General features: G+C 47.4%; 2 protein-coding genes and 5 long non-coding RNA genes across 24 annotated transcripts in view; 4 read left to right on the top strand and 3 right to left on the bottom strand.

Moving 5' to 3' along the window:
• Nucleotides 1-7,187: 7,187 nt before the first annotated feature.
• LOC106032883 (uncharacterized) lies at nt 7,188-64,806 on the top strand. Of its 2 annotated transcripts, none has more exons than XR_010824817.1 (8): nt 7,188-7,412; nt 36,516-36,615; nt 47,889-48,114; nt 49,023-49,120; nt 50,931-51,068; nt 51,917-52,010; nt 63,640-63,696; nt 63,978-64,806. It is a non-coding gene; the product is annotated as an uncharacterized lncRNA (long non-coding RNA). The 2 variants fall into 2 exon arrangements; XR_007160662.2 differs by having other exon boundaries at nt 63,983-64,806.
• LOC125181953 (uncharacterized) lies at nt 64,715-66,690 on the bottom strand. Its single transcript, XR_007160667.2, has 3 exons — nt 66,152-66,690; nt 65,800-65,947; nt 64,715-64,850 (listed from the first exon to the last, which is right to left on the bottom strand). It is a non-coding gene; the product is annotated as an uncharacterized lncRNA (long non-coding RNA).
• A 23-nt stretch (nt 66,691-66,713) lies between these two features.
• On the top strand, nt 66,714-112,709 carry LOC136786355 (uncharacterized). 3 transcript variants are annotated; one of them, XR_010824819.1, is made up of 5 exons: nt 66,714-67,087; nt 67,569-67,708; nt 109,767-109,886; nt 110,603-110,718; nt 110,959-112,709. It is a non-coding gene; the product is annotated as an uncharacterized lncRNA (long non-coding RNA). The 3 variants fall into 3 exon arrangements; XR_010824818.1 differs by having other exon boundaries at nt 109,767-109,862; XR_010824820.1 differs by lacking the exons at nt 66,714-67,087; nt 67,569-67,708; nt 109,767-109,886 and adding an exon at nt 109,901-110,084.
• A 15,980-nt stretch (nt 112,710-128,689) lies between these two features.
• LOC136791898 (uncharacterized) lies at nt 128,690-135,677 on the bottom strand. Of its 2 annotated transcripts, none has more exons than XR_010834943.1 (3): nt 133,713-135,586; nt 132,384-132,533; nt 128,690-129,416 (listed from the first exon to the last, which is right to left on the bottom strand). It is a non-coding gene; the product is annotated as an uncharacterized lncRNA (long non-coding RNA). The 2 variants fall into 2 exon arrangements; XR_010834944.1 differs by having other exon boundaries at nt 128,692-129,416; nt 133,826-135,677.
• Nucleotides 135,678-146,881: 11,204 nt separating this feature from the next.
• Nucleotides 146,882-214,745, top strand: NR3C1 (nuclear receptor subfamily 3 group C member 1). 3 transcript variants are annotated; one of them, XM_067005456.1, is made up of 9 exons: nt 146,882-147,351; nt 149,372-150,561; nt 188,049-188,212; nt 192,266-192,382; nt 196,565-196,843; nt 199,418-199,562; nt 206,305-206,435; nt 209,280-209,437; nt 210,375-214,745. In XM_067005456.1, the coding sequence occupies exons 2-9, from the start codon at nt 149,375-149,377 to the stop codon at nt 210,525-210,527; spliced, it is 2,334 nt and encodes a 777-aa protein (XP_066861557.1). In that variant the 5' UTR covers nt 146,882-147,351; nt 149,372-149,374; the 3' UTR covers nt 210,528-214,745. The 3 variants fall into 3 exon arrangements, with proteins under 3 accessions (XP_066861557.1, XP_047913001.1, XP_013031250.1); XM_048057044.2 differs by lacking the exon at nt 146,882-147,351 and adding an exon at nt 148,007-148,142; XM_013175796.3 differs by lacking the exon at nt 146,882-147,351 and adding an exon at nt 148,724-148,926.
• A 1,346-nt stretch (nt 214,746-216,091) lies between these two features.
• Nucleotides 216,092-285,775, bottom strand: part of ARHGAP26 (Rho GTPase activating protein 26) — a 143,098-nt gene continuing 73,414 nt past the window's right edge. For 2 of the 11 annotated variants that reach the window (XM_067005448.1, XM_067005446.1), the window contains 7 exons: nt 270,370-270,529; nt 262,525-262,663; nt 257,075-257,228; nt 242,558-242,668; nt 235,117-235,227; nt 232,390-232,481; nt 227,199-228,810 (listed from right to left, as the gene is read on the bottom strand). In XM_067005448.1, the coding sequence (XP_066861549.1) occupies nt 228,722-228,810; nt 232,390-232,481; nt 235,117-235,227; nt 242,558-242,668; nt 257,075-257,228; nt 262,525-262,663; nt 270,370-270,529 (856 nt within the window). In that variant the 3' untranslated portion in view covers nt 227,199-228,721. The other 9 variants (XM_067005449.1, XM_067005450.1, XM_067005453.1 and 6 more) reach the window with 7 other exon arrangements.
• On the top strand, nt 264,611-272,950 carry LOC136791896 (uncharacterized). 2 transcript variants are annotated; one of them, XR_010834940.1, is made up of 2 exons: nt 264,611-265,029; nt 265,495-272,950. It is a non-coding gene; the product is annotated as an uncharacterized lncRNA (long non-coding RNA). The 2 variants fall into 2 exon arrangements; XR_010834941.1 differs by having other exon boundaries at nt 264,611-264,823.

Raw genomic sequence — 285,775 nt, forward strand, 5'->3', positions numbered from 1 at the left:
ATCAGACTAAAGTATTATAAATGATACTCCATATTTTAACCTCCTCAGTGCCTCTCAGACGTACAATTTCACCACTGAGTATTTGGTGTCTACTTCAGTCTCTAAGTACGTACGAAATGGTGGCTCTAAGTGCTTGTGGACTATACAACATATGAGAAGAGGGTTCTTGTTTTGCTTTGAATATTGGGGACCATTTACTCAATGCTCTGCAAATGGGGTGTCTGATTTTACCAGCCAACCTTGAGTTAAGCAAATCTGGGAATTAACTGGCCCAAGTTCAGTTAATCAATTACTAAATGGGTTTGCTATTTCTGGAACTAGCACAGTCTGTGGAGGAATATTGGGGATTTGTTTGAAGGCAGACCAAAACAGCAGAAGCAAAACAGAGCAACACCATTTTTAACAATGCAAGGCTAAAGGTAAGAACTGCAGTATGAATGGAGCCTGCTTGTGCAAGTTACAGTTCAGATGCTTTTCGCATAAAAAAACGTGCATCTCAGTAAAATAATTAAGTCATTTGATTACATTTTATTTGAATAAAAGGCCACAACAATTATAGTGTTTAAAAGTTAAAGAATGAGAAGGGATTTATGAATATAATCTTATGCGGAAAAAGGATGCCCCAAGTAGGGATTTCAGTAGCAATGATTCAACAACAAGAACATCTACTTGATTAGCTACAGTTGGCTTTAACATTATCTCTATCTATTTTGTACTCCCCTGGAATTCTTATAATCTAAATCCTTTTATCTAAACTAGTTAACTATCATGTAATAGCAGTTTTGATCTAGTGGTTAAGAATTTACAATTTTATATGTCAGTACCCAATTTCTGAGCGATGCAGATATTTCATGTTAACTTAATTTCATTACCTTTTAGATTACATTCATTAGTTTATTCAGATGTTTACACAATCAAGATAACAGTATTGAAGCCATAGGGTAGTCTATTTCTATTCATTTATCTAACAATGTTTAAATAATGTTATCTGCTTTAAATATTAAGATTTGTGGGAGATTTTTTTTAATTGAACAGGCCTCTCTTTCTTATTTCAGTCCTTAATCTCTGGCGATTTCACTGTCATATCTGAATAAAGCACTAGAATTAGGTTTTAAATATGCATATTGACAAAAGACAAGATCATAATTCCAAATGATTGATTGGTGCAAGCCCACATCATTGGATTCTTCACTCCTTCGCACCACCGTTAATTTGGAATAAATTTGCAGCAATCAAGTGATTTTAACTCGTGTGATAAGTATGAAGATCTTAATGTTCTGCCTGAGCTTTAATTGAGCTTAAAAGGCCTAATTCTGCCTCAAATCTATTCTTATTTTTGTTTCAGATCTGGAGTGAATGTACAGCTTAAATTTGAAAATGAGCCTCCTGTCTACATATTAGCTAGTGATAGTTTTCCCACCCAGTCAATTCTTCCATTAACAGGCTCAAACTTTCATACAAGGATTTAGGACATAGTGCAGCCATTCCAATGCGCTGCTTTAGCTGCTAAGTCTGTTTTATAGCAGATCATTTAAACATATGCATGTATGGAATGAGATTATATTTTCCGCATGTTACTCCTATCTCTTCTTGTAAGATCTGTTGCAAATATACAGTGATTCATTTAGAGAATTCCAGGAGGGAATAAGACACAAAAGGCCTCAGAGCTACAGAGTGAGGTAAATAGCAGGTCATAATATATTTAACAAATGATCACAAAAAACACAGCAAGAGAGAGAGGAAAAATACATTCCCTGGCAATAAGTTGTTTCAGTGTGAGCATCAGGAACACTGTTCAGTGGGGACCATTTTCTTGGCTTTCCCTGTGTAAATAAATCCTTGCAGTGAGCACAGTGAGGATGCGGATGCCCAGAGCCTCCCAGCCCAGAGCAGTGCTGGTGCCACCGCTGGTACCCAGCCCGGGGGCTGGGGGCTGGTCCTGCTGCATGGCGGGAGCGGTGCAAATGCTGCCGTACCGCTGCTGGGCCTGCTGGGTTCGCACACCAAATACTCCTTCCTTCTCGCCCTCTAGTAATGAATGTTATTGAATCCTCTCTCTCCATCATGAAGTATATGTGAATGTGGCAAGAATTCTCAATCTGTTAAAATAATCCCATTTTGAGTAGCATGAAACTATTCAAATTAGATTATTTCGGATTGTGTGTTTAAACGCAAAGACTTTCTTATTTTGTCATTAAATATATATCTTAGCAACATCATATAGCACATGCAACTCAGCCAAAAAGATGCATCAAGCAGATATGAAAAAAACCTGTTTTGCACTAGTACAGTAATTCTGCAGCACAATACCTTTTTCTTACCCTGGAGTCCAGCTCTAGTGAGAAAAAAAAAAAAATCTGACCTGGAGAATCTCTGTGAATTGAAACTTAGCAGAGTTTTATATACTGGGAATCCTGAAGGACTTTAAATACTTAAGGCACAAAAAAAGTCTTTAAAATCATATGGTCTGTTTCCTTGCCAATGCAGAGCTATTCCTTCCTATGCATAACCCAGGCTACTTTTAAACATGCTAATGACTTGCCACTGCATTGCTGAAAGGAGGCAATGCATCCCTAAATAGAGAGGGTATCTTCCTTATGTAACAGTGAATTCCCCTTTAACCAGAAACTGGAAACATACATTAGAGAAATAAAACAATAGTTCTTGTCTTTCTCCCACAATCCTTAAGTTAAATGACTTCATTAATTTGAAGGGATTCTTGCTCCTGTTTCTCTCTGATTAATTCTGACTGTCTGTATGAAGAGTGGGTATATTCTTTGTGTGCACGGCATTTTTGCAGAGATGCTAATGTTCTCATGCCGTAAGTAGCCCTGAAGTATTCACATTCAGCTCTCTCTTAGTTTCTACCTCCAGAACATTAGTTTGCCTGTTTTCACTCTGGATTGCTCAGCAGATGATTGAATAATCGCAGAGGCCATTTCTTGTTCCTTCATTATTTTTGAAAGCAAATATAGGCAGAATTCAAGACCCTGGAGAAAATACAGCTTTACTAAATTTTGAAATTGTAAAGTGCTGGCAGCAGCTAGATAATACCCATTAAAACATCAAGCTGAAGCTCCGAAACATCTCTTCAGTTTACATAGTATTTCAGCTGGAAGTATGTTCTACGGGAGTTTTTTCCATGGAAACCTGAAGTGTAATCCCCCAAACAACTCACTTCACTCTAATGTATATGGGCTTAATGTTTAGATACCACCCAGCTATGTTAGTCTGGTTGCTATGGTCCTGTTTTCTTTTTTATATAGCCTTTGATTAATACACTGGCCACTGAAAGAAGATGGGGGACTGGTATATGAAAATGCCATATGGAGCTCACTGGGTAGAGATGGGCTTACTAGATGCAGAAGCTCTGTTAGCGTCTTCCAAGAAACTCTGGCACTATAAACAGTCTTGGCCTGTGCTTATATAGTATCTCAGTCCCCTCCACACTGCTGCCAAGATTTCTCCTTGCAGATTTTTTTCGCCCATCATCCCCACCCCATTACTTGGTGCCTGAGCCTGCTCACGGCTCGGCCAGGCGCCTGCGGCTTGCAGCACGTCCTGCTCGCCCCAGCTCCAGCCTCTCTCCAACCAGGATTAATGTTGCTAATGACCTGATACAGGTGGCTTACAGCACAGACAGAAGCAGGCTCAGACTCAAGCAAGGTGACAAATCTTCAGATGTTATATCTTGGCGGAAGTGTTGACTTTCAGGCACAAGGGTAACCCATGAGTGCAACGCTTGGTGAAGCTGGGCCAGCCAACAAAGCTTCATGGATTATTATTCTATTAATCCACTCCAGTTTTCTCCCACTAAACAATGCCTTTACCTTTTTACCAGCCTCAGCCAATCCTGTTTGTAAGGAAGTTGGTTAATTATCACCACCTCTATATCGCAAAGGGAGAAGCTGAGACTTGGAGAAGTGCAACGCTTCGTCTTGAGGACACTAAGCAGGCCGGGCAGAACTACAGCCTAGGTCCCCAGTTGTAGCACCCATTGCCCTGCTGAGAAATACGGAACAAAATTATATCTTTACCTTTTGCTACTAATCAATACCATTATCAGCCACGTAACTGCATAGTTTCCTGAACCAGTAAACTTTTTAACTGTTACAGTTTTGTATCTGTGTTTTCTCAACCCTTCTCTCTGCTCTCAGGCTTTATTTTAACTCATCTTCTGTGGGATTTGTCTGAACATACATAGATATCTGTAATGCAGATGTAGACATATGAGTAAATAATGTGAGGCTTTGCAGGCAATGGAAAGAAATAAGCTCTATAAGGCACTTTTCTTATCTTAAAGTAGCAGCTGTAATAAGTCAGATGAATCACACCCTTTGACCATAAAGGCAGGCCGGGCTGACTCAGACGCACAGGCGAGACCTCTGTTACTTGCGAGATGAATGCTACAGACAGCTGATAGCAAGGTGGGCTCACAGCGTGCCCAGCCCTCCTTGCAGGAGGACTCCTGTGCAGTAAGGCATCTTCAGAGAGACACCTGCAAATCAAGGCCAAGAAGGAGCCTCTTTTAGTTTTAACAAACTAAAAAGTTGGGCAGCAATGCGCTGCCCCAGTGCCATTGCTGGCATCAAACTGGCTGCTGGAAAATGCAGCGCCTTACAGATGCGTGCACACCGGCCACACAAAAGAAGGCTGTGACAAGGCCGCTGGGAGGTTCCCCACACCTCGCTGTGTGAAGCGGGAGCAGGACCAGAGCATCCTTCACCTCAGACCTGGATTTCTTCTAGGAGAAGTAGCCCCAGTGATGAACCGGAGGGTTCCAAACATTTCTCACAAAGCCGCTCTGGCCTTGCTTTTTAACCAAAATATCCCGAAAAGTTAAAACACGTGATCAATAAGGGAAAAAAAGCAGAGCAAATACAACTTGAGCCCCAGACCCGCTGGGGACGTTGCAGAGGCACCGTTGCAGGCAGCAGGAGCAATAAGACAAGTCCAGAGCAGCAGTGGAGCAACGTCCAGGTAGGGTCAGCGTCCTCCATCCCCGCGAGCCTTCCGCCTAAACCCTCGGGCGCTGCAGAACGCAGAAGCGTTGTGAGAGCTGCAAACCGGCAGAAGCACACGGAGCGAGCGCGCAGCGCTGGGAGGCCGCCGCCGTCGGGCCGCGAGGTGGCAGTCGGGGCACGCCGACCCCCGCCGGCCGCCCGGGGCTGGGCGCGGGGAGCAGCGGGCGGCGCTCCCCCGGCGCCGGGAGGTTCCTCGGCAGCCGAGTCCGCTGCCCGGCCTTGGGGTGGACGCGGAGCCACACAAACGCTGCGGGGACGAGGAGGTGGTGGGGGCTGCAAGGCAGGGCACCTCTCGGTGGTGCCGGACGGAGCCGCGGGCCCGACGCGCGGCTCTGAAGCAGCAGCGGTGCGGCAGGGACACCCCGCCGCCTCAGAGCGTGAGGAAGGAGAGCCTCCCTCTGCTCTGAGAATTAGCAAAAGTTTCCATCATCTGCTATATGGCTAAAGTTTTTAAAGAAAACTCCGTTCTTCTTCCAAAGGAGATGGCAGGCATTTATTGTTTCTGTGCTCCTTTCCTGGAGAAGTTCAGCAACGCCTCCAGGTGACATCGATCCTACAAGAGCTCCGTGGGTCACTCGGGTCTGGTACTCCGGGTCTGACTTCAGACCTTCCAACACATTTTGCCCAGTACTGCTAACGCAGCCCTACACGCCGCTCCGCTCCTTCGGGTGTTACGATGTGCATACAGCTGCTTCTCATCCTTTCCAACAGAAGTTAAAAAATCCATGTAACCATAATAAAAAAGGGGGTGGGGGAGGATAATGATTTTTTGGCCAACTGCCTCCTCACAGAACCAATGACTGACTTAGCAGGGAGAAGTTAATGGCTGCTCCAGTGACCTCCACAGTCACTGCACTCATTTAAGCAGTTACACTTAATTATGCTGAGTAATACACAAATTCCATATGTTCTGTGAGCAAATTCCTCTTTGTTCTATGGAAAACAGAAATCCAGCGGAGGCAGGAGAATGCCTGTTCCTGACAGCACTGCCTTATAATCTATTTATAACTGAGTTTCTCCATCTTCTTTGGAAAGGAATAACACTTCTTCGTTGCCTCTGGCCGTAATTAATATGCCATAATTCAGGTCCAAGAGACATAAAAAAGGAGACTTAAAGCAGCGTTAGCTTTCAAGCAGAACAAATAATTTTGGAGAAGACCAGTATTTTCTATACTTAAAACTCTTTTCGCTGGTTTTAATTAAAGTCTTTCAGTTGCTTGAAAACGGAATGTGTTTACTTCAGCTGCGCGCTGGGTTTGAGCGCACCCGGCCCCGCAAGGACCCCCGGGGAAGGCTGAGCTGCCGCGGGGGCTGCCGGCAGCAGAGCTTTGGCACGCCGATGCGAAGCGGCAAGAATATCCAGGAGAACTAACCCGCCCTCAGTGCCTCGGGTTTCGTTTGTTCGCAAATAACTGTCATTTTTTGTTGCAAGAAAGATACATAGAGGAGAGTAAGTGTTTGAAAACATTTGAAAACTGTATTTAGCAGTCGTTCAGCAGTCTGAGTTGGGTTCAGCATTCACAGCTCCCTTCCTCCAGTTACCTGGTGACCAGACAGCCCTTGGGAAGCAAAGTACTGTTTAAGCAGAAGACGTGCGTTTCAGATAGATGTGTTTTGAAACAATAAACAGTTTATATGCACAACTAGTGCCAAGGAGGCGCTGCCACAGCCTGCTGCAGCAGCCCACAGAGAGCCCCCTCAAAGCCCCCCACTCCTGCTTTCATTGCACCAGTAAAAACCATGCTGCTGAGGGGATGAGCCTCCGCTCCCACGTGCTGCCCTTTGCCCTGTGTCTTGTGAGCAGTCTGGCAGGCAGGAGGAGGTTTAACAAGCCCCCCCGGTCCCAGCTGTACACAGGCAGTGTCAGCACAAGAGGCACTCTTGCATCCCCTTGTTCCTTGCTTATAGTCTTGGGTCATCGTGGCTACAGCAACAGCGCTATTTACTAGCGAAAATATATATTCAAAAGGTCACATGCAAGCGGGGTAGGCAAGCAGAGAGGACGATGCCCTGGGAGCTGAGCGAGGCGGGATGGCAGCGAGGAGAGCGCTGTGGGCCCAGCCCCGGGCTGCTGCAGGGTCCTGGGACAGACACCATCACGGCATGCCCTGAGCAGTGCTCAGCGCTGCAGCAGCAGGGAGGGAGGGAGCTAGTTAGTTAGTTAGTTAGTTAGCTAATTAGTTGCTTGTTTGCAGTTTGTGATGCTTACAGGCTGGGCAGTGCTGCTATAGAGGGGTGAGAGGCTGCAGGTGTGCCCGATCCATGCAGGTGTGGCCCATTTGCACAGGGCTGTCCCCTCCATGTGGCCGTGCTTATCTGTGCAGCCGGCCGGGGGGCTCCCTTCTCTTTGAAGGGTCCCTTTGTGCTTGCAGAGAGGCCTGGGTGCAGGTAAGGGCTTCCATGGTGGGCTGGGGGCTGTGTGATGGTTGTTGCAACCCAGAAGAGAACAGGTCTGAAATTTTTGGATGGTGAACAGGCCTGAAGAGTGCAAGGGGGGAGCTTGCTCAGCAGCCCTCTTGTGGGTCTGTGCGTGTCCTGCTGCGAGCAGGGTGAGGGCGGCTGCTGCGTCCTGCGGGGCGCTCCCTGCCAGGCTCTGGTGTTCTTCCTCAGCTGTCTGCTTCTCTGGCCCCTTGCCTCTCCAAGTGCCTTGTGCTCCCTGTGCCCAAGGTACTGCAGCTTCAGCCTGGCTGGGGGGTTTCTCCTTGCTGGCCACGCGTGGTGCACCGCTGTTGTGCGCTGGTGCTGTGGGTGCCCTGGTGCAGGGGGAGCCTTCTTTCCCCTGGTGTGCTGGCAGCAGCCAGGGCTGTGCTGGCACTAAGGAAAGAACAAACTCACGTTGGTATATGCACCATGTAGTAAAATACTTTATGTTGTTATGGCAACTAAAATTCTAAAAATAATCCGAAGAGCAAGAGATGATGTAAGTCAAAATGACCACACTCTTCTGATTACGAGCTCTTTAAAATGCTTTCCATGCAAAGAATTCTGAAGTTTAGTGTTAAGTTTTCCTTCTCTTTGTAACTTACTAACCTAGGAAGTATCAGTCTCTTTAAAAATTGTTGCAGGGACTGACAAGTGGCAGCTCAGCCACAGTGGCAGCTGCCATGCTGCAGCATAAAGGGCAGAGGCTGAGTCTGCTGGGCATAGAATTTGCTCAGAATTTGTGTGGATATTCCTGAAAAACAATTTGATTAATCTTTAGGATAACTTGAACATCTTTGAGCAAAAGCCTACAATTATGTTTTGTGGTAACAATGAGGGCAGAAGCAATAGCTGTTTTAGGGCTGTATCTGCAAGCACAGAGGATGTGGCTTCTGGGGTATGTGTTGTATAGAGAAATAGTAAAGATAATTGGGCTAATCCTCAAAATGATATATTCATTTTATGAACAAATGACTTTATAGGTAATCTTCATCTATTTGCATTGTTCTGCTTGTGTTGTATTTGTCCAGAATTGGAAGCCTTCCCCATTTCCTAGTAAATGAGGTCAGAAGCTTTTACTTTTCTGTTTTTTTCACTAGTTCTGTGTAGGGAAAGACAACTTGTGAATCTGAATGTATTGTTTCACTTACTACTAATAATAAACACACTCTTGCTTTGAGTTCACTAAATACAGCTGTTTTACTTTGTGAAATCTCAAGGCTCTGCTTTATCAGAAGGAAACCTCTGAAGAGGCCACGCTTGTTACCGCTGGGTGCTGTGTTTGAACCAAAGTTGGAATTGCAAACAGTGAACTTAAGTCATTCTTGGAATGACTGGAGAAATGAGCTTTATAATGTCAAAATCCAAGCTGCAGCTGCAATCCTTTTATTAATCATAATTAAACTTTCATGGAGTTGCTCTTGTACGTGCTAGCGAGGCCAGGCACATCGGCTCCCCCCCCGTCGCAGCAGCCCCTAGCAAAGCCCTGCTGGGAGGTGGGTGCAGGGTGGGCGTCGGGCTGCAGCGTGTGCCGGGAGGGCAGGTTGGCCCCGGGCACGGGGCTTCAACCCCGTTTGCGTGGCAACCTCTCCCTTGGCCGACTGTCCCGCTCTGCCCATGTTTCATACCGCCTGTTCTTGGTGATAAAGTGCAAAGCCCCGTGGTGGCAGGGGCACAGCGCTGCCCCCCACCAGCTCCATCCTGACGCAGCTCCTCGGGGCAGGCGCTGCGCTGTGCCCGTGGTTTGCATGGGGACAGCTTCAGCGTGCCTCCGGCTTCTCCCGCAGCTGGGTTTATCCTGCATCGCTGCCGAAGGACAAAAACATCTGGAGAAGGGGCCACAGAAAGGAAGTTTTCCTCGATTCAGAGGGAGAGCTGCGAGTGTCAGCTAAATAGTATGCCTGTATGAAAAGTGGCATTTAATTAAATAAAGATAATGTAAACAGAAAAATGCATTAGCTTAATGTGTGCCACAGAATGAGGGCGCTTACAAAGAAAATCGAGGGGTGAAGCTGTGCGCACATGAGGTTGCTTCTTGTGTCCTGCATTCCGGCAGGAACAAATTAGCTGCCAAAGCCATGCTGTTTCTCTTTATATGTATAGACATATAAATAGGGTACATGTGTGTTTACTATGCACTGTAATTTTTTTAGGTGCTATAAATTTCATGCCTCTTCCAAATATTTGAGCACTACTCTGACCTTTTAACCAAAACACTGAAAGTAAACTGTATGAAATCTATACATACAGTGGTTGTCATTGAAAGCTAACATTTACCCATAGTCATTACTGTTTATATTGCAAGAGCATGAAAAATTGCAAATATGGAGGAGAGAAGCTGCTGCTGATAGGAAGTGCTTTGAATCTGGAGAAGTAATGGCCTGGCAGCGGGGCTTTTCTACCCTCCTTGAACGTTCCCCTCGTATGCCTTGTCCCACTGAGGAGCCCCTCCTGGGTTTGGGATTTTATTTTTGTTCTGTCAGTGAATGCTTGGGCCATCGTTAATGCTGTGTCTGCTTGATTGTTATTCTGAGACTGCAGCAAATTGCCTTCAGTTGTTGTAGTCATTTCCTTCAGTGCAGCAGGATGTGGCACTCTGGGGCAAGAGGCAGTAAAACTTGTGATTTCTGCACGAGGCTCTGAAATCTCCTGTTGATGACATCTCTGCAGTTATACAATTGCTCTGTTTGTCTCCATCCTGCATCTCCACTGTTAATCACTTAGCAGAGGGGTGGAAGTAGGCTGTTTCTGCAATTCAAGCCACAAGAAGTTGCCTGGGAAGGAGGCCCCAAAGCGGTGGGCACGGAGGGATGGGTGGGCTCAGTTCTGTTGGCAAGGGGTGGGTTAGAGCAGTGGGCACTGCATCCCGAGTGTTTTTTTTTGTTTTTCCTAATGACCTACAGGCTCCATCCTTCTCCCATCATGAAAAGCAGTCACACTGCGGGGGGGGGGGAACCTTTCTGTGTGAGAAGCAGAACTCTTAGGCAAGCTTGTTCATAAGGCCTGGCATGGGAACCCTTAGCTGCTGATACCTGGGCATGGGGCTCTGGTTGGGATAAGAGCAGCCCCTGGCCTCTTGGGGCTGCTCTTAAACGGGAAACCCAGCCCTGGGGGCTCCTGGAGTCCCAAGAGGATTCAGCCTGATGCCCCCAAAGGACCCCCTGTGCTCCCAGTGCTGAGTTCCTGAGGACATCCTGGGGAATGACCCTTCTTCATTCCCAAGGACAAAATTCAAGGAATTGCCCTCTGCCTCTTGTAGATGCTGGGAGTCTGGGCTATCCTAAAGTAACACTTCCACCTCTTCCACTCAATCTGTCAAAGCTTTCACAACTGTTTGTGGCTACATAGACATTTGCAGCTCCATTTTAACATGAGGAGTCTGTGTCTTGTCATCTTTATCGAAAGAAAACTAAAGTGTATGGTGTGATTTGTAAAGCAACCTACTTGTCTGGGTTCCCAACCTTCTCAACTATAAGACTGTTTTTTTGTTGTTGTTGGTTTTTCCTCTAGTAGCTTTACTCTGTTAAACCACTCTGATAATAGATGCTAGCCCATAGCTCATGGAATTGTGTAGAGTCAATTTTTAAGAGGCAGTAACATAAGATGCAGGCACTTGGTGCACCAAGAAGAGGTTAATAATGTAGTGCTCTCTACTCTTCAGTGCTGGGCAGCTACATAAACATCCAAAGAAATGGCAGCAAGCCACATATTTAAGTCAGTGTGACATTTTAATGCTGCATTTCAATGTTTGCATCTTATGCCGAACCAAGAGGCTTCTTGAACTATTGCCCTATTTACTCTATCAGTCTTTTCTATTAAGAATGTTTGGTCTCTGGAGCAAGACTCGTGTCTCCATACGGTGACCCTTCTATCCTCAAGTGCCCTTGCTGGACACTAATACACATGCTGTAATATAGAAAACCACTTGGACTTAAATTGAGCGTTTAGTAAAAATGCAGCGTTACCCTCAGGACTGCTTTGAAAACCAATGTCCTGATGAATGCAGTGTCATTATTTAGCTAAAACAAACATGTTATTAGGACTGCCAGGGGAGGCTCTATATGTGGTACTGAAAATTCGGTATTGATTCTGAATGCAAAGCTAATACTATTGAAGCACAGGGCAGAGGAGGCTCAAAAAGTCACATATCTGTGTTATTTCAACCAGTTGCTGTTTTAATATCAGTATTAATCTCAGTAATGGGATAATGGGGGTAGGGCTGGAGAAGCAGAACAGCATTTGCTACCAGGCATGTTTCATGTAGGCTGCACTGATATTCGGTGCCATAGCATGCATCTCTAAAGTTCAGTGTATTCATCTAAATATATTTACAACTCTTTATTAAAGAGTTTTGCTTCCTTTAACTTGCATGCTGTCCTTACTGATTCTAGCTTTTTTGCTGGATACTGTTGTTGAGAATGTCATATAAATAACATTATTAAACATACCTGAAGCAAAAGGAACACGCTCAAAACTCACTCAAATATCTGGAAGGAAATAAAGAAAAAAGACCTTGACCCTACATTTGGTGCCTAGAAAATTTGGATATTGTGGGAAAATTGAAGTGTTTCATACATCAAACTTTGTTTTCTAGCCAGAGGCCTTCTTGCAGAGGAAATAACGAATTAAGGCCCTGACCGTACCTCACAGGAAGGCACCTAAATGGCAGATTTGATTCTGTGAGGGAGAAAGATGAATCATAACTCATGGAAACACAATTACCTGTTCAAATGATAATGGGTTAAACTTATTTGTCACCTTTTTATTGAAAAGGAATACACTTAGAAACCATGTCACCCCTGCCTAAACCAAGGAACAGCGATAATCCGTAGCCCGCACAGGATTTCAGGGAGAAAATGAGCCAAATACAAGCACCTAAATAAAATCACAGTGGTGCTTCAGGCTGGCGAGGGCAGCAGGATCCTGCTGTGGCACCTTCCCGGGGGCACCCCTCCGTGGGGAGGATGCGGGATGAGGGCGCGAGGCACGTCCCTGCCTTGTCAGTGCCGGGGATGAAGCTCTGAGGGCTGTCTGCCCCTGGCTCGTGTCTGCCATGGCTCTGGATAAATCTCTCTGAAGAAGGGCCGCTGTCACCTTCTTTGGGTGAACCGTGGTGGGATTGGGAAGGGCAGAGGTGGAGGCAAACATTTCCTTGAGCGTGCTGGAAGCAGAGATCTGTGTCTGTCTGAGGGGGAGGAGGTGTGCTCCATCTGCTCCCGTGCCTTGGAGAATGAGCAGCACCATCTTACTGCCTTTCTACTTATTTTACAGTAACGATGGCCTTATTTCTGATCCTGGTGGACCCAGCGAAATCTAAACTTGTTACCTGAGAGGGTTTTTCACCTCCCCCGGTTTGTGAAGGATGTTTGAAAATTATTTCATGTATGCTCAGCTGCTTTGGGCACGCAGGGAAGAATAATGCTGTCAGTTTTTAAAACTTCTGGGAGAATAGAGAAAAGCAGCGTGCAGTTACCAGTATTTGAGGGGACATATGATAGGAGTTGTCATGTTTCTAATTACCAAAGTAATCATGACATTTACTTGTGTATGGCAGTATCTGGAAAACTTTTGAAGACCTCTTTTTCCATCGGAAAATATTTATGAAACAAAAACCATTCATAAAAAGGGTATGTTTCTTCCAAGCCTTCTAATTTAAGATCTTAGAAAAGGACTTCTTTCAAAATGACCTCTTAAACTTGGGAGTAACATTTGGTTTGAAACCTTAGTTAATGTTTGCTGGAAAAAAAAAGTTGAAAAGGTTGGAACTGAAGTGAAACGTTCAAATGTTTTTAATGAGACGTTCTGGTGAGTTGCCCTCTTAGTCTACCCATCAGAACAAAGCAGGCCATCGTTTTTCATAGCGATGCTACATAGCCATTTACTTGTCCTTTACAAAAGTCATTTAGGGGGCTTGCTTATGGTGTAGTAAGGAAAGGGTGTAAGGTCCTTGGCCAGGACACCCTGTGGGTCCTGCGTGCTCGTTCTGCTCTGGTGCTTGTGGGCAGGGATATTTACCCTTGCGCTCTTGGATGTGAGAAATGCGAGGCTGGCCAACAGCCTGCTTTATAATGTCAGCGGAAGATGAAATTTTGTTTTCCTCTTTCCTTGTTAGGACCAAGTGAGGAGTCCATCAAAGGCACTTAGAACATTTTGTATGCGCTATTGTATCTCTTGAACTGGAGAGTGGATGCTGAGCCCTGCAGGACATACTGCCCTCACTGCCCAAGCCTGCTATGGGGGTTCCCTCACTGTTTTTATGTTCAGCTTCTGCAATATTCTGCTGCATGGCACAGGGGGTTGTCTTGTACGAGCATTCCTGGGAAACTGCTTATTTTGTTAATAACTTCTCACGAATATCTCTATATTCTTTTTTTTGTAGCATGAGCAAATTATGTTTTTGCTATATCACTTTTTCCCCCCTAAAATGAAAGAAATTATATCTGATTGGGAACACTTAATAGGCATTAAATTAGATGTTAGACATATTTAAAAAAAGACAGGACATCTATATAGACAGCTGTGGGAGGAAAAAAGATTAGCTTTCCTGCCAAGTGGGAGTAGGTTCAAGTAAGTCCAGTACTATCCATACGCTATACTTAAACCAGTGCTTGGAAGACTACGGGCATTCCTAGCTATACCTTGTTTTCCTTGGCCATTTTATTGGCTAAATCTCTACTGACTTTTGGATAAAATCCTGATTTTTTTTTTCTGAAGTTAATGGAAATTTGCATGTGCTTAGTTTTTAGGTTTGCCCTTTTCTATTGTAGATTTGCTTTTTTAACAATTTTTCTAAATTGTTACACTTTTGTGGGCTGGTATTCCTAAGCATAAATTTATGCACCCTGCAGACCTGAAATAGCTAAAAATTTGTAAGTAAATGTAAGATTGTGGAAAACTTGTTACTTCATTGTTCATAACTTCTCCCCTCACTGCTTTTTATTCCCAGTTCTCCTTTACTCCTCATACCGCTAAGCTTGTTTAAATAAGATACATGTGTGGAGTGAAGTGAGAAGAGCTTGTGGACTGTAATGCGAATGTTCACTGGGTGCAACAACACAGCTTGCTCAAAGATCAGAGATAATACAGCTGTTTCTCTGCAGTCAGTATTACAGATATGCTGCACCCCGAGTTTGCAGGTAGTGAGAAAGGGCTGGATTATTTTTAATGAAATTATGCAACTCAGGTTTGTCTCTCACTTTGGTACTACTGGAGATGAAATATCCACATGTCAGAATAAACGCTGTTAATCTGTAGAGAACTCGGTATGCAAATGTGGTTGCTCTCTAGCAGCAATCGAGTCCCTGCCTGGTGTTTGGCCTCGTGGTCCCAGGGCGCCTTGGCCCGAGCAGGGGGCTGCTCGCGCGCTCAGACTCCGCTTCTCAGGGACCTGCGCATCTCGGTCCAGCTGGGGAGGAGGGGAGGACAAGGACGTTGCCTTGCTCTAAAACAAGCTTTTCTGTGTTTCTGCAAACAGCAGCCAGCAAAAAGTGCCCCAAGGGATAGTTCCCTGGCTAGAGTTTAAGCCCTTCTGGGCAGGCTGAAGTTAGCTTCAGGATGGAGGAGCATCAGAGCCACCTTTGTAAGCAGGACTTTATGCCGCTCACCTTAATAACCCCTGGCGTAACGTTCAGTGGTCCTGCTGCAGTTGTGTTTGTACGTGTGTAAGCTGCCTCTCGAGGTGTGGTTTGGCTCTATGGCTGGGGCAGTCACCACCACGAAGGACCTTCCAGCTCCCGCGTTGTGCTGCCCATCCCCTTGAGCCTGCCCTGCTGCGAGTGGGGAGCTGGGAGGAACGGGCGCAGAGGTTCGCCTCCGTCAAACGTAACCCAGCCTGTTGCATGTGATCAGGATTATCATGGGCTTTAGTGATGAAAATCATCATTAAAGAGGCAAATCTTTGCAGCAGTGTCTGGGTAGCTTGACCAAGCTTGACCTGGAGGTGGTTTGTAGCCCTTCCCAGCTCTCCTGGCAATACCACCACGGCCTGTGCCGGGTTGGCTGTGCTGCGCTGGCTGGTGGGCGGAACTGCATGGGACAGGGAGAAGAATGCAGATTAAAGAAGCAAGTCAAAGCAATAGTGAAATGAGCCTAACTGTTTATTAATAAGATCATTTTAAAGCTGATAGTAAACCCTAAGTTCTGCTGAATACGATTATGAAGAAGTGTCAGAGGTTAATTATCAATACTCTCTGCTCCTTAACAATGTTTTTTCACTGCTCTTCAGTAAAATGGTTTCGAGTATCTAGGGATTCCTTTGATCAAACAAGTATTTCTCCTCCAAGCTGGCTGTGTGCTGCTGTGTGCTGGGCTGTCATCAGCCTCACCATGGTGCTCTTCTCCTGGTGCATTAGCTAGCCTCACCAATGGGTACCTTCTACTTTCAGACTAGTCTTCCAGGTTAACCACTTGCTAACCAATTCCCCAGAAATGCTCTATGTATGTTAAACATTCATTTAAAGGTGTTGTTTTTTCTTGCTGTTAATTGCCTAGATTTCACCCCAGCCCTTAGTAGTAGCTCCATCCCTATACCTTTAGGTCATTAAACTCTTTGGAATTGCAGTGGCTGTGGTGCTGAGCCCTGAGTACATCTGGAGCTCATGCCCTCTTGGAGAAGGTGGTATGGGGTCTCTGTCCCACTGCAGCCAGTTCATGTGGGAAGTCATGGAGAGATTTATTAAGACATTAAGTTCTGAGTTAGAAGGTGGTACCAGGTAAATAGCTTTGCTTCTGTTGGTGGTAACTTTTTCCAAAGAGTTACTTCTGAAAATGCAGCCCGCACACACGTTTTTAACGTGCCCTTGGAGAAGCAGCAGCAGATTGTTTGGGTTATGCAGTACTCAAGATGTTCCTCCAGAACAATATGGGCTTTGTACAGTAGATGAGCTTTTCTTATTGGGAATTTAGCACAATGACCAAAGGCCTTATGCAGCCTTGGAAAGAACTGGAGTTGCACGACTACAGCTGAACAAAAGCATAAATTCCATGCAACAGAAATGAGATTTGGGAGAGAAGTTAATGCAGCCAAGCTATAGAAATAGATCACAAGCAGCCTGAAGTCTACACCAGCTAGTAAGGAAAGCTTTGGTCCTCATCCATAAGCACATTAAAAATATGAGATGGCAGGGTTTACTGAAACAAACACAAACCATTTGTTGATGTTGGCAAATGCCGTGTCCTTCAGGAACAGGGATTTCTTTAGCTACGAATGCATGGCTTCCAAATTGAACACAGAACTAGGAGAGATGTGGTAGCTGTAGACCCTTCTAGAAGAATAGACAGACTTTCAGAAGAAAAACAAATGAAAATGCCCCTTCCTTCAGACAGCCCTGGGTGTGTGAGGGGGGAGAAATGCCAGCGTGGGCTGCCAGAGACCCTGCTGCGTTTAAAGCTGGAAGCTATTGCCAGAGTCAGAGGGAAGAATGTGGCCTCTAAGTGAAACGATTAAACACTTTCCCTTTGAGCTGTGAGTCACATCTTTACCTCCTGCTTTACTCGTCTGACTTCCTGGTACTGTCCCAGAGCAACAAAGTTATATTGGCCTCTGCTCAGAGCGGGCTGGAAAACTGCGGCTTGAGCGTCTGCTCCAGACCAGAGCGGCAGAGACCAGCAGGAGATCTGGACGTCCGAGCACCGGGGTTACCAGAACGGTGTTTTTCTCCACAACTCACAGCCACCGTAAGCTGATGTCACGCTGTCTGGTGTGAGCTGAGCAGGGGCAGTACGTGACCTCGGCACAGGTGCAGCTCCCCGCGTCCCTGTCCCTGCAGCAGCGTGACCCGGAGCTGCTCCAGCTCTGCAGCCGCCTAAGGAGGTGCCATCAGTGGGGCAGGAGCTGCTCCTGGTCCTGTTCTCCAATACCAAAACCAAGCAGACACAAGTCAGCGCGGCACTCGTCCCTCTCCAGGTGCAGGCTGCTGGAGGCTTCCTGCGTGTGCTGCAGTGCTGGCCGTTGGCCCCGGCGACCGCTGTGCAACCTCGCTCCTGTCTGCAACGTGTCGCACCGCTACATGGTGGCATCCATCAGAGGGGTCAGACAACGTAACAATGGGTGACTCAAAGCAATTTGTCAGTACAATGATGTGTTTAAAAAAAATAAAAAGCCTGGTATGTCTTGAAACAATGAATATAGAGCCCATTTCAGAAAGTTTAGTGAGAAACACATGACACAGCTCTTCTTGCCAATTCCCAGAGCATATCTCGGCCAGTCTGTGTGTTGCTCCGAGAGCGGGGCTGCCAACTTGCTCTCAATGGGCTGGACAGGAGATTTAGCTTTTCTCCTGCACTCCTTTCTAGCTCCTTACCATAGTGCTTGTAATGGCTGCTATGGGCTTGTTTCAGCATCTCGGACTTCTCACTTTCTTAGCTCTGCCTCTAATTTTGCTTTTTTCGCCTATTCCTATGGCCTCAGGAATTTATCACCTTTATTCCATCGCTGTTATGTGGAACTTCATCCGGACCAGTTCATCTCTCCCTGTTCCTCAGCACTTAGTGAAAAACATCACCATGAAAATGCTGCTCTTTCTCCCCACTCAGCAGTCATTCCTTTCCTGCACAGCTTTATCTCCACTTCCCAATCCTCAAGCATTGCCTACTTCTGTGTAAATGTTCCTTCTCTGCCCAGTGCCTCTGCTCTCACTACGCAAGGTGCAAGGCGATGCTCCTGCTCCGTGTCGTTGCTGAGCTGCCCCATTTGTGCTCGCATTCGTTGCACCTGAGGTAGAAAAGGGAGGATGACTTAGGCTGGATGTCCATCCGTGCTTTCTGGAAATCCTTGAGGCTCATTGTCAAGGAGCAATACCTTGTGGTAAATAAGAGCTTTCTGTCTGAGGCAAAGTGCTATTTGATTTTTCTCCCTCTTCCCTCCATCCCCAGCTTCTGAGTTTTATCTACAAACACTTAGGTGCTGCATGCAAAGCTGTTATCTTCTGCATCCTGTAGCATGCCAGAGGAAAGGAAGCCCACCGAAAGGTTAACATACCTGAGAAATATTACAGATGTGTTGTGGCAAGCTATCAAGAGTGCCGGCTGCCAGTACTGTGTTTTAAATTAATGAAAAATAGGCAGGAGTACATTTTGTGCATGTAGTGTCTGCTGATGACTCAATATTTCAGCTAAACATATTTACCTGAATATTCATAGTCACTTAGGAGGTGGCTGGATCTCCTGAGCTCAGCTAATCATTTAAATTGTTAACTACACTGCTTTTCTTCAGCCCACAATGCTGCTACTTGCAAGCAATTTACCATGTATCTTTAACTTCAAAAAAAAAAAAATCACTTAAGACCGCGTCGTCAGGTGCCCAGGTGCATGGTTTCCTTGTATTCCAGCAGGTTTTATGAGATGTGTTTGGGCAGAAGCGAGAAGCCCAGGTTCTTTGCCGCAGGATTAACCACGGTGCTTGCTCCGTGGGTGCTGGCTGTGCCCTGGGCGGCCAGAGGTGGGGGGCTGGCTGCCTGCAGCAGAGCAGAGCTCGTCCACCCTGCTGCCCCGTGCTCCCCGGGGGACACAACGAGACAAACCCCGCGGCGAGCTGTTCCAGCAGACCCGGCCGAAGCGGGTACCTCTGGCGATGGAGGCACGCGGTTTGTGTCACGTCGTCTTTTAAAGCGGTTGTGTTCACCCCTCCCCGCGGGGCGAGGTACGTGGGGTGGCACAAAGGGAAAATTGGATGAGGAGGCGGCTCAGGCGCTGGGTGGTTCTGCTGGGAAGGGAGCAGCGGCGGGGTGCCGGCCGCAGGACCGGTAGCAGGCAGGTCAGGTTTTATTGAACTCCTGAGGGAACGCTGACCTCTGAGCATCTTCCCGAGAGGAACAGAAAATAATTTCTGGGGGTGCATTCAGGTAGAGGTGGTGCTTGTAGCAGCACAGACCCGGAGTATCTGTCACTGTGGTGTCTGCACAGCTCTATCTGGGGTGCAATATTTGAACAGCAAAAAGTCCATTTGTCTGAGCTACGCTCTAGCTGGGGGGGACAAACCAACAACGACGACAAAGAAGCCAGACTCCTGAGGCTGACAAACGCATCTGATGGAGACCCGGCAGCCGGGTGAGGCGCCCCCTTGGCAGCAGGGGCGATAAATCCCAGCTCCTGCCCGGGGGGGCCTGCGGCGGGCGCAGGTGGGACGTGGGGGGCAGCCGCGGCTCCTGACAGCAGGAGAGCCATAAAGCATCGAGGCTGAGGCGAAACCAGTTAGTGAGTTCTCCCCTCTAGGAGGATTTTATCAGGGAACAGATGGTGTTAAGATGCTGTTGAATCTCAATGTCACCTTAGTTAATCCTCTGTGAAGTTTTGAGGTTTCTCTGAAAGCTGTGGCTGCCAACTTCAGCTGTTGCACGGAGTAAGTCCTAGTTTGGCAAGAGGTCCCATCAATAAGAAAGCCAGGAGTCATTACGGGGTTTTTACAATAACAAACATAAGTCCTGAGGTCTAGTTGGAATGTATTTCAATTTTAAGGGGAATTGAAGCTCTTCAGAAAGCAAGAAGAAAAGTAAAGTTAGAAATTAAAAAAAAAAAAGTAAACAGAATCAGCTGGGGTGGGGAACCAACACTGAGCTTTTCCTTTTATCGAAATTAACTGCAAGACTACAAAAGAATCAGACCTGGTGAAGGAGTCTTTGGGAGAAAAAAAAAACGCTGCCAGCTTGAAAGATGTGTGCTGTAGTTTGGGGAGCAGTCAGCTGTATGTCAGATCAGCTGCTGGAAGGCGCAGGGGCCTTCCAGTCCCCCCTCTGCAGGGGTCCTGCACAGCAATAGGAGTAATTCTGAAATTCTGTCTTCACAGAGTAAGAGGAAGTAATTCTGCAGAGCTGATGGCCATGAGGGGCGGCCCTGATGCTCGAGCACCCGAATGACTTCAGTGTTGCATGCGCTGACTGTAAAACAGCTTTCCATAAATTCCTGGTGATTGCCTATCTGCCTACAGTTAATCAATTTTATGAAAACAGCTAATTAGGAAATACTGCATTTGCTTCTGTAGTCATCGCAATAGGCTGGTAACTATTTGCTGCCCAGACCGCAGCCATACAGCAGCTACGAACATAGACAGCTCTGCCACTTAGATGGTGGTTTTAATTAAATAACAAATGGCTTGTTCTTTTTTTATATACCTGTCACTGCTGCTATCGCTCGATGCACAGCCGACAGAACACGGAACAGCACTTCCAGCTGACACGTTAGGAGGAGCCAGCCCCTTCTGGCCACCAGTGGGATGGGAGGGGGGCTAACGGCCAGGGCTGGGGGCAAGAGGTCCCGTGCCAGCAGCGCCCTGGCTAAGGCTGTATCCAGACGCACAGCGGGACAAGTGTGCCGCCCATGTCTGCCTCTGTTTGGTCTATGCGTTCTGATAAAGTGCTCTTGACCCCAAATGTCATCTGTGCATGCAAAGCCTTTGTTTTTCCTCTGGTCAGTGCCAGATAAGGCTCTGGGATGCATTAGTGAAGAATGCAGATTTGGTAATGGAAAATTGTGGTCAGTAACTGAAATCCTTGATCAGAAAACTAATAGCGTGTTCCTAACAAATCATGGGAATGTTTAATGCATTCAGTAAGAGTACGTGAGCTGTCGCCCAGGAATATTGCTGTAAAAACACCTTGATGATGAAACGCAGGAAGGTTCCAAGATATTTGCTGGGGGGAAATAGAAGGTTACTAGATACTGCCTCCCTTTTGAGGATTTCCTCCCTCAGCCTTGTTGCAGTAAGTACTTCACAGCCACATTTGAAAAGCATTTCAAAAACTGTCCATCTCTGTGCTGGCTGTCATGCAAAATTTGTGTCTATAGTTCAAGACAGGATTAGCTCCGTGGATGCAGTTACTGTCAAAAGATTCATCTAGGGATATGAGCTAAGGTTTTTACTATTTCCTGTGAAATCTTTGTGAAAACAAACTTTTTGAAGAGAGCAAGCGGGAAAGAGTTGTGCATAACGTTGGCTTGCTGCTCAAGATCTCTGAGTACGCTTTTGAGTAACCACTATACAAGACTGAACAGCAAAGCCATCGTTAGCATCGAAGTTTCATTTGCTACCATTGTTCGCTACTATTTTTAATTTATATTGAGCATCTAAAAATAGTCTGTAACATGAGATATAGGTAAACAAGTTAATCTTTCTCTTTCGGTAACAGCATGGGTTTTAACTGGGGATGCTTGTATGGGATGAGGAGGAGAAAGGAGGAATAATTTCATCTCCAGAACATCCATTTGTGTTAATCACTCGTGTATCAGGTATTGGATTCTTCCTGCCTAGACCATCCTGCAAAGACAGACTTTTTAGCTCTTGGCTCGGGAACAGGTGCTTCTATTAATGTGTGAGACTTTCCTAGAATTTTAAAAACAAAACCGAGGAGTTGTCAAAATAATAGTGCCAGCATTTTAAACCACGTGTGATCGGTGCTTGAATAGGAGTAAATTTCCATTGGACCTAACTCCTATCATCCCAGCTGGACTTCAGGCCCTCGCAAACCTCGAAATTAAAGGAGATAACACCATGTTCCTTCTGATATCTACATTCTACAGTTAAAAGCTTTGAAAATCTGTGCAGTTTATGTAACTAAAGATTTTTTAATTCTGTGATTTTTAAAAATCCTTACCTTTCTAATAGCTTCATTGCAGCAATTGCTAAGGGAAATCATGCCATTGTCGATAAAATGCTGCTTTACAGCACTGCAAAATTGGAACAAACAGTCTGTGCCCTGTCTGCCTTAGCGGTAGCGCTGCTTGTGAATCCCCACTGGCACCAAATGCAACTAAAATACTGCAAAGTGCCTCTGCTACGTCTACATCTGAGACAGCACATGCATATCTGGAAGTATTTTCTATTTCATGTTAGTGAGAGTAATGTCAAGCATTTCTGTTCATTCTCCATGATTAATCTTGGGCATATACTGTAATAATGTGCATAGAATATTACAGTTTTGTGATGTATGTGTACTGAGGGGAAGGTGAAGATGACGAAATGGCAGTGGTAATGATCTGTAAAGTTTTAGGACATAAGAAAACAATAAAAATTGAGACAAAACAGAGGGAGGATATGATTTCAGTTGTATTGGCCCACTACCAAATAAATGACAGGGGACTGTGTGGAATATTGAAATCCAGCTTGTAAAACATTAGAATATACAGTAGAGAGGTTATTTTCCATTCCAGCTCTGCAGCTGCCCTGTGACCTAAAGTAATTCACTTCAAATCTGTGTTTTGCCCCCTTCTTGGCTGATCTCTTGCCAACAGTCTTTCAGCGTATGCTTGGCCAACGCCTGACATGGGGGTGACGTGGGGGACGAGGGGGGAGTTTGTCTTCACTGAGGTCTACAAGCATTGCTAGAATCAAAGCATAGCCTTTAATCTCATGTTCCATGTAATACCTACCCCCCTTAATTTCAACAGGGCAGTCTGTGTAACTGAGGACACGGCTAGACTAGATGAGGTGTCTATTGACCAGGTAGAATTGCCCCTGAGTTTGGCTAGCTAGACAAATATTTGCACAGGTAGCAGTAGTGCACTGGTACGATCTTCACAGCAGGTTGTGAAGCAGGTTGGGGAGCCTCTGGCAGGAGAAATTCAAGCAGCTAACATATGTAGATATTTCAGGTCTATATCTTGGCTCATGAATTTGCACTGATGTCCTTGACATACTCTCTTCTCTGATGTTCTTTCCTAAGCTGGACAAACCAAATTCAGTTTAAATGCAGGCAGCACAACGCACTGGGACAGATTTCTACAGTCATGGAAGGCAAAATCATTGACTGTGAACCTGGGCACCCTGATCGTGTGTGCTGTGGTCACCTGGTTCTGCTGCAGAACTGCACGATTGCATTTAACTCCCCCTCCATTCTATCCAGTTCTTTTTTCAGTCGAGCTGTTTGTGTTGTCACTTTAAGCAGTGAAAGATTCTCAGGGCTGATAAGAAGGTATGCTGTTAAACACAAACACGAGCACTGGCTGAATATTGCGTCGCTGCAATGGGTGGTTGGACTCTTCCCACACCCCAAGCCCTTCTGAGTATGGAGGGATGTGTGTGTGTACGCCCCGTGGGCTGTGATAGCTGTAGGGAAGTTCAATGGGCAGAAGGGCTTCGCTCAGCATTAATGTGAAACGGTCATCTCAAAAGCTAGAAGGATTTGCACATGTGAGTTTATTGGCAGTAATTTGCGTTTTTACTCATTAGGGTCTGCTTATTCTGGTAATAAATAACAAAATTTGTCATCAAGCACCTCCTGTGGCTTGACAGTCCTTAATTAAACACCACAATATTCTTAAAGCAAGTAAATGTTATTGCATATCAGAGGTAGGTAAGTTGGGACTGAAGAGCAAAAGAAACTCATGTTGTGAAGCATGTTGTGTACATGCTCACTCATCAAAATAAGAAAAATGTTAAAATGCAAAGTGGAAATTGCACTCGAAACACTTACAAAGTCATCATCTAGTTGCATTTTTTTAGTCTACGAGCATTCACTGTATTTTGCCAGCAGAGTGCTGTTGAGTGCCCCATGCGTGTGACAGCTCGGTGGCAGGGGAAGAGAACCTGCAAATGGGGCAGACTGGGCACATCTGGGAGATCTGCCTCCTGCCTCGTTTCAGCCTCTCTGCTTTCAGTCAGCATCTCCTGAATTAAGGCCTACAATACTTAGTGTTTTTGTTTTTCTCATATTAGAGTTCTTAGCTGAAGTGGAGGAAGAACTAACACTGCATTATTGGCTATTATGACCTAAAGAGAGAATGCCAAATCTACAAGGCTGCTATAACCATTAAGCGTAATAAAATCTAATTTATAGTTAGTGATAGAATATAAAAGAATTATGAGGGCTTTTGCTAAAGATTTAATACTTACAGTAAAACATGTTTGCGCTAATGTTATCCCCCTCCAGTGAGGGTTTTACAATCCATTACAATTCATCCGGGTGACAAGGCGTGGAGCAGAGGCAGGGTTCAGCTTGGGCGTGAAGGTGGAGGTAGCTGTGCTACCGGGGTCTGTGAAAGGACCAGGTTTAGCTCCGTGTGAGACAGACCGAGGGGTTTCGTTCTGCTATCATAAAAATAACACGTACAGTTACACGTCAGAGGAAAGAAAACTAAGAAAATGAGTCTTTGTAGAGGAAAAGGATGTTCCTGCTAGGCTCTCTATAAACTGAGCAATGCTTTAGGCAATGCGAGTCAAGAAGCAGTTGTTGGCTTTTTACAAGGTGCGAGGCACCAAACTCTCATATGTAGAACACCTAGAAAATCAGACTTCCATGTGTTGGCCACGGTGCAGGAAAGCTGGATTTTACACATGCATGCACACACGTGCGCGCACACATGCTCTGACTCCAGAGCAGACTTGCATTTACCTGCCAGTGGCATTTTTCTGTTCTGTTCCCGGGGAAAAGCTGGCGTAAGCCGAGGTGTGCGTCTGAGCTACGCCCATGGCAACTCGAGTGTGCCTGCGGGCACGTTGCTATGCTACAAATGCACGGCCAACTTTATTCGATGGGAAAGCTGAGAGGTGTTAATATATCTGGAACTGATAATTTTAAATATTAAATGTGAGACGGGCTTCAAAAAGCTTTAGTCATGGGAATCATTTCCTGCTTCCCAATTTAAGAAAAATAAATCTTCCCAGCTGCTGAGAGCGTTCTGCGCTGCGAGCAGCTCCCTCTGCCCAGCAAAATCAGCTCCGAGCACTCACCTTCACCCCCGGTCCCTGCTCCCAGCACCCCGGGCTGGGACTGGGCCGTGCCCCTCGTGTGTCCTGGTGCCACCCTTCTCGTGTGGCACCGTGAGCCCCGCTCGCGTGCCCTGCGCCGGGTGCTTGCTGCCTGCTGCTGCCCAGCGGGAGCGGGCTGGGGACCTGCACATGGACACCTCCTGGCAGGGGTAAAACAGTCCTGGGACTGTCCTTTAGGAGTACAGATGTCTTGGTACATGAACTCTGGCCTTGATGCTCCCACATCAGACATATGAAACATTAGCATCGTGCTTACAGTGAAAAAACAGACTTTTTAAACAAAATTATGAAAGAAGCTGGACAGCTCCAGAGGAGGAACAGGCTCAGTGGGCAGGGTGCTAAACTGGGCTTCATGAAACCCACGGTGACACACGGGCAAGTCCAGCATCTTTCTCCTGCTTGTGGAACAACATTTTGCTAATTCTTGCTCATCTGTCATAATTCTTTGTACTCTCAGCACGTGGCGACACATAGGCAAAGACCACAGAAAACCTGGTTTGAGTCTGTTTCCTACAGCCCATCGAGAGGGTCACCAGCAGGTGTTAGTTGTTAGTCATGCTGGGCCTAGCTTTGGCACATTTGAAAACCCATGCTTGGCATGGAGGTGAGGTCTTTTACGATATTATCGGTTCTCTGAGCAAGCTGGTCCCATAAGATGGGTTTTTCTTAGTCCTGCTTAATTTCCCCTAGTACCAACCTCAGGTGCAACAAAAGAAGGTAAAAACAATTTATAGGAAATGTACAATATTTCTTGTTATTTATCCTATCAAACCACTGGTCTACAATTATTCCTTGTAGAGTTGCCAAGTTCCCAGAAGAAAATAATTTAAAAATAAAAATTGGTAGTGTCTATTCACGTGAAAAAATTCCATATATATTCAAAAATATGAAACAACCATAATTTTCCCCAGCAAACTCTACTCCCACCTGTATCTTTCTGCCTGTATCCTGCAGGCTGCGTTCTTAGAGGGCTTTGAAGGGCAACGATCTTCTGGAGTCCTTGAGGGGATTTGGTCGGAGGTCTGGGGGCTAGGACCGAGCTCTGCAGCACGCGGCAGCGTTTCACAGCGTGCAGGGCTCTGCCGCCACCTGAAGCGGAGCTGACCAGTGGGGCTGCCCAGGAGAATCTGAGGTGTCAGTAAGAGGCTTCGAGTCTTACGCTGTTAATTGTCTTGTTTCAGTTTTTCTCATTGTCGCTGACCTCGCATGTCCCTTTCTGCCTTTGAATCCCAAACCGTGTCAGTTTTAGTACCTCCAGCTTCAGTTTATGCACAGCCTGGCTGCCTTGCTTTGTGGCCAGGAGAGCAGCGGTGCCCCTGCACCGCTCCCCGGTCAGCAGGCAAGTGTTAACGTCCTGCTCAGCACCGCTCGTGGTGGGGCTGAGCTGGGGCTGGGGGGGAGCGTGGGGCCGGGCTGGGCTCCTCTCCTCGTCTCCCCATGCTGGCAGCATCCACCTGCAGCCGGGGATCCCGACTCTCCGCGCTGCTTAGCCCTGGTAACGTGCTCACTGATGGCTGATTTATGACAGTCTCAGTGAGATGAGAGTTGGCTCTTTCTGTCACTGGACGTACATTACTTTTCTGGGGTCACTGCGATAACAAATTCTGTATCATATACCGAGTCAATTAATTAGAGTGCTGGTGCTCCACAGATCTGTGGAAAGGTCACGGCCGTATTTACGTTTTCTACTGTTAAAGTCGGCAGTGAAAATCAGTTCTACAGTGCATCCATGAGTTTATTTATCAATGACTTCAGTGCATGCGTGTACTATTCATCCGTTAAACCACAGTGATTGGTATCTTAGTGACTGTTGTTGCTGTGGTTATTTGCAAACATGTCATAGCAGCATCATTTGCTTGGCATCTAGGTTTCATATGCATGTTGTTTTCCTTTTCTTAAAAATATGTCTTGAAAAGTAGTGATGCTGGCATGTCAGCGAATGAACGTACCTTCATTGCTGTTCAGTTTTTGTCTTCTTTTTTTTTCCCCCCATCCAACTCTGTCACTTGTTGTGGTGTGATCTATTTGTAAACACTTTTTTTTGAAGCAGTCATGTGAAAATTGGAGGTTAGTAACCACCAGTGAAGTTTGTATCTTATGTCAGCAGCTTGCGTGGCTGGCAAGACAAAAACTTCTGATGTAAAAGGCGATGATTAATAAGTTCAAACAGACAAATATTTTTCTTCCATGCATATTGAGCATTTGTGATGAGATCATGTGTTAAACTAGGCTGTTAATTCTGAATAGGCCTCTGGATTTATTTCCATATGGCAAAGAGTATAATCTATTCCCCCATTTTGTTTTGAATTTGCTTTAACATTTGGTAAGGTCTTTAACTGCAAATACCTAATTTCTTATTCAATATTCAGATTTCTAAATGAAATAAATGATCTATTTACATGCATCACTAGACCATCTGGTTCCATATGAGAATTCTACAAAGAAGCTATTAATTGTCATGGATGTTTATTCATCATTCTCAATTCATAATTCTTATAAATAATTAAATCAGAGTATCTTCTGCAAATAAGCCAAATGATTATTTTGAAGCTCCAAGTTCCATACCTAAAAGAAAATAAAATTAATAGCTCATGTAAATATCCAAGAAAAGGAAAACATTCAATTACATGAATACACAGAGAACTATAATTTTCTGCATCTAGCTAAGTCCCTTTCATCTTACATTCAAAAACATAATTACAATCACCAACAAATTATAGAAGACAACGGAAAGACAAAACAACATATAGAAAGAAAGTTTTAAGGTAACTTACGTGACAGCATTAAGACAAGACAGGACAATTTGTCTGTTATTCTTTACTGTTTCTGTAGTTATCTCCCCAGAGAGGCAGCAGCAGCGATGTTATGTCCACATTTTTATTAGACAATACTGCGCGTGACAGTAAAAGGAGACTAAGATGTTTTCAGGTGTAAAGGGAGAGAGCAGGGGGCTACAGTCCGGGTAATGGCAAGTAAGGAATGGGAGTTAAATTAAACTGGTGGGCACATCCAGAAAGCAGTGTGGGAGAGGTAAGCTGGTAGGAACTCTGCTCTGCCAGGTAGGACAGAAACTTTGCTGTGGGGCCCAGAACTGATGGAGGGGGAAAAGCTAAGCATGCATTAGGTGATATGTGAACGGGAAGAGAAAAATAGATGGAGCCTGCAGGAGGGAATAGCTGTAGAGTATTCCTCCCCAGATGACTGTGGACGGTTCGTGGCTGGGAGGAGAAGTCTGTAACCGAGTCTGCAGGGTACCATATTCAAGAGGAGCACAAATTCCTGTTGTTAAATTCTCTGGAAGATTAAAAATACAGGGATGATCATGATCTTCTGGGGGAGACTTTGAGATACATCTGAACAGCACCCATGCATCCCTACAACCACTGGAGCTGTTTTTTCTCCCAGCCACTCCAAGCATTAGTCCTGGAAGTGAAGAGTCCTCAGGCACATAGTGCCTTCACTGTGAGCGACTTCAAGCTGGAAAATGTGATTCATTGGAGCTAAAATGTAATTTCCAGTACAGTCATCTCACAGCTTATCTTCTGGAAAAAAAGACATTTCGACATGTCAGCAGGTGAAAAGGTTGGACACCTGCTGCTACTTATGGATAGTGTTTTATTACTTTCACATTTCTTATTTTAACTTCATTGCCTGACATAGTCATTACCTTTTCAAGGACATCATTTTTAAAAGTATTGGGAGTCTTATATCCAGAGAATACTGAAACTTCTATAATGTAAGACATAAATGTACCTAATGCGTGTGTGTCTTTTCATGCAGAGCCTTGGAAATGACACAACTTTGTTCATTATGTACTGATGGTTTGCCTCAAGTTCTTCCAGGTTGCTGTGATTTTAAAACTCAATATCCTTATTTCTGTAGAAAAGAAAGGTACAAAATTGGTAAACATTTTATAGGTGCTCCCTCTGAGTTATTAATCTAAGTTAGCACAGCTCCATAGTGGTACAGATTCTCCTACATGATATTTTTTGATGGTTCTGCATGCATACACTTGGATTGAAATTTTCAAAATGTCAAAATCCCATTAAATATTAGACCATTCTAAGCCTCTAACAGGATGGGCATACTGTCAGCTTCAAAACCGAGGTCAAAGCCTGGGCTCTGGAAATTAGACTGTCCTTCCTGAAATCTCAGTTCAGACAACCGTCCAGCTAGTATTTCATGTCTTCATTCCAAGAATGAAAACCAGGCGTTATTCGGTAAATCCAAAGTTCACAGTTGAACAACTTTCTGTTATGATGCTCAAAAGCTATGTGCAATTTGCATTAAAGTTGCAAGAGTTACTTTCCTTTTGGTCCTATCAAATAATACTGATGGGAAGGCCACCAGGTTTCCTGAACTGCATTGCCTGAGAAAAATACGTATTTAACTGTGATGTGCTCTGAGACTCGCAGTTTGTAGGAACTGTTCATAAACCTGCCTGTTGGATGCTGTTTAAGCCACACATCTCTGGTACTAGGTATATAAACAGGAATTTTAATGAGTAAAATCACAAACCACAAGAGCAAGCTATGTGAATCGTCAGCAGTAGGAGAGCTTTTGTTTCCTTTGGATACACGCTAGCTCACAGTTGTGGCACAATCTGTAGTATGAGTTTAGTCCTTCATTGATTATTCTTCCCTGCTGTATTGTTTGTCAGGATATTTGTATAATACTGGACTGGTGCTGTGGATGGCCCTGAAATAGGAAATGTGCTCCAGGTTCCAAATCTTCAAATTTTCATCTCAGTTTCAGTTGTGCAAAAATAATAAATAAATGTAGAAGAGGTAGAAGAGAAGGCACGGCACTCTCTTTTGTGCTTTATGCCATTGTTGAAAACATTATTCCATTCTCTGTCTCCACAGATCACTCAGACCGGTTGCATGCAGCGCTGTATTGTTAGGTTTTCAATGAATGTGGCTGATAAGAGAAAGTTAGTGAAACTTATTTTGGGGTGTTGTTCAGTGTTTTGGGTTTGACAAGGGTGTCCTTTTTCTTCCTGCAGCCAAGAAATGCTATTCCAGTGTTTCAGGCATTAGAGAAAACTTGGAGCAGGTTTTACAGAAAGATTTATGCAGCTTCTGAAGACAAGTGTGCACATGCCCGTAATTATTATTCACATATAAGTTTACTGAAATCTAACTCAGTCTCCTGAGTGACAAGTATAAAGTACCAAGCAATTGTTTTTCCCTTTTTTAATGAACTTGTAGCCTCATTTGTATGCTAAACGAGGAATCAATACAATCAGACCACAAAAAGTACATATTCTATATAGATCAGACTGTAAGATATTAGCAGCTGAAATGTTACCATACATTTTGCCACCATTTATAGAGGTAATGGAAAATATTGATTTCAAATGCCATTGCTAAAATATGAGAGCATATTTCGAAACTTATTTGCTCTTAAAATTTCATCTCCCCTTTCAAAAACTTTGTGAGAATGCCTGAATAACCATTCCAACATAAGTATTGTCTCTTATAAGCCTTGTTAATGAAGAAGCACCTTAAAACCATATAAAGATTTTTTTCTGGCTGCCTGTGATAGAGAAGTAGCTGGTGTCTCAGGTATGGCAAGAAGATAAGTAGCTAAGAAGCTAAGAAATTGATACAAATCAGAAACTTTCATTATTTAATATATACTAATGAAAATTTGTTTTACATCAGTTCCTCAGCATATGATTTGTTTAACATTTTATTTTCAAAGCTTTTCTAATAAACTGCTTCCTTACATTATATCTGAACAACAAGAGCTATAAATCAGTACATGTTTTCGTGATACGGGCATGGTTTCTTTTGTAATCATGTATGAAGAAATATATGCTCATGGACTCCACAGGTGTCCTGAACTGTTTCCTGGAATTTAGCACTTGAAGTTGTAATTGGTTTAGTACTAATTGTTCTACAAATGACATACTAAAAAATCATAAAACTACCTTTGTGCTATGTGAAGATCTAACTGGAAAAAAGACAATGAATAGCTCTTCAATGAGCAGATCAGTTGAAATTAAATGCTTCATATAATCATGCCATCATTGCTGAAAACTTAATTTTTAAGAGGGTGAAGACACTAAGGAGATGACAAATTCAGGTAGTGTCAAACATCCCATTTCAAAATTTTTTGAATGAAATGTTTCGGTACTTCCTTTCAGGGTGTCTTTTCTTTTCAAAAGATTTTTTTTTAATACTTAATTATCAATCTTTTATTCCCTTCAGGAAGTGTCAGGTTATACCAAAGTCCAGTGCTTTAAAGTTCAGGCCTGTATATCCATACAATAGGCCTCTCTGTTATACCTTAAGAAAATACTCATTCTTTTGGTTCTAATGTTCAAGTTCTTCTCCTTATATCTTGATCATTTGTGAACCACAGTGAAAAACAGCATCCTGCCTTGCATGGCCAGTGAAGTTGATTTTCCCTCTTCCCTTTCCTGTTTTTTATTTAAGCACAAAAAATGATTTTCCCCCAGATGCTGCAGGTTTACTTTATTCCTTTTTCTTTCACTCTTACAGTCTAGATTAAAGAGCAGGTGCTTTAGCAAGACAGGAAGCAAACAAGAAAATAATACTTTTTGGGTCTCAAGGAGGCTCCCTGTCTTCTGGAGGTGCAGGCCGTGGAGATGGCTTGGAGGCCAAGAGCAGCACCCCAGGTACTCAGACCTTTTTCTGAAACTTGCAAGGACATGTGCATGGGATATAACCACAAAGCACGTGTGGTTGCAAGCTGAAAGCATAAGTGAAAGAAAGTCCTAGAGCAAGTTTTTTGGGATGCTTTTTTTTTTCTCCCCTCTATTTGTCATCTGTATGTGGTCATAGCTGTGCCCAACTGGGACTCTGTTTCTGATTTTCTGGGCACCTGTAACGCACCTCGCTGGCACTGGTTACCTTCCCTTTGTAGGGATAAATTAAATGGGCAGGGTGTTCTTGTTGGTTTTACAGAATTTAAATGTGCATCACAGGAGAGATGTGCATATCCTCTTTGTCTGTGCAAATGGTGTCACTGTTAGATAAAATTTCCTGTGGTAAGCATAAAACAGTGCTTATGTAAGCTGGAAACCCTGAAGCATGAGATTGTATATAAAATGTCTGCTAATAAATTTGTGGTGACTGTAATAGTTTAATAGAAAGTCCATAGGAAAGGAGAAATAAAACATTTGATTCTGAAATACTACTAGTCCACAGCAATCAAAATAAGTGAAGTGCTGAGGCTTAGAGCAGTTTAATGAATGTAAGATGATAAAGTGTTGGATGTGAGAAGAACTTGTAGATCTGAAAGAAGTGAGTGTGTTGGGTGAGATCACTTTTTCAGACTGCCCTGAGGAAGCCTGCTAAGCGTGCAGCTGGAGTTACTCTGGTGCACCGTGCAGAGATGCTCACGAGCATCTCCCTGCAGGCTGGCGCTCAGTGCTGCTGGCTCAGGCTTCCCCCGACGTGCCCCGTGCCTTGAGGTTTGTTCTGTTGGGTCTGTCGTGCTTCAGCATCTTGCTCCCGACTCAACAGCTGGGACCTGGACTCCCAGGCGTGTGGCCCGGGGTGCAGGACTTGTGGCTCTGCTGCGAGCTCTGTGTGCTGGGCTGGGGGCCTTGGTGCAGCTGCAGGGGGTGCATTGCATCGGGGGGCACTGGGCTGGCCTGAGCACACCTCACACCTGCCTGCAAGGAACACATTTTAACTGGAATGTGAAAGGGAGAACAGCCGTTCTTCTTTCTGTAGGCCCGGTTTTATCCTCTGCCTGGCAAGTTTTGTCAAATCTACTCCTTCTCAGGCACTGAACAGACCGGCATGAAAGAGCAGGTGTAAATTTGTCACACGTGGTGTCATTGTCCCCGCTGCAAAGATCTTTCTGAGCACCAATGAGTTACAGATGAAGCAGGGCTTTTTATTTCCCTTTTTTTTTTTTCTCCCCTTTTTGCCTAAATAAAGCAGGTCGCCTAGTCTTGCGCCTTGGCTCCTCCACAGGCTCCTTGGTGCTGGAGTTCGTTCCCCAGCAGTGGGTCCTGCTGCAGCCCAATTAAAGCACTACCCGGCTGCCCGCAGCCTTTCCACTCCTTCAAAGGGACCGGGACTGCTCACCCTGGAGGAGAGTCACTGAGCCAGCGCCTGCACGGTTCTTTGGGTACAGAGCAGTCCCCGCTCTTGTGATAGACATCAGAGATGTCTAACTGCCGAGCACGTTTCTCTTCTCATGCCTGTGCAGAGACAGGTGGAGAATGGATTGCGGTCTAACTACTGAACAGTTTGAGGTCCCGTATTATTAGCTGTTGCATTCAGGTTGACTCATTCCAGGATTATGTAGGCATTTTATTCACTGTGTTACTGTTGGAAAGTACTTTCTGCATAGACTTGGAATATAAAACTGAAAATATTCTGATTGTAGACTGTCTAAGATAATATAAAGTGTTTTGTAAAAGGTCCTGTCTGTGTAACACTAATTCTGCAACTGCAAAAGCCGTAGCAAGTGTTAAACTTGTTCCTGTTACCATGTAAATGTTTTTGGTAACAGCCAAAATTGCGATTCTCATCACAGAAAAGTCTGTAGTCTGCCTTCTCTTCATATTTAAGTTTTCACTAGTTGGAAATCAGTCTTTTACTGCATTACTGCAGGATGTTTCAGGTATTTTCTCCAAGATTATGACAATCCAAGAATTTCAAAGGCGTAGGTGGCTATAAACTCTGTTGAAAGCAGAGGAAGGAGCCAGAGCTTGTGCTATTTCCTTGCTCTGCTGCACCTCAAAGGAGCTGTCGCCGCGGGGCACGTGGATGTCGAATCAATCTATGCTGAGGACTCCAGCAGCTGGGGCGTTCGGTTTGTGGCTTTGTTACCCTCGTGTCTCCCTTCCGCCCAGGTCCCCATGCTGGGTTTTTGAGGTGCAAACGGGGATCAAGTTTTTCATTTTTAAATGGCTACGTCTTCCTCCTTAGAGGACCAGTCCAAGTGTGACTGCTTTTCCCCTAAGAGCAAAAATGATTTACCTAACAGGCAGGTTTCTTCTATGTTGCTTTTTTTTTTCCTTCTCTCTCTCTCTCTCTTTTTTTTTTTTTTCTCCTTGCTAGCTCCTGGCAATGTGAGGAGCTTTGAAACACAAATATTTATGGACAAGGCAGCGTTTGGATTAGGGAATGAAGAGTCTGGATCAGCTGCATTGCTTATCTTTTTAAGAGAATGAGTATGAAGAGCATGGGAATATTCTTAAGGTAATATCCTACAGCTCTGGTTCCACAGAACACGCTTGATTAAAAAGTAGCCCAAAGAAAGAAGAGGTTCCTTTTGGAGCTTCCTGCAAAGATGCACAATTTGGCACCATTTCTCAGTCTCTTGGCAACATGTCCAAGCCTGAGAAAAAACAGCTATGAATACGCACAGCCACAAAATATGATTGTTAGAGCAGCAGCTGAGCGCCCGCTGGGCTCGGGGCTGCAGGAGCTCCCGGCGGCACGACCGGGGTGGGTTGGGGCACGGGTCCCTTGCACACCACGAGCTGCACAGGGCAGCAGCTGCTGGACCCCATCCAGCCGAAATCCAGGCAAAACGTGCCCACCCTTTGGGAAGCGATTCGTATTTGCTCCCTGGGCTAACAGAGAACTCTTTTCTGAGCTTGGCTAGTCCAGAACCTCTCAGGCACATTTTGGATTAACTTTTAGAAAAATAATAAAAATAATGGCCCGGCTAATTAATGCCCTAGGAATTCTATAGAAGGCCTTACGACACCTACATTAATACCAAATGAGTTCATTATGATTAATGTTATTAAAATAAATGTCGTGAGAATGAATAATGGCTTGGTCATTATTTTAAAGTGTTGCCACTGGATCTATAAAAGCTAATGATTCAATTCTTGGGAAGTAATTCTGCATGTTCACATCTAAAACCTGTGGAGAACTCAAGCTTTTCTGAGGAAAAAAAAAAAGCCATGAAAAGAACATGAAAAGGTGTGTGTGTATTCTCTGAAAAACTGACAGAATGTGTCCTGACTTCAGAAAGGTCTGGTGTACCTGTTACTGAAAGGTTGGAAGAGAGTTCCTCTGATTAGAAAATGTCTTTGTGCTTGCAGATGGTTTTGGAATTGTTCATGCTGATTTGAATCAGGTTTTGATCAGGCTAGTTCACCTACCAGTAAAAATTCCTCCAGTCCTAAAAACGTGTTCTGCTCATTCAAAACATTTGAAACTTAGGCAGAATGGCAGAAATTAGAATTTTGCTGGGCTGTAAGAGTTGCTCTGAAATTGATATTGACATAAATGGCCCGCTTTTTGCTATTAGGTTACATACTCAAATTGCTGTCTTTTCATTATTCACCTCTTACATTGATTTTCCAAACACACTATTAGCACAGGAGTCTTACGAACATAAGTTTGTCTTTAAAGAAAAAAAAAAAAGTTTAGAAAAAGCTAAGAATGAAAATAGTTATTTACATTATTGATATTTTAAAACCCATTTATTTTCATCATGGTGGTTTTTGCCTATGCAAATCTTTTTAGCACCTTGTGAAGCCTTGGGAGGAGTTCCTTGGAAGCTTGATTAAAGTCTCTGCTGGAATAAAACATCTAGCAAAGAGACGCTCCCGGGCTTTTCAGTTACTCCTTGGTGAATCATCTCTGTTAACCTACTCGAAGGCATCCTGTTTCGTCCTCTCTTTTTGCGGGCGGCCCGGCACAGAATGGCTCTGCCTGGCTCAGCTGGGCCCGGCCCGGAGGTGATGCTGGCCCCAGGGGACATAAAGCGACCCAGCACGGGAGGAAGGGGGTCGATATCTGACTTCGAGCCTTGCCAAAGCAGGGCAGTGAAGTTTAAGAGGTACATCTTGCTGTGGAGTTCAAGGCACTGGTGGCGGAAGAAATGTAATAAAGCATGAAATTTATGTAATTTATATAATTATTTTCAAAGCAATGCATTTGCCCGGTCACAGAACTATTTTAACTGCGGTGACGTAAGGTCTAACTAATGAAATGACATTGGGAGAAGAGGTACAAATCTGCAGAGTGTGCATTTTACTGCTGTGAGGTAAGTGCTGCAGCGGGGCAGCAGCACGCCTTAACCCTGGCAACACTGCTGTCATCTGAGCAGAGGGAAAGTCAATGTGAAGAGGGAAAGAAATCCAGCTGGACTTACACGACTGGTTCCATTGGGGAACCAGATATCGTGGCTACAGTAGGTAGTGTTATAAAAACGTCAGCTCAGTGCTGAGAGGTGCTCACACAACGTGCAAGGAGCAGGAGAATCAAGAAAGGAGAAGAACATAGAAAACATGGCTCTGCCTTTGATGCATCTTGAATAGTCCTGTAGTAAGAAACTCTGAAAGTACAAAAGGTATAGAGAAGGTTATGGAGGATGAAGGGTATAGATTTATTTATTTTTATTTATTTATATTATTTTAGGGACACCTGAATGGATAAAGGCTTTTCAGCCTTGAACAGCAATGACTGCCGGGGAATGCAAGAAGGATCTATAAAATCCTGGATGTCACGGAGAGGACAGGTAGGAAACAACAATTTTGTGTTGTTTCCAGCTGCAGAACTGAAAGCTATTGAAGACAGCTGGCAGTGTTCAGATTCAGACAAACCAAAGGGAATGGTTCTGGAGGATGTGCTATCACTGTAGGACTTCTTCCAGAGGGAATTGTGGAGGCCAAAGGCTGATATGGCTTCAAGAGAGATCTGGGTAACTTGGTGGAAGGAAAAGCCAAGAGCTATTCAAATCCAGGGTCTTCACTGTCTCTGAGTCCCTGCGTCCCTGCAGCCTTGACCATGTACTGGGGACACGGACAGGTCTGCCCAGGTCCTGCCACATTTCCCTGGTCCTCTGCAAAAGGTCCCGGGTGCTGTGGGGACAGAGGACCATTGGCTTGGCCTGCAATGGCTCTTCTTATGCTCATCACTGTAGGAAGTATTGATGCAATCTTTTGGATGAATAGTTGGAGGGGTTTAGAGCAAGAGGTGAGCCTTCTCAAGCCCTTCTCGCTCTGCCTCCCCTACCCAACATGTCCCAGGTGGAGAGGAACGTAAACGCTTCAGTGCGGCCAGGAATTTCATCGACTTTCTTTGGACTTCCGTAAAATGTCGGAATCCCTGCTGGCTGTAAAATTCAGGCCCTTTGAACTCAGCTCGGGGAGGAGCAGGATTTAAGGCACGTGCTGCAAACTGCCCGGAGGGGCAGGTGCCGTCGTGGCCCCAGGAGCCAGCCGGTGCCCGGTCCCGCTTCCATCGGTGCTGGGCTTCCCGTGCCCCTCCTCTGGGGCTGGATGCGGCCTCGGGCCTGCGCGGCTGCCCGCCTTGCTGAGGGGTCCGGAGCTCAGCGTGGGTTTAAAACCAAAACACGTGTTGCATGCTTTGTTGTTGCTAGGGCCTTCTAATTTCTGAGTAGGTGTTTAATTTATTTTCCTCTTTAATTTTCTTTACTGTTAAGAGGCATGAATCATTCAGTTCCATTTACCGAAAGGGCTTTGCTCCTGGATTTTGTTTCTGTGGATATTTGCAGCAGCTACTTACTGTGAGTAGGATGCTGTTACTGCTGTGTTAAGGGGCAAGATGCTGGTAAGGGAAGCTGAGAAAACTGAGTAATTTCTGGTTTGTAAACCGCAGAAAAATGCCCCACATATTGATGAGAGAGATAGTAGAGAGATAGATATGTAGCAGCAGAATAAGAACAAGAAGTTTAAGAAAATGAGGTTTGAGATCGAACGATATGTTGTAAATGGGGGCTGCAGTAGTGATGGTTGCCAGAAGTCAGTTGCTATTTCTTTCCTCAGGGTTGCTTGACTGTGCAGAAATACTAAACATAACTAAAGGATGTGGCAACATCTCTTTACATATATTCCTGTTCTAAATGTTCTATCTTTGTGCCTCGCAAGGGAGGGTTTATGTCTGTATGCACTTGGATAGTTGTGAGGGTGCCATGCCCCTAGCTTGGCATTGTGAACAATAAGGAGAAAACAGATAGGAAACAAATGTTCATGTTTCTGATATATTGCCAAAGCTAGAGGTTGATAATTTAATCTGCCGCCTAACAGCTTGATAGTCTACAAAAAGTCCCGTTTTATCCACACACAAACTGTACAGCTCACTGCCACAGATGTTGGGGAGGCTGAAGAGATAAATACGTTGTCTGTAGTAATTAAATAGATGGCTGGGATTCAAACCTAGGTCAAATATCTAATTTCTCAGATTTAGTATGGCAATATCTTCAGTTATTTTTCTATAATTTATGCAGCTGTCATAAATACTTCCATGTATGGAATCCTACAGAAGTCCACTGAGACACTTATATACCTTTGGGTAAAGCAATAGGTATTTCTTTCAGATGGAGTTTTTTTGCTGGAGCACCAGATCCCTTTCTGTGCTGCTTCTGGGAATAGCTGGTCATCCTGTAGCCAAGCTGCCACCCTGCCAGCGCCGCCCGTGCGGGCGCCCCAGCTGGAGCGGACCAGGCGGGCTGCAGGGATTGCCCTGCTGCTGTGCGCCCCGCAGCACGCTGCCCTTGGGCCCGGCGCTGCTGGTGCGTTAGGGCTGGGCACCTCAGCACCAGGTCTCACGGATGGAATGAACGTGGAGACTCCCTTGTTACGCAAAATGCAGCACTGTGTGGAGCGGGTCTGGAAACAGCAGTGTTAAAAAGTGCCGTCCGTTTTGCAAGGAGGAAATGCTTAGTGGGGCTGCACATGGTTAAAGCTCCTGGGCTGTGCCCAGGCCTGAGCTCCATCACCGCGTCCTCTGCTGAAACCAGAGCTTTGGATGGACGAACAGAGATGTTCCAGGCACAGGATCTTTTCTCCTTTAAACCAGGGTATAAAACATGTTGCTGATTTTGTGCCTGTCCGCCCTTACATGGATCTCTTTACAATTTCTGGTCACGCAAAGAGCTGCATCATTTACAAGCGGGATTCACAGGAATGCAGCTCTGCTGCTAAGGAGCAGCTGGAGGACACACTTAAATAAAGCAGGAATCCTCCTCACAAGCTGTTTCATGTTATTATGAAAGTTTATAGATTGAGATAAATCTCTTCTGACCTATGTGACCTCCTTGGCAAGCAATGACAGGTCCCACTGAGCCTGAGCCCAGGTTCTTCTAATATTTCTGAAACTTCTGGAGCATTCCTTCCTCCTCGTGAACTTGACCAAGTACAAAGGGAATTTAATCTTCTCTCACAGCTCCAAACTCCCAGGGTCTGACTTTCTTGCTTTCTCTGCAGACAGTCATCCATCTCCCTGCAAACGGGAGACTTCTCTGCGCACTGGAAGCGCTCCTAACTTCACCCAACAATAAATCACTCAGACCCGACTACCTCCGGAAAATCTTTGTAGCTGTGACGTGACATCACAGAAATCCTGGGCAGGGAGCACCGAAGCGTTATTTCTCCTCAGGAGGGTGTGGTTGCTGAAAAGGGTTGCTCCGTGTTGCAGCCTACCAACCTCCAGGTGCTGCTGATGTGGAAATGCCTTTCCAGTGGCTGGGTGACCAACCCGCACAAAAGCCTTCTGCCAGGCAGCCGCCGTTCGTGGGCAGCTCCTGGTGGTTGTCCACGGGCCTGAGAGCCACCCGTCCCCCCAGGTTCCTTCAGGGCAGACCGGAGGGGAACGGTGAGGGGCTGCACGGAGAGCAACGGCTGGGGCGGCTCGTGGCAGGCTGCTTTCCAGTCCGCATGCGTACCCGTCAGTCCTCGCTGTTCGCTTTTATTCTGTGCTTGTAGGGAACTGAAAGTCGTTTAGTCTGCAGTCAGGGCTCCAAAACCCCTGCAGGCATATGACAGATTCACTGGGATCTCTTTGCTGAGAGCCACCTTGCCTGCTAATATTTGAGAAGGTTATCTTAGAGGAAGTTTTGTGATTTTCTTTCTCCCCCTTTTCAGGGCCCCCAGCCTGTGCGTTCCAGACCTCGTACTTCCCCTATTGCACATTTATGGGATGCACAAAGGCATTTTACAAGAGCCTGATTTAGACAAGACGGTAACACAGGTATTGCTAAATGTTCTCCGAGTTGTGTTTTCAACTGTTAGAGCAGCTCTGCCCAAATTAAGCTCTTACAGAGAGCTTCATACTGAAAGAAAGTTGCAATCAAGAGATCATTGTGCAGAATGAGTGAAGAATGAGGCGTGGGGCTGGGTTTGGCCTACCAAAGGCTGACAGACACAACTTAAGCCTGTATTTTGAAGCAGGCTGTGGCCTGGGACTTGGGATCGCTGCTGGAGAGGAGCAGGCGACCAGCATGGACAGGCTTTCCAAAAGCGGTGGTGGAAATGAAAGCTTTGGGAGGGGCTGGATGGCAGGAGGTGGCTCCACAGTCAGAAGGCCAGAGATGAACCAGGAGAATCTGTGGGATGGTGACAGCCTGACAGGTGAGGGCAGAAAGCCTCTGCGGGCAAATGTTCTGCTGTTGGAGTCAGAAATGGCAGATAGGAGATACAAAGCACTGAAATGAAGCCATTCAGCAGAATTAAGGCAGCAAGGGAGTGAAAAAAATGCTCCCACCTCAACAAGATGTACCTTTTGTCCAGGCCAAACTGAAAAAATTGCATTGAGGAGGGTATTACAGACCCAGTAATCCAGCAAAGGCTCCTGCTTTCGCTCAGCAAAAACCTTCACAGAACTTGGTAGGATGAGAAGTAGGGAAGGGTGTGGAATAAATCACTCCGTGTATATTTTGCATATGTATAAGCAAGAAAAGCTGGATGGTGACTAGCATGGCTGTGAGAGCACTCTTAAAGAATCATTTAAGTTGCATATGCTTTTAAAACTCATCCTTCTCGTGTCATTAGCTAGCGCACGGAGCAGGGAGCAGGTCCAGCATTCCCCACTGCAGGTGTGTATGCAAACTAGAGAGACCCAAATTGTGTTTGCGCAGGGGTAGATGCACAGCATGCTTTTAGCACGCAGCAGCTTTTCAAGCCTTCCGTCCTAAAACATTTATGTTCCCAGAAAAGCCAGTAAATATCCTCATGCTTGCTCTTTATGAAATTATAGTCAAGGATGAATGTCAAGCGTTTTGCTGCTTGCAAACACTTTCACACAGCTCTCACTTTAGTATTGCAGGGCTCTTAATAAAGCATAATAACTAAGTTCAAGCTTTTTTGGGAAGGCTTCTGTGGTCCTGCTGCCAACCATAATCGACAGGCATTTGAAATTCATGAGCTCAGTCAATGCTGTGATTACATTTTTGAAGAAACTGTCCAAACAGGCTGTGGCAGAGCGCAGTTTTCTCATTCATTGTATTACTTCTGTTCCCCATCCTTGTACAATAATCACCGAGTGCAGAGGCTTCGCTTTGGGTATGGCTCAGTGACAGGCTACACAAGGATCTGTTTTGACAGCTTTGCAGCTGCTTTTGGGCCCGTTATGTGGTTAGGCTGCTGATGGGCTGTCTAGACAAGCACGCCTTCTAGGATGCCATGTTCTTCTGGTTCACATTTGATTATGAGACAGGCTTTTTCATTTGTAATGCAAACAAGCCCCTGGAAAAAAGAAAAAAAAATCTGCTGTGGGATTTCTTGTACAAAAGCCCCTTTTTTTCTGAAGGGTGATTTGATTCATACATTTCCGTTCCCCACTGTGGATATATTTTCAGCTTTCCCATTTGGGCATTGGGTTTCCTGAAAAAAAGGGTGAGGTGAAAGTGCTGAGCCCCTCAGAAAGCGCTCACATTCTACAGAGATGCACAGCTGTGCAAATATGAGGCCTTGTGTGGAACAAGTGGACCGAAATCCACCTGGTTCCACTGCTTCTGCTTAACGTGCCTGGCCTCAGGCTCTCTGTGAGGCTGCCAAGGGAAGACTGAACTTTCACGGCCAATTTTTCAGAGGCAATGCGAAACCCACTGGGCAGTTTGACCTGGTTCTTGGTTCGATTCGGCTTTAAGGCCACCTCTTGCCATTGCCAACCACAGCTGCAAGCAGTTCTGCAAGGCTGAATGTTGGGCTTGGTCTGAAAGGGGTTGCAGGGGATGATTCTCCTGACCAGAATGGACGCAGTGATTAATTTCCCTGGAACTGAAGCCATTTATCCCAACAGTGAGGGGAGAGGGCCCTGAATCAAGAGAGAAGGTTTTGCCCAGGGACTTCATCGCTGGCTCCTTGTTGACTGCTGCTGCTTCGTTTATCTGCTTTGTGCTCGTGCTCTGCTCACACATCCCTTGCCGTGGGCACAAGGTGCCTTTCCAGATGGCTGCAAAGACAAGCACATTGCTACGGGCTTGCTATAAACGGTGATATTGCCTGCATGTAGAGAGGGCACTAACAGCTTTGTTTGAGAAGCGCAGCTTGGGAAGTCTCAGGGACTTTGGAGTGAGCTGGAGAAGACCTATCTTGCTGCATCCTCGCACTTCCCCTGACTTTGCTCCCATGTAACTGTAGATGTGAACCAAGAGGTCAGGTTGAAGCTGCCTGCTAGATTTTGCCTTGCCCCTGGAAAAATGGCTGCGAGAGTTTAGTCTTCCCCTTCCACCTCATGCCGAGCTCCTGTGAATGACCCGACTTCACTAAACTCGCAGGAATATCATAACCGCGCACAGATGTCAGCACAGGCGGCTCTGCTCCCCTCTGCAAATGCTGTGCAGAGGCAGGGCGTGCAGCTGGGCTGCCCGCCAGCTCGGGGAATGGTTCTGCTCACGGAGATGGGGCCAGACCCCTGGATAAACTCCACTGCTTCTCTCCATAAAGGTTTTGAAATAGGGTAAGTGGGATGCATCATGTAGACCTAAATAAATCAGAGATTTTCATTTCTGATCTCACCATTGCTGAATGGGCTCTCTTCCAAGCATGTTTCAGTTTGAGGAAAATCCGTCCTCTGCATTTTTTCTGAAGCCTTTCTCTCCTCTTCTGTTGACCATCCGACTTTTGTTTATGAATTTAGCATGGCACATTATTACGAAGTTAGCACATTAATGAATTGTTTGGGCATGGCTTAGCCCTAAGTGAATATATGGTAATAACATAAGATCAGAGCCAAGAAAAACAGAAAAATTCTCAACATGTCAGGAGGGAGAAAACACCTTGCTATGTCTTAAGGAGAATAAAGAAATCTCCAGGCACTCACAGCCTTGTCCAGCACCCCATGAGCCTGTCTCTAGATCAGAGCACTGGTTTGTTATCTTTGTAACATACAACTGTCAAAAAAGATGCGGGTATTTTTCATTAAAAAGCATTTGTTTATTGAATTATTTCATCTTATTAGAGAGGTCTTTTAAAATATTTGTTTTCCAGTCCTGTCTGTAAAACTGAGTGTTGTCATTAAGCATGTCTAAATAGTTGTTCCATCGCACTACCCGTGCCCACATCAACAAAAAATGGAAATAAAAGTATTCATTTTTTGCTTATTTGATAGGAGGTTTGCTCCCTAGTGATGGGACATTTGATAGATTTTAGATGACAAGCAAATGGAACAGGTCTTACAGAGTTCAGTGGAAAACCCTGTTTTTAGATCAGTCATTATGTTTTTTTTCTAGTGAAGGCATGGCCCCGTTTGTGAATTTAGGACTGCTGGAAATAGTTTGCTATCTTTAGCTACCCTTTGTGGTCCCCTGCAGAGCAGCTCGCGAGTCAAAAAGGTTGGCAGATGACAGCCACAAAGCCGTAGGTGTTCTGGGAAATTCGGAGGAATGCAATAGAAAATTATATGTCTTTGATAAAATAGTGAGCTCTATTAAATTTATGTGACTTTTAAATAAACTCCTGCGGAAACCTATTAGTTATGTGTATTAAGTTTTATACGACTTCCTTGCAGGAGCTGCTCCAAGTGGCAGCCATCTGGAGGAGGCGGCCGCTGCAGCTGCAGTCCTGGTATTGTTTGCAGGAGCAGAGAGGTTGCCAGCACTGAGCTCCCTTCTAGGACAAAAGCCACGGGCCCAGGTGTGGATGCAGCATGCGCCCCTCTCCTCCTGCTTGCAGCACTCCCAGAGCGTGGGTGGCCGACCTCACCCCCACGGGGCTGCCTGGGCACCTCCCGCTCAGCCTCGTTGGGTTTGTCTGCTCCTGGCCACTCACAAGAAAGGATTTAACCCCCCAAATAGTTGTGATAGAAAATCAGATCCTGCTTGAGGATTTAAAGGTAGGCGGGTGAGACTTTGCAGCACGACAGCAGGGCAAGGAAGTAAAGCGTGCCATGTTCTGTCAACAGCGGCAACGCTCAGTGTAGAGAAATAACTCCCCAAGTGTACTTGCCCTTTGTATCTGATTTTAATCCCATGTATTTTTATCAGTTTTAATAAGTAGATTTATATTGGACACCAAATGTTAAAATTACCTAAACTTGAAACGCCTGCCTATGAAATGAGTCGGAATAGATTCTCTGTGGAAGTTACTGCAGTGCCAATAAGGATTAATTAAAACTCAAATGTTCTTCATTGTGTGTTAATTAAGGAATTGTTATTCAGTCAACCTTCTTGATTTTTCTCTGTGTTAAATAATCATAGAAGTATTTCACCTAGTCTCACTGTTTGTTTAACCAATTAATTAAGGAAGGGGATATTCTGCATTTATTAGTATTTTAATTGGTGAATTTTATTCCCACTGGCCTAAGCATCTACATATGTTCAGTTTTTGTGTTTAGCTTTTTTATCTTTTAAATGACCAATGTTCCTGATTGTACACACTACAGACCAAAAAAATCTTTCAAGTACTCTGTACAATCGAACTTCATTAAGGCTTGAAAACCAGAGGCCAGGTTTTAATCTCAGTTGCATTCATGTAAGTCTAAAGTAATTCCCCCGCTATAATAAGGGATACTAGTTCCACCAGGATGGGAATCTGGCCTCTCTGATTTAAATGATGAGAGTGCATGTTATATAATGATTTTTAACTGTTACCTGTTCAAAGAATTGTATTTAATGGCTACTGATTTATAAAAGTTCACTTTGTAGCACGCTCACAGTTCAGCAGGTGCCACAGAATTTAAATCTCTGTTAATAGCATTCTTGTGGCGATGATGCTCTTTGTGGGGTTTTGAGATGTTTTGTTAACATTAGAGCAACCAAGTTTGCTTTGTCTTCAGAAGGAGAGAAAATGGGAAAGACTGAAGCTCCTGGATTGAGGGGGAGGCGGAAAAAGACAGGAGGTGGACCAGGCAAAGGTAGAAGGGGGGTGACGAGCCTGTGGCAGCAGGGCAGAGCGTTGCTGGCTGCTGGTGACAGAAGAGATGGGGGCAGGCAGCAGGCCGAGCAACGGAAACCAGCCCAGAGAAAGGTCTCTGCGTGATCCGCTGCTCGCTCCGGCAGGGGCTGTGTGATGGGGACAGGAGTGAGGTTTCACCGCCCAAAGGAAGGAGGGCTCGGAGCCAGGACAAGCCCTTTTTGGCTATGGGATTTGAATACGCCGAGTTATCCCTTTAAGTTTTTGAATTCTGGCTGCTATGCGGCAGGATGACCGTGAATGCTTGTGCTCGTTCGCCTTTGTTGACTTTGATGCTAAGGCAAGCAGGAATTATCGTCTCCGGAAGGAGCCACGGGTAATCCCCCGGAGGTGTTGGTGATTTCCCCGGTGTGGTGTTTGCTCCAACAGGTGCAGGACGAGCGCCCAGAGGGGAGGTGGGAGCGGCAGTTCAGAGGGGGCTGCCTGGCCTGCAGCAACCTGCGCCCAAGTGGGCCTGCAGGGGTTTGCCCTCATCAGCAAAGAGCCGTTTGCTGCTGGAAATCATGCCCACAGCATTTTTGTCGTTGGTTCCCGTTGGGGTACCGATGCGTGCAGGGGAGGCCTGGCGTGGCGTTAGTACCAGGGCACTGGGGAGGCTGCAGCACGGGGCAGGGCATGGCCCCCGCGAGCCCCCCGCCTGGCGGCCGTGCTGTAGCCGTTACACCTCGGTTTTGCACCTGCAAATAGGAGAGAGACAGGAGAGAAATTACACTCTTCTTAGAGACTTATTTCTTCTCACCACATCGGAGCAAAATAATAGACGTTTGTGACTGAAGCGAAAGCGAGGTACTGCAATATTTCCCTTGTGTGCGCTTCCCTTCCCGGCACTGCCAGCAGCGAGGAGGCAGCAGGCCCTGCCGCTGGCCGCCTGTGGTCCTCTGGAAGGCCTCAGCCAGCCGGAGGCAGCTCCACACGGTGCTGGCAGCAGCACGGCGGGGTGGCGGGGCCCTTTCTCCTCACTCCATCCCACCCCGGGGACTCGGAGGAGCAGGGCACGGCGGGGACCAGGGCGTGCTGACCTTCTGTGCACGACCGGTGCCCCAGTCCCGACACGGCAGGGCCCCCTCTGCTCAGACATGCCTTTCCCTCCAGTTGCTTATTCCCATCCCAGGTCTTCTTCAGTAAGCCTACAAGTACATTTTTTCCTCCTGCCTTACAGCGGTTTTTTTTTTGTCTCATTGGGAAGACGAATGTGGAGATTGTTCCAAGCAAAGTGAGACATTTTGTAGAGAATAAAACAGAAAACATATACGCATGTCCGATATATTTTGTTTTTCCATACCAATTCTAAGTGAGTTATAGCCCCAGTTCTTACTTCCCTGAAAAGTCCTGTGGAGTGGCTTTATATTAAAAATGCTACAAAGCAAATATATTTTTTTTCTCCATGTAAAGGTTCTCTAGATTAATACAAATTATTTTTAAAATCCATGTTCCAATCACAGCCCCTGATTTAATAATGTAATTTGTATCTAGTTGCATTCAGAAATGTGAATAAGCTGCCTGCAGTCAGTGAAGCACTTAGGGACATACTTAAATCCTACTAGATTTAATGGGATGTGAATATTTGGTTGAAGTCAGGTCACTCTGCTAAATATAGAAAGACAGATTAGCAGACAGGGTTTGAGCTATATACTCAGGTGAGTTGTTACTAACATCCAGATTTTGCATTTCATCTTATCCAAGATGTCAGCATGTCCTCTGAAGGTTGTCATCTGAGCTCCACCTGTGTAGTTGCATGGTCTTCATTATGCTTGATTAATGATTTCCCTAGTGCCTGCCATTTATTTATTTTTGCATAGTATTAAACATTTAAAGAAATAACCCCGGTGACGATGCATTAAAACACTGGTCCAAGGGAGAAAGACATGGGCAATATAAATGGCTTCAAACCATGCATGAAAAAAAAAAGACTGCCAGTGCCGTCGTGAACTTCAGCCACACCGCATGCGTACGCCAACAGTAAATTGCAGGGATAACACTTTAATCCCTGTGAATACACTGAGGCTGTCTCAGACAATAATTAATGTAGTGAACACCGAGGGCAAGCCGAAGGCGATCATCCCGACCGGTGCAGGTGTCTTGCAGACGCCTCCTGCTCTGCCCCGCTGTGCACACACGTGTGCGCGGCTGCTCACACGGCTCCTGCCTCTGCTGCTTCTCGCCGTGCCTGGCGCCATCGGGAGATCCGAGTGCCAAGCCCATGTAGCTGCGGTGGCTTTGCAAATGAAACAATGCGATCAGTGGAAAATCAGCATTGATGCTGGATGTCTGGCTGTACTGATGAACGCTGGTGCCCGCTTGCAGCTGCAGCGCTGCAGAAGGTGGCAGAAATCACCGCACCGTGGCAGTAACTCGTCCTGCAAACTCACAACATGTTTGTGCTTGGCTCTGGCTAAATCTGTCTTCTTTCCTGCTTTACTCTCCCTCTGCAGCAATACCTGTTCCTTTGTGCCTGCTGCTTTCACACAAATATGCATTGTTCATTTGTAAAACCACTTGTAAAACGCACTTCTTTCAGGAATCCCTAGGTCTTTCAGAAAGATAAGCAGAATTACTCTGCTATAAGTTTAAAAAAAAAAAAAAAGACACTATCAATATGCAATGTTTTTTTAATTTTGCGAACTTCCTTTTTATTTAGGATTGTATTTGTGGGAAGGGAAACTTGTCCACGGTCCTTGGAAAGGAGTCCAGAAAGACCTAGGTAATAGAAGATTAACGAAGTGAAGACCAAACATCAACTTATGACAAAACTTTGGAGGAGTTTTCTTCATTCTATTGTTCATGGCCCTGTGGGGAGTCATAAAGGCCTGTACTAATACTGGTTGACACTGAATACTGGCAAATAACCAGAACTGAAAATTAGGGTGAGTCATAATTTGTGCTCTTAAAAGAAAAAAAAAATCCCATTATATCCATCTACCATTGCCCATGCATCCAAATTGCCTTGAAGAAGTCCACTATTAACCAATCTCTTTTGGGTAATTGCTTTCCCTGTGAGAGCCCTCTACTATAGAAGTACTGTCAAAACAAGGGCAAGTTTGGGGTCCATCAACCTTGACGATGTCCTCTGACATTATTAGCTGAATTCATCAGCTATTAATGACTACAAGATATATGGGATATACTCTGGTTAGCACTTGGAAAGACTCTTTCAATTCATTTCTAGCTGTATTTATTCATTTAGACTAAATGGAGTTATTAAAGGTCATGATTTCATTTCCAAAGTATCAGGTGAAAATACTTTTCAATTTAGCAAATAGAGGAGACTGCTTGCAATAAAATTAAATACCATCTTTAACAGTTTCTTTGATTTAAAGAGGTATTTCCTAAAAAGTTTGACTTTCTTTAACTAACTCCAGGTGGGGACTAGAGAAATGAACAATGGTGTACGGCGCTCAAAGGAGAATTGTTGACTCCAATAATGAATTTGGGGACTTTGGATTTTCAGAGACCAGCAACAAGATTTCTTGTCCTTCTTGGCACTAAATGACAAGGAAAACCTGAAATGTAATAACTGCCATGTGTAGAGAGGTTTTATTATAAGGCTTACATTTTCATTTTATAATCTGAGATTCACCTGCAAAACACTATTGAGTCAGTCGTCGCTGAAAAAATTTTCTAAGCTCTTATGTTCCTTAAGCAGTGTCTACACTAGAAACCCTTTATCTGTATGTGTTATCATTAAAGTGCTTTTGATTTCGACATAGCAATAAAAGTTATGGATACTGCTATATTAAAATTTTATCTCCTTTTTTTTTTTCCCCCCTGGCAGGAAATCTGGAAAAGCCATCTGCACCACTCATTTCTTCCAGCAGATCAAGGTCCACTTTTTTCATGTCCTAAATGCCCTTGGCTGTGTGCCCTCAGCATGTGAGTGCCGTTCCCGTACTGTACATCCCTAAATGTGAGGGCTCCAGCTGCCCCGAGGCTTTGAGGCTGGGCTGGGGGGCGGGCAGTGGGCTGCTGTCAGCAGGGCTTCTCCAGGGGGTCCCTGAAGGATGACGAAGGAAGAGCAGAGGGCTTTGTCTGATGGCTTTCCCAGGAGAGGATGGCAGGCCCTACGCGGCTGAGACAGGCTTCCCAGCTAGAAACCGAGGCATCCTCCCCTAGGAGGAGCCAGCAAGGACCAGAGAGGAGTCCCGGGAGGACTGAATTCACAGCAGTTTTTTTCCTCAGGACTTTTGCTCCTCAGGATAATAGACAAGTGAAAATCAAGGGAAATCCAACACGCTGAGTAGGACTGATACTAGTCCTACTGTATGTGCCGAAAGCTTTAGGAATGAGAATAGAAAGTGCTTCTGCATCACAGCTGCTGACGGGCCGCCCCTCGCACCTGCCTGGGTGTGCTGGGTTAGCTGCAGCCCACGTCGTGCGGAAACAGCCTCCCAAAATCCCCAGCCTGGGTGTGCATTACCCAGGCCACGCAGCAGTCCTTGTGTTTCCTGGCTGGATAACTTAGTTACGTACCTCGACGTCAAATAGCAGACCGAAGATTCACTTCTTGGCTGGCTATGAAATTTTAAAATGTTCGTTGAATAATTTTGTTCAGCTTAGTCAAGGAAAATTCAGGCTCTCACAAAGGGAATCTGAAAGAACTCAATTTCTCCACTGTTCAGGCAGAGATACACTTTGGTGCAATATTACAAGATCCCCAATCCGTAGGCAAGCTGCTTCCATGACCACAGAAACTTGCCTGCTTCATTTGGTAGCTGTGAAAAAAGCGTTCCTGCTTCTGGGAAAAATTGCTCTGAGAATGACCAGGCATGGTCAAGCAGGTTGTTGCCAGATGTGGTGTGTGTTGGATCAGATGGGAATAAAAAAAAATACGTTTTTAACAGAAAACAGGTATGCCAAACATGAGCATAATGTGAAAATAACATAAAGGCCCCTTTGTGAGATTTTATCTGGCAGTTTGGGGCTTTGTGCACCTTCATTTTGCTGGAGCTGTATATTTAGTTCTCCAAGCAGTGTAATAAAAATGCAGCTGTAATCAATCAGATCTTCTTTCTTTAGTTCACTCTCGTTATTCCCCAAGAGGAAGCTTTACAGTTGCAGGAGCAGCAAATTAATTTGTGAGAATGGCTGTGGTCTCAAAACATGTCTAGGCATCGCAAACATGACGATAGCAAATGAAAAGTATTTCCTCCAAGGTCCAGTCTATAGCTGTTATAAATGTTGTAAAATATTATAAATAAGAAATAATTAAAACTACGGGTAAGAGCTCGTTCTGTGGCTAGGAGCAGGATCAGTACAACTGCAGGAATTGGAACTGTGTCAAACTATTTGCTGTATGTTGTTTGTTTGTACCGTGTATGGCTCGGCCAAGTGACCTTGCTTATTTTCACTTGGTGCATTCCTCTAATTACCATAGATGAATTGTGGAGACACAGATTACAAGCCTCTTTCTTAGTGTTACAGCTTGCTGACAGAAATGGTCTAGTGAGCCCCAGCTCGCCCTCTCAATTTAGAATGGAAATTGTAGCTTCCAGGGGATTATTGTTGACTGGCGAGATAACGAGAAGCAAAACAAGGGAGAAGTTGAGTTGTTGAGTCAGGACCTTCATACGGCAGTGCTGCAGGTGAACTGCCACGGAAACTGTTATTCACTGGGGTTTAGAACTGGTAATGCCTGAATTTTATAATGTTTGTCGTTTTTTTGTTTTGTTTTGTTTTTCCTTAGGAGGTGGCAAAGTGACTAATAAATGTAGGGATCGTGTTTGTGATGGGAGCTGCTGCGGCACAGTGCAGTGGCGTGCCTTGCCTGAAGTTGCTCTGCAAATCCATCACAGAGCCTGGAATAAAACTCACTGTATTTGAGGTGAGGCAATAATCATTTCTTTGCAGAATCCGCAAGGGGTCTTACACAGGTGGCTGAGCGGCTTGCACAATAGCCCTGCTGCCATGGAAGAGCCACTTAGGCCTGCTGGCAAACCACCCTGTGAGCAGAAGGTGCATTACACTCCCACGCCTGGCCACGTCCGTTCTGGCTGAGCAGAACTTACAGAAATGATTTTTTGCTCAAATATGTGCAGATTCACTTTTCGCTTGCGATGGGAGAATGCTGGAGGAACAAAACAAAGGGGTGATGGGGGTAATCAGCATTGCCCTCCGCAGCTCAGCTCGGCGCTCCCCAGACGGCTGGGGGGTCGCGGCTGCCCCACGGGGCCAGGCAGCGCCGCTGTGCTGGGGCAGGGCCTTCTCCCCCCAGGGATGTAGGCGCTGGGACCTTTTAAAAGGCGAAAACAAGGTAAACCCATTTCCTGGTTGTGGGCTTCTGTTTCTCAGGCTGCTGGTAAAGTTAACTTGCCAAAGACAATGTTACTGGATTGTTTTCTTAATGCAGTTTGGCTAGTGGCTTTTGTGAATGGATTGTATTGCTTCTGGTACAGGTATCAAAGTCGTTGGTCAGTTGATTAAAAAAATCTACAAAAGCCTTGAAAAGACGTCCTGATATTGATGTCTTACCAGCTGTTCACAAAATCAAGCTCTCTATTAAGAAAGGATGATTTAAAAGCCAGTAATGGGCTGTAGTGTTTACCAGGAAATAAAAATGTTGGCTCCCTGCCATCGGTGAAAAGAGATAAGTCATGAATATGTGCAACATTTTTTAAAGTAATTTTTAATGAAGAATTTAAAACAATGTCCTTGTTATTTTTGCATTTCAAGCGATGTGGGAAGTGGCACAGCAGGCAGTAATGCCTAGTGCAGAACAAACTGAAAAGAAAATCCAGGAAAACCAGTTGTTACCTCAGAAATAAAGGTAGGTTAGTTTGGTTTTTTTCACTACACACAAAAAAAGTTTAGACTAAAAATGCCATTTTCAGATTTTTTGCTTTCTGAGAGTTTGAGGAGTAATTATCGCAAATGCAGTTAATGCACCGATCCATCCAATGTTCAGAGGCCAAAATGCTTCATCAGATTAAGGGATTACAAGATTTCAAGAAGATTGGTTAAGGTCATTTCAAAGTTTTAGTGGCTAGATTTTATTTTAGTGGCTGCTAAAATGAAACAAATAAATGATTAGACTTCTGAAGCAGCCCGGTAGCGTAGAATTTAGCAGTATCAGCTTTCAAGTATTTACTTTTTCCTGAAAAACAAATAGTTCTTGAGGGCTTTGAAAGCAGACAGTCATTTTATACCTATTGCAAATCTGCACATTTACATTAGAGATTACAGTGGAGGGCAGTGCATGCCGTGTAGCGCTGGGAAAAGCAGCCAAGTGGAGTAAGGGCAAACTGCAACAAATCGCTGCTGGATCCAGCTCTTGGGCTGGAGCAAACCCTGCTCGGGCTCAGCTCTGCACCGCGTCTGCCCCAACAGCAGGCTCCGTGTGCGGTGCAGGAGCAGATAAACCCACATGCAGAGTGGTGCAAGAGGTGGAGAACCTGCGAGTCTCAGAGTAACTGACTTCTCTTTATTGAGGGATTACGTTTTAATTCCTGCTTTCAGATACGGCCAGGAATACATATAGTCACTAATTAAAGTAAATAGATATGTGAAAGATGTGCTGAAAAATGTCTGTCTGTTTGCCAAGGGGATGTGTAAGATTATGGCAAGTGTGTGAAAGCACTTTGCTTGGAATTTCCCAGCCCAGTCTGATTTTTAGCATGTGTTCGCGTTAGCCAACTGGTTTGTGCCGGCTGGAGAGGAAATACCCAAAGAACTCTGAGAAAATTCTGATACCAGCACTAAACACTGTGCTCTCTGTGCTCCTGCTGAACGGACTGTTTGTAAGCACAGGCGTTTTTTTTCCTTTAGAAATAGACTTTAAAAATCCTTATGTGCCTTTAGGCATCAGGAGAGGAGTAGCCATACCCCGTGCACACGGGGCCTCTGCCACTTCAAGGCACTGCTCCGAGGTGACATCTTATGCAGCATGCATCCCCTAGCGACACGGCGCTGCTTACTAATAAGGCGCAGGTCATTCGTACAAAGAGTTGAGCTCATTATTGGAAGCAGTCCAGCGGCACCAGGCTCAGAAACCACCGGAGTGAGGCAGCTCTGCACCGAGCACGCAGGGTGACCAGAGCTGGAGCCCCGTGTCCAGGGGCTCTCGCTGCATTTCCACTTCTGCAAATCTCTCGCAGCATCTCTGCAGCGACTCCTCAAACTTGTTGGCTTTGCCTGAACAAGTGAAAAAAACAGCCCTCCAAGAAGGAGAGCAAACCTCGCGGAGCAGGAGAAAGGAGGCTGCGCAGATAGCTGAACCCGATTAAATCATCTCTGCAGAGTTCACCATGCGGTCATGAGGACAGTGACTTATTACTGCACTTCGGTAGTGCCTGGAGTCACCAACCCGTATCTACCCCGCCAAATGTGCTAAAGCCCCGGTGCAAAACCCTGCGCAGCACCTCGGGCCTTGCCAGGAGCCTCGCAGCGAGCCCCCGGCCGCTCCGTGCCCCTGCCCTGCAGGGGACCGCGGGTCCCACAGCACAGCAAGCTCCCTGGTTCCCGTGTGCACCCTGCTGTTAGCGATCAATGAACTTCCTAATGATTTATAGTAATCTGATAAGCATGTGAAAGCAGAGACAGTTTTCATGCTGCAAATATTTGTTGCATGATAGCTGTTGTGGAGAATCGCTTGTTTTCTGTGCAGCAAAGCCACTCTCATGCACTTAAGGAGAGAAGTGATATATGAGCAGGAGAAATCAGGCAAAGTTTTAGCTTGAAATCATAGGAAACTGAGCATTAGCCAGCCTTAAACTGTGTCAGAGTGGGAGTCTGAATTTATAACTTCCTTGTAAGTACTACTTAGCATTTAAATTTAGGATTTTTTCTGTGGGCGACGCTAAAGACGACAAGTGTCTGCAAAACTTGCGCTATCACACTGAATATGACCTTTTGGCAAGGCATGCATTAACAGCCTGCTGTCAACTTCTCCTTGCTTCTTGCTTAAAACCTGATGAAAACAAAGCCGCTATTCATGTTCTGGAGGTGAGGCGCTGCACATGCTGCAGGGGAGACCCGCTCAGCATTTCGCAGCGCTGGGTTTGTACGGTCAGGTTTCATGGGGAAAGTGGCTGCTGAGAACCTACTGGAATGTGTAAAATGTCATTGCTGAGTGCTATAGATTTTGAATGCTTCATAGTTCCTTGTCTTCGCTGTGAAATACATAACTAGAAGCACACAAGGTAAATCTGTCAGCTACCCTGAGCTGCAACAGCCAGCCCCTACAGATTTCCCGTGAGTGCTCATAATATTGAAGTTATGAAACGTGTCTGTGCCAGAAAACCCTTACTGTGTGATATACTTTCACTTTAGAGAAATGTAAATAATTTCCAAAGCAACGTTTTGTTGGGCTACTCATATAATTTTACCAAAGAAGCAGTATGTATTTAAGACATGTCAGACTTTGATTTCATTTGGTTCTGATTTTAATTAGCTAATGATGCTGTTTAACTGTGATCTAAGTATCTGAGAAGCAAAACAGCAAGAATTTTAATTAGCTTACTTTGGTACATAACTACTTTTCTTCTAAACTGGTGGGTAATTGACCATGCATTGCCTGACATGATTCGCTTGGTAGTTAATTACTTCGCTCACTGGATAAGCAAATGCTTGTAAGCAATTAAGCCGCAAATCCTTGGGGAAAGGACATATACAGGAGTTTGTTCACCTTATTTTTGCCACGTGCTTCTGAGAGTTTGAAATGCACAACTGAACACACAGGCGAGGTGCTTGCAGCAGTGCAGAGGCGTGCGACATCCTACTGGGTGCTGGGACAGCACCAGCAGAGCTTGGGGGGGGTCAGGGCTGGCGGCCGCCTGGCTGGCTGCAACGCCAGCCAAATTTATTTTAGTGGCTTAAACTAAATCCAGGGGATCCAAGCCTCATAACACTCCCACACGTACCTGTGGCTCTGGCTCAGGCAGGACGTGGGCCTCAGCGAGGGTGCCCACGTACCCCCGGGGCTGCTGTGCGGGGTGGCAACGCCCCCGTTATGGTGTATGGGCGTCAAGGGGAAAGGCGAGAGAAGGTTAAACTGGTTGAACTAGGCATCAGTGCAAAAATGCTAGGTTAGGCGAGGAGGAGCCAGGGAGGTCTTTGGTCCAGGCAGAAAGAAAATGGTCGGTGATGTGAGTTGCTGCACCTTGTTGGACAGCACACGGCAAAGTCGGGGAAGGTGACTGCAAGACATGGTGCTGCTGCATCTCTCATCTGCTTTCCTCGGTATGGCTTTCTCCTGGTGAGCTCTGCTGGGGGGTTTGCAAAGGAGACCTCAAAGAAATAGAAAAAAAAAAAAAAGGCACATTGTGAAGACTGAGAAATATTATGCTTTGTTAAAATGAAATTATAAATTAACTGAAAGAGCCTGATGCCTCTAGGGAGCTGCTTGTCCAGAAGCAGATGTGGGTACGCGCTGGGGTGGGCAATGCAGGCACCGGGCACTTGCCTCGGGAAGGGCTTTGTCCCCTCGGTGGCGTCGCGGCTGCCTGCTGGCGGCCGGGGGCAGGAAGGGGCTTTCGAGATGACGAGGCAAACTGGCACAGCGTTTGCATAAACAGAGCCACCGAACAAAGTTTCTGCTCTGCATACTTTTCCAAATAGAAATGTGCTAATACCAGTACTCGCTGAGAGCGAGTATAGGGTGTCACCCACGGCAGTGAAGGAAATTTATAGCATGTATTCAAACAAATGCTCATGACTGTTTTGTACTTGGTAGTTTTCAACCAGAGCCAATATCAACAACAGAGAATTGCACTGTTGTTTCTATGTCAGAAATTGCTGCTGTATAATATATATTGACTTTGCAAGTCAGTAGATCTGAATAATTAATTCAAACAGTTAGTTTGCATGCCTTTTTATTATTTGAATATGAAAAATGAAAAACTGCTGACTTTTGGAATAATTGGCTCAAGGAATTCTTTGCTGGGCAAGTGGGCTACCCAGCTGTTTGTTTCACTGCTGATGGATGAGTTCACAGGAGTCAAACTGACTTTTAAATTCATCAGGGCAATGCACACAAACTTGACAAACTGGTGTTCTTCCTTCCCATTTAACCTTTTTTCACTTTAACTGGAGTTTATTGAGCTTCCTGTTTCTTTTTTCATTTTAATGTTCCAAAGAAGGTGTCATGCATATGCACTTCTTGTACTGCAGAATACATATCTGTCGATGTATAAACTTTGTGTTTTAAAACATGAAGCAAAAGGACATGTATTTTGCCATTGAACTGTTGAAACTAAACGCATGCCTCATGCCAACCCTCGGCACCCCGCAGCTGCAGGCGCTGGAGATGTGTGCGTACCTGAACTGGGTATTGAGCTTAGTGCTACCGTGTCGTGCCTTCTATCACACAGATGTATGTGCCCAAGACTTGAGAAATTAGCACGTATTCACTTACAGGTACATGAATATATATTTATGGGAGAGGAACTGAGCTAATGGCCTGTTTCCAGGTGTGAAAGAAATGTGGGGTCCTCTGAAAAATATTGGCGTCTTCTATTTCTCATATGGTTTGCTGTCAGAAGTAAAATAGAGGATGGAAGGGACCTCTTGAGACTTAAAACAAGAAAAAAAAAGCGATTGCCTCATGGAAGGTGACTAAGTTGTTTTGGAAAGGGTGATGAGCTGTACGTTGGGTAAGGTGAGCTAATCAGGAGAGGGAATTGGCTGTAGAAGATGTACATTGATTAGGTGCTAAAGCATGTTAACTACTCAGTTTTGAGCAAAACCCAGAAAGAAAGAAAATTGCACATGGGATTGAAAAGCCAAAGCAATGGGAAGGAATTTATGTATGGAGCTGGGAAGCTTCCATGAATAATCGGCAGAGAAATGATCACTGACCCTTCTCAATACATGGTCCTTGATGTGAGAGGAAGCTGAGATCACGGCAAGTCCCTGCAGCAAGGCATCCCAACCCTGGTCGTAGCAGCCACCCGAGCAGGGGAAGATCTGGCCGTTGCTCTGCCTTTACTGGTTTGCTCAGGTAAAGAACCTGAACAAGCTCCTTATAGCTCTCGTGCACAGCTCGTGGCATGGTGCTAATGGCTCCACAGCTGGAGTTGGTGTTCCCTACAGCCTCAGAGACAAGAAAAATGCTCTGGGAGCACTTTTCCAATAACTGTTTTGAACCATAACATGGCTTTGAAATGATATAACTTCATTTTGTGCTTCTGTCTGAATACCAGAATGGCCTTGAAAAGAATTATTTTAGTTTAGTTCTCATTAGTATGGTTACATAACTAAAAATATTCTATGGTAAAATATTTCAGAGTTCGAACTAGCCAGTCTGGCATCAGAGGGAACAAAGCCTGTATTCTGCAGCAGGCATGTCCAACTGCTTGACATTAAACACAAACAGCTATTTTCCATCTCAGCGTAAAGGCTTAGCGTATTCTGGGGACTTCCAGCACTTACTGATCCATTAATGTGGTCTGACCCATACTAAGTTATTATAAGGGGGGTGGGGGTGTCCGTCTCTCTCTTTGAATACAAAAAAGCCCAATCCTCTTGCAGACTTTTGCTTGAACTGGATCTTATTTCTCTGTTAGCGTGCATTTCATTTCTCTTCACTGCTGGGACATGTAAAGCAGCAAATCTGCATGGGGTTAATGCCTCAGTACACTAAAAAAAGCAGAGGCTGGCAAGAAGGAGTGGGAGAAAGTAGATCAAGAGAGAGTGCTTTGTTCCAGTTCAAGGGCTTGAAGTATGAGAGAGCGACTCACGCTGTTATTGGAGGCTGAAAGAATTTTGTTAAAGGGATGGGATCTGATTTTGTTTCAGCTTAAAATTTAGTATCTCTGCCAACCAACCCAGCAATGCAGGGAAGACCCTTTCCACAAATATTCTCATGCACAGTCACTTCATCTGCTGCCACGCACTCTTTCAGAGGGATGTGATAGGAAATCAGTACTGCAAAATTAAAACTTTCTTGAAATACTGAAGATAACAACACTAGAATCACTAAAATCTCAGCGCTCCTTACTGTGGACATCATTCACAACCAATCACTTATGCCTTTTGCTGACAGATATATCAAACTTTCTCAGCTGAAATATTAATCAAATTCCCTCCTCCTCTCAGGAATGCAGCAGCTCTGAAACTACACTGGAGCATGAGAGTCATTTCTTGCTTCTCTTACACCTGCAGCCTATGTTGTAGATCTCCAGTCCAATTTAATGCAGCATTACGTCTTGTTTCCTTGTGGGGAGACACCAGGAAGACTCGGGGAGAAGGGGAGAGAGGTTTTCGCTTTCTAGGAAAGGCCTGAAGATAACTCGGGGAGGACTCTGAAATATAACAAGAGCTTTAACGGAAGGTAACTCCACTGCAGGAGCTGATGTTGCCCAGGCTGGCCCACAAGTCTGTGTGCCAAGCTGCGTGTGTGTGCACGTGGGGGTGACCGGTGCAGAGCCGTGGGCACCGCAAGAGCCGAGGCTCCGCAGGCACGGGGCCACCGGCCCCAGCACCAGCAGTGCCAAGGAGGGGACGCAGCTGCTGCAGGGGCTGCGGCAGAGGGAGAAATAGAGGCAGAAATAGCAAGGCTAGCGTCCGGCTCCCTGAGCGGAGAGGAAACTTGACACAGAGGAGGAGGGATCCGGCATCTGTAATATGAAAATTACCAGAACTTTCTCAAGAGCCACGGTTTTGTTTGCTTGTTCATTGCTGGGGACGGGGAGCAGTTCGGGCTTGGCAGAGTAGAAGACTTGTCATCTTCTCATTTTCGTATACTTCAGTACTTTGTAATCTTGGCAAAAGCAAGGTGCTGAAGGGGGTCTGTTCTTGAGTTTCCAATTCTTATATTTCCAATGTTGATTAAACAAGAAAATCTCCTACAAGCCTCTTCTTGTTAGATTCTTCGGTCCTATTTCAAGATCAAATGGGCTTTAAAACAGGTCTGGATAAGCTCACGAGCTTAATCTACTTGAAAGGTAGAATGATTGGGCAACATGCTAGACGTGACAATAGATCATTCTGTGTATCGCAGGTAGCACTCCTGTCCTCTGGAGACAACTCCCCGTCATGTTTGGTGAGTGCCTGGGACATAAATGTTCTGCAGTTGCTGTACCATTTGCACAGCACAGTTGTACCTGAAGGCAGTTGTTTAATGGAAACATTCAGTTTGCATTTTCTGCCACTAATACTTTAGTGGGATCAACATTATCGAGGCTAATTAGAATTCAGCGAGAACTGATTGTTCATTAGAGAGAGAAAAAAATGTTCCATGGAGCCCTGGGTTTGGTAGAACTATTTCACATAATTAAGCAATTCCACATCTTGGCATTTTATCCCTCTTGTTATCATTGCACTTTGTTAATAAGTTTTTAATTGCAAATTATCTCTATGACACAAATTACACTGTGTTTACTGATCAGCAAAAATGCCATGATAACCAGCTTGGATGCCAAGTCCTTCGAAAATACTAGCTGCCAAGTTCTCTCCCTTACGTAGTTTGGCATTAAAATATCTTCAGGTTACTTAAAATATACTGATTTCCAGTTTAAAGTGTTATGGACTATGCAGTTTCTTGGCTAAGACTCCAGGAATAGGGAAACAATAGCTTTCATAACCAAAAGAAGTTTAGTTGCGTGTTGCAAATTGTTCGTGTTTCTCCGATGTTCTGGTTTACATTCTGCGTTTCCTCCATGTACAATGTACATACCTCAAACTCATGAAAAGTGACTATTAACACAATTATTTAAGATAGTTATGTATTCATAATTACCTGTATAGAATTTGTGACAGGTGTTTGACAACAAAAAATTGTGCCAAAATTCATATAATTTTTTTTTAAATGAAATGCCCAGGCTGACTAAATTTCAGAGAAAATGCCTATTTTCTCTTTAAAAACAAAAGATCCATAAAGCTTAAGAGAGAAGAGTCCTTCCTTACTGTTAAAATCTTTACTTATCACCTTCAAGTCCACATGGACTCTCCTGAATTTAGTTTTGTAACTGATTTATTCTATAATATATGAAGGAAATATGTAAATTCATGTTCAGGTATGTAGTTTCTGTTGAAATGACTAGAAGTATTTGGGACTTAAGTTAGCAAATATTTTGGTTGGGAAAATAGGATACAATTTTCAGAAAGCCTCAAGGTAACTTGTATTTGTTTTAGAGAGGATTTTAGCTTTTGGGTTTGGTTTGGTTATTACATATGCAAAAAAAAAAATATAATGTTTTACTTCAAGTCTTTATATGGATTTAGATATCATACAGCAACTGAAATTAAAAAAATATATATTAAAGGCTTCAGGTCAAACAATATTAAGATCTAATTTAACTTTTAACAATAGGGTCCATTACACAGTGGTGGTCAGCATTCAGTAAACAATAAAGCATAGATGTCATTTCATCAAGCTGTCAAAGAGAAATCGTGTGCTGTGTCCCTGCTTCCTGACCCCTGAAATAAACACAGCACAGTTCTGAAACATTCTGGGGTTTTAATTGAGATTAGCTCGTTAGCTATTAGCATCAGACACTGGCACTTGTCCAGCCCCACTTGCGTGAAGATGAGGTTGGGGTTTCTTTCATCCACGAGGCTGACGACAGTGCAATCTGTAAGACCTGAAGTTTTGTCCTGACCTGTTGACTTTTTTGTGAGATCTCGAGCAAACATTTATCCCTCATGGTTAAGTGACTGCATCTGTAAAATATTTAAACACTCTTCATTAAAGCCCCTAAAGACCAGTTGACAAGAGGCATGTGGTGCTCCTCGGGGTGCATCTTGCTCTGCTCCCCACAGCCGTCGTGCATGGCCCTTGGTCAGATGAGGCACATGCCAATTTTCATAGCTTACCTTTAAACGACTTAAAAGTAAATGAAGTCACTCCATTTTTAGTTAAACTTAATGTGTCCATTCTTTTGTCAGATTATAAAGATGCGTGCCTTGTGCCTGTTTCCAATGTGGATCGTGTTCTAAGTGCACTCTTAAACACTGCAGGGTAAATTACAATCCCCTGAAATCATTTCCAATTAAGCTAAACTTTCAAAATGCGCTTCTGGGTCTCCTTCCTCTATCTGAAGTAGTCTTTTCAGAAAATAATATCTTAGTTCAGGTAAACAGAGATACCAGAGAGACAAAACACTGTTGGATTTTGCCACTTCTTTTCCATAACTTACAGGCTGTTTGGTGACTTCAGGGTTTGTTTGCTTCACTCCCTCTGATCAGAAGGGACACACAAGGTTTCCCACAGCCAGATTTTGCTTATTTCTATTCTTCAGCCCTCTCTAGGGACAAGGACATTTTTTTTTATCCTTCTGAAGGACAAACCGGTACTGGAGCAACCTCTGGTGCTCACGCTCTTGCATATTAGCTAAACAGAAGTGAGCTTTGTGTGAAAGGTATGAATAGCATTGGCACTCAATATTGTTTCAACTGTAACTCAGTTTCACTAAAAGATTTTATTAAAACATTTAGCTCTGTTAAATGACCCCTCTACCAAACACGTACGTGCACTGAGTTGTTTGCTTTATAGAACATACAGGTATGAAGACCAATTTCCTACTGCTTTTTTTCCAACAATTCAGAAGCTTTTTTATACTACCACTCTGCTTCAGAGGAAACTGCTGTTTTCATTTGGTCTTCATCACATGCTTCTGTGCGTTTTTCCAGTTCACAGATGCTAAATTATATGTACTGGAAATAAATGCTAGAACTACACCAGTGGAAGACTAAGGTCCGGTCACTTGCGCATTAACAGTACACGTGCCAGAGGCCCCAGGAAGGCTGCACTGAGCTGCTGCCGAGGTTAAAGCATGCTTTGGTCTCAATAACCCCTCACCAGCGAAAGCCTCTACAAGGCTCCACTGTCTGCACATCGCACTTAATTGCCTTTGGGTCACTGCAGGAATGGGCTTCCCCGGTCAAGGCTGAAAACATCCATTTAGCAAACACGGTTTGAAAAAGCTGTGTGCGTGTAAACTTTCCCCAATTTGATACAGAATGGCATTATAAAATATTAAATACCAAGGGCAAGAAAAGAAATATAGATACAGTCTCTATCATTTAAAAATAACAAATGGCTATCAGTCCTCAGTCTGGAATTATTCCCGGTGGGTTAATTCTTTTAAAATCCAAGACTTTGGAATACCACTTGCAGTGTGTGAGAAGAGCTGCAGAGAAGGCAAAGACAACCAGCTCCACATTTAATATTCCTAGAAGGTCAAACAACTAAAAGTGACAAATACAGTGTTTGAGTTCCCTTTTAAATGGATGTAATTAATTAGAAGTGAAAACAGTTGCTTAAGTACTAGATGTTAAAAGAGGAAGCACACCCTGCAAGTCATTATCATATGTCCAGAATAAATTTCTGCAGCAGTGTCAATCTAATAGTTGTCAACAGTGAAACTAAAGCATTAGTCACTGACTGCTCAGCAAATTGTGTGTTTGGAACAGGAAAGGCAACCATCCATAATTTATCCTAAAGGACATCCTTTATTTTCTCCACTACGTGGAGAGTTAAAGGAAAGCTAAGTGAATAAAACAGTAAAAATACTTTACAGAACCAACATTAAGAAATGTGGCTGTTCATATAAGCATTATTTTATGCAGAATTCAGCCTGAAGACCCCCCTAATCTTGTAAGAAAAGTTAACCCAAAATCTGAAGAAAAAAATCTGTATGTTTTCTTGAGACAGCATTACACACCCAGAATACAAATAACGCACTCACTGCAAATGTATCTTATTGCACTGCTAACTCAAATAAAGAAGTGGTATAATGGAAAAAAAAACTCCAAGGCACATCTGTAAAAAAGAAGTGGAGAGCATGTATTCCTCAGAGTAAATGGGAACATTTATTTTGTGTGTATTAGTAAAGATAGCAATTATTATTGTCATAAGGCTTGTTTTAGTTTATACACAATTTTCTTAGTTGCCCTTGATAGATTGTCAGCTGCAAGGCAGCATGCAAACAGAGCAGTTATTTTAACGTAAACCTTGGAAGCATAGTTTCTAAGAATAAAATTCTTCAAACAGTTTTTGTAGCTAGTCAGTAATCACAAAAGTTTTCTGCTGTACAAGCAAGGAACGTGTGGCATTAAATCTTCACAGTCATCTACATAGAGCAAGTGATGGTGTCACCAGATTCAGCAGAGCCGGTTCCTCAGATTCACTGAGGGCTAAAATTGGATCTCCTGGTGAGATGAAAATGTCACAAGTTGCCAACGATAAGTTCATTTCTCTTTCAATTAAGGAGGAAATTCATAGACTGACTGAAAATTATGTATTTTTCTCTGTAGCTAATTATCACCAAAATGTGGAAATATCTGAGTGTTTCACTATAATGCTGTTCAAAGGAGATTTTTTTTTCTTTCTGTTCAGACATAAATATGTAGATACTGTTTGTTTCTTCAAAGAATATTCTGGACTGAAATACTGAGTGAGTGAGTATAATTACTGGGAGTCTTCCAGTGCTAGAGCTTTTTTTTTTTTTTTTTCATAGAATTTTAATGGCCATTCCTACCAGAAATGGAGCAAAAACTTGCTACATGCAGATACGGTAAGAGCTAAACTTCAAGTGGAAATTAATAACAATGGCACATGGAAAGCATTTATTAATTGATATTTAATGATGTAATAATACTTATTTAAAATTCTGCATATGGATTTTAACCATATACTGAAGCTTTAAATAGCTGTTGTCTAGAGGGAAGTGGAAGGAGAGCAGTAGCAGAAAGATTCAAAAATTAATACTGTGCAGAAGTAAATGACTTCGCCTAAAACTGCATCTTAAATAAAATATTTTCACTTATTTTTCATGCACTACCACCTTATTTCCAGCCAAGACTCGTAGTCATTCCGGTCGTGAAAGATGCTACCATCGACCCGTAAGAACTGCGGAGAGCTGCACTTCCATTGCTGTTCTTTATAAGACAGCAAATGCTCTGGGAAGAGAGGCCTACGTTTTATTTAAAAGTTTGCACACGCCCAGCTCGCGGGGCTGGCTCTGAGCTGTTCCTGCCATGCAGCAGATGAGGAGGGACTGAGCTTATTAAAACCACATCAGGCAACACCGGAATTCAAAGCCTTCCTTCCAGTTGGAAAGCTTAGATCGAGACCAAAGCCAGGCCGGACGTGAAAACAAAACCCCAGAACTGAAAATCCCCGAAGGCCCGGCCTGCTCCGTCCGTGCCTGCCGCTGGCTGCGCGCAGCCGCCAGGCCCCGGTTCCCCGGGGGCTCTCCGGTGGCTGGGCGCCTCTCCCGCTGCCACAGGGACACGGTGGCCACCAGGAGCTCGGCCTACGGCGCGGCCAGGGCGGCTGCAGCGGCCGTGGAGGTGGGCGCTGGGGCAGGGGGCTGCTGGCGGCCCTTCCCGAGCCCCCACGGGGACAGTAGATCTGCTCCGTCCTGAACGTGTGTTGAAATGTAAAGCCACCGCCCACGGCAGTCGGCACCGGGACTTCTTGCTGACTCCGAGTTAAAAATAAGACCTGCAAAGTTTGTGTTTTTTCTTTTCTTTCACTCTTTTCCAGTTCCGTGCAGATGTCGTTTGCAGCAAATGACTGTGCCATTTTGTCTGGACCAGCAGCTACGACAACAAATAACTTGATTTAAAATTGTTATTTCTTAACACATAAACACTGAAACATAAATATAACCTTTTTACAAGAGTCAATTAACCTGTAGATCCTTGAACAGGGAGCTCCAAAGTCCTGGAATAAAAAATGCATTCATGAAATCTGGTTCCATGGGTAACTCATTCTCGTTAGATTTTCGCCAGACATCACATTTCCAAGCTCATTGCGCTCAGCCTTTTAAAGATGTTAAACAATTCTGGAGGTATATGGAAAGCCCTGAGGTTCATTCTCCCTAATTTCTTCCTTCCTTGCTGTTAGGAGGAGCTGCCTCAGCCCTCCCGGCAAGCACACCAAGCATGCTGCAGCCTCACCCTGTGTCAGTGCATGGCCATCAGAAGAGCCTGGACCAAAATGCTCACTTAGAGCAGACCCCAAATGTGGTGGGAACGCACCAGTTAAGTGTGGTTCCAAGCTTTAGCATGTAACGCTAAACCTTAGTAGGGCTCAGGTGAGTGAATCTTTTTTTCTCCTGATGCTTGTATAAATTGTGAGGCTATGGCTTCAAAGGAAATATTAGGAATTAGAGAGTCCCCCATGCAGGATTCAGTGAAAATGAAGTGCAGATGTAACAAATGTTAACTACAGTGCCGATGCTCTGGGATTTTGGCAATCTCTGCAGCAGAAGTGCTGGAGGAAGTTACAAATTTAGGCCAGATCTGAATGAATTCTGTGCCACAGTTCTAGACCCAGAAGGTGACTTTTGCTTCCTCTGGCTCTGGATGCTCCTCATCCCACCGCAGTACGGGGCTGAGGGGTGCATGAGGCAGAATGATAGATGGAATGATTTTGTGTGGTTTAAAAGAGGAAGCTGCATTAGATGGTTCTGTATGTAGCATTACATTAGATCAGTTTTCTGCCTTCTGCAAAATTGATTATATACCCATTTATCACCTCCTACATTCACACTAAACTCATTCCATTTGCCTTTTCTTTTTCTTCGGATGTGCATTTTACACCATGAAAAACGACACCACGTTGGAAAGAACGAATAAATATCTCAGTAAATTCCAAGAGTTTAACTCACCTCCTCAAACACACAGGATAAAAGAGAAGGAAAACCATGGTCAAATGTGCAGGTTACGTAAGTTGACATATATCTAGCTGGAGATGCTGAGTTTTCCTCTTGCCCAAGTAGTTCAGGGATTTCTCTGCAGAAGCCAATGGAATTTGGTCTGTGTAAAAATGGAAACAGTCTGTCTGAGTTATAAATGGCACTTGCTGCCAGCAGAATAAAAATCGTGAGGAGCAAAGCTCCTACCATCAGGAGCTGGAAGAAAGAGGACTGGGGAGCAGAGGATGTGATGGCCCTATCACAAAAAAAAAAAAAAAAAAAAAAGACCTGTGAAGTATTTACAGAATAATAATCCACTGCTTACCTTTTTCCTAAAACCCCAGCAGCTTTAGCAGGGCACATACTCCTTCCCGCCGTTATTGCACCTGCTGGGAGCCCCCTGGGTTGTGCAGGCGCAGCCCCTGCCAGCAGCGCTCCTGGCGATCCCGCTCCGTCTCGCCCGGCGCTGCCTGAAGCTGCCGCTGGGTTTTCGCCAGCGAATTCTGGTAATTGTATTACTCTTGCAATATGAAGTCAGCGCAGACTTCCCATTACTAAATTTAAGATCCTCCTCTTTTATACACGTTCCATAGAGAAATAATATTTTGGGCTTGTGTTTGATGGTGTTTATTCGTAGGCAAAACACCAGGGAGATTTCTAACAACACTGTCTCTTCCCAATTAGCTCAGACCTGTGAGGCATCTAAGAAATGCTTTTATGCTTTGTATAGAGTGTTTGATGGAGGTACTTAATTTAAAATTTTAAGAGTATTACATGTGGCAGGTTATAAATCTGAGAAAGGGGAAAGAGAATAAATAGAGAAACCACGCTGGATGTTTGTTTTTGAAAGTGCTGACTTTAGCAGTGTGAAGATGTTTTTGGTTCAGGCTCAGGAAGGCACTCGGGTAAGAAGCACCACACTGCTGCATCAGGGCTGGATTTTCTTTGGAGAAAGGGAAAATAAAAGCTGTATTTCCAAGAATCTGTGAGGGTAACCTGTTCTAAACAATCTGCAATACAGAAACCTATTTGAGCAAAACCAGGGCTGGACCTGGAGGAGGGAATCGTGCAGCTGGAGCCGGGCAACCCCGGCCATCATGGGCGCAGCTGGGAGCGGGGGGGTGGGTTTAGGGGGGTGGTCCCGAGGTGGGTTCAGGCTGAAGGGCAGGTGGGGGGCAGCTAGGGGGTGTCTCTGGGTAGATGGTGGTGGTCCTGTTTCCTGAAAGCTGGTGCTGTGGCATGTGGAGGTCTGGGGCTGACGGTAAGTGCTCCCTGGGCAGGAGGACCAAGCCTTCTGCTGCCGTGCAGGAGTCTGCCAGGAGTGACTTACAGGGACTTGCTAGCTCCTGGCAGTGTTTAAGTGATGTCCTTATTAAATTTAGAGAAAGGAGAATTGCCTTTCCTGAGATGAAAGGAGACTGGTCAAATAAGAAATCTTCAAGAGCTGGTGCTGAGGATTTCTTTTAGAAAAGAAATGTGTGTAGAAAAACCATGTTCTGCATCTGAGAGAGTCATGTTATCAAATATATATATATATACACACACATACTTTAAAGAGAAAGCTTGTTGCAGTTGTGCTTCAATGATTTCCCCTCACATCATCAAAGGCAATTAGGAGCTTACAGTCCATTCCTTAACATGCTACTTAATTATGAACCAAGATGTTGAGCTAATTAAAGAGTGATTGCAGTTAAATGCCTGATCTGCCTTAGCAATTGAAATGTGTTTTGTTCCTTCTGTAGGGTGGTGGATTACAAATGCAGACACTGTGGCTGCGGGCTGAGAAGGGCCTGGGGCTTACGTTGCTCTTCCTTTGCGGGCAGGAATGCCGTCAGCCTGCACCAGTCACCGCACCGTCCTTCATCCTGGTCTAGCACCACAGGTAGGAAAATGTTTGTGATTTGTAAAGGGGGGCTTCCTATTTTAGGTTACGAAAAGCCTCTGTAGCTCCCTGCCCCATGGTACCCCCCCCACCCGGAGGCTACCAGCCCTCACCCCATTGTCACCTGTGATTTGTTTTAAACCCCTCCGAGCTTTTAAGCCCAAATGCAGTGAATGGCTCTTAAAGTACCTACACATTTCATGAAAGTGCTCAGTATTTATTTTGTTAACCTTTTCTATACGTTTCTCAACCAAATAATTACAATGGTGGTCAAGTCTATTCTATCACAGAAGATGGTACTGAAGGTTTGTCAGTTGATTTGTATTTGTTTTTTTTCTCACCTTATTGTTGCATCTTTACTTTGGAAAGGAATTTCTGAAGGCATTTTTGATGCTCTAGGAGTAGAGGAAGGGAATGTGATGTTTCTGTAGGAGCAGGTGGGGAGAAGGCTGTGTAATGTGCTTCAGGTAACTATAAGCTGTAAGACCTTCACCCCGCAGGCTCTTCCATGTAAGTCGTAACTTTATTGCTTCAAGTAAACAAAGCTAATAATGAAAGATAATAATACCAAAAAAAAAAAAAAATGCTTGGGACCAGCTGGAAAGCGAAGGCTTACTGTTGGTCCAACACAACGCAGCCATCACGACACACGTGGCCAGGCCGGGCCTACCTGAGCGGTGTGGGTAGCAGGCCACTGATCGCGGTGCCGTCTCGTGCACTGCAAATACAGAGCTGTAACAGTCTAGGAAATAATATTTTGCTATAACATACCTAAATACAAGCATAAGAGGGTATTTCTCTACAAGATAATACAGTTAAGTGCTGCCTAAATTGGGGAACCATTTTGGGAAAAGGTTAGAGAAATTCTTCTGTTCTTGTGGAGATGTTTTCCAAAGATGAAGACCATCCTACGTTTCCACTGGTGTAGCTATATTAATGAAGGGTACGAAAAGTTACGGACCCTTGGAGATGTAAGTGAGCCTCTGTTGTAGAAGCAGCTATTAGTAATAGCCTCTCCAGGAGAATTTATTTTATGTTTTAGAAGTGGTTTTACATACCCGTGTGAGGTGCTGCTATGGAGTTATATTTGCATCCATGTGGGATGTCTTCTGTTCTTAAAAATGCTGACATTTCTATGGCTCCAAAATGTTCAGCGTAGATGGAAACTCAGTTTCAAAAGCTGATGTGAATTAATGCTGTGATATGACCAAACATTTGCCTGCTACAGAAGGCGTAATGTTTTACCCAGGCTGCTAGGAACATACTTCAAAAAGGGCACAGATGCAGTTATTGGACATTAAAATCAAGCAAGAAGTTACTAAGAGAAAATCCAGCTGAGGGAGCCCACAAAGCTGCTTCTGTCAGGGGTAAAGAAATAAAAATAATAAAAACCTCAACATTTAATCGTTCCCCAACCATGAAACTGGCACTTTTCACTGATAGCACTGAACTGTGATTCTCGCTGCTTCTTCAGAAAAGAAAAAACATGCCCAGTATGACAGTCTGCCTGCTCTAGTAAAAAACATTTGTTGTTCAGATGATCTAGTTAATACGGAGCGGTTAATTGTCTGACCATTAAATTACTTGGCTTCTACTTAATCCCCACTGAGGACTAATTTTAAATTCAATTAGCACAGAATTTAAAGGAATATGGTTGAGGGATTGTGGAAGGCTACAGAGATATGAAATCGTGCTTGTAAGATGAAGCCAGGAAAGGGAAGCTTTTAATCTCGATTTCAAGGTGTTGAACCAGGAAAAACTCCAACAGAGAAATGAGATTCCCTTTGAATGCATGAACACAAATGAGATTCCTTTATGGTTATGCACTGTGATTTCTTAATATATTTCAAACAAACTATTAATTAGCCAGAATTAGGATCAATCAATAAAATACTCAGGAATTAAAGGTCATGGGATGTATCTGTAAGTTCACACATTGAAGTCTTAGCCAGTACCTGAAGAATCCAAAGTGTCTCAATGCCACTTCCACCATTTTCACTCAACCACAAGCAAGACCAGAGAGAAATCTTACTAGCTGGCCTGATTTTCAGATGAATTTTGCAACTGCAATAAATTTAGGCAAGCGCTCAGTTCAGAGACTGACTGTTCGTTTTACTACACACAAACACAGCCGCTTTTATTTTAAATTGCTGAGAGGTTTATGGAGGTGGAGCATAGATTTGTAAGGCAAGATTTGGCTCAGGCTGATCTTGCTTGGGAAAATTTTCATCAGTACCACCATGAAGCTCCCTCTGCTCCTAGCATGCCTGCCTTGATTGCAGCAATGATAATAGCATTTAGATACTCGTTCTACCATTGCAAAATAAATATAGACTTCTTTTCTGAGTGATGTTTATTTTATAAAGCTGTTCTCATTGGTAGAGTAGCAGATGAACTAGCCCTCCTTCAGATTTTGAATTGTGTGCCAGACTTCTAACAAAGTCACTGAAGCAATGTAGGGAGAGGACTATTATGTGCTAAATGACAAATGCATTATTTATAGAGAGATCACATACTGAAGGTGTAATGCTTTCCCTGAAAAGACACGTGTAAGTCAGTACTCTGGGGTCCACTGGTGGCAAAAGCTCATTCTGGAAGCCGTGTGAAGAGCTGCATTGCTCCTGCGCAGCAGCTCCTTAAAGAGACTTTGCGCACCGTGGGTCCGACTTTTGTCGGATTTTCCAAGACTCTCAAAAGCTTCAGGGGCTTAGCTGGATGTGGAATTCAGTGGGGATTTGGCTTTTTTTTTTTCTTTATTTCAAATTGCAATCTTTTGGCTGGTTACTCCTGTTATCCTGTTCTCAGGAGGTCAACGCTCATCATTTAGAGAGTTCTGGAAATGTGCTCAGGGTATTGAGTTCCCTCTCTGGCTTCCCAATATGCAGATCTGTAGGCACCGGTGGGCAACAGAGATCACTGCAGTGATGCATCCACCCCGTGAGCACCAGCCATGCCCCGGCTTCTCTTCATTTGCGTTATTTATTTATTTTTAAACACTTTTATCACACTTGCACGTTACTCTCAGAAGCACACAACCAAAGGCAGAAGTATGTCTCTGAGCTGCTGTTTGCTGGTTTGGTTTGGGTAATGCTGTGGTTTCCTTGAGGAAGGAAGCAGGATGCTTTCTCTCTATGCTTCTAGTGGGTTCGCAGCTGAAAAACAGACGTTTCGTTAAAGGAGCCAGTGTACAGCACCCAGAATATTGATCTGCCTAAATACTGAAATGGTACAAAGGAGCTCATCAGGTAGATTTGGGTATACAGATTCACGTCGCTTACGTGCTCCTCTTGTGTGACTTTATTAACACTTTGAGATAAGTTTGGGTGTAGATCAAGGAATTGCTCAGAGACATCTGCGCCTGAATGTACAAATAGCTCTCCTCCTGCCTGCAGTCTCGGCATCCGTCTGGATCCCAGCCTGGGTAGCGTTAGCAGCGGTCGGGGGAAAGCCTGTTGTGCCGACAGGATGTTCCCATCCGTCGCTCCATGGGCCGAGGCCCCTGCAATCAGGGGGGGGCGTGATTTTCTTGTGTGCTTCAAATCGTCATCTTTTTGTAAACCAAATGTGACGATGCGTGCGCTGCTCCTTCCTGTTGGAAAACTCCCAGTGGGCACGTGTCATTTTCACAGCTTTGTTCTCTGTAGTTTCTCTCCTTTCCATATTACTTTAATTGTCCACTTCTTGTTTGTTTTGATGTCTGTGTACAATTTTGGGAGCTCCTGGGGAACTCTTGCAAATAGAATTCTTAAAAAACAACAACAACAAAAAGTTTATATATAAACAACAACAAAAAAAGGCCCAGCAAAAGAACTAAAATTAAACTTAAAACTTTTAAAGGATGCGGTTTTTATTTTCCTTCATTTCTCTGGCACAAATCCATTCAGAAACAGTGCTTGCCAACTCATCTTAATTTTGGATAATTACATTTTTGCAATTTCTAATTTGCTAATCTATAGTAATTTTCTTGTGATTTTTAAAAGGCAGAAGGGGGAGTAAGGAAGGCTGATTTGTGATCAGAGTTCTCCCTTCTATAATTAACTACATCTAAAAAACCATAATTGATGCTTATATAGCTTCCCAATAGCATCTCTTGAATTGGAACACGCAGCATTGTATACTGCGCTTTCTGCTCTGAAAAGATTGATTTGCAAGCCACTATCAATCTGTTGCTAAGCAGTTAGTGACGGCACACAGTGAAGTCCTCAAGGACAATACAGAACAGCCAGAATGTTTTTCTCAGTATCAAACCTTTTTTCCCCGTCTCCTGAAATATTGCATCAGTTGCTCCTTAATCAAAGTATAAAAAATGTTGTCAAGGCGATGCCACATTTGGAGCCACAGATCACAGCAGACAAACCTGTGCTGGGAACTGCAAATTTTAGGACTTTCACAGTAGGCAGCAGAGGTGTAATGTGTTTTTGTTGTCACTGCTGTCTTCGTTTTATACTCAGCTGATTCTTTTTTTTTTTTTTTACTCATTTAAATAGGGTTAGTAGAACAGCAGAAGAGCCGTTAAAGTTGGTTTTCTTTAGATAAAGCTGGTGAACTTGGCTTCACTCATCTTTTTTGGCTGAGGAGCAAAAGCAGCTGTCGGAAGAGCTGGTCTTTCATGTTGTGAGACAAGGCATTGCTAAAAAAAAAAAAAAGTCTGCCAGAGATGCAGAATGACGCAGGGCTTCGTATCTATGCCAAAAACCTCTGGAGTGGACAGGAGCAATGTGTGCATCAATCTTGCATCTTGCCTGTGTTTATCTTGAGAGTCTGTATAGAGCAGCAATACACGTTTTAAACTTAGCCCAGAAATCAAATATTCTTTCACAAGCCTGCTGATTCTGTTAAGACCATGGGGGAGAGAGACAGCATGTGTATCTCTGCCTCTAAGGCAGAAGAGAAGCCTCCCTTGCAAAGGGAGGAAGGACAGGGGGAGGATGACCAATGAAGCCATTAATTTGTATGTATTTTATTTATGTAAAGATGCAGATAGAAAACCAATTTTTAAAACCACATTCTAAACAATTATTTTAGAAAATGAACAGAATGCTAAACTCTCTGCTTGTCCAGCTTGCCTGTTTTACTTTGTAATGAGATTTTAATAAAAAGGCAGAGAAGAATGCCAGCTGAGCTGGCACAGCTGACATTTTGATAACCTCGTCAATAATACAGTTATGTTATTGGCTTTAAGCAGCTGCAGAACTTTTCCTTATTGTTTAGCTGTCTGTTCATTCTATTCCTGTCTTGTTGATAACAGTAAAAAGATGAGTAACAGTGGCAAATCAATAGAAAAGCATGTTTCTTCTATATGACCATGAACCTAACTCTGCAAATTACATCTTAAAACTCCAGGTTCTTTATTTGATCATAAATAGATATGCAGGAAGAAGAGAGGAAAAAAAAAATAAAAAATGTTTAGTTGTTGGCTTAGGGCTTTATGAATGTATTCCTTCCCAGGTTTTCTCTCTTCCAAATTAAGTTAAATTATATTAAAAACAAAGCACAATATTTATTTCAAGTGAGGGGCAAGATTTTAGGCATATTTTGGACAGGTGGCCGCTCAGTGAGCTGACATCAGTGTTCTCCTTGTTGTGGCCCATGAGACCTTGCTGCTATTGCATGAGGTTGTGCTACAGTTTGAAAGGTGAGAGAGTATTTCTGTTCTGGCTGGGTCCTGAAAAGGGAGGTGAAAGTGAGGTTAAAATGAAGAGAGAGAAGGTAACAGGGCTATGTGCAGGGTAGACGCCAGCAGGTGATGCTCTGGGTGCAGCTCTTCAGCGCACCTGGGAGACTGAGGCAGGCGAGGAGGGTGGGAATTGTGAAACTTCAAGCAAAGTCTTTAAATAGAGCTGAAGAAATAGTGACTCTTAGTTGGCGACTGAGCAGAATAAGGACAAAAACAACAACAAAAAGCCAGCAATGACTTCTCGCCTGTTCCCCGGAGAGGCAGAGCAGGCGGGGCGCTGCTCCTGGTGCCTGCCTGCATCCATGCGGAGCTGGGGGTGTCGCCTTCTTGCATGCGAGCTGCTTCGTAATCCACGCACCAAACCTGCAGCGAAAAGTAATATGACTGCAAATGTCAAAACCAAATAGAATTTAAGAAAACAAATGGTACTGTCAACATCATCTCTATCAGAAAGGGGCATAGGAGGCCAGGGCTGGGGACGCAGCTCTGCTTTGCTTCTGACTTGGGTTTCTTTGTATCTGCAGAGCCTGAGATAACATGGGGTCGAATGGCACGAAATAAAAGCGGTGTCTGTCTGTCCGTCCTCTCTGTGCCCAGACAGCCTCCCCCAGAGGCTGCTCTCTAGCACAGGGGCTCCCCTCTAAATCCACTTGGCACAGGCGCCTGGTTCCTCAGTTGGGACCTGAGCCCCTTGGGATTTCCCCATTGGTGCATTTGGGTCAGGTCACCCAAACCAGCACTTTGTCGTGGGATTTTGTGTGCTAAGGTTTTTCTCAGAAAGTTTGAACTGTAAGCCGGGGAGGTGATGAGCATGGCTTTGCCTATCAAGCATAGTGAGGTGCGTGTGCTCCAGGCTCCCCGGGGTGGTGCTGAGGCAGATCCTGGTGGCTGGGCGCAGTGCGGGGAGGCCTTTGGGTTGCACCGGGGCCTCTCAGGCTTCTGAGGTCCTCAAATTTAAAACAATGTTTAGAAATCTAGAGGCAACATCAGGAATGAACAAGAAAAATAATGCAAGGTCTGGCAGACGCTTTAACAGGCTTTTTAGGAATGAAAGCGTAAGACCCACCAATAGCTGGAAGCTGGAGCTGGCAAAAGCAAATGAGGTAAAACGGATTTTATGTGTTGCTTTAGAAAACGTGTGACTTGCCACTAGGCCAATTTCCTTCTAGGAAAGGTAGCCAGGAGCCAGCCGGGCTGTGCTGAGCAGCGAGATCTCCTTGCTCCACGCTGCGCCGTGTTGGACGTTAAGCCCCGTGCAGTTAGGAACAAAGGAAACTCTGTTTATAAAGCTGGTTCTTGGGCAAACTGTGTGTGCCAGGTTCCTGCTCTCAGCCCAGGCTTGTCCACAGCGTGTCTGCAGGATGGGGAAGGTGCCTCTGGGGCCAGCCGCGGCTCTTGGAGGTGGCAGAGGTTGGCAGAGGAGCGCCCGTGTGCTCGCCCTGATGAGCCCTCCTGCCTGACTGGCAATTTCTTGCCACTTAAGGAACTAAGCTTCCTAATGCACCAGCTGGAAACTGATTGATTTCTGAGAAGAGCAGATAATCAGAATGCATCTCCAAAAGAGAATAATCTTTCAGCTTATCCTTGGAAGATTTTTTTATGGGTTCTATGTAATTAGAAACTGAAAATAATAGTAGCAAAAGGCTCTTTGTACATAAGTAGACACGCTTGGCTTCAAAAACACATTTGAATAAGACTAAGAAGAGACTAAACAGACTAAAAAACATGCACCTTGTATTGAAGAAGACCAGAATGTACCCAATGGGAGAAAGAATTCAGCTGCTCCAACCTACAGTGCTGGACCCATAGAAATTTAACAATTTGGAAAGTGTCTTCTGTTCTCTAACCTATGAAACTCAAGCTCTGCTGTTCTAATTTTACCAATTTACTTTAATTTCCTTCTCCTGTAATACTGGAATATTCATTTTTCCCCTTTTTATTTCGCTGGATTCATTCTGAGCATTTTTCCACTGATATTTAATACTTGCTGTTCAGACTGTAACAGCTATGCTTGTAGGTGAAAAAAACTCATGTTGTGTTGCCAAAAGAAGAAATATAAGCCAAACTGCTTGTGTTAATATTTGCATTTGCAAGTACTGACTTTTCTCCAGTACTAGACCCTCTCTAGTAGTAAAAAGACCCGAGAAATATGTTTGCTGGTTAGAGGGAAGGATGCAAAAAATATTCATGGAAAATACCTCTTATTCAGTAATGTTTTCAAAATATATAGAGTACTTGGAAGTGTCAGCTGTCTGCTTAGCAGCTAGAAAATATTATGCTATGCTCCCGTCCCCTAGAACAATTTCCTATTTGCTCTAACTGCTGCGTTCAGGCTTTAAGGAGCGGTAACCCAACTCCGTAACGGCTGGGCTGCTGTGGGCCACGCCGTGTTGGCTGGGTTTGGCTTTTTGTCTCTAACCCCTGTAACGGTGAGATGAGCTTCAGTGCCTTTGCCAGCTGCCTCGTGTTTGAATGTGGCAGAAAGTGGCCTTCAGTTCAAAGACTGCCTGTTACTCCCTTTTCTGGACTTGGAAGCTCTGACCTTCCGCTGGAGGATGACACAGGACTCGCTTTTGCTTTCAGCTCTTCCCTCAAGAAGAAATCCGTTTCACCACGTGTACAGACTTGCTCCCACTTTCTTTGGGGGAGATTTTCTGACTGGGGGAATGCTGGAGGGAGCGTGCCCTGGTGCACAGAGGGATGTGGGAGGGGGCACCCAGATGGAGCTCCAAGGGGACCTGCCACAAAACCATGCCTGTAGGAGCAAAACCCTGTGTAGGAGCGTTTTTGTTGTTCTAACTGTGACTGCTTTGGGGCAAACAAAGGTGCTGCTGTGGTGCACCACGAGTCCCACGGGACTCCTCCACCTCCTGCACCCCGAGGAGAGGACTGGGCGCTGTGGGTGCTGCCGGGGAGAGCTGGGCTGCTCCTGGTTCCCCTTCCCCTGGGAAGAGACAGAAGCCAAGCAGCCCTTGGCAGTGTCTGGGGGCTCAAACAGACGGGAGGGGAGCTGTGGGGGCATCGCAGAGCGAAACCTGCCCGGATGGAAGATGGCTGAGTACAGTTTATTGCATCCTGAGGACAAGGAGTACTTAATCTGCCTCTTCTGGGGTTAGGCCTGGACTGGGCAGGGCTCTGCCGCCCCTTTGGATCCCCCCAATGTCCGCTCCCGCTTTGGAAGCCCGGCAGGGGGTGCCCGGGCCCGGCAGGGGGTGCCCGGGCCCGGCAGGGGGTGCCCGGGCCCGGCAGGGGGTGCCCGGGCCCGGCAGGGGGTGCCCGGGCCCGGCAGGCGGCGCCGCGGAGCGCTCGGAGGCCGCTCGGGGGGGGCCGGGCCGGGCCGGGTCGGGCCGTGGCGGGGGCACCCCCGGCCCCGGAGCGGAGCCTCAGCCCCTGGGGGGGCCCCACCGCACCCCTCCGACCGCAGCGGGGCCGAGAAACCCCGCTAACCCGGGAGCAAGGAGCCTCTGCTACGGGTGCTCGTTGTCCTTTAGGCCTCTTCCTGCGCGAAGCTTTCTGGCTCCGCAGCAAAAGTCTGGCGTAAACAAAAGCGCAGAGGCATGCGGCGTTCGTTAGAAACAAGGCAAGATGTTTCCCGAGCTGGCCCTGAAGCCCTCGCAATTTGCCCCAAGTGTTTATCGTTGGGACTGGTAACAATAATTATTGCACGGTTTGATGAAGTCCACACTGTTTTTTTAAAAAAAATGTAATTTATGTGACAAACGTTCCTCTTGTTGCTAGTCTTGCGCTCTGTCACAATGCGAGGAAGAGACTTGCAGGGTGAAGTTGTGCTCTGAATCGCGTTGATTTAGCGATTAGTGTCATGTTCGTCTTGAATTTTGTAATTTCTGCTCATTAACCTGAAAACGTTCTTGCAATTTTCTTCTCCTAGACTGCTTTGAAAGTACCAGCGCGGATTCTGTTCTGTGTCTGAGCGCGTGAGAGCAACTGTCTCCAGCAAGGCACTAAACAATAGGGAGATAGTCTGAGAAGCACTAAATAATACTTAAATCATTACATTTTATCATTTGTTTAAATCCTTGATTTAAATAGTATTTGTCTGTTTTACTTCAACTGTTTGAAGATTTGGACTAGATCACTATATATATATATATTAAAAAAAAAACTTCAACTCTCTCTGCACTGCCTAATTGTTGTAGTTAGTAAATAAATCATGGGGTCCCAATTCTGATCTCATTTGCTGTAGTTATACCCTGGCTCACTTCCACTGACTGTAAGGAAATTGATTTCTATTTTACAGTACTTTGCACAGCCCATTGCACGCTGCACCATCTGTGTGCACTTGCTTGCACCCTGTCATGCTAATGTAGACTCATTTTAGGACTGAGACCAGCAGATCAGAGAGAAATGATAGCAGCGAAACCCTCTCCACGCAGCCCTGCCGGGTTAGGCGGAGATCTGGGGGAACGGCTGCGGGGTTCGGCGGTGCCGTCTCGGCCTCACAGCCCCCAGCCTGGAGCCGTGCCCGTTCTCCCAAGCAGATATCAAGCATCGTTTGATTCCCATGTTCAGTTTTGAGTTGTGTTTTTTTTTGTCATTGGGTTGATTTTATATTTTTTTTTAATCCAGAGGCTATCCTCATTATACCTGTGCTGTATCTATCAGCGTTCTTGGTGCCATGCACATCCCCCTGTCATCCTCTAAAATTAGCTGTGGCACAGAGAGGTTTGTGGTCGGCATCATCTCCTCTCTACTGGAGCTCTTTGCTGGCGAATACCATGACAAGGCTGTTTTGGGGAGCTGCAGGTGGGGTTCCACCAAAGTGCTGGTGGAAATGCCGAAAAGGGCTGCCCGCAGTCACTGCTGGATGCCGTTGCTGTGTCGTCGTTCTGTGTCCTGAACTCACACAGGAAATGTCCAGCGGCTCTTGAGACCCTGTGTGCTAGTGAAGGCCAGCCCAAGGCACTATTCCCTTTTCAGTTTGGATGTTTTATACCCAACACAAGGGACGGAAAGGGCAATGTTCCTAAAATTGTACCCCCAAAAGCCAGTTGACAGGCCCTCACAGCCAGGCAGGGGAAATGTGCCCTGTAGCTTGGGGCGCTGCGGCTCCGGGAGGCAGTGAGGGGCAGGGGTGAGAGCAGGAGGAGTTCGTCTGGAGAAAGGGGGGAGCTCGGGGGCAAAACCTCTGCCTCCAGATACGGGGCTGACCTTGCTGACTCTGCTATCGCTGAGTTGGAGAGCAGTCTCAAAATTCCTTTGCTCTCCTTTCCCAGACCCCTTTCCTCGAGCCAGGTTATAAACTCATCTGCCCAAACAGTAACCTAATAAGCTACAGGATATTCCGGAATGTGAAATCTATTTCTCTCATGTGCTAATTGTGCTCTAAACAGCAATTTGCCTCTCTGGACTCTCTCATATCTTGCGTGAGCATTGGCAACAGTCATGTCACTCCTTTGCTCTTTGCAGTGAGCATCTGTACGTTTTTTTTCTAATGGAACAGTTTCTTACAAATTATATATTTTATGCAGGCCCCTTTTAATATAATCAAGCTCTCTATTCGAGAAAGCAAATCTGATGAAACATCCCATTTCAGTGAGGGCAATTTAGGCTAGACATCAGGAAAACCTAGCTAATGATTAAAATAGTGAGGCACTGCTATAGGCTGCCAGGAGAGCTTAAGGAAACTCCATCATGGGAAGTCTTTAAGAATAAGTTTGGCAGATATTATCAGGAATGATTTAGCTATAATTGATCCTGACTTGGAGCAAGAGAAGGGACTGGACGATTTCTTCTTTTCTTGTTTTGTATGTTTTCCAAAAATTTTTTTTTAGGTTGAATTTAAATGGTTCAGTGTTACCAAATGTTCCCTCCCCTCTTTCTAAGGGAATTTTTCACTAAATTTCAACTGAATGTGCAAATAGTTGAGCACACTTTGTAATTTATATCACACGTCAAGGTCTAAGCCTCTTGAGGATGTGGCTCCACCTCCCTAAATATTTAAATATTTTTCCTTCTCTTTCCTGTTGCTTAATTTTGTTGTATAGCTCGCAGCTACTCTGAGTTGCCATTTCTCCGCTGATGCCAAAATCTAGCAATTATACTGAAAGGAGCAGAGCTGCAGCCACCTTGCACATCAAGGCTGAGCCAAGCCTTTTATTTCCACAAATAAGAGCTAGAAAGAGTTTTAAGCAAATATTATTCAACTGAACTTAAAGGAAGAGCTGAGCATTCAGAAAATGACTCATTGTGCGGGCGAAGAGCATGCACTGCCTTGAAATGTTGTCTTGAGGGCTGTTTTATTAAATACACAAGTGAACTGACTAACAGCAAAACTGATGCAGAATGCTGATGGTGTCTTTGACCTTTAAAACCTTTATGAAATTTGCAATTTGCTCATTTTCTAATTAAAATAAATAAAAAAAAAGAAATAATATTAGTCATCCTTTACATATGCTTCTCCATACTCATTGACCAGATGTATACACAGATTCTAATGATCGGAATCGGCATTTTAGTATTGTGCGTTAAGGTGCGTTACGCTGCATCCAAAAGACACTGCAAAATGTTCAGATTGCTCCCTGTCTCTCTTGCTGCAGTGACGGACAGCAGAGACACAGCAATCTTAAAAAACTGCTTTTCACACTTAAAATGCATATGCACAGACACTTTGAGTATTCAGAATAATCAAATAACCCCAAATCAGAACAAGCCTCGTGCACCTGATTTTAAACATATTTATCATTCCTTTCAGATGTTTATGTGGGCTCCTTTTGGGTATTGCTGTTCAGAATCCAAATGGGTTTCCCCTGAGAGCAGGGACAAACGCTCACAAAGCCTCCGTCGCCCTTTTGTCGGTGTCCTGCCGTCACCCGCCCGCTGCCTGTGGCAGACGCAGGGCACTGAGCTGTCCAGCAGCCCGGCAGCTCCCCGGGAGCGCTGCCCGGCTGGCACAGAGCTGCTCATTAGCAGCGCCTCGTCGGTGGAGGGGAAGCTGGTGGTCACGGACGGCTGCCAGCTCCGAGGGCTGAACCCATCCCTGGGGGGAGGCCAACGTCTGACGCGAGATGAGGTGGGCTCGGTGTACGCGTGGAGGTGGGAAACTTTGGACGTGATCTGTTTAAAGGAGATTGCGATGCCGTGGATAAGGGTTCTGTCTGCGGTGGATATGTGGCTGGCCAGAAGGTGGCCGTTGGGCGGCACAAGGTAGCCCTGCTCAGTGATGGCTTTGCAAGCCTAAGAAAATATCCAGTGAAACCTGCAATGCCGCACCAGTTAATATTTCCTGATAGGGATGGGCCAAAGCTTGAGTTACTTTCCAAATCCCTGTGACTTTGCAGGTTGGAATTAAAATAGAATATTTATGCAAACCACACAACTGATTTTGGCTTTAGGATGTAGAAAGCTTGCCTGATGAGCTTTTGCCAAATAAAACCACCCTGGGTTGTATTTCACGGCAGCTTTTCCAGGCGAGGATACTTTTCAGAAAATGAAATCCATTGACCTTGGCCAGGCCAAGAAATGAGGGAGGAGTGCGTAAAGGTTATAACCATGTAACTTTAAAAACATCTAAATCAAGTCCTCTGTAAGTTCACCAAATCCAGCATAGCTCTTTCTGTGACCCTCGTGGACATTGAGCCAAGATCCCTGTGCGCGCAGCAGAGCTCCCTTCCCACCTACGAGCAACCTCGCAGTCCTGGAGGTCTGCAGAACACCTGAGCAGTTAGTTTTGCACAGGAAGCATTGCTATCTTCTCACCTTTTTTTCAGTGACAGGCAATGTCCAGTAAGTTATTGCCGTCCCTGTATTGCCATGGGGAGCAGGAGGACCGGTGCAAAATAGGCCTGGTACTTACAAGATCAGATTTTCAAAAAAGCTTGGGCTCCACTGAGTTCTGTGGTTACCCAGCTACGTTCAGACCCCGGTTTTCTCCATTTGGTTAACTACATAGGTTACACATGGGGGTCTATGCAGAGAAGAACCTAAGTTCGGGATGAGGAAACAGCTCTCCATTTCTAATTCAAGTCTTTTATGCAGTATTTCTGGCCAAATCCACCGAAGCAAGGCACTGAAGTGCTTCAGCCACCTGGCTGCAGACTTTTGGTGAAGGCAAACAGACATTGAGAAGAAACACAGCCATTTCCCTGGTGATCCAACCCCTGAGAAAGCTACAGAATCAGCATCTCCCAATATTCTCTACTCATTATTTATGTGCAAGTAGCTCGCACCACCGCCTGCTCTGTGAACATCTGCATCCTTGCACAGGCAGCGGAGGTGCTCGGAGAGCTGAGGTTTCGCACAGAAGGCATTGGGCACGTTGCCCAGCCACTCTTCTCTATGGCTTCTTGCTTGCTATAAATGGCTTTTAAAGACACCGGAAAGAAGCGGCCGTGTTTCTTCTGAATGCCTGTTGGCCTTTGAACTGGAAACACAAGTAGAAGATGTCTGCTGCCGGGTCACTAAGGTAGCGTTCGGCTCTTCTTGTGGGAAAGCACGGGAGGTGCTGCTCTGTAAAGCTTGGTAGCCATGCATTAAATGTTTCTCAGAATTTAGCTTCAGCTAGTTTCAATCTTTCCAGCTACAAAAAATCTTTAAACATTAAAAAAAAAAAAAAAAAACTTTATTGCCCCTTATTTTTCCTGAGACTCCTCTCCAGAATGTCTCCTTTTGCCCATGCCTCAAGGTAAAAGGCTCACGAGGAAAGGGCAAGAAGTGACCTGGAGCTGATGACGTGTCGGGACGTTGCGTCTCGTGACATGGATGTGCTAGGACTTTGGCATCACGGAATAGAAAAAGGCAGTCAGATATGGTGAAAGAAATGATGAAACCAGATGTAAGGTTGATTGAAACCACTTCTTCTGATTCCTGCTTTTAATGTATTTCTCGGTCCCGGTATTTCATTGCTGTATATTTTCCCCCTGGAATTCATTATGCTCTGTGTGTGACATCTCAGCGAGCAGCTGTGGAAATGATCATGTGGTCATTGAAAGCGGTAGCCCTGGGTGAGAAATGGGCAATAAGAACAAAGAAAGTATTATGGCACAGTTGTTTGTTCTCATATACATCTTATTAGTGCCGAGGAAAGGGATGAAACCCTACAGACCCTGAGATAACTTGGGTTGGACGGGACCTCAGAGGTCTCCGGTCCGCCCTCCTGCCCTGCTGGGTCTCCTTGCTCAGGGACTTGCCCAAAGCCAGTCCTTACCTGCAGCGGCGGGGAGCTGGTGCCAGCTCTTTGAGACAGCCACGGTCTTTCTTTGCAGGCTGAAGACGCCTCTGCAAAATGGAAGTTTTTAATCACCAACCTGTCTGGAAATAGTTTCCATCCCCTCCAGCTGTAAAGATATTTCATGAATGACTAAATTTTCTTATATGCTGGAGGTATCTGTCAATTTCTGCCATGCTTAGCAAATGTGTGACTTTCTTTCCATAAGCCCCACGCTAAAGCTTAGCAAAACAAGTGTTTGCCTTTCCCCCTGTGTGCAGGGATTCAGCGACCTGCTCCCCTGGCCAGGTGCTTGCAGGGGACCGAAGGGAAGCCTTGGAAAAGTGCTGAGCCGCTTAATCCTTCCTCACCTGCTAGGGACTGAGCTCCACAGCTAGGCAGCATCCCGCTGAAGCTTGCTCTTATATGGCTTAGCTTGGCTGAAGGCTTCGTGAGCCTGAGCAAGGTTTGGGTTTGTGATCATATCCAAAACTGGAGATCTTTTGCCAGGGCTTTGCTATGAAAATTGCTCACAGCTCCATTGACTGGCTCTGCTGCCTCTGCAGCATCAATTCTATCCCTGGCTGACACCTTTGATTTTGGAAGTTGCCTCCATTTTCCAGAGAAAAGTATGTACATTAGCTATTTTTGGATAGCGTATATTTAATCTACTGCAAGAAAGGGAGCGATTCACTTGTTCCTTATTTTCAGAGCCATTACATTTCTCTTGGTGACAGCTCCAAGGAACAGAAATCCTTAACTTGTTTAATGTCTTCATTTGGGTGATTGAAAGACATCTAACCAAAAATCCACTTCTGTACTAGTGTGTGGAAAGTAGCGTGCACCTTCTTGGTAAAGGTGCTTTTCTTTCATCCTAGGTGAAAGGGAACGCTAAAAAGAAACCAGGTTTTGAATGGTTCTTGTGTCTGCTTGGAAGACGAATGAAAATACTACTGTCTGCTCATCATTTTCTCTGGTCATTCTTTTATTTTATGTTTAGCTGAGAATAAACTGTGGACTTTGCACCATGTAAAGTGTATTTAGGATCTTTGCTCAAGTGAAAAATGAGTTGTCATCTGTGCCAGTATTGGAGTGTACAGGGAGAAATCTGGGACAGTCGCAGGGGCTGCCAACGGAAATAACTGATGGAAGATTTGACTGTGCTTAATTGAAAACACACAAAGCAGAGGCATATATTGCGAGCTCCTTGTGATGGAAAAGTGACAGAAAGTAAGCGGTGACTTCAGAGGGGCCGAAGCTCGTGGCCAGGGCCTTCTCCAGCCTGCCTGCAGACTCTCTCCCTACACGTGTACCGGGGAGAGCCGGGCTGCTCGTGAGGCGCAGAGATGCTCCCCGCTGCTAGGAGCTGGAGGGGCCTCTTTCTTACATCAGAAAATACAAACCTCGCTGGAGCATTCCCAGCTCAGCAATGCACCGCTCAACAGCAACTGCCCTGAAGTCCCAACCTGCTTGCAGATTTGCATAAAACACAAAATAAAGATACAGAAGTGTACCAGCGGCTGCCCTTGAAGCGCGGGCCGGGCTGTGCAGGTTGGTGCAGCGTCTGCACCGCGGCTGCTGGCCGCAGGAACCCGGGGGGTCCTCAGGGGGCATCTGGGGGGCTCCGGAGGGCAGGAGTGCTGTCGAGGTGGGAGCAGCGGCAGTCGAGATCTGGGTTTGGGGCCAAGGTAAATAACGAGCTGAAACAAGGTAAAGAACACAGGGTCATGCCACTGGGGCGGCGTTAAAACAGTGTCTCTCTTGCATGTTGGTACTGATGAAGTAGCTCTAATGAGGAGACTGATGGCCGAGGCACAGGCGAATGCTGTTTGGTCTGGTACAAATTAAGCCATTTGCTCGTCTATAGTACACGCTCATACATGTGGAAGAAAGGCTGCAGTGTTTAGTCAACAGTTTTTTGTTGGCTTTTTTTTTTTTTTTTTTTTTTGGTTAAAGCCAGCTTTTTCAGCTGGTTGAGAAGCCACGAGAAGTTTGCAGGAGCTCTTGCATTGTGCTCTGAGGAGCGCAGCCTCACCTGTGGCTCGGTACCTCTGGTCCCACAAGCGGTGCCCTTGGGTCCCTCTGTGCCAGCGGTCCCCTGAGGGTGGGGAGGGAGCACGGGGCGGCCCCTGTAGCTGCCCTGCTACCTGCTGCTGCCCCGATGCCCTCAGCAAAACTCCCCCTCCTCGTCTGGTCCAGGCCCTCTGCTAAGCACCAAAAAGAGCAGCCTTGTCCTTCAACTCCGCTACCTGATGGCCGCCTGAAGGACCTCTTCAGAGCCATTTCTGCTGCCCGCCTGCCGAGGCACGAGCCTCGCGTCGTGCTCAGCCCACGGGGCTCCTGCGGGCTCCTTTGCTTTGCTCTGCTCGCTCTTCTCCAGGCCTTGGCACCAGGGTGAGACGTCCTCGGGTATGGCTGCATGGAAAGGTCACCGCGCTGCAGCAGTAATTGTTTGAGAGCTTTGGCACCTAGCGCTGCTTCTTGGTGGAATCATTAGCGACAGGATGGAAAAACACACCGAGAGGTGTTTTATCTTCCCTTAGGAAGTGACACTTTATTCAAAACCATACTGTGATGAGGAGGCATAGGAGAGAGCACCGCTGCCATTTGGGGAGGGAAGCGAGGAGGTATTGAATAATGTGCGGATTTCTGTACCCACCTGCAATCGGCAATAGGGAGTGGAGAGCATTGATGAAGTACAATTCTCTTCATGAGGTCTTTCTTTCCAAACTAAAAGGCTGCTGGAAGGGTCGGCACTACTCTGTTCCTTCCAAAATTCAACGCGTTGGGACGAATGGGAAGTGTGGGGGTGCGGAGCAACCCCAGTGAGCAAGGTTTGTAGCCTGGGCACCAAACCCGCTGGGTGGACCCAAAGAAAGATGGATGCAATGATTCTCGGGCAGATAGCAGGGCCTGGGTTTGCTTTTTCCTCTGAGTCCTTTTCTTTCTCTCTGTCTCTCACACGTAGACACAGGCACGCAGAAGCATGGTTCTCCAGTTTTCTAATTTACTCTAAATCAATCTGATCAAATAGAAACACCAAAATGAAAGAAAACTGACATTACTCGCTCTGGTCTTTACCAGCCCTTCTGTATAACATGCACCCAAGGCTTGTGCAACAAGGCGAGCACATCTGTTATTAGAAACAGCTCCCAGTGGGAAATGCGTGCTGCGTGTTCCCTATGGTTACCCACAACCAGAGCTGTAACACGAAACACTTCGGGCCGGAGGAACAATTCATTACCCCACAGTCACAGGGAACACCGGGCAGGTTTTGAAGGCTGACAGCAGCCCGCCGCCTGCGCCGCTGGTCTGGGCCTGGCCCTCGTGCAGGGCCCTGGCGGTGGGTGCCGAATGCCCGCGGCTCCTGAAGCCCCCACCGAACGCGAGGGGCTCCCCTCTGCTGGAGCCCCGAGGTGCAGGACCACCACTTCAGCGGGGTTTGCACCAGCGCGGTGTTGCAGGAAATCGATGGGATTGCTCCGGTGGTAGCTCAGATCGGTGCGCCTGCGCTCAGCGAGAAGCGCAGCAGGCCGCTCCGTCCTGCCGCGGTGACGAGAGCTGCCTGAGGTGCTCGGGGTCTGCCTGGCCTCCCCTCCCAGCCGTCCGCCCCTGCTGCTCTCCGTAAATCCCAGCGCTGTACGAACCCTTTTAATTACCTTCTTTCAGTGTGCTGTGAGGCGAGACAACAAATACTTTGATCTAGAATTCGGTCTCATAAGCCGTGCTCCCAAAGCTGCTCACCTCTAGTGTTGTAAATGTTTTAGCGTGACGCTAGGTCGGGGCATCTCTGGGCTCTAGGGCCATGCGTAGGGGTTGAAACATGAACATAAGCCTCGTTTACAGTGGTTAGAGCCCACTCTGGGCTTTAAGTCACAGAAGAGTGATGCCAGGCAGAAGAATTTTTCTTTCCCAAAGAACGATCCTGAAATTTCAGAGGAAGTAGAAATGTAATGGTTTCAGTTTTGTCATTTCCTTTAAAATCTACAACGTATATGGTCAACTTGTGCCAAAGCTCAACAAGCACCATGCAGTGCTGTAAAAACACTCATAAAGGGCCAGCACGGCTGGGACTGGAGAGCTGCCCCCCCCCCCCGACCCCACAGCTGGAAGGGAGAGTAAATTTGGGCTGGTTTTGGTTACCTGACTTTGCCAAGGCTTATTTACAGTTGCACCAGAGTGGTGGTAATGAGGTTGGAACAGATCCCTGCCTGAAAGCTACATGTGACAATATGTGCTTCTAATTTCTGCTTTGTTCAGAAGCCATGGACAGTCTACATGGCCATCCTAATCTTTAAGTGCAGAATTTTAATAAATTTTAGTAGAAAAACAGGCTGTATTTTAAACAAGGGTAATCTACACAGAAAACAAGAAACGTGACTTTTGTTTGTCTCCTCTTTCAGCTCTTAGCAACAATTATTTCTAGAAACACAAATTAATTTACCGTACTAGATCTCACCACAATCAAGAAGTGAAATCACTTTGTATGGAAATGCTAAAAGACAGGCTTTTAGCAAGAGTTGTCTGGATTATTCAAGTCCAGCCTCCATACAGGACTTGAAGATGACAGTAATGCAGTTCTTCATTCCTGTTCATTGGCCATTTGCAAGAGTTATTTATCCAGGGAAACAAAATGAAGCAGCTTCTGCAGCCTCAGTCATCAATGATCTGTCTTCAGGGAACTGCTGGAATTTGCACAGAAAGGTCAAATAAATAGCATAAACATCTTCCAGTCTCTAACCTTACTTGATTAAAAAGGAACAAATACTAATTAGTGATATTAATTAGTCATATCAATCTCAAGTGAGTCCAATGGAAAACATTAAAGTCTAAGTTAAAGGCTTTCCTACCAGAGTAGGGAACTGTTTATTTTCCTTATAAAATAAAGTGGCTCCTCGGATTCGCCATCCGCATTTACTGGGAGTAGGAGCTGTTTGTAAATCCCCACAGGCGTTGCTGGCCGCCTTTGGGCGTTGCTTTCTCGAGAGTTTGAACTGGCACTTCTGGGCAGCCCTCTGAATATGGTGAGTTCCTGCAGGTATCTTCTGCAGTAGCCCAGCTTTCTTCGGCCAGTGAGATTACAGGTGGTGGGCCCGCCGCTGAGTGTCCCGGAGTGCTCGGCCTGGTAAGGAATGTTGTGCGATGTGCAGCTTGCTTTGGAGTTACCCCCGGTGTCCAAGCGGAGAATGATGGATCTCCAATTTCCCTGTCTCTCGCCAAGCCCTTGTCCACTTCTAATGCTTTCCCATGCCTATTTTATTAGCAAATACATTTTTCATATCTTTGCTGGAAACTGTATTAACAAATTACTACTTTGTCATTTTTGACATTGTGCAATTACTATTTTATAGGAAAAGTCATTCCAATTGTCCAGGCTGTTCAGTATTCTCAAATACATGCTTAGCTCCGTTCCTGTGTAGCATAGCATGCGAGCTGTGCGATTACAGTGCTTCCATGACAAAGCCTTTCTTAAAGTGCTTTCCTGAGGCGATGTTTGTATGATTATTATTCTTTAGTCATTACAAGCCTCTTTTCTGATAGTGAAAGCAAACCACAAGACGGCTGTCCGTACGTTGTGTGTTTAACCACAAATGGCCACTCTTGTGCTGAGGTGTGCTCTGGAGCAGCTGGAAAAAAATAATTCATTTATTCCTTCAGGAGATAAAGGTTCAGTTAAGCAGTTTGTCATCATTTTTATCACACTTATACAATGTGAGCATCTATAATAGTAAGTACATCTGGAACGATATGTACGTGTGTGAAAACTGTTCAAAAAATAGCAGAAAAAATTGCAGAGGGCACGTGGCTTGCTTTGTCTTGTGCTCCTAGCACCAGGTGCCTACAGCAGTGGTACATCCAAACCAGGGCTGTATGCATCTGGTCTGCACGTTGTGCAAAGCTGCTCTGCGCTGTGCCCCATGGCCCTGCTCGCCCACAGCTGCACCAGCGCCTGCACTGCTGCCTCCAGGCGCTCAGGTGCAGAAGGGTTTTCCCGAGGGTACGTAGTTGTGGCTAAGGCAAACTCTGCCCCAAGTGAGAGTGCTTCTCAAGTTCAACCCCAATATTGCTCCGCAAGTCTAAGGTCAGTAGTCTTCCTGCACTGACAACCATACTGAAAAACCAGGTCTTTCCTCCCTGCATTCTTAGTCATGAAATTAACTTGGAAACTCAGTAGTTTTCAAAAGGCCTTTGAGCTTTTTGGGCTTTTGAGGTCTCATTTTCAAGCTGTTTTTCTCATATTTAATTAGCACATTTCAAAAAGCAAATCCCATGTCCCAAGATTCTCCTAAAATCACAGGCTAGTGAAATTCATTCTTCTTTTAACATATTGCTTTATGAATTTGCAGGCAAAGACTCTTTAAGGGTCTTCAGTCATCAGCTGCACAGCTGCTCTTATGAGGAGCAGCAGCTCAACCCTGTTCCCATTTGATCACTCTCTTTGCCTCCTGAGTTTGCTTGTGCTGGACGCAGTTGTGCCAGGAAGTACCTGAGGACAATAACTTCACGTGGAGACTGTGAGCCTTCCTCCTCCGTGCATCCTCACAATAATGCAGTGACCCTATGGATTTCACTTGCAGGAAGAGCATCTCCTTTCTCTAGGGTACCGCTGGACTCAGGACCATAATTGTAACAGAAGACTGCTTTTGCCTCATTAACAGGCACAATTTTATTCCTAAATATGGAAAGATTAGATAAAATCCTAAACAGTAAGACTGGAAGCTTTAATCTAAATACTGTTGGCTTTTCAGTGCTTTTATTCTGGGTTCTGGGCTGTCACTTCTCTCCCAGCATTTTGGGTCAGGCAGCTCTCAGATCCTGGTCACCTCCACGGCAGCAGGTCGCTCCTGAGGCATAGGTCTGTAATGCTGCCCAAGCCTGGGGACCAGTAGCTTCTGGGCAGTGGGAGAACCAGTGATCCCAACAGCCACGCAGATCTGTGGCTGTTTGTGCGAGATCAGGGGCAGCATTGAACTTAGCAGTGAAGAGGAAAGCACAGATGTTCATAGGAGGAAAATAATTTTCTTCTGAGAACTCTATCAATGAACACCAAATGTCCAACAGATTTTGTAACGCCCTTGAGCGTGCGTTGTGATGGCCAAATGGTTTGAAATCATGGTCACTGAAGTTCTCCACGGAAAACACGCAAGCTGCAGGAAGGCTAGCTCTGCGGAATTAAATGGCGCCGTACGGATAGACCACCCAGGCAAACACGCCGAAATCATTTAGGCCAGGTCTACATTACAGACTTTTTCCAGCAGAGCCGTGTTGGGCATAGGGATGGTGGCCTGTGATCTCTCACCAGCAGAGCTGTGCTAGCAGAAGCATGCTTTTTTGAAAATATGTATGAAGAAAATTACTTTTATTTTCATTGGAATCCTATAAGTGTCTTTGACAATCGTTGCCATAATATTGTTTATATAAGCAGAGGTACCCATATATGAAGTATGGAAATATTGCCACATTATAAACATAAGAGCTGGGTTAAACCTGAGATCCTCCTGAGTATCTATGGGATGTTGCCATTCTACTGACATATGGTAATGTTTTCTCCCAATAATCTCCTGCAGAAGTAGTTCTGGGCCAACTAGTCATACATTTAAATTCCATAAAATATATAGCAGAGTTTATAAAGTTATTAGAACAAAAATGTTTTTGGAGATCTCATTTCATTGTACAATATGCGGCTTCAGCAAAAGAAATCTGTAAACAGATATTTTAGCTGCATACAGAACTCTTTTTAATATTTACTCTGACAATCCTAATGGTGGATTTCAGCCAAAATGTTTGTGCAGCTTCATGCCTTAAGGTTTCTACTTCAGATTTACAGTTGAATGTTTTCCTGTGTGATGGATGATTATTTAAAACTGCTGCTCTCTCCAGTCCTCAAAATGCCAAAAAGACAGTTTTTGTTGCAAGCTATAATTTAAACCTAGAGCCAGATTCTGCATTCACTTCATGTCAGTGTTTGTACATGGGGATGAAATCTTGGAGGCCACCCCATGCAGAAGTAACAGAAGAACAGAATCAGGTCCTTCAGGGTTCAGTTAAACAGTAACAAATAATATTAATGTACATCTACTAAATAATTATGTTTGCTAAAGTAATCAAACTGAGGCACTACCAGAATCTTTATGGCGATTTTAAATCTTCTACATTAATACAGCTTTCTGCAAAAGCTGTCTGCGTGTCCAGCGCTGGGCTCGAGGACGGGTAGAAGTCCCCTGACAGGAGCTTCACAGGGCTCCGAGTACATATCAGGGCGTCCAAAGGATGCGTCAGGAGAGAGTGGCGAGCAGTTGGCTAATACCTGGCCCGTCCCTGCGGAGCTGGTCAGTGCAGCTACCCGAGCTTGGTCAAGTGGCGAGCCTCAGGTCCGGGCAGCCTACTGCCGCGCACACCGCGTGCAACCCTTCCCATAAGCAAAGCCCATCATACTCTCCTGTGGTGTCAGGAGTGACAGCTACTGTCCGTCCTCTGATGTCAATGTTAAACGGCTTCGCACTCCGTCTGTGCAAGGCAAGCCGAGACAAAACGGTGTGAGAAGTGTGAAAAGAATTAGATTTTTAAAGTTCATTTAAATACAGTACCCTCTTAAAGGCCTAAGGAAATGCCATGGAGCAATGGGGAGCAGTTAGGGTAATAATGTAACGGGCATGGTTATGGAAATTGCTATGTTCATTAAACATTTATTCCAAATATAACCCTTCACTCTTCCCCTCTGCAGAAAATGTAGAACAATTCTAAGTGGCTGGTGCACCTGAATTGCTCGAATTACTTCAGTGATTGATCGTGAGTTTATACTAAGCTTAGAATTTCACAGTGATCCCTTTCTGTTTGCTTGTTTATATTTAATCTAAGTCTAAAGAGAGAAGGCAATCAAATAATGAGATTAACACAAATTCTAGTGTATTTTTACTGAACAAATGATTGCCAGTATAAGTCATTATAATTATTATTTGGCTACAGGCTTAGATATCCATGTAAAATACTATGATTGCTTTAATGGATTTTCTGTTCAAGATCTTATAGGGTATTGTTTCCAGAGCCCATTCTTCTCAATTTTCTCTCAGTTCTTCAGCGAGGCTTTGTCGCTTAGTGAGCCTTTAACTGCTCATGTCTAGGTGCTAATAAAAGTTACATTACTGATGGGAGATATGCTGCATGAGAAATGGTGCCCCAGGAAGGATGACCCTCCCTGCAGGTGTGCGTTCTTCCAGTCTATGCATGGCCTGTAGTAGTCAGAGTGCAATAAGAAAGATTTATATCAGGCGTACTAAGGTCTGAAACTGAAGTTGCACAATCTGCAATTTCACTGAATGCACCAGCCTGCTCTGGATTGAGCTTTGTCTCCGTCTCGCTGTAGAACATCTGTAACGTGGGGGCATTAGGGCTGGGAAGGCCAAATCCTTCGTGCATGCAGTCAAGTCGTACGGAAGCAGGTGGCCCTCGTGCTTGGGCTTGCTGAGGTTTGTGGCGCAGAGCTGAGCACTTGGGAAAGGTGCTGGGAAACTGTGACAGCAGGGGTTTCTTCCTCAACATTGCTGAACACGATTTTATGTTAAGTAAATATGTGCGTGCATTTTATTCCAACCTCTGTAACCAAACCTAAACTAACTAAATAAGACTTTGCCCAAGAACATGTATTTTGGTTTGGTTCCTAATTTTAAGGTTTAGATAAAACTGAGGAGATTTGGTTTTTATCATCATTCTTCATTACCGGCTGGCATCTAACTTCCATGAATGAAAGCAGACTGGCTGCTCTCCCATAGCTAATTTATCTGGGCCAGGCTGAAACATCTGATTATTATTATGTGGCCTGATTGACATCCTGGTTAAAGATTCCCTGAGCAGAATTGGAAGAGACAGTTTTAATATCCCCTTCGACAACATTTTCCAGGAACAGAGGTGTTTATTTAGATACGCCGTGCCGCTCTCCATAACTTTGCATCAAAGCCCTAGCGCTGTCCTGCCTGAGCGGGCAGGGGTGTGGGAAGCCCTCCCCGAGCCGAGGCGCGGGGCTGCGGGGCCGGACGGACCTGGCAGTGCCAGTGCCGGGGCTGCCCGGGGGTGCTGCAGGCTGGCGTGGGGTAGCACGTGGATAACGCGCCCTGGCAGCGCGACGGTGACCCGGGAGCTCTGGCTCTGCACGTAACTGCTGCAGAAACCTCCCGGCTGGTATGGCAGAGTCCAACAGGCGTGGTGCGGACTCAACATGTACATTTTGTGTGTGTTTGCAAGTTAAGGAAAGGATAGAGGCTCCAGGAGCTGTCCTGGGAACACCACGCTGTCCCCTCCGCTTGTTAAGATGTCCGTGCCGGCCCCTGAAGCTGCCCAGCTTTCAGCATGAACTTCCCGGCTTTCCTGCAGGATTAGGCACGGGCTCAGGACATTCCCTGAGCACTGCCCTGTGGCTTCTCCCTGCTCTTCGTGTCCCATCTCTGTCTTGGGGTTTGGGCCGAAGGCAGGCGCTGGGAGAGGGGCTGCTGCCGCTCGCCTGCCTGCAATGTGAAACGCGTTTCATGGTTTCCAGAGATTTGAGCTAGAAATGTCTTAACTTACGATTTTCTGTTTTCCATAAGTTTGAGGTTTTCTGATGTTTTGGGACTGTTGTCATCTTGATTTACTTTCTGGGTTTGAAAGGTTTGAACTTGTATATCCATCTTTAGGTTTGTGCCTGTCTGCTCAGCACTGAGCACTTCAATATTTTTTCTTCTGCAGGGGATGATAAAAGATTTTCATGCTGGAGTAAATGTAAAGATGCAAAACCCTCTTGAGACAGATTAATCTGGTTTGCTCTGAAAGAAAAATGCGGTAGGAGATTTTCAAAAAATTCAAAAATTCTGCAGTGGGTAAAAAGAGAAACATCTTCTTCAGAATTCTCATGCAAAATAATCCAAATGATGTGACCGAAACCTCTTCCCTTGATTTCCTTCTCCCATGGTAATCCACTATAGCACTGCCAATGGTCAGGCACCAGAAACCAGACACTTAGATGGAAAGGGTTTTTAAAAGAAGCGGGAAGAGATCCTTCCATTCCAATGCAGTGATTTCACCTGGCAAACGAGAGGAATATTGAGAGAAACAGCAACCCAGCAAGGGGCGGACAGGGCCCTTCACCTCGGTGGTCGTTCTCCTCTCCATCTCTGCAGCACCATCGGAGGGGCTGTAGCAGGACGTGTCCTTCTCCAGCCCTCGCCTCAGGGTCGTCTCCACGCTTCAGGCCTGTTACAGTGCCTGCTTCTGACTCCCTGCCCGCATGGACAGGCCTGCGGTGGAGAGGGAAAACTGGGCAACAAAGAGGTTTATTAGGAGGTTTATTATTGCTTTATTCCAGCAGCATTGGTGGTTCCGAAGGACTGTGAAACAGGTAACAGCTTCTGCTCCAGAAGTCCCCCTGCCCCTGCTGGCCAGGAGCGTGCCTGGCGTGCACCACCCATGCTTCTGCCCCTGTCTGAGCATCCTCCGCTCGCTGCCCGCAGCAGAGGAGCTCCTGGAGCAGAAGGACCTTGCGGGACGACCAGGCGTGGCTGGGCTGCTGCTCCCTCACTGCAGTCACTTGCACTGCAATTATTTTTATGCATAGCTCAGTGCCTGTGCTGAATTTTCTTCAATTGTCAGATTTGTTTTAAACCCCTTACTCTTTGAACCAATGGCGATTTTGGAAACAATTTCCTGTTTTGCTTTGCTTTTTTCCTTTCCTGTTTCCCAGTTGCTTGATACTGCTCCAGTACCAAAGAACAGGTGAAACTGCAAGTTCTCCCCTCTTGTCTCTACAGAAGCATTTTGGGGTCAGTTTTTAAGCTGCGAATATGCAGCTCAGGAACATCCATAGATTTCATCTGCCAGCAGAGCTCTGTGGCAGTAACTTCATATAGCTGGGGAAACATTCAGCTGAGATAAATCACCACAGCTACGTTGACAGCAAACATCCATCTTCAGCCCAGACCACTTAATGGCCATGAGCTAATCTTCATCATAAATACCAATTTCAATTTTGCTTCAAACAGGTGGAATGTCAAACAGTGAATGTTGGCCAGCTGAGATTATTTTGGTCTTCATCAGAACCACAGCCTGGGCTCCGGGTCTGAGGGCAAAAACAGAGGCTGAGTGTCGTGCTGCCGAAAAATGATGCATTTGGTTTGGGGGAGGAGAGGGATATTTGCCTGATTCCAGCGCAGGAACAGGGAGCTGAGGCGTCCCGCTGCCCACTGTCGTGTTCAGACACCGAGGCTCCGAAGGTGCTCGTGCCCTGGGGCGTGCGGGCAGGCGGCGCCCAGCCGCGGGGAGCTGGGACGTGGCCCATCGGCTGCCAGAGCTCTTGGGGGAAATCTTGCCAGGACGCAGCCCTCCAGCTGCCTGCCTCACTGAGTCATCTAACGCGCTGGTGCTGCGCTCCTCCAGCTTCCCATTTTCTTGTATGCCATCATGTTTTTTATCTTCCTTCCCCTGGTTCCCTGTGATTGCACCCCAAATTAACTGGCATTGTGTTTCCTAGCCTTTTAACAGCTATTAGAGTGGCTTTACCAAATGATTGCTAAAAACGACTTTCAAGCTTCCCAAACACAATCATTTATTAAGAGAATAAAGGAAACAGCATGCTGTGCTATAGTGACTTCACAGGCTTATTTCTTTCTACCAATTAATGGCTTTGAATGAAGCTGTAATTGAGCAGTGACTAATACCGAAGATGAATTTGTCTTATCTCTGTCATTTAGATCTTGTGCATCACTTTTACAACAATACCAAATAAAAATACCACCACCATCTTGGGCTTCTCCAAGGATTTAAATTTGTTTATTGAAATCACGGTACCAATCCGTAAGGGCTCTCAGGAAGCCAGCACGCACCGGGAGACGCAGGACCCAAACCAGGATTAAGAAACGCAGGGGAGAGGCCCAGGGGCAGCTCCCGTGGGGCCGCAGGGGTGCGGTGCCGGGCTCAGCACCCTGCCCCGGCGGGCGCGCAGCGCTGTCCCCAGCGCGGCCGGCGGAGGTGAGAGGTGCCGCTCCCCGGGACAAGGCCTTCGAGACCTTCTTCAGCAGGAGCAGGGGTTCCTCAGTTTCCGCAAACCTGTGTGTTGTTTGTAAATACGTGATGTACTTAGAAAAGCGCCGTTCAATTTACCAGTAATGCCGTATTTATTTTTCCCTATTGTATCTAGTCACTAAGTAATAATTCTGCATCTTATTGGCTGACTGAAATGGTTTCTCAGGAAACTGGCAATTAAGGAGTAGGAAAAACGCCTGTGAGTCACAGATACTTATAAACAAGCGGGGATTGATTGGGCTGCGGCAGGAGCCACCCGCGGGGCCGTGGGGCCGGAGGTCAGCGCCAGGCTCAGGGGCACCAGCACCGCCGCACCACCTCGAGGCGGCCGCTGCCCCGCAGGACCCGTCCTGGGGTTAATCGCCTGCATTTTGGTTCATTCCCAGCCCTGCTTCCCTGGTGCGGTCATCGGCATCAATACCATCACACTCCGCTTCCCCCTGTGCTGCCGCTGCAGAGCCCACGTGCTTTTCCCTCTCCAGCTGCAGGCAGGCGAGCCAGATGGTGCCTGCTGCTCTGCAAATTTGAGGAAGGAAAGCAAAGGACGCTCGGGGTCCCCAGGCAGCCTCGCCGTGATGTGCTAGGAGGGAGCGTTCCCTTCGCCCCCGGCTCTGCCCGTTCTCGTGCTCAGCTGGGCCGGCAGCAGCAGCGCAGGCGGAGGCAGTGCCAGCCCCGGCTCCCTGCTGTTGATGCGGGCACCCGGCCGTGCTCTGGCGAGAGAATGAGCAAACCCAGGGGCCTCCCAGAATAGCCCAGTCTGACCAACAAAACAAAAAGAAACACGTTAAAAAAAATGGATGCAAATGTAGGCAGGCTCTGCTAGGAGCGTGCTGGGGGCAGCAGCCCACCCAAGGCGGACCCCGCGCCCAGCATCCCGGTGCCCGTGCGCTGCGACAGCGTGGCCCCGCGTGTGGCAAGCGGCAGAACTGTGGCCACCTTTTAACAGCTCTTCTGCTATTTAATTTGTATCTAGTGGAAAAGGGATTCTGTTCTGAAATAATTCATCTAATGTCATAGGGGGAGTTGATGATAGAACCAGAAATAGATCGCCATCCTGGTGATGCCTTAGAGTGTGCTGCTTTATACAGTGGTACAGGCTCAGGCTTGGTCTCTTTTCTAGTCTTTTATCCTCTAGTTTCACAGAAATTTTCAGAAATTTTCTGCTCTTGCTTCTTTATCTACCTTTCAGCTCTAGATACAACTTAATTTCTATTAGCTATGCCATTATCTGTTCCATGAGTTCTGACATACATTACCCCAAAATACAAAAATCTTATTTCACATTAAAGCTAATCTACAATTTTGATTTAATAAATTGGACCATGCTCAAGGAAATCAGAGTGAAATATCAGCTTGTTAAGTTTCATATCACCAGCCCCCTGATAGTTATAATATGGCAATTTCTGGTGAATAAATTATCAGAAAGTTTTATATGCTGTGTCTAATCACAATTTCTATCAGATAGAAATTACCACCTACTTCCCAAAGGATGGATTTTTTTATTATTATTATTCTATACAACTGTGAAATTAATTATGCCATTTGGGGTGGGAGTTTATGAAAAAGACAGGGTGGTTCTTTGGGAATTGCCTCACTAACGTTACTTCAACCATCTAAATAAACACAAGGGATTCATTTTAGACAGTGGTATAGTCATCAAATGCCTTGATTCTGCATATCAACTCTTTCCCACTTCAAAGTCTCATCTTCATTATTGAGCACCAGCTCTCATCTTCATCATTTTTTTTAAATGCTCTCTTCTGCTCAGCACTTTTCAGACATTTTCCTAAGTGGGTTGTTTTGTCCACTGGCCCTTGTTGAGCTGCATCATTTTTCTGCATCTTAACAGCACTCTAATCTTCTCCCTAATTACATGTAATGAGTATTTTGGAGTTGACGGAAGTACATCAAGGCCTAATAATAAAGAAAACGACTAAATCTATTCTTCCAATTATATTCTGTTAACTCAGATGGTTGGCATCTAGTAGATATAAAAATAGGTATTATTAAAATCCTCCAGTCTTCCCTTGGTATTTCATCCCCTACCTCACGTTGTGTTTCCACAGCCACATCAACAACAGACATCCCTGCCTGAGCCAAAGACGTACAGAGTTAGGACAGAGCATTTAGCTGAAAGCCCTGTCTGTGTTGGAGATCACTGGGACCAGGCTTTATCACACAGCTGTGAAGTTCTGTATCAATTAAATATGCCCATAATATATGAAGGTGTTAAAAATGGTGATCATCAGCCTGCGGGAGAAGTGAGGGCATTTAGTATTTCTCAGGATAATCATCTTTTTTTCCTATTGCTTGTTGGAAAGAAAAAAATGTACCATTCAGAACTGAAACAATTCTGAAGGTTGTTAATTCCCTGTAAAATAGGAGTTTTGAGATTATGTTGAGCCTAAGCTACAGCATTTGCAACCAAGCTCTCCCGAAGTCAGGAGTTTAGGTTGATGTTCCTCTGACCTTGGTATCTAAATGCAAAAATGTTGACAAGTTGATGTAACCTACTGGGAAATATTGTCCTCACCCTTTTCCCAGTCTTTTGCTTCTCTTCTTCATTTGCAGCCCTTTATAATGTGGTTGAAATGTTGAAAAAGTACCTCCTCGCAGAAAGAGAACAGATAGAGAAGAAGATTTAAATATTTGATCGTGTCCCTAAGTCACTATCTTTCAAGAAAGTCTCACAGGCTGATGTTCTACAGCCAGGCGTGTAGGGTAATGCTGTGGTACTTTCACTACTCCCCACCTGAGACCAGTCTCAAGAACTGTTTGCAATTGATTCGTTAAAATCAGGATTAACCCTCAAATGAAAGTCAAGATGTAGCTTTATCATGTTATAGAAACTTACTGAAAAACATTAAGACCTTAAATGTTCCGACCCAAACCTGTTCAGCCACCTTCCCTGTTCCCAGGAAGTTCTCAGATTAGGAGCCAAATCCACATTAATTTCCAGCTCTTTGCTTTCTCTTCCCCATCTCACCACTACGAGCCGTATGCTTTGCTTCCCATCACTCAGGAGGACCATCTCACAGCAGCCAGACTCATCCCAGCAACCTTCAGATAGTCTGGAAAGTCATTTCCCATAGAAAACATTGAAAGAACATGTCAGATTAGAGGTGCTCCCTTGTGAAGTGCCATTTGGAAGCAGAGGTGTGATCAGACTAAGAGATTGCACATTAGCTGCTTGAGTGGTGGAAATGAAACTTGTTAACAATTCTGCTGTTCCTCACAGAAAAACGGCCCCAGTGAGATTTAACCCAGCTGATCTTTCCTAAAGACAATTACAGGATGCAAATATTTGTAAACCACCCATTTATTTTATGCCGGTTGATGCGTTAAACCCCACCTCCACATTTCCAATGCAGCCTGAACCAAGGCTGCCCATCGTCTCCCCGTGCTCGCCGCGGCTGCCGGGGACGCGGCCGTGCAGGGCAGGGCTCTGCAGAGCCGGAGACAGCGGCCATTTGCCTCCGGATGTTGTGGAGCTCCGGCTTGGCACGCCTCACAGACCTTGCTCGTCAGCTCATCTGGCACACGTGCTGCTTTCCTGCGGCCCATGTCCCGCACACCGCCTCCATTGCTCCTTGCTGGAGGTGTAAGCCGGGGTCCCCTGCCCTGCAGGAGGAGGAGGATGTCCTCTTCCTGGAGCTTTTAGTGATGCACTGGGAAATATGAACCACAGGGGGAAAAAAAAAAAAAAAAAGTCAAGAATTCCAGGTGTTAAAGTGCAATGACAACAAAATCATTTACCAACCTCCAGTTGCATCAGCACCTGCCTTCCCCCCAGCCTTACACAGCCCTGCTGCCCCCCTGCTGGAGGTGCAGCCCCTCCAGCCCTGCTGGGCGGCCGGGACGAGGCCTGGCTTTGCTCTGCTGTCTTTTGCCAGCCAGAGGTGGCAGAACACCGCCCGTTCTGGGTGGTGACCAGCTCTGCAGTTGCTTGAGGACCGCTGTGGATGCAAGCTGTGATTATGTAGCGGTGGATGTGATAAATACGAGTTACACCACTAGTCATGCCGTTACGCTGCCATTTTAAGATCTGCCCTGGGCTCGTGCATGGTATCCTGCCAAATCGTCGCTACTGCAGAAAAGATGAGGAATTATAAATTGAGATATATTGAATTGGACATAAATGGCTTGTAAATTCTAAATATCGTGACCATTAGGATTTCTCATCCAGATTTAGATTTTGTGTATTTCACGCATGTTTTTTCTTTATTTGGGTCCATTTCTGCATTTTTTAGCTATCGGCTTCCTGCTGCGGTGGCCCATGCCACTGAGCCAGTGCATCGCCCAGCCACAGCATCATTTCTACTCTGCTTGTGCCAGCGCAGTGCTGCTGCGGCAGAAAAGGAGGGGAACTACAGTTGTACTCAGATTTTACCCTTGCTTCAAAGGGCGATGTCGGATGTAGCAGAGTGGGTGGAGGAGAGGTTTTGCCCGAGCCTTTTCAGTGCTAAAGCCTGAGATCTAGAGCTGAAAAGACGAGGGCTGAGGTCAGCGGCAGGAGGTGGGCAGCCACGGCTCGGCAGAGGGAGCAGGCGTGAAGGTGCCTCCTGGAAGGATGCCCGGGGGCTGGCCCAGCCTGGGAAGCTTGCAGGGGGCTCCCACACCCCCGGAGCGTGCAATGAGACATCTGGGGCAGGAAACCAGGCCTGGCATTTGGGTACCGAAACCGTACCCAGGCTTGAAGTGTTTATGAATAGCTTCTTCTGTAGAAACAGATGTCCCATGACAGGCGCAAAAGTCATCTTACGGGTTTTTTTAATGACTGTGACCACCCCGTTTTCCTCCCCAGAAACAAAGAATTGCTAGCTCCAAACACGCCTCAGGGAAAACAGCCAGACTGCAAGGGAGGGCAAGGGTTGGGGCACATCCGTGTAGCTGAGGATTGCCATAGACTTGGAGCTGAACGCTCTAGCCATGGCGTGATTTATATACCCTGTGGGAAATAATGGCTTCAGCAGAAGAAAAGCCCCTATTGAAATTGCCGCTGTCACTTCTGCTTCCTGTTTATGACATTGGATTCAGCTACACAGATGTCAGCGGTGCCATCACAAACGTAGCATCTGCACCGGCTCCAGGTAAGGGGAGAAAAATAAGAGAACATGAGCTCTCAAATCACATTTTGGTGCCAATATCTTCCTTAGCAATAAGAGAAAGAAGAAAACAATTTCAGAAAAACTGCAGTATGTAAGCCACAGTCGCTGCCGAAGCAGAACAATTATTGTTGCTATAAAGGAATGTGTGATACATCATCTACTCCTTAACAACTCCTGCTGGAGAAGGAGGGTTATCAGGGGACTCGAGGGGAGCAAATATCTAACCCCAATCTTTAATAAAGTAGCTGGAAAGAAATCAGGAAATTATACACTTGTAGGGTTGATCTCAATGGTAAATACGAGTCTGCAGAAATTAATAAAGGATGAGGTCACACAACAGCTGGAGGAGTTTGAGTTGATTTTGAAAAAATATTCCAGATGGCTTTTCTAATCTGTTTTTTAAAGGAATAAAGCCTTACCTGACAAATCTATAAAATGTTCTCAGCAGCCAAGTGAGGAAACAAGGTTAGATGAGCACGGATATTACCTGGATCAGGACAGTGACAATGTTCTCAAAGCCCGTGCGCGGAGGGCCGAAGGGAGCAGTCACAAACTGGGTGACAGCTCGGAGCCTTACCATGACACGCGTTTGAGCAGTGCCACGACAACGGAGCCAGCCCAGATGCAGCCCTGTTGATGCTGCTCGTGAAGTTCCAGTTGTACGTCAGGGGAAAGAAGCCTCAGTCCCTGTCCCAGCCCACCGCTCCCCTTCAGCCACACGGGTACGGTGCAGCCAGCGGGGCCACGGCGCAGCCAGGCCTGTCCCAGGCGCTGGGGGCTCATCCCTCCGCAGACACCAGAGGTTCAGCAAGGCCAGGGAACTGAGAACAACTGCATATACATTTCTGAAGAATTTCTGGCTTGTTTTCAGTGAGTGCTACAGCAAAACTGCCTATTGTACTCGGAGCGTTTTACAGGCTGTCCTGCATAGCTAACTCCTTACCCAACACACGCTCGTGTTTGAGGTTGGAGCCAACTGGTATATGCTAGCTTACATAAGGGTTAGATTTGGGACCGAGCCATCGTCCCACATTACAGGCAGTATGGATTGGCTCCAGGAGGTACAAGCTGTAGAAAAATGTAGTTTGAGCTGAGCTCTGTCTATGCTATGGTCAGGTTTTAGGAGTAACCAGCCGAGGGCTGGTGCTGGTGGTTGCTTTGGAGGCCTGTGGTCAGCCCTGAGTTAGCACCTGCAGTACCTCGGGAGGTGGCGCAAGGCTGGAGTGGTATTTGGGGTCGGTAACTGACACATATGTAGCCTAGGGACTGATGGGGCATGGGGGGGGTCCTTGGGTGCCAGGCAATGGTGGGACAGGGTGGGGGTCTGGGAGCGGGTGAGCATCCAAGGCTGGGTTGGGGTTGGGGGGATGGGATGGGATGGGATGGGATGCAGATGGGATAGGATTGAATGAAATAGGTTGGGGGTGGGCAGGTTCTCCCTCCCTGCTACTGCTGAGCACAGCGTGTGTAGGAGGAGGGACTGGGGCAGGAGTAGGCTGGGGGTGAGCTCAGGCTGGGGGAGCCCCAACGAAGCAACTCGTGCACAAGCCCAGGATAAGTTAGGGCTGATGCTCCTGGGTCTCAGTGAGGGACCCAGCACTGAATACTCCAAACCAGAAACCTTTAAAATCACTGATTATTCTGAAAAGTGAGGGGATAGAAATTGGGTAAGTAGATGTTGACTTGTAAAAATGGTTTCATTTTCTATAGTATCCCATAAGTCATTCAACAAAAGAAAGAGAAATCTCAGTATTTGCCGAAACCAGGTTTATGCTGAGGTACAATGCAGCATTTGAGAGGACCATTAGAAATGTGAATGAGAATACTGACAATGCATCTAGCAGAAAATAGTCTGTCAACAACTTGTATCCCTGTTTTGTAGCTTGATATTTACCTACGTTTAGCCTCGGGATGGCCAACGTATGAGATTTTTATCATGGTAGTGCTTTCCTTAGCTCTGTTTCCAACACTCATACAATATATAAACTTATTTTGGTTTTAGGACAAAATGTCGTTTTGACATATTGCTTCAACCCTTAAATCGTAGTAAAAAGCTTGTGACTGGGAAATGCATCAGAAAAGAAATTTCAGAAAGTTTTCACTGGGTGGTCTGTCCATGGGACACCGTTCAGTCCTGCAGGGTCGGCCTGCCTGCAGCGTGCTCATTTCACACAGAGAACTTCTGGTGAACTCTTAGCACTGAGCTAATACTGAATTTGTCTGAGCAAGCCCTGTTGATGGGAATGAGATCTTACAAGCCATGGATTCTCCTACAGCAGAGTTTCTTGACCTTTCCCGATTGAAGGGCCATCTGATTGTTTGAGGAAGAAAATATGGGTCACCCTCAATCTCCTTATTGTTTGGCTGTGGAAAGCAGTGTGATAAGCAAAGTAAGTTTTCAGCATTCAGTGAACAGAATGTTATTGTTTTCAAGAATCATACCAGTGCTGCGGTAATTGCAAAGGCTGTAATTAGTCACCGGGAACTGCTGGAGTCTGGCACCTGACGTTACATGGGTGCAGGTGCTGGCATGCACCTGTCAACTACACGGACCTACTCTTAAAACAGAAGTGGTATTTTTCAGACCGATTTCTGATGCCTTATAAACTGTACTCCAACACCGACATTTAGGGAAAGGACTTTGTTTTCTGGTTTTGCTCAGCTTTTTAGCTGTTTTCTGTTGGCTAGTTTTGGCCAGACAACCTGCCACGCACCAAGGACTTTAAGGGCCCCTGTGCACCAGCTCCTGTTGAACGCTCCAGCTGCACAGCTGGAGACTCTTCCTGTCGGGCTCCTTTGCCATCAGCTCCAGCGTGCTCCGCCTGCACACGCTGCTGTCGCTGAACGTCTCGAGCAAGGTCAGCTGGGAGCCAGCAGCCAGGAGCCGGGCCTGAAGCAGGCTTGGGTTCTCGTGTAAACGTTCCCGGCAGAGCAACGAGGTGCTGCCTCAGATCTACCTTTCCCCAGCCTACGCGTATGACATAAATGAATTGTGCATCCTTTGATTCATTAGCCAATTACTCATTTGCTGGAATTCTCTGAGTTTCCGATGCACTTGCTCACATTCTGGCACCTGCTGCTCCCCTTTTTCTTCCTGAGCCCTCTGCCTGAGCATCCTCTGCCTCCCTGCTCGGCAGCGCCCTGCTCCCAGCCCCGCCGGTCCTCGCCCGCCGCCTCTGTTGGCAGCGGGAGTTCCGCGCCGATAACGGTTGTTGAAAGTAGATAAGGATGCGAGGAAAGGGAAGTACTTGTAAATAGACTCCGTATATTTTATCTTTGTGTCCTTCTGCACTTCCTGATCTGCTCCCAACCCAACCACTTGACTACTGAAATCAAGGCAGGAAAAAGAAACAGTGCTATGGCCGCTGCAGCTGTGGGGTTTCATGTGGGGTTTCATGTGTAAATACATTGACGCATGCATGGAAATTAGAATTTTTCATCACAAATGCAATATTTCTAGATAACTTCTTTTGACATTACCTTTCATAACCAAAACTGTACCTTGAGTCTCCATCCATTCTTTGCTCCTCATTCTTTTTAGTTTATACATGGGGGGGGGGGGGGGGGGAAGAGAAACTCAGCATTTGATCAGTCACTAATATAACCTTTGAAGGTTATACAAAGAAACTTACTTAAGATTTCTATCATTTTTCTTATTAAAAGGTGACATACGGATGTTGATCTAAGCCCACACACTATAATCTTTCACATCTTGTCCCTTTTTGAATTTCATTTTATTTTTCTCCCTGTTTTGTCATTTCTTTCTTTTTTTTATTATTTCTCTCTCCTCTTTATTAAATAATGACTAGTCATAGAATGCTTTCTTTTTAACTCATCATAATGAAGATTTTTTAAATTTAGGCTATGCGAAATAACAATGTCCATGGACACAGATAGCTAACAACTAAATCTGTTCACTGACATCTAAAGGTGTCTTCTCCAAACAGATTTCTTTAGAGTCATTTACCAAATTTATTGCTAACTGAAGTATCAAAGGAATCCTTTTTTTTTCTTTATGAGATAAAGAGTGAAGGAAGAAATATGAAAAAGCCATTTATCTTTCAGTGACATCATCTATTTTCGCTGCATCAGTAGTAGGTCACATTGCCTCAGGAAGTGTTCTCCTTATACCTGCAGTCAAAATGAATCTTAGCTATGATAGCAGTGTATTCACAGTGTGATTTGGAAATGTTGTTAAAAATAAATAGGAAAGAGAGGAAGAGGTTCAGCCCAGAGTAGTTCATTCCATTTCCTGTGGCTGCAAATGCATTTTTTTCTACACCATTCTCCAGAATATTGAATAAGTCAGGAATTATTACAGTAATGTCCCTGTCATTCTGAATAATACATGAACAAAATTAGTTACTCTTCATTCACATTGAAGCAATTATTTCATGTCTCCTTGCATGAGGCCATGTGTAACCTATTTCTGAGTGCCGCAGACAGGGCCGTAAAGGATGGGGAAATAACAGCTGGGACTAATTGGAATTATGGTTGACTTGATTCACAAAGTTTATTTATTTATTTGTGTGTGTGCAGGGAGGGAAGTTAGTTTAAATTTAGTATGCAAAGTATTTAAAGGGAAAAGAGCCGCGTCAATGCTGTTGTGTGCCGTGCGTTGCAAGCCTTGCTGTTTTAATTAACCTTTAAACACGAGCACCGTCCGGCTCTCTGGGGGGCAGCTCACCCCCTCGACAGCACCAGCCCGGTGCAGCCTGTCCCCTGCGCACCCCCAGCGCCGAGCGGCACGGCCCCAGCCCTGCCAGCACCAGGTCTGCCCCGTGCAGGGAAAACCCATTTCTTGGGAAACTGAAACTCTCGCGCCCTGTATTCGTGCACGTCTCGTTATTCGTAGGCATCGGGGTCATCGCTGCCAATATTCGGCCAGCTCGGGCTGAAGACGAGGGGCTGCGGGTGCCCTGGTGCCGCTCAGCACCCCGGGGGCTGCGGCAGGTTTGGGGCCCTCCTGGGAGAGCTGGGGTCGGCGGGCGGGAGGGGGGCGATGCTGGAACGCTGCCCGCACTGCTCGGAGCCAAAAAGCGTCTCCAGAAGGTTTGGGGTTCAAACAACTGGCATTTCTGGCCCCAAAACTCCTTTTCTCCAAAGACCCCCGGCCCGAGGAATGTGGGGGTCCCGAGCGCCGCTCCCGGCGGTTCTGACGCGGAGCCCATCTCTGCGGTGCCCGAGCTGTCCCGTGTCTGGGCACGGGCCTCCCTCTTCCGAAAGAAAACGATACTTGGCTGCGCTAGGGGGTACTCGGGGGATTAACGTTTACAGGATGTTTCAGAAATGCTGCAGGTTCCTCGTTATAAATAAGCACGGTAAGTGTTAATGATGAAGTGTGCTCTGAACTGCGCGCACACTCATGTCAGGAGGCAGTGGGTTAATGTGGTGGGGGTTCTGCCCTACTTTCTTACGTTTTATTATGTGGCAGGATGCTGCTGGAAATGTGTAACTCAGATCACTGGAGAGAGCCCTGTAAGGTGTAGTGAATAAATGCAGAGCAGGCAGTATAAAACATACGTGCGTTCTAATATTTATTCATATATTAAAAAGTCAATACGGTGGCTGAGGTGAATGCTAAAAACTTTAATTAAAAACAAAACAACAATGCTCTCTTTCAGTTGCCTTAGCAGCAGAGAAAATGTAGGTAAACATCCTTCTTTCTGAAAAATGATCTTGTTCCTAGGAAATCCTACAACCTCCCTTTCCCAATATAAATGTATCATTCTGCTGAAGCGAACCACAAAATGACACTGGTGCAAAGTCCACCGAAGTCAATAAGAGCCTTTTTGCTGATCTTGCTGGACTCCAGCTCGGTGGGTGGAAAAGTATTTCATTTCATTAATTAGTTGGAAGAAAATTAATCATCTCCTTTTGATGCGTGAAATTTTTAATACCAATTTCTCATCTCCTGGCAAGTAGATGCCGGTGTTTTGGAGAGCCAGGGCTGCCCCTCCCCACATACGCGACGCACGGTGAGGAACGTCCACCAGCTCGGGCTGCCCCAGCCCGTGCCGTCCCGTCCTGCAGGGGCAGAGGCATGGGAATTGTCCTTTGCCTGCAAAGTCAATAATTTAAAACCTCGCTGTGTTGCAATGAGCCAATAGAATCTGAGTACAGTTAATCCTTCTTACACAAAACACATTTCATCAAAATGTAACTCTATTAATATTAATAACATATTTCAACATGAAGAGTACCACCACGCATCATCTGCTGCTTTGATTTGCATTTCTGGGTGGCCTCTCCCACCCCGCGGCCGCTGGTCCCCGTGTGCCGCCGGGGGCTCGGACGCCGGCAGCGAGGACGTGGGAGCGCAGGGGCAGCTGTGCAGGGGGACGGGCACAGGCGGCGGTGCTGAGGACACCGGGTGCCTCCAGCCATGAATCTCCCCCCTTGCTCATTTCTTGTGCTCTGGTGCCCATCGTGGAGCTGTCCCGTCCCGGCGCGCACGCTGGATTCCTTTAAAATGAAGCCAGACCAGAGGGTGCGCTGCAGGAGGAGAGCAGATGCTCTCTGCCGAGCTGGTGGGTGACCTGTCCCAGGGGACAAGCCCAGCAGGTCCCCGTGCTGCAGGACCGCAGCTGTGTGCTGGGAACGGGGGCAGCAGGGCTCCCAGCCTCGGCACCGTGCGGGAACGGCCAGGCCACCGGGAAATCCACAGAGAAATGGGGAGCAGGTGGGTGCCTCGGCACCACCGCCACAAGCTGCACCCTGCTTCTGGAACAAAAGCCTGGAGGCAGCAGCAAAGTCTGCAGCGGCCTCGGGAGGAGAGGAGCTCCCTGTACCACGAGGAGCTTTGATGTTTTTACCTGGTAGCCTCTGTGGGTGCAGACACAGATTCCTGGACCTGAGCTGCGGCTTCCTAACTCTAGCAGACACAGACGCTGTACAGCAGGTCTAGCTAAAGCCAGGTGAAACGCTGGTTTCACTAAAACCTTCACCGACCTGCCCAGTGCCATCCCACAGCCCATGAGCCTCCCCGCAGCCCTCTGCTCCAGCAGCACGTGGTGCCAGCTCAGGCTGCAGAACGCGGCAGGGGTGCAACGAGGTTCAAAGATGCTTCATTGGCCGTTCAGAAGACACGAGCTCCAGGCCCTTAAGCTGAGCCTCAGAATTAGAAACCATTACTGAGGGTTTTTATGAAAATCTACTCAAGCTTGACTGTTCATAAATAAGGCTTGACACTTCCCTCTCTGCCTTTATATGGCATGCATGCTTTTAAATAGTCCAACTTTATATAAAGGCTCACTGTTATAAAAAATAATTTACATTGGTTCCCTTCCCAAATACATTAATTGCAACCTCAATAAGAGCATACGGTATTTGCATTTCCACTTACAACGATGTGTTTCTGAGAGCGAGCGCTGGAATAGCGGGAGTACTTTATGCAATCCATAGACCTCGGCATTTCCCGGCTCCACTGGGCCTTTCTTTATGGAAAAATCAAAGAGTTCCAAAATCAGTTTTCCTTTCCAAGATGAGGAGATACAAATAAAATAGTTGATAAAATCCTGATTTCACCCAGGATGTTGGCAACTGTAATAATTAGGCTTTTAGTTTGCATTAAATATTAGCAGATAAAATACCTATTCTCTCCTTTTACCTTCAAGTCATGAAGAAATGAGCGCTTGCTTTTCCTTCTTCACTTATTTGTCAGCTCTATTCATTATAGATTCACACCTTCCAAAATAAACAAAAGAGAGCATCACATCTGAACGTGCACCTCGGTGCGCTACCTGTGCACTTTGGCCACTAAATATGCAGGGGACCAGAGGTCACTGCCCCCTGTGCTGAGCGTCTCGGCTGGGATGCAGACACTCTGCTAAGTGTATTTAAAATGTGCACATAAGGCGTGACAATCTGGGCACTACCCTCCCGATTCACGGGGCACGAGCCGTCCGAGTAACAGGCATGAGCTGCAGCAGAGTAGCTTTGGCCCCTGTTTGATAAGAGCTTGGTGAGAGCACAGACAGATGTCTGCTTTCGAATAAACAGAGAAAAACAAGCAGCTTCTTTGCATAGTTGGTTCTTTTCTCTAGAAATTATGAAGTGGTGAAATGATGTGAAAATGAGCTTTTGGGTGAAGTAGTTTGGCTAATGTTGTTTTGTGGACTGTCTTAGGATTTGATTGTGTGGGCAAAACTTAATGTCCCTTTTTTAAGAGAAACTAAAACATTCACAATTCAACTCTGTGCTGAAGGACAATTATAATGAAGTTGTTTGTGGTAGCAAATGACCACCATTTACTGTCCCTCACAGTCAAGTAGATGATGTATTTTAGCTGACATTAAGGTCTTCCATGTGGCTCAGTTAGCACAAACGTGTGATAGGAAATAAGGAACATCAAAGGAAAAATAGATGGGATAAAAGGCCCCTACAATTATATAAATAACTGATTGAGGAGTGTGATAAAGATGGATTTTTCTTCATTTGAATATACTGAATAGTTATATTTGCAGAATTATCACATCTCTTGGGGCTTTTCTAACATTGTGGTTTGTATGTGCTACACTCATGCATAACTAGCTGTCTGCATGCCAGGAACATTTTTTTTCCCTTTATAAATGACAATATTTTGATTTCACACCATAGTTATATCAATATTCCAGTCTCCTGAGATCCTCTTAATGTGATGACAATTGTGATATTAGTTCAGGCTGTTAATCCCAGGGCTCCTATGCTTTAGCATCCCCAACCGCATCAGAATTATATTCTTCCAAGAATATATTGTTGTATTTATCTTCATATGTATCCCATAAATAATGCTGATGAGCACGCAGGCAATAGTTAGAATCTCAAACTGGTTTTAAACATTCTGGGCTTATTCTATTTCCGCAGTCTCGTTTTATTTCTTGGTCAGTAAGTTGTGAGGGAGGCGCGAAGAACCACAACGCGTGTAGGCATCCTGCAGCCGTGTCAGGTGGGCTGTTTCAAGAGAAATCAGAACTCTTTCCTCACATAGACTTCCTTTATTTCATTGTTGTTGTTTTAATGACCATTAACAGTAAATTCTAAGTACATGCTTTGCTTGTAAGAAAGTGTTTTTCCCTGTGACAGTACGCGCAGAAGCTCCCCCTCCGTGGCAGACACTAGGTCCTCCTGTGAACAGTGCCAGCCCTCGTGAAGGGAGATACAGCTGTGAAGGTTATCGAGGTGAGGGCAATCAAGGCCGGGAAGGTCAGCTGATAAAAATAAGGCATTAAGCTCGGGTGGAAAAGGACTGTGGGTGTGGGGTGGCTCAGTGCGTGGTAGTGCTCTGCTGCAGGGGGCAAGGGAGGAGACCGGGGGAAAGGGTGCTGGGAAGAGTTCAAGTGCAGGAGGGCTTGCAGGCAGGGACTTGAAGAACTGGAGGAGACAGCTGGCTGGGAAAATGAGGTAAAATGTCTGTGTACTTACCAGCTCGGGTAGTAGAACCAGCCACCCAAGTAATCTTACTTCAATTTCCTTGTAGGACAATTTTAAGAAAGGCATCCCTGCTTTTGCAGGGTCTAACCAGGTGCTGGGCACTGGGTTAGCAGAGAGGTTACAAAGCTTGGTTTGGCCTAGACCAGTTTGGGAAAATCATCTTCAAAGGCTCAGAGCTCTGTGAGCCCAGCCAGTACCTGATTAAATACGGAGAAAGCTGGGGGGCACTGGGGGTGTGTGGGCAGGATCCCTCTGCGCCTCCTCCCCTGCTGCCCCCTGGCCGCGTGCTGCAGCGGGAGGGGCAGCGCCCTGTGAGTCCTGTCCGGGTGTCTTTTCTTCTGGTAAACCTGCCTCGGGCTGCTTAATCTCAACGCAATTTTAAGAGTGTTGAGAACAAACTCGTGTTTTCACTGTAAAATGCACAAAACCTATATCTGAGGAGTAAGTGCCTTTCCAGTAGAGTTTCCAGCTGTCTCTCTCCCTCTCAGACTTGCAGGACATGAAGGAAATACGGCTATCGCCAGTGCCAGCTGCATTTCCGAGAGGACAGCTGCACCTCTTCACGTTGAAGTGCACAGGCCTGGAGCAGTACCCCAGCTCTCAGGTAGGAGGCACTAACGAAAGCATCTGCGTGTGAGATACTCGCACACACACAGCCTGAAAGCACCGAGGTTTCTGCTCGGGCCGTTGCTTAGGTCAAATAAAAGAGCGGAGGTGCTGTTCGTGTTCTCGTGGGCTGGCGGTCCTTGTGCCCGTGGCAGGGCTGCGGTACCCTTGCATCCCGTGGGAGGCCCAGGGTTGAGGCAGAGGAATAAAAGGGTTCAGAGACAAATTCACTTCTCAGGGCCTCGTGGAGAGGAAATGCAGGAGGTTCATCGCAGTCTCTAAGCGCGTAGCTCGTGTGGAAGATCCCTGAACTGCAGCTCCTCAAGTGGAAATGATTTAATGCTTCACTAAGAATACTCTGGCAAAGCAAAAACTCATGGCTTTATAAAACATGGCAGTCTTCTGGTGGGTTGGTGGTTTTTTTTTTGTTTTTTTCTTCTTTTATTTAAAGAGGAACAGAGAGAAAGATTTCTGTAAATATGTTGAGCAGATTCAAATCTATTCAAGGTAGAGTTGCACTTGGTGAAGCTGAGCCATGAATGGGGGTTGAGTCCAAAGCTTCCAAGCCCGAAGAATTGTTTGTGCGTTTTTCTCATGCCAATGAGTGTGATTTATGATTAACCAGATAAGAAGGTGTTGCCCTAAGCTCTCTGAATACTCTCGCTCATACTGCGCAGTCATATTCTGTTCCGGTATTTAATTAGCCTAATTTTTTTCCCTTTGGGCGGAGTGTGGAGACTTAGATCTGGATATAACTTTAGAAGCATTATACAAAACTCCAGGAATAACACTACTGAATCTGTTCTGCGCTGTGCCACAGTTCCTCTGTACTTCTGGGAATTAGACATCAGCCTCTCAAATTTGTTAATAATTGAGAAAGAGTAGAGTAGGTATCGCAGCATGTTGGGAAATGACAGTCGACTCATACTATCATCAGTTCACACTACCTTCATTTTCTGGCTTAAAATAACATTGTGCCTATTATTTAGCACAAATAAGGGGACGCCCCTGTGGGACGCTGCCAGCAGTGGGTGCCTGGGAAGGGCAGGGTGGGTGCGAGGTGATGCTTCCCTCGCGTGCCGCCTGCTGAGCAATAGCTCCGGGTTCCCCTAAGCCAGGGTTGGGGTTCCTGTGCTTCATAACTCTAGATGGACTCTTTGTTCTTTTTCTTCCAAAAACTTGTCCGTGAGCCTTGAGCAAAGGTGAGCTTGTGGTGCCTCCTGTGGCTGTCTTCCAGTCTCGCTGCGTTTCGTGCACAAAACAAAAGCTTCCCAGGGCTCTGACCAGACATGCTGACCCCTGTGGGTCTGGGCGTCCTCTCCCGTGGAGGAGTGCTGCTGGACTTGCATCCCTGTGCTGATGCAGAGGATCTGGTTGCATACATCTTTCTGAGCCTGAGTGCCTGAAGCAACTTCCTCTTCTTTGCACTGGAAAGAAAATTGCTGCCTGCAGGTCAGCCGAGGGCTGGAGCCTTTAACGCAGGACTGAGATCCTGCCTCTGAAATGAGGAGATGGTGTCTGCCACCAGAGCCGTGATACAGTAAAGGCCTTTTTTGTGCTGGAAAACCTGGAGAAATACTTGCAAATCTCTTTAGAAAATAAGCATGTGGCCCAGAGTTTGCTTTGTCAAAGAACTTAAACATGTAATCTTGACATGTAAATATTCCCAGAAATATTTCCTGAATAAATAAAATTCCTTCCAAAATGACCTCATCCTTTGGCAAATGCAAGCATGTATACTGTACATCTTCCAGAAAAATTCATCTGCTCTGTGCTCAGCGCCGTGTGCTGTGGAGCCCGGAACACTTTGGGCTTTGCAGGCTCGCAGACCCCGCGGCCAGGCAGTGCGGTGGGCACCAGGTCTGCAGAGCTCGGCCCAGCACTTCTCACCCAGCCTCAGTCCTGCTCCCCTCCGTGCTCAGCACCGCAGTCCGACGGAGGCATCGGAGCTGAGCATCCCTGGCTTCTGCGGGCTGTAAGGCAACGGGATTTAACTTCTAACGGGATTTAGCTTCTAACCAGTCACAGCTATCTTCAGATAGCTGAGGCAGGAAGAGGATTTGGAGCCAGTGCCTGGTGCAGGTTTTAGGGCGCTGTGCAGAGCTGTTCCTGCTGATCCTGCTCTGTAGGGGGGTTCAGTTCTTCAGAGTCCTCCTTCAGGGCGAGCACCCATCTCAGGGTACCTCGTTCGTCTGTGCCTTTGATGATCTTAGTGTATGCTTAAGAGGGCAGAGAAATGGAAAGTATTTCCCCTTCCAAATTTGAGGTAGATAACCTCTTGCAGAATGCCTCTCCTCGCACAGTAAAGAATATTTAAATAAATGTTACTCAGTAACTCTCTTCTGCTGCTTAAATTGGTTTTTCTAGTTCTGAAGACTTTTAGCATGAATCTTCCCTGGGGCCGCCTTACCTCCTGCCGCACACTCCTGGTTTGCTGTCTCGCTGTGCAGCTCTGGGATGTGAGCGGCGTGATCTCTGTGGGTCGCTCTGCTTATTGGAAATATCTGGTACCGGGATCGGTTTCAGTTCATAGGCTGAAACTGTGGAGGCTCTGCTGAGCAAAATACAAACTACTTCTGTCAGTTTATTTTTTCCCCCGATTATCTCCAGTTTGGTTTTTTTTTCAGAGATAGCACTCAGACACCCCCATCTGACAGGCTGCAAAGCCTCTGCTCCCCTCTTTGAGAAGGTCAGTGATTGCGCTCTTCTGCGTTTGCTTCCGTTGAGGAGATCATCTCCGCCTCCCTGAAAGACTAGTTTTCTCTCTCCTTGTATAAAGCTATAAAAGCGGTAAGGAATTCAAGTCATTCTTTCAAGTTTTAGAACATGAAGAGTTTCTTCAAAAGGCTTTTCCACTGAAAGGGTAGTTTTAGAATCAGTTTCATTTCTTGGCCAATTTATTACTCATCCAACCACGCTAAGCCCTAACCATGTTATCAAAATACTGTATTTGCTAGATTTGAGTAGGCCTGGCTAGAACACAAGAATGTCATTTTCTGGAAAACTTTTAAAATAAATTTCAAAGTCTTAATGTGCGTTGGACACAACTGAGTGCTGAGGGGGTGAAGGGGGAGGATGAAAACTGTAACTTATGAATGTGCATGCACATCCCAAATACCAGAGCGTCAGGAGCGCACCTACAGCGCAGCAGTCCATTTCTTTGCTGGACTTGGGGAAGACAAAATGCTGCCCGCTGGGCAGAGACGGTTCCCCTGCCCCCTTCCTCCTGCTGAAGCTATGCAGGCTGGGCTCGGAGCTGGTGCTGGAGGGGGTCCTGAGCCCGAGCTGCCCGATGCCAGGGGAGCAAGGGGGCTGCCTCAGGAACGCCCTCCTGTACCCACTGTGCTTCTTCATGGAGCCTGAGGTGCACTGGTGCACCTCAGCGTGTGTGCTGGGCAGCTTGGCGGGGGTTCTGGGAGGCTTCATTTCTTTTTGAAAGACCGGTTTGTGCCACGGGAAATCACTGCAGCACCTCCAGGTAGGGTTGCGGGTTTGCTCTTGAGCTTCTTGCGGTGCTGAGGGGCGAAGAGGCAGTGCTGGAAGGAGGCCATCCACTTGTAAGCTGCTGTAGCTCTGTGTGCAGGAACATTTGGGCACCCGAAGTGCCGCGCTGTGCTCCGAGTTGTTTGCCAGAACAGTTTGCATTGGTAAATGAGGGTGGCTACCCGATGGCCAGGAGGATGCTCTGCAAGCAGCGGGGGAGCGCCTGCTGGTGCCCCCCTGGTGCCCGGTGGCCACATCCTGGCCAAGAGGCAGAATTTGGGATGGCCTGGCCTGGAGGCGCGCAGCGGAGCTGCCGTAGCAGCGGCAAGCCGGGAGGGAGGCAGCTGTGGGACGTGCGTGCCTGAGCCCTGGCCGGAGCGCAGCTCCCCTCGCAAAAAGAACCCGGGGCTCAGCCAAGGAGGTGAAGACAATCCTTGTGGAGACAGAGGTTATATTGTTCGTACGGTCCCATCCTGCCAACAAAAGCTGCCTTCTGCGCTCCCGGAGGGGGGTGAAGATGCTGTGTTTTTAACGTTGATCTGTGTGTCTAGTGCTGAAACCCAGCCCTGCGGAGACCTGAGGCTGCCAAGTGCCTTGCACCGATCCGTAAAGGAGCGCGGCGGGGCTGCCAGCCTGGGGCTCCGACCAGCCCGTCTGCACGCAGCCGCATCGAGGAGACCTCAACAAGGGCCTCGTGCTCCCAGGGCTCATCCCAGAAACCACGGCTTGTGCTCCTTCCTCTGCACATCGCATGGGTTCCCTCACCCCCCTCTCTTTTTAAACCTGGTAGGGTCAGTCACAGGTGCATACTTTTGGTAAGCTTTCTTTTACGTATATGTGCATATATATATTAAAACTTAAATACTAAAAGAGAGAGAAGCTGACTCATTTCACTGTTGGGAGGCAGAAACAAAAATAGATGTAAAGGGGATAAGTCTCCTCAGCTGTATGGAGTTTGTTCCTACCGCTCAGATAACCGCGCTGATATATCCCTTTCCTTTTCTGATGACCAAATAAAACAGGAAAAAATGCAAGTGGCAGACTTGGTAACAGCACAGCTGCGGGTGCTCTTCACAGAGCTGGTGCCAAGGGGGACAGAGATTCATCCAGAAAATTCCCAGGTCTCGTGAATAAGCAGCAATGCAAGGGAGCGCTGAGGACAGCTAGTTAGGCAGGGGTTTGCAAACTGCTCGAGTCAAGCTATAATTTTTGCGGTCTGGTAAAGCTGCTCCTAGAGCAGCAAGTGATGAATGCTACAGCTGCTTGGCAGAGACCCCGAAACAAGTACCAAGCCCTAACCAGCTGTGCTGACTTACATTTGTTCCAAAAAGCTGCCTGAAGAGGCGAGTTTGCCCTGGTGAAGCTGTGAGCGAGCCGATGCTTGGTGCCGGCCCCAAGCCCCCTTCAGCTCCGTGCCACGAAGGACCCCGCTGCTGGGCGCTCCCCGTGCTCGCGGAGGCTGGGCCTCTTCTGCGGCAGGGCGGCACTCGGCACCCTAAACCCCTGCCCCGTTGCTCCTGCCCGGTCCCGGCAACACTCGCTCCTCTGGAAGCAAGCTCAGATTTGTTTCCTGGGCTGCCCGGGTGGAGGTAGCCCTCGCAATCGGCCAGCGGGCAGAGCGGGCATTGCTCAACGCGCTGTGCTTCCCTGCGCTGCTAGAAACCGTTGCGCAAGCTGCCTGCCCCGTGGCGTAACTCATTCACTCGCTCTTCGGGTGCCTGCGCAGGAGAAGCATTCGCTGTTGCTACTCTGCTCAAGCCTCAGTTGAGGAAAAATCGGACGTGACGTGCCATATGTGAGAAATTTTGGATGATAGCGCATTTATTCCATGTTGGCTGGTTGTAAGCTTTAGAAGTGAGGCCAGTCAATAAATTTCTATCAACTTTTTTTAAAGTGAGGAAAAAAAATACTGCGGTTGTTTTTCGTATTGAAAAAGTACTTTTTTGTGCATGGGGTCTTCCAATCTAGTCATCAGAAAATTAATTTATTTTTTTTTTTTTGGACAAAAACATGTTCACTAACTAGGTGGAACTCTTCCTGAACTCAGGAGGACTTTTCCCCTCTCCTTTACTAAAGACTCCGAGCCGAGGTTCTGCATCTAGCTGCTGCGGCATCCTTTGTGCTCGGGGTAGTGTTCTCATTCTCTTAAACTCTGCATTACGAAGCTGTCTTCCCCAATTCTAGCAAACAGTTCCTTCAGCTGACTGACGTTTTCTCATTGTAAGGCAACAGAAAGAGATTAATTTAGGAACAAGTAAAATCCATGTTAAAAGAATGCCTCGGAGCATTGGCCGGAAAGCGGAGAGATCTGCGGGTGCTGCCGGGGACAGGTAACGCCTGAGCTGCGTCTGGCTGTTGCTGGTGCTTTGCAAATGGAGCTGCCGACGGGCACCGGTGCCTGCAGGGTCTGTGGCAGCTAAAAGCGGGCCCTGCGGTGTGCTGCCCCTCTGCTGCCCGTACAGGCTTCCGGCTTGGAAAAGGCTCGTGGGGTTAGATCGCTCCTGTTTCTGTTAGCTATCCCCTATCAATTGTCAGTGTTAGTTTGGGGAGAGCCCTCAGTTACTTCAAAATAAGTAAATGTCCTCATATTAAGTGGCCGTTGTGCGCAACAGGGGCCTTTCACATCTTTATTTGGTGAATGCATTGTTGCGTGATTCGTGTGGCATGCCCGTAGTTCCTTCAGAAGTATTGCAAGTACTGGAGGTAACGTGATGAAAAGAGCACCTCTGCTCCCCGTGTTGCTCGTGCACGTAGAGTAACTTGCAAAGAGCTTGGAGGCCGCGTCTTTGAGCAGCTGGGGCCAGGGGCGCGCTGCCCCACGCGCTGTGCCGAGGCGGGTGTTTGTGGTTTGTGCCCTCGGGCACCATCCTGCAGGTAGGATGGTGTTGCGTGAGCCAGGCCTGCAGGTTCAGTGTTTTTTTCCTGCAGCATGGCCCTTGCAGGGAAGTGCCTGCCAGCGTTTTCCCTCAGCCCGTATCCCCTGAGCTGCTGAGCAGACGCCAAGGATAGGGCAGAAGTTTCAGGCAGCTGGTGATAACGCGTTTTGCTTTGCTTCACCTTCTTGCAACTTTATTTTCAGTATGTTCAAGCTTATTTTTGTTAGTCTAAAACTGGTGGTTATTTTCATGCTCGTCTTCCCGGTTGTAGAAACTGATTTCAGGATGACTTCTAAGCACTGGGTTCTCGCAGCGAGGGAAGCCCACCGGCCTCGGCACCGCCGCCCTGGGCTGTGCGGGACTGGGGAGCTCCCGCTCGGCCGAGCCCCCTGGAGGGTGCTGGGCACAGCCCCTGGAGGGGGGGCGCAGCCCCTGGGGGCTGAGCGGTGCCCCCAGCCGTGCCCCTCACGTCGAGAGGGGGCTCGTGCAGAGCCGTGCCAGCACCGGCTGGTAATCTCCAGCGACCGCATAGGTATGCGTAATCGTATTTAAGTCTGTTTGTATGTGAATGTTTGTTTAATTATTTCTGGATGTTCTTTAAAATAATAACTCGGGTTCTAGCAGAACACAAGCATTCATTTCTTTAGGCCCTTCCAACAATAGTGGGATATGGAATTCTTTACCAGCTATTGTTCTGCAGCTTCGCCCCTCTCAGCTAATTATTGCAGTCCTTTTTAAATGATGCATTTAATATTGAATTTATATATTTTTAAAAGTCCTTACGCTTGTCTTAACTGGAAATGTGTTCTGGCCTGACTTGTAATTCCCTCTGCAGCCTTATTGGAGTCAGGCAATGTATACAAAAATATTAAGTCAATAAAACTGTACTGTAAGTCACTGGAGATTTAGAGATATATTTTTTATAATGAATAACAATCCCAGGCAGCCAGAAATCATTTCAAAAAATTCCAAGGCCTAATTAAGAAAATCACGTCAGAACACCCTGAGATTTAGCTGTATGCCCAGGGCTTTCCCTGCCCGGAGCCGAATCAGGCGGGCACCTTCCTGCAGCCCCTGGCGCCTGACCCTCCCCTGGCTCCTCGCTGGGAGAACAGGAGCGAGGGCAGTGGTGAAACAGCTCTGGTCAATGCTAATTGAGTAAAATGGATTTTCCTGCCAGCACGAAAGCAGAGAGGGAATACGAAGCCCTTTGGCTGCCGGGTGGCCCTGCACAGTAATTGGACGTGACTGGGAAGCGTTGGGTTCCTCACCCTGTGCGGTTCCAGCAATGAACCAGTGCTCCACGCAGCAACCGGTGCAATGACAGCATCTCTGTGCAGGTTTTTCAAACTTTGTAGCCAAAATAGGAAAGCGGTCAAAATGGAAACAACAGATCGCTCAAGGAAGTCTAAATTAGAGAAATTCAGGGGTCAGTTTGCAGTTGTGTTTCCTGTTGTGATGAAAGTTTCCCATTCAAATATTTTAGCATACTTGATCTTTTCTCAAACTACCAGTAAACTATTGCAACAAATCTGTGACCATTTAGTAACGCGTGTTGCATCCTCGCTGTGCAGTAAGCTGCAGGACAGCAGCCAAAACTCGAATGTTTTAGGCTGAAAGCAGAGGATGCTGCAATAGGACCTAATGCTGCAAGCCATTAGCAATACAGAGCTCAACACGGTGGGCAGTTTGTACAATAATTGGTGGCTGTGGGCAAATTGGTGGATGTTTAGGACTCCGTTCGCTTCCCACCCGATACGAGGACGCCGTCCGGGGAGCGGCAGCACCCGCGGCAGGAGGCTCCCGCAGCCCGGGTGGGGGAGCCATGGGAGCGCCTGGGTTGGGAGCCAGAGCCACAGCACGAATCCAAGGGAGCCTCCTCACAGCTGGGTGGAAGGCAGGCTCTGCTCCGTGGCCACAGCCGGCCCTCGGCGTTGCACGGCCACGGGAGCCCCCGGCTCCCGTAGCATCAGCAGGGGTTAACGTGTGGGGGAGGGATCCTGTTTCATTTAGGAGAAGGCTGATTTCACTCTGGTGGGTCTGGTTTGGGTGACCCTAGCTGTGGTACATCTATGGAACGGCCTTCGGTTGCGTTTTATTCCCGTTCGTGGTCTGCAGGTGCAGGCAGCCAAGGCCCTGGGGTGGCCCCTGGGGAGCGGCCCTGGGCAGGAGCCTGCGGGGGGCTTGGGGCCGGCAAGCTGCCAGCCGAGCAGAACTTCTCCCAGATTTGCAGCTCTGCCTTTATGCTGAACGAGTGAATAAAATGTATTTCAGATATTACCCTCCTGTGGGCTTTCACATCTGAGAATTTATGGAAGATAATTCTGGGGGAGGGTTATTTGGACTCAAATCCCGGTGTGGTTATTTATAAAGCCAAAAAGTAAATACACCTCTAGGCGAGTGTGTACAGCTTTTTGCCTTTTTTTTTTGCTTGCTTCTTACAGCGTGAGATCTGCCTGCAGCATAGCTGGTAAAGCGTTTGGATCCTGAAAGGTGGCGTTTTGTGTAGTACTGCTCTGGAGATGGGCTTATATGAAAAGCAGCACATTTTAGAAATAACATTGTTGTTCAAACTGCTAATTGTGCCTGTTTCAGAGTCCTGCTGACTTCAAACACAGATGAAGTCGTATAAGGAGTGTGAGACATTGCTCAGAACATCAGCGTTAGGAGGGCATCTGTTGTTACCTCACGCTTAACCTAGAACTAGTTATTTTTGGATTTAATTTGAAAAAACACAGTTTGGTTTATGTCTAAATTGAAAAGAATAATGCTGTTAAATGAATTTGTGATGAATAGTTTCTCCCAGTGTCAGTCTTGTTTCTTTAGCGATGATAATACTGATAGAGCCAAAGCTCATTCAGTCTCATAAACCAAATGAGTGATTCACAGGCTCTGTCTCTACACAGCAACTCTATTTATATGATACGAGAATATTATATAAATACCATGTCTTCTTAATCATGCATCTGTATTCATTTTGATGGGAAGGCAATTACTTCTCTCTAACCCAGTTCCGTTCAGTGACTTCCTAATGTGCCAAAGATTAATTATTCCAGAAACAAATGTTAAAATGCTCTTGCGGTGGTCAACAGCGCCCTGCGCCACGCCGCCCCCCTCACCCCCTGGCAGAAGCTGGACTTGTCCTCGCAGCTTAGCCCACACGTGTGGGCAACTCCATCTTCTGGTGCTGCAGCGGTGTAATACCACGGGGAAAACGCATCACACAACCTTATTTAAAATGGCAAAGACTAATGGCCTGGTTTACTTGCGCTAGCTTTTGCAAAGTGGTACCCAGAGCGGAGACCGAGGTTGGTGCGGTGCTGTGTGCTGTACAGGGATCATGGGGCGTGGGCTTCAAGGGGGTCTTCCGTCACCCTATTCGCTTCTTGTCACTGCAAGAACTGCAGGGAAAAACAGCGTGTCTGGGAAATGCCTGAGTAATGCATGCCTCGTTAGTGCTCCTGTGACTGGGCTCTTTGCCAGTAAGGAGTAAGTTGGCAACATGGAGTCAGGTTTCACTTTAAAATATTTTTGTTCAATATCCTAGAATTAATGTTAGTCTAAGGCCAGTGAGAGATGTTATTTAAAAACACTTGGGTTAGTTTTCCGAAGACCAAATTGATAGATAATCTAGATTTAAAAGATGTTTTATCCCAATGTGCATGTGTAAAAATACTAAAGATGTGTTCTGGGCCAGCTTTCTGGTTCTTGTCAGTGCAACTCCATAATTACAAGCTAATCTGTAAGTGCAAAAGAAACAGAAATCCAAAATAGATTCAGCTTTAACAGCTGAGGGAGACCGGGGGGATGAAAGGAAACATGAAACATGGTAAATATTAAAAAAACAGACCAAGGTCTCTAAGAGCTTGTGAGGAACAAGCCCCATTTGCAGCCACGCAGAAGGCTCCTTCTTGCTCCCGTTACGCAGCAGATCGGTGCATGTTCCTCTTTGCCTTTCTTGCAGCCCCCCGAGCCGCCACCCCCTTGGCAAAGCGGTGAGTGCCTGGCCGGAGCTCTGTGAGCGGCTGGCGGCGGGGCCAGATGGAAACCGACAGCCTGGCGGCCCGAGGAGTTTGCTCAGCTTCACCCTTACGGATGGGCTTCTGAGTTTTCCCCATGGCTCATGTACTTGCCGTAGCAGAGGGTCCCGAGGCGTGCCTTGCAGCCCTCCGGCACCGTGCCGGTCACCTCGCCCTGCAGGCAGTGCCACCGCGCTCGGGTAACGCCGCCCAGGGCTGTACGCGCACCCCGCCCTCATCCCAAGGCAAATCCGTCCCGTCCACTCATCCTGCACCTGGCTAAGCAGTTAATTTTGCTATGTTTCAGGTCAAATGCCATCCAAAATCCCAAATACAGATTTCATGCCCGGTTTAGTTTCCCGGTGAGATCCTTGCTAAAGTTTGCTGGACAAGAGTTTGGTCTGGAGAAGCAACGCAGCTCGAGCACCTGAATGCTGTGGCACATTTCTCAGTGAACACATTGCTTTAATGATGCTCTTAGGTGTTGACATTTCCATCCCTGAAACAAGTTCTTAAGCACTGAGAGCTGTCGTAATTATGTTTACTCTTTTCATTACCCAGTAATATTATTTTCAGATCTAAAGCATCCTACAGCAGGCACCTGTCTCACCTCCTCCTGTGCGTGATGCTGGCAGGCACAGAGCAGCTCCTGCTCGCCCATCCCGTTCAGAACTGTCTGCCTCCTTTCAGCAGCAAAGTATGATGGCACTGGCATGCATATTCTTTTTTCTAAGATGAAAAGAGCAGTTTCTTTAGAAGTTTCTTACTAAATGCGTAGTCTTGTAGAGCAATAACATCTTCCTTTTAACTGGCTTGGCCTTTCATCACAGATTTGCTCATGTGTGTTCTACAAATTGTTTGAACTTTTGTGAATGTTCATGACTGTTGTAGGCTGTTTTCTCTTGGTTTCTGGCTTGGGGAAGTCAGAACGTGATTTACTACCAAGACAAAGCAAATGACAAAACCCAGGCACGTTGCCTCAGACATCGCTGTGTTTCCTTCCCAGGTAAATGGGCTGGCAGTAACCAAACACCAGGGTAAGGGCTGGAAAACTCCCCTGCTAGACACTGGACAGGGAAGGAGATGGAGCTGTTCTCCAACCTGCATTTCGCTGCGAGCAGGAAAATCTGGGGGCTGGAGAATTCAGGCTCCCCAGCTGCCGGGGCTGCTCCTGCAGGCTCTGTCGGATAAATCCGCTCACTTGTTTGTGACAGTAACAGCAGTCAGGAAATTTGCGTGTGTTAGTAATTGCAGGTTCAATGTCTATTTCTATGAGGCATGGGTTGTCTGAATTTGCTTTGTGCCCTGGATAGAGCTGAACACAGCCTGGATTCGGCAGCGGCTGCCGTTTGCTCTCCGCTTTTCTGCGAGGGGACATTGCTGCGTCTTGCAGAGCTACTGCTGGGACTCAGCTGTAAGCTAGCGTTTACCTCAGGAAAACAGATTGTCAAAACAGACCGGGCACATAAGGAAAAAACAGATGGGCTGGGTAGCCTGCCCAGCTGCCTCTCCTAAGCACTGCCCAGCGGGAGAGCCACGCCAGGGAATGGCACCTAGCGGTAAGCTCGGGTAGCAAGCTGATACTCCTTCATGAAGACGTTGTCTTCCCGAATGGATGTGCAGCAATCGCCAAGGCGATCAGTAAAGCTAAGTGCAGAATTGTGTCAATAATGTGCTTGCTATTTCAGTGTTTCTGTGCCCCTTTCCTTAAAATATTTAACAACCTAATGGATACTGCACTTCAGTGGATGTGGATGTAATGATGCTCTTCTGGTGGCCAAGCCCTTCCGAGAGGCAAAGCAGCAGATGTCTGCGACGCCAGGAGAGCTCTTGCTGTGTGCGCCTGTGCCGCTGAAGGCAGAGGTGACCTGAAGGAGACAGCCCAGAGCCGCGCCACCTCTGCCAAAACCAGCACTGGCTGAACTCCGGAGCAGGTACCAGGCATTTGGCTGGGATGTGCCACCATGTAGCAGCTCTGTGCGTGATGCTGGGCTGCGGGACCAAACTATTCCCAAACTGTATTTTGTTCCTCACACAGACCTTTTCCCCTTGAAAACATCGTGCCCATCTGAACCCTGGTCCAGAGCGTGCAGGGCAGTGCTCGTCCCGCTGTTTCTGCTAGCTCTGCTGCCGGTTGCTTCCTTTCAGGGCCGGTTAGCTGGTAACCTCCCTGGCGTTAATCGCAGCCCCAGCAGCTGTGCCCCACAGAAGGGATATTTCACACACACAAAAAGAGCTCCTCATGGGCAGCAAAGCTCAGCAGTGCCCAAATATGCGGTGGTTGCATGAGAGGAGCAATGTTCTCTGTATCGGTGGTCAGGCATGACTCATGGAGACTCATGCGCTGTGAATGCGAGCTGAACGTCGGGGCCGGGGGTGCGGCTGTGGCTGCGGGCAGCTGGTGCCTTCGTGCGAGCCTCAGAGCGGCTCTGCACCGCCTGGGGACGGATCCTGCGCGCTGCTGCCCCGCGACCACCTCCCTCTGTGAAGCAGCAGTGTCATCTACGACTACCTTGTCGTTCTGGGCTGCAAAAAAAAAAAAAAAAAAAAGGCGAACTTGTTTAGAAATCAGAAGAAGCCAAGCCTTTTTATGTGAAGGCCACTGCTGTGTCTGGGTGCAGTACTTGGGTCCGTTATGGGGCCCTCAGCACCAAGGGAGCTCCGGGCCCCTGCAGCAATCACCAGTTTGCTCAGAGGTATGACTTACATGAGAGTAGGGTTTGAGAAATCACGTTTTGTTTTTTTTTTTTCAAAGAAACCAAACTGGGCTGTCTATATTCTAAAACTATTTAAGTGTATAGCAATTAAGTATGCACTGTAGAAAGAGCTATTTCAGTTGCAGAGTTAAGTCTCCTCTTGTTTATCTTGTTGGGCTATTGCCCATTGACAGACTATTGCCATGATTCATCATAACTTCACGTCTTGGAAAAGGTCTTTGCAGAAGCAGGAGTTGTGCATCAAGCCAGGTTCGAGCTCACCAGTCACGCATGATTTGCTGACAACATCCTGATTTGGCAAATATGAATTTCAATTATTGTAGCTCCTCAAAGGAAAAACAAATCTGAGATCTAGGTCAAAGATCTAGATTCTATCAAGTATTCCCACCACAAATAAAGTTTGTTAAGATACTGATTTAAATCATCTGTTCTTTTCATCTTTTTTTTCCAGGTCTAATTAGTGTCTCTCTAAACCCTTAGAATACATACAAATATGTATTACATGTTTAAATATATGTACATATGCATATATGTACCTATAATTTAGCTGGGCAAGAGCCTTTACAAGTATCCTACTACTACTATAAGTTTGGGGGGAAGGAAGGAAGGGAGGGCAGGCGAACTTCTACCAAAGGAAAAATTCTAGTATACGACCTGCAGAAACAGACCATGTTGGCTGTTAAAATTTATCGAAAAGCCCCTCTCTCAATGAATTGTGTACATTCTGTCCCTGAAAGATTTTAGAGCAACAGTGACCTTAGAAAGCTTTTGAAGAGAAGCCTTTTATATTTGAATTGGTATCCTGACATGTAATGAAGAGGTTGCCATGGCAGATATGTATTTTTGATGGAATCAGAGAAAATAAGTGAATAAACCATGTATGTCTGATTCATAAATTACTACTGCTCAAGGCAGTAGTAACCCCTGTTTACTGATATGCGACCAAAGCTTTTTCAGTGCAAAATCAAAAAAAAAAAGGAAGAAAGTGTATTAGACTAACTGATAAATTTAAGTAGTAATTTGAACCCAGTTAGGCTTCCTTTACCTTGCAGCTTTAGAAATATTTAACTACCATACCAAAAAAAAAAAAAAAGCTTTCCATGTAACCTCACAGAGAACATCAGCACCGATGGGTCCTTTGTATCACACTACTTCTGTTGGGGGGGATCCACACCGTATATACCAATAGCCCAAGAGCACCTTGTATTTGGCACTATTACCTGATTATACACGCATAAATCTGCTTATATAATTCTACTTGAACAGCAGTGAATTGTTTTGCCAGCGATTTACACTCTCCTGAGACCTTGCAGACCTACTTTAAAAGCTGACTTAACTCTTTGCGCTCTCAGCTGCATCTAGTTGAAAGTATCCTCACTTTTTTAGCTAAAATGTTGGAGTTTTGTTTCATTCAAAACATTCCGGTCATAGGAAGTTAGAAATTTTTGGTGGAAACTGTAAATAAAAATGTCCAGTTCTTTCACTGTGCTTTTCTTCATTGTACCTTTGCTGATGTGCAGCTTTTAGTTAATGAAGCCCTGTGGCAGAACTGTTTGAGGCGTTATTGAAAGTGAAGGTATTCGGGCCTTATCTTAGCAGCAGAGTAGCTGGAGACCCAATTCCCCGAGGAGAAAAAGTACGATCTGGCCTCAGGCTGGGAGTTGTGGACTATAATTGCAAAAGCAAAGAAAGATTTAATAAATAAAACTGGACAAGAAAATGTATCTTTGGTGGGAATTTTGAACTTTTTCAAACTGCTGACATTTCATTTGGAGATCAGCCTCCCCCTGACAAATGGCTTGGCTGGGATGTTTATCGTCAGAGTTAGGGGGAAAATACAAAAGGCCCAGGGAGGAGGGGGACCCCGATGTCCCCGGGGAGAGCTGCAGGCGAGGGGCTAGGTCGGTCCCGGCGAGGTGCTGCCCTGCTGGAAGGTGGCCACAGAGCCAGCACCGGCCGTGTACAGCGTTCCCTAAGCCATGCCCTGACTTCCCCAGCCTTCGCAGCAGACATTGGGGGTGCTGTGGCAGCACCTGGGCAGAGCGGCTGGCTTTGCTCAAGGTCAGGCAACCTAGAGATGCCGTTCCTTGATTTTCACGGCTGCTATTTAACAATGCAACCTCAGGCCCTGTAACTCTGTATCGACGGCCGTTGGCTTGTTTTTCATTGCATCGCAGCGCTGGATCTCTTTCCGATCGCTTCGCTGTCCGCAGGCTGCTCGCTGTCCGCAGGCCGCGACGCTCCTTGCCAGGGCCTCCGGCCCCAGCTCAGCACCGTGAGGCTGCCCCTGGCCGGGGGCTGAGCCCCTCCTGCGGCCCAGCCCTGTCGAAGCTTTTCAACAGCTACACTGCCACAGCAGTGGGAGCGATGCTTGGTCTGGGCTTCCAGTTGCTCTTGCGCTAAGTAGTTTACACATTTTCTCAAAGGTCAGCTAGGCAATTAACTTAGTAGTTCACAATGTCATTCAGCAACTATTTAAACTCTCATAAATGAAATGACTGTACTCCAAATGTTCCTTCCCCGTGACCCTAGTGTACTTTCTCTCGATTAACTCTTTTTGCTGCTCAGGATGTGTTCCAGGCTGCAGGCCTGCGCGGCCCGAAGAAGGCGCCGCCGTTTCCACCTTGCTCGCGGGCACCTTGCAGGCACCCGGCTGCCTTGCAGGAGGCATCACCTGCAGTCACTTCTGTTCCGTGGGCTCTCGGTGGCTGTGGGGTGCCCTGTGCGTCCGCTCTGTGCGGACAGAGCCTGGCCCAAGGTCATGCTGTGAGGCTGAGGACAGAGCTCCTGCCCTCGGCTGCTCCTCTACAGGATAAAACCTCGGGTGTCGCATCCTGCCGACCTCGGCGCAGAGGCCGTGCCCCTGTCATTGCGCTGCGGGAAGAGGAGAGTTTCGGTTCTGCTTCCCTTGCCTGACCTAATCCATGCTGTAAAGCACGTGGTCCTGCAAACCTGTGCGCTCAGGAGTACACATTTTGTACGTAGAGAGAAAAAGCCTTGGATCTGATAGATCCATCTCCTGACCCTCCTTTATCCTCACGGCTGCTTTATGGTCCCGGTGTCACAGTGCCACCGGATCGCGCACACACGGAGCTGACGGTGCCACGTGGCGGACCCGCGCCTTCGGGGAGCAGGCGGCAATTAGCACAGCCCTGGGTGGACACACCGGGGCCTAAACCTCAGCTTTATCGTAATTAAGGATGCTCCATCTAGTATGAAGTGGGTTAAATAGCAAAGGGAAGAAGAAGGGTAAGAAAGGCAAAGTGTTGTCATCTGTTGTTGTTTTTTTTTAAAGAACGGAGATGTCCTCTAGAAAAGTCCCATACAATTTTACTTAATTTAGCACCGTAGTTGGTATGGAAAGTTTTCAAATAATCTATAAGCTTGTTTCGAAAATATTAAGTGCTCTTAATGCTCTGATTGACTTCCACAGGGCAGCAGTTTGCCTGGATGGTGGAAATTTGCTACTATTATGTAATTTACAGAGACCAAACTAGGTCGTAGGTGACGAATCCATTGTTGTGGTTTTCTGTGCTGGCCAGTGAACCAGAACTATTTACAAAAACCTCTGCCCCAAGTAAAACAGTAACAAATCAAGTATTTACACGTTCAACACATTCCATATTTACAAGTTCAACACGTTCCATATTTACACGTTCAACACTCTCCGTGTTTACAAGGACGGAAGGATCGCAGCGGTGCGCGCCGTGCGGCAGCGGGCGCTGTGGTGGGGCGTGCAGCGACCCCCACGAGGGCTGACACGCGCACGCACACACACACACACACACACCCCACTGCCGCTGCCCACGCAGGGCCTGGGGTCAGTGGAAATTTGCTCTGGGCTCACGGGGAAACGGGCAGCAGCCGCGGCACAGGCAGGGACGGCGATGGCCTGCGGCGCAGGAGGCAGGTACGGGGCGGGGGGAGCGAGCTCGCAGCACCGGGGGGTGACCACCCTGCGGCCACCCCCCGGCACAGCCTGAGATGGGGTCTGGGCACTGGGGGTGGTCCCAGGGCTCCTGGTTCAGAGCACGGGGAGTTAGGCACGGACAGACAGCAGGAGGCAGTGACCAAAGCCTGTTCAAGTCCGTGGGCTAGCAACCCGGTCTGGTGGGAGATGGCCCTGCCCATGGCAGGGGGTTGGAACTGGGTATCTTTAAGTTCCCTTCCAACCCAAACCACTCCAAGATATAATTTTCTCACTAGCTTGCTGCTTCTTACATATTGTGGGCAGTTCTAAACCAGGCCCATTAGGACTATTACCACTGCGTAACGGGGTGCATGGTCCATGAGTTTTTTCACAGAAGGAAGCAACGCCTTTGCCCCTGTCTTTACTCTGCTCTGGGGGTCCAGCCCTCCAAAACTGGACTCGATCTGTTCCTGCCTTTTTCCTTTTTCTGAGCATCTCTGCGAGACTTCCCGCTGCCTGCGGCCACAGCTCCGAGCCCCCAGGCGTGGGATCCATGGGGCAGTGGAGTGGGATCTGCGGTGGGAGCCCCCCGCGGGGCAGCGCAGAGAGGGGCTCGCGGGCAGAGGGGGGGCTCAAAGGGAGCACGTGGCCTGGGGGGAGCTGCCAGAGGCTAACAGGAGGCGTTTAACCTCATTGCAGAGCTTCATTAGAAAGGGGAGGATGAACCAGCTGCTACATAGATTAACCATTAGAAGGTAAAAGCGACACCACCAGCAGAATTATTAAAAAGACTCTTATCTGGTTAGTGGGAGATTGTTTCTGGTAACTGAGAAATTACTGCGTAATGGGAACTGCAGGTTTTCCTGGAATTCTGGATGTTGTACAAAAACAGTTCTTTTCAGACCCAGCAGACACAAGCTAAGTAAAATAGGTTTTTCAAGTGGAAAACTGCCAATTATTCCAGATTGTTGTGATAGTTCAGTGATTCACACAAGACTTCGGTAGACTGTTAGTGAGAACTTCTTTTTAAAATGCACGACGGGTTACAAAGAATATTTGTGAATAAAGCGTTTTCATTTTGAAGTAAGTCAGCTACGCTGCTTTTTCTTTGCAGCGTGCCCAGCGGAGCCTCCTCGCGGAGGCCAAGCACCAGGCGTCGCAGGGGAGGGCGTACCCGCAGCCGGGAGCGCGGCCTCAGCCACTCCAACCGGCGGCAAGCTAGCTCTAAAAACAAACACACACCAAAAAGTGGACACTGATGTATGAAAGCTTGTAATCTGTGTATTAAAGACAGAAAGGCAATGAAGTTCCTGTTTTTTCCTGCCGAAATCTTGTTGACGTGCAAAGCACGTGCAGGCTGCGAGGCGCGTTCCGGCAGAGTGCTCTTTGCGGAGGCCTGGCCCTCCTGGAACCCAGGCAGAGTAATGGAAAACTACCCCAAGTCTCTGAGATTAGGAAGAAAAAAATATATGCTTAAAAAAAGGGGAATTAGGCCGAGGTAAGCTACTGTGTATCATCATTTGATTTAATAATTGATAAGGAGTTGTGCTGGTTCAGCAAGTCTTTCTGAAGGAGTTTAGGACAGCGCTTAGGCGGCAGGATCACCAGGTGATGCTTCCTGTCTTTGGTCCTTCTTTTTCCACTTCTATTTGAAGAGTTGTACAGATCAGCGAGCACTGTTGCTTGACTATCTGAAACACATAGCGTAGTACTTTGAGAGTGAAAAAAATGAAGCGTATAAAGCATATGAGTATAACAGGAATACAGAAAATCTGACAACGCTAAGGGATGAAGATGTCCGTTGACCTGAGAGTTCAGGCTGTTAGTCATGATTTATAAATGCAAAACATAAAAGAACATATTTAATTAGTCTGTGATTACATATTAATTACTTTTCTGTGGCATATACGCCCAGGAGGAATAAAAGGTCTCAGAGCAGAATGAGTCTATTTCCTTTAAGGAAATGAAACTGAAAAAAAGATAGATGCGTGCCAGAGGAAGCTGAGATAGGGTTTGCTCTAGTTAGATTTTCTCAAATACTGTTTGCAAAAAAATTACCCAGTGCATAAAACAACTTTTTGTTTTAGTCCTTGTGAGTTAAGATTAAAGGCAAAGTGGAAAATTAATCTTGTGACGTATCAGCAAGAGAAAGAGTGAGAAATGTAGTCACCCTTGGTTTGGAAAGACTGCACTGAAGTAGGCCAGTTCTTCAGAAATGGATTGAAAGCTGTTTTGTTTTTTAACTCATTGATTCTTATTGATGCTCATTTTTCCCAGTTGTGACTTCTCAATGTGTAGGTAATGTCTAACCCATACCTGGTTATCTCTATTTCCTAACAGATAGCAGGAAGCAAGGCAGACTTTTATTACCAATACATACCACTGTTCTACAAACAGGCTACCTTTCTGGGTGCTGATGCCTTCTCAAAGGGACTCAGTATGGGGACTGGGTGACAACAGCTAACACATTTTGCAGAGATTCCATGTGAAGATACAGTAATGTGTAAGTCATGAATGCTTTCCAGGCCTTCCAGAGCAGGGAGCAGTTCTAGGACCACAACCAACACTTTACATGCAAAGCTCGTTCCAGAACTCACACTATTAACTGTAAGTGATTAGACCTATATCACTTCACATCATTTTGCAACGAAATGTGTAGCCTTCAGAGAAGGACCTGGATTCAGCACCAGGTTATTAAATGGATGGCCTTCTGTCCCAAAAGCAAGGAGCGGTGAGATCCAGTGCCTAGAGGTCAGCCAGGCTACCCCTGAGACGGGTCTATACGTTTAATTTTGAAGGAAGCTCACCCCAGCAGAGCTAAAATGCCTGGGCAGAAGCCTCTCCCACTGGAAAACATGGACTTAAAATTAGGTATTGTTACATAGGCAATACAGAAATTGGATCGCCTGTGGTCTTTTGGTGACCATGTTGGGTGATCGCAATTGGCCCTGCAGTCGATGGATTTTGTGGCCCTAATTGTTCTTTGTACGCTTTGCAAATTATCCCTTGAGTGCATATATCATACTGTAGACTATTTTTAGCATTTTTATAAACACTCACTCCTGTTGACAGCCAGCCATTAGCCTGAACCAGTCCTATTTAAGCAAGGCTGTCAGGGGTTACAGCTCAGGATTTGGTCTTTCATCTCTTTCCTGGCTGGGAATGAGCTGACTCCCTGGCTGTCCTGGAAGTCCTCCTGCTCAGCGACTTTCAGGCTTGCAGCTTAACCCCTCTGTGAATGGTGAAGGAAATCTGTGTTCTGGGAAACTTGCTTAATAAGAAAACTACCATCTTGAGGAAGCTTTGAAAATAAAGAAGAACGTGTTTATCCCTGTTTAAGGTGGAAAAGTGTCAGGGAAGCAGAGGAACTTTGTCCAATTCTCACTGGCTGCAAGTTTTGTTTAAAAATTGCAGTCTAAATTAATTCAAACTCAAAAGAGAGGAAATAAAAAGCTCGACAGAAATGACCTCTCTTTTCTGTGTGCTTCCTGAGCATTTCTTCTTTGCCTCTCTCCACAGCACAAAGCTGCGAAAAGTGTTCAGTGCCGAAGGGAAAAAATTGCCTCTTTTTAGACGTAACGTGTAACGTGCAGGGCTCCGTCCCCGTTGTCAGACGGCGCTGAGTGAGGTGAGGGGCAGACTGCGGGGGGCTCAGCACTGCTGGAGCCAGACTGTCCCTGCCCCGGGCACGTCCCAGCAGCTGGCCAGCCCCGCCGCGAGGCAGTCCTCAAGCCCCCCAGCACTGATACCCTGTGGGTATCTGCTGAGCCTCCGGAGTCTTCCTCCCCTGAGGAGCAACGTGAACGCGAAGGGGCCTTTTAACAAAATCCCAAGGTCTGGGGTAGAGCTGCCCCTGTGGTTAAAATGAAGGTGGTTGGGAAAAAAAGAACTATATTCACTTCTTTTAACCGTATTTGAACTTCTCACTGAAGTAACATCATCAGATGCGAGTGATAGAATGTACATGTGACATCAATTTTGTTATAAATGACAAAAAAAATCTGTGCAGTTTATAGAAACCATGACAGATCTTTAAAACAAATGCTTCCCCCCTCTTTTTCTTTTCTTTTCTTTTTTTTTTTTTTTTACGACTTTTCAATGTTGGCAGTTTAAGGAATCTGAAAATTGAATCCATCTATCTGGCACTGGGAAAACAAACAACATATTTGTCTCTGTATTCTCTCTTCACTCCAATGCTTAAAGGTCCTAAAAGCAACTAAGTAAATCTGAAACTGTAGGGGAAAAGAAAGTTAAATCACTTATGCTTTAACTTATTAGCTTGGCCATGTTATGAAGAGATGATCTGAATTATGTACCAATATTCAAAAGTTCTCTTGTAGTTTGGAGCATTCAAAAAATCAGAGAGCATCTGAAAATCTGCAGTTAGTAAAATCATATAAAGTAGTTTGAAAATGCAGGGGTCAGTCTCATCCTGTCAATGTGAGACCATTTCTGGACGTGAAGTCCTCAGGGCCATACAGGGCTCACAGGCTTTTACACGTTCCTGTATCTAAGTGTATCACAAGAGACTTCTTCCAAAGAGGATAAGAAGTAGCAGTCCTGTTCCAGATTAATTATTTAAACCACAATAAACTAATGATGCTCACTAAGGACTATCTAGATGTTCAGAAATTATACTATAATTCTCTGAAATTCACCAGTCTCCTTCATCGTGGTTCCTCCACCGTTTCTTGGACTCAAAAATGTTCTTCACGATCACTTTTTTCTTGTTTGGGGCTGGAGAGGAGTGCCAGAAAATATGTGATGGTGTCCCCCCAGTGCGCCCTACTTGTCCGTGTCAGTTGTGCCTATAGGAAAATGCAACAATCAACAAATTCCTCTTTTACATGCAGATTGAAATAGTTTCAGAAACTCAATTAACTCTGGGCCCCCGTTTTGAAACCAGGCGCCAGCTGACAGTTCCCAGATTCCCCCAAGGCTTTGTGCACTCTGCTGTACATGTTTTTGTTGTTTACATTTGGTTTCTTTAATTTTTCTTTTCTGTAGTTATGACAGATCCTTGCAGCAGGAAAACGTGGGCTGCAGAGCAGGTCCTGGTGCCGTGCGTGGCTCCCTGAGCCCTGCGCTGTGTGTTCAAAGGTAGCTTAAAACTTCAAACACTCAGCGTGTGCGGCTCCATGTCAGCAAAACACAGCGACTGGCCCTGTCTGCGACTCTGGCCCGTGTTTTCTCCCTTTCTTATGCCCTTTACATGGCCGTGAGTTTGCTTTACTGGCCACCTCGACAAGATGCAGGTCTTCGTGTACCAGATTGAAGATTTAGCATCCTCTCATATTGAAGGATAACCCTGGTATCGCTTCCCTCTACACAAGATATTTTGTCCTTCAACAGAAGCAAACCGCATCATCCTTACTGATTAAATTTTGAGGAAAGTAGTAGGAAATTGAGGCTGTCAATTTTTATATCTGTGTTTAGATCAACTGAGAATTGATCACTCTTCACCTTGGTAAATGAGAGGAAGCTGTAAGGTATTAATCTTCACCAGAAAAGCTGCAAGCACACCAGCCAAATTATTTTCACTGAACGCCCTCCCCACTATCTATAACCTTGGTCACATAATCAAGAATGAAAATCATTATCTGTTTCATTCACATCTGCTACTAATTTTTTGAAGCCTCCTTTAAATCTGATTAGACCTTCTCATCCAAACCTAACAAATGTTGAACTCAAGGCTAAACTGTATCAGGTTTGCTTAGTAATTCACATAATATTTTTATTTTCTCTTCCTAATTGAATTTGTACATTGATTTGTGTTACTCTTCTCCTGACCAGTTATTATTAACTGTTTATAAAATGCCAAGGGTATACAATGCACTGTGAAGGCACTGACAGCAAATTGCTTTTCTGGTTAATATAACCCATAATTTCTGTCCCTTGTCCAGGCAATTTGCCCTGGGTACGCTCTAGCTCTTACCTGCCATTCACTATAATAAGGCTATTTCTTAATGACTAAGTGGGAATGTTACCTGAAATGTTAACTCTTGCGGACCGTCCTATGCGAGTGTCATGAATTTAAGGGATCGTCCCACTTGACCGGTAGCGGTACAGGTAAAAGGACGCCGTGATTAAATGCACTTACTTCATCTTCTCACGAGCATCCCCATTAGTTTCCATTGCCTAATGGTGGCCGCCCCAGTAACAGCAGATGTGTGAGAACACTTCGGGCTCCAGTCCACAGCGCTGCGGTTTCCTGTTTTCTTTTTCAGTTATTTAGAAAGATCTCTCAATCAAAATAGCCACCGGTCCCTTCGGGGAGATGCCTCCTGTAGCCCGGCATCCCAGCGAGGGACCCGCTGCCGAAAGCAGCTCGCTGCGCTGCCGCCAGGGCTGGGGCTGCCCGGCTGGGGCGCTCCGCGGGGCGGCACGGCAGGTTCCTCTGCCGCGCTTCGGGTTTGGCGAGGACAAAAATAACTCGCCGAGTTTCACTTTCGTTCTGGGTGACGAGAGGAATGCATACTCTCAAATCCAGTTCCACGTTGCACGAATGTCAGTGAACCACCGAAGGGCAACCCGTCGGTCGATCGCTGCCCTGCGGTGGAGCAGAGCAAGGTCGGGCAGGCGGCGCGGGGAGGAGGACATGATGCCTGCCAGCCTCCGCCGCCCTCGGATGGAGCGGAGGTGGCTTTGGCTGCCATCAGGCCTCCTATTTTCCCGTCTCTTTATCTCAGCTCTCAGACGGCCGCATGCTTAGCTGTACCAGGCAGTGTTTCGGCAAGGAGACCGTATCGTAATGCCGTTTTCGTTCGTTTGCAATCGTTTCAAGCCTTGTGTCTTGTTACTGCAGTAATGGACGAGGATGAATGTGACTTTCTGCATAAGCACAGAAGAGCCTTTGGGGGCAATATGTTAACCTCTGACAATTCCTGTAATTTCTACAGGAGTCTGTATATAAGTTACAGTGCATAACCTGCTCTTTTCTTCCTCTTTAAGGGTGACTGAAAGTCTTTCTAAGATTAGTATTTATTGTTTTATAAATTTCTTTCTCTAGTCTCTACCTTCTGCAGATCACAAAGAGCTTCACAGTTATAAACGAGGAGTTACATTAGCCTTACGAGGCAATGCCGGTTTATAGAAGGCAGAGCTGAGGCACCAAGCCTCTTCACTTCAGCCTTAACCATTCAGCATATTCCTCCAGCGTTTAAATTGAAAGACGTGTGACCAACGGGGCAATTCTTGAGTCATGCATCTGAAGGAAGAAGGCAGGGGGCAAATTTCTCCCTCCCTCCTTCCCTGGACTGTTGTGGCCGGAGGGCACCCACCCATGCTGTCCCCTGGGACCGCCCTGGGGGCTGCGGGCGCCGGCACCGCTGCTCAGCTGCTGCTGCTCCCACCCCACGCCCCCACGTCTCCAAAAGGAGCGCTGTGACACAGAAGGGGCTCCGTATTTCTCAGCCACGTGTGTTCACTCGGTAGCACTCTCCTACTCTGCTCGTCTTCTCTTCCCTTTCCCACTTCCCTGCAGCACTTCATCTTGCGTGGCTCCAGCGGCCCTCCGGTGAGCTGGTCTCGGGGAGGAGGCGCGGAGCCCCGCTGTGCCCCGCAGCACTCGGTGCTGGTGCCCAGCTGGGCCTGCCACCGACTGCACAAAACTGCTGTACAGCCCTGCGAGGCTCAGCGCAGCTGCAGGAAAAGCCCAAGCTCCTCCTACACACACACATGCACAATCTGTATCTAATAATAGTGTGCTGCAAGGGCCAAGTATGTTTAGGTTTAAGAAAACAGTTTGGTAGTTATGCCATGCTTTGATCCTACTGTCCTGCAATCTTCTGGAAGCTCTCATTTGAAAGCATGTTCAGTTGTATCCATTTTGTTTTTGTTTTGTTTTTATTCTCCTCTCTGTTGTTATTCGCTCTCTGGTTTGTTTTACTTTGCACTCCAGAAATTTGTCACATCCCAACTGGCCCTGATCAGAACCATAAGGCAGCTAGCATTTCCCTTCCCAGACAAGCCAAACGCATGCTGAGAGCTTTCTGAAGGCTCCGCGTGCCCGTAGGCACAGGTGACACGGCAGGGCTGCTAGCTAAAGAGCCCATGCGAGAGCACCACAGGAAAACAAGGGATGCAACTGTTTGGTTCGCGTCTGATGGCCTCTCGTAGGGCAGTGGTGGAGGCGGCTCTCTGTGTGATCGTTCAAAGCACCCAGTGCGCCGCAGCTCCCCGAAATGAAGGGCGTGCAGAGCCGGCGGTGCTGGGCTGTGCCTGCAAGTGGGCTGGGAGCTGCACCGGCTCTGCCTGGAGTGCGTAGGAAGCATAGGCACGCTCACCAGCTCGCTGCCAGAAATGTTTATAATAATTCATAGCTAGTAATAAGCGCCAGCTTCTCCTCGTCTGTGGTAAGCCTCATAAATCACCACATTTGCAGAACTTTTACCATCACATAAGCTCTTCTGTTGTGACAGAAGGGGTGTGTCTGGCTATTACCTGCACACTAATGAGTAGTTTCACACAATACCTGAAAAACAGAGAATTTTTTTTTTTTTTCCAAAGGAGATACATTTTCTAGAATGTTTTGCAATGACCAGGGGAGTCAAATTCTACAGCTGTGTTTCTAACCCAAATTCTTTCACTAACACACTCCTGCATAGAAGTTTGCAAATTTGGGAGTTTTAATCTTGCAAGAGAGCCTGTTTGGCCAAACCCTCCTGTTCAAGCTGTGTAGTCAGCTGAGAATTGCTGTCGTTTGTGTGCAGGGATGTCAGGCTCTTGCTCCTCTCAGCATGGCTCTGGTCATTTCCTGAAGTTACTCCAGCTTCACCCAGGTAGGTATTCCATCCAGCAGAACTGGGCCTATGGGTTTCATTTGCTGCTTTTTTTTAATAAAAGGTCAGATCCATTCCTCTACTCCCTACTTCTTGCTACTTCAGTACAGCATTCGTGTCAGATAAATTGAGCTATCAAGGGAAAATTAGAAGATTCTCTAAAGGGTCAAAAAGTGCTTAAAGTACAGAAGAAAAAGGTAGGCAGAAATAGATTATTTCAAAGCGAAAGGAGATTATTAGTGGAGTCCCACAGGGATCTGTACAGGACCCGTGCCATTCAAGGTATTCATAAATGGCTTGGAAAAGAGGAGGAGGTGGCAGGAGGTGACAAAGTTGGCTGGCGATGATAAATTATTCAAAGTTGCAAAAGCGAAATCTATCTGAAAAGAGCTGCAGGAGTGTCTCACCACAGTGACTAGATGATAAGAATAGCCGGCTGAACTTACTGCCAGTAAATTGTAAGTAATACACATAAGGAAGCACAAAATGAAGTAAGAAATGTATATGGATGTGTGCAACAAGCTGTAAATTAGGCATTGGCTCCCAGGAAAAAAGAGCTATTGGAGATACATAGTTCTGCAGAAACACAAGCTCGCTGCTGGCTGTCAGGAACAGGCTACCAGCGAGTTAGGAACTGTGAGGGAAGGAGGAGAAAACAAGCCAGAGAGCATTCCTGCATTACTGTATCTTGTATGGTGAACGCAATTCTGGCTGCCCATCTTGGAAAGTGTACGTTAAAGCTAAGGAAGGAATAGAAAAGGTCAAGAATTATAATTAAAGCACAAAAACAGCTGCTGAGAGTCTGGAAAGAAGGGAAACCTCAGATGAGAGGAGGGGTGGCAGTGGGAGGCCTACAAGATAAGAGAACTGAGATCTGTCAGGCGGATAGGCAACAATTATCTGCTCTTTCTAATGGTACCAGAGTCAGTGGCATTAAACTGCAGCCTAAAAGAAACAAAAGAAAGCGTTTGTTTTACCCAGCATGTAATTAAGCTGTGATGCAACACGCAACAGATACCAAAGTATCGCCAGTTTTAGAAAGAGACCTCGAAGGAGCAGAAACCCGATGGTGTGGCTACCCCAGCCCCGCGGCCCGAGGCTGTGCCCCGCGCTGCCCAGGGCCCCAGCCCACCGGCCGTGCTGGCTCCTGGGGGGCTCGGCCCAGCTGCCCGGGCCATGCTGGCACCTGGTATCCTGGGGGGCTCGGCCCAGCTGCCCGGGCCATGCTGGCACCTGGTATCCTGGGGGGCTCGGCCCAGCTGCCCGGGCCATGCTGGCACCTGGTATCCAGGGGGGCTCGGCCCAGCTGCCCAGGCCATGCTGGCACCTGGTATCCTGGGGGGCTCGGCCCAGCTGCCCAGGCCATGCTGGCACCTGGTATCCAGGGGGGCTCGGCCCAGCTGCCCAGGCCATGCTGGCACCTGGTATCCAGGGGGGCTCGGCCCAGCTGCCCAGGCCATGCTGGCACCTGGTATCCTGGGGGGCTCGGCCCAGCTGCCCGGGCCATGCTGGCACCTGGTATCCAGGGGGGCTCGGCCCAGCTGCCCGGGCCATGCTGGCACCTGGTATCCTGGGGGGCTCGGCCCAGCTGCCCGGGGCCTGCCCGCTCCCACCCCAGGTCCAGGCACTGCATTCCTGTGCACGGCCCTGGTCGCGTCCGATGCCCTGCGTGAGCTCCCTGCCGTGCTGCTGAGGTAACGCCCGCAGAGTGGGATAGGTGAGAGCGTGCCTGCAAGCGTGGCAGCGCTTCCATATCCCTTGATAACTCCTGAAGTGACAAGCCGGATGCCCAGAGCGAACCGAAGCAGAGGTGTGTAACTGGCTGCGAGCTGAGGGGTTTGTGCCCCGACACCCAGCCTCCGCCGCCGTCGCCTGCCTGGGGAGGCAGAGGGGCTGGAGGTGGCTGGCTTCGGGCTACTGCTGAATAAAAAGCAGGAGAGGCACTATTCCTTAGAGTATTTCGTGTGAATCTGTTTGTGAGAGAGTCGTCTGTTTTCCTGAAGGGTTTGGGATCCACATACGAGCCAGGGGCTCAGAGCTCCTGGTGATGTAGAAACACGCGACAAAATAAACACGTGTGTTAAAGGGTGTTGTACTACCATAACATTTAGGTTGTCCTTAAACTTATTTTACCTCTCAATATAAAATTAAATTATTTTAATTTATCATTATTTCTGGAACTGCAATTTTGGCACCGCTTGCTGTGATGTCAGACTGATGCCAAGCATAATCTTACTGAGCGAATAACCTTAGCTTTTTTATTACTCTCCCAGCTAACATCACAGAAGAAACCTGTTTAAAACTGAAGTCCTTTAAAAGTTATACTCATGCAAATACTGTAACAAACAAACAAACAAACAAAACAAAACAGGGTATAAGTAAGATGGAACGTGAAGTATAAGGACAGACATCTATGAACACTTTTTCTAAAAGTAATTAAAAGATCAAGACTGTGCACCAAATTCATTCATACTGTCTGTTTTCTTCTTTGAAGAAAAAAAATAATTTTCATGTCCCATCTCTTTCCATCTCTTTACTTAATTCCTATGAATTCCTCCATGTCAGGTGTGTGATATTTAAGAAAAGGTTTAAAATTTTTCTTCATATGTAGCATGCACTGCAATTCACAGATTCCTCCCCATTGACTCCTGGGCTTGGATCAGACTCTAAATTTGTACCCATCTGCGGTACTAAATGTGGCAGAAATCAGAATTATGTTTTCAGTTTAAGGAGGTGTCATATCTCTTGCAGTAAAGACAGATGTTTTAAGAGGTATCTGACATTTCATAAAACATTTTTAGTGGTAACACTTCTCTTTTGCTTATACCTTTACTTACATTTTTTACTTATGAGTCTGAGCTTAAAACTTGCAGTCTGGAATCCTGAATTTCTTTTTGTAGTAAACCCAGTTGTATATAATTCTGTTTTACTGCTAACAAGCCCCAGATTTATAGAACAGGATTTGTAATTACTAACATGGGAAGGTATGACTTGCTTTAAAACAAAACAAAAGAAGTATCATCTGCTGTGTTCTGTGCTCCTGCAATGTGTCTGTCGTGTCGGAATTACACGGTAATGCACTCCCATATTCGCTCAGGCTCTCAGCATGTTAGTACCATGGCTGCTTTGGAAGCGTTTGTTAATTTGCCCCTTTGTGGCACCATTACTACGACAGCGTTCCAGTCCCCAACAGGAGCACATAAACGGAAAATCAAATCCTATTTTCTTTATCATTTGCACTTGACTAACTCTTCATACATGGCGATTCACGGACTTCTCACCAGACCAGTGAGCAAGGGCAGGCCTCCATCCCGCAGTAAGATCTGCCTCTCTAGGTAGTTCCTAAATGGACAAAGCCACAGCTGAGCCAGGAGGACTGCACAGCGGCACAGGGAGCTCCCACCCCACTCCGGTTTCTGTCCTGCGCGAGGCACTACACGTGCACCAGCACTGCAGAGTACGGCACTGATCGCCTCCTGCGCTCAGGGAGTAGCAAGGCAACGTTCCCATCCCTGCATGCCTGCTGCCCTTTTGTTAGTATTTTTGCCCTGTGGGACTACAAGCACGCAATGAGTGTGCAAATTTCCGTGCCCAGGCTCCGCTCTGTGCTGTTCCAAGCAGTGTCCGGGCCTCCATGGCACGACGAGCCCACGCCACCTTTGTGTGCCTTGGATGAGGGGCAGTGCTATCACCACATGTCCCGGGCTGCACTGGAATCTGTCACTTGCTGCTGATTTTTACCAGGCATTGTGTTGCAGGAAAAAATATTGGTGGAAATCAGAGGTGGTTCTTTTCTTGCAGGCATCCTGTAATTAGCTAAAGTTTTCTTTTCTTCATAGAGAGGTCTTGATGCATAAAACAAAAGTTTCCTCTTCCTTGCATGTTGTTGCCAGATGTTTCGGCAAAACTTAAAAACAACAAAGTTATTTGTGCGCGCTTACATATGACTTCACCCCTAATGCCTGTCTCAAAGTGCCCTCCTCCTCAATTAACCCAATTAATTCTCCCCCAATTTCTGAACAGTGTTTCTATTGTCTGTTGGTTGCAGCATTTTCGTATTGCAACCGTTTGTTATGGATCCACGTCCTAGCATTCAGGAAGGCTCAGTAAGACCATAACCTTCTCAGATTAATTTCCACTTGCAGATGAGATTTCATTTTTACACAAAACAGCTGCAGACGAAAGCAGCTCTCGATGTTTTGTCAGTGTCGACCCAGGGCAGGGGGATTCAGCACTTGGATTGTTCTTATGGCTTCAGTAAACACCGAGGCCCGAGCCCTGCTGATGGAACTAGAGCAAGTTGATATCAGATTGTGCCAGAAAGAGATTTAACCCTGTGCGGGGCCTTATCAGTTGGCTACAGGCTTCAGTTTTCCTCAGCACGTATTGATATAATGAGCTTGGAGGTGTGTTTCATTTCAATGAATTCAATTTCATTGCAGTTATGCACAAAGTTTTACTCTGTGCGCTTTTCTCTTTCCAGTGACAACTTTTACGATTTTTCTCTGTTCAGGCACGAGCCTAAGAAGGGCCAACAGACTTCACCTTCCTGGGTAAAGTTCTGCACCTCAGAACTGAATGCTTGTAGCGGGTTTGTACTTAACACCACTTCACTGCAATTGGCAGTGCACATGCAGCCTTTTACTGCTCACTCTTCCCAGTTAACAGGTTAACACGCTTGCCAGCCTGAACCAGCTCAGGTGTGCTAACGCCTGCCTTGAGAATCTGGCAGAGCCCTGTGCCACGGGACGTCTCCGTTACAGCCAGCAGGGGTGGAAGCTGACCGTGGTCTGGGGCAGGACACGTCCGAGTGCAGCCCTGGGAGGAGGAAGGGGCAAGTATTCTGTTCTCTGAGTGCTCGGGAGAGAAGGTGGGGATAAAGGGATCCTGATGAAACCGACCCATACGTGTGAAAAGGAAGGATCCCCGAATGGCATGGTGGAAGAGCTAAAACAGCGGTTCGCGTAGAAGTGAAGGGCCTGATGGGGAATCAAAGCATAAAATATAGCAGTGCAGCAGAACAGAATAAGGACCAGCACAGGGAATAAAGACAGGAAAAAACACATAGAAATTAAAAAAATACAATGAGCTATTAACCTGCGGAGGATGAAGGAGGGCATGGCACAGACCCTCTGTGCATCAGTCTGTGACCTACTAAAGTTAATAGCAAATGCGTACTTAGATTGAGTTTGGGCCCAGGAGTCCATGCAGACAAATAAATCTGCAGTCGTGAGGGTGCTGCTCGTTGCCTGTTCGCAAGGAAACGTGATCCTCTGCCTGTGGAAACCGCAGCTGGGGAACATGGTTTTCCTTTCTGGCTTAGCTGGGAAACTATTGACAGACTGCAGTCACTGGCTGAATGACTTTGATGTATGTTCAAGAACTAAACAACATTGCTTACAAGCTGATAGGAAACAAAACTGACCTCCTTATGAGACAACCACGATCTCAAAGGATCTGCGTTTGTGAAGAGCATGAGATACTAGGCATGTCACTGCCTTTTTGTAGAGACAACAGATTGCAAAGGGAGGAAAAGGTCTTCCTATAAAACTGCGGCATTGCATGAGCTGTCAGATGCACAGATGCAGAATTAGCATTTCATAGGAAAAGGCAATGCAACCTTTATTTTTGGTGCTTTGGAGCAAGGTTAAGGAATTTATGTTTTTTTTTTATTTGTGGACTTCACATTGTATTTATTATAAAAGTGCAAATTCTTTATTCTGTATAATTCTGAATAATCATCTTCCAATTCCTGGTATCTCTGCAAATATTTATATAGTACGATTTTATTTCATTAATGTGACTTTTGGTCACTAGTGCTACTATGCCCGTGGTTTGACCAAATTCTTTCCATTCTGCAATGTTTTTGATATTGTAGCTCTTGTTCTTCAGCATTTTTTTTTAACTTTAGCTTATCTTTATTGATTGCTTCAGAGATCAAAGACATCATTTGTGTCCATTTCAGTACTTTAACTGAAATACTGGCAAATCAATCACTTAGCCTGCAAACTTCTCTGTGCTGCCAATGTAAAGTAGATCCAACCAATTGAACTTGATCTCCATTAATTGCTAGCACCATTTCAGACACTATTTTCTTGAAGGTTACAGGGAAAGTTGTTGCTATTGTATTTCACAAGCACATCACTTCATCTGGAAAAACTTCAATCTTTCTTTTTTTCTTCTTCTAGTCTGTTTCTGGCACTAAAAGTGATTTAGTACAGATCCTTAGTGGCCTATATATATGTTTGCCAACTGGGACCCATGTGTCAGCTCCATTCCTATTGGGCTTGTCAGCAGTTTGTAACTGAAGAAATTTCCCCATATTTTAAACTTCCTTGTGTACGACCATTTTAAAGTTGTTTCCTTGAGTTTAGAGTAGGTTAATTTTTTTTCCCTGTGTGACTCCAGACCTGTTTTTCACCTATGTGCTTCCTGTGGATTACATTTTGCAAGCTCACTTCAAAGTCACATGTGGCATCACCTCCTTGTCTTAGGGTTCTCTGCCCTGTCCACACTAGCCCCCAGACAGATTTACGTCTGCATCCGGCAAACCAAGACAGCTCTCTTCAGTGCTTCAGACGTTTCTTTCGGACATTTGGTCTGGAGTGCTGTACGCGGATCTGAAGTTGGTTCTTGGTTTCCATCAATTGCTTGATCTCTGTAAGAGTCATAATTATGTTTTAATGATTTAATAATGGTTACAGTTAAATAGATATTTTAATGTCCATGTTTAGTATTTGTTAAGGTTGAAATTTATTACCTTTGCAATATTATTATATTGTGGAATAGGAATGTACAGTCATTTGTATATTTTTAAAAACTATTATTTGAGAACTCAGTATCACTCTTCTCTGCCTGTGGCTCCCCAGAACTACTGGGTACGCTGGATGCTCACCAGACTTGGAGCCCTACTTGCTCAGTCTCTTTCAAAATTATACACTGATTTACAGCCAAAATTTTTATTGTCAGAAAAATGCAGTTGCAGAAAATACATTTCAATCCTTCTTTTGATCCTGTTTTTTCCAGATATTTATTAGTTCTTCCTCAAATCAAATCTTGTTTAGAAATAATTCTTCTCTCAGGTTTCCAAATATATTTTTTTTACGTGGAATATTTATACATACAAAATTATTACATGTCCTGAGATGGACATAAAAACCTCCTGTATTTGAACTCTTTAGTTATTTAACCAAATTTCATTTTTTTAGTTATTTAACACTTGTAAAATAGCCACAGTGATATTATAATGACTGTTATATTGCAAAAATTGTATATTTAGAAGAGGACTAGTATTAACAAGGATGGGGTTTATCTAACTGACTGTTATTGCAGAATGCATTTTTGAGTTATGTGCAAGGTACCACGTTACCCCTGGACAATGGTTTTACAGTATGTTTATTTTCAGGATATAGGAGTACCCGAGGGAACTTTTCTGTTTGAAGGAAAAGAAAAGGAGAAGGAATGGTCAGGTTGTTCAGTCGGACAGCATTACTCGCATGAGGCCAGAACGCTTCGGCCAGGGCCAGGTGAGCAGGCTGGGCAGTGCTGCTCCTCGATCCCACGGGCTTTGCGCTAGCTCTCCTGCGGTAGCACTTGTAGCTGAAAGAAGCGGGGATCAGCAATGTTCTCCTCCCAGCTTTATGTACTAGAAGCAGAAAATACCTGAGGTTTTTCTTCTACTCAGTTCAATACAAGATATGTAAAGGGGACAAATGCAAAAGTAAGAATTCTCGTGTATAGTAGCCAAGTGAAGACAACGAACAAACCTGACTTTGTATTCAAACGTGACTGCAGCTGTATGGTTTACTGTGAGTGTTTCCAATGGTTTACTGTGAGCGTTACCAACGATGACCTTGTAATGAGCGCTGCTGTGCTTACCAACAAATAAAAATCGTCCTTCATGAGAGTAAGAATGTAAATCATTCTACCCTGACCAAATTCCATTTCTGCATACATCGCACTCTGGTCTGCCGCAGCATTCCCTTCACGAAAAGCCTGTAGGATGCTCTATTTCCTCACAGTTTTGCACTCTTGTACAATGTCACTGTGTGATGCCGGTAGATAAATTCTGTTTAGCAAACTAAAATCATGCCCTTTTGGATAAAAGATGATATTAAGATACAGAACTATTCATTAGAGAAGGAATGTCCTACTCATTACCATGCAAAAACAGTTTTAATCAAGCATCTGAGCATGTTTATAAACAGATGTTTCATCTAAATGTCTTAGAAATAAACAGCTTTGGTAAACAAGTTCCCTGAGTCTACAGAAAGTTGAGAGTGAAGCTAGCATACTGCGGTGTTACAGCTCTCCTACGCAGGCTGATGTCCTTCCATACGTACCCTAGACTTGAGTTTAGCAAAGTTTCACTGGGTAGGAGGGGTGCCAAATGCCAGGCAGTTTCTATGGTAGAATGTTCACAGAGCAATAAATTGAAGTGAATTTGCTAGGTACAGTCACAGAAGTATGTTAGGATTTCATGCTTTAGGACACATTCTTGCGTTTGTTTCATACAGAAGTCCCCCGCAACATTCCTGTACCTGGTAGCAAAGATTCTGTAGTCTTTGTGAATAGTCTGACTTCTCTATTTCCCTTGGATAGGAAGAAGTGTTTCCTGTTAGCTGTAAATTCATTGCATCATTCAAGAAGCACAAGAAGACAGTTTTGAATGCTATTTTAAATATGCCTTTCAAAAATCCATTAGATTAAGGGGTATCGAAGAGGAATATCTAGATTTTTAGAACCATTTTTCATATGTACAACATAAATGATTAAAAGATTAACACACTGTGCATTTATTTTGCATATCATGTAACATGTATCAGTATCTTCCAAAAGTCATCGTTGCACTAAAAAAAAACCAACTCATTACTTAAAAATTAAGGGCAGAATAATTGTGCTTTTGAAACATTGCTTTTATTTGGCCTTTTCTTTCCCTTCTTGGTATAAGACGATCCAAATTTGGATTTAAATAGATGGAAAGACAAAAGCCTATCTCATTAATGTAACCTGTATTATGCAAAGTAATTTATTGGGTACAATACTAACTATTTCTAGATGCTAACAGTCTGTCAACACACTTCTGGTACAAGCATTATCTGGTCATCATCCCAAGTTCATTTAATTGTTCTGAATCAGAACAATCGATACGCACGTAAAAGGGCAATCACCACCCTCCCCCTCCATCACCTAAATTTTTACCAGTTCCAGGGAAAGCCAAAAATCACTTGTTCTGCCCTGAAAGAGCAACCTGTTCCTCTGAGCTTTCCCCACTTCTCCAAGGCAGCAGAATTTTCTACTTTGCTGTTTTATTTCATTGGTATTTTTAACTCCTGGACTACTTCCTCAGTGACAATTTCTGGTCTTTTCTTGTCCAGGAATCTGTCAGGAATGACTGACTGGTGAAACAGGATTGTCCCAACAGCGAGCAGACTGAACCGCTGTGGATGTTGCACCCCCAGTGCTTCATCCTCCTGATGCCTCTGCATCTAAATCCAGCTTCAGATCTGATGAATGCCTAGTTGTTTCTTTAAAACTGTCAAAATCTGTTAGTCTCTTAGGGAAACGCTACCGTGATTTGCGAAGCTGAGGCACGCTGCTCGGTGGAAACATCTGTGCTTTCAGCGGGACAGTTCCTCCCCGCCCCGTCCCCTTGGCATCCCCTCAGCTACTCTGCGGGCTTTCATCCCTTCCGACCTCCACGGACTTGGGCTCGCGCCTTCCACCCCAGCCCCTGTCCGCCCCCCAGGAGCGGTTTTTTGACCTGGAAGGCGCCTTTCCCATGACTTTTTGCCGTCTTTCCGCGACCCCCCCCCGGCCGGTTCCACCCCCCCCCCGGCTTCGCTCTCCCCGCCCGGCTCGGCGCAGGTGAGCGCGGCCCGGCCCGGCCCGGGGCCGAGACCCGGGGCCGGGGGGAGCCGGGCCGGGGGGAGCCCTCCTCGGGCCCTCACCCCGCGGCCCTCGGGGGAGCGGCGGCTGCGGGCCGGGGCGCTGCCCGTCGCCGGGAAGTTGGGGAAGTGCGGGAGGAGAGAAGCGGGGCGGCCCCGCGGCTCCCCGCTGCCCCTCGCCGGCCCCTCCGGCAGCCCGGGGCTCGGGGCGGCCGCCGGGGGGGGAACGGGACGGGGGGGGCGGGCGGCCCCTCGGAGCCCGAGCGGCGGCTGCAGTTGCCCGCCTCAGCCAACAGGTCGCACCGTTCCCCCTCGCTTGGGCCCGGCGGGCGCTGCCCCGCGGTGCGGCGCGAGGGGCGCCGGGCCGGGCCGGGCCGTGCCGAGCCGAGCCGAGCCGAGCCGGGCAGGGCACGGAGCGGAGCGGGCGCTGCCGCCGCCCCTCCATGTGCCGGCCGCCTCCGGTGCCGCTGCACGTCGGGGAGGCGGGCGGGAGGAGGGGGAGGGGAGGAGGCCGCCGCCGTCCTCCATTTTGTGGCTGGGGCCGGGGCAGAGCCGTGCCGAGCGCCGCGCTGCCCGGCCCGCGGGCGGACGGGCGGGCAGGGCAGGGAAGGAAGGGAAGGGGCGGGCGGGCGCGGAGGGCGCCGGGCGCGGGCAGCGAAGGAGCGAAGTCTGCGGCGGCAATTAGCGCTAATTAGCGGAGGGGGCGCCGCGGCGGAGGGAGGGAGGGAGGGAGGGAGGGGCGGGGACTAGGTCAGGGGCTCGGGCCGGTGGGAGGAGGAAGGGGGGGGGGGAAGCGGGCGCCCGCCGCCGCGGCTCCAGGAGGGGCGGCTGTTTACTTCCTCCGCCCGCGCCCCTTCCACCCTTCCTGCCGCCCGCCGGCTCCCCCAGGCCGCCCCCGGCCGCGGGGCCGCGATGGCAGTCGGCGGCTGAAGGAGCCCCAGCGCCCCCCCCTGGACGAGGTAAGGGGCGGCGGGGGGGGGGGGGTCCCGCGGGAGGTAGGTGGGGGGGGGGCACTGCGGACTGCGGCCCGGGGAGCGCCCCCCGAGGGGACGGGGGCGGGCAGGGGGGTGCCGGCGGCGGGGGCTCGGTGGGAGCCCCCCGAGGTTTGTGGCGGGGGGGGCCGGTGCTGCGCGACCCCCGCCCGCCGAGCGGCCCCGCGGGGGGGGAGCGGCGGGGGGGGGGGGGGAGCGGAGCCCGCTGCGGGGCGCGCAGGCAGCCGTGGGCTGGCCCTATTTTGCAGAAGTGGGTGTGCCAGCGAGACGGCTCAACAGGTCTCGACACATTTCTCTGAAAACTGCACTTCGCGAGGCGGGATTCGCTGCGGTCCCGCAGCTTCAGGCGTTGCGCGGCTCCGTTTTCGGGTGTCCCCCGCTCGCCGGACCCCTGCCCCCCCCCCCCCCCCCCCCCGCGTCCCTGACGCGTCTCCCACCCCCGAGGGGCCGCCGCCGCTTTTCCTGAGGCGGGGGAGCCGTCAGCCGGAGCGGCTTCGCCTCGCTGCCCCCGCCCGCAGGCACGCGGCAGCCCCCCGGCCCCGGTGCGGGCGCTGCGGGCCGGCCCCCGCCGTGCCCCCCCCCCCCCCCGATGGCCGCGCCGCGCCGCGCCGCGCTCCCCAGCCCTGCCCGGCGAGGGGCCGGCGGCCGCGGGCCCGTTTTGCGCTCCGCGGTCCGGTGTCGGCTCGGAGGCGGCTGTCAGGGCGCCCCGCCGCTGCCCTAGGCACGGCTCGGGAGGTTCGGCGGCTCGGGAAACGAGGGTAAGAGACCCCCCCCGCTCGGAGCTGGCGGGGGCAGCGCGGGGCCTCAGGGCGGGTTTCGCCTGGGGAAGTTTCCCCCGGGCCGGCTGCGGCTTGGGGCCACCTTAAAATTTTTACGCACGGAGACTTCTCTGCCGATTGCAGCCTTAACTTTGGCATACAGAGAGCTGGGGCTTTCATCGGCAGTCTGAGGAAAGCGGGCCGCGGAGCCGGCGGGTTCGTCGTTCGGGCGGTGTGAGCTCCCCGCCTGCCCCCCCTGCCCGGGGGGGTCCTGGGGGCCGGGCCCGAGCTGGCCCCGGCGGCCCCTTGCAGGCAGCCGTAGGCAACAGGCGAGCCGTATAGACAGTTTGCGTCCGAATTTACGGTCGTTCTCCAAATATTTGTGCTCCGTGCTGAAAATAAATATAGTCAACACGGGCAGATGAAACTGATGAGGTTTGTCCTCGGCGTTAGATGTGCTCCCAGAGCAGCGACGAGCGCTTAAAGTTTCTGAAGTCAATAAAAATCCTGCTTTAGTTTTAGTTGGTTTTTAGTTGTAAACGTAGGATTTGTTTACAGAATCACGTTGACTTTATTTCAAGGTTCACAAGCTGCGTTTTGAGCTGAACTTAGGCAGAGTTTTGAGGTGCGGAGGTTGTACGGCTACTGGAAAACAGCGAAATGGTTAGATTTTGGCTGGCTGGTGGATACCGAGCTTGAGAAGTGGGTTAGGGAGGCTGCTCCCGCCTGCTGTGAGTGATGCATCGGGACCTGCAGGGAGAGGGGAAACCGGCTCGTAGAAGTGGTAAATACCTTCTCGCCTTCCCTGCTCGAGATGCGTTTAAATACCAGGGGAAGTCACCCTCTGAAATTCGTGAATTGGGTACTTCAGCAGTTCGTGCACTTCCTTGCTTGCTGAGATGGATAACAGAGCTTGAGAGAGCGTTCAGAAAGCTGTCCTACGTTGCAGTCCGATTCTGAGTTGTGTGCAGGCAGACTTACTGCTTCATCCGGGCTCAGCAAAGCTTTATAAAAAAAAAAATCATGTTACCACTCAGCTATGAACAAAAGCCAAAAACAGTGGGTTTGGGAAAGATGTGGCACACATCCGCTTGTAACTTGACTTGCTGTGCTCTCGTTCTCAAAGTAGTTAAACGAGGTTCACTAGGCTAATGATTTAGACTTTTTTTTATTCTGTTGTTAAAATATCCTTCGTGTGCTAACTTTGAATGCTTGTTATCTTTTTATAGCTAATGTTGAAAGTAATGGATTCCAAAGAATTGCTTAACTCGTCAGATCAAGACAAAACGAGGAAAAATGTGCTCATCAGTACCAAAGGAGGGATTGTGATGGACTTTCATCCACCCTTCAGGGGTGGAGCTCCTGTGCAAGCCCCTGTATCTACATCTCCTCTCCCTGTGTCTTCTCAGTCAGATTCCAATCAGCAACCTGCTCTGGCTGATTTTTCAAAAGGATTAGTAAACAATGTGCCTCAGCCAGACCTCTCCAAGGCAGTGTCGCTCTCCATGGGACTGTATATGGGTGAAACAGATGCAAAAGTGATGGGAAATGACCTTGGATTTTCGCAGCAGGGCCAAATTGGCATCTCTTCTGGAGAAACGGACTTCAGGCTCCTGGAAGAAAGCATTGCAAGCTTGAACAAGTCCTCGAGCCTGGCAGAGGACGCAAAGGGAGCAGCATCTTCTGAGGTGCCGCTGGAGCCGGATTTCCCCGGCATGGCTGGCCGCAGCGTCCCCTTAGAGCCGGGAGCGTCAGTCCAAAGCCAGGTTGGCTCTAATGGTGGCAACTTGAAATTATTCTCTGAAGACCAAAGCACCCTGGATATTCTCCAGGACTTAGAATTGCCACCGGTATCGCCTGGCAAAGAGCCAAATGGGAGCCCGTGGAGGCTTGACCCGTTGCTCGATGACGGTGGCTTGCTGTCCCCGATATCCGCAGACGATGCGTTTCTCTTGGAAGGAAATTTGGGGGAAGACTGCAAGCCTCCTATTTTGTCTGACACTAAACCTAAAATTAATGACCGTGGTGACCTTTTACCCAGTTCCAAAATGCCAATGCCTCAAGTGAAAACGGAAAAGGAAGACTTCATTGAACTCTGTACTCCTGGCATAAAGCAGGAAAACATGGGCCCAATTTATTGTCAGGCAAGCTTCTCTGGGTCTAATCTACTGGGTACTAAAGTCTCTGCCATATCTATCCATGGTGTCAGTACCTCTGGGGGACAAATGTATCACTATGATTTAAATACTGCATCGCTCTCTCAGCAGCAGGATCAGAAACCAATTTTTAATATCATTCCATCTCTTCCTGCCGGTTCAGAAAATTGGAATAGGTGCCAGGGATCAGGGGATGAGACTTTAGCTCCTTTGGGAACGCTCAACCTTTCTGGCAGACCTGCTTTCACTAATGGCTATTCAAGGTAATTAGTTTTTGTTTCTCTTTATTAAAATGTTACAAGTATGTTTAGCACAACTGCACGCAAGCTGGCTTTTTTATTTTTTTCCCTCCAAGTCGATCGTCACTTTCTCATTCGTTGTGTACGGCCGCCTGACCGAGTATCACCGATGTGTGGTTCTTACATTGCTCGGCAGTAATTTTCGCCGGGTACTCAGCTCTGGGTGTGAAAGGGAGGAAATGAGGAGGGGAGCTGACAGGCTTTAAAAAATAAAAATAAATCTAAAATGTGTCCTAAGGGGAAAATCGAATATGTGGTGGAAGGATCCATACACAAGGCAGTATAGAGGGAAGTATTTAAGTGTATACAAAAGCTACTTCATTCTCAAGGGTTAGAGGATAAATCACTGTGGTGTTCTTTTTCCCCCCTAGTGTTACTTAAATGTTAAGCACAAAAATAACTTGGTTGCTGGGTAAATTTCTAGAATTACATTTAAGCCGAAGTAGAGTTTTAGCTTTGCTTGGTATTGCATTTACCTTACATGGACAACAAGATTCCAAGTAGGAAATACTCAGCAGTTCGTTTAATAACTGCGTTTAAAGAGATAAGAATATTTGCAGTAAGATTTAAACATACCTGAAATTTAACTCTTACGGCGAACTGGAGGAGGGCTTGCTTATAGGAGGCTCTCTAGGAGGAGGGCATTCTAAGGGATCCGGCGAGTGTGTGTTTGTAGTAGGGTTTTCTTAGGCTAATTCAATAGCACGGATATCCAAGTGAAAGACTTTGCCTTTCTGGAGTAAACACAACAGTGGCAGCTTTCTCAATGGGTAGCTGTTTGTGTCTCCGCTCGCAGTCGGAGGACAGGTTCTGATTTCAGTACGAGCGCCTAGTGGTGTGTTTTTCTTGGCTATTCCGTGTTTAACATAGCCTTGCACAAGCACGGTGTTCGGTCTCGATTGAGGAAGAGTTCTGTGGTGTGATTCAGTGGAGTGTTAGAAAATGGCTCTTCAAGTCCAAATGCATAAAACCAGTAATTGTGGGCTTCTAATGAAGTATCTGTTTTAACTTTCTTTTTTTATTGTCCCACTGACAATTGATCCCCAGAGTGTTAACTGCCCGTCTCCTTGCCCGTTGCTAGCTCTGGTTTCCCACGGTTGAAATGAGATGTGTGAGCGTTCCTTGGTCGCTTCAGGAAGACAACTTTTAATTTGCTTTCATTCTAAATTTCTGTAGTAGTTTTTGATTTTTGTAGGGGAGATGTGTTTTTCTTTGGTGACCTATTTAGAGCAAACTGTAGTGTAGGGAAACCAGGAAGGAAAATCAGGATTTATGGAGAAATCCCATTTTGATGTATGAATATTGAGTGTGCCTTATCACTTATTTTGACAGAGCAGAAATCCTTTGTACTTACCTTTTGCATAACCAGTGCAACTTCCTTGTCGTTTTTCACTGGTTTTATGTTTGTGTGTGTGTGTTTTTCCCATATATTTATCTCCAATGACAATCATTACAAAATCTGTATCAAAGCAAGAACAACTATTTCTGGGGTTGGGAGATGAATGTCAGAGCAGATCCCACGTACATAATGGAAACAGCACTTCTGAGAATTTTTGTAAAGTTCATGCATTGTTTTTATTTTACAGAACTATTTAGTTAGAACCAAGCGCATTCGTATTTGAACGGTTTACACACAAATGTTTGTCAGGCTTTGGGGAATTTCATAAACACCGGTTTTACATGCTTTGTTTCTGATAATGTTGTGATGAAAAACCCACTCAAGCTACTAATGTGTACAGAATATATCTGATCCTAGAGTAAAAAGGACAGCAGTGCTAGATGTTATCGTTGCTTTTATGAAGCAATTTTGGGGAGTGTGCTTAGTATGTTTTTATTGGAACTGACTAGGCACTGATAGCAGGCGTGCTATCGAGAGCTCGCAGCAACGCGCGGTGCAGCTCCTGCCGTAGCAGGAGGAGGCATCTGAAGGCTCAAGTCTGCCTCAACCACTGTGTGGTGTTAACAGCGTTGTTCTGCAGGTTCCTGCTTCCTGCAAGACTGTTTTGTATTTTAATGGTTTCTTATGTCTAATTTAAGATAATGGGTTATTTTCCCTCAATTTAAGGAATGTGTAAAGGGATCGGGGTGGCTCAAGTTGAGTTTTGCTTAAAAATGCTTTATTTCCAGAGCTTATGGAAGCTGTTCTTATTTCCCACTGATTTTTTATTAATAGATTAAAACTACAAGTCCAATTCTAAAACCAACATTGTTTGCTTTTGCGTAGTTTTTTCCTTACAATAGGGGCAACCCCATCTTCTTTTGGAAATAACTTTGAGATGCTAGTGAATCCTGGGGTTTGAAATAGGAATTCTTTCTTCCTAAACTTTGTCAGAAATATTTGGTCTAAGCTGACTTAGCTTTAGTTGATGCATTGTAGGTTTGTTCGTTTCTCATGCAGAAGACTTAACAAAATTGGCATGCTTAGCGTTTGTTCCAGAAACAAAGGAAGAACTACCTTGCAAGGTTCCTGTGGTTGGTTTTCTGGGGTTGTTTTGCTTTTTTCTTCATGGTACTGATTCTGTGAGATGAAGGCTGGGATTGCTAAACTTCAATTTCCGGTAGGAAATATTTCCTAGTGCCGGTGGTCTTATTTACTGTTCAAAAATGTTAATTAGGTACTAAATGTACGGGTGAAAAGCTACAGTTTTCTTCTGGTGTTCAGGTAGTATTCAGCTTTCCTGCTTTAATGGAAAGCGTGTAACATCTCTCTGTAGACGTGCAGTCTTAAATTTGCCGTGCAGTTTTGAAGTGATTTTTATTTTTATTTTTTCCCTGAGGCTAGCACAGCGTGCTGTCTCTAATGAGATACATGATCATCGGGGCTGAGAAAACCGAGGGGTTTCACCACGAGAAGTAGAAAGCATTCAGAAGTTAACGCAGCTAACCCGCAGAACACAAACTTCAGAAATTTGCTCCAAATGAATGAATCGGCAGAAGTCCCGACGCTGCCGTCGGTGCCTCCAGGCCGTGGCGAGGCTTCGGCGCCCGTGCGGGTGTGCGGAGCGTGGAGGTGCCGCCCGGAGCCTCAGCTCCCCGGGCCGGGAGCCCCGAGCGGCAGGAGAGGCTCGGGGCCGGCTCCCAGGGGTGGCTTTGGCGAGGTCCCCGCAGCGCGAGGAAGCGGGCGGTCGGAAGGCAGCAGGTTAAGGGAACGGTGGACGGGGGAGCAGCGGGAAAGGAGGCCGGCGGTGAGAATTTGCCGTAGGTTTGCCTTAATAGAAGAAGTGGGTCAGTATCTGAAAGAGGAGCGGAACAAGCCGCAAGGTTTTGGTAAATGCCTTGCTAAAGAATTTGAGGTTTTGATGGTATCTGGCTCTAACCTGATATTATTGGTGGCATACGGCATAAATGCCAGTGAAATCTGTTAAATTTCAGGGGAACGATTTCAGCGCCACACGCTCTCAGAACTCCGGAGGAATGGATTTAATGCATATACCACTCGGCTTTTTTATTCCTCTGACTTCCTGGAGATGTGGCTTGTTGGGGGGGGAGTGGAAGACGACGAGAAGCCATGCAGCAGCACAGATTTTTTTTTTTTCTTTCTTAGCCTACAGCCAGAATTTACAAAAACTGGGCCCCATTGGCAGCGTTACGGCTTCTAGTATTACATTTGAAATCATTCCTAGTGCTCCAGCTTGTGGGGGATAAGGATCATTAAGGAGGTTTAAGGAAGGGCGAGAGCTACGAGAAGCCATGGAAGAGGAGGAGAATCTTTTTGGGGGGAAGCTCTGCTGGTCGGCCGCAGCCAGGAGCGTTGCTTCCAGCAGGAGCTGTTCGGTCACCACCGCTTAGCTGGGAGTCGCTTTGGGCTCGGACGTTTTACTCGAAGGAAGGGGAAAGCAGGGATCGCTTGCTAGAAATGGCAAAGGTCAGTTGTCCGTTTGTCTTACCTCATTGTTTCGGCCTGGCTTTCGGCCAAGGCCGGTGGCTCGGCGCGGCCAAGCGCGGTGCTTTAAATGTTGTCTGACTCAGCACTATGCAATGTATGGCACATACTGAAGCGCGTCTTACTTAATCGTTTTATTTTGACATAAAACCCAGGCTCGTTATTCGGAGGGGTTGCTCAGGGTTTAGTAGCCTGTGTTGTGATTTGTCAGCCTAGTGTAACTCTGAGATCAGGTCTTGAGTTCTGGAAACACGCAACGAAAAGGTTAACTAATTTGTCAGAAAGGTATGGATTAGGAGTGTCCCGCAGCATATGACAAAAGGTGCTGTGAGAGTGAAGGTAGCTAGATAAACGCTAGGTCACGTAAGACATAATCTACTTTTTCCCATTTTAAATGATCCATTCAGCTGGCTGATAGCTGAGTAGGTTTTTGCAAGTCCAACCCAAATTGGTAATTTCTACTAATTTACACCCCCTATACTGACCTTGGTTTCAATCCCAGTTCTAGCTTGCAAAACACAAGTTGACTTTTGTTTTCCATTGCATATTTGTGTGTTATGTATCTTAAATAGTAGTTGAACCCCATTGTACTCAAATGCTGGCAGTAGAAGCAAAGCTGTAGTTTAAGCCAGTTACTGATGAATCTTCTCATCAGCGTGAAACATGCGCCTTACCCAAGTCCCGCGTCATCTATTTACTGTGTTAAAGATCACTGCTTTACGCAGCGAGGGGAACTGTGATGGGGATGCAAACGTCCCTTCTTATGTTGACTGTTACTGCTCAGTTACTGTATTGTTGTGAAAGAGGGGTGAGCCGTTCTATGCGTCGCTGTAACTGCAAACTGGAACTAGTTGTGTGTTTTAAAGGGTTGCCAAGTCCTCTCCTCTTCCTGGGCTTCCCTTTTACAGCCACCACGTAACAGGTGGGCTGTTCGGGGGCTTCCTCTAATTTTTTTTTTGAAATGCTTCCTAACCTTGAGTAGTGAAAATCCCGGAGGAGGAGAAGCTGGCAGCGCTGCCTGACCGATGCGCTCACCGCAGTTTGGCTGTTCCCGTTTGTTACGCTCTGAACACGAGATGGGCTGCCGCTCCCGCTTCCTTACTAGGTTCAGTGGCTGGGTCCCCCAGAGTTGTTCCCCGGTGCATATGCTTAAACTAGCCGAGTTTGCAGGGCAGGTGCTGTTCTTCCAGCAAGCAGAACTCCGCAGCTGGTCCGGAGCGTGGTGGGAAGGGCGGTGCTGGTCCCAGCGTGTGTCTGGGCTGAAGGGGGCTGCCCGCGCAGCTTCTTCGTGGCCTTGTTCGTGCGATGTGGTTCAGGAGGACGGAGGCTGGGTTATTTGACTGGTTTGAATCCTCGGATATGTTGGTTGCAAACATTTTCGCAACGCTTCTTTCCCTGTTCTTCATTGATGTACAAAGCTCGGTGGAGTAGGAGATCATCTTTTAATTCCATTAGCCTTTTACCTATTGTATGCTAGTCATAAAAATAAGCTGTTACTTTTTTTTTTTTTTTAATAATCTGTGGCTTCTGGGTTTTTTCAGAACTCTTCTTGGAGCAAATGCAAGATCCAGTGCTGGCACGTTAGTCTGAAGTGTGATTTGGAGTGGTTTTCTTAGGGCACTTTGTTAAACCTCCTGGCCGGAGCAATGTCTGTCCTCGTGCCGTTGGGCGTTACGATCGGGGCTTATCTACCAGCTTACGGGAGGGGAGCAAGCACTCGGCACTCGGAAATTGGCCTGGGAGAAAATGAATGTATGTTTCTTGTTAGTAGCTTTTCCCCTCACAAAACCCTTGTTTCTGGGATATTACTGGATGTAATTGTATTTACATATCTTTTTTTTCCTAAAGGGTACATTAAGGCTGACTAAGCAGATATTGTGCCACTTGATGTGCTGGCAAAACATAATTTATTTGTTCTGCAAAGAGTTCCAATGTCATCATTGTTGAGATTTTAAAAAAAAAAAAAAGTATCAATGAAATCCTGTTCTCAACCCAAGAGCTTTACAAAGCTGAAGTTACAATTACCTTGGTTTTGTGTTATTAAAATATCTGATCGTGTGTAGTCTCTGGCATACGGAAGTGAACTTTAAAATGTATTCATAAAATAATCAACTTTCGTTGATTCGTTTCTGTGTTTCTAAGAACAGTTAGGTGTGGAACCGGGTAGCTGCTGGGAAGAGTACGTAACCGTACAGTACTTTGTACAGCAGATCCAGAGAGTTTGTTGTGTTAAGCTCTTTGATTTTTATAGTCTTTGTCTCCCAGACACTGTCGGTATACATGAATTTAATCTCATAATTTGCTGAAGTGTTAAAGCATTGCGTCATTACTTACACAGATTATGTGGTGTTCTCATGAGAGGTTTTCTGACTGATTCACTATGGTGCGAAATCCATTTATAATACAACATTTGCTTAAATAACCAAGATGCTCGTAGACCAGGAGCTAATCCCGTTGTGTACGCTGGGTTCGAGAAATGACACGAAGATACTGCGGGTTGGCAGCCCCGTCCCTGTGGGATGGAGGTGAACCAGTACGGCTGCAGAAGGTGACACGCACACAAAATTACAGTAATTCCCTTCAGCTCGTTGCCTTGTTGCTGACTTCGTGTCAACTAGTTTCAGCTGTCTTTGGGACAGAAACGAAATGGAACAATTAGGTTGCTCTGCCCACGTGCAGGAGGGTGAGCGGAACCGCGGCAGCAGCCCTGTGGCGTGGGGCGGCCCCGGCCGGCAGCGGGAGGCCGCGCAGCGAGCCAGGGTGAGGAAGCGTTCTTCCAGAAGCAGCGAGTTGGGCTGGGAGCTCAGTTTAGCCCAATTACTCTCTCCCGGAGGCTTTTCGTCTTGCCTCATCTTCGCTGTGAAGAAGGTGTCGTGTTGTGGACCACTTTCCTATGCCCTTAGCTGATTCAGCTGATGCTAACTCTACCGAGAAACTTTCTGCCAGACTTCTTTTCCTGGCTGAAACAGTGTCTTCATGCGTTAAAGCTCCGTACCGCATCGCATGAAATAGATCGTGTTCACACGGCGACAAAAGCACATCCGTCTGCTTTGGTGGCCGGCACCGCCGGCTCCGTCGCTCGGGCACCGCGCGTGTCCCGGAGGCGCAGCAGAGCCCGGGGTAGCCGCGGCCTCGCCAGCTCCTGCCTGTGGGGCTGAGTTCGGCAGCGTAGCTGGTGTCAGCATTTTCTGGCTGCTCTTGGAAGTGAGAATTAAGTTTAGATCCCAGAACGCCATGCTGCTTATCCAGGGTATCATGGAGAGTGTAATATTAATGGCTCCTTAAACTACAACTGTGGGAATTTCTGGAGGAAGCAGTGCTCCTCTATCAAATCCATCTTGACATCTTGCAGAGTACATTTCTGTACCAGCCAACTGCTTTCTTAATATAGTCTGTGTCAATTTGTTATAATTAAAGCTCACGATTCCATCTGTACCTATGGATTCTAACTCCATGCAAAGTCTTCCTGGAAAGTTAAATCCTGGTGCGCTTTAAAACTGCATGTCCAGTGAGCTGCTGCCGTGTTGTTGGAGGCGTGATGTAACGTGCAAGTCCTACTTCTTGTTCAAAGATCTCAATTCTCCTGAAATGTCAAAGGTCAAACTGCGTTTGAGGAACGAGTTCCAAAATAATAATAATGCCTTTCTTGAACTGAGTTCAGTGCTACTGTAATTTAGTGAAGAAACCGAGTTGCACAGCGGATTTTCACAGTAGTACGCTCTTCATACAATTCGCAGTAATTTGTACGGTTACCCTGTGTGTCAGGGAACAGCTGGAAATTGTGATTGCATTCATGCATCATGGTCACACAAGATTTAATATGGAACTTCTTAGCAGCGGAGTGCAATTTACTCAGCTTTTTTCAGATACTTCACACTTCTGGTTACTTTTGTTTTAGCTAACAAGTTTTAAGTAAGTAATGCTCCGGATTCTAGTTTTGCTTTGCAGCTCTCCTTACCTAAAGGCTCTGTTGCGGTAGACTTCTGTGTTATATTAGAAACTTTGTTTTTTCTGGCAGAGGATTGCGGGGGGAAGCGTTGTTTCTTTGCGTGTGCGTACCTTTCTCGCAGTATTTGCTTGCATGCCTCGGCTTCCTGGAAGTGCTGCTGGAGGAGACCGAAACGCGATAACCTCGCTGCTCACCAGTGTGCAGGAGCTTGGCTTCTCTGTGCACGCCTGCGTCTCTGGTGGGGCAGGCGAACGGCATGGCCCATTTGAAATCTTGTAAAATCTTCAGCACGTGAATTCTTGGTCTTGTGTCAGAGTCCTCCAGCCTTCACGTGGCGCTCCCAACGCCTGCGGGGTCTGTGTGATGGGAGCAGGTCGCTCCTCGTTGCGCTCGGGCAGCGTTGGTGCCCTTGGGCTCCTGGCCGTGCCCGTGGCATTGGCGCATCCTTGGGTCTTCCAAACCCTCACGTGCCATCATAAGCTGCTTTTGAGAGCGCAAACCTGAAGTTCTGGGGTTCCTCCTGAATTTCTTGCAAGCTTCAAAGGGTTGCTCCTCAGTGCAGCGTTGGCTCATTAGCTGGGAGTTTGGTAGCTGTGACAGAAGAGAGCAGCTGATGCAGTTTATTTTTGTTACTACTTGAAGAACCTGCTTGACACAGCCTGGTTTGTATGTGCGATAATGTCTAATGGCATGGTAATGTGGTCTGGTACTGTTGCAGTACAAATTTTTGCAGAAGAGGAGCTGTTGCCAGAAGGATGCTGGTAGGACACGTTAAGCAGTGCAGATGCCAATTACTTCATGGCGGAGCATCTCCGCAAGTCAGAGTCACACTCGTGGTGTTTGTCACGGCGAATTAAATGCAGTATGTTGCTGTACTTCGCTAGCCTGTGGTGGAGCCTGTTTCCATACCGCTCTCCTAAGCAGTTTCTGAGTGTCTGTAATGCATTCGCTGAGGCCTGGGGAGAAAGGGATGCTTGGTGCGGCTTCGGAGGAGGCTGGCTGTCAAGTAATGCTTTGTCCGTGAAGGGCTGTGCGGTGTACAGGGGATGTCTCCTGTCACGGAGAAATGAGGGGTGTTTGGATACATCTGTAAATGTGCTATCACAAATGAGATACGGAGTTTTCCCATTTTTGGTAGTTCTTTATGCCGTCAGAAGATGCAGGTAGTTAACAATGTGTTTTAAATCAACGTGTCTATACCACGGGCACATGAAGTACCTCTGTGTACCCATGTAGTTTTTTTTCTCACCTTTTTTTTTAAAAAAAAAAAAAACAGTTTTGTTAGCTTTCTGAAGCAATAACTTTTTAAAGCCATTGTCTCAGTCTTTTTAACAAATCAGAGCTGAAAACGTGCGTGTGCTGCATGCGTGTGGATTTGCTATGCAAGAATGCAGTTCATAGATGTAAATTTAAAAGAAGAAAAAACAGATAATCTCACACGGCATAGCTTCATGTCCCGATTTCAGTCTGCATGTTGCCTAGCTGTGCTTTTCTCTCCTGCAGTATTTTTTGAATTACTTTTACTTGGTTCTTGGATGTGTTTGTGGTTTTTTTTTTTGCCTGTTGATTTTCTGTTAATCTTGTGCTAGGTATGAATTTCTCCAAAATTAATTGCATCATCCAAGTGTAAAGTTGATGTATTTATAATTTGACTAAACAAACAAAAAAAGCCTTCTGCATCTTGGCTATCCCAAGACTGTTTTTCATAAAATACTTTATATTGTCTTATTCTAACCTACTTCATGTTTTAACTGAGAATAGACCCCTTAAATGCTTTTTAAAATTACAGATCCTGAATTTGATATCCAGAAAAGCTTATAGATAATGGAGATGGGTGAGGGAATATAGAATTGCAGTAAGATAATAAATATTTGGTGAAATAATAGCAGACTGCATATGAAATGACCAATTCAGGTTCTTTCTGAATCATAGAAATCCTTATATATGTATAAAAAGACCTATTTATATAAATGGGAAAAACTTTACTTAAAATGAAGATTAAATTGGCAGGTGAGCAATGAGCTGGGTTAAATCTCTTACGTTTTGAGACAGAAATGAAAAGCAGCGTACCAAAGATCTAATAGCTTTGATGGTAAAGCTGTGACTCGAAGCTGTGCTTTGGCAGTGAAAAGTTTTCACTGCCTTTTGAAGTTGGTTGAATTAAATTATTTATTTCCGTTTGTTTATGAATACTGGTTGATTTTTTTATTATTTTTTTTGTTATTATTTTTAAACCATGAGGAAATCTGTGGCTATGGGGTGTGATTGTGCCGGGGCAGGGGAGAAGAATACACTTGAAAGGAAAGAACTGAAATCTTCAGGGGAGGATGCGGGATAAACAGTATGGGTGGAGAAGAGCTTATGGATCATCTGACCCACCTGTTTGCATTATGCTGTCTTACCAATAGATGTAAGCCGCAAGAAAATACCAAGGTAGTTCAGAACCTCGGCTTTCACTTGCTTGAAGAGTCTACCAAGCTTCATGACATTGCTGCAAGTAGTGGAAAAAGCTGCAAGTAGTGGAAAAATAGACAATCAGATGTGTCTATGGCATTAATTTCACCCTGTAGTTGATATTAATGCCTTCTCTCTCTCAGTTCCTCTTGTTGGAATTGTAATGTTCATGGTTTATCAAACTTCCTGCAGAAACGAAAATGAAAATACTGAGTGATCAGGCAGTGCTCTGCAAAAGGAGTTACTGTGGTTATAAAAACTAAATAATTAAACTTGTAGCTACAGAATGTCACCTGGGCTAACTTTAAATCCATGTACTCTTCTTCAAAATTCTTTGCAAAAGAGCTGATTTGTTCTCACCCTTCCTTGGCTGTGCTAATGACACTTGTGTGCTTGCTTTTGTGCTGCCTCCGGTCTTTAAATGCAGCAAAATAATGAGGTTTCTGTTTTTTCTGTTCATGTCTGTTCATGCTAAAGTCCCGCTCCTCGTGAGGCTCGGAAGCCTGAAGCTGTGCTGGTTAACAATGAAAGTTATATTGAGCTAACGCAATCTCCTTAGATCTCAAATGTAGTCTATCTGCATCTATATTATATTGAGTGATAAAATTCTCTGTAACCACCTGGAAGAATGTTGTTGTTGTTGTTGTTAACTTCGCTGTTACCTCCTATCAGTTTGCTTTAAGTCTAGATTCCAAATGCAGCAATCTAATAGTTCTTTCATTTGAGGAAATAAATATGGTGCTGTCTTAAAAATGGAAATATTTGAGTAATGTGAAATTCTAGCTACTCTTTTAGGAGGGTTTGTTCATTCAGAAATGTAAACATTCTCCCTCCCAAAACAAATCCTTTAAGCCTGTAATGGAACAGACTTCAAATACTGGTTTTGTCAGGTTTGTTGGGGATGGCTTTCTGAAACCTTTTTTTTTTTTTATATGTATTAAAAAAAAATCTACATCTTGGTTTTCTGTGTCGTTTAGGTTTTCTTGAGGAAACGTTTGGCTCAGGTATTTGCAAGGTTTCTAGGGATTTCCATACTGTTAGGAACCCGTGAGAGCTGCTTGCTGCCTCCCCGAACATTTTCGTGCGGTACCACGCCGTGCTCAGACAGGCTTCCTGAGGAGGCTGCAGCACCTGGAGGTACTTTGGCGAAGATGCCCCGTGTGGGTCCCACCCCCAGTTTGCTTGAAGGGGCAGGACCCGCAGGGCTGGGGGACGAGAGGAGCTGGGGAGACGCTCGCCGAGGCTGAGGAGCAGGCAGGTGGGACACTGGGGAGCCGGGGCAAGGTGCGGGTTTGGAAGGCAAGGATCAGCATCTCCTGGGAACTAGGTAGTGCGAACGCCCTAAGAGCATAAACAAATAACCGGAGAAGGAGGAGGGGGAAAAATATATTGCGTGCTTCTGAATACCTTAAGTTTGATTTTTTTTTTTTTTTTTTTTTAACCATTACCATTAGAAACATTCACCTCAGTTTTCTCAGGAATGCAAGAAACTACTCCAAATTTTAACTTTATTGTAAAATATATTGATAAGGAAGTTCCAAAGATACATTAGTGAATTATTTTTTATTGTGCTATTTTCAGTTGTTTATTTCAGTGATCCAGTCTGGTAGATTCCTTATGAAAAGAACTACGGTGATGTTGAAGGGTTGCACCATTTTTAATTACTTACTTTTATGTCAAAAAGAGCCATTACTGTGTTTCTATTTAGCTCAGCAGGATTAGGCCTTATGAATATGGTAAATTACTGTGTTGAAGAGATACTTGCTATGAGAAGAGTAGTTCAAAACGGAATAAAATATTAAAGAAAAAGTGGATGGTTGTGAGTTGTATTCGGAAAATAAATTAAGCAAGCTTGCTTTTGCTGCCTTATTCAGATTTCCAAACTAACATAGATTAAAATCTAATTTGTAAAGAATGTTAGTATGTCTTTTTTACCAATTTATTTTGTAAATTGTGTAATCCCTTTTTAGAGGGAAGGGAAGACTTTTAATATGTTTTGTGTTATTTGCTTTGGCCAGATGATCCTGATAAGCTTAAGGCTTAAAAGAAAAATGAACATGAAGAGATCCTGTATCACAACTACAGTCTGCCTTGTGCTTTCTGTAGCCAAAGAGCTGCTACTTCAATGCTAGCATCTTTCAGAAAAAGCATTTTTTCTAACCTCTTCTATTTTGTTACAGTCCAGGCAAGGCTTCTTAGAGGCCATTTGGCCCCATTGATTTCTGTGGGAACCGATCATTTTTAAATCTGAGTCCTGGTCTGTTGTAAAGTCTCTTAATGTTGATTTCTATATACTTTAATGAATTCTGTCCTTCCTGAACACGTATTTCTACTAAGCCTCACACATCTGCTGTTTTCTAAACTGACAAGGAAGCTATTCTGACACCTTCAATTTTAATAAAACCGATCTAACAAGTTTTGTAATGAATTAGCTTTCCATAGTTAGAGAAGACAGGTCTGTTCAAATGAGATGCCAGCTTATTTGCAACTTAACTGTGTGATTTAATAAAAGTGAAATTCAGTGCTAAAACTTCTGGTATAAAATGCAAATGCTATAAAAACAAACAAACAAGAAACCCTGAATGTTCAGAGTTCCTTATTTTGAGTAACAAAGCATGCAATTTTTTTATTTTTTTTAAGTGAGCAGTTAATATTGGGATGTTTACAAGATTTCATTCTTAGTCATACTAGATATCTGACTACTTTCAAACAAGAGCAACTGGTTCGTCAGGTGAGCTTGGACCTATTTTATCACTTTAAAGATTCTTTTAACATGTTAAAGGTTGGGACATCTGAGATTTTAATAAATAACAATCACAAGGTTGGAGTATTGTTAATAGTGCACTTGTTTATGTGACTTACTGTGTTCCAACTTTCAGAGAAAAGCTATATGGTTAACTTGCACAACGTACTATTAAGGAGGGAGGAAGTGACTTCAGTTTCTATTCCTGGTTGACCCAAGACTATAAACTGAGGAAGAGCTATAAAGGAAATGCAACATTCAGCTCTTTGAATCTTTCCAAGGATTTGTAAGTGTTACTAACTCTGCCTTCCTGTGTGCAACACGTTTCAAGATACAGACATCTTAAAGCTTCCATTCTAATTAAAAAATGAATCAGAACACGTACCTAACGAGGGAAGCCCTAAAACTTGATAGAATTAATGGTAAGCTATCATGCTATTTTTCATCAACAAGGTCTAAAACTTTCTATTTCAACAATCAGAAATGTTTATTTCCCAAAGTGTTATTGCTTTTGTCTTGAGAGAGATGCATATTATTTTAGTCTGTTCTTTAAGGGCAGATTGGAGCTTCTTTTTTGCATCACAGAGTCTCTTCCTAGGCTCTATATTAAAGGAGGGAACTAAGTTTAACAAAGTTTTTTCTTCACTTGTGTTTTTCTTACTCAACTCTGTAATGATTTTGCTTTTATGAAGATCACATACTTCCTTATCTGTGCGTTAGAAGATGAAATAATGACTTTGAAGGTTATCTGAAAGAGTTATGGTGCTTGCTTGCACGGTGCTTGTTCTCATTCTTTGATTGAAACCACTGTCACAGGATGATGTTCTTCTGTAGGATAGGATAAGATTTTGGGGTTTGGTTGTGTGTTCAGAAGATCTGTAGAGCTTAAAAAACCTTTACAGATGAAAAAGGTGGCTGGGTTCCACATAAGAGTGCTTGTGACTTTGGGATATCTGTTCTAAACATACTGAATGATGCCTGCCTGGCTGCCAGTTGTAAGGTGGCTTTCTCTAGACAGTGTTTAAAATCACATTGGTGGTTCAGCTATGATGATTTGCCATCGTGTTGTCAGAAACATGATGCAACTAAACTGTAAACTATTTCAATATATTTAGGGGATTGCAAAGCTAACAGCCTACCACAGACTGTGAGAGAGCCCTCGGACACATTGAATAGTGTGTATTTCCAGGAAGGTTTCTGGCCGATACAGCTGTTTTACAGCCAGGCCCCCAGTATTTTGTTCCTACCTGTGTGACTCCATGCTCCCGTTTCAAGCAGCCTGTGACAGATGTACTGAAAGGTAGGGTGGGACGCAGTGAGAGCCTGTGTGCTTCAGGGCTTGGTTTGCAGCGGTGCTAGGAGCTAGCTGGAAAGGTTCCTGGTCGTGGCCATCACGGCACCGTGAAGCTGGGTGAGGCTGATGCAGGCCAAGCAAGTCGTAGTTTAAAACAGCAAAAAACAAGTCAGTGTTTTAAAACAGGGAGAAGCTTGCCCAGGTGTGTTGAACAGAAATCCCATAAAACATGGAAGGCGAAATATAAAAAGGAAATAGGTAATTTAAAAAAAAAAAATAAAGAACATGAAAAGTGCCTTGCAGGAGGTGCTCGAAGAGCTGGTGAGCGCTGCAGGCATGCCGGGTGCTGGCTGAGGAGCTGGCGGGGCAGCGAGGCACGTGAGGAGGCTGGTGACGAGGTGCAGGCCTGCCCTGCGGGCCTGCTCCGCATGGGCAGCTGAGGAGCCGGCTCCATTGGGGGTAAATACGCACGAGGTGTCTGACCAGAGAGATATGTGAGACGTTAACAAGTCACTGGGCCTGGGTGGCGTTCACCCCAGTGTCCTGAAGGAATTCCGAGGTGGGCCTGCAGGAGTGGCGGCCAGCAGGAGCGGCCTCTCCCCACGACCCGGCGGCTGCCGGAGGCCTGGAGAAGCTGGCGAGCCTGGTGGTCCCCCACAAAATGGTCTCCGGGGAAGGAGTCCTCGCTGCTCCTGTCAGGGAAATACCGCCTCATCCCGGGAGCTGGGTCGGTGAGCGTGGAGGCAGGGGAAATCCAGTTCACTTGGATAGATTTATTTTTTTTTTCCTTTGGAGCCTTTGACATGTTTTTCTTGCCAAAGGCTAGTTAAAAAGGAAAAAAAAAACAAACAACACCTCAAGCTGTCATGGAATTGGAAGACTGGTCCTTGTATAGAACTGGGAACTGGTTAAAGAATAGGAAGCAAAAGGATTTAGTGTTTGTTTTACAGGATGAAAAAATCAACTGCCTCGTTCCCTTAGGGTCGGTGCTGAGGCAGGACCTGAAAAGGGAGCGTGAGGGAGGGTTCTGGGCGTAGCTGATACGGAGCTATTTTGGGTAGGCGAGTGCCCCAGTGGAAAGCTCTCTTAAAATGTAGTGAGCACACGGAAAAGTGGAAGGGGGAGCCTCTGGGTGAGAAAAGCTAGGACCATGAATCTAGGGTAAATTGCCTATGCATTGCTTAATTTGAAAAAATAAATAAAATCAGAGCTTGGAGCTTGGCAGCTGCAGCTCAGGGAAGGGGTTCTGGAGTTTTGTGAAATCGTCAGCTCAGTGTGCAACAGCAGCTGAAAAAGTAAATAAGGTTTTGTGTTATCTGAAAGGATAAAGAGAATGACCTCTGCCTTGTGCTGCTTCATAAAGCCTTGGTGCGCTCAGCCTGAGGGCTGCGTTAGTTGCTTCTTCCTGAGGGGGGTGGGTGGTAATTTTTTAATTTATTACCAGAACACCTGTGTTTGTGTCAGAGGTTTGCCTCCAGAGCTAAAGAAGCAGTCTCCAAAGTCAACAAGCTAAACAGACAAAATGGAGGAAAAAATTATAAGCAAAGAGGGTGCACCATATGGTAGTGTTAAGAATCGGGGAAATGTGTGGTGGTGGTATCAAGTCTTCCTGCACAGGGCTGCTTTATCTCGTTGTTAACAATGGTATATTCGTGCGTGTGCGTGCATTTATGCATCTACCCTCGTGTGTTAACTTTCATGCTTCATTTTACCCTTACTGCTACAAATAAGATAATTATAGTAAAGCAGGCTATTCAAAATGCTGCCTAGGGAGGTTTCTACATGCTTGAAAGCTATCCTTCACTTTTTTCATATGATAGTTATAGTTCCAAGGACATCTAAGAAATAAAAACCTTCTGTTACAAAGATAGTTTATTCTGTCGTATATATTTTCAAAAATTTTCCCTAGCTATCCCGGTTGTCCCCATTCACACGTACTTCAGGTTGCTGTAGCAGCGCTGAAGATGTTTTTATTTCTGTGCTGCCTACCGCAGAAGCACAGCCAAAGCAGTCAGGACCCTATTTTTGCAAAAATTGGAATTTTGTTCGCTTGCCTCACTGCTTTCTCTTCAGCATAACAGCAATGCATTTATTCTAATAGAATAAATATGAATTTAATGGAATAATGGAATAAATACAAAATTCATAAATCTAAATGTAATATTTAGTCATACTTTCTACAAACATATTGTCATACAAGAAAAATAAATTAACAATATTTTAGCCATCCCAGTAATATTATTTATATTTCTAATAACAAAGCATAGAATTCAGTGTTCTTTTATTTTTATTCACCCCTTTATATAGAACGTGATTTTGCTTGCTATTTCTTTGTTAGCAATGCTTCCTGGTACTTCTAAATTTCTAGTTTCAAAGATGCATTTAATCTCAGATCTTTTTTTTAAGGGAGGGAGTTGGGTATTGGGAAAGACCTTACAATCTTTTCAGTTGTAACAGTTGCGTTTGTTTGGCAAGCAGTTTGTTTTTTGGCTGGGAGGAGCAGGGTCACTGTGTGCAGTAGGTGAGCAGCAGGCCCTTTGCCGTGGGACCCCGGCAGTCGTCTCTGCCCATCGCTCACTGCAGAGGGTTGGCCAAACACCTCTTGACGTGTTCTCCTGCTATAAGTAACTTGGGTCACTTTCGTTATTGTGGGAAATTAGCAGATCTTTAATTGTTTTCCCAGAATCATGATTTTAGTGAGTAATGTTTTTGATGTATATGCAGGGAATGATGTTTGGAATCCTTCATGTGTTTCTTTTCAGAGGATTTTTTTCTGATTCTTCCTAATCCTAAAGAGTCGTCCCGCAGATAGTGCAGGGTATGAATTGCTTTGCCTTACCCTTACACGTCACATGAAAAGCTTGAGTAATACAGACAAGTTGGTGACCAGGCATTGCATTGGTAGACGTTGCTGTTAACCTGAGTGTGACTGGCTTTTCCAGCATGTATTTTGAAGAACTTTTAATGACTTTTTTAATGAGATGAGGCTATATCCACTGCTTTGATCTCTTGTTCTTATTTCTAGAGCTCAGTCAGTTAGTATTTTGTGCAACTCAAGGTGCTCAAGGAAGAGCTGTTCTATCTTTCTCCCATCCCTGAGCTACCTGAGGTTCTTCTTCATACAGTCCTGTCCCTTGGCCTGTGCATTTGGATTTCTTTCGACTCTCTGATGGCAGGTGCTTGTGTTACTTTGTCGATGTTATTTTCAGTTTCTGTTGCTGAGTGGGATGATTGTGAACTGGGGAATGTTACCACTTTTCTCATTCTGCAGGTGTCTGTCATCTGTTTGTATTAATACTTCTGCAGCACCGCGCTTCAAAAAAAAAAAAGTATGTATATCATGAAACTGTTGACATTTGGGGGTTGTTACAAATGTTTCCAGCCTACATCCCAAATATATGAATCAAATATTTCGTTATAATTTTCCAACACTCATTACAATTGACACCTTCTGGTTTGAATCTCTGGTTTAATCAAATCTGCACTTCTGTTTTTTCTTGCTGGAAATGCAGTGAAGACAAAAGCACTCAGTGTATATGTGATGTCCTCAGATGGGGGGTTGCTTTATTTAGTTGGCCTGGTTTGTTTGTTTGTTTTAATGCTTCTGGAAGCTGTTGACATAAAAATAGTTCACATGAATAAACAAATGTGCAGAAAAATGTAAAAATTTGTGTGTACACATGCAAAAGCATATTGCTCTTCAGTACACAGTGGTATCTTATAATTCTTTATAGTCGATGAGTCTAGTCGTATTTAAAAGATAACTAAGGTTTTGTTCTTTTCATCTTCTTGGTATTGCTGAGAAAGACAAATGGAAATTGAGATGAATTATATCTAGTTTTCACGAGTACATAAAGAAGATAAAAACGTTTCTCATAACTTCTGTCCTGCATTCACAATCAGAAGGTGTTTGAAAACTAAGCAGTTTGTGGTTGGTGTGGGGCGTTGTGTTTTTTTAACCTGAATTTACATACTGGTAGAATTTCAGATAATGGGGAAAAGTGTTAGGAGGTAAGAGGCAGAGCCAGGTATCTAGCAGCCTTTTATTATTTTTTTTTTTAATCAAGGTAAAATGCAATGATTTGGAGGTGAAGGGGCATGGAAAGGAGAGATGGGAAAGAAAGAAAAAGAGGAGAAAAAGAGAAGCTGGCATTTAAAAACCAACGTGAATTACATGTGATTTCCTTTTTGTTCGGCCCGGGAGCTTGTGAGTTCTCTGTGAGGACCATCCCTAAATTTTCAAACATTAGAACAATCAGAAGCTTAGCTCTATATTGAACCATTTGGACAACGTAGCTTTCACCCAGTCAGCTTTCTCTCTCTTATTCGTGTCCGAACACAAATCCTGAGCGGCTGGATGGGCACGGGCCGTGCAGCCCTGTCGTTGTGGGTCGTACCCCAGGCTCCGTGTGAGCGCGGAGGGATGGATGTCTGGGTGTCCGGATGCCTCACGGCGCCTCCTTCGCTGCTGTGCCCAACGGAACCTGTGCTGCATCTTCTGCTTCTAGACCGAGCGCCTGCTTTTCTGCGTTGGGACAGAGAGGCAGCGCTGGTCAGAGCAGTGCCTTCCCTAGTGGTCCCTTTATCGTAAGCAATGTCCTGGAACGAGCTGTGACGGACAGCACCTGCCTGAGTGCCCTCTGCTGATAACTGCCCTGATCTGCGGCGAGCCTATGGCGTTCGATAAGTAAGCGACTCCTAGGCCTGCAGCTGACACAACGGGCACGCTGGAATGCACGTGCCCTTAATAACATGCTTTACCTCTAGGTTAGCCCTGACGTGGTCGTGCAGTTGGACCAGATGGTCTTTGGTCCCGTCCAGCTGAGCTCTTCTATTCTGCTTTGTTCCCATCTTCTTGACTCTTGTTTCCATGTCACCAGCAGGCAACTACTGGGACTGTATGCAAGTATATTTTACAGTGTTCAAAATGCAGCTGTACGTTTAATTAGATTGGCAGGTCCATACAGAAGGGCAGTATTTCATACCGACTGTTATTTAAAGAAGCAGCATGTCAGTTGTTGCTATCGGTGGTGAACATTTTGATTATTGCCCACTTTGTTCTTCCTTTCCCTCTAAACAGAAAACATGGTTCTTCTTTGGCTTCGTGGCCTTGCTCTTTATAGCTGTCGCTGGTCGGACAGCAAGTAAACAACTTACTGTAAATAGGCTCCGTGCCAGCTGGCCTCCAGATGCCCTGAAACTTGTGACTTGCCTTCAGACTCAGAAGACTGCCTTTTTACTTGGTTGTTTGGTTGTTTCCTTTCCTTTCAAATACAAAAAGAAAAAGAAAAAACACCTTTTTTTTTTTTTTTTCCTCCAATTATATATCGTTCCTGGCCTTAGTATTACAATTAGGGAAAGATAGGAGAGGTAATCAGATCTTAGGACTAATGCATTTTGGAAGAAAGCTTTTGGCGTTTGCTTAGAAGCCTTTAAGAAACAGCATTGCAGTTGGGGGCCAAGAAGTGGCGTGTCCTGAGGTTCATCTTTGGAACTGTGCAGCAGCTTTATGTGCATTTCCTTTCCCTCCTTGAACTGTTCATTATTTGTGAAACCTGTGCTGGACCCAGTTCGGGGAGGTGCTCGCAGTGCACACAGAGCCATGCAAGACCTCTGTACGTAGCAGACACACGTAGCTGGGGGCTCGTTGTGTGCAGGGTGCACTTGGTTGCTGGTGTCCGGCTCCTCAGCATCCTCACAGCATCCAGGGTGATGCTGTGGCTCCTTTCTTTTAGTCTACCTGAAGTTGAGAGCATAACCCTTTGAGAACTACTTTTCACAGCAGGATTTCCAGCGTGTTTTGAACTACAAGGTAGGGCAAAAGTACTCAAAAAGTTAACGCAGTCTGGGTGCCGGGACACATCTGGCCAGAATAACCTGGCATTTTGCACTTGCGTGGCTTCTTATTTCTTCCAATATTTTAGTGATCTAATTTATGTAATGTTCAGTTAAATATGTCTACGCTGTAAGTGGGAGAATAATCAGACTGAATGAATGTCTGCAATTGATCTTTTTGCCTGTGTAGTAATACTAGAGATTTGCCAGGAGACTTGCTGCTTTTCTGCTGCATCTCTTTCCTTTCCTGCTCGAAGTATGATCACATATTCCTTAAATAATTAAAAAATACTTTTGCTAGGAAAACTTCAGCCTGTGGATTGAGGCTCATGGTTGTGGCTCTTTGAACAGGGAAGAACCTCAGAATGTTTTCAAAGGCCCTAACACAACGTGTATATTATTCAGCCCAGCTTATGAATTCTCCAGGCGGGGATAGATGTATGTGCAGGTAATTTTCAATGGTATCCTTTCACCGAATGTTGTATATACACCGAGGAGTTTTGACTATTTGGATGTTAAAGCAAATCTGCTTTTACGAGGAATTTACAGTAATTGTTTCTTAAACAGCAGTCTTAGATATAATCTCTAGTCTTGGCCTTTAATTTGAGGTCAAAAGCAGATCAGAGAGTGTCTTGGCAATACAGTTGAAACAGCAACATGGATATTAGTGTGGTTAATTTACTTATTTATTCTATAGAACCCTGTTTCCAACTTAATTTTATCTCTTTTGTGATCTGCATAATGTATATCTCTTTAAGAGAGACTATCCTCATCCAGGTAGTGCTGCGGTGTAATTGCAGCTAGGCTTCTGGCAGCTCCTGGGCTTGTTTCGCCTTCCTGGGCGTGATGGGGCTGAGCGCTAACACAGGCAGCGCTTGTTCCAGTAACAGCGGTGAGGGAAGGAAATTCTAGATGTTAACAAGTGGATGCGTTTCCTGAGTTTCTTGCAAGGCTTTAAAAAGTCTAAGGAAGAGACCCAATATTCGCTATTTTGGAAAATCAAAATAGCGTACGTTTTTAGAGGACTAAGGATTGGAAATGGGAGCCTTCTTAGATTCTAGTTAACTCACATAAATCTGAAGGAAGAATGCTTATTTTTTACCCAAAAAGGGTGTGGAAGAAGCTCTCCTTTAAACTTGTATGTGAAAACTTCATTTTAATGTCATAATTCAGGACTGAAATGTAAAAACTGCTTTTGAAAGAGAAGATTTTATGGAAATTATTTCTGGTTATTTTAAATGCTTTCCCATATAAATGTTCTATACTAACGCTTCAGCACTTCAATGCATATCCAGTCCATTTCCCATCTCCATGATAAGCTTAAGATTCCTTAGCAGTTTCTTTGGTCTTTTAAAGGCCTTGGTTTGTGTAAACGACATTCCCTTCAATATTTCTATAATTATGTTTTTTAGTTGTTGGCTTTATTAAAAAAAAAAAAAAATCCGAAAGAGTCTGTCTGAAAGGAATGAATTGCATTATTTCTGACTTTACAGTGCTCTCAATGACTGTCAGCTAGGGTAAGGAGTCTGCTGGTGCTGAAGTATGAGAACTGTGAAGAACAGTTTATTCCGTGCCTTTAGAGGTTTGGGGAAAGAATTTCAGGTACTGAGCTAAATCAGAGCATGGACGTCAGTGTGTGCCGGTTAGTCCTGTGCCTGGCTTTGCACTCTGTAATCCCAGTAGTGCTTTCACCCCCCTGAACGTGTTACAGTCTCATAGCGCATCGAGTCTGGACAATGGCTGCACGTCCGCGCAGGGGTTGTGCGCACGTCCACGGCTTCGCACACGCGCTGTCCGGTCGGGGGCTGCTGACAGCACGCTCCATCCGTCTCGAGCCGGACTCTTCCCTCGCAGCGGGAAGTGCTGTGGGATTTGTTTTGTCCTTCATCAAAGTACTTGAAGTACTTCGAGTTTCACTTTTAAAGCTTAAAAATGCTACTGATGCCCTGGTTTGGGGCTCAGCATAATCATGAGATGCTGAAAAGTACTTGAGTGGACTTGCTTTGCTTTTTTAACTCTTCAGTGCGTGTGTTTTTCATCTCAGGGCAGATTTTTCTCAGAAAAGAGAGGTTCTTACAATTGCAAGCTCATAAGCAGCACTAAAGGAAAAATGCCAGATGGTGCAAGACTTGATTAAAATTGCAAGAATAAGCAATACGGGGAAACACTTATCATTTTCTCCTTGAAAAGGCTGGCCTGCTTATCTCCAGTTCTTGGCCTCACTCGGGCCATCTACAACCAAGATTAGAACTGCAGACATGTAGGTTTGTACAGACTGCATTCGGTATTTCTGTGTGGATTGTTGCAGTAGAAGAATGGTTAAAGTTGTGATTATTCCAGGCTTCTTGAAACATCGCAGCATCCAAAATACAGAAGCGGTTTAAATAATGGAAGCTGGTGTGTGTTTTTGTTGTTGTTGTTTTAGTGGTACCAGTTAAAGACAATTACTATATTATGGTGCTGTCTTCATTTTTGTTCTGGGACTAGAGAGTCCTCAGCATCCTTTTCTTTAGAAAAAGAAAAGGTGAGAACCTTGGAGAATCAATTCTTATTTCTCAAACATTAGAATAGGGGTTAAGAGGAAGGTCTGCACTACAGGTAGGAAAAACTACGATTATCCATTGAACATCCAAAATGAGGTAATAAAACTCAAGAAAATAATTCCTTTATATCAGTTTGTGTAAAATTTATATTCAGACCTTGGTTAACTGCATTGAAATTTAGGTGTGCTGACGTCAAATTTAGCAGCATAAATTATCTGAGGTTCAGTTTTCCACAGTAGACACTCGGGAGAGAAACGGGATCGAATTATTCTTTGGTGTTAAGTGTTTCATGGTGTTGACTAGGTAAGTGGGCATTGTACCTATGCTTCTAAAATTAGTACTTCATTTAGTCTTCAAGTGAGGTGAAATTAATTTGGACGTAAATCTGACCCTGTTTTTTTTTTTTTATTTTATTCCTAGGTTATGTTCTTACATTTTTTTGTTTGTTTTCAGTAGTGGTGGTTAATTTGTTGATTTCATCTCAGTTACAAATCAGCAGCTGGAGACACTGGCACGGTAACACCGTGTCTCTTTTGCAGGATTCAGATACTACTTGAACTCCTAACATCTGGTTTCTCGCTCTCAGCTGGATCCCACTATTACATTGTCACTAACATATTAGATTGAAGAAACTTCCTTAGGCAAGGTAAAAACCAAAAGCTCTCTGTACGCTGTGAGATGACCCTCTGAAACGGAAGGCTCCTTTCATCGCGGGAAGGGCGAGTGCAGCAGCGTCCCCGACCGGTGCCTGGCTGCGTGGTGCAGTCGGGGGGCTGTGCAGCGGGAGGCCCTCTTAAACACAGGCCTGACGGAGAGCTTCCCGAAACAAAGAGTTAAGTGTGGAATCAGCGTTCGGTTTGTTCCTCTTAGCAAACTTTCTTGTTTATCAATTTGACCTTTGTTTAATGTTTCTCGGATGAAACATGCAAGTAGGGGCCGTGCAGAATGCCGGACGCGGTCGTTACTTCGGAGACTGCAGTCTAAGATTTTAGCACAATCGAGCGATAATGCAAGCCTTTGATGGTACAGTTATTTACTTCTCAAGAACAGCTCTGCAGTAGTCACGTGGCATCAGAGGCCATTGAGAATCAGAACTAACAAAGAGAAATGCTCCGGAGGATTTAGGAGGAGGGGGGAACCGGGCCTGCCTTGCCCCGCGGTGTTGGAACCCCGCTTGTGTGCGCGGGTTTTGAAGCTTATGTGCTTCTTCAGCTTTGGTGTCCGTCTAAAAATAAGCAGAGGTTAACCACCTTCCTGGGTCGTAAAGCTGTTTAGGTAATTAATTGCTGTCTATGAGTTTGAGAAAATCTTAACAAGGGTTAAAGAGCTTTTGTATGAGAGAGAATCGTTCGCAGCGTTGAGGTTTGCTGAACCATTGGATCGATGGCCCTGGAAGAGGCTGTTGCAGTACAACCTATTGTTACCGCCATGTGGCAGATGCTTATTTACGGTTAGAATGTAGTGTTCTAGATAAAAGCACTGTTATGTACTTCTTATTTGGGGGAAAAAAAAAAAAGACTTTCTGAATGTCAGAATCTCTTCTTTATTAAACTCTGTCTGTCTGGTTAGGTTTGTTACAGACTTGGCTTAAACTAAAGCTACACTGAGACCGCTGATGTTGAGCGGTGGTAGGAGGTGCTGCAGCTGAAATAATTTAAGTTTTGAACGCTGCCTTCATGGAAAAAAGTACTTATTGTAATTTTCAGCTACGGACACAATTTCTTGAGTTTCAGGTGTTTCCTTTTGGCTTCTTTTACCTACTAAACTTCAGCTGTTAATAAGGAAAGGAATTTGGTCTTTGCTGTAGGGAGTACTCTTGGTCATAGCACAAGCATTTGTGCATTTGATTGATTTTGATTGATTTGATTGATTTGATTTGATTGCATTTGATGCATTTTATTTTATTTATTTATTTTTAACTTTACCTCAGGAAAGGGCATCAATATATACTGTTCAAAGGGCACTGCCTGCTGCCAGGCTGTCCATCAGAGCAGGAAATGTCTGTGTGTCCATGGGCTTTTTCTCAGGAGATGTGCTCAGCTATCTAAAACTAAACCAGTGAATTATCTGGAGTAGAATGCTCCATCTTGCATGTACAGCTGTCTGCACTTTTATGGATTCTGTACCGTGGGACTCTTAGTGCAAGTTTATTTTGCTTCTGTAGTGCTCACTGCTACAAAAACTGATTCTGAAGCTAGGACTTAAATAAACGGACGTTGTACCAAAATAGGGTCTTCTCACTCGTGTCTGATTGAAGTGGCTGTGGTGTGGTTTTTTTTTTGTATTATTACTTCCCTCTTTGCTTTACATAAATATTTTTAAAATGTAGGATTGATTGATTGTTCATCTGACAGGTTTAAAAAAATGTTTGAAGGAACTGGCAGGCAAACCTGCCTTTTTTGTTCCCAAGCCTGTGTCTTTGGCTTTGCCAGATTTTGGTCTGGCAATTGCATAGTACATGAAGTAAATGTTGAACAATGACCATGCTTCGTTACAGTCAGTTAAATTCTTCTTTTTGAGATATCATGACCAATTCTACTGCCAAATCAGAGTGTCTACATTGTTAGTGAAAGATACTGAATGATAACGATGGATAGTGATGTGCTATAAACACATGGTTTGTAGTTGTCATTAGGATCTTTATAAGAGTGCATGTTGTAACGAACCCTGAAATTCAGGAGAGGGGGAAGAAATAAGGTTTCCCACCAGGAAAGTTTTTAATAATTTTCCAAAAGAAGGTTGGCATTCCCACCATTTCAAACTTGAAATAATAAATTATCGAAGCGTAGAGCTGTGCTTAATAGACAGAGAAAAGAGACTGTGGTGATAGGTCTGTACGACCTCTAAGACTACCTTACTAGTCACCTTAGGGATGGTTATGTGAGCGAGGTAAACAGCCTGTTAATGAAATTCACAGATGGAGTTTAACTTGGGAGGAGTTGCCAGTGCTGCTCAGGAAGAGAAAATACACAAAGAGGCACAGATGAACAATGTGGCCAGGAAACCATGTGAGGTTAAACGGGGAAGGAATAGTTTCCTTCATCTGAAGGGGAGGGGTAGAGGAAGAGGACTTAGGAATGTGGATAAAATAATATGAATGTGGATAAAATAAAATGAGAAATCCAGGAAAGAAATGGAAGGCAAGACCTAAAAGTACTGGCAAAAACATAAAAATAAAAAATCCAAGATGAGAAATGCTTTTGTAGTCCAGGAGTGTGCAACAGGAGAGACATGGTGAGATATCTTGGTAGTCTGAGTGTGAGATGGATGCCAAGTGGGATTAACAGCAGATAATAACCTACTGAGTATGCATCCTATAGCAGAAATCATATCTGTAATTGCTTAACAGTGTTGACAAAAGTAATTATAGCGCTATACCAGACAATCCAATAAAAAGTTGAAAGTGCCATGAAAGTGGCATACAATAGCCGTGCACATCTTACAAGTCTATGGTGGTACTTGTTGCTTGTCCTCCTAAAAATATTAACAGAAGTAGAGATGGCTGATTCTGCTTCAGTAAGCAAATTTAGCACATACCTTCCTTCCTGTTCCTGAAAGGGGAAGAGTGCTTTTGTATGTGTTCTTTGCATCAAAGGTGTCACAGGCCAGCTGAAATGAAATAAAATTATTTTATTAAAGGCATTAAAAAGCTCATAAGGCTTTGGAAAATGCCTTTTGGACATGTTTGATAGCACTCACGTGTACTTACACACAGGTCTGGAGATGAAGAGTAAAACGCATCAAAAACGAAGCCGTAAATCTGAAAGAAAACTTTTTGGCAGTGTTCACGGAGTGGGAGGACTCACCCTTTCCCTTGGGGAGCTCAGCAGCATGACATCGTGGCGTTTTGCCCTTCAGCAACTTTCTGATTTTTAAGTCGCAACAATTTTTCAGTTTGTTCCTTGTCTTTCCTACCTGAATTACTGTTCTCTCTCTAATGTGGTACAAAAGGATCTTTACCCTTTTAAGTGAAGTTACTGCTCGTGGCTGTGTGTAACGTAGTCCACACACCTGGGCTAGCACCAGACAATTCTTAATACTCTGTTGGCACTGAACTTCAGTTCTGCCCTTTAGCACTGTGAAGAACATCTCAGTCATCCTCAGCTGTAAGATCTGAAAGTCGCCAGAAGTATTTTTGTCTTGCAGCAGAGCACCCAAGATACCACGTTATTAATGTTTGTTTGTTTTCTCATGCTCTTGGAAGTCACAAGAGCTGGTGCTCTCATACCCTGATTATTGTAACAGAGGCAGTCTCTCCTCGTGCTCGTTTGCAGCCTGCTGCACTGCATTTCTCTTACTAACGATAGGCTGAAGTTCTTCCTCTTTCTTTAGCTGCAAACCAATTTTCTGAAAACAACTAATAAAACATTGAATTTGTATATAAAATGGTTTTCTTCACAGGGGATCAAAACCTACTGAAAACGTACCTGCTATCTGAGACTGGGGTAAAACGGAGTAGAAGAATATTGAAAATAAGTGAGGAATCACCATTCACTAAAAATTTCTATTGTTTCTTGCAATGCATCTTATACAAGGCATTCATTTCTGATCACGTCCATATGAAACCCATCTATGTTTTTTAAATGTAAACCAATATTATTGTTAATATCTGTTAAAAATACAGTACTTATTGTACTCACCGATTTTTATTTTGTTGGACAGAAAAAAGTTTGCTTCTCCTTCCCATTTTTATGTTAGTAGGGGCAGGGTGATGTCTTTGAACAGTTTCAGTAATTCTGAAGTTCATATTGCGCATTACAGGTATTTTGTAATATAACAAGTTGGTTTTTTAATTGAGATGAATGCTTGGTGTTTTTATTTTTAGACTCTCTATGCTAAACATAGATGTCATTTAAGGAGAGCATTTTTCTTCCTCAAGAATCTTGTTTAAGCTCTGCTTTTTTTCCTTCTTTTTTTTTTGTTTGTTTGTTTCACTGGGGTTTTTTGAGCTTCTGGACTCCTGTTCAAAGTTTAAAGAACAATAACTAGTCAAATGTAAAATAATGTCAGTTGAACAACCTATGACTCAACAGTCGACCAAGTCATCCTGGATCCACATCAAATGGACTGAGGCCAAAACCTAAAATTGGCACGCGTCCCTGTCCCTCTTCTTCATATATTTTCACTGAAGCAGAGCCCAGAATGTAACACATTGGTTAATGCTCCATAATAAACTGGTCCGCATGTAAATGTATTATTTTTGTTGACAAAAGAGCCTGAAAGTCTATGCCAAGAGTAAAGACAGATTGTGCAATGGTTCATACGGACTGGCAAGGAAGTGTAGTCTATGCCCTGAAAAATGTACCGTCCTGATGTCCTTTTGGTATTGGTTCTACTTTTAAATTGCTTTCTTTAATTTCTGTAGAAAGAATTAATGAAGAAAAATTCCTTTCTGCTTCACTTGCCTTACTTCCGTTTTTCCCTTCTTAAAAAAGTTCAGGTTTTGTTTCTAATTCATTTGTTTGTTGCTTGTTCTTTCAGCAAAGCAGAAAATAATTATGCAGTGCCATTAAAAGCACAAACTGTGGTGAATAGCACTGTGTATACGCACTCATAAAATTGGTGTCAGGATTACTGTTAAAGGGTTATACTGGCACCAAAAGTCTTGCTGTTTTTTTCCTAAAATAGCACAAATGAACTTTCTAATGACCAGTCCAAATGTATTTTTAGCGTTATGAATCAATTGATACTATGCAAGTATTATCTTTCAGCTTTTAAAATATTTGGTCTGTGACTCTTGAAGCTCAGTTCAGCCTTTTGCTGCATTTCGTACAGTGCCATTAATATCTTTCCATGTACGTTACAGTCAGCTTTCCAGATGTCTTGCCTTTTTTCCTAGCAGCATCATTTCTGCAGCTTGTGACCACAGCCCTGTGATTGACAGAAGTGCTCACATGAAGAAAACTTGAGCAACATATACATAGCTCATATGAGGTCATCAATGGAACAAGCCCTGCTCAATATTTTCAGTTCGATTCCTCTGGAGTAAAATACTTTTCAGAGATACCTTGAGTGAAATACTTTTCAGATATCTTGTGGCCTTGTAGGATAAGGTAAAACGTGACAGAGTCAAGCTCCTTGGTCTGGTCTAAAAACAAAATATCTCTGTGCAAGAATCCTGTCTTGTTGAATTCTGTGTACCGGCAATGAAATTAGTACGTTAAAGGACCTCTGTCAAGATAATACTTCTTTGGCGGGTACATGGACTTTTGGTTTGTTTGCAAGGTTTGGTGTTTTAATATTGAAAAACTGAACTGCTTCCAAGGAAGTGTCACTGAGGTAACACGCCTCTCTGTGGCTGCTGAGATCAGAAACAGAGCTCGCTGCATTCAGAGATCAAGTGGACTAGAAATAATTTCATATTGTGTTTAAAATCAGAATACATTTGTATAAAGCAAATTCCGAGTAGATTTTTGAGCTTTCTTCTACTTGCTGCATATTAGTCCTGCGCTCTTTCTACGTGCAGTCCCCTTCTGCAGAGACACCTGCTTGCAGCTTACTTTCTAAACATAGTGCGCGTACGTATGCCTATAAAGCTGGATGTTTCTGCAAGACAGAATCCCTGAAAACAAAGTTTTTAGATGATCTGCAACCATCTATAAAACTATACGAAGATGTAATGCATATTTTGTTATCCAGCTAAGCATAAAGAATTAGGATGGCGCGTTAGGATTTGATTCCATATTCTTATGTAAAGGTTTTATTTAAATCTAAAGCTACGGGTTTCTGCCTTACTATTTTTTACTGCCTCTGTATTTAAGGAAGTAATGAAAGAACAATGAAAGTAATAAAAACAAAATATATAAACACTTCTGGAAAATATGTATAAATTCATTCATATAGAAATTAGGTTCTACCCTTGAAGGCAGGACGTCTTGGCTGCTTTACTGGTGCACAGTAATAAATGTAAAAGTTTTGAACGTGTAATTTAATTATCATATTCTGGTCATAAATATTTTAAGGCTACAGTACATTTGAAATCCCGTGAGCTCTAGCTAAGGTTGCAGCTGCAACATCAATTACCATTTATCCATTCCAAGAAAGCTTTGCCTGTGCCCTTGAAACCTTTACGTTCTGGAGAGTATCCAAAAAAAAAAAAAAATCACGTCACTCACTTGCGTTAGTGTTTCTTTCTCACTCCTGTGTGAGCTCTAAAATGGTAGCAGACGCCATTTCGGAGCGAGGAGACGCGATGGCTTTGGTGCAAGTGGCTGTGCCGGGCGCCCCAGCAGCGTGCCCCGCGCGGGGCCCCGCTGAGCACCCCGCTGAGCACCTGGCAGGGGCGCGCTGATGAGGGGCAGCGCCGAGCCACCTGCGGGGGGATCGTTGTCCCCAGACCAGAGGAAATATCATAGGGTCGTTACAGACAGTAAACAGCCCGGTGCCCATCGGGAGGCTGTACCATCTGACTGCGTTTGCTTTATTTCCCTTGTGCTATATCGGGAATCTGCACAAAAGATCTTCTGTTAATATGCCGTTGGTATTTGCCTCTGCTCTCAGGGTGGCTCTTTATTTAAGTGCAGGTTGTAGGAAACGGAGCAGGGATGCTAAGAGTGATGGTCCCCGCTGCCTCTGTGAAATGCTGGGAAACAGGCTTCCCGAGAAGCCTCCTCTTAACAGCACGCTTCTGTCATTGAAGCTCTACTAAATGCGTATAAATTAATGTATCTGGTGGCTGATGTTGTCAGCTAGAGCGTGGTGGTGGGTTGTCTGCGTCGCTTCTCCAGCAGCTGTCCTCTGCTGTGGTGCCAGCCGTGGGCATTGCCTGTCCCCTGGGAGCTGCCAGGAGAGCTCCTGGGCCGTGAGATGTGCTTAAGACAGCGCGGGAGAAGGCAGCGTCATTGTGTCGGCAGACTTTGTGCGTGTGCTGGTTTTTCTAATCGAACAAATACTATTTCTTCATGTATTTACTGCAAACAGAGTTTAGGTTTGCGAGTCAGGCTCTCTGCAAGACCTCTGGACTGTACAGAGATCGAAACGCCGGGTGGTTCAGCGTAGCCTTGCAGGAAGGGATCCGTTCGGAGTTTATGAGTAAAGCCACGGTTGCTACTTTGAAAAATATCTTTCCTAGTGGATATATGTAACGTCTTTCCCCAGCGAGACCTGAGTCCACTTTCCTGGTTGGAACTCGGTCTTGATACTTGGTTAATGTCCTTGTTAAGATGTATGAGGGTTGTTGGAAGCAAGAGCGAAACTGTTTACAGTGTTTGAGACGACTTTATACAAAGCAGTGAATCACGCAGTCTGTTCTAGCTGTATTACAGGGAATAGTGAAATGTATGCGGCTCTGTAGAGGCTAACTGTAAGAGTTTGCTGCTTTAGGTACGTCTCATATCTTACTTTTTTGTGAATTACAGTCCCAGTACTCCATTACGAGTTGGCTATAAAATGTATGTAGATGTAGCGTGGAGGAGGCATGGTGATGCTCACCGGTTTGGTTGGAAAATAATGCAGCGAGCATTGCTCTGCAGCGAGCTGCGGCGTTCGGTCCTGAAGCAGGTTGGGACGCGGCCTTCTCTTCGACCAGTCTTTGCGTTGGTACGCTCTGGCAGTGGGTCGTGTCGCAGGCAGGTACACAAAAGCAGACCGTAAGTTCAGAATCTGGTTTCCTGGTTTATCAACTTGTGATACGGTTTTTATCTGAGTGAGTGATAAAGGAAATTGTGTTAATCATCTTGGCTTTCAAAGGGGCTATAAAACAGTAATACTGGATGCTTTTATTCACAGACTTTGGGTAAATACTGTAATCTGTAGTAGGTTTTGTAGGTTTTTAATTTATTATGGCATCATTGGCAATGTGCACTACTTCTACCAAAGCAGATCAGTTGCTTTTTTTTAATACAAGATGGGAAGGAAAGCTTACGAATATGAAGGTTCCGTATACATGTTACTGGGAGAGTGATTTTTGTATGTACACGTTAAGGCGGTCGATAGGAATGTGTGGATCAGCACACCGTCATGCCTTTGACTTGGAGGTGAAATGCAGTGAATTTGATATCCACGGACAGCGTTTGAGCTTTGTGCACACTCGGTGGTTGCCAGATGAAGCACAGGACGTATATCTAGGTAGGGACTGCAGACAGCCTGGAAGGAAGTCACTGGTTTTTACAAATTCATACCGATTTTCAGTCTCTACACTTAAGCGAGTGAGTTACGTGAGACAGAAGAGACCATTGTGACCTGTGGTGCTCTGGAGGGCTGTGGTGGGGAGTCTGTCCCTGCTTTGCCACAGAGACCTTTCGCTTGGCAGGGGAGTCTCTAAAGCCCGGCTGTTTGTGGAGGCTCTCCAGCCGATTGTGCAAGGGATGGCAATAGCAGCTGGTCGGTGTGCATGGGACCTCTGCCTTTTTTTCTTTTGCTCGTGCAAGCTCTGTACAATCTAGTGCTACGCCCTGGGAATTAGGAAATGAAAATCAGCAGCAACGTGATATTTTCATAAGTGAAGTATTTATTATTAAAAAAAAAAAAGTTTAAAAAAAATACATTTTTGAAATTATTTTCAATTGGCAAATACGCTTTTCATAATGTGGACTGGTAGCGTCAATAGAGTTTAACAATTTTTTCTGCCTGCTCAGAAAACTATTTTCCTGCTTAAGACGGTATCAAAAATAATTAGCAATTCTCTAGTTAATAAAGAAATAAGTAAGCAATTCAAGAAATGTAATCAGTTGGTGTATGCAGCCGAATGTTTACATTGTTCTCATTGCTCGAAGATAAGAAAGAGGCCCAGATGGCAGTGACATTGAAAATTGTTTCTTTACTGTTATTTGGTGGTACTACTTACATGGATAAGTAACTTGCTATTAAGCATATGTTATTTAAATAAGAAGTTGACTTTTTCTGGAGAACCAGGACTTAGAGCACCCATTATTTTGTGGTCTGGATTTATTGTGTAGTGAATGCGATTCGTGTATGAAGTATTAGATTAGGAGAAAGAACAAAACAGTCCTATTTGCACTGCTTTAAACTTAAATACGTCAATCATTCAGCTGCTTTCTTCCATCCTTGACATATTTCATCCTTTTTTTTCCTAATAGCTGACAATTGGACATGAATAAAAGGTTCATAGAGGTTTTCGAGGCTTTAGGAGCCAGTTGCAGGTGTTCTGGTTTTGCAATTTACAATAGCACCAGGCAGTAGCTTAGCTGTCTGTGTGTCTCAAAATTATCTGTTTCCTCTCAACTTCTCTTCAGGGTAGGGTTGTTGGGGGGGGTTGTTTTGTTTTGTTTTGTTTTTTGTTTTGTTTTGAAGGTGAAAACTGCTGAGCTGACAGCTGCTGCTTTGCCTAGCAGCCCCGCAGGTTTCCTGAGATGTTCCTTCTCCTGTTGTGTACCTTACGGCTGCTTCCCTTAAATGCACTGGGTCTTTAAACTGCTAGCCAAGTGCTTTTCTCATTGCATGTGTGTGACGTGCCACTGGCGATAACTTCATGGCATCTTTAAAAAAGAACGTGCCCTTTGCAGTTGGCCACCGCCGTCCGTGCTGCCCTGCCTTGGAGGTGAGGGTACGCGCCCGGGCTCGGCTGTGTCCGGAGGGGCTGAAAAGGGTGCCAGGAGGGATCTCGTGATGGGGCCGCTGCCTCGTGGTGCGGTGCCCGTGCTTGTGGCGCTGCTGCACGCGCGTGGGGCGTGCTGGTGCTGGTGGTGCCGCCGTGCCCTGCGTCTCTGCTGCCGACACGCAGCCACGGGTTCGGGGCAGAACGTGGCAAAGGGGATGGTCCGAAGCTTTCCTTCACTGGTAGAGGGTCGTAAACTGTTGACTGTACGTGATTCACCATTTTAGTTCTGGAAGTATTCATTTTTTCACTGTCTCACTGGAGATTTTTTGTTTGTTTGTTTAATAACGTACAGTAGTGGGAAGGTGGCATGTTTTTAAAATTACAGAGTTAGCACATTTAACACGCATAGGAGTGTATATTCTGTGTGGTACCAGGGAGATTTTATATTCACAGTACAGACAAAAGGAGGCAGAAATGGGGGGAAAAAAGCAAATGTTTTCGCCACCAATGAACAACTGCACTGAAGGAAGGTTTCTTCAGAAGACCGGTAGCTTTCTGCCGCGTCTTTCTGCTCAAGCTTTTCCCGTTAATTACGGGGCTGTCAGTTCCATGATCGCCCGTATCTGGTGTCCCGGCTCTGATAACCGTGCCAGGAGATTGTTGTTGTTTGCATTCCTGACCCGCTCCCCTGCTGCTCCTGCCAGCGCTGCGCCCACCTGGCCGCAGGGAGCCCTGCGTGCCGCCCCCGGGGAACGCCGCCGCACCGCCCCGGCACGGTGAAACCCGTGCCCGTCGCTGGAAGGGGAGCTGCTGAAACAAAAACCTCACGCTGCCGTTCTTTACCACACCCGTCTTTAATGAAGTTTGAACCTTGAGCCGGGTTTGAAACTCCGTGGTGAATGATTAACAGAGAAATGGCCTTAGTTAAACAACGTGATTTCTGCAGGGCTCGTTTATGGAGCTGCATCTTCTGCTCTTCGCGTCTTCTCATTTTCCCTCCGTGCGTCTCCTTGATGGGAAACAATCAACAAATGTATCTATGCAAAAAAATAAAACTAGCTTAGGTATAAGTAATTTCTGAAAGTACACGAGAGCGGAGCTCAGTACCCTTAATTAACGAACACCTTGCCTCCCAAAATAGAATTTAAAGTGTTTATGAATTTGGAACCATTAAAATTTGGAAAGTTTTTCCTCTCTCATGTGGGCTTGTTTATTTTTTCTTTTATTTAGTTAAGAATGGTAGTTTATTAGGCTTTTGTTGAGCCTTGAAACATTTCTGCAAATAACAAAAAGACAACTTACTCGTTATTATATTATCTTAGGATGGAATTTCTCCCACGTCTTGGGCAGAGAGACACAACCACTTCGGAAGTAGTTATTTGTCTTTTACTATTTCATCCTGTAACTTTGCATGTAAAAGATTGCTATTAAACCTCAAAGCAGTTTGTTTTAGGTACGGGGCTATTTTGGTTAGTAAACGTTCACTTCGGCTGGTGATCTGATCTGTAAAGCTCTCGCACGAGTCCTTAGCGCCGCGATCCACCCTGTGCACCATGCTTCAGGCAAGCAAAGTTCTGTTTTGCACAACCAAGGGACAGTCGGTGTCTGGCAGATTTCCACACCATTAGTAAATACTGGCCTTATCTGATAGTGCCAAGCTTGAAAAGATATGCCAGGAGCCCAGATTAGATTGCTGGCTACTGCTTTATTAATCAATGTGTAATAATTTATTTTTAGTTTTGTTGTATCATCTGTTTCCTTTATCACATTACATTTTCTATGATACTTGTACAAAAAGTGGGCCCTATTAAACATTAAAGGTGAATTGAAAAAATTCAGTAGAATATGTTTGGCACTACCGTAGTTTCTGTAACAGTTGATAAATGTTTTCTTAAAAATGCTTTTGCCATAAATTCACAAGGTATAAAGAGTTTAATTTTTGTGTCTAAATTAGTTGTCTTCAAAAACTACACATGGAAAGATGCTCAGGCTGTCCATTAAAAGGCAGGAAACCTGTCAACTGCCTGTTATGAGAAACTTCGTTTTGTATTAATCCAATACCAGCACACACACAGCTTAGTAATAAGAAGCAGAAATAGATTTGAGTCCTCAACTTCCTTACCCGTGAGGTTTCTTTTCCTGCAGACCTGTGACCAGCAGCTTGTAGCCCATTTCCTCCTCCGAGGAGCAGGGCCTTCAGACGGCTGCTTCCATCGGTACGTTACTCATTCCTAGAGTGCTTCTGTACTGAGGAAAGCGGGCGTGCTGAGTGAAAATTCGGATGGGTGTGTAATTAAATGTGTGTGTTTGTAAGGACATCAAGTAAACGTAACCGGGATGAATTACATTCTGCCATTACTTGGATGTTGAATGCTTGATTGTGCAACCTAAATATTTTAGCATAGTTTTCTATTCTTTAAGAAAAGCCAAATTTAATCAGATGACATAGAAAAGCCATCATATGGGTCATAAACAGGATTATAATCTATTGATGAGGTCACGTGAGTTGACAGACTCCTAATGATGGTGATGATAGTTGTTGGCATCCTCGTAGAGTAATATAGTAGAGGAAGTGTTGCTGCAATTCACAAATACTTTCTGAAAGCAAAGGACTTGTGACAGATCGGAGTTCTCCCAGTTCTGGGAAGAGCTGTTACTTCCTGGGTGGGCGTTTTTCTTCCCTTTTTCCTCAAGGTTAACTGCTCCTACCTCATTCCCACTGCCAGTCTTGCTTACCGAAGCCTTCACCCCACCCCTTGTTGCAGCCCTAATCCTCATTTAGCCCCATTTCTGTCCGTCAGCCTCTGTACCAGCTATTCCAGCGTGTCCTGGCTGCTGCTGTGTTCCCGACCAGCTTTTGCTCTCCCCCTCTGCTCTGGCTTAGATTCAGGCCACCAGCCCCCTGGTACGCCTCAGACCCTGTGGGTTGGTTGGGTTTTGGTGGATCGCTTTCTTTCCTTAAGCGATTTTCACTTTTCCCTGCCATCTGGTTCTGCGTCCATCAAAGCACTGTGGATGTGCTTGTTCTGTTCTGGCTTTTCATCCCTCTGCGTTCGGGTGGTTGGATTCCTGCTGCTCGCTCCTGCTTCACCGCCGCGCTCCTGCCCGCTGCGCACACCGCAGCCGAGGTGCCGCAGTCGGCGAGGCGCTGCGAGGCCGGGTGGGACATCGAAGTGTTGGAGCGGTTTAATTTGGGCTGGAATTCATATTTTTTGTGAATGTTTGAGAGACTTTTTTTTTTTTTTTTTAAATGTGTGACCAAATGTATTCAGGTTTCCTTGGGGAGAGGAAAAGGCATTTTCTATTTACAAGCCAGCCCACACTGAAACTTTAAGTCCACGCTAGGGAACGTGTTTCTGAGTAAAGGCACCAACAGCATAAAGTAAATGTGGCCAGAACCCTATTGGAGAAAATTCTAAAATCACTTTTAAGTTAAGCATACAATATAGAAATTTCAGTTAAAAGTTTGACAGTTTTGTGAAAACAAACTCAACAAAATGGGCCTCATAATCCATAAGGTGTTAAGATGTTGTGGCAGCCCGAAACAAGAAAGGTGTCGGGCTTTGTCTGCATTGCTGGCTTGTGCTGAATAAGGTTAGCCTCTGAACCTTGGCGGAGCCGTTGTTGGTTCAGCCCTTACGATCAGAAGCAGCGCGAAGGTGATTATGACGGACTGTTTATTGTTGTAACCATGATTTTTGGTAAAGAACTAACCCTTCATTTGGAGATGGCCTGCGTGTTTATGTAGGAAAACCAGATCCTGAAATTAAGAATATATATTATTTTCCTAATATGCTGGGCTGAAAGGATCATTTATTACTATATATATATGAATATGTCTTAATTTGCACAGTTTCTTATATAGAGTGTCCTGGTAGAAAACCAGTGGAAAGGAAGCTCTTGTGGGACTTAAAGCAGACTATAGGGAGTGTAACCATAATGAGAACAGTATGGAGTAAGAGTGTACTTTAAGAGTCAATTTTATAGACTAGGATCACTGCGCAGGAAACTTGGCTTCAGAGATGGGTAAGGGAAGTAATCTTGACGTAGTCAAACAGGCAGTAAAAAAAATCCTTACAGCTTTACTTACGCATTACAAAAATCAGTGGTTAACTGTTTCCAGGGCTAGTGAAGTTTGTGTGGAGAGCTGTGTTTGCAGATAAGGGCAATCCATTTCTTGCTGTTATGAATATTATATTTGCCGCTATTCCACAGATCTTCAGTATAAGTATTTTGACACCTTTTTTTCTAGCCCTGGAATAAGATCAGATGTAAGTTCTTCTCCATCCACAACCTCAGCAACTACGGGACCACCTCCCAAGCTTTGTCTTGTTTGCTCCGATGAGGCCTCTGGGTGTCATTACGGTGTTCTTACTTGTGGCAGCTGCAAAGTGTTCTTCAAAAGAGCTGTGGAAGGTAAGACGTGTTTTGATTATATGATCAATTTCCTGTTTAAAAATATAAAATCCAATTACGTATTAGTGGCCAAAACCAGGCTAGTTAATCTTACTGGAATCCTTGTTGTTAGACTCCTACTGGAAAACCCCGTCCATTATATGGCTGTCCTTTTCATAGTAAGTAACATTGATAATGGTGTGATTATCTGAAGCATAGATTCTGTTTACATCTAGAAAATGCTCCCATTCACTCCCAGTGTAAAAGGATGTATTGTTATCTTAGCTTTTTGTTTGTTTCCTTTCTTTTGCTGTTGTTTTTGTTTATTTGTCCTATTTATGCACAGATACATGTCTGTGCATTAGATTCATAAAGTTTTTGATTTTGAGTTCCGTATTAGCTGATTTTGTTTATAATGCTCTATGTGAAATTTGATCTCTCTCCTAAGCAAAGTTATGATAGGAAAAAGTGTAGAACTGTCACCGATACTGATCGTTACATACATGTCCACGTGTGATACATACAGAGGTAACTGACAGAAACGTGTGTGGTTTTCGATTTCTCTGTAACCACAGACAGAAAATAGAGGTGATGGAAAACTAAATGCGAGTCTGTAGTGGTATAGCAGGGTAAATAATCTGTGACTGTTGGACTGTGTACGTAGACATTAGGTAACGAACTAGGTTATACCTTGGTGCCTGACTCTTCACTTCAGTATCAGAGAGAGAAGGAAAAATTGCAGACTGTATTCTCAGTCTCGCTGAAAAGATAGCAATTCCTGTATGCTAAAGTTATGTAACTCTCAGTTGCAACCTCTTACAGGGTTTCCTGTCTCGTGCCTTTTTCATGCAGTCATTAGCTGGGTATTTTGAAGTGACTCAGACTACCATTTTTTGCTAACATTTTTGCAAGTTTGATTTCACTTGAGAAGAGTGCGGGCTGTGTTTGACAAAGATGTATTGGCATTCAGTCCTGCAGAAGAAGTATTTCTGAGTTCCCAACTCATCCAAAGCAATAGAGAACTTAATGATGCAATAGGAAACTGCAGGGAAACGCAGAGCCTCTCTGAGGGATCAGAGAAGTCAAGTTTGTGTGGCGGTTTTGCTGCTCATCATGGGAAAGGATGTCGGTTCTGTGGCAAGCTGGAGCTGTTTCCCAAGTGTAGTGAGACCATCCTAGCTCAAGTACAAAGCACGGAGCTGTCTGTGAAATTCAGAGCTGCTTTGGCTGTCCTTGACTCTCAGCTAGTCCTGTCTGGAGTTGTGCTCCCATCTGCAGCCAGGCTCCAAATCTGTAACTTGGACTGAAATAAGGTCACTGGATATCCCCCAGAATAAGTATTATGTGGCAGCTGAATATATGTCATAGTGACAGTCTTGCCTGTTCTGGAGCTTAAACAGGTTATGGCAGTATTGATACATGAAGAAATGATGTGACCTTGTCACGTCTTGTATCAGCTGTATTACTGTTAAATGTCTAAAGCAGGGTTGTAGTTGTAAAATTGCAATTCCTCAAGGTTTACCTTCACTTTCATTTTTTTATTGTTCCACAGATTATCCCAACCTTAATGCATAAGATTAGACATGGATGTTTTCAGGAACTCTTTCAGGATATATGAGTTTTAATGTTCACTTTAAGGAGCAAATGCATATATATGTATTTTTAATAGGCATTTTTCTTATAAAGAATATATGTAGAAAAAATGTCTGCCACTAACATCTACCAGGCATCTGTTAGCGTACAGATCAAGCAAACTCTGTGCATTGGCATCGAGCCTTTAGCCTGAAATCCTTTCTCACCTTTGTCTGCACACCTGTATGCTGCGATGGAAATAGTTACAGAAACAGAAAGTATCAGTATCTAGAAAATAAATATAAAGTGTATTTCTTGGACCATACAGTAGAATTAGAGGAAAAAAGGAAGGATGAAGATGGGACAACTACTGTAGATTTATACCAGGCCTTCACACAAATAGGGATCCTTTCTTCAGGAAGCCAGCATAGCAAAAGCTATCTTGTTCTGGCTCTTATTTTCGTGGTGCTTCAGAGCCCTCATGCTTCAGTTTCTCCAGTCCCAGCATCAACCCTCTCCGCCTCCCAGCGTGCTACCCACACCCTCCTGCCAACCCCAGTCTTCATCTCTCCTCCCCACCTCCGTTCCTTCGTCTTGCTTCAGATCCTCACACCTTCCCTCTGCTCAGATTCCCTCCGACACCTCTGCCTCCTGTTGTGCTCCAGATTGTGCTGCTTTTTCAGCCTTTTTAATTCCCAGCCTGTTCCCAAGAACCTTTCAGTCTTCCTGTTTTCACAGCCTTTCGCAGCCCAAGGGCATACTTGTGCTAGGGGCAGTACAACACCGAACAGTGGAGTTGTCAGGGCTCTCGGTAAAATGCTCATATCTGCAGCAAATTCCCTTGGAAGGATCTCAGTTTGCTCACCACCATTTTTTTTTTACTGATGTATTGTTTGTTAAGTATCTTTGCCTGTTTTTTAAGCATCAAAAATTACTGAAATACATCCTTTTGTATAACCGGCATGTCTTTTGGGCAGCATTCAGACTAATTGAAGCAGAAGGTGAAATCGGCTTCTCCTCGTTTTTCACAAAATGTTCATGTGGAAAGAAAGCTTTAATATAATGTAACGCAAAGAAATAAAGTAGCTTTCATCTGAAAAAAGGCAATAATGGCTAAGTAGTAAAAAAAAAAAAAAAAAAAATACTGTTATGGAGATGAAGCTCTTTGTTAGAAAAAAATGGGATGGCTTAGGAAAATCTGCACATGAAGGAACATTATTTATCATGTGAAATCGTGATCTCAGTTGAACACCTTTGAGACATGAAGTTATACTCTACAAGAGTACAAATATTCACTGGTCTGCAGTTTGTGTGTGTGCATGTATATGCATGTATCTATTGTATATATATCGGTATGCCAGTAATGGTAAGCAGAACCATGAATAGTGTCTATTTACTAACTTATCGTAGAACACAAAGATTATACAAGGCTTAGTAAGACTTCATCTTTTTGCTTAAATGAAAAAAAAAATAGGGGTGTTCTTGCAGAAAAATGTTCAGGGCTTCCTTGGAAAATCAAGAAATTTGAAACACTTCTCAGAGGTTTGGCTAAAGCCATAGGAATTGATTCTTGTGAACCCGTAATTTTCAAAGCTGATTTGAAACAAGTTCTTTAATCTGGCTCTTTTTCCGTGAGAAGACTCTTAGGCTTTGTTGTTAATAACTCAGTGTTTGGAAGACATGTTTGTTCTTCTCACTGTTATACTATAAGGACTTGGAAATACAGTGTAAAAGCCTAGGTTGCATCTTTGTCCCACTAAAGAAACATCTGTTTCTTGACCCCAACTGGGAGAAGGATGTATCTTTTAGTAATACCTTTTTCTAAAGAAAGTTATTGTTAGATTCATATAAATAATTCAAATTCATAGGAATGCATATCATTCTTCTCTACTGTTGCCCCGCTGTTAACAGCAAAGAAATACACTCAATTTATGTATTTCAGGTTGCCATATTTCTAGGATCAATTTCTTTCTGAATCTGTGAGTCCATAAAGATGTCAGTAAACTTAGTTTGTCCACTTCAGACTCTAAACAGGAAGGAAGGGAAGCTTCTTGACTTCTAAAATGATGAAAGCTATTTGTAGGTATCTGTAGATATGTTGAAGTGTATACTTTCCAAATGAGTTTATGAATGTTATTTACATCTTGTGTGAAGTCATTTAGGGAAACTGTAAACATGCCATAGAAGCTTAGAGCTTTCTCATAGCTTGGAGACATGTAAGAGGAAAAAATAGCTTTAAAAATAGAATTTCTTAGTGGTAACAAATTGAAAATATTATTTTTTTCCTAAATGTACTGGTATTGCTGTTTATTAGAAGTCTGTTAGATGTGTAGGTATTGGAAATCATATGGATACTGATCTTATTTGTGCAATAAATGAAGTACAGTAAGTAGAGATGTTGCATAGTCCCTGTATCCTTAATGTTACAGAAGGAACGAATGATTTCATCTACTAATTTATTTGTAGGATTTGTGGTGATTTTCTTTGTTTTTGTGACTACAGGGCAGCACAACTACCTGTGTGCTGGAAGAAATGATTGTATTATTGACAAAATTCGGAGGAAAAACTGTCCAGCGTGCCGTTACCGGAAATGTCTTCAAGCTGGCATGAACCTTGAAGGTAACTTCAGTGTTCAAATCCCTTTTTTATTTTTGAGTTCCGGACAATAAAGGTCATGCTGTTTCTGAAGCTAAAGTGTTTGAGAAGCACTTTAATATGTATAAAGTACTGCATTTTATGGTGTGCATGAGCTTTTTAATGAAAAGTAATTTTTTTATTGCTAAAATTTCTCCTATGCTTTCCTATCCTTACTGAATTGCTCTATCTCTCAGTATGTTCAGCAGAAGTGAGTCATGCACACAAAACCGGGTTATTTTTTATTCCTGTCAGCACACATATCTTGTTGCTTTTTCAGTGAATCTGAGACAGCAGAACTCTAACGGAGGTCTTGTAGGGAAGTGTCATGCCTGCCTATTCTTACTTAGGAAAGTGACTTGATGCTGAAAACCGCAAATGGGAGGGAATGCCCAGACGTAGATCTAAAATTGGAGCGGGACTTGCATCCTCAAACTGAAGAAAAGGAAATTATATTTATTTATGCTTTGGGTTCTTGTTCTTAAATGTCTGTCAGAATCTCTCCAGAGAAGATAGTATAATAAATAAATACAAATGTACTAGTACATACTTGTCCTCTGCTAAGTTCTGGATAGCTAATGAGAAACTGAAGCCACATCAACCAGAGATTTAGCAGCAGCCGTAAAAAGGCATAAAACATTTTTATTGGTGTCAGCTACATTTTATTTTTGATATTTTTTCCTTGAGCTGTAGAGATTAATTTAGTATTTGCTAGCATAGTTATCAGGGTGATATTTGTATCATCAGAATTGTCAGATAAAATAAAAATGTCAAAAATGTATTTGTCAGATACAAGTATGAACAAGAGTTCTGGTTTCAGTGAAAATACCCTGCAATAAAACGTAAATGCTGAATTGTATTAGAGTTGGATACGGAGTAGTCTATGTTAGCATATCTTTACCGCCTCTTCTACTTCTCTCAGGCGATGAATCACCAATTTTTCTGCCCTGCAGGTGGCTCTGTGTGCCCCTGCCCTCAAGGCAAAGGAAAGAGCCCAACACAGTTTGAAAAACTTCCCCTCGTGTTGCTCACAAGTAAACCCCATCCTTCGGGGGAAGGAGACTCTTGTTCTGCGTGTTTACATACTGTTGTGAGCTGCGTGCAGGAAGCGTGTATGTGGCGTAACAGCCAAAGTCTGCAACAGTGGGCCCTGAAATAAATCTTAAAAGTACATGAGGTTGTCAATGGGTGTCTTACTGGAGGTGGGCTTGGCTCAGCAGCCGCTGCCGGTGGGCTGAACCACGTGCTTTGGAGCTAACAGCGGGGTAGTCCGCTTACCGACCGCTGGTGCCGGCGTGGGAAGGAAGGAAGGTGCCTGGCTGGTGGGGCAGGTAGCAAGTGAGGGCAACAGTACAGCAGAAAGGAAGCTCAGAGTAGCCCAGAAAAGCACAATTTTTATTTTGAGGTAGAAAAGAATACATTTTAAGACTTTTTCCTCTCATTTTTCTCTTTGTAGTTGTTTTCAAAATACATAATGTTGTATTCATACATGTATCTATGTGAATAAAACACCTTATGCATATTGCTCTAATAGCAAGCCTTTCCATTCCTGCATAAATTGGTGAACTCTTCTTAAAGAAGGCTTCAGTGCAGCTGTCTAAGAAAGGTGCAAGTAGACGTTATTTGAGTTGATCTTCCTTGGTGAGAAAAGGCAAAATTGAAGGACATATCAGATGCTTACCACTTCTCTGCGTGTAGTTTGGATCCCTTCCAACTGTAGTTTGCTTGCTTGAGTTTTGGCACAGAGAATCTTAGAGAGCAGTGACTTTTTGGAGGATGGATATTGTTATAGGGGTTGTTGGAAAAGGACAAAAAAATTGCTTTCGTGGTGGAGAGAAAATGTTAGAACCCAAGGTAGTGTGGAGCAGCGAAAAAAAAAGAACCGTGGAAACAACGATATAGCATGTATATCAGAACAGGTGGTGAATTGGTAGTATAAAGGAACTGGTAGAAGAGAAAGCTGAAAGGCAGTATGGAGTACAGAACAGATGGAAAAAGTCCTTTATTTTCACTATTTTAGGACTGTAGTTCAGGAATTACTGTTCCGTGTTTACTTGTTCCATGAATTTGTCCTATTGCGGTTTGAATATGTAGAGATTTCTAGTACCTGTAGCAAACTGTAGCAGTGAATTTCCCTGTAAAGTATTGGGTGGAAAAGTACCTTATTTAATAATAAAATACCACATGGTAATTTTTTAATTCTTGCCTCCTCTTATACTGAGACAAAAATGGATCCTTATACACCAAAAACATGTTATTTAATCATTTTCTAATCTAATTTGCTTTATCAGTCATAGCTTTGACATTACTTATCTCCCTTTTTTGGATTTTTTTTTTGTTACGTTTTTTTTTTTTTGAGTTGGGGGGATTGGAAAAATGTGCAATTATCAGGCTGCAGGTACCAGAGATTTATACGGTAGAATAATGGTATTTTGTCTTATAGCCTTTACCTCTTTGAATTTTCATTTCCTACTTTCATCATTAATTGATCCTAGACATTCTTTGGCACCTTTTCTCTTTCTGATGTGTTTGGAGAGAAAAGATTTATTGTTAGTTTTTATGCCCATATTAAGTCATCTCAAAATCTTTTTTGGCCTTTCATACTGCATTTTGTAGTTAAAGTCTTGGCAACTCATGTTACTTTCTGTCTTCTTCGTTTTGAAGAAGACGCATGGCAGTGCCAACATTTCAGATAATATTTTCCCTGAAGGTCTCTTGTTCTTTCACATTCTTCTTAAGCGTGAAGTTTTGCCTCCAGAACTTTTCTTCTGTTCCCCATAGTATCACTGGTGTTTTCATGGGTCATAACTGTTTGCTCCTCCTCAGCATTTGTTAAGGGACTCTTAAGGTATAAGAAACCTTACGGATTGAACTTCATTAAATTCTTGTGTAACACTTCATCTTATCAGATATTTCTTTTGATTATAGTTTTACCAGACTTCCTGGGCTGGAAATATTCCATACCAGGTGTCGGCATTAAGCTGTGGGGATCTGTACGTAAATTTGAGTCAAAGCAGTTTATTTGCTTTTGAGAACAAGGATAATGGAGGGGGGGAAAGTACGCTAATAAAAAGAGAAAGAAGCTCTTTGCTCCACAGAAGTGGTTATGCTATTCCAACAAGAAAATCTCAGCAGGTGTGGCCAGTATCTAAGCCTCTGAAAAAATTCAGTTTATGCAAAGTCCGTAGAGAATTGGTTACCTTTACCAGTTAGGATTCTGAAGGTTCTGACCTAGCCAGTGGGAGAAAAGGGGTCAGGAGGGAGATACTGTATTTTGTTACGCTACAGATTTGGTAAATTTCTGATCATTAAAGATCCTGACTATAACAGCACAAACTTTGAAAGTGAACCCACTTTACATGATGCTTTTATGTGCTACTGGTTTATCTCCGAAGTTGCAGAACAGAAATCGATCAACCAGTTGAGACAGAGGAGAAGAATTGGGTTTCGTTCTGGTCTCAGTTAAATAGTGTGTTCAGTTCTAGCAGACTACGTCCAGCAGGGCTGAAAGCTTAGTAGGAGACTCTATTGTTGACAATATGCTAATAAAATTGTTGCTTCAGCTTCTTCCAGTTTACAGTTAACATCTCTGTGTAATGTTTTATTTATTTGGTATATGAATTTTATGGTTTAATTATGCAGCAATGATTTATATTCAGGGAAGCTGGCAAAAGAAGAATCTACTCCTGCCCGGCACTTCCCAAAAAAAAAATTTTCCCCTGGCTCAAGAGATTGAGTAACTTTTTACCCATTAAATGTATTTTTCCTTCCTTCTCTATGGTTTCTATACTTAATGTAAGGAAATTATGAAGAGCCCCCTCCTGCAAGTATTTTCTAAACAGATGTCATTCTGTCACATGAAGTCTTACTGAGATGTCACATGTAATACAAATTCTAGGTTCAGGTGTTTGTCCTCCCTGCAGATGTCTTTTAACATACTGAAACATTAACGTAAATGTGACTTTCATTAAAATGTAAAATAAACTAATTTTGATTAGTTTGATTAGCACTGAAGTGAAATTATTTACAATTTTATGAAAAAAATGCTTAAAAAGTTTCAATTGCGTGATCTACAAATGCAGGGAGAAGTGGCATTTCCTTTGTTACGTTTTGTTGGTGTGTGGCTACTTTCCATTATCTAACCTGTGACTTCCAAAACTTTCCTAGCTCGAAAAACAAAGAAGAAGATAAAAGGAATCCAGCAAGCTAATGTAACGGGAACGAGGGATGCTTCTGAGACTCCTGGAAACAAGAGCATAGTTCCTGCATCACTGCCACAGCTGACCCCTACCCTTGTTTCCCTGCTGGAAGTGATCGAACCCGAAGTTCTGTATTCAGGCTACGACAGCACTCTGCCTGACTCAAGCTGGCGCATCCTGTCAACTCTCAACATGTTAGGAGGACGGCAAGTTGTAGCTGCAGTAAAGTGGGCAAAGGCAATACCAGGTAAGAGACGTGCATTAATTACAAAGTGCAGTCTTTTTATTGTATTTGAATATCTGTCTTCATCTTTGGTATACTTCAGAGCCCTCATAGATAACCTTTTAGGAGAGGAAGTCAAAATGTTCATTTTCTCTCAAGCATTGTAGCTACATAATTAAACTGGGGAACTTGGAAGTGTTCTTGTTATTTTGGCTCCCACCTGAAGATACAGTTAGCAGTTGCCTTACAGAAGAAGAAAGTAATGTCTCAGCCTTGGACATAACGTGTAGCATCCCATAGTATGTTTTTGGGAGAAGTCAGGGCCACAAGGAAAGCTGAAGATCTGTTTCTTTCTGATAAAACAAATCATTTTTCTCACTTCTTGTCGATACTATTAACCACCTGTTTAAAAGAAAAAAAAAAAGGAACAATACTTTTTCAATGCTTATGTTGCACATGAGTACAATAACATATAAGAGGTCTGCCAGAAGAAAAAAAGTCTTATAATGACATTTGAGTGTGTTTTACACACTGGTCTCTCTTTTGATGGAGAGGAAATAAATTAAGAGTAGGAAAGGAAGACCAAACTCAAATATGCATGACCAGCAGAGGTGTGACAGGAGATGATTGTTTCTCTGTTAAGGCTTTCTGTGGTGGGGACTTGCACCTTTTGCTGAGGTCTTCATTAGAACAAGTTCACATGTGCGCACTTTCTGCTGGGACAAGGCTGTAGGAGATCATTTGGTATTCTGAAATACAAATTCAAATACAACTTTTGTAAAAACATTTTTCTGTGTTCATAAACTCTTCTGAACAGTTCCACTAATAAGACCAACCCTTCAGGTTAGAACATATGCTCTTTATGAACATGCCAAGCTTCAGTTTAATAATTATGTTGATAGGAACTATTTTTATCACATTTCTATTCTCTTTTCTTTTTTATTACTAAGGTGGTTTGTCATGAGTGTTTAATTTGTATATACTTCTCCTGATATTATCCCATCAAACAGACTAAAAGTAATCTAGCTCTGATTGCTAAATCCTTTAGTTGAGATTTTCAAAACAATCTTTTCCCGATGAGGTTTTGAACTAAGGTTTCAATATTTAACCCAGTAAGTTCGAAATAACTTTGAAATACTGTGCCTGTATTTTAGAAGTAGTAAATAGTAGTTGTTATGCTCTCCAAAACCAAAAGCTTTTATTTGAAGCTGTTTAGGCATACAAGTTTTGTTATATAATCATCTGTTGAATGCTATCTACTTAAACATATTCACGAAACAGCACTGTAATGAGCTCTTTAGATGTCAGATGCCTAATGCAATAAAATAAAATCAACTTGAGTTCAGACTTTAGTAGTGATTCACTGTGGCACAATATTTTCTCGTTAAATGTAGGCGCAATCTGATAGGAACTAACATTGCAAAAGGAAACCTGCCTACGTTTTTAAGCCTTTTTAAGGGACTAATTTTCAGATTTTACACACTTACTCATTATCTTAATTGGCTCTATTCATTCTATGTATTTTCACAAGATTAGCTACCATCATTAACTGCTTCTAATGTGATATATATTTTGTAAGCTCAATGTACAAATGTTGTTGAATAAGAACAAAAATTAAAGTTAAACCATTCGTTATTTCATGCACTACTCTCAAAAACTAAAAAAAAAAAAACAACTTTTACCATTAATTCTACAAGATTGCCAAATGAATTGCAGTGAATATTAGATATTTTTGTCTTCTGTAATCTGTCTTTGACCATCTGTCTCACATAAGCACGTCAACATATTCTGATTTTTCTTTTTTTTAATATTACGTCCCATTCTAGCACCTGTAGTACCAATCAAAATCATCCATCCAGTACTCTCTCCATCCAGAAAGTAGCTAACAACATGGTTGAAAGAATCCAGTACTTTCAGTGTGCGTGCATTTTGGTAGATGGGGTGCTGAGAATTTACTTTGAAGATGTATAGATGTAGATGCCAGTATAATTTATAATGTAAGGTTCAAGAGTTAACTCTTCCTGTTACTTTCTTTTACCTGTTATTTTGTGTTATGTTTGTTGTGCATGGTCAGCTGTTACATGTAAACAAGCTCGAGCCTGAGTTGTGCTGAAGCGTTCTGTTCAAACCTCTCAAGGTTCACATGTAGTCATATTGCCCAGAAGCTGTAATCTGAGTCCTGGGGTTGCAATGCTTAATTTCTACATGTGCAAATATTTGAATGTAACCTTGGTAGTTGGAAAATGGTGTTTGCACCCCCTTTTAAAGTGCATTTTTTTCCTTCAACAAGACTTTCACATAAGAAACCTCTTTTGTTCTATTTTTTTTTCTTCCACCAAAAATGTAATCTAAAATACAGAAATACTTGGCTGAATCAGGTAGTTGGAACGTGGCAAGCAATTTTCTTGTTGTTTCAGGTACTATCATCACATTTACAGAAATCATTATCAAATGCACTTTTAAAAGTAGGAATCTGCATTGGTAGTACAGAAGTCATACTGATGATAAGCATCATCCTTTTCAGAGTTATTTATGTTTGAGTTTTTTGTTTTTTCTTTTTTGCTACCAATACTGTCACACCTCAATTTTTTTTTTCAGGTTTCAGAAATCTACATCTGGATGACCAAATGACCCTTCTGCAGTACTCATGGATGTTCCTAATGGCTTTTGCTTTAGGATGGAGATCATACAAACAATCAAATGGAAATCTCTTGTGCTTTGCACCAGATCTGATTATTAATGAGTAAGTGAGACATGAGTCATTTTTCTACGTTTACCGGGGAGTACTAGAATCCACGCAGTCTTTCTGTGTTTGGTACATGAGAGGTGAATCACTGGGTAGCAAGCTCTTGCAGAGATCACAAATCAATTTGTCATTTTCAGCATTGTTTTTCTTACAGCAGATTGCTTAGTTTTTAAATAGGTCAAATGAAAGAGCAGTCTTTTAGATATTAAGTGTATTTGTATACAGAAGTTTTTGTGGGAGATGTTTGTACTGAAATGTTCCATATTGTGACTGTCTCTGCACCATTCGTTACAGTCATTCATTTCAGTCGAGCCAACAAAGTTGAAGCCGAACATTTATCTGGGTTGGAGAGATAAGTTCAGCAAATTGCATAATGTTCTGTGTGTTTGTTGTATAAAAGTAATAGTACGGTCCTTTTAGTTCCACTGAATTATTGAACAGTTAAACATTTATATCTGAGCCTGCTTAAAATCTGACTAAAAAGACCAGGTTGCAAATGGAAAAACTTGCGTGTTTTATTTTTGTTGTTTTTGAACTTTGGTAGCAGTCTTCAAGAAAAAATGAATTTGCTAGAATACTTGGGTATCTTTTTTTCTCACGCGGAGCGTTGTCTTCCTTGTATTTTTCAAAGTGGGGTTGTTTGGTAATTCTGTGTTGTAGAGGACTGAAAGAGGGAATTCACGACCATGGAGGTGACGGACAGAAGGCTTAATCTGAGTTGCAGTGGGTATAAACACTTTGTGCAGAAATATGCGTAGTTATATTACTTTCCAAAGGTGTAGCAGCAGATCAGGTTAGGTTACGTCTTTCAGTCTCTAGACCGAATACTGTCTCAAACCCTCTCCTATTAGGACGTGCTCTGGCATTGGTCCTGATGGACTTTCTTGCTGTGTTTTTGTTTTGAAGCCATTTCAGCAATTGTGTCCTTTGACTCATTTTTTTTTAAACAGCAGTTTCTTTAACAGGTAGAAGTCTGTCTGAGCAGTTTGTAATAAACTTTCCAAGTGGTCTTTAGGTCTTGCAATTCCAGTGATGCTAGCAGTATCTATAAAGTCTGTTGAGACATTTAGTCTGTACTCCGAACTAATTGCTGAAACTATTTTGTAGATGTAGATCTTAGAGGTTGCTGGTCAGTGCCATTCAAATTCTAGTTTGCCCGTCTGCTGCTTCCAATTAATATGATGCTATCACTATGGATTTGCCATTCTTTTTTCATGAAATGATATTGCCCATTTGTGGGGACAAACTATTAAATACAGCTACGCAGGACCTTTGACTCATACAATCACAAAACTTCATCACCATGACAATTTCACTGACAGTAATTTGAAGAGAGATGCAGGTGACAAGGTGTTATTCATGTCTCAATTTTCCTGTCTTTGCAGGTAATGCTAGTCCCTTTGGCATGTTTTGAGGCAGTAGTCATAATATTTTTGTTCCTATTGTACTTCAGTGCCTGATCTCCCAAATCTTTTTTCCATTTAAAAGAAAAAGAAGAAAGTAATCTTTGCATTTTCTTTGTGATTAGTAATTTATTTCAGACTATTTTTTTGTTTTCATTTATTCACTTTAATGTCTTTTTCATATATAAGCCTGGATAAATATTTACAAGCTTTAATATTTTCCTTACAATAATTATATTAAAAAAAAAAAAAAGGTGGGGGGCCAATGTATGCCCATCTGTGTACTTATTTTGATCAAGTTAGTAGAATATGTCTCTGAAATAAAGTAGCTTCCACGTGGTGGAACTAATTAAAATAACTAATATTCTCACTAATAAGCATGATAGCATCTAATTTGCTACAAGTCAGAGATCTCCTGTGGTTTTATCAGTTGGTCAAAACCACAGAGCTTTACATTTAAGTATGTGCCAATACTCTTAAAAAAAAAAAAAAAAAAAAAGGCAAGGATAATCCTATTATAGTCAGTGTTAATTCTCAAATTTAGTTGAATTATAGTTCTGGTACATGAACTGTTTATTAAAATGACACTTGTTTTCAATAAAATATGTTGACTAAGAGAACTGCAGTTTCTTCTAACTCTTCCTCCAGTGTGCTACAGGTTGCCCATAAAACTCTCTCTGGTCGTAACTTTTTATGTACTACTCATCAATAAAATACAGCCACCTCTGAGTTAAACATGACAATTAATGAATAATACATAAAAACACTGCATGAGTTACAAGAAGTTGGAGAAGCACAGTACCTCTGGGAAATCCAGAAGGGTAGTGCCTTTGGGGAAGCATTACTGATGCTAAAATCTAAAACGTTGGGTAGGGCAAGAGAGACATCATGTACAGCAAGAAAAAACCAACACAGAGAGCAGGTATGTCCGCTCTTTCTGCTTAATACATCATTGAAAAAATAGTACTTTGGTACATAACATTTCCTACAAACCACACAGGAATTTACTCAGTGCTGTTTTCTGAGATGCATCACAGTCATTTTTCACCCAACCCACCCCCCTGCTGCCCTCCAAACCTCCAAGCTCTTACTTAACTAAACACTTCAGATATTCTAGAAGCAGGTCCAAGGTAGAGAAATAAGATAGTGCCATTTGATGTAAGGATTCCATGTTTGTTAAAACCCATTGAGCATCTTAACTTAAATAGGCAAAGCAGCATCCTCTAAAAGTCAAAACAGCTCTATTACTTGATAAAAGCTAAAAGCAATTGTAATATTTAACAGTATTGTAGTGAATTGCCTGAAATAATTGGGAAACAAGTTCTCCTTTTAAAGCTTGATTGTAATAAATACAGTTAGGCATAGGTGTTGTGTGTAGCAGATGCGTCAGAATCTTCTCTTTTTTTGCCTGAAATTTAGTATCATGGTCATTTTCACAGTTAACTGAAGCTGTCTGCGTCAGACCTTTGCTTCGTGCTCAGTAGCTTCAGCTTTCCGCATGCAGATAAAGAAGTATAAGTTGTTCAAACTTGTAATTTTCAAGATCTGCAAATGACACTTCTGCATTTTTATTTGTAACTAAGGATTTGTTCTGGCTTTATATCTATTAATTCCAGTTTCAAAGCATTGTTTCAGTTGAGGGTTAGAACAAAATGATGTCTGTATTTGTATTTTATTTGAATAGAGTAATTCCCAAGAGGTGGTCTGTAGCTTCAGCCTTAAAATTGATGTACTTCTTTTTCTTAAATGGAAGTATAAAGAAGCTGAGAAGTTGGCAGCAACTTCCAGGCGTGACCCGAGGCCTCATGCAGACCTGCATCATTTCAGCCTTGCACAATAGTGACAAATGTTGTCATGAATGGGTTTTTAATTGTTGAATAATTTGAGTTCACACTGCAAAAAAAAATCACATTATGCTATAACTAATAAATATCTCACTGAGTATATGGAATTATGCATATTTAAATCTGTAATTACCATTTTAATATATTTAGCCTGCATTTCACCCCAAAAATAATTCCTATAGCATTTGCTGTGTGCAGAAAGGTTCACCGTATATGTAGGTAGCAGTGGTTCCATTTCATGCACTTATGCTGCACCGGTACAGTGAAATGTTTGTAAAACTAACAAAGTAAAAAAACAGAAAAGATGAGCCTCTGATGATGCAGCTCTCATTTCTGCAAGAATATGTCAGTTTGTCATCCTTCCTTCCTCTGATCTTTCTGAAGTCGTCACTATTCCAGTTAATCAGAGTCTTGAGATGAAAGCCTCCCTCTTTCCTTAACTCCAACTCGCAGCTGCTCATCTGAGGAGGCAGCGAGGGTGGCAGTGGCTGACCCGGCCGGTTCCAGTGTTAGCACTGGATAATAAAGGGCGCCTGAGCTGAAGAGCTGGCGCTGGTAAACCAGGGCAGGAGAACGGGGAGCATTTGGTGTTCCTTTCCGGGCTGTAATCTGTTGGGTGGCAATGACTGCTCCCTCCGCTTCCCACTTCAGTCAATAGAAAAGCTGCCGCTGAATCGCGTAGGTGCGCCTTAGGCCTCCGGGCTGTAAAATCAGCATTTCCTTCCCCAGCTGGTGCTCTGCACAAGGAAAACACTGCAAAGCAGCCATTGACAGGTTTTCCTCTCCCAGTAGGTAAAGTGGGGAAAAATGTTACTTGGCTCTTAAGGCAGGGGCAAAAATGTATTTCAAGTTAGCTTAAGACTTTGGAAAATAGTTTAAATTTGCATTTCTGTACTTCATTTCTGGGTAGAAACAATATGCTTCGATGCATTTGTGTTTGAATAGCCAGTAAACTCACATTTCATGTTTCAAAAACAGGAAAAGTGTTTTTTTTTAGGAGGTGTGTCTATATAAGATGGCAATCTATATATATTATGTATTATATTTTATATATGTAAAACCTTGATACAAGTTGTTGAAAAGCTTGGCAGCTCAATAAATCCTAAGCTTCAGGCCATCACTGAGTATTTGGAGATTGTAAAACCTGCGATTTTGTAGCTCTGTGTAAATGTTTTCCGTGACCTGTGACTCAGAACACGCTTTCATTGCGGTTGGCACTAGGACTCTCAGCTTAAAGCCTCCATTCGTGTCACATGTACATGTAATTACAGTGAGGAATGCACAGTTGTGTTCATCAAGTAGCAAATATCTTTTCGTTGTGGTCTAGCTTTAGAAAGAAGTTTTTGAAAGTTACATGTTTTAGGAATTTGATTATGTTTACATCACGCGTCATCTTAGCTCTTTGCTGTTCCTAGATTTGAGGTCAACTACTTGATTGCATTTGTCCTTACAAAATTACATGCCATAGCAAATACCTGTATTTGCATTATTCGAAGAGAAAGAAAATAACCATTAATTACAGTTTTATAAGCAAAGTTTAATCAGTTCTCTCATTCCCAGAATTTTTTGAACATTCTTTTTGTAACTAATTCTGTGAAATCCGTATTGTCTGATTTTCAGAATACCAGCAGCTCATTTACTGATTTTTTTTTTCCTCTATAGACTGGGCTGTACTGAATGACTCAGCAGTGTCGAAAACCACATGCTTTTATCAACACACATCCCACACACATGCATGTGCACGTTAAGTGTAAACTACATGGGTCTCATTCATCTTAAACCTACTGCCTGACTTGCATGTTCTTTTCTGTTTACAAAGGCAGGGGAAGATTAGATAGTTTCAAAGATTAGTGTTTCAAATCAGCCTAGGTTTGCAGTCGCTGGGGCAGGATCCCTACCGAAATGATGATCTGCCATGAGCCAGCTGCTCAAGTCTCAACTGATGTGAATGGCAGGCCTTGCTAAAATGTTGACCCGTTGCGCTACCTGGGGCAGCGCTCTCTCCCTGGCAGGTTGTCTGGTGTCCCCCCAGGCCTCAGCACGTTCCCTGCTCCCTCCGTCAGGGGTTCCTGGGCTTGTTTTTGGGGTACAGCTTTCAGACCTCGGCCTCTCTGGGTGACCGGGGCTGGCGGTGGTCAGAGCTTTGCCCAAACACCACGCAGTCGGTGTGGTTCTGTGCCCGATGCGGCCTGGGCAGGGGACGTGCGGGGGGCTGAGGGGGCTGAGGGGGGTCTCTGAGGCCTCTTCCCAGGCCTCGGCAGCACCGAGGGCTGTCCCCGCAGCCAGACCCGCCCGAAGGCAGGCGTGCTGTGTTTTGCTCTCGTTTTCTGAGGGCTGCCATTTGCATAGTCTTGGTATTACCAAAAATCTGCCCAAAATGTCGTCGTATAGATTCTCAGACATGCGGCGATGATTATGTTTACAGCAGATGGAAATAAATGACAGGCTGACCCATTTCAAAATATTTATTTTAACCTTTTGCCCAGAAATGGTAATACTTTTACATGAGGAAAACTGCTGAGCCCTGACGTGGAATGTGTTTGAATTACCCAACTGGAAATATGTAAGATGCCCTTTGGTACAACCCAACGGGGTTAGCAGATTTTTTCCAAACAGCCAGCTGGTGTAAGCTCGTGGCTTTGAGTCAGGTGCCCTGAGAGACATCCTACAACTGAGCACCTTGCATTTACTCCTGCCTCATGCATTGTCTTGTGGGCGCTGTGTGCTCTCGCTGTGCCTCCTTGGTGGTTGAAGCCTGACACGGCGTGGGTGTTTGGGGTCAGGGATGTGCATACGTGTGTGGAGCTATAGACACTGCTTGTCCGTGAGGTAGTGCTGCACGTAGTCCTGTCACGTTTCCAAAGGCGCTGTTCAACAGTATGCCTTTCTTTGGAAATGATGGGTGCATTCTAGACTCGTGCTTGGTTTTAATATGTTGTAAATGGTTTGTATTTCTCTCTTGTTGAAAGCCATTCTGAATTCCTATTATTCTTAGGTTTTTGCACCTTGAGAAAGGTGCATGTTTCTTGCTTTGACTTAGGGTTTCTTGAGATGCTTTCCAGAATGCTTCTGAGGTTGTTACGTGTTTTATTATATGTATCAGCTCTTGCAGAGCTAAGGAAAGGAGAACTGAAAAATGATAGCAGCTTTAGAGGAAATAGTGTAATTTTAAAAGCAATTTTTTCTCTTACACTTGGATTTAATTTTGTTTGTTTAGATTGTAGTATTGAATAGGAGATGTTGAAGGATGTTGATCTGTTAGATTGGGTCCAGAGGAGGACCACAGAGATGCTCGAGGGGCTGGGGCACCTCTCACTCATGAGAGTTCCCCGGAGAAAACTGGAGATTCTTTTGCTGTAAGACAGATAAAAGTACTTAGCTTGACATCTGCAGCTGCAACCCCCACCGCTTTTGAATGAAGCATGGAGAAACTTAGATTTAGAATGTACAGATGCCTACATGCTGAACTAATTTTTTCTGCTTATTTCTCAGGCAGAGAATGAATCTACCCTGTATGTACGAACAATGCAAACATATGCTTATGGTCGCCCGAGAGCTATCACGGCTTCAAGTCTCCTATGAAGAGTATCTCTGTATGAAAACGTTGCTTCTCCTCTCTACAAGTAGGTGAATAGTTAAATACCTATGTGAACAATGTAAGTTTCACTTGCCAGTGCCATGAAATGTGTGTGTGTAGTTTTATACCATGTCAGGTATCTGATAGCAAATTAAAATCAAATGTTCTGCTTGGCACCTCACCTTACAGGGGTACTGAAGAAAGTTCTGCTTTTAGCAAAGACAAGACATTCATGCTAAGATGTTACAGATTGTATCCAAAACTTTGCAACTCCAACAGAGAGGCCTCAACCACAGACTAGCTGAGCAGTTCGGGATGCAAAGAAGTGGGCAAGGCTATGACTTCGTGCTCATTAATAAATAAATAAATGTGAGCAATTTCTGATCCAGTGAGGCAGATTCCTCCCCAAAAAAGTTACTGAACTGTCCCAGAAGGTATTTAAAAATTGTTAAATACAACTATGTATTCTATTACAACAATTGTTAAATGCAACTTTGCATCTGTATCTAAAAAGTAAATGGTGGATTTATGATAGATACCTAAGCCATTTATGTAACGTACTGCATGACGGTTTTATATGCCTTTCAGTCAGGTGAGCTAGAGTTCAAACAAGTCGCACCTTAGTAAAATTCTGTCAGTATTGCATGGGAGGTCGAAGTAGAGCGCCAAAATAGTCCCTTCCTAGACCATACAGAAATGCTCTAATATGAAACACTATGTAAATAATTTTACTGTGTTATTTCTACTTTGTGTCCATATTCATTAGTACCCGGTGATTCTTTTTCCTCTTCATGCACTGTATTGTTGTGACTCCCTGATGATCCTCAGTTTTAACCCTGGCTCAGCTGCAATCCAAAGACTTCAGTACTGAGACTCGTGTGTGTGTCATACGGGTGGGCATGAGCCGACGACCGTGTCTTGCACGGTTCAGTCCGTCTGAACAGCTGAAGCCATGTGCCTGCCGGCACTGCGTGGGGACTGGTCAGCCGTTGTGCTGATGCCCTCAGTCCCAGAGGGCTGAGAAAGCTTCATCTGAGGCAGGGACTGTAGTTTTCTTGGAACCTTCACTTCTTCTGTTAGACAGATTTTTTTTTTTTTAATTTTCATTTATTTTTTGAATATAATGACAGGTATGGGAGTGTGCCTTGAAAGTATCCAGTAAAAGCAACAAAGCAAGAAAAGATTTCTTCAGCACAATACTTCGACGTGATTAAAAGTAAACATTTTTTAGACGCTTGAATAGTACCAAGGGCTCAAATGTTCCTTGTCTTTATAAGGAACGTTTATGTTTACAGAAACATATAAGGGATGTTTACAAGGAGTAATAGCATTAATTCTTGTAAACAAAGCATCCTGAAAGCAGGAGGATCTTGTAACCGACCTGGTATGTGCTGCGAACCCCTGGGTGCTAACGGGGCACCAGCGCGGTGTGGGTGGAAGCAAGGTGCCATGTTAGCACCTCCCCGTGCTGCTGGAGCCGGCAGCAATGCTCCCGGGCTGTTCACCTCGGCGGCCTGGCAGCGACCCGGCCAAGCTCCGCGTGCCAAGCCCAAAACTGGGACAAAGGTTCTTTTGAAAAGAAACTTCCACAGTGCTGCTGTGGGTTTTGTAAGAGCTTGAAACTTTGCTCGAACGGAAGATTTAAAGCAGTTTTTAAAATCTCTCCCAAAAATTCCTGAAGTGTTTTGGATGTAAGGTAGGCCAACTTTCCTACAGGAAGTGGAAATTTCCTTAAAGGAATTTCCATGTCAGAAGTGGGAAGGGAGCTACGTTAGCAGAATTGAGCCCATTCACAAGTAACGTATGACGAGTGTTGGCATTAAGCAGCAGAAGGCTTCTTTGTTGTATTTACGTTGAAGGACAATACGTTCCCACATTTCTTCTCAAGTACACGTGTTGTGTAAGTGGTACACTGCGGCACTTCTGGGAGTTGAATAGCTGAAATTTGCATAGTTTTTTTAATCCATGAGTTCACAATTTTGATTTTTGTTTATCGTGCGTGTTTTCCAAGAGAAGAGGAAGAAGAGGAGGAGTAAAACAGGAATTCTGTGCAGGTGTAGACACGCAGCTCATAAACAGATGTACCTCGCAGACCTTTTCTGTATAAATTAGTGAAGGAACTGTTGGCAGTGACACGTTGTCATCTTCTGTGTAGACCGGGCGGTTAAAATACTTCAGAGTAACGTTGAACAGATGCTGACAGTGCAGCGAGGGTCATGTTTTCTAAGGAAGGGATTCTGCTTTAGTGGCCTCTTTCCACTCTTTTCTCCTCTTTTCCTTTCAGTCTGCTTTGTCTCTGTTTCCTCCTCTCCCTGTAGCTCTTTTCATTCGCTTCACCAAGGTGATCAAAGGCTTCAAAGCCAGCACTTTGAGGACCACTCGAGTCCCTGCGCCTGATGCATCCTGATGCATTTGCAGTTTACTTGTCCTTGCCTATAGAAAGACCTGCATAGCAGGAGCACGTAGGCACAGGGGCTTGGCCTTGGCTTGAATCTGACTGAATACACTCCTTGGTCCCCGCTCCTTGGTTCCCACAGCTTCCCACACGGTGAGAACAGGAATCCCCAGCCCTGGTGGTTCTTTGTCAGGGCTGTTCCAGGCCTTGGTGGTGCTACCTCTCTGCTCTGGTTCTCTTCCCTTTATTTGTTTTTGGGTTACCTGGGTTATTTTTTGTTACTGTTTTTCCTTTGCCAGCAGTCCTGTGCTGTTTGTTCAACAAGTCATCTGTCTCAGTTGCCTTCTTTTCGTCTCTCAGCTGCCATTTCATTTCGTAAATGAAAACTTAGTCCTCTTTCGTTTGGTCATTTTTGTGTATCTAATGTAAAAGAGCTTAAATAATGATGCAGTTCGTAGGTATTATATATCTTAAAGGTTCATATCAATGTTGCAGTTCCTAAGGAAGGCCTGAAGAGCCAATCCTTGTTTGAAGAAATTCGTATGACATACATTAAGGAGCTGGGAAAGGCCATAGTGAAAAGAGAAGGGAACTCGAGCCAGAACTGGCAGCGATTTTATCAACTGACTAAACTGTTGGACTCTATGCATGATGTAAGTTTTTAAATGAATGCTGTAAAAGTTCCAGATAAATAGTCTGGGTATATGGCAGTAATCTCCTGTACACGCTTCATTTAAACGATAAATATGGGGACTGGGAGGATGGAGGTGGTCATGCTCTCCCGATGTCTAACTAGCCTAATTGGAAGAGGTGAACTTTGTGCTTCCAGAGCACCTTTGCGGTGGACTCCATGGCAATTAATTCTATAATTTATATAACTTTAATTAAAAATGTAGTTTTTAAAAATGTTGTTGCTTTAAAATGGAGAAACTCTGGAATTTTAAGTTACTTTGGAATAGTAGGGGAGATATTTATGTTAATGTTTAAAAGCAGGATTAGCTCAAAGCAGACTATTCAGGGATGTAGGGAAGTGTTTGAAATTGCATTAAAATAATGCATTAGTGCTATTTTAGTAGCGGTCTACTTTTGCAAGGAATTTCAGAATTCAGGCTGTTTCCTTTTGCAGCATGTACTCTGAACTGTGCATAGTACAAAGTAATCCAAGTAATGTTTAAGCTGGATAAGGTAAAGGAGATTTGAAGACGTCAATTTTTTTTCCTATTAGTTTACCTAACGCCTGGAAAGATCATGTTTAGATATCCAAATGTATGTCATTTATATGTTAAAATGGGAATCGATACTAAATGTCTTCAGTGTTTGTAAAGACCTTGCACGATCTATTCACTTGTTTTGTATTAGAATGGCATTTACAAGACTTAGTAGTTAAGCTGAGGAGAAGTGAACTTGTCTGCCCTGCACTGCAAGTGTTATCTGCAAGCGTGGGCAGTACTCGGGGCATGTGGCAGAACAGATACCACGCTGGCCTGTGCCATGCAGCCTCGGCAGAAGATAGCAAGAAGGAAGGATGTAGGTTAATAGTGCTTCTGTATGCATTCGTGTGAAAGTAATTCTTTGCTTTATCACTCGTAGGTGGTTGAAAATCTTCTGAGCTTTTGCTTCCAGACATTTTTGGATAAATCCACGAGTATTGAGTTCCCAGAAATGTTGGCAGAAATCATCAGCAATCAGATACCAAAATACTCAAATGGAAATATCAAGAAGCTTTTATTTCATCAAAAGTGACTGCCTTAATACAAAAGGGTTGCCTTAAGAAAACGTCAAATGATAGCTTTTTTTTGCTTTTTTTGTAAAGAAAAAAACTATCAGACTTGTTAATTTTGTCCTTGCAGCGGTGTTCCTTTTTGTAATTATGCACTACATGTGGTTTACAGAGGGCCAAGATTTAGGCTATAGAAGCAGCGGATTTCTCACATTTGATACGTAATTGGGGAGAAAGAAAAGAAAAATAAATCTTATTTGTCAGAAATTATATTTCTCCCCCTGTGCAACATCAATGGATGCATCAAAACCACCGGTGACAAGATCTGAGGCTGTGTTATGAACATTCTGCTAATTAATTTCTGCAGTTGGCTGGAGACAATTTTCTAGGCTTTTTTTTTTTTTAGTAAAGTGTTTTGGATTTTCTTTTTTTTTTTTTTTTAAAGTTAAGGTAGCATTTTGGTTTATGCATGTAACCTGAAGAAAGTTTACAAGTGTATATCAGAAAAGGGAAGTTGTGCCTTTTATAGCTATTACTGTCTGGTTTTAGCAATTTCCTTTAACTTTATATACCGTGAACTAGGCTTGTTCATTTTTTCTTACATAATTTTTTTGTAATACTTCAAGATGCCTATTGTACAGCTGGTTTTTTAAGGTGGGGCAGCTCGTAGCTTTCCTAAATGACCTCTAGACATTAATCCTTGAGTATATTCATGTGAAAATGGGTTGGGCTTTTCTAACCTAATAGCTTTCAACTGTCAAGGTGACCATAAAAATTTGGCATTTTTTAAGGGCCAGGGTGGGTGGGAGAACACTCTCAAATCTAATTAAAATAGATGCGAATGAAACAAATACTTTTGGTATATGTGCAAAAGCGTTGGATATGCAGATTCATAGAAAATTAACCCAGTCCTAACTGGATGTAAATGAGCAGGTTATTTTATATATTAAAAAAAAAAAGCCTGATTTTTTGCATATAATGCAACAGCCATAACTATAAGAGTCATGGGCTGCATTGATGCCAAGAAGATCAGTCCTGACTGCCCATCAGGAAATTTTCAGGAAAATATGCATAGCTTAAGAAAAGTTTACTTCTGTGCGGAGAAACTCACATTTTCTATACACTTAAACCTATCATCATACAGGTATATATGGAAAAATATCAGTGACTTAAGAGGCAGACATGTAATTATGCCCAGTGGTTTGGTTTTGTTCTGTTTTTATTGTACCGATTCTAGAACTACTTTCTTCAGTGAGATGTTTACCTTCATGCAGCAGTAAAGCAGAGCAGCTGCGCCGACCGACTGTAACTCCGGATATACAGACTCCAAACTCGCGTGGTTAGAGACCCATTTTCACATCTTCGCCTGTCACTGAACTGGTCCATCCTCTTTCCTGGAGAGCAGGAAAACTCCGCTACTGATTTCGTGGTCTTAGAGTTGTACGTCGAACTTTGTCTTTGTAAGGCTGCATCCATTCATATCAAATTACTAGCGTGCCATAAATTTACCATAGGTCTTGTGAATTTCTCCTTGTTGCCATTGATAGCTATATTTTAAAACGTTTAGAAGCTGTAGTAGCCTTTTCTATGTGCACCTTAACAATTTTCTGTATCTCTAAATTTAAATATTTACTAAGCCACTCTAAAATTTGATTTTTACTCAAAGTGGCCAGATTATTTGTGTAATAGAAATGAGAAAAATCATCTGATAAAATACAAAACCTAATATATTTTTATATTTAGTTATAGTTTCAAATATGTATAATCGGTATATTCGCTGATCTGAGAAAAGAAGGGAAGGGCTACTGCAGCTTTAAAAGCAATTTATTAAATGATTGTAAAATAGCTTGTATAGTGTATAATAAGGATGATTTTTAGATGACAGATTGCTTTATCATGATACATGTAATTATATTTTTTGTAGGGGTCACAAATACGCTGAATGGTAACCCGTACAAGTTGTGGTTTGTCTGGAGGCAGTACTGAAGGCGGTGACATTTAGTATCCAAAGAAATACTCTGTTTAGAAGGAAAACCTGTGTTCAGTGGATGTTTTTAGGGGTGGATTTACATTTATCAAATCACTGTGTAAAAATTCAAGTTGAACCTCGGATGGAAGACTCCTATCTGTATGTTTGGTTACCATTCATGTTTCATTGCTAAATCAGACCTCCGCTGCAAAAAATGTAAGCCGTAAAGATGCGTATGTACATACATACACCTCTGAACATATGGGGTTAATTTCATATACAGCCTCACGTACCACAGCAAAAACAGCTTGAAAAATTGGGCAATAATATGCATACAGGTACCAGCAATATGTAAATATAGAGCATAGGTTGTTCACAATACACTAGTACATTTCTATTGTTCAACAAAAGTTTGTTTCCAAGTGAAATAGGAAACTAAATTTTCATCCTTTCTTAAATCTTTTTGAATGTTATACCTATTAAAAAGATACTATATTCAGTACTTTGGAGTAAAATATCATCTTTAATAAAAAAAACGTAATCATTCTCTTCTCTTTGAATGATCTGTAAAGAGTATGTACATTTTGTAACAGTTAAGGTAAACTTCAGTACTTCAATTATACCTTTCAGCCCAACTCAATGGAAATATTTACGTGACCTGTTTGAGATACAGATAGGAGTTTCATACTGTTTGGTTTCAGATGGGTTCTTTAGTTAAAAGGAAAACTCTTCTTACTTGGAGAATGTTTAGAAACTTCAATCCCCAGGGAGCTCAATTGGAGCTTGTGTGGAAGAGTGAGTTTGTGCGTGTGCAGGCGTGGGTGTGTGGGCACGTGCACATGTGCAAACGCTGGTTTTAACATTTGTATACGCAAAGATACCTTTTTGTTTTTTCTTTGCCAGCAGAAAACTACGGTGACCGTGAACAAATTACCATCTTGAGAGAAATGGAGAACATAGGAGAAGAGAGGCTCTCTGCCCCTTTTGGTCTCTGTGCCTGTATATTCATTTTTAGTTTATGGGTTTAAGGAAAAAAGGAAACTGTGATGTTAAAAGAAAGCATTCATGCTGTACATGCTGTTAAGTTTTAAACTTCACAATTAAAAATATGTATAGTGCTTTAGTAAGCAGTGAAAAGTACATGTTGTGTGTATCAGTAGTCCTTGTAGCACTGGGTAGTATCTGCACTCTGGATAAAGCAGGGAGAATTGTGACTTCTGTCTCTTCAGTGCCTTATCACATAGTGCATGCATCTGACCGAGGGACACCCGTGGGCAGGTCAGGACACATACGTGCTGCGTGGTGTACATTGCACATGAAAAACGATAGGAATGGCCTTACATAGGACAAGCCAGGGAATGGGGTTGGAGAGGGATAAACTGTAGATTTTGCGCAGCGTGGTTATCACCCAAAGCAAAAATGCCAGAAATCTCAGATTTTATTAGGAGCTTTGCAACTGGAAAGAAGGGAGGGAGGGAGGCTGGGAATCGGTGCCAATTTAAGCTTAGGAATGACCTTGCCATTTTCACAAAGAAAGGTCAAAAACAGGAGGAAGTGCCTGGATGAATGTCAGCTAAGTCCTGTTTCCCATAGTCGTACTTCAGTGGGTGAGGACTTCAGGGTCATACCTTCAGAGTGAGTTTTTTAAAAGATTGTATTTATTATATACTAGTTAAGCTCTATCCTTAGTCCAGTCTGCAACCAGGTGTTGCTGAGCCATCGATGTTACATAGGAACCAAATTTTCAGGAAAGGAATAGAGCCTCTTTAAAACAGCGAGGCATTTGTTTTCTGATGAAAGGCTGTGTGTATGAAAATATCCCCCACCTCCAAACTAACTTGCATAACAGCATAGAGTCAACAGCGTGTCATTACTCTATTTTGTATATTAAACGAAAGATATATAATGGGGACAAATCCTATATCATACCGGTGTATGGCATTATTAAAAAATCATTATTTTTATCACAGTAATTTTAAACAACATAAAAAAATTAAACCAGTGACTCCTGTTTAAAAATAAAAGTTGTAGTTTTTTATTCATGCTGAATAATTCTGTAGTAACAAGTCTGTAGTTTTCACCTACTCAGTGAAATGTTGGACTGTAAAAGCTTGTGTGGAATTGTTGAACATTTATTTTTTCATTTAAATTTGCTGTTCTGGTAATACAAAGCCACACATCTGTACAGAAGTTGCAGTAAATGTGAGCCATTTACAGCAATGCCGAATAATGGACAGAAACCATATAATAAAATTCTGCTTTTTTCATTAAATGGCTCCAAAATGCTTTTGTAGAGTTTTTGCTGTGTACCTGAAGAAGATTGCTTCTGATGACTGAATCAGTTCATCTATGTTGTGTTCATTACGCACGTCACAAGCAAAAATTATTTATACTAAAGCTAATTGCTGCTGTAGTTAAGTTCTATAGCGAGAGAGTTTCTGGTAATTAAGTTCAGATTAACATTTTAATCAGAATTCATTACTTACATTTACCGAACTTTGCCCAATTTGCCATTGAATTCATAACTTCCGTTTTCTGGAGGGGAAACTCTACCACAGTTTTCTAATGAAATCAACTCAAAAGCAGGTCTGTGCATCCGACCAAATGGACTTGTGCACATACCGAATAGCATAAGCTGGCCAGGACTTTTAAGCTAAGAAAAGCAAAACTAGATGTATTTAGGAAAAAAAAAAAAAAAAGTTGATTTAAAATGTCTTTTGTTACTCCAGTGTTCCTTAATGTTTTGATACTTGCCAGAGCGTTGAGGGAAGCTCCTTACTGAGGGAGGTGCTGGCAGCTGAGAAGTTAGTGATAAAAGGCAAATAAAAAACGATAAAAGCGTATTCTGCGGTTTTGTCAATAATCAAAGCGTTAGGTGTTCACACCGTCCATCTCCACGCTGGCCATGCACGACGCCTGCCCTCTGTCTCCTGGGGCGTTGCTGGGCCGCGCAGCCCGAGCTCGGTGGGGGCCGGGGCCTGGCGTGTGGGGCCTCGCTGCCACTGCGCTGCCGGCCCCGCGGGCGCCTTCGCGTCCTCCCTTTGGGCCGGGGGCGCTTCGTTGATTTGTGTCGCTTTTTTAAAACCTGCCCGCTGGGTCACGCTGAAGGGTGTCGCAATGGCGCGGTGGAGCGCTGCCGGGAGGTTGCACCATGCTGTGGGAAGGGAAGGAAGGTGGGGGAGCAGCCGATGGAGGAGGAGGAGGGGGCTGGACCTGCAGGGGCTGGGATGCGCTGTGGGGCCTGGGCGAGGGGCAGCGGGTGCGGGTGGGCTGCTGCGGGCGTCCCCGCGGGACAGGGCCCTGCACTGGGGCCGTCTGTCTCCAGCAGAAGGCCGTGACCAGACCCATGAAGAAGTATTTCCTGAACCAGAGTGGCTGAAAAACACCTCTCTCAGGCCGTGGCTTGGTGTAAACGCATTGTGCTCGGTGTTCAGAACACCTCCAGACCCCAGAACAAAAAGCGCTGTCTTAAAATCCGCTTCCTGCCTTGCAACCGAGTTTTTAAAAAGCAGCGCATCTTCAGCCATCAGTAAATACAACTGCAGATTCTTTTTTCCTCAACATAGCTCGCTCCTTTACCCCACTGGATCGCAGCGTAAGATTAGTGCCATAATAAAATCTACTTTAATTGCAACATAAAATGCCAACTTCCCAGCAGGGAACGATTTGTTTGAATTGTTTGCAATTAAAACAAAGGCTTACATAAATTTCACTTTGGTTCTTTTCATGCTCTGTGTCTGTAGATCGGGGTTGGATGCAATACAAGAACAAGATTTATGATAACTGCATTTATTTGTATAACAATTGTGAAAAGGCGCTTTAAGGGGGTGCATCAGATATTAAGATAAAATAACTGCTTTCTGACCAGTACCGAGTCACGGCCTCCAACACGCTTCGTGGCAAAGTATGGCAGGTACCAGACGTCCCCGTGCTCCGCCTGACATCCGATTCGTCCCATTGCATTTCCAGATTTCTCACATCAGCCGTCTGAAATCAGCCGGACCGGAGCGGTGCTCCGCCAGCAGGGCCCCTTCCAGCACCAGGCCCCTGGGGCTCCGCGCGCCGTCCCCGTGCCCTCGCCGGAGCTCCCCTGCCGGCGGTGGTCGCGGCGGGGCAGGGGAAGGGGCAGCCTCCTGCTCATGTGCCGTCCTGGTTTGCGATGATTTCTTGGGCATCTGTCTTCGTCTTCCAGGAAATTCAAACGAAACCCAGCATGAGACTGAAATTGGTGACTGTTTTGTCTTGTTTTATTCATGCTATTTCAATAAAATGTTGGAATTTGAGCAGGGGTTGGCAAAGATGCCATTAAATGTCCTTTTTACGGTGCTGTCACTTGAGATGTCCCGGCCCCAGTGCTCCTGACTTACTGCTTGCCCCTGGGGCTGCCCGCAGGGTGCTGCCTTCGCCTCGCCCGGCCCTCGGCCTCACTGCCAGTTCGCGCGGAGCTCCAGGCGTGAGCAAGGCTGCCTTGTTTCTCTGTCGAGGTTGCCAATAAACCGTGGACCTGAAGATATGTTACACAGTACACATATTAAAATAAATTCAGAAGTGTAGCATTCCACTCATCAGCGTGACCGGAGGAGTGGGAACCAGAGAACTCCTCCAAAGGGGATTAGGAGTCCATCGATCTCAAACGCCTGCGCCCATGGCATAGCGTACGGAAACCTGCTGTGAACTGAAACGGGAGGAGGGGTGCTTGGGTAAATATTCTCGTTCAAAACTTCCTAGGCCTGGCACGGCTCCAAATCATAATTAAGGATATTCTCTGAGGTCACAACAGGGAACCTTAAGTTTAAAAAATAACAAGTAAGTGGAATCCTTCTAATTATAGGCTCTGTTGATTCAAGATTAAACCACATGAAAAGATTGAGGAGAAACTGCTGATGCAGCATTTAATACGGCCACTAATTGCGTTGCTAATGCGATAGGACAGGGGTTATACTTTCTGCTTGATGTGAGACGTGCTGAAGAAAAGTGCCCCATTGTGCCCAATTAAGTGCCGTGGGCATGACCACGGAGCTGGCTGTAAAGGACCAGGAGCTGCAACTAAAGCGCGTCGGGGCGAGGGGGAGCTGGAGCCGGCCCAGCCCGCTGCCGAGAGCTGCGTCCCACCACCCGTGCTGCTTCTTCCCCTCCCTTTCCCTAACACTTTCTGGGTGGTTTCTGGTTTGGGCTCACAGGGGACGTCGCTTTGTGTTCAGAAGGACAAATGCTCAGCAGTGGGGCCCCCCCGGGCAGCCCCGTCCCGCTCGGCTCCCGGCCTCGCTCCGCACGTTCCCCGATGAGCCGCAGCGGGAGGAACTCGCCCGCCGCTCCCCGGCCTCCGCACCAGAGCGGTGTTGGCTGAAATGTGCCCAACCAGCGGCCCGGGAGCGGCATTTCCCAGCTCTTCCCTTCGCACGCAGCCTGCGCTGGCCTTTTTCTTTACTCGGGTGAGACAAACACTTGGGACACCCACACCTTGCTCCCACTGCCTGGGGAGCAGAGGGCACGGCAGCGTCAGGCCGGAGAGCTTCGCAGTCACAAGGCTTCCCCACACACACACCACTCACACACACACACACACACACACCCCACTTAGGTGTGCACATGTACCGCGGCAGGGGGCTGGAACGGGATGATTCTTGCAACTCAATTAATTAATTAATTACCTTAATAGAAACATGCCACATTAATTCAGAGATTACAGTGAACAGGCATTAAAAACAACGAAGCCCAGCTCGGGTGCAAATGTTGGCAACAAAGCGGCACAAAGTGGCCGGGACGGATGGGGCTCGGGGTGCAGCAGCGGTAGGTGATCCCTCCTGGGGCTGAGAACAAGGCTGACTTCGTGAACCACGGCCCGGCAGCCCCCGATGCTGGCGTGTGTGAAACCCCGGCTGTCCGGGCACAGCACGGAGCAGAAGCAGTGTCCTGGCTGCAGCCCCCGTGGCGCTCAGCACTGGGCAAGGAGATTGCTGCTTTGCCCCCGGGGAAACGCAGCTCTGCAGCCCCGGCCACCCCCGGGACTGCCTGCACGAGGCCGGTGGCACAGCCGGCCCCACGCGATGGACTTGATGTCACCAGTGCACTAATACAGTAATGAACCTGGAGAAACAGAGCCTGCCAAGGGAATCGGGAGCTCTAAAATGTTAATATTTGTCCAATAATCTATTAGGAAGCATTATCTGCCTAAATAATGTTCACAGATAGTTTGACAAATATTTTTCCCTTGCCAGAAGTACAATTCTTTTGCCATTTTTCCTTATATATGGCCTTATTAAAGCTGCTCTACAAACGGTCACCCAGCGTTTTTCAAATTACTTAGCCATCACGCACGCTTTAATTGCAGCCGTGCCCTGCTTGCTGCCGCTCAGCAGCACTTCGGGAGGGCTGCGGGGCAGAGAAGTGCCTCTGCCATGGGACTGCGTGGCTGAGACCCTGTCCCCTCCCCAGGGACCCACCTCGGGTGCCTTCCACAGCACAGCTGCTGTTGCAGAACCGATCCTAAATGCGAAAGTAGCGCCGATGTGCCAGCAGGGCACGGCACACGGAGGCAGCAGGACCGCGGCTCCGTCCCCACCCTGCTCGGAGCCGTCCCCAGCCAGGGCCGCGGGGTGGCCATGCGCGGGCGTTTTCCCCTCACGGATGCTCGCCGCTTCCAAAGGCAGGCGTGGAGGGGAAAACCCAGCGGGTCTGAAGGGCCCATGTCCACCACCAGTGAGCAGTCCCCAGCATCTGTAGACACTGTTGGTTTTATTTATTTATTTATTTCCTAACTCGCTGCGGGTTACCACATGATTAAGCAGCAATTAACAGTGCTTGGGTGTAAGGACAGGCACCCCCAAAACACAAAACGTAAGCGCATTTGGGAAGAACGTGGAGCCTTTCCCACCACATCCCCTGCTAACCCGGGAGGTGCAGGAGGAGCCCTGCAGCCTTTGTGCGGGTCTCATTCAGCACCCGCGCCACCCGAACAGCCCTGCTCCTGGTGTGGAACGCCTAGACGCTGTTTTTGGGGGCAAAAAGTAAAACCCCAAACTGTCCTAACTCCTCAGCTGGAGCCAGAGACCGATCCCACAGCTCTGCCGCGCTCTTTCTGGCTGACGCAGCACGGCGGCAGCCGGGGTGCCGCAGGACGGCGCGCGTGGCTCTCGCCAACCAGGAACGTGGCTCCCAGAGGGCTCAGGCCGGAGCAATTGCCAAAATCGCGGCGGTGATCCCAGCCCCTGCCCTGCGCACCGCACCTCGCACACATCGCTGCCGCCTGCCCTGGCGGGGGCTCGCTGAACATAATGGGTCTGAAAGAGCTCAAAGCTGCTGGTCTAAATATATCATTGTTGCTGGGGAAATAAATAATAAACAGAGGAGTGATTATAATAGTGCGGTTTAATTGGTTCTCCTTACTGCGGCTGGAGGGCCGTCCCCGGGTGTTTCAGTGGAGCAGGCGTTGCAGGTACCGGACCAGCAGAGCGCAACGTTAATTTAACAAAAAGCCAGCCAAATAAAATAAAAGGCGGTGCAGGCCAGACGTGGCACGTGCGCTTCCCTGCCCCGGAATATTTATTATAGGTCATGAATGAAGCAAAATGAATGAGCTCTGAAAAGGCACATGCAGAGTAGCCACGAGCCCCACCTGGCCGGTGGATAAGAGGCGGCCGCAGCCACCACGCGCGCTTTGTCCCACGCCGCTCCCCGCACCGCGGGTCCCCGAGGTGCTGCAGGGGCTCGGGCCCAGCGCCGGGGCTCGGGCAGGAGGCGAGGCGAGGCGAGGCGAGGCACGCAGCGCCAGGACCAGCCCCGTTGCACGAGAGCAGCTCCGGCAGCAGCGAGAAAAGCCAGCTAGAGCCAGGGCAGGGGCACTGCCCCAGGGCACAGCGTGCCCCCAGCGCGGGCCCCGGAAAGCTTTGCTGGCTGCCTTGATGGCAGAGCTGGCCGGGGTGTTCACAGCGCCTGCCCCTCTGCAGGAATAAGACCTTCTGCTTAGGGCTTCAGCGGCTTTCTTTTACACCCGGCTTCTCCCAACAGGTTCTGTGTAAAGCTGAGTTTCCCTTTGGCTGGTAGGTGACCGTGCTGAACCTGCTGCAAGGCAACCCCGCACACTGGGCTGGCCCCGTGGCGGTGGGTACGGAAAGGACAAACTGCGGAGCCCCTTTGCTGTCTGAAGGCCTTTGCAGGGGGCTGCTGAGCCCCCCAGCCCTGCCCAGCTCTCCCCGCACCACCGCAGCCCCGCGGGAGCTTTCCCAGACGCCCGGCCGCTGCGGCTTTTTTCCTCCTTCCTGAGTGCGTCGGTGAGTTTTAGAGCCCAGGTGCTATTTTCTAGACACCTTTGTCTGAGGTTTAGGAGCAAGAATAAGCTTCATTAACAGAAGGGAGGATTTATAATAGGTAATAGCTAGGTGCTACCTCGTGAGCCGTCAAACAGTTGTGCTAAATTACAAGCTGCTTTGCTGTGCTTGGCTTCAAATAATCAGCTCCTTGCCCAGAGAATAGGGCTTTAAATGCCTATTTTTTAGAAAAGTTGTTTCTAATTTTTATTTCCCAAAAGCTAAAAAAATTGAATTAGCCCAAATGCACAAACTATAATTGCTTTGAGATTTCTGGTTCATTAGAATAATTAAAATACTATGCACTTTCTAAGCAGAACACGTCCCTTCAGCACTAGGTTTTCTTTTTTTGCATTAACTTTCCTCAATTTTATACCAGTTTGCCTTAAAACAGCGCCCTGTCGAGATGGCTAAAATTTCACAGGTGCACCTGCAGTTTGGGCTCTCACTGCGCGGCTTCGCTCTCAGACATCCCACACATCTCAGGCAGGTAAATCGGGGACATGAAAACGTTTTGCTCTGCCCCGGGTGAAGGAAATCTTTGGGACTGCTGCTCCAGGGAAGCTTTTCTCAGGTTTCCTGCCGGAACAGTGCTCTCAGCCCCGGCACCTCCCGCCTGCCAGCAGCACACCCAGCTACTGGTACTGGGCTCGCTTGGCCTAAATATAAACAGCTATTAAAATAAAATTAAAAATTCCTCCAAGCAGTCTGTGTCTGCCACTGCAGCAGGCACAGCTGCCCCAGCCCCGGGCGGCCGTCCTGGCCACAGGGCTCTGCTGGCTCCGTGCCCTTTTAATCCCTGTTAAGAGCATTTTGTGCACGGCCTGCTCTGACCCACTGACACGCATTGCCGTCTGAACAGGCAAACACCACTTTTTTTTTTTTTTTTTTTTCATGCTGGCATCATCTTCCTCATCGGCGCTTCCAGCCACATCTCCAAAGTATCAACGCTGAAGTGCTGCTGGGAAATAAATAAATGAATAAAGAAATAAATAAAAGGGGGAAAAAGGGGGGGGAAATAGCAAATCCCATTCCGTGTCCATGTGGCAGATGCCTCTGCAGGAGAAGGGGCTGGGGGTGGTGGGGCCCGGCGGGGCTGGGGAAATGAGAGCGCCGGCCCCAGAAATGCTGACAAATGCCTTCCCGGCCAGTGGAAAAAAGCTTATGTGTAATCAAACCTGCGCCCGCATCCAGGGAAATAAAGTTTCCTTGTTTTGAGTAGAAACACAGGTTTGCTTTTATATCTGTATCTGCTTCCTGTGTCCTGCAGCCGGGTTGCATTCGCAGACACACAGCATGCACAATCAATTAAAAGCGGCCCTGTCAGGAGGATATTTCTGGTCCGTGTATTTTATTACCAAGTGCTATTCCAGGCTGGCCGTGACTTACTGCGTGCTGCTCCAGAGAGCACTGGAATCACGAGTTTTGTGCTATTTCAATCATTTCTGCAGGTCAGCCCAGACAGATACCCTGATAAGGAGCCGGGATTGGGGTTTGAGTTCCCCCAAAACCAGGCAGGTTTGGGAAGGAGCAAATACAGCTGGCAGAGGTAGAAAGCAAGTGGCAAACAATCTCTGTGGATGTGGGGAAAAGCAGAAGCCTCTCTGCATTTTCCCATGGCAAGGGCAATGCTGACTTTTCAGCCTTGGGCAGCGACTATCCCCCCCTGCAGCCTGAAGGGTGCTGCTCCCAACACCTTCGCACGGAGCAAGGTCTGCCTTTGGTCATCGGACTCTGTGAAACAGCAGCTGGGCGAAGCACTGTGCGTGGCAGCCCCGTTTCCGTAACAATCCTCTTGTAACGTCTTGTTTCACTTGATGTCCTGGCACTGGTGTGGACGAGGGGTGCAGGTGTGCGGGACAGAGCCCTGCAGCGATGAGCACTCCTCTGAGAACCCAGCAGGGAGAAAGAAACAAAGGCAACGCGACTGCTCGCGCCTGAGCAGCACCTGAAGGCCCACGCGCTGCAGGCAGTGGAGTCACCGCCAGCATCGGCCACAAACCAAGGAAAGGCTCAGAGATGCCCCGGGGACTTACTTACACAAATACTGCACGAGCTGTTTGGATTTGTACTGTGAAATCTCTCAGATAAATCAGAATAACGCCTCTTTAGTATTTAAACAGAGCCATCAGCTGGCTAGTGCGGGAACCCAGACGTGACAGCGCTGCGAGTCTCTAATGAGCATCTTCCTCTCATCCCTCACTTCCAGCCTCTTTTAAGCTGTCAGCAGAAGTGAAACTAAAATAAGAGCCATCATTCTTCAAGGGAAAATTCCAGTGCTTCAAATGCAATTTACAAAATAAAGTGGCAGGCAGAGCCAGAAATAAATATAACAAAACTTCTGCATCAGGATTACCGAGTTCAGCCCATTCCCAGAAGCAGAGGCCTTTGTCTTGCTGGTCCTGATGCAGACAGGCACTCGGCTGGGTGGGTATGGAGGAGCTTGCACTCGGCTGGGTGGCACTGGCGCAGGAAGATCCCATCCCTCGGGTGCACAGAGGCGCTGCACCGTCCTGCTGCGTGCTCACAGCGCCCGGCCCATGCAGCCACCGGGGCCGCTCCGTCTCCCTCTGCGTTAAGCAGCAGGGACCGACCGGAGCCCGTCTGCAGTTTAAAGCGCCGGTGCTGAGGACGCAGCACCCACGTATCCGTGTGCGCTACAGCAATAACCAGAGCACCGTGAGCTGCGGTGGAGCACGGCTGTAATTAGCTGTAATGGACTGGGCTGCAATTCAGAGGCCACCGAGCTCAGCAGAAGCCATCTCGAGACAAGACAATTACCAGGAGGATGTTTTGTCTGACTGCTGAGCCAGATGGGAATCTGAAAAATTTATGGCCAGCGTCTGAAATTGTTGCTCTTACTGAGTAATAACCTGCTCGAAAAAAGGGAAAAAAAAAAAAAGCAAAATAAAAAAAAAACAGCCAAACCCAGCCCAGCCCAACCAGCCCCCAGCAGCACACAGGGACCTGCTGCGTGAGCGTTACCCAGCCGTCTGGGTGCTCCCAGAGCGCACGAGATGCTGCATGTCCTGTTGCAAAACTCCATCAAATCAGTAAAAGAAACCACCAGGCAGTGGCTGCAGCGTGGGCCGGAGGCACCCCAGCAGTGCCACCTGAGTCGGAGGCTGGGGACAGCGCATCGTGGCCTGGCCATGGCCAGACACAGGACTTGAGCCATCGACCTGAAACATGGCAGGACTTCACCTTTAGACTTGTTGCTGATATTTGCTTCTACAAATATTATTGCAAGGTCTTTTTTTTTTTTCTTTTTTTTTTTTTTTAAGTCTAAAGTGAGACAGGAAACACAGGAAAGACCACATCTATTGGCAAGTCTGACTGTCCCTGCTTTCTTATCATTTTAACTGGTGACTTTAAAATATTAGCATCAAATGCCATGTCAAGCTGGTTTAAAAAATATTTTCTATCTATCTTTAATTTCTCTTGGAATAAACCAATGTTTACTCCAGTATTAAAGCTAGCCAAAAATGGGAACATTGAGTAAGCATTTCAGCCAGGTTTTTACTTTCTGGAAAGATTCTAATTAATAATAATAATAATAATAATAATAATAATAATAATAAAATCCACTAACTGTCCTGTATGAGCAACAGCTTCTATTTATGCTCTGTTTTCCTTTCCTCCAGAAGACGATTTGCAAGTGTATCTGTGTGGGACTTTTCTCCCCAGTTACATTCTCGGTACTGTCTCCAAAAGCTCCTAAGAAAAAGGGGATAGGCATTTGCTCCATTTTTGGAATAACTTGAGCATCTTTAGAGCAGAAGTGACATCCTCCACTAGAAGCTGTGTGGGCAGAAGCACTAGCAAAGCCTGCCGGTGCAGAGCAGCGTCAGCTGCTGCGGGTGGTTTTCCTTCCAGGAGTGAGCGATCAGAAACAGTGCGTGCAGTGTCAGCACCGACCGAAAGACCTCCTGCTCCAGCTCTGTTTAACATTTTTATCATGTCACGGGGGGGATGCAGAGCACCCTCGGGCAGTTTGCAAAGGCACCGAGCTGGGCGGGAGCTGGGCTGCACAGGGACCCGCGCAGGCCGCAGACACGGCCGAGGGCAGCATGATGCTCAAGGCTGAGCGCCGGCTGCTGCGCTTGGGCCTCCACAACCCCCCGAGCGGCACAGGCTTGGGCAAGGTGCTGGAAAAGGCCCTGGGGGCACTGCCGGCAGCTGGCTGAACGCGAGCCATGGGGGCCAAGAAGGCCACGGGCAACCTGGCTGGTGCCAGACGTAGCGCGGGCAGGACTCGGGAAGCGCCTGTCCCCTCGTATGCGGCACCGGTCAGCCTGCACCTCCAGCAGTGCGGTCAGTTTTGGGCCCCTGGCTGCAGGAAGGGCACTGAGTTGCTGAAACATGTTCAGAGAAAAGCAGCGAAGCTGGTGAAGGGACAGGAAAACAGGCGCGGGGAGCTGCTGGGGAGCTGCGGCAGTCTGGAGAAGGGGGGGCTGCGGGGGGACCTCATCGCTCCCCGCACCCACCTGAAAGGCTGCGGCGAGCAGGGTGTCGGTCTCGTCACAGGTGGCAAGTGGTAGGACGTGACGAAATGGCCTCAGTTTGTACCAGGGGAGGTTGATACTGAGCCTCAGGAAGAACTTCTTTGCGTTGGGACGGGCTGCCCAGGGAGGTGGTGGAGGCCCTGGCCTGGAGGTGTTTAGGAGATGTGTGGCTGTGGCGCTAAGGGACATGGTTTAGTGGGGGACTTGTAGTGTTAGGTGATGGGTGGACTTGATGATTTTGAGGGTCTTCTCCAACCTAAATGATGCTCTGATTCTATGGTCTATGTAAAGAAAGGCGGACCCCAATGCCGCTGCTGAAAATAACACCGAGGTATACATTTTTAATAAGAAGGAGGCCCCTAAATACTGTATCCTCTAAATGTGGGGTTTTGGATGTTTTTAACGTGTTTAAAATTCCCACGCATGGTATGCTTTTTCTTCAGAGGGCAGAGGTCAGGTCATGACAGCAGGCCGTGCTGGCAGACGCTGCTCTGAGCCGAAGGCCTCCGACTCCAGCAGAGTCCCACGAACGCAGGAGGGGACAACGCCGTAGGAGCGGCTCGGGATGGGGAGGCCCCAAACACCAGCCAGTAGTGCTCCTGTGTGAAATATTCACCCTTTTTTTTTCCTCTTGCATTCATCCTTCCTGTCCCTCTCCTGTAACTCCTGAAAACACATAAATTCAGGGAACGTAACACGTCACCCAGACAGAGCATGTTGGCGCTAAAGGCAGTCGACAGAGGCAGGAAGGATTTAAAACGTAGCCAGTGCCAGGCAAGCGCCCCTGGGTGCAGCCAGCCGCGGTGGGGAGGGTGTGGGAAGCGGGCAGCTCCCCGCCGGGCAAGTGGGCAAAGCTCCGGCACTGGCATCATTTTCAGGAGAGGCAAAGTCAGCGCCTGCCATCTGCTCTGCAGCGGCTGCTGGGACTGGGTGAAGACCAACCCCATCTTTTACTTTACGGGAATAAACAACTGGCACAAATATTCACTATTAAAATCCGAGGACCAACAAGAATCAGCAACTTGCCACTGAAACGCTGCCTTTGATCCCCATAGAGCTCTCGGCCCTTTTCATCCAGCACCTTAAAGTGGAAATCATGGCACATTTCAGAGGCTGAAGCCAGCGGCTTTGCTGACCTCGTCATCCCTGCCAGAGCATCCTCTGATGTGCCTGCTGTGTCCTCAGTGGGTCAGTGTGCCACCTGCAGATGTCTTATTCCTGCAAGCCTACCAGAAACCTCAGGAAATCAAAAGAATTACCTAGGGCCCTTCTTAAATGATGTGCACATCTAAATAAAGATTCGTGGTTGCTGGGTGTGGTTTTTAGATCAGCATCTTTGTTCCTTCTGGGGCTTTTGGACAGTCCAGTTTTTTTCTTCACGCCGTGTATTCCCTTACTCCACTCCACAACTTCTCACCACTTGACCACAGCTGGTGCCCGTCAGCGGAGATCTCTGCTTGCTCTTGTCCCTCTTGGTCAGGCGGGGGGCCAGGGAGGACGGGGCAGGGCCAGGGCAGGGATGGGGCAGCTGCATCCCGGCACAACTGAGCAGGGGGCACGGGGACAGGGAGCAGAGGGACCCCCGCGCCGGGGTCTGGCAGGGAGGGGAGCAGCACTGCCACGGCCCTAGAAACTGGGAAAAAAAATGTGACTTCTTCCTATTATTTTTTTTTAAGACAAAAGTCCAGGAAATTTAATTACTGTGAATGAATCTTAAAGAGGTCTGAAATTTCAGTTTCTGTCCTTTCTGTGACACCACAAAGCACACAGAGAAGCAAAGGCCCAGAGGGTGTTTGTGGATGTGAGTGTGTTTGCAAGGCTTTTTTTTTTTTTTTTTCTGTAGCCGGTTTCAAATGTCCTTCACTTCTCTTATTACAGGTCTTCTAAAAATATCAAATATAGATCTTTCCCTCATTATATTTTAAGATACTCTATTTATACATTAATTCTTTCAAAAATAAAAAGTGACACATACAGCGATTCAGTCACTCAGAGTCTTTAAAATTATTACAAAAAGACAAGACACCCATTTTCACCAGTGTGCGATAGCGTCACTTCTACACAACAGTCTCTTTGCCCACAGGCTGCATTTTCTTTCAGGATTTTCTATTACAAAATATAATCATTTCAGCTCCTGACAGGGTACCTGGCAGGTCCAGCTCTGCAGGCACACAGGGCTCTTTCTCCCCCCCTCCCTCTTAAAAATGACCCGAAACAGCGAGAGGTTTGTCCGCGGAGGCACGAGCGTCCTTTTGGAGGCAGGCGCAGTGGGGATGGAGCCGACGGGCTCCTCCTTTGTTCTCTGTAGACTGCAGGTTGGCTACACCAGCACTGAATGTTCTGGGGGTACGGCAATAATTTACCTCGCACAGCCAGCACTGTACAGACTTGGCACAGACAGACGACACGCCAGGCTGCAAGCACGGAGACCACCTAAAAAGCAACGGTGGCGAGTAGCAAATGCAGCTCCAAAATGGCACAAGAGCGGCCTGGGCATTCGCAAAGCATGGATGTCTCCCCCTGCAATGTGCATTGGGAAGCAGAGATACAAAACAGCCAGTCAAACAAAAGAAGTAGTATTTATCTGGAGCTGCATCTTGCCCTCCAGGAAGGAAATGCCGGTTGCACAGATCACAGATGTTTACCCTGCATAAATCTAAATCTAAAAAAAAAAAAAAAAAAGAAAGAACTTGAAAAAGTCGGAGGGGTTTGGTCCCAAATGTCCTTGTTCCCTGGTGGGGGACCCGGCCGCCCCCAGCCCTGGCACCCCACAAGGAGCGGCGCTGTGTCGGGCAGGATGCGTGCCTGGTGAGGGTGCAGGCGCAGGTGAGGCTGCGCCCAGCCGGGGAGGGAAGCTCGGTGTCGTGCAAAACGCTGCCGCAGAGCAGCCTGCGGTCTGCTGCCAGCCCCGAGCACCTTCCCCCACCGCTTCGTGCCGGCCGATGGAGCGCAGGGAATGGCTGGGGAGCAAAGGGCTGCTTGGTGCTGAAGGCTCTTCCTTCCACCGGGCAGGATCCGTGCCGGCAGCTCCAGCCGCTGCTCCTTGTGGCCTGCAGGCAGCCTCACGGCAGCGGTGAGCGGAGACTCGCGCTGGTTCACGGTCTGCAGGCGTAGCCCTCCCGAGCCTGCAGGCTGCTGCTTTGCTGCCTTCCTCGTTGCTGCAACAGCTCCGGACAGGGGACGTGGACTTCAGGCATCGCCTGCCTCTGCACGATGCTGGGAGAGCCGAGCGACCTCCCCGAGCCTCCTGCAAGCCCGGGCACAGCGGCAGAGGGACGCGCGGCGGCATCCACGCAGCCGTCGGTGTCCGTGGCCGTGGGGACGCCCTTTGCACCGCGCCACACGGAGGCAAGGAGCAAAACGGTCTGCAGCACGCGAGCCAGCGCTTGCCATGGATACCATGAAACGCTCAGCGGGGTCGCGTCCTGCGCCCCGAGCTATAGGAACTCCACGTAGTTTTCGGGGATTAATCCCGTCTTCCCGTTGAGGGTCCCTTCCAACCAGCCGGGCTCCTGGGATGGGTGAACTTGAGGAGAGAAGGAAAACAAAGCGCGTTACCGCGCAGCCTGGCTCCACCGCGGGCTGTGCAGGATCCGTCCCGGCTGCCATGCCCCTCATCCCTCCTGCCCGTGGCCTCTGGGCCCCCCCGGCCCTGCCCCGACCCAATGTGGCCCGGGAAGCGCTGGTGACAGCAGCGGGACGGGACAGGAGGGGTGGGATTCTTACGGAGCAGCGACCGCTGTCCGCGTGCCGGTGACACAGCAGGTGCTGCGGGCAGGGAGCAAGGCCTGCCTCCAGGTTGGTTGTTTTCAAGTAAGGAAAGCAGTGCTCTAAGTCACTCAGGAAGCCAAAGCAGCTCTCCCTCGCTCTGCACCCGCTCGTTGCCACGACTCCCCTGCGTCCGCTTTGTGAAGTGCTGGCACTGAGGCACCGAAAACGCCGGCACAAAGCTTGCGCTGCTTGGGGAGCGGGTTCCCAAGCACCAGCTGGAGCTGCAGGGCTGCTTCAAGAGCCTGGGATGGAAGCAAGGCTCAAACCTTCCTCCAGACTCGGGCTGAAATCTCTGTGAAGTCCCACAGAGCGCGGTTAACTGCACGGTGCCGTAACCGGCACATCCTGGCCCGGCCTCGGACTTGGAGAGAAAGCACATCAGCGAGCTCCTGGAGGGCGAGCAAGCACTGAGCTCGTACTTCTGCTGAACCAGAAACCTGAGTCCTCAGAAGGCCCTAGGCTATTTTACTTTATTTTAATTCAGACAACTACTGAAAATTAGCTGATTTTGCAGGAGCAAGGGTTGTGCTGAAGCAGGCAGAGGACTGTGTTCTGGCTCTTAGGTTTACCCATTTTGGGGTTGTCTTTATGTCCCATGCTTACAACCCTCACTCTCAAGTCTTAGGGCTTTTATATCACCAAAGGCTAACAGCGAGCTCGGAGGAAAAACAACATCTCCTGCCTGCCACCAGGAAAGCCCCCTGGAAAACCTTCTCTAAAACTCCTTTGGCTTCACAGTGCCCCTGCCAACGTCCACCAAGAGAAAAGAAATTGTAAATGGTCTGTGTGCATCTGTGCGAGCCCTCTGGTCTCAGCAAATGGCTTGGGAAAGTGCTTTAACGGAAAGTCATGTGAGTTCCAGCGACTGCTTTTCCCTTAAAGAAGCGCTTATGGCCCAAAGACAGCCATTTATTTCTGTCTGGACACTGTCAGATAAAGCAGGGCACACAAACAGATAGGGAGGAGAATTTTATTCTCTATTACAAAATTAAAAAAAAAATGCAATGCAACTTTCCTACACGCCGGCATAAAGCCTTCAGTACCTGTCGGCAGCGGGGGCTCATTGCTTCCGAACAGGGAGCTCTCCGTGTCAGGGGCGATTGCAGGCCAGAAACACCCGGGAGCAGCCCCCTGCTGACCCCGGGCCCTCACCGTCCCCAGTTCTGGCCAGGGACATCCCTCCCGCCCAGCACTGCGACCCGGGCAGGCAGCTATCAAGTGCCCGAGGTCTGCTGAAAGTCTGCGTTTCACATAACTAAAGCAGAACGGCGCTGTGAAAGTTCATCGTACGCCTCGAAACACGACGTTATTTACTGCGTGGGCGTCGCACAGTGTGGCTCGTGGCACCTCAATTTCCCCGTCAGACTCAGATGCTGCCCTGCCATGTACAACCTCAGGGAACCTCGAAGTCAAAAACCATCTCTCTTTAAATACTTCTGAGATACATGTGCTGACACGAGGTTTTATAACCCCCCTCCATCACAATAACATTTCTACCGAGCTGTTTCTAACTCACTTCCCCCAGCTAACGTGAGCCCCGGCTACGCTGCTAAGTGATTAGAACATGCTGTATATTTTTTCCCCTGAATAATCCATTGATTTTTATCTAGCAAACACAATGTATTTAATTCAAACTTGTTCCCCTACTAGCTGCTCTAATTCCCACGGGCTCCCAAAGGGGAGACCATGTTTATTTATGAGATATCTATGGTGCTGCTTAGGAAAAGTATTTTCTTTAATTCGCGTGTATTAATTCTCTTCCCTTTTCTGCCATATTCTCGTATATATCCCAGGGCAAAAGCAGTGCATGGGGTAGCAGTCTCCCAAATGACAATGCTTAGCATATGAAAGCCAAGAACTACTTGGAAAGTAGCAAGAAGACTTTTCTTTACATTGGGATTATATCTAAAACAGAACTTCTTGTCCATGGGGCACAGTCTCTTTCTCTTGATGCAGGAAACAGAAAGTCTATGCTCATTAACGTTGTCTCCAAAAACCTGACTAATCAGAGGCCACCTATTCCAGTTCTCAGTATCCAGAGGCAAAAAGCACACGCTACTTTTCCATCTCCTGCACGAAACATTATGGCAACTGCATAGAATATTTCCGGTGCTGGTACTTGGACACTGATCTCTCCTACCCCGAAAACTATCAAAGAATGGTTCCCTGGTAAATGCTGCTGTCAGTCAACCGCACCACCGCCTTGTGCTGGTACGTTGCACTTCCGATCACAGCAGGCACTTCATGCTTGCGAGCACAGCCTGGGAAACCTCGGCATGCCCCCCATGCCGTGCTGCACCGTCCCTCACCAGCCCGCCAAGCCACGGCTTTGACTCTGCCAGGTGAAGGTGGACACAAAGAGCGCGGCACCTACGTGTGCCCTCGCCTCCTGCCCTGTGCACACGCAGCCACCTCCGCCGCAGGGGCCAAGGCACCCATCGCCCCCGGGCGGGTGGCTCGGACCCCGCGGCTGGGGCAGGGCAATGAGCAGGGCACGGAGCGGGATCCAGCTTACCGGGGCTGCAGGTGGCAGAGCGGGCATCTCTGCTCGCCGGTGTCCTGTGCCCCACGGGGGACAGGAGGAGGATCCCGCCCATTCACCCCCCCCCGTTCTACACGTCTCCCCTAGGATGAATTAAATCATGGTCTTGAAAAAGTCATTTTCACATCGAGCCTAAAAAAGGCCTGGATGACCGGCTCTTTTCAGCATGGATACAAAAAGGAAGGCAAGATACACCTTGGATTTAATGTCTGTTTCAGGCATTTCTGCTTTCTTCTTTCATGGGACTTCTAGTGGTGGAAATGGGATAATCATTAGGCACAGGACTGAAAGGAAACCCATGAACTTAGAGTACAAATTATTCCCTGAGTCACAGGAGGAAAACCAGTAATTTGCAAAACTCAGTGCTAAAATAAATAATAGCCAACTGGCGTTCCCTGTAGCTTTATTCATGTTACTGTTAGCACTGGCTCTGCAGTTTCTCACATGCACATGAAATGAGAGATGCTGTCAGAGACCAAGAGTCCATTTGGAAACACGGGGACAGCCTCCTGCCTATCTGCCGCCGAGGCTGGCAGCCGCAGTTTCGGCTCTGGTGGACACGAGCCCGATCGCTTCCTGCAGCGCTTCTCCAGCCCAAAGGCTGCCAGCGAGGGGCAACGCGACGTTCGTTAGAGGGACGCTAACGCCACGATATGTCACCAACGCCCCGGTTCACCCCCTGCCCTCCCACCGTGCCCTGCCCTTGCTTGGGGCTCAGCTCCGGCAGCCCGGCCCCCCGGGACCCCAGCCCCAGGGCCGCCTGGCTCCCCCGAGGGCGCCGCGGGCACTCACCGTTGTCAAACACGGTGCCTGCCGTGAAGGAGAGCTCCGAGTCGTGTTCTGCCTTGCAGGCGTACAAAGCTCGCGCCTTCCGCAATGGCGAGCTGCAAAAAGAAAGCATTTATTGACATTAAAACCGTACTCTGTTCGAAATACAAAAGCAGCCCCTTCCTGCTGTCTTGTGGGGTCCCCGCACCCCTGCCCTCAAGGTTGCCACAGGGAGGAGCAGGAAGGACCCAGAAGAGGTGAAGCTCTCCTCCAAGAGCTCCAGGCACGGGGCAGGAGTACGTGGGGGGCTGGAAACGCTTCGTGGGTCCCTGAGGGGAGGTAAGGGCTGCAGGGCAGGCGCTGAGTGGAGGCAGGCAGCAGGGGCCATCAGCGACCCGCTGCAGACCAGACCACGGAGCTGCCAAAGCCCAGCGCCCTCGGAGAGCTCCTTGTCCAATTTCAGGAGGAAGAATTAGCACCTGGGGAAGGGTATTTCAGAACAGAAAAATAACTAAGTCCGTGAAGAATTTGCTGTGCTTCTTTAGAGACTGTACCTGAAGACAAAAAAGATTTAACAACCATTAGATCCTAGCGGGAAATTCGGCGTGCCCACGCTGCGCAGGGGAGCGCCTCAGAGCCGACGGGGACAGAAGTGGAGGCCGATCGCCAGCGGGCACAGGGGGAGGAAGGAGCCCAGGAGCGCACCTGAACACCCACAGCCCGCAGAGCTGTCCCCATGCCCCAGTCCCCTCCGTCCTTCCCCGGCCACTGCCCCAGCAGTGCGGGTGGCAGCAGAGACACCAGCAGCAGGTCCAGCCCTCCTCACACCGCGCCGTCTGTCCGTCCGTCTGTCCGCAGGGCTGCACCGGGCTGTTTGGCTACGGCCCGCCCCAGCTAAGTGAGGGAAGTGCCCCCAGCACTGGCATAACCAGCAAGGCATCACCATTCCCAGTCGGTGGTTTCACGGGCTTTTCTCTTTCTGAGGACTACAAACGGTGCTGAGCTTTCTCAGGGTGGGCCCCGTGTAACCGGCACACTCTCACCTCGTGGCGAAACTGGTTCATGCTCACACAGAAACCACAAACCAGGGAAGCTGTGAATGGTTTTGGTTTTGCTGTCAGCACAGCCCCTTAGTCGAGGCTTTTCATATCTGAATTCCAGCTGCCTGATGCAAGCAGCAGCAAAATGCTCTACACCCGGGTGCGGGCACCTCCGCTTAAAAGAGGGGCCTTGGCTGCCTGGGAGGCTTTCCTTTCCTTTCTTCTCCTGCATAGCATTTGTGGAGACCGTCAGGCAAAAAGGCAGTTTCCGGCTTCCCACCTCACACTGTTCCAGTCAGCGTTTCTCCTCCCAAAGCCCCCGTGCAGCACGCTGTGCCCCCGGCCCCAGCCGCCCTTCACCCGCTGCGCTCGGGGCTGTGGCACTGGTGCTGCGCCCACGCCCTGCGCAGCCCTGCCGGGCTTGCAGGGACTGCGGAGCTTGGATCCTGGTGATCGCTTGTGTTGAATTTTTGCCTCCAAGCATGGCACGCAGCCAGCAAAGCACTCAGAGGAGTATCACCCATGTGCCCCTGTGCAGTTTCGGGGATGATGAGCCTCTCTCCCCCAGAGGAAGCAGGCTGCTCAGATGATATTACACCGCTGTCAGCCTCTGCAGACGTGTACCAAAACACATAAATAACCCTACCAAACAGGCAGACGTTGTACAGGCAACGTGTATGGCTGTAGGTGTGGGGGAAGAGCTCGGTCTGTGCCTGCAATGAACAAACAGGTTTGACACGTCTCCCCACGAGAGGCATTGCTGCCCCGGCCCGAGGCTGCGAATGCAGGGGGCTGAGAGCAGCGCCGTGCCAGGAGTGCTGCTGCGGGGACGAGACAGGGCCAGGGGTGGGCTCAGGGGAAGGAAACCCTGCCTGAGGCCATCACCCCAGCTTCCCCTGTGTGAGCATCCCTGGTACCCGCAGTGCAGGCACCAGGCGCTGCTCGTGGTGCGGCTCCAGTGCCAAAAGCCCCGGGGCAGTGCACGCGGCAGCGAGCTGCACGCTGCAGGTGCAGGGCTCTTGCTGGTGAATCCTCACCGCTGCTGCTCGGTGTGGTGCCAGCGGGCAGCAGCCTCTGCACGACCTGACCTGCTCCAGGTCCGACCGGGAACCCACCCTGGTCTGTCCATGGCTTGCAGGACCAACCTGTTCCAGCGATGCCCCAGTGCCTGAGACATGGGCTAAAAGCAGGCAAACGTCTGTGTTGCACCATGTCCTTTACCCCCCCTTACATTCCAGCTAAGAAAAGGGGAATGGCCAGAAAATGTGGTATCACGGCATTTTACAGACATCTGTACCCCCCGGCAGCAGCTGGGATGACAGTACCTCGCTTACCTGTTGTAGAGTCAAATGAAGCGAGCTGCAGGGAGCTGAAATGGCTGGGCAAAACCCACAGAAACCACAAGTGACTTCACTCACCGTCAGCATGACCTGCCAGTGCTGACTGCCGCCACTCTGAGCATCGCACGGCCCAGGGCTGTGTGTGAGGGCTGGTGGCACCCACCAGGGGCAAGGGGGTGCCACAGGGGTGCCAGGAGCCTCTCCTGGGGCAGGAGACGTTTGAAAGCTCCTCTCTTGCTGAATGCAGATAGCTGCACTAGGGGAGTTTGAGCAGGATGCAAAGGGGGAAGGGAAGTGAAGTGAGGGAAACCAGGTAAATTAAACAGAAAATAGCAAAAGCAACAGAAAGCCAAGCAAATTCTGCAACAGACCTGATGGGGGATGAGTCGCTGGACGTAGAGGAGGTGGGCATAGGACTTGATGGCGCAGAGAACATGGGCCAGGACGGTGAGAGGGGTGACGTTGGGCTTGGATTCTGAGGGCTGCAAGACATAACCAGATACCTTATCAACGTGCAACCACAGAAACAAACAGCAACCGAGAGACAGTCAGACGACATCCGACGATAGCGAGTGCCTTGGGAATATTCAGAGCATGAGACACAGCTACGAAATGAAGTGCCAAGACCTTGGGAAATGTTTCAAGGCCAGATCTGCATTTCTCTGGACAACAAGAGCTGGATCTTCCAGTTAACCCCTCTCCATCGCCACATCCAGGCGAGCCCGACACCTCGTGTGCGGAGGGCTGTCGGGCTGCTCGCCGCTGCTGCCTTCCCAGCACCTTACCTGCTTTGGTTTGTTTCCCCACTGCTGCCAGAAAGGGCTGACCGCATTTCCATACCTGAACGAGACCTGCGAGCAGCCTCCATGCTCCGTTTTTATTTTGGTTGCTGCCGTGCCTGGCTCTAGAAGGCTTTTCTCTGGGCCACCACCTGCAGTGCCAAGCACCGCTGCCTGTTTGCACGCCTGAGGGGGTCCCAGCGGCTGCCAGCCGCATCCCACCTCGGCGACAAGCAAAGCTGAGGCAAGGATAACCTGCTTTCTCCCAGCAGGAAGAGGCGAGAGAAAACAGCCACAGGGCGCTGGCTGCAGGGGCTGTGCCCGTGCTGGACCCGCTGAGCGCTCTGGGGTGCGCCCATCACGGGGAGCGCCAGGACCCCGGTGCGAGCCGGCTGCTTCTGCGGCCACGTAACCGGCTCACGTTGAGGCGACCGACGCTTCAGTGCTCCTGCGGTGCTTATGAAATCGCAGCACCGTAAAGGTTTAATTGCTTTGTTTTCGTGTTTTACATCGAGGAACTCTCTTCCCCTCATCCAAACTGCTCTTGACCATTAGCTCTAGATTCTTCACTTTTCCTTTAAGTTACTTTAACTACTTTAACTACCTTTAAGTTATTGCTGTCAACTGAAGTGAAATCAAGTTACTGTATTAGCAATTGCACACAGAAGTCAAGTGAGAAAAGTCTGTTTCCTGCAAAACTGTTATATTTAGGTCATTCTCAGGTTCATTGAAAAGCAATTATTGTACTAAAACACCAGTTTGAGTCTGATCCATCTTCTACTGTTCGTATGTTTATCAACCCATCTGTATTCTCCATCTAATTCAGATCGTAAACTTTGTCCCTGATAAAAAAACACCAGAAAAAAAAATCTCAGCACTGCAAATGCCCCTGTAAAAACAAGAAGTTTTGTAAAAGCAATCACGATTTATGCCTTCTTGCCCAGAGAGGGGTGGCGCCCCTGCTCACGCAGGTCTGTGGTGAGGCAGGGACAGGGTGCGGCCCTGCAGCCCCCAGGCCAGGCCGTCCCTGTCCCCGTTCCCATCCCGGGGAGGGATGAGCCGTGCTGAGGCCACCCGGGGGGGTCCTTGCTCCCAGGCGCCTCCAAACCTTTAATAAAAAGATGAAGTCTCCGTAAAACGGGTGACGGGTTAGCCCATAATCGTTCAGTAACTTTTAGATCCCGACAGCAGAAGGTCACTGCTCCAGCGCCTGGCGGGCTCTCCGGGCCTACTCGGACCTGAAGGGACAACTCTGTCGGTTTGGCCCAATTCCTAGGGAGAAAGTGGCCGTGTCATAAATATCCCCACCACAACTGGCACCAAGAGGACACTAAAGAAGGTTACATTTTTGGCCTGAACTCCCCTGCAGTCCGTATCTGGTTAAGGGCAAACTCTTGGCTTCTCTACTGCTTGCAGAAGCTGTGTCACCGAATCGAACAGAAAGCAATAAGTTCCCCGTGTAATTACAGGCAATTCCTTTATTACTTCAGAGGATTACATGTGTACAGAAATACAGCAGCGCATCACAACTTTCACTGAGGCTTGTAATACAATAGGCAGAATACTAACAGGAATCCTCAAATAATTCACCTCATATTTAGTGTTCACCCCGCTCCTCAGATCTAATCAACGTCCTCCTCATAATTATCAGTAGTCAAAAGCAATCTTTTTGTATTTTTCTATCAAAATTGTCAGTCTTTTGAAAAATAGGTAATTACAGTCTTTTGAAAAATAGGTAATTACCTGCATTAGTTAATCTTTACCAAATCTGCTAGACATTTGTGTTTACCATATAGGAAGCCTATTTCCAACTTTTAACAGAAGGAGGTGCTACAAAGACCACCGTGTTATCCCAAATCGCAGAAATTAACCCTTGAAGCACCAGTTCTTCCTGGTTTTCTTTCCAGCAGGCGTAGTTGTCTGGTGATCTGTGATGATGTCCTACCTGTCCTTAACACAAGAAGTTATGTAGCACATGGGGCACGTAATTTTGTTTTATTTTATCTGTGCATAAGCATGCTTCTGCCCTCTAATGGAGAGAGCATGTTAGATCCATTTGAAGACATGGAGGGTGCGCTCCTCTGGGCATCAGGAACTAGAACTTCTCCTTCACTGTTCATATTGCACAAGGAGCTGGTATTTTGGAAGCCAAAGTCTGTTGGTTGTAATACCTGTACACAATGGCTGCTGGCTCTACGCAGCCAAGCTACTGTGCAAGCCTCCGAGACGGTGCATGTCTGCAGTGCAAACGGAACGAGGATGTGTGGGTTTAGCACCTGGAAGCAGAGGGTCTGCCAGCTGTGCCCTTCATTGCACCACGGCTACTCACCATTCACGCAGCCTCCTCCATCCTGGTGATCCCAAAGAGCTCTTCAGAGGTGCTCGTGACCTGCTCCATACATGGGCTTACCCATCTCAAGGAGCATTACACTGGGACACGGACCTCTTGGCCTCCAGCCCCTGCTTCAGCGAGGTTCCATCTTCAGAGCAGGATGAGTCCTAAGACACCTTGGACGCCTCCAGACGCCAGCTCCTCTTCTTGCCGGCGACAAACCCGGCAGGCAGACGTCCCCAAGGGACCACAAAAGCCCCAGGCAGGGCAAGACAGAACAAGCAAACGCACAGCGTAGCCTTTTCCAAAGAGACGCTTTGCCTGTGGTCAGGAGGTGCCCTGGAGCGGGGTGGTGACATGGTGACCGACACATGGCCAGGCTTGTGCCCCTGTTGGCTACCGACACCAGCAGGTGGCCCTGCTCTATGGGCAGAGGGTTCCGGGTGCACGAGGACATCTCGCTGGGTGCAGCGGGGCCGTGTACTGCCTTGCCGGTCAGCCTCCACCACCAGCCCCTGCTCCTCCTCGCTGCACGTCTGGAAGAGCACCCATCCAACTGCACGGCACACCGGGACCAGAAATTCCCAACACGTGTTTTGAGATGAAATCATTTTAAAAGAATGCAGCTCTTGCTACTTGTAAAAGTCAGCTCTATCACAGCCTCACCAACTGCTCAGTCTACTACGATTACGGTGCATAGTGCAATCAAATGATTCTCAGAGAAGAGAATTACTTCTGCGGTGTTGCAGTAAGAAGTGTTGCAGCAAGAACCTGGCTCTCAAGCCAGCCTTTATCTAAGAAGCTACCAATAATTTGCAGCAGGATTTTGGTAGTTTTGGGTTCTGGGTGGCAAAGAAAACACTCTCCATGCCCACCAAAACAGCTGAGAGATACATTAAATAATGACATCATGCAGGTCTTTAAGTATGAAGATGATCCTGTTTCAATCACGTTACTCACAGAAGAGATGGTCCTATGATGACTGAGCCACCTCTGCTCACCTCGTCATCCTCCTCTGCAAGTCCTTCCAGTGCGTTGCCTCAAGAAGAACAAAGGGACTTCTCACGATCCCGCCTGAGCTGGCCCTCCCGAGCGCCTACAGACCTCGTGTCTGTGACGAGCGCCAAGGGCTTATCTCCTTCCAGTCAAACACCAGCACTTATTTTCAAAGATACTGCCCAAGTATCACCTTGCTGAGTTACGTGATTGCAAGGCCCAAGTCCTGTTTTGTTGGAGAAGTAAGCGCATTTGAGTGATCAGACTAATGAGGCCTCTGTATTTGGAGAACAGTTTTCGTGTAGGGTCCAATTTCCTTGCTGTTTCTCATGGAAATAGCAGAGGTGGTGATGGACTTTTTGGAAATGTTGGCTGCTGCCTGTTGTCTGCCGAAAGCAAATGTCATCTGGACCTGTTTTTTCCCTTCTTATTATTCTTGAGGACTTTGTGAGGGGCTCTCCCTGTTGAGTGCATAGTGGGAAACAAAACAGAAAAAAAAAAAAGCTGAGAACCAAAAATACCAGAAGCAGGAAACAAAGAAATGGCTAAAATTAGAGTCTTCAAAGCAGCTTTAGCCAAGCAGAAGCAGCAGAGGGAACTCCGTCAGTCAGTAGCCCAAAACGTGCCGAGGCTTTCGCCTTTCCTTCTGGTGCCTTCTGCAGCCCCGCGAGGTGCACGGCGGTGTGAGGAGCCCAGGAGGCGGCGCCAGGACGGAGGAGGTCCCCAGTGCCCCTCCGGCAATCCCACTGCACCCGCAAACACGCAGGGATGAGTGGAACGAAAGCCTCCTCCTCGCTTCCTGTGGCTGTGGCACATCTTAGCTTCCCATTCTGAAGCTCAAGCCTGTTGCCTGAGCATGCGAAAAACGCAGCACTCCTTGCTTCCAGATACTGGTCTACGTTCCAGCTGCTGGATCTAAAGAACCTTTCTACTCCCTTCTCATTACCTCTCTTTTCTCCCCCGTTCTCAGCAGTCTGCCTGCCCAGACTGTCTCTGGCATTTTCTTTACACTTCTCAAGTCCTGCAGACATTTACGGAGCTGAAGAATTCTTCTCAGCAGGGTTTCCAGACAGCTTTTGCTGCTTTGTTCTTTTGGCTGAGAGGACACCAGTTCCACTTAAAAAATGTTTACAACTTGTTTATTTTTGTGGAACTCAAGGCTATTTCTGGCACAGAACATCTAACATCTATGAATGGGCATAGTCTACCGATGAGCTAAGGCCCTTTGATGAAATCACCTCAAGAATAAACACAATATTCCCATCCTGACATTATCAGTACCTGACTGCATGAAACTAAACCAAGAACCACCCACCCCTCGATCTTCTATTCCTATAAAACAAAGCTGCTGAACATAAGGCTCTTCTCAAAGCTAACCAGAAAAAGTACTACAGCATCATTTAATGCCAGGGCTCTTAAACTTGCTAACGCAAGGCCAAGATTGCAGCTCCCTGATGGACACGGCTCTGTTGCCTAAAAGAAACGTGAGGCAGCTTTGGGCAGAGAAGCTCATGAAGTTCATGCAGTGCTGCACATCCTAGCAAAGCCCAGAGTGCAAAGCCAGATGGGCTTGAGCAAGCAACTCCCCAGGCTCTGGCTGTACTGCAGGGTAGTGATGGCACCAAGCATGATCCTATACATTACCATGAGCCCACAGGCTTCTGATTGGTAGGATTCTTCCTCTCTTTGGTGCTTTAAATGCAAGAAAAATGATGCCAAAGCTCTCTCTGGTAATATTCTCTCAGGAGTTAGCTGGTTGTATAAAGAACTCAGGTGCACATCAATTAGACTTAGGGAACTAAGCAGCCAAAATACATTGTGGTCAACATCACTTGACCAAATAGATCCAAAACTGTTCAGCTTCTTCAGCATGGACCTTTCCACATCTCATTTTATTATTTCCTCTGTCTCGATGACACGGCTTACATGATCTTCTTGTCAATAATATGGACATGTCTCTCTCTGTAATCTTCAAGACACCCAGCATATTGGTTTGTCCTGTTACTTTGCTGCTTGGCTTATTTCCCATAAAGAGAATGCTATGGCTGCTTTAGTAATGCCATACACCATCTAAAAGCTTTTCCACTTGAATAAGAAGAGAGGTTGGGAAGAGTTCTGCCTTTGGGAAGGAGAGCTGGAGTCTTTGTTGTCCCACTTAACAGACGTTTCCGTTTCCAAATACAGCTTACACTCAGCGTTTCAAAGCGAAGCAATGACATTGCTGGTTTGGTACAGCCTTCTGGCACGTAGCTTAGAGACTGATGCTAATGCTGGAGAAAGGTTGAGTGAATAAGCAAAGAATCAGCAATGGATGCGTTTTCAGCATGACTCAGCGTTGGGAGGCACCGCGGGAAGGAACCTGCTGGAGTGGGCGGACGCCGGCACGGCCCGTGGGAAGGTTTCGTCCGCAGCAGCGGGGTCCAGGCGGCGGGAGCACCGTGCTGGATTGGTAAGGAACAGCTCCTTAGTGGGCGCCCAACTTTACATCAAAAATCAGCAGTGCCACTGGCAAGTTACCAACCCACCCGTCACTGCTCCGACGGGAACGCTGCACCAGCACTGGGAGTGGGGAAGGCAGGGGACATGGGGAAAGCACGGGTCCACGCTAACACGTCTCCAGGGCCTTGGTGGGACCTAGCCCCGAGCTGCCCCGCTCCTGCATTCCCTCAGAGGCTGCACTTTCTGCTCCACAAATAACCCCCTCCCTGCTTCCTCCCTGCTCAGAAGGCTCTCAGCAGACCTCACAATCAAGCCAGCAGATTTCATGTTGAACCAAGTGTGCTCAAACTGTGTTTGAGCTCTGAAGTATTAATAGAAAAGCTGTGCTGTGCCAGTAGGAAGCCAAACAGCAGTTTAGGAGGGAAGTGCTGGTAAATCAGGAGCCAGCATCAGTCACATCTTTTCCACCGCGCCACTGCTTCTAATTCATGAGGTAATTCTGCAAGTCTAGATGCATTAGTCACCAAAAAAATGGATTCACAATCAAGGAGAACTCGACAGGCCTCCAGAAGCTCTCATTTTAATCTGGCATTCCATCCGCTGCCATCTTACGTCCCCCAGAAAAGAAAATTCTCCCATCTGCCACCCCAGCTACCATAAGGGATTCTCACAAAACGAAGGAGATTGTAGTCCCAGTGGGATCACAGCCCCCAGGTCAGTGCGCCCCGACCTCCCAGCCCACTGGCCAGCCCCAGCACCTCTGCCGGCAGCCGAGGTGAAGGTGCAGCTTCTTCTCCCTTCCCATTAATCAAACACCGTGAAGACAAACACATACGATTCACTTTTTTTTTGGTTGGCTGTTATTGCACTTCCACTTGTGACATTTCATGTGCTCCCCCGGGTTCCCCTGCGGGATGCGCCCACTGCTGTGTCCATGGCAGAGTCGCCGGGGGCCGGCGGTCTCACCCTGCCTCCTGCTCCGGCAGGGCTGGCTGTGAGGCCACAGCGGGTCGCCCGCCAGGTCGTGGGACACCCGCAAGGATGGAGACCGCAGGTGCTGACCCCACATTAGTATTACACCATTGCACATCAAAGAGTCTGGCTCTTGCAAGAGACCTGGAAAGCAACTTTTATCATATCAACCACAACTAAAGCAACAGAAAGACAAAAAATGTTAAACCACTTCTTGGGCTTCCATACTGAAAAGCTACAGATAGACTGACAGAGACGATGCAGTGGGCAGGGGTGACTGGCTGGTGTCGTTACCTGGAGAAGCAGCAGTTGGAGAGCGAACCAGCGCGGGCTGCAAGAGCTCCAGATCCCTTGTGGTCCCCAACGAACAGCGCAGGCTCAGCCTTGGCTTTGTCAGACAGAAACCTGTTCGTGATACAGGAACCCCTTGGCCTCCAAACTGAGGTAAACGTGCCTGCACCAACCCTGCGGGACTGCGGACTACAGCGGAGCTATCAGGGAGGCAGAGCAGACATCCCGCTGCCACCCGAAAGGCCGGTGCCGCTGGAGAGCACGTGGGAGGCATGCGGCTGCCGAAGCTCCATGGCATCCAACACCACCACTACCACGGCATCTACCACCACAACCAAGGCATCCACCACCACCATTGCCACCACCACCACCACTGCCACCACCACGGCATCCACCACCACCACCACCACCACGCCGAGCAGCAGCGCACAGACGCCCCAGCTGTGCTGCGAGAGGGCAGAAAGCTCCCAGCCCCTGGGAGCTCCCTGTCAGGGCCTCGGCGACCGAGCTCCATGTGCTTGCTGGAAGCCCTCAGCTCTCGCTCCCCGTGCCCGAGGGCTCCCGCTCCTCTCCCCGCTCCCACCCGCTCCGCCCAGCGCGGGCAGGAGGCAGAGGGGATTTTCCTCTCCTCCGCAGGGGACGGGCTGCTTGCGTTCGTGCTTTTCCAAGTGCCGGTACAGACAACAACAAAAGATGAAACGGCGCTCCTTCCTCCGGGATTTCCTTCCCCGCTGCCCGCTGAACCCAGCCGGGACACCTCTGCCGCAGGAAGCCTGCGGGCTGCTCCAAGCACGGCCGGCGGCCTCGCAGCACGGAGCCGGGCGAGGAGGGTGAGCGATGCCAGCGCGCGGGGGCCGCCGAGTAATTGGCCGCAGTTCTTATGCTACTGATAATTTCCCAGCTTAGCACAGCCCTGTCAACAGTGTCTGCACATCGGCTTGTGCACGGCCAGAATGCAGCTGGACGGAAAGCGGACGAGGGCAAATTAATCGGTGGGCAGGATCCCTTACCGCGGCAGAAAGGGCCGCGCAGATCGTGTTACCTCCGTTTTATGTTGAAGTGCTGGCCTTACAGCTCTGGCTAATTTATGAAGTTAATTAGGCACCAGGATCTTCTTTCAGAGGGAGACAGGATGTCTTTGTGACTGAGCAGCCCTGTTCCCCCCCCTGCCCCTGGGGGGGAAATTGTCAGCTTTTTGCTGAGAAATCGGATCCGTCAGGAGGGGCACGGCCGCCCGCGGGGGTGGTCCCCATCCGCACCCCGCTCACGCACCCTCCTCGTCCCGCGGCCCCTTCGCGGCCCGGCTGCCGTGGCTGCTGGCGATGGGGAGCGCGGTGAGCGCCGGGCCTTTTTCTGCCTGTGTGGCGCGGCTGGAAAGCAGCGCTGCCTCCAGAAAGCGGTCCCACATTCGTCAAAAGCCTTTTACAAGGGAAAGTCTAGGCTGCATCCTTGGTTTTGAATTGAATCTGCCGGCAGAAAGAGGAACCAAAGAATGCATTTGGCTGTTTTTTTTTAAATATTTTGTCTCTAGTGATGTTTATAGGTGGCAGAGAGACCTAATTTACTGCCATTTTGCTTTCAGCAGGCTCAATAAGACTGTTGGCTAGGATCGCGCTTGAGAGACTCAGCCCAAAAGAAACCCCAGCCCAGCACGAGCAGAGGCACCGGAGGCAGAGCCGAGCCGGGCGGGCTGCACCCGGCTGGGCTGGGCGAGCGCTGCACAGCCAGGAGAGCAACCCGCGCACAGGGACCCCCGCTCCGTGAGCCAGAGGGGAGAGGGGGAGGAAGGCAGGAGAGGAAAAGGCGAAAAAGAAAGCAAGAAGATGAGTCTGAGATCTACCCGTCAGCTCCTAACAGCACACACACTGTTCTGTTAGCTGCCCCGGGGAAGGCTTTGTTGTAGCATCTTTGATTCCTGCATCCATTTCCCCACAATGGCCTTAATGTATTTTCAAATACCGCTTTATTTGAAAGTAAAATTTCCATTAGCCAATATTAGTCTGAGGCAGTTTCTTTGAAGAAAATACAGCTATGCAGCTATCTCCACACTAATTATATGAATTAAGAAAGCAATGAAAGTGCAATGTCTGTATTTTCTTCCCCAGGCTTTCAAGAAAGCTGTCTTTTAAGCATATGTGATGCTGAAGTCAAAGGCACTTTTTTAGATCTCTTGGAGGGAGTTGTACAATGCTAATTTAATTCAGTTTGCGAGAAGCACCCTTAGATGTTCCCAGAGCAAATCACATAAACAGAGCAGTGCGGTTCAAAAGCAGAAACTTCTGAAAAGTCTCTTGGGAGGCAGCTCTGCAAAAAGCTGCAGAGAGCAGAAGGGAGGTTGGAAAGAGCTGCAGAGAGGCCTGGGGAGAGGAGCCTGTGAAGAGGCTGTCTGTCTGTCCATCTGCGACGGCCCGCACGCCCCGTACAGGCAATACCGTCCCCAGGAGTGTGCTCCAGTTAACTCCAAAGATGCGGATTCAAAGCAACCACATACTTTCTTCCTGCTGAGAAAAGGAAGATAGGTTTCTGCGTGCATTAGCGAAAAGGAGGCTTAACCTGACAAATTATCTTTGTTGTAATGGATGACCATGTAGGAACTATTTTGACGTATGACTGCTGGTTCACATGGGGCTAGCCACAAAACTGGAGACTTTCTTTATAAGAATATTTGGCCAAATTTTCAAGTTCAATTTGTGGAAAGTTTCTAGTCTAGGAGCCAACTCAAAACTGAAAGAGCTAAAGCTTTGAAAAGTTGTTATGCCAAAGTCTTGGGCAAGTGAAAAGCCAACACAGCAGAAAAACAGATAAACCATCCATCTTCGACCTTTTCCTCCTGCGAGCCCAAAGCAACAAGCCCACGGAGCAGAGACGCTGGGAAAGCTGGCGTCCTTTCAGCGCTGGACTTTTCCTCTCGACCAAGCAGCCTTAAATATCTCTCCTCAAATGAAAGTTAGTAATTTCCCTCTGCCCTCCCAAAACAAGATGACTGCTCTTGTGGCCTACAGGCATCTTTCTTTTACACATATCTTAAAATACTTCATGGAAGCATACAAACGCTTCTGAAATAAATCCAGGATTATTTAAACACAACATAGGAAAGAATTATGAAATACATATAAATATATATGCGTGTGTGTATTAGACATATGCAAGTTCTAAAACGTATTGCCATCAGCAACTAGGCCTCCACCACATTTATCTGTGGAGTCTACTGAGTATACTGCTTGTATTTTTCATGAAACGGGTTTGAAGATGTTTGCCAGACCCTTGAATCACTGCAGTTTATGGAGCTTTCTAACTGCAGGCAGAATCTGGGACTCCCAAGTTAAAGCTGCTTTGCAAAAAACAAACACACAGACACCCTTATAACAGTCTGAACCAAAAAAAATAAATAAGTCATGAGATACTTGGAATATTATGTCATCTGGAATAAGCCAAGCAGCAGACTGGGAACTTGAGGATCTGTTCTCAAGCAAGAACACCAGGAGATCCGCGTTCCTCTTTGGAACGGTAAATGACCCCTGCTCCTCCTGGGCCGAGGCCGACCCCACGGCCCAGCCACGCGGCGCCGTGCCCCAGGGGCCGCCTGCCCAAATCCCCCACCCGACCCACAGACATGGGGTGGGCACAGGGCAGTGCCACCGGCCCCGGTGCTGCTGCGGAGGATGAAGCAGGGAGCACACGGTGCCGCTGCTCACCGGGGCTCCGTGCCAGCCCCGGCCGGGTCGGGGCCCACCCCGCGGTGCCGCCCGGTGAGCCTCCGCGGAGACCTCCTCGCTTCCCGGCACAAAGCCCCACGGCCCGCTTTTGCTGCCGTGTCCCTACCCTCGCTCTCCTCGTGTTGTAGTACTTCCCCTGACTCCAAACAGGAGGGCACCAACGCTTGTTTGGGCTCACTTCACCCCAGATGCACACCAGATGCCGTACGCAGGTTTCTGCCGTCCCGCCCGGGGACCCGCAGGGCCAGGCGGTGCCCACCTCGGAGAGCCTTCCTCCCCCAGCGGCTCATCTGCAGGGCCGTCAGCGGCCTCCCACGGGCTCTTCCCCCATCCAGGAGCAGCGCGGTGGTGCCTTGCAACTCCGTCAGAAGAGACACGAGCCGCACCAGGAGGTGCTGAGGGAGAAACGCTGCGGTAATTGCGCACCGTGGCACCGCCTGGACGGACGCGCTGTGAGCAGCCACCTCCCTGCCGGCTGGGCCAGCAGCTCCGTGCCACCGCAGCCCCGCGGGGACCAGGCAGGCCGAGTGTAAAAGCCCAGTCCCTGCCTGCGACTGCAGACAGGACAGGTCCGATGTCTTAAAATTAAATTTAGATATGGCTTCTTACGATGAGCTACCATTATGAGATTTTACCTAATCCCTTTAAAACGCCATTTTTTGGTTGGCACAATCAGAAGATCCGCCCCTCGCGGCCGGCCCTGGTGATTAAAACCCCGATCAGGCAGAAGCCCAGGGCTTAGCGCCTGGTGAGGCCGCCGGGGGCTGGCACGGAGCCGCTCGGCCGGGAGCCGCTTCCTTCGCCCAGGGCAGTGCCGCAGGTCGGCACCACGCACCGGCTCCCGTCCTCTTCCAGATCTAAAGTGGGGCTGAATGCCGGGGCGGGGGAGAGGGGGTAAGCACACGGGTTTCACAGGGACAGCTCTGCTTGGCTGAGAAGAAAATTTCTCAAACAAAAGCCCCAGAGATGCCATTCCAGAGAGACATTCCCCAAGTGGCTGACAGGAAGGCAGGATGAGGGTGGGACCCGCCTCGGTGCCTTCTGCACCTCCAGCTGCCATTATTCTTCGCTAATATAAACAACGGGAGCAGAAGAAAGCAGAGCCACAAAAGCCTCTGCAAAACAACTGCAACTGAGCACGAGAGAGGAACTGCAGAGGTCACGCAGGTTAAGGGCTCATTTCTCACACACCACAGCCCCCCCCCAGACGGAGGACGGACGGACGGACGGGCGGACACGGCACGGCAGCCGCCTGCCCCTGTCCCCGGGTGGCTGCCGCTTCCCTGCGCTGTCCCGCGTGTCCCCGGGCACAGGCAGTGACCCGCAGCCAGCCCGTGCCCACGGGGATGTGCAGGCGTTCCTCTGCCTGCCGCTTTCTGCCCGGTTTTACATTAATCTGTGTTTTCTTTTTTCATTTTGAAGCCATTGCGCAGTTTGCACCTCCTAACCTCTGCCCATCCTTCTGAAGCAGCATGGGGTAATTAATATATGGAAAATACAGCCTGGGATCATGAAGCGCATTGGTGCTGCACTTCACTTACATCATTTCACCAAAGGGGTTATTTCAGAAATATTCTGACCTGTACGCCTGACCCAAGAAACGAAGAAGGAAACCGAAGCTCAAGAACTTCCCGGCTGGTCGCTGCTCCGACGGCCCCGCACCGCAGCACTCGCCCTGCCCCAGCAAGGGGGCACAGGGAGCTCCCCTCCAACCTGAGCACAGGGAGGGCTTTGAAAAGCACAAGAGGAGCAAACACCCTGAAGGCACTCAGCAGCACCTGCACCTTTCTGCCCACCTGCATGCGCCAGGATGAGCGTGGCTTCCAGCACCCAAGTGCTGCAAGGTCCCCGCGGCGCCGCGCTCTGCCCACGGGTCCCTGCTCGCTCAGCTGCCTCCGCTGCGGCCACGCCACCTCCAGCGGTGCCGGAGATGGAGGGCACACAGCCTGACACCATCCCACCTCCAGCACAGGACAGCATTGCTGAGAAAGGACCGCTGGGCTTTAATCTGTGCAAATTTGACCCGCAAGTCTGAAATGGGAAAATAAAATCCTGTATTGGTGTTTCCAGAGCGGTGGTTTGCAGCTCAGAGCCCAGGGCTAACGGGGCTTTGCAGCTAACGCAGGATTTGTTTGTACAGTCTCAGCAGGATGCTGCAGCAGGTAGTGCAAGAGGGTAGAAAAGGGGGAAGAGGCCTTTGATGCGGATGTTACTGATGGCTCCCAAAGCCCTGTGAGGACCGGGGTGCGCTGACCAGGGCAGTACCAGCCTGCGTGGAGCCCTGGGGGCCTGCGTGCAAACCTGTGGGGCACGACCCTCTCAGCACACGTTTTGCTCCTTATTACCCCGAGCAGAAGCACCCAGCTGACAGGGATGTCAGATCTTTTTGCCAAGTCAGCCAGATACTATCTGATGAGTACACCAGTTGGTTATTAACCATCGTCATTCACTTTTCAAAGGTGTGAAAATGCAGCAGTGACTAACGAGCATCTCCTGAGCAAGACCGGCCGGTTTCGCTGCACCCCAGCGACTCATCCGACACCCGTGCTGGGATTAGTGACTCCGGTAACTTCAGACATTTTCCTAGCCTGAAACCGAACGCCCCTGAGCAGCTGCCATTCCAGCGCCGCTGCCGACCCGGTGCGCTAAGGGTGGGATTTGCGTTTGGGCTGCAGGTCGCAGCGCAGCACGCAGGGCGCAGGGAAGAGCGCTGCTGCTGCCGGCTGCCGCGCCTCGGGCAAGCACCTGGCCTCTTTTCACCCAGCTAGGCACCCGGCGTGGCATATCCCCCTTATCTGTAAAAAAAAAACACAAATGAAACTAAAACGCAGCTGAGCACTCTAAGAGTCTCAGCTGGAAAGGCAGAAATGCCAGCGCTTTGTGGCGGCAGCAGACAGACGTGAGGACTGTCACCGCCTAACCACCGGTTACTGCTGCAGCCACGAGAAAGCTCTGCTTTGACAGGCCTGTGCCTGCTTACAAACGTTTCAAAGCTCTGTGGTCTATAAGAAATAAATCCATTCTCGTGGTCTCTCCCACCTCACACCTTCGGCTGGCTCAGAGGCAGGGCTCCGGGGCCGCGGCGGCTCCGCCGGGCGCAGCGCTCCTGCAGCGCTCCTGCACAACCTCTTCACCGCGGCCTCGTCAGGCGCTGCTCGGAAAACGAAACGGCCCTGGCTCGCGGCTCCTCTGCTGCGAATGAAATAAAAGCTGTAAAGAGTTCCTGGGCATTCACCGCCTGCAAGTACCTCCCCTCTGTGCGCCTTCTGGGGGGTCCTTGCACAAATAAAAGCGGGCTCTTCTCGCTGCCAGCTTCACACGGCATCCAGAAAGCGAGTTTCCCTCCTCTGCAATCACTGACCGGCGCCAGCCTCCGCTGCCCTTCACACCTGGCTGGTCGTACTGCTGGTAACGTGGTGGCACAGCTCCCGGGGCAGGAAGGATTTGTTCTGACAATAGCTTGACTAATGAAGCACAGCACAGAACGAGTTTGCTTCTCTCCTGTTACTGACGACCTCACAAAAGTTCAAACAAATCCAAACAGCCCCCAGCCCCTATTTTTGCCGCAGCTATCTGCCCTCTGACCACGTACAGGCAGCAGAGCTGCTGAATAAGGCTGTGTCACGTTTACGTAGTTATTTTTCAGAGTGGAAAAAGTGACTTAAATTCTGCAAGGACCCAGCAGCATTTACAGATCTATTTACTTCTTGGGTGTTTTTGCTTACGTGTGTTACAACTGGTAACTGCTAAGCTGTTTGCATTTTTAGGAGTTTATTTATTCCAGCAAGTACCACTTTATGCCATTCAATATGCCCATGGTGCTTGTGGCTCTCAGGCCTTTCGTTTTTGGGAAGGGAAGGAGAAAAGTAGTTCAAGTTTTAACTGGGACGCCTAATGAAGATTTATTCTGGTCTTGTAAATCAGAAGCACATGGGAGTAGCCTCTCCCCCTTACACTGACTGGGCTATTTTTTTCATGACCACTGGACCTTAGATCTGCTCCTCATTTCTTTCCATATCCACGGAGGGCAAGAAATAGCCATACTTGGTCAATAAGAAAATAAAATAAAATGCAAACGGACACGTGACGACTAAACCCAAGTTTCCCAAAGCTATCATCTCCCTAAGGCCGGAGTCCCCAGGGCAAAGAAGGTACAGGATCACCCGGCCACCGCACCTCCCCAAGGCGCGCTCCTGCTGGGCCCTAACACAGGAACTCATCCGCACGCCCTGCTCAGCCCAACCCCACGGACATCAGCTTTGTTGGCGAAACCACTCCAGGAGAAACCCCATTATGCCCATTATGCCCTGAATAACCCTTACGGACCTCAAAAACCCGCTGCCCTTAGGTCCTTTAGAAACAAGCGAGCAAGAAAATAAACACAATTATTCCATTTTGAGGGAGCAGCGGACTACGCTTCCTTCATCAAGTAATTTTTCTTTCAACATCCATTATTTTTGACTTGGTTTGCACATAAAAAAAGCCGATTCCAGGAGCAATTGGTAAAGGCGTTGATATTGTGAAGGGAGCTCTCTGTAATTATCACCCTGACACAAACCCGAGTGCACGCGGACAGGCACGCGAACCCTAAAAAGGGTGTGAAAGGTGCCAAGTCATGAACTCCAAAGCTGAGGAACAAGTCAGCTGCTGCAAAGTGCTCATAAAGCCCCCCTTTGGCTGCATGGCCACGGCAGGGGACAGCCACCCCTGGGGGACGGCCACCCCTGGGGGACGGCCACCGTGGCAGCCCAGCAGCCGCCCCAGCACTGCACGATGCCGCATCCTCCGAGGGAAAGCACGAAGGATTAAAGGATGCACTGCCTAGGCACGGGGGCCTTAAGGCAACTCTAATCCTGGCGTTTCCCTGTGCGTGCAGCCAAGTTCCCAGCCCAGGGGATCCCGTCCCATGCCCTGCTGGCGCAGACGGCTTCTCAGGTTTTTACAAAAGCAAAGCAAAGCCGGGAGGATCCTCCCGCGGGCAGGGGCTGAGCCTCTTGAGGCCGAGGCAAAGAGGCTGCTGGCTGCGCCACCCCCGAGCTCCGTGCCTGGTATTTTTGGAGACATCCCCGCACGCAACCGGCAGCGCCGTCCCGCCCCACAGAAAAATGTGTATTTTTGCGCCTGCTCTGCACAGGTAAAAAGCCTCCTGCCACACCTCCTGCGACTCCCCCCCCTGGCTCTAATCGCCGCCGCAGTTCCTGCTCATCAGGCTTCGTGGCTTCCCCCAGGCTCCCCCCAGGGCCCCCAGTCCCACGCTCAGCCTCCACCCTCAGCCGCCGGCAGCCCCAGCCGCAGCCTCCGCTCCCTGTGGGGGGGTCCTAAGCCAAGGGGTCTTCCCCACGGCTCTCCCGATTCACCAGGCAGCATTTCTGAGCGCCCGGCCTTGCTTTGGAGGCCTCGTGTTTGGCTGCTGCAGCCAGGCTCGCCCTGCGCTGCCATGCCAGCAGCCAGGGAGCCGGCGTGGGAGGGATGCCCAGAGCGGCCGAGGCGCGTGAGGACAGCCTCTCCCTGCCCCCCTCCAGCGCCCGCCAGAAATGGCTGGAGCTACGGTGTCCCTCCGAAAGGACAGCCTCACAGAGCCGCTCTAAAATTAGCCCTGAGATTGAATTGCCCTGTCACCACTCGGAGAGCCGGGGAGCCACGTGCTGCTTGCGGTGCTCCGAGGAGAGCACCAGGCACGGCACGGCACGGCACGGCACGGCATGGCATGGCACGGCACTGCATGGCACGGCATGGCACGGCATGGCACGGCATGGCACGGCACAGCACGGCATGGCACGGTACGGCACGGCACGGCACAGCACGGCACGGCATGGCACGGCATGGCACGGAACGGCACGGCACAGCATGGCACGGCATGGCACGGAACGGCACGGCACAGCATGGCACGGCATGGCACGGCACGGCACGGCACAGAATGGTCCCCCCCAGGGCTGGGGACAGAGCAGGGGCACTGCTGTGGGATGCCTGGGGGCCAGGGCGAGCACCACCCGGCCTAGCTGGGAGTTCCGGGTGCTCTCCCACCCGCCCCGACCATCCTGCACGCTTCGGATGCAAATCTCCCCTCCTGAGAGAAAAGGCAGAAGCCTCCTGGATATTGTTTGCATGCTCCTACTTCTGAGCAGGCCGACGACTTCATGAAGTCGCAACGCAAAAATCCAGCCCATCTAGTTACAGGGCGAAAAGTCATCTGGCCTCACCCCACCTTCAAAACCGTCACGCACAAGAAGAAATTACGATGAGAGAACAGACCGAAACCCTCGCTACTCCATCCAAGGCACATCTCCGGTGTGCGTTACCAGGCCACCAGAGCAAGGTGCTGGCTTTTAAGGATTTAAAAAAAAAAAAACATTCTCAAGTCTTACGTGCTTTGTGATCACACAGTGTTTGAAAACTTTCCCCGTTTCAGCTGAAGTATATATCCACGCTATAAATACAGGCTTTTCTGGCTTTTGTTTTGTCATGTTTCCTAAGGAAGAAGTTCTCTGCAAAGGCAAGGGTAAAGAAAATCAGTGCCTATTTAAAAGAAATATTTAAAAATCCCCATGTGGGGCGTTGGTGGCAGCAGACAGCCAGCTCCGGTCCCTCGTGCCCGCCGCCGCAGCGACAGCTCCTGGCAGGGGACAGCAGCCCTGCTGACTCACCAGTACAACTCCCGCCCAGAGCGGTTTTTCCATAAAAATAAAACCAGCCCTAATAAATAAACGCATTCCCATCGTAAAACCCTGATTGGTGCCTGGGAAGGAAGAGCCTTCGCCCTGCAGCAAAACAATTTCCCTCCTGGCTCGTGATGGAGGGCCAGGACCGAGGAAGGCAAAGGTGAAAACGAGCGAGTTCCCCCGGCCGAAGGACAGCGGTGGCACGCAGAGCGCGTCCCACGCGTGCTGCTCTCACAGCGCCCGACGCGGCCGCCCGGCCCCGCTCACGTGCAGAGATCCGGGAGAGCAGCAGGAGCCGGGAGGGATCCCTGGGAGGACGTGAGAAGCAGGAGCTGGGCTCGGCCCCGCGTGGAGCAGAGCTGAGCTACGCACCAGCATCTGCCGGCGAGCCGAGAAGCTTTGTAGACAAAGCTCAGGCAAACTTCTCCGCTTCCACAGACGGCGTTCAAAATTTTTAACATCACACGCTGTAAGGTCACAGGGTATATCGGATGTATCAGTGCTCACTGCAGCAAAACTGAAACAAGACGTCCCCCAAACTTGCAGCCTTAATGTCTTTGCTCCAGCAAGCCTTGCGCTGAGATCAGCAGGAGCTTCACAGACTTATTTTGACGCGAACATCAGCCTCCACAGTAAGAAGCTCGAACTTCCAGCCGACACGGCTCCTCTCCTGGCAGCACCCCGAGAGCTTGTGCAGACATTGAGCAGCGTGCCCTGATGCTGTGAGGGGCTGGGTGCCCACCACGACGACACGAGGGGCAGGGACGTCAGTGACTAAGGGCACCAAACCCGTCCACCTCCCAGCAGCAGAACAGAGCAAAAGGCCCTGGTCCACGATGGCCTGCACGGAAGCATTCATTTCACTGGTAATTTCAGACACCAAAAAAAAAGAAAAAAAAAAAAAAAAAGAAGAAATTCAGTTCTGGTCTGGGTTAGTTTTTAATTTACTAACCTTTGCTGTTGTCACTTTAGGGAAGGAAGCACCAAATCCAGGATTCCTTTTTTACTAGTACTCTCAATGAGTTCCTTGTTCAGAAAGAAATCCTTTTTTCTTTAAAGAAGGAAAGCGGGGCTTCCCGGCCTGCTCACACCTGGAATTTTACAGCTCCTCAGCTGCAGGGCTTGAATTCTTGAATTCTGCCAGCACCGCGAGCTGCTCCAGTCGTGGGCCGGGCAGCTCCTCCTGAGCAGGTCCCGAGATGGGACAGCCCTGGCCCGTGGCCAAAAACTTACAGAAAATGGTGAAGAATGCAGGAAAAAAACTGAAGCTGGGCTCGATGATGGGTCTCACGGGACCGGCAGAGGGTTTGGCAGGGTTTTTGAAGGAGCACGGAGAGCAAGGCACCCTGACACGCTCCCTGATGCCGGGCACCCTCATTGTGGGTCCGGTAATTACAGGGGAGCACTGGAAACCCTCGCACGGCAGTAACAGATAATAGCAACCGGCTTCAGTGCCCAGAGCTGCCCAAGGCTTTGCAAAGCTGAAATTACCCAGCTGGTTAAAGAAACAGGGACGGCTTTATACAGGCATTATTTGTGCAGCGCCGCAGGGCAGCAAGGACAACGCCGCCGGGACACTGGCACCATTCAGGCAGCGCGCCCCGACCCCGAGAGCGCAGCCCGTGCACAGCCGCAGGGCAACGCGCTGCTCGCCGCGCTCCTGCCCCGGCGGCACTCCTCCTCGCCACTGCCCGTCAGCACCCGCACGGGGCAGAGGCGTGAAGCAGAGGAGCCCCGCACCTCCGTGGGCTGGGCACGGGGATCACCGCTGCCACCGCTCCGACCGCGGCTGGGGGTGACTCCGGTGACCGCCCCAAGCAGAGCAACCCCAACCATCACCCGACCCGCAGCCCTGGTGTGGAACCAAAACCACTCGCGCCAAGCCCTTACTTGTCTAAAAACGCGTGCTCCTTCCCCAGCGCCGAGCAAGCCCGGCAGCCTCCCTGCACACGCTGCTCTCCCCGGTCCCCCCCAAACGCCGCGTGGGGGCTGAGCACCATCAGCAGGCTCGAGCCGGCTACAAATAAACACGTGGAAACGATCTGGGTATGTTTAACCACCACAGCACTGCAGAGGAAATACAGCAATCAAATTTTCATGGGACTACAAATTAGGTTAAAAGCAAATATTTAAAGACAAACTAATGCGTTTCAGCAAACATTAAAACCCAGGAGCACAGATAAGTATGAGAACAGCATGGGCTCGTGCGGAGCAGACTCGGGCTGATGGGTAAGCAGGCACAGAGGCTGAAGAGACATCTATACATAGCATTAAAAGAGAATAAAATGAAGTCAAACACTTCATTTCTTATTGAAAGATTGGATTGGATTAAAGACATTAGATTTACATAATTGGGGTTATAGAGAAGAAAACATTTGCTTTGAGGTATTCACTTTAGACTCACTTTTTAACCTTTAGCTCGACCTTGACTAAAAGCTTGCACATTCCTGTGTGTGCAATCACTGGATGTAAGGAAAAATACCAAATGCCACAAACTTTGCCAGAGGCAGAAGTGCTGCCAGGGCTACCCTGCTAGGCACCGCTTCACTTTGCACAAGTGTAAAGGCCCCTTATGGGCCGCAAGCAAATGGTTCTGCTCCAGTCCGCTCACGTAGCTCTGGGTGACAGCAAGACGCCTCCGCTCCCCACAGCCTGAACTGGTTCGTTCTGCTGAGCTTCTTTACGACTTTCTTTAAAAAATAAGTTATTAGGAAGAGCAACTCTTGGAATTTGAAAAACTGCAAATCTGGCAAACAATTCCTTAAAGTCGCAACGAGACTCGGGCTCACAAACGTTGCTGCAATACGAGTCACATAATTTTCTTCCCTCGGAGGACAAATAAACTAAAAACATCCTGTTGGGGGCAACGGCATGTGACTGACCCCCAGGGCTTCCACCAGCAGCACGGGCACGAGACCCGCGCATCCCGCCCCAGCTCACGGCACACAACTCGCGGCCTTACCGCGGCTCCTGCCCCGCGGGCGCCGTTCCTCCCGCCCAGCGTCCTGCCAGCTGGGTTCGGCTTACACGAGGTCGGCTGGCTTGCTCGCAGGGTTTTAGTGGCAGCAGTGGCGATGGGAAAGAGATGGAGCTGGTGGGCGAAAGCCAGAGCCCTTCTCCGCCCAGACACTGCCAATGTGCACCTACCTTTGCCCGTCCCAGCGCTGTGGGGCTGAGGCCCCCCTGCGGGGCGCGGGAGCTGCACCCCAGACCCCAACCCCGTCCCCTCCCATCAACCAGAGGGACCACGGCCAGGGTCACTGGCCCACCCGGCACCAGCACCGGCACTGCACCGTCTCCACGGGTAGCCGGGAGAAAGCTGCTCAGGCCAAGCGCTCACCGCCTGCCCTCAAGGGGCTGGGGGCTTGCCCAGCTAGGTGGGAGGGGGCCATGCACGCAGCCCGTGGGGGGGCATGGAGGGAGGAAGGCCTCCCCTCACCGCCAAGGTCGCTGCGCACCACTGCCGCCGGCGGCGCAGCAGGGCCGATCCCGCCGGCCGATCCCCAGGGCCCGCGACGGCTGCCGGGGATCTGGGCAGATCTTCACGTGTGCGGGAGGGGAGGGAGGTTCTGTGGGAAAATGCGCCGGGGCCCAGCAGGGCCGCGGCAGGAAGGAAATTCCCCGCAGCAGAGCGGCCACTGGTGCGAGGGCTCGGCTGTGTCAAGTCCAGGGGACTTCATAAATAACTCGGCTGTCCCCAGGGAGTCATTGCTAAGGTCGCTATTTTTTCCCTTGAACTTTCCAGATGAAGGAAGCAATAGCAGAAGCAATGGCACAGATTTGGCTGGAGATCAACTGTACTGACAACAGTCATAGGATTTAACTCAGAAGAAAAGTCCTTTGTGTTTGCTGGAGTTATCTCCAGATGGGTCAAGCAGTTCAAACAGCAACGCGGAGCTCTGCTTGAAAAATATCCCACGTGCTCAAAATAACCAGGGCTGAGCTCACCAGCAGATCTAACCCGCAGCCACTAATCCCACCACTTAGGCAGAGTTAAAAATGCAGGACACATGCTAGGCGCCCATTAAAAATTAAAATGCTAAATTGTATTCTTCCACATACTGCTGGGATTCAGAGTAAGAAACAGCCCTGATTAAAGATTAAGGACAGAGAGCCTATAAAACACTAATTACTACCGTACTTACAGTGAATTTGGCCTGTTGGGTTTAATTACTTCTAGTTCAAGATCACTTGAGTTCAGGTTGGGCTGGGGAGAGCTGTTGGAGTTGAGGAAGCTGTTTGCATTTGAGGATACGACGGATTCCAGGCTGGAGTTGATGATACTGTTCCTATTCTCCTCTGAAAAACACCAAAACCCAAGAATCATCAGACACCACACATAGCTGCTATTGCTTAAAAAAGCACATACAGCTGCGAAGGCATATGGCATTCCTACTAATAATCCCTGCCCTACTGTAAATAGGGCAGTATCCTGCCAGATCCCCAATGGCAGGCAGTTAGCTTACAGTCAAATTTTCTGTACGTTGTACATCGATATACAATTATTACACCAGTTATTTTTTTATTGATGCAAGTACATTTTAAATGAATAATATTTTAAAGAAAATATGTTTTTGTTTGTTTGTTTTTCTTAAGGCATTAATATTTTATATTCCCAAAGACTTCCGAAGTGCTACATCACCTGAAAAAAATTAGAATGCAAACTACATACAGGAAGGAATGTCTCTGTGACTGAAATCGGCGACCACAGGGCTGAACGTTTGTGTGACAGAGCAGGATAACATTTTAGAAGGAGGGAAGGACAGATCACCCAGTTAAAGTTTATCTCAGCAAAGCAACGCTTCAGCCTAGGACGTGACAATAACTACTATCAGCCTTTTCTGGCCATGCCCAGCATCACAAGGCAGCACTGTTACAAACAGGGCTGAGGAGGAAGGGGAAAGGGTCTCCACTCTGCCTCGGTGCAGCTGCTCTGAGCGCTCCCAGCTCCGGCCCCGTGGCTCAGCCCCGGCCGTGGCACAGCACCGCACGGACACCGGCTGCACCGTGCCCGCCGAGACGTGGGCACCTCCCTGCCGCCAGCCTGGAGGTTTCTTGGAGTTTCTCCTTTCCCTTCATCACGCTCTGCTACGAGACTTCCCCCCTTATCTGTGTGACTTCAGCACCGAGGTGTGGAAACGTTACGTATCCCAAACCAGCCTCCGGCAGCATGGGCCCCCTCCTCAGCTCTGCGCTGAATTACCCCAAATCACATTAATTCATTTTCGTAAGGTGCCTTTTCCATATAAGCAGCAATTGTAGTTGTAATTGGGAGGAGCAATTATCATCACTGAAGGCATGGAGAGCAGCTCTATTGCAGAGAACTGCTCCTTCTGTGATGATGTTTTCCTGAAAGACAGGCACCTGCTGGAAAACACGCTGAGTGCTACTTCAATGATTAATCTTTCAGGGAAATTATTTTTCCTGTGCACACTAACATGATCAAATTGCTGCTGAAAAGCACGTAGTAAAAAAGAACCCCTCATTCTCAATCCCTTCAAATTATACGTCTGCTTGCATTAGAAGGCCAACATGCAACACTCATCTGCATCCTGTGCACGTTTAAAGAAGGATAAACGGCGTGAGAGGAACCCCTGAGCTATGCGGGTAGTTAAGACTGAACACCCAGCAGAGAGAAACCCCTCACATTTCTGTGAAATAGCTTGGACGCAGCGCTGTCTCAGGGACAGAGGAGCGTGGCATTGTGTAAGCCCTTTGCCACCGTTTCAAGGAAAAAAGATTACATGAGCAAAAGGTTCGCGGGTGCCAGGGCGAGGAGCAAAGTCTAACGCTCCTCGTCACGTTCGCTCCCCGGGGTCACTGAGTTCTCCTGGTTCCTGGGCAAAATCAGAGCGCTTGCAGGCAGCAAGGGGGCCCGAACTCAGCCCAGGTGATCTTCCAAAGATTAGACGAAGCCCAGGATGTGATATTTCTGTCGATCGATGTTAACAGGTTCCTGAAATCGCATGTCATTAATCTTGATCTCCAGCAAGCTGACAGGGGAGCAGGTATCTCAAACACTTCTCTGTCCCCTCCGCTGGTCCTGTGATGCACCCAGCTGGATTTTTTTTCCAGCCTGCCACCGTCTGTGGTGTTAAAAGGAAAATGCAGACGACCTCTTCAGCGATGAGTCATACAGCGGATCAAACAACGAGCCGTGCTTTCCCTAAACCACGTCAGAAAAGCTCACAAACAAGAGAGATTTCCCCGGAGTGCTGAATTTAAAGATATTTATTGGCCCACAGTTCCCGGCCAGCTCCAGCAGCAGGTAACGGGTTTGGGGCCGGAGGGCTGTGCAGGTGGAGGAGCCCAGCTCGTGGAGCTCCCCGTCTGCCCTGCCTCGGCCGGTGCAGTGACGGGGGCGCAAGGACGGGTGGAAGGAGAACACCAGCTTGCGCAGCGGCTGAGCGCAAGCCACACGGGGCAGCACGGTGTCTGGACACCAGACAGCAGGTCCCCGCACACCAGCATCTCCAAAACCAGGTGTCTGAAGGAAAAACTGTTGCTTCCACTCCAGCACCCTGGGGAGCTCAGGGCGAGGCTGCACCAGGACGAAGAAGCTGGTTCTGCGTGGCAGCACCACCGCCAGGAGCCGTGCGCCACGTGCAGCACAAACACCGCTCGCTCCCATCAACGGGGGTGAGGCATCGTGCTTGCAAGGAGCTTCTGCCCCCCAGTTGTGCTGAGGGAGGTATAAACCCTTTGTGGCGGAAAAGATTATCCAGAAGGTAAGAAGAAGCAAAAGTGAAGAAAAGCAGAGGCTGAGCTCTCCAAACGTCAACTGGGGGACAGAGCAGCCAGCAGACGAAATAAGAGAGAAATCCACCTGCCGAAGGACCTAAAAACCCCCACATCGGTCCTTGATCTTTGCACCCGACGGTGCAGGTTTCTAAGCCGGTCTGTGCCTGGCAGGCCCTGGCGGTGTGCCGGCAGCACTCCCGACAGCGGCCCCGCCGCGGCCCCGGCAGCGCAGAGCTGCGCCCTGCAGCGCCTTCGGCCGCGACGTCCGGTTGTTTCCAAACATTTTCTGCCCAAGGCTGAAGTCCGAAAATAAGCTCTGTAAGCCTAACAAATCAGTGTCAATTGCCTGTGTAATCTCAGACGCAGCTACCAGCCAACACTGAATTAAAGTCGCTATCAGCCAAGGAACTGGAAGTGTTTCATCTGCAGAGGATGGGAGATGAACGGCAGGATCGGAAACCATGCCTTTATTTTATTTCCTCCTTTTTAAAAGGCTGAGATTGTGTTTCGCTTCATGATTTTAACAGCTTCAGTGAAGGATTCTTCGCTGTGGTACTTAATTTGTTCTTATTGCTACAGGAGCAGGACAGCCGAGCTGCCGCAGCACTGCCGAGGCAGAGGAGCCGCTCTGCAAACCACCCATGCCGAGGTCCCACCTTGCCGGGTGCCAGAGCAGCGACCTGGGGCCGGGAACCCAGCTCTAGGGCACCTTGATAACCCTCACAGGGACCGCAGAAGGGATGACAAAAGCACTCTGCATAACAAAACACGAGCAAAGTGCCAAAACACCGCTTATAAGGAAAAACTGATACGGAACAAAGTGGCGTATTCCTGTGTTAACCCTGCTTGTTTCACAATATCCACTCGGTTCCTGGGTCACACTTGACCCAGGTCAGTTGTGGGCAAAAATGTGGGCATTTAACAGCAAAAAAAAAATCATTATAATTATCTAATCTACTCTCTTGCGTGATCCTGTGTGTTGAACATGATAATTTCTGCGTTACGCATAGCTTTGTATGATGAATCTCAGTGAAAGTTTTAGAAAGGTATTCTACTTCAAAGAACAGATTTCAAATAATGGAAAATTCACTGCCCCACTTATCTCCTTCTTACGGCTAAATTGCCCTCGGTATTAAAAAATGTGCACTCTGCTTCAGTTCTGAACATGCCTAGCTGCAACTTCGAGCTCTTGGATCTCACCGTGCCCCTGTTTCACCGAGCAGACTCCTGCGGCCGGTACCCCTGCTGTGTTCAGGGCTCCTGAGCCCCCTCCACCTCTTCTGACCCAGATTTCCAGGCACAGGCCCCCAGCTGCGCGCCCCTCCTGCGCGGAGCAGCTCTGCGCGGGGCGGGCAGAGCAGGCGGCTCAGGAACAAACCCCGGCCAGCGAGCGAACCTCTGAGCACCAGCAACACAGCTGCAAACACAGCCGGCGCTGGGAAGGCTCAGCGCTTGCCAAATAACCCCAGGCACCTTGCTGCATTTAAGGATGGTTAGGACAAATCCTGCAAGCCTGCATGGCTGGAAAGCTGCCCCCGCTCATCCCGTGATGCGCGAGCGACCCGCACTCCCACAGCCCTCTCACCGCCTTTCAGACCGTGAGCAGCTGTGGCCAGGAGCAGGAAGAACCGTGCTGTCTGGGAGCCCCAAAAGCAGGGCTCTTTCTGTGTCCCAGCTCTGGACAGGGGCAGCGTCTGCTGCTTCTCCTCGGCTGCCCTGGCTCCAGCTGCTGCCCCAGCCCTCGTGCTTCAGCCCACAAACACAGGAGACTGCAGACCGTCAGGAGGAAAGCTGAGAAAATATTGCTTCTCATGAGGGTAAACAGCTACAGAAATAAATAAACGAACTCGGTTCCTCTTCCAGGCAAGCTGAGGACAGTACACGAAGGACCTGGCAGCCAGGTGACTCCAGCATCTACCAAACATCTGCTGAGTTATCAGCAAATAAACTGATTAGGCTGAAATTTTCCAAAAGCAGATGCTGATATTGAGGGTTCCACTGACAGCTGTGGGACACACTATTTCCAGCGTACACGTCGGTACCACCACCACTTCCTAAATCCACACGTGTTGTTAGGACATCCTCCAAAATGGGAGCGCATGGACCTTAACGGGAACTCAATCAGAGGCAGGGAAGCCCCAATGTTTGGAGAGTCAGAAAAGCAAACAGCAGCCTCTCTGCTGCGTTGCAGTTTTCAGCGAGGGGGCGAGGGGCTCACGCCAGCCTCGTGCTGCTCACTCAGCGCCCAGGTGAGCCCCGGGCAGTGCCCGCTGCCAGCCCGGCTCCTGCCCCTGCTGCAGCATGGGGACGGCCGGGGACAGAACAACGTGAGGCAGCAGCGTGTGCGACGGGAGGGCACGCTGACTCCTTCACCTAGGTGTCTGGAGCCAGTTAGTGACAGAACTGGAAAGACGATCTCCAACATTTTTAAACTGCCGTGGTACCTAATCCGCAGAAAAATGCAGAGCCTGCTGGCTGAGCTTGTTGTGTCTGGGAAAGGAAAAGTGCCCGTGGGCGTCCAGAGAGGATCGTCTGCGGAGGGCACGGGCTCTGCCCCACACACTGCAGCGCCTCGGCAGCCGGGGACAGCGGGGATGGGGGACGTGAGGCGGGGAAGGCCCCGGGGGACGGGGCAGCAACACCACACCGCGCCGACGCAGCCCCCGAGCCCCGCTTTCAGCCTGGGATGCCAGGCAGTCTTTGCACTCCCTATCAGCACGATAGTGCAGGAAACTGAGGCACTATCCTCTTACAGGACGCATCTTTCATCGATACCAACGCAGCTGCATTTCGTGGCGCAGGAATTACCGGCTGGCAGCGACCGTTAGGGCAGAGGCGGCCGCGCGGCACTTACGCTTCTCGTTGGGCTGCGCCGTGTGGAAGAGGGTCAGGGGCCGCTCGCTGCACGAGGGAGGCTTCGAGTCCGTGCTCTTCTTGCGAGATAGCAGTAGCTGTGAGTTCGACGGCGGGGTCTCCGGCACAGTGTTAAATATCTGTGAAAAATAATAAACAAGTTTCCTTGGCATTGCCCGCTCGGGCAGAACAGCTCTCCACCTGCCTGGTCTGCAGCGCCCCGCTGTCACGCCAAGGAGCAGCATCGACAGAAGACCCACAAAACAAGTAACGTTTGGGTACAATTTCCGAAATTCTGCGTTTCCACCCTGTTTGCACTCTTGCGGAATTTGATTGACCCTGGTACTATGGTAGGCTTTTTTAGTTTTCAAGGCTCTGCGGTGCCCTTGCAGGTGTTGGTGGGAGAGTGCCCAAGGGAGGAACAACCAGCGTGCGCCTGTCCTTGCCACAGGCTCGGCGCCCAGTGATGCAAACCAGCTTGGGAAAGTCTTCCCAGCTTCCAGCCACAGCTGTCAGAAAACTGAGTAATCACATTTTTCTCAAGGGGATGGAATTTTTAAACTGCATGAACCTAATGAGCAGCAGTTCTGTTTGCCGTTGATATTTGGTTATTTATTGTTTTTCTGTAACCCCGGGCTCAGACAACACCAGTGTTCAACACCAGTTCTCCCAAGGTCTCCCTTTGCAAGAACGGCTGAGACACACCAGCCTTCTGAGTCTTTTCTGGCCACGTCCGGCACCGCCAGGGGTACCCGGGGCTGCCTGGTGCCGAGTGGCGCTGCCGGGGCTTGCCAAAAGGAGAACTGCTCCTGAGAGCCGCCCAGTGCCCTGTGCCACGGTGGGTGCTGCCCCAGCAGGCAGCAGAGAGCTGCAAGATGCTGCTCACCAGCCAGAGCGAGCCGCTGCCAGGAGCTAATTGCTTTGTTTCGTGTAACAGCAACATAATCCTCAGGCGCACATGAGTAAACCCTCCGTGCTGCTTCTCACAAATAAATGCTAAATTGCCGAGATGCTTTAGCCAAATATTGGAATGTCACATCTCTCCCAAAAAGCACGGAGAGGCAGGCACGGCCCCTTGTAAAAAAACTGACAGACTGTTCTCAGCAAACCCAACACCTCGTGGTGGAGGGCACCTCGAAAAGCGCTCCAGGCAGCCCTCCTGGGTGGGGGTGCTCGCTGCCCGAGCCCCGCGGGGGTTTGAAGCCCTGGCACTGCGTGAGGCAGAGGAAGCAGGGAGGAGGCGCCACGCACGGCTCCTCGCAGGCCCCGAGACAGGCACCCCTGAAGCGAGCACTGGAGGCTGTACGTAGCCGGACACGCCGCAGACAGATGGACGGATTATGTAGCGCTGCGGCCGACCTTCCTCCCGCTGGTCTCATTCGCACATTCCTCCCGGGCCCACGGATCGCCCGAGCACAACCGGCCCAAGCCGCGCTTTCTGCACGCAGCCCCGCTCGCTTCCACCGCGCCTGCTCTGCCGAGCCTGCCCGTGGCCGTCCCTGCCCCGTGGGAGGCCGGGGACTGGTGGCAGCCCAGGCGCACGGGCCCGGTGCCGTTTGCTCACCGGGCTGTGCCGCCAGGCAGCCGCTGGGCTCCAGGGGCCTGGCCCCGCTGCTCGGCCCCGAGGCTGGAGCCGTTCCCTCCGCGCTGGGCAGGGTGCGGGACGCTCGGCAGCGGGCACCTCACCTGCCTGCACCCTGCTCTCCAGGCCCAGAACGGCCACTTTCTGCTATTAAATGCTTTTCAGATTGCTTGGGAAAATGATGAAATATATAATCAAAGCAAATAAACACGTTCATTGATGAATTGCATCTCACAGCACATTTGAAATTAAACTTCCAGGTTTTTGCTTCCTCTTTTCGGTCTTCAATCAGAGACGGTATATCTGCATTAAAATTACAAACTCGGTGCCTAAAGCCAGCCTCAGCTTATAAGGAGCTTGTGTTGCTCAAAGCAGCTGCATGGAACAGTCCAACTGAAAAGCTTCAGCGTGTGATATCTTACACCCTCCAACCCACCACAACCAACTCTATTTCAGTTACAGTGTCTGACCAGCCCAAATGTTCACCCTACAGACAGCCCACGCCTCCCCTTGTGCCTGCAGCCGCGGAGACACGGAGATGCTGCTCCAGCGGGGCAGGGACCGGCACCCGGAGCCGTGTCCTGCGTGACACTGCCCTCGCCGCCTCCCCTCCGCCGCCCTTCCCAGCGCGGGCTTTGATGTGCTCGCGCTGCACTCGAAGCGCTCGGTTTACGGCCTCCGCTTCACTCACTGACGCAACTGCAATTGTAAAGGCTCGGTAAATATGCTGCTTCCTGCTACCTTATAAACTTCTTTTATTAAGGCACGAGGTCTTTTATGCCTCTTGTGCAGCTAAGATTAAAGCCCTGAGGGCTGCGCCAGCCTGCTGTCCTGGGCTGGCATGGCTGGGCATGGCTGGACACGGCTGGGCACTGCAGGACACGGTTGGGCACAGCTGGACATGGCTGGGCACTGCAGGACACGGTAGGACACGGTAGGACACAGTAGGACACGGTAGGACACGGTAGGACACGGTAGGACACAGCAGAAGCACCAATGCTCTGCTGCCTGGGGAGGGCAGGGCTTGGAGCGACGCCGCTCGGTGGCAGTGGCACGGCGCTGCCTCCTGACAAAGCAGGAGTGCCCCAATTTCTCCGGGATGCCTTCCAGCCCCAGACCTCCCACTGCTCCATGCCCACCCTCCCGCCTCACCTCAGAGGGGGCACGCGGAGGCGGCAGGCCCCGCGGGCCGGCAGGGCAGGGAGGGCAGCCCCACCGCAGCCCCCCAGCGCCGCCGGGCGCGGAGGCGCAGCAGAGGCTGGGCTGTGCCAAGCGGCCCCTCGGCCACCTCGGGGCGGCACGCGGCACCCCGGCTGCATTTAACTGCTCGCGATAGGGAAAAGCCAGTAAATAGCTCCATTTTAAAAAGCACCAGCGCTTATTTTGAAGGTCCATGGAGGGAGGAGTCTGAGGACTCGGAGAGCCGTCAGATAAATAGCTCGTTCTCAAAGTGACTTGGCCAGCGCTACGCGCCCGGAAACTGCGCCGGCCTCCTCGGCAGCGAAGGAAACCCCCCCCCGGCAGCCTCAAAAACTCCCGCTCCACTTCCCCCAGCCGAGGCATCGCTCGCATAAAAACTCCGCTCTTCTTCACCAGAAAGTTTGTCAGGTTTGTTTCAGTCTTTAATTTAACGAGACTCAGCGAGACGTGTTCCTCACTGTGCACACCCGTGCTATAACTCTCCCCGTCCCAGAGTCCAATTAACGGAGAGAGAGAGGCAGCTTAACGGTCAGACGGGGAGAGGAGCAGCCAGGATTCATAAATTACATTTACAGCCCTGTGCTCGCTCTGTCTGATGCAAGCGGTAACTTCGCCGCTCCACAGCCACCGAAGGGCTGGGAACCGGCAGCACCCCCAGCACCGGGAGCGGGAGGCTTTCGGAGCAGCCCCCCCCTCCGAACGAAACCAGCCAAGTGCTGTTAAATCCTCTGCTCCGCGGCTGCTCCGGAGGACGAGGAATCTGCCCGCTGACCTCATTATCTGGAGCTGGTTATAAACGACGGCTTCGCAGTGCTGATGACTGCTCCCGAGGAAGCAGTCCCCAGGCACACGCGGGGTCAGCGCGCTGCGGAGGACTTCGGGTGCTGGGCACCCGCGTCCCTGATCTCTGTGAGACGGAGAAGCGCCGTGCCCGCTTATCACGAAGAAGCTGAAAAGGGGCAGGTTGGGTTTCCTTCCCAGGTCAGAGCGCGACACCAGAGCACACAATCGCAGCCCCCAGCCCCTGCTCCGGCCGGTGGCACCGACTCGCTCCAGGAGCTGGCAGAGCCGGGAGCTGCCGCGGCGCTCAAAACGGAGGTGGGACGAACTTCATTCGAGGGCAACTCAAACTGCTGCCAGCAGCATCGCTAAAAATTGTTGCTAATTAGAGAAAGAATAAAATAAAGATGAGGTGCTGAGGGCTTTGACTTCGGTATTAATTCTTACCACTTAGTAAGGCTAGCGTTTGGGCCTGTGCAAGTCCCCGCAAAGGCTGGTCTCTCATTTGTCATCACTGCCGTGTGCAGAAACAATTCAGCTGGTGAATCTTTTGTCTGAAGGGAACATCATCAAGGCAGTATAGCGATGTCTTAATTTTGTAACACTTCAGAACAATGGCCTTTTCCGGAGAGCTATACAAATAAAAGCTTTGGAAAACAAAATGGATGGACAGCCACAATTTTCAGAAAATTAAATGCCACCAGATGTAATAATATTTCAATATTGCTTTCTGCTAACATTTAATTTTTAAGTCAATTTATTGTTATTTTAGAAATATAGTGTTAAATAGCACTCTCTTGAGTAACTAATAATACACAGCATCCTTATTTTTTTTAGAAGACACACTCTTGGTTTGCTTGTCATGGCAACATCCGGAGCCATAGGAGGAAAATCATTTCATCCATTTAAAAATATACAATCGGCGTGTATTTTATATCACACCGTGCTAGCGGGCTGTATTCACAGGCACACAGAGAAAAGGCTGACAATCGCTAACGGAGACATCTTGCTAAGGAACAACTCCAGGCTTCGTCCATTCGCTGGGTGGTGCTGGGCAGGCGAGCACCGGGCGCGTTTGCTCTGGTTCAGCTTTTCCAGGGTTCCCGTTTGCTCTGTTGCAGCATCTGGCATGCAAATGGTGCGGCCACTAGGATATTTTTTCTCTCCCCACCCCCCCCCCGCCCCTCCCAGCCCTGACTCTACACCATTCCAACGCTATTCCACACTTCCAGAAGCTCTGGTGTCAGTACAGCCCCTGGGAAATAACCCGAAGTGCAACAGTTCCCACTGACAGCTGCAATTATAAAGATAAACGCAAGGCCTGCGATAACTTCATGCGCAGAGACCTTCTCAAGGAGAACACGCCTGAGAAGCCCTACAAACAGTCTGGGTTTGTTGGTGCCGTTGCGAGCCTAACAAACGATTCGGATCCAAGACCTGGAAACCTGTAAAATCCCCAGAAACGATTCAACTTTTTGGATTACGCACAGAGCTTAATGGCCTGTGTCAGAGGCTCTGGCAACCCGGAGCAAGCCATAATTTCCCAGTCGTTCCGGGAAGCCTCACAAAGACACCGCTTTGCTGATTACGATTCCAAACTGCGCCTCGCTCCCGAGATGCAACGAGACACCCGCCGGGGCACGGTGCGGGCAGCACCCGCTCCCGTTAACAGCACTGACGTGGGACCGTCACTGCCGTGTCCGCCTCCGCTACTCCGGTGCCTTTGAGATGGATGGTATTCCTCACGGATAACCCCAGCGGGAGGATGAGCTAAATGTGGGGTTACTGCAGCTGCACGGCAGCGAGCAGAGCAGGGTGACCGCCTCCCCTGAGACCCTCCCCAGGGCCCCAGCCACCAGATAAGCCTGCTGGAGGGGCTGTAAACAAGCTGCCAGCAGTTACTCAGACCAAGCGATGTCATCACCAAGCTTGGTTTTTGTTTTTTTTTTCTTCTCTTTTTTTTTGGCTACACAATGACGACAGTAATTTTAACAGGAGAGGCATCCCACTTACCTGAGGGAAATATAATGTAATACCAGACAGTTGCTGATTGCCAGGAACCATTCAAATCAATTACATTTTCCCTGCGAATGCACTTAATCATAAACAGTGTCTGTGAGTCACCGGTGTAAAACAATATAAAGCACCAGCAGCACCAGCACAGAGGACTTGCATATTGCTAATCACCTACAGCAGCTCCTGGGGGGAAACTTCAGTGAGTTCCAATCAATTCAAATTAAGGAATACACTGAAACGAAACAGTCCTAAAGAGGGAGCCGAACCGGCACCGATACTGAATTTAAAAGAGATTTTCCTCCCAGCAGTTGCCTCTTGTTGTCTCCCTTCTTCTTGGGATCATTTCCCGAGAGCCCTCGAGAAATGAGGACAGGGGTCCACAGACGTTCTGCACGCAGCATCCCGGTGCCGAGGGGTACCCGTGCCGCTGTGCAGGCGGTGTGGGCAGTGCAGGCAGGGCACCATCCTGCACCACCAGCACCCGCTGCACGGGAGCAGCCGGGGTGCACGGAGAGCACGCGCCGCATTCGCCCCCCCCGCAGTTCAGTGGCGACGAAAGCACGAAACCGAGCCGCAGCTTCCCCCTCCCGCTGGTGCCGTAAATTACTCCTAAGGCAGGGTAATCGTGGCAGCGCTCGGGAACCCTGCGACATCAGGTGTAATCCTGCTGGTGAGCGGAGATGAGCACCGCAGCCCACACAGACACGATCGTTGCAGAAATCTGTCATCGATTCCTGCAGATGCCAACTGGTGGCAGGAGGCTCGGTTCAGGCAGGACAAGGATCCATGGCTGACGACCTGTCCCTCTAGGGACCCCCAGAGCTCAGCGAGGAACAGGGCCACAAGCGCCCTGGCCGCGATGCCGCGCTGCTCGGGATGCTGGCAGCGCAGCATCACCACCAAGAGCTGGGCACGGCGGCGAGGATTCCCTGGGCCACTGCAGGGCCATCACGGAAGGACAGAGATGGCCACCGAGGGCCAACATGAGGTTTTGTGCCAGGTTTGTGCCTTGCCCACAACCCCAGGTTCGTTGCTGCTGCTCGCGCGCCCCTCTGCATGGCAGCTCCTAATTAAGCAATCGCTGCCATTACCCCCCACGCAGAGGAGAAGAAAATAGCTCCTCCGTGCTAAATAAATACCACGGTGCTTATCTGCCCGGGGAGGCAGTTTCTCTGAGGACACAAACCACAGACAGTGTCCCCATATATCCATCCATCCCCGCTGGTCATGCATTTGCTGCCCCTCAGCAGACCCACGCAGGCGCACCCCAGGACTGACACCCACACCGCACGTACTGGGGACTCAGCCTTGAATCTCAGGTGTGAAATTGTGGGCCGAACTTCCGAGAGAGCCCAGAGCCCCGGGTACCTCGCAGCACTGAGAACCAGACCCTGTGATCCTGCATCCTGCAGCTTCCCAGCCTGCGCCGCTCTCGCACCACGGGCACCCAGCGGCACGGCGCAGGAAAGCGTGGCAAGGCGTCCCCTTTGGCCAGGGCACCCGGAGAACACGGTGTTTCTCGTGACGCACTGCACCGCCTCCAGGCAGCCCAACGTGCCTCACCCCACCAGCCCGCGTACGCGTGGGCACGCTGCTCGCAACCTGCAAGCAATGCTCGAGTTCAGTGTCGGCAAACAAAAGACCCAGGCCGGAGCTGCAATGCTGCCTGGCAGTGGTGCCCCCACTCCCCTCGGCAAGTCTCGCTCCGTTTTTCAGCCGGAATGCACAAATCAGTACCGTCTCCAACCCAAACCAGACAGAAGATCATAAAAGGAGAACTGTCTGAGTTTAGAAGAACATGGATTTTTTTAGAGCTGCCATTTGCAGCATCGCATAGCCTTCCACGGGCAGTCAACAGGCTTCTGCACCACGCTGAGGGTGGCCAGCTCCCGGGGGGGGCCAGTGAGCTCCCCGAGGGACAGCCAGCACCCCATGGGGACAGCCAGCTCCCCGGGGAGGCACAGGAGCCCCCAGCTGCAGCCCAGCCCACTGCGGCACTCGGCTCCACTGGCAGACCCAAGCAACAGGTGGGAGCATCCGTGCAACCACAGACACGACCGCATCGCAACGCAGGGACCGACCCTGCGGATAAAGCCAGTATTTGAACAAACACAGATTTAGTCAGAAAAGCAGGAACCAAGCCTAGCCCTTCGTGGCTGCCGGCCACAGAGAGCAAGGAGGGCCCCGGGAAAGTGGGCTGCAGCTTGCGGAGAGACAGATTTGTTTTAAGAAATGAACTGCACTGAAAGAAGCACGTAAAGCCGTTACCTTCTCATGGTTTTCTATCAGAATTTCAATCACAATGTTCTGAAACTTGATGTCCATAATGGCAGCGACTGTTTCCTCTTGGGGTCGAAGCAGAGTTGGCCCAAACACCACGCCCAGATTAGCAACAGTCATCAGGTTCTGCTTGTGGTTATTTGCAACTCTGCAAAACAAAAGCAATGCAAAAAGTGGGTGATAGGAATAATCAGAACGGAAACCCCCTCCCCGCCCCATGGCTGGCACCAACCTTACGATTCTGTTTACGTTTCTGACACTCCTGGTGAGCTCCTTGAAGGCTCAGCCATGTGGAAAAGTACAGTGTTAACTGTTGTGTTACTGGAGGCCCTGCAGCCTCAGGAATTGACTAATCCCATAAAACCCCAACGCTACCCTGGCCACCGAGTCTCATGTTGCAAACCACTCCCAGGAAAACATCTTGAATCATTAATGCTTGAAACCCTTCTAAAAACAAATTGTTGGACCTCTGACACACGCTGCTCTCCAGCTGAACGAGTGACCTAATATGTTCCAAAATCCAATTCCTTCTCACCCATTTCAGCGTTTGCCTTCCCCAGAGGTCAGCCCCACGCAGCCCAAGCGGAGCAGGCTGCGGAGCGGAGACCTCGCGTCACCAGCGGGCGCGCGCCCGTCCCCGCCCCAGCCAGGAATCCGCCGGCCGGGGACCCGCGGACACTCGAGCCTTCCTCCCTGTCATCCCTATTTTTACGTCCGCGAGTATCGCGGCCCGCGGGAGCGGAGCGGTTCAGCCAAACGCAGCAGCTCGCGCAGGACCCGGCACCCCGCCGATGGGCGCTTTGGGGGGCCCCTGGGCGCAGCTCCGGGCCGGCCGCTGCTCTTGGCGCTGCGAAGCGTCGGCAGCGCGGCTCAGCCCCCGGGAGCGCAGGCTGCCTGCGAGGCGCCGTGGGGAGCGAACCGACCGCACCCCACCGCGAGCAGCGGGGAGCCCAGGGGCACGGCCGCCCTTCGGCAGGAGCCCCAGCCTCCTCGCCTGGCACCGCGGGCCCTGGCTGAGCCTCGCCGCGGCACGTCACGCACCGACACGTGCGGGTGACACAGCGAGGACTTGCGGCGGGAGCCCTGCAGCCCTATCTTCGCAAGCCTTTTTTGTGGTTTTCTCCTGACCTCTTCAACCAGGAAACTTGGTGACTTCAGGCTGCGCTGACACACAACTTCAGCTTACGTGTTTCTGTGGGCGCCTTTTCCCCGTAGTCTTTCTGTCCCGTTTTCCCTGGAAACACGCGCTAGGCTAGCACATCCTGAGCGTGAGATTCTCGGATCTTGCTGGATCGTCCCAAGATGTTACTGCCACGAGCCTTTACCACTGATCGCAGAGCCAAGGTGATAGTGCTCATTGGTGTGCGGGCGTAGCTTATTTCAGCACAGCGTAAACTAGGGCTGACTTAAAATCAGCTTTCCTCCTCTTCCATCCAAGTCTCACCTGAGTCCATGAAGAACTCTGCATTCCTCACCCCCAAACAAGGCTCCTCGGGCGGCAGAAGAGGACCTTGTCACCAAGGGATGCTCAGGGTCGGCAGAGCAGCCCCAGCTCCAGCCCTGTGCTCTGTGCGGGCGAGAAGCCTCACCCCGGTGCGCGCTACGTCCCTGGAGACCCCGCAGAGGGGTCACCTCCACCGGCACACCGAGCACGTCCTGGGCTGGGCTTACAATCTCCGAGGTGCAGAAGCCCCGGTGAAAAGTCCCCGGGGCGTGTTGTAGGACCTCCCTCTTACCCGTAACCTCCCCCAGTGTCAGGAAGCCCTGAATATTTTATCACCAGCGTCTGAGAAATCTCCTCTGTCAGTAAACCGCGGCGCTGCGGGGATGGGCTGCCCCGGCGGGAGGCTCCGGTTACCGACGCGCGGCTCTTCCCATCGCCATTTGGTGAGCGAGGGCACGCCAAAGCCGCACGCGCACAACGCTCACACCGCCTCCCCTCGCCGACAAAACCAGCAGAATGGAAGCAAATCTGCCTTAGGAAGTCACAGCCTTGGGGAGCGGAGAGAAGGGCAGAACTCTAACAGGGAAAAAACTCTTATTTAGGAAAAAACTTGCTTACTTACAGGAAAAAAACACCTACGTACAGAGGGATGTAACTTTCTTTCCCTATTGCCATCTCCCCAGGAGAAGCGCCTACCTCGGCAGCGCCCCGCTCGGGCCCTCGTGTCCCCCTGCCCACGTCCCCAGGGGCACTCGCTCCCTGTCCCGCTCCCGGGGGGCATCCCGCAGCAGCCGCCCCTCCGCTCGCCCCGACGCCCGCAACGCGCGGCACAAGCAACCGGCGCGAGCCCTCCGCACGCTGCACCCCCGCGCGGCGTCACGCAGCTCCAGCTCCCCGTTCGAACACAAAATCAGCACCGGGCTACAGGTCTCAGCGCTGTCGAGATAAATCGAAGTGATGTTGCCAAGCCTGCTTCCCGCCTCCGTAACGAGACATTTACCAGTGCCAATGAAATATTTACACTGCAGCAATATCACACGTTCACTTACTCCTGTTTGGATTTTGAAAAACGCAGCTGAAACCGAAATAGTTTTGAAAGTACTAATAAAATAATAATTCTAATGATCTTCTGTGGTTGCTAAAACAATGTTCATTTATAAAAAAAAACCAACTGAATTGATCTGAGTCTTATAAAATTAGGTTCCTTCATTTCTCATTACCCTTATCACGTAATACATCACTCTAATAAATCGCTTTGTCATTGACTTATTACCAGGAGGCAGCTGTACACGGTCCTGTTAATTATTACAGACTGAAGTATTAATGGCTTCCCACCGAGGGCAGGGCCCCGCTGCCCCCGCGGCACACCTGGCTCTGCCCCAGCCCCGAGGAAGCCCCCCTGGCGCAGGCGCCGGCCCTCTGCTGCCACCACACCCCTCTTTGCCACTGTGCTTTGACTCCGCAAAGGGTGAACGACGTTTTGCAGCTGCGTGGCTCTCGGTCCCTTCTGGAATAAATCAGGGTGGCACACGAATTTCTGCGCTGTAACACGGGTACTTTTCCACTAGTAGCCTTTATAGCGCTTGGTTACTAAAGCTATGCTACAAAACATGATTCACCTTTCACATCCTTCAAATTCCACATCCATTATCCACATGATGATTTACTATAAATTATACCTCTCCATCATCCTTTGTACTAGCAAATAATGCCCCAGTTTCTAAAGACGGGGTGTTCTCATCCCAAAGTGTCCCTAATGCTGCTGCTTTTCACAGATGCTTTTCTGCAGGCACCGTTAGTTCCACTCCGGAGCTGCCCTTCAGAAGGTTTCCAAGTATTTCCTGTATTTTCCTTTTAACCTGCTGCTTCTTCCTGGCCCTCAGTGCACTCTGAAATCAATGGCACTAACAGCAATTTAGACGGGTCCGTTTTCAGTTCCCTCCCCATCCACGCTTTGCAGAAGTCACCTCCGGCACAGATGGGAGGTGGGAACCCAGAGCAACCTCTCGAGCAGCGCTCGGTGCCCGCAACGCGCCGGGACATCGACTGCCTGCTGGATATTGGACGCGGGGCTGCTTCTCCTCCCCTCGGCACGCCACGCCACCGCAAGCACCCAGCGCACGCAGCCGGAGCCGGGAGCCGTGGGCTCGTGCCGCTGCTGCAGCCCCCCGGCACCCGCGGAAGGCCGCTCGCTTTGCATCCACTTGCAGAAAAACAACGGAGAAGGGGAGCAGAGCAAATGCACGTTGTGTGCTAAATTAGATTACGCCTGGGTTGCTTGGATACTGTATAATCACCGGCATGACCAAACATAATTTAATACAGAGTAATTGGTAGTCAGGCTTCAGTGCAGAGAGAGCTTACAGGAGCAGTAAATATTTCTCTGCTGCACCGGCTGGAAATCGGCAGCAGGTAGCAGAGGACAAGCGCACCGTAGCCGAGGCGCAGCGAGCGGTGGGGAACGCCGTCCGCGCCCTCTTTGCTTTCACAGACGTCAACGATTTCAGTTTCTCCAGCCTGGCCAACACCTCCCATTTACTCTCAGGGAAATCCAATTAAAGGACTCGTTCGCCTCCCCAGCAGCCCGCAAGGAGCCCCTGCTGCGGGGGCAGCCCCCACGGCGCCCGGCCCGCACCGCAGCCAACGCCACGCAGAGAGCGAGGCGACGAACGACGCTCCCGCTTCACCTCCTGAGCCGTGAACTGGCATCAGTGGGGCTGCCTAACGCTGGTGGACACGGCTCGGCCGGGACACAACGTTACCTCCATCGGTGCGGTCCCGCGTGTCCCGCAGGCCGGGGCTGGCCTCGCGCAGCCTCGCGGGCATCAGCAGGCAGCCCGGCCCCAGCAGCACCGTCCTCGAGGGACGCCGCGCCCCCGTACCTGGCACCGCTCGGCACAGAGCTCCTGCCCTCCGCGGCCGGAATTATTTTGGGCACGCATTTTATATAAAATGTATACATGCCTCAGCCAAAGAGTGCTATTATTAGTTCGAGTATCTTCCCCGATTCAGAGAAAAATCTCTGAGAAAACAAACATCTGAAAGGGAACAAAGGCTAAGCCCTAAGTGTTTCTATTTCCATGCCTGGGACAAACCTTTGAAAACAAAGTGCTTGTTACGGCTGGCCTAGCGAGACCTTATAGGATGGAAAACAAAGCAGCTAGTTCATATTGCTGCAGGTCAAAATACATTTTGTTTCTGCCACCACCAGTAAAGCTAACACCAAAACCCAATCATGCAGAGGATTAGCAATCCTACAGTTATTTAGGCTGCTATAGGCAGTTTGTTACAAATTAAACGTGTGCATTTGACGCTGGAGATGAATTAAAGACAAAAAGCCCCGAGAACACAGACAGCGCACTGGGTGACAGCGGCACCTCTGGATTTAGCAGCAATTTGGGGGTGAGTAACTCAATAACCGCGCCAGCTGCACTAAACCACGCAGGCGAGACGCAGCCAAGGCAGACGCTGTTCCCACCGAGGCTGCCTCGCAAGGAAAGCCCTGCCTGGGCAGGCGTGCGGCTGCGGGGCTCGGGGAGAGGCGCGCAGGCGGCTGGGGGTCCGCAGGCAGCTCCGTTTCCGCGAAGCCTCGCAGGCAGCGTCCCACCCACCGCGGCTGCCCCCGTTTCCACCAGCCTCGTTGGGGTCGCGCACACTCCCGGACAGACGGCAGGGCTGCTAGAGCCCGCAGTCGGCGGTGTTTATCGGATAAGATCTAATGAGTTCTGGGAAATGTTCCTGGGTGCGTTCGAGTCCTCCCCGCGCATTACCGAGCTTAATTGGGCTGCAGCTGATGAGCGTGTAGGTGGAGGGGCGAGGGGCCGGGCCGGCTGCCACGCCAGCGGCCGGATCCGGGGAGCAGCAGCGCAGGAAGCGGCGCGGGTGCCGAGCTACGGCACAACGGCTGCCAAAGCTGCTGCGTGCGGCCACCTCCCGGTGCCAGGGAGGAGGGCTATGGACGGCACCGCCCAGCTGTGCTGAGGGCATCCAAAACCGGGGAAGCCCTAACGGGGAGTTTGTCAAAAGCAAACCTGTGTCAGGGAAGAAACAGCTCGAGTTTGAAAACAGCAGTAACAACGGTAACCCTGAAGGGTTTTCAAGTCACTGAAAGGAGGTTTTTTTTAAAAATCAAAGCTCCCCTTCTGCAAGATCAGAAACAGCGGAGACAAGAAACAGAAGTTCTTCAACAAGTACCGCTGCAAACACAAATGCCACCCGTAGCTCACCGTAAGAGAATCGAAATAGAGAATAGAATATAGAATAGAAATCGAATCCAAGGGCCAGTCCTGCCCTTGGATACCCGCTCTGACCAGGTACAGGTGCGTGAGGGCAGGGCAGGCGGGGACCGTGACCAGGGGCAGGTGGCGGTGCCAAGCACCCCGGGGGCACACACGGAGAACCCCCGAGCACCACCGGTTAAGCTTCAGCTTCCAAGCCAGAGTGCGCAGACACAGAAAGGATGTGTCTACAAACTGCGTAACTGTAATTTATCCTGCCATGTTTATTAAGGCCCTGGATGTGCCTGGGCTCTTCTGGGCCGCTCTTGAACGAGGGAAGCTCTCCGAGGGTCGGTGGACTTTCGAGGTGCTGGACAAGCATGCTGGGCACCCGCTCTGCTGCCATGCGGTGCTTGCACATCCTCAGCACGCGGCACCAGGGACTGGAGCACGGACACAACCCCGCTGCGCAGCTCCAGCTTCCCGCAGGCTGACGAGACGCACGGCATCACAACTTGCACAGCGCTGCCGCTCGAGTGACGTGCGGACAGCCAAGTACTGAGGAATGCAAATGGAGGCCAGCAGATCCAGAAGGAGGACAGATCACCAGGGAAATACAAAACCTCCCAGCAAAGACAAGGAGAAACTTTCTGAAAGCGGTTGACAAAGCACTCAAATGCAACGTTGAGAATTAAGAAGGGTTTTCAGCAAGCATCCTCACGGCTCTCAGGTTTCCCCGCTCAGCTAGGACGGGACGTGTGCCTGCACGGGTTCTGTGCGATCTGACTTGCTCCAACAAGACTCCCTTTCTCTCCCGGGTGAATCTGGCCACAGCTGGATGCCTGGGTTCACTCCCAGGGAAAAAAAAAAAAAAAACAAAAAAAGCTCATATCACACTGAACAGATGCACAGGCCAAATGTTAAATTCAGTATCGGTGAGCCTAATCAGTGTGAATACCATACGTGCTGCAGCTTGCAAGTAAAACTCTTGTGGTGCTGCAACGCTCCTCCGATTCAGGCTTCTCAAACCATGCAGCCTCGATTTCTGCGGTAAAAACTCAGGGCTCCGCGAGGAGCTGCCACCCTTGCCCACGCCGTGCACAGCCCCTGTGCTCCCCCCACAAACATCACGTCTGGGGAAGAGATGGCACCAGCCGAGCGCAGTTCCCATACCCCACATCCTGACCCCGAAGCCTTTCACTTCTTCCTGTAATTTTGTGTGCGAGCACAGCCCCCATTTAGAACTTCAGTCAGTTATGCTCAGTTACCTCTTTATGATAATAGCAGCTATTTTACCCATTAGGGACAAGCACCGTGGCAGGGTTTTGGCCAGCTCCGCGGCCCCATGAGAACCGTGCTGTGCTCCCGTGCCCCCAGCACCACCGCCTCCGCGGGCACATGGGCAGGTTTTTGGCTGAGAACAGGAATCGCTGAAGCACAGAATATCCTGAGCTGGAAGGGACCCACAACGAGCATCGAGTCGTCGCAGTCAGTGCGATAAAGCACCGAAAGAGAAAGAAAATGTTAAAAAAAAAAGGGCAAGTGCCTCAGCCACAGTGAGGAGTAACGAAGCGGGGTTTTTACCTTCTTTCTTCCGCCTGAGGAGTAGTTTGGAGCACATTCTCTTCACAAACACATGATCAGCACTGTTCTCCCAAAGCATTTTTTTTTTAAATAGCCCATATGGAAATGGAATACAGAAATCTACAGCTTTGTAAAATAAATTAAAATCATGGTTAAAAACAGCGCATAAAGTGCTGAAGAAGACACCTGGATCTTGTGCACCCTGCCATGCACACGTGTGGGCTCACCCCCCAGAGCCCTTCCTATTGTCAGGGCGGCAGCTAACCATCACATTGCAACAGCCCTCCATGGAACTGCATCAGAAGAGCACAACAGCTACTCAGCTTAACGAGACAGCCCGCAAAGCCCCTGCCTCGATGGGGGGTGCCTGCGCGGGCGATGCACTGGCGCACCTTCCGCCCCCCGCAGCGGGGTGAGGCAGACCAGGGGAGCGGGGTGAAGAAACGCGCTGCCAGAACGACGTGCCCCGCAGGCGTGTGTGTGTACAAACAGCCCGGGGCAAGCAGGACCGGCTCCCTCAACTCAGTCCTGCTGAGCCAGGCACCACCTCGCGTGCCAGAGAATCTCCTGTGCAAACCAGCTCCTTTGCCCGCGTAGGTTTCCCTATCACCCCCGTTATTCTACACAAAATTGGTGATCGCACTTGTGGTTGATTTGCCGCCTCGCGGCTCCCCGGCCTGTGGTCACCACGGCCGTGTGCTCCTCCGAGGACAGGCTTCACAAGCAGCAGCCGATGGTTTCACAGCTACACACCTCTGAATGCAGTCACAAGAAGCACGAAGCGCAGCTGGATGCGCGGTTCGGTCACTCCAAGGCAGACGGGGAAGCTCCAGGCTGGGCTGGGGACCGCTTCCCACACCCCTGGAAAACCGCAGCTCGAAGACACTTGGCGCTGGTGGCTTTTATTGCCTTCCTTCTGTCGGGGAACGACTGACTAGAAGCGTATACAACCGCACGTCACTCGGCCCTGCGTCTGCTCCCCAGAAAGGGCCACCTGGAGAAACCCACCCAAACGCCCGAGGGCCCCTGTGTCCGTGGGGGGCAGGAGACACAGCGGGGAGAGACGCCGGCTAGCGGCTGGAAACCTTTTGCTCACTCTAGATTCAGCCCGTTCCTGTGCACAGTTTCAGTTTCACTGTGACAAACAATTAAAAAGAACCCAGATAATTATGTGCTAGCAACGACACGTGCCCCACGGCACCGAGCTCCAACATGACCCCACAAGCGGGGTGCCCGCGGAGCGGTGTGGGCGCAGGGACGTGCAGCCGAGCCCGCGGCACCCGCGTTACTGCTGCTGAGCGCCCCGGCCAGCCCCGCGCCGCCAGCCCCGCTCTCATTTAGGGCACCCTTATCACATCCGGAGGGATGACTCTACGTGCGATGAAGATACAAGACTTGCAAAGGACCTGATAAGAGAGATGCTGCAGCCTCCGACGACGTGTGTTCCTCTGCGCTAAGAACTGGGGATCCTTCAGAAAGCACAGGGCCTGTCTGGGGATGCAACATGGAGCAAAAGCGACCAGAACAGTGCGAGCAGCTAATCTCATCACGATCTGGTCTTAGGAGGGGAAGAGTTCATTTGCAGAAGCAGAAAAAAACCTTTTGCTAATTTACACATTACAGGAAGCCAAGCACAAGAAACACAGAGAACACCTACAGGATTTTTTTTTTAAATTCTGCAGAATCTCCTATTAAAAACAAAACCAGACCAGTGCGGGGCTGACAGAGCTGGCGAAGGCAGCTCGTGTCCCAGGTGCCTGCACGGCCGGTGCTGCGACCGCTTCCCGGTCTCGTCTCCAGGAGCATCCCGCCTCTCACCCTACAGCGCCGCTGCGCAGGAAGGCTCGGGAGGTAGGAGAGGATCCCCCTCGCCTCAAGGCTTGGGCAGAGCAAATCCCAGAGAGCAGGGGACGCATTCAGGGCCCCACCACTGCGCCGGCCGCTAGGCACGAAGGCAGCCCGGCGTCGCGCTCGCTCGCCAGCCGCCCCTCGCTGCGTACCCGGCACCGCGCGCTCCCAGCCGCAGCGTGGGGAAGGTGCCCATCTCCCGCCACATTACCAATTATCCGGCGGGTTGTTGTGCAGCAACAGAAAAAAATGGACCCGTGCCATTTGCAGACAGATGCAAGACCATATAAGAGAATGCCTGCAAGTGCTAGAGAGGTTTGAACACCCACTGACCTCGTTTAAGTGCTTCCTCTTCCTTTACATGGCCTAAACACACAAAGGGTTTCTGCGGGAGGCAGGAAAAGCACAGAGGGAGACTCCCCCGTGTCTGAAAGGCCCCGTTGTGCTACACGGACGGCATTTGTTTGGTTTTGAGAGCGATGCATCCATTTCCATCAAGCATTTCTGCACACACACCAGCCCAGCGGGTCTGACAGCGCAGGGCGGACTCTGCCTCCTCCCGCTCCCCACCGCGATTCGGTGGCCGTTCGGCGATGCCCAGGTTCAGTTTACTTGAGCGGAGTTGACCTTAGTGGGAGTTGAACAGCAAATGCAGAAAGATTTCAGCCTTTGGCTCCAAAGCTACATTCCAGTCTAGATCTGCAGCTCGTGTTTGCTGCATTTCCACGGCACGTCTGCTGTCTTCAGTGCCCCGCGTTATGCCAGGGCTCGTACCTAGCAGGAGCACTTCTGGAGTTTCCCCCTGAATCCATCTTGTTGAGAAAACAAAACCCCTAACAAACTGTGTTAAAGGTATCATTGTCTTCAGGAATCTAATACAAAAACTAAGGAAACAAGGGAGGCTGAAACATTACGACAAAAACATGCAGATTTCATTAATGCTTAAAATGCGTGTGAGCCTGGAGGAGCCCGAGAGCCAGCAGAGCCCCCGTCGGAGGCACTGCGAGGGGAATACGGCCCTCTGCGGCCTTTGTCTTCCCATAAAGCTACAGGTGGTTCCAGTTAAATGCTGTAATTAAATTAGCCATGCAACATGGTTGCGCTAAGATTTCAAACTAATCTGCAGAGCAATCTCTCCACCGCTGCCTGCGTCCAACACTAAAAATACCCCAGAGTTACACAAACCCACATCTGATGGAAGAGGACGACCCGGAGGATTTCCCACTGCTCCCGGGATGCGCGAGTGAGGAGCAGGTCCTGCGGGCTGCCTGCACCCACCACTGCCCCGGTGCCCGTGGGCGTCACCTTCCCAGTCCCCCTCTCTCCTGCCTTTTGCAGGGAGCCAGCTGAAGCCCTGCTGGGTTGGGTTGGGTTTGTTCCCCTCTCAGGAAAAAAAAAAACAAAAAACCCCCCCAAAAAAACAACAAAAAAAAACAGACGACCGGCTATACTTGCTAATAATGTCAAAGCATTAAAACAAAAAGGATTTCTATCGATCTTCATGGGCTTGGCTCCAATTAGGAAGAGGACAATTTAAAATAGTTGCTTAGAGCTGTAGTTCCAAAACCAGGAAGGAGAAATGCAATCCGTGACCCCCGCGGCACACAGGAATGGGGGCGTGTGGGCCAGGAGCACAGCGCCAGGATCAGCGGACAGCCGAGGTTGGCGCAGAGCCCTGGGGTCTTCTGCCCCAGCCCCCAGCCCGAGCACGATGCCCCGAGCAGGCTGCGCAGGACCGTGCCCGGCTGGGTTTGAGCACCTCCCCTGATGGAGACCCCACCACCTCTCTGGAGGCTCTTCCAGCGCCTGGCCTCCCTCCGGACGGAAAGGCTTTTTTCGTACGTTCAGATGGAATTTCCCACGTTTCAGCTTGCGCCCGCTGCCTTGGCTCCCGTACCACATTCATGAGCTCCTGGCGCTCTTGCCAAATATGTTGCTGCTTTTCTTTTTTTTTTATCGTGATCAGTCTAAATTTTCCTTCTTCCTTTCGCTGTGTGCTGGTTCACACCTTTCGCCATGCCCACCAGGGTACACAGAGGCAATGCACGCACCTCCACCAGTACGCACCCCTTGCCCAGTGCAAAGCAGCAGTGGATGGTCCTGGTGCCACTGGTGGCCGGGATGGAGCTCCAGGGCTCGCTCTCTCCCGCACCTCATCTCAGCCTCTCCCTTGAATCACCAGCACCGGCCACAGGTGAGACAGCGTGCTGCTTCGGATGGGACCCGGGATATCCCCGAACAGCAGCGCTCGGCCCAGCCTGGGGCACAGCACGGCGCTCTGGAGCTTGCCCCAGCACGCGAGGGAACACAGAAGTCAAACAGAAACAGGCTGGTGGCAAAGAAAGTGCACTGGGCCCATCCTTATTGCACTGGTGTGACAGAACTTGTGCCTGTTTGTGACCTGCAATAAAACACTCGTGCAGAAGTGCCTGATGTGAGATGGTCCCGGGGCAGGAGGCCCAGCAGCACCAGCAGGAATGGCTCCGGCTCCAGCTCGGCACCGGTGCAGCAGCACCCCTGTGCCAGCTCCCCAGGCACCAGGACCCGATGGTTCAAACCAAGGCACAAAGCAAAGGGACAGAACGGGAACAGGAACGGGAAAGGGGAAAAAGGCTCTGCAAAATCAGGACAGACAGGTCTCAGGCAGGATTCTCCCAACTTCTGCAAGGGAGAACATGTGCACGGAGAGCCACCTTGCAGGTGCCCTTCACAGCTTCCTACACAATAAAACCTGCCTTCTGCAACCTACGCAAGTGCCCAAATCCCATGGGCCACTCAAACGCTCCAAGTCCTGCTGAGTTCCCAGCCGCGAGGAAGCCAAGTGCCAGTGGGGGCACAAGGGGCTCGGGGCTGGCGGAGCCCGGGCACTGCCCCGGCTGTCGGCAAAGCCAACAGCCAGCGCCGCAGCGGGCTCGGGAGCGAGCGCGAGGCACCGACAGCACTTCCGAAGTGAGGAAGGGGGAGCAGCGGCGAGGGAGGAACGCTGCTTAGACTTTCCATGCAAGGTCAAGAGAGCTTGCTCGCTATTTTCTTTTGGCAGCCAAATCAGGCGAAGAACATATGAGAGAAGCGTATCTTAAAGGCCTCAGAGGCTAGTGGAAATTTCCAGAATGTCCTGGACAAGAATGACTTACTGGAAGTAATACATAAATCAAGCAAATGAATAGTTACCAGACAGCAGCATAAACAGCTGCCACGGGGATGAAATCAGACCTGCTGTGCCAAGAGGCGTCAGCCTCATCGGCTGCTGCACCTTCTTGGGGAAAACGGGGAAAACAACCGGAGGAAAAGCACATTTCTGCAGGAAGCAGCTGCCCCAGTGCAGCACCGGCCGCCCCAGCGGTTCCCAATGCCGCTGGGCACTCAAAGCGCCGCGGTGAGCACCGTGCCCGCTGCCGGCGAGCTGGCCCGAGCGGCTTTGCATGGGCAGCAGCCAAGGATCAGGCTGCTCTGGCAAACCAAACCAGACACCAGGCTCTGCCTCCAGGGGAGACCCTGGAGGATTTTTTCTCCCTCTCCTTTGCCGGCGATGCGTGGAGCCGCCGCGAGCCCCCTGTCCCTCGCTCCTCTCCACGTCCAGCCCCGCGCGTCCTGCCGGCGGGGGCATCACTCACTGGGTCGCTGGGGCTGAGGCCAACTGCAGCCGCCCCACGGGGCCGATGGAAAGCATCCACGCTGATAAGTGGGAAATGATTTGTGCTAGAGATAGCAATCACTGTCGTGTTGGTTAAAACACGTAAAGTAGAAAACAACACCACAGCAAAAACAAAGGGAACTAGTCACTGCTGGCCAGGCCACAGCTGTGAATGATGAAAGATAATTAATTTTCGCTAAATACACGTACACCCTTTTCTTCTGCAGCCTCCTTAATTGCTTTGACCTTTCGCCAGGAGAGGCACAGGTGCCCAGGGCAGAGGCGGTTCAGTCCCGGGGCCGGGGCGCCAGGGCAGAGCGGCGACGCATGCAGCGAGCCTGGCGCTGAGCCACGCTGACGGGGCACCGGCACTGACAGAACTGGCTCCGATCGCTGCAGCGAGAGCACACACCTCAGGTGTCAAGTTATGTCCATGCAAAAAAAATTGCACCCAAATTCTTGAAACACAATCGGTGCAAAATCCTCCTGCTCTGCACCCACAGAGCATCCACTCCTCCATGAGAAAGCACGTGAGAGGAGGACAAGATGGCGGGGCCGCCGCCGCAGGTCGCTGACAGGACGGGCACCTTCCCGCCACCAGCCTCGGCCCTCGGCACGGCCGCCCCCAGGCTGCGCGTCGCTTGAACTCGCTTTACTTAGTTGGCAGGGGGAAAAATCGGTTTCATCAGAGCTGGCACAAGCCATCGATAAAAGCGCATTCTGAACCGAAGCGCAGACGTTCCTGGAGATAGGTGCTGGGCCAAGAGGAGATAGCTGCAGCAAAACAGCTCCGAGCCGCGCGGAGTTGCTAGGTGACGGCTGGGGACGGCCTGCCGCAGCTCCACGGCCGCCCGACGCCTCGCCTCCCTCCCTCCTCACCCAGAAAAGGTGACAAAACACCCCGTTGGAAGCAGAGAGCAGTCCCACACCACGTGGGGCCCAAGGGCCGGGCTGCGGAGGGCACACGCCGAGCTTGGGCTCCCGCGCACTGAGCGGTTCTGGTCCTGCTCTGGCTGCTGCACCCGGCAGAGAAACAAACACAGATTTCAAGTGCTGTAATTTGAATATTAATGGGGATTTTCCTCTGCTCAATAGCAGGACGTGGCTCTTCCACTTCAGTATCACCACAGATCAAATCTACCACCGCATGTCAGACTGCAAAACAAAGAGAGCAGCCGGGGAAGCCGGGCCTGGACCTGCTCACCCCCGGGGCTGCCGCAGCGCGGCTCCCGCTTCGGCACTGAGGGGGCTCCTGCTCGCTGCCTCACACAGGCGATGGAGAAGTCGCTGCAAGCAGCTAAAAAATGGCGTTGAATTGCATTCGGTAGCCTTCAGGGCCAGCCCGGTGGTGAGGGGAAGTTTTGCTGCACTACACACTTCCCCTAACACGTGTGCTCACTCAGTGAACTCACGTGTTTCTTGGCATAAACTGTTCACGCAGCTCTTTAAAAAGTCTTTTTTCTTGCTTGTAAACTAGGGGGATCAAGAGCACTCTCCCCAGCTATCTCCTGCAAGCACCAAAAGCTCCCAGAAGTGGCAGTGACTAAGCAGTAGTGATTCTTGCAACCAAAACAGCAAGAATAAGGAAAAGGTAGGTACTGGTTTTGCCTTTTAGTTCTTTGAAAGACGCAGGTGATTCTGGCCTGATACGAGAGAAACCGCACCATTTTTGAGGCCATCCAGAACCATGCTAAGTTCAATAAATGCATCCTTAGAAATCCCCCGGAAAGGCTGAGGGGCTGCAGGCGCTCGTTGGGACTGCTCCGACTGCACGTGGTCAGGCTTTTCGGCACAGATCCTTTTGAGAAAACATCAGAACAAGGTGGTCTCCTATCCTTCAGGAACAAAAAATCACAGCCGGGCTTATCACAGAAATCCTGACGGTGCGAACATGGCCCAGGAAGGAAAAGTAAAGGTTTCACCTGCTCGTGGGTCAAACATTACCATAATAACAGCAAGTTTCCCTGGAACGGGTGGCTGCAGAGGAAATTCACAGCATGAGGTTTCTGATGGAGGAGCACTGACAGAGATTGCTCACGCTGTGGTTTTACAAGGGATAACTGCCTGGACGCCTGAACACCATCAGGAGGCAGTGCAAATAGCATCAAAGATGCAGCAAGAGGTCAGCCTCAATGCGACCAGCCTCATTTTCTCTTTGCACACCCTCCCATGCCTGTCCCCAGGGCCTGTCCCCCACCTCCAGCTCTCCTCTCCCTGCGAGCACCGGCGCGGCGTCTCCCCGTCGGCACAGGGCCGGGATGTGGGGGTGCTCGAGCGCCTCTCGCCGGATTCCAGTGCCCACTCGAGCGCCCACTCGGCGAGGGCCCGGCCGCCATGGGAAACCCGCGGCATTTCTCTCAGCGCTGCTGCACAAGTGCTCTGCTGCAAGCGAAAAAGTGCGCTACTCAGCCACCTCAAAGCGCTTATCCTGGCTGATATTTAATTTGTATTAATAATTGCCCATTTTGAATGTATCAGCTGTGTTAGCATGGTTTTATAACTGTTACTAATGGCAGCCCCATGCCAAAAAAGCGGCCTGGTTTCCCTTTTCACTCAGCAACAGTGAATGCACAAACCAAAAAAAAGAGATGTAACACAACAGAGGACAGATAGACTCTCTTTCTTTCTCTATTTGACCAATACAGATTGTGTTCTGTTTTTAGTGTC

Source organism: Anser cygnoides, chromosome 14, assembly GCF_040182565.1.
Source record: "Anser cygnoides isolate HZ-2024a breed goose chromosome 14, Taihu_goose_T2T_genome, whole genome shotgun sequence".
NCBI classification, from domain to species: Eukaryota; Metazoa; Chordata; class Aves; order Anseriformes; family Anatidae; genus Anser; species Anser cygnoides.

Coding starts and splice junctions, on each gene's coding strand:
- NR3C1 (XM_067005456.1), top strand. CDS start 149,375: ATGTTGAAAGTAATGGATTCCAAAGAATTGCTTAACTCGTCAGATCAA. Junction 188,213..192,265: donor CTTCAAAAGAGCTGTGGAAG/GTAAGACGTGTT, acceptor TTGTGACTACAG/GGCAGCACAACTACCTGTGT. Junction 192,383..196,564: donor AGCTGGCATGAACCTTGAAG/GTAACTTCAGTG, acceptor AAACTTTCCTAG/CTCGAAAAACAAAGAAGAAG.